The sequence below is a fragment of the Pristiophorus japonicus genome, chromosome 1, assembly GCF_044704955.1.
Source record: "Pristiophorus japonicus isolate sPriJap1 chromosome 1, sPriJap1.hap1, whole genome shotgun sequence".
NCBI classification, from domain to species: Eukaryota; Metazoa; Chordata; class Chondrichthyes; family Pristiophoridae; genus Pristiophorus; species Pristiophorus japonicus.
In genome coordinates this window covers 330067856-330356213 of record NC_091977.1, presented here as the reverse complement: position 1 = coordinate 330356213, position 288358 = coordinate 330067856, and the positions used below count along the sequence as shown (strand labels likewise).

The 288358-nt window shown below is 44.8% G+C and overlaps 2 protein-coding genes across 3 annotated transcripts in view; one reads left to right on the top strand and one right to left on the bottom strand.

Annotated features, from left to right (window-relative positions):
* Window positions 1-83502: 83502 nt before the first annotated feature.
* LOC139272946 (septin-7) lies at window positions 83503-241732 on the top strand. Of its 2 annotated transcripts, XM_070889107.1 has the most exons (13): window positions 83503-83595; window positions 148420-148526; window positions 196986-197086; window positions 198898-199032; window positions 203758-203875; window positions 204686-204778; window positions 208363-208459; window positions 216899-216950; window positions 230124-230249; window positions 232231-232251; window positions 234097-234232; window positions 238985-239130; window positions 240609-241732. In XM_070889107.1, the coding sequence occupies exons 1-13, from the start codon at window positions 83586-83588 to the stop codon at window positions 240646-240648; spliced, it is 1182 nt and encodes a 393-aa protein (XP_070745208.1). In that variant the 5' UTR covers window positions 83503-83585; the 3' UTR covers window positions 240649-241732. The 2 variants fall into 2 exon arrangements, with proteins under 2 accessions (XP_070745208.1, XP_070745217.1); XM_070889116.1 differs by lacking the exon at window positions 232231-232251.
* A 6772-nt stretch (window positions 241733-248504) lies between these two features.
* The window catches only part of pkhd1l1.1 (PKHD1 like 1, tandem duplicate 1), a 402260-nt gene continuing 362406 nt past the window's right edge, over window positions 248505-288358 (bottom strand). The window contains exons 76-81 of the mRNA XM_070881087.1: window positions 283735-283886; window positions 271470-271616; window positions 265520-265673; window positions 258475-258696; window positions 252392-252528; window positions 248505-250015 (exon numbers count right to left, since the gene is read on the bottom strand). Of these exons, the coding sequence (XP_070737188.1) occupies window positions 252413-252528; window positions 258475-258696; window positions 265520-265673; window positions 271470-271616; window positions 283735-283886 (791 nt within the window). The 3' untranslated portion in view covers window positions 248505-250015; window positions 252392-252412. The remainder of the gene's footprint in view (window positions 250016-252391; window positions 252529-258474; window positions 258697-265519; window positions 265674-271469; window positions 271617-283734; window positions 283887-288358) is intronic.

The following is a 288358-nucleotide window of genomic DNA, read 5'->3' as shown; positions in this document are numbered from 1 at the left end:
ACAGAGGATTGGCTAACTAACAGAAAACAGAGAGTCGGGATAAATGGGTCATTTTCCAGTTGGCAAACAGTGACTAGTGGGATGCCGCAGGGATCAGTGCTGGGTCCTCAACTATTTACAATCTATATTAATGACTTGGATGAAGGGACCGAGTGTAATGTAGCCAAGTTTGCTGATGATACAAAGATGGGTGGGAAAGTAAATTGTGAGGAGGACACAAAAAATCTGCAAAAGGATATAGACAGGCTAAGTGAGTGGGAAAACATTTGGCAGATGGAGTATAATGTGGGAAAATGTGAGTTTATCCACTTTGGCAGAAATAATGGAAAAGCAAATTATAATTTAAATGGAGAAAAATTGCAAAGTGCTGGAGTACAGAGGGACCTGCGGGTCCTTGTGCGTGAAACACTAAAAGTTAGTATGCAGGTACAGCAAGTAAGCAGGAAGGCAAATGGAATGCTGGCCTTTATTGCAAGGGGGATAGAGTATAAAAGCAGAGAAGACCTGCTACAAATGTACAGGGTATTGGCAAGGCCACACCTGGAGTATTGCATACAGTTTTGGTATTTAAGGAAGACTATACTTACATTGGAGGCTGTACAGAGAAGGTTCACTAGGTTGATTCCGGAGATGAGGGGATTGACTTATGAGGATAGGTTGAGTAGGTTAGGCCTATACACATTGGAGTTCAGAAGAATGAGAGGTGATCTTCTTGAAACATATCAGATAATGTGGGGGCTCGACACGGTGGATGCACAGAGGATATTTCTACTCATAGGGGAATCTAAAGCTAGGGGACATAGTCTCAGAATAAGGGGCCGCCCATTTAAAACTGAGATGAGGAGAAATTTCTTCTCTCAGAGGGTTGTAAATCTAAAGGAATTCTCTGCCCCAGAGAGCCTTGGAGGCTGGGTCATTGAATATATTTAAAGCGGAGATGGACAGATTTTTGAGCAATAAGGGAATAAAGGGTTATGGGGAGCGAGCAGGGAAGTGGAGCTGAGTCCATGATCAGATCAGCCATGATCTTATTGAATGGCGGAGCAGACTCGAGGGGCCAAATGGCCTACTCCTGTTCCTATTTCTTATGTTCTTATGTTCTAGAACAAGTGGTCACAATCTCAGGATATGGGGTAGAATATGTAGGACTGAGATGAGGAGAAATGTCTTCACTCAGAGGGTGGCGAACCTGTGGAATTCTCTACCACAGAAGGCTGTGGAGGCCAAGCACAATATATTTAAGGAGGAGATAGATAGATTTCTCGACACAAAAGGCATCAAGGGGTATAGGGAGAAAGCGGGAAAATGGTGTTGAGATAGAGGATCAGCCATGATCATATTGAATGGCGCTGCATGATCGAGGGGCTGAATTGCCTACTACTGCTCCTATTTTCTATGTTTCTAGATTGCTGCAGTGCGCACAAAACATTGTGATGATGTCATTAACACACTGATGTGACAGGAAGTGACAGAGATATTGACAAAATGTTTCCCGATTATGATGTCATGTGTTTTGTGAGCTGCCTCGCAACAAAATGTTTCAGTGTTCAGAGTTTATTGGAGAGGAGCTCGATCAGTTTTATGTAATGGCTTGAAAATGCAGGTTCAAACCACACTCTCATTGAACTGTGCCTTCCTGGAGCTCCTTCACATCCAGCTTGGTGTAAAGTTGGGGTAGAAATGCTTTCAGAGGATCGAGTTGTCATGATCTGTCACTCTATCTGTCAGTGATGACTGCCACATTCCTCAGCACACGGTGTTTTGAAAACACTGACCAAACAGACACAGATCCGGGATTTTCCTTTGAGGTTTAAGGTTTGTGTCGCTGGCCCACTGTTTAATGCTTCTCAAGAGAAGGATGGTCACTGTTACTGTGATTAATCTTTAGTTGAGGACCAGCATCCAGGAACTGTTGTGGAAACTTTTAATATTTCTGCTAACCATCGCCCAGAATATTATCAGGGTCCAACGGTTAGATTATAAGGAGAGATTTCATAAACTAGGCTTGTACTCCCTGGAATATAGAAGGTTAAGGGGTGATTTGATTGAGGTTTTTAGGATTTTGAAAGGAATTAATAGGGTAGATAGAGAAAACTTTTCCCACTGGTAAGGGCAACCTTAAGATCAGAGCCAGAAGAGAAGTTGGGAAACTCTTCTTCATACAAAGGGTGGTAAAAGTGTGGAACTCTCTCCCACAAAAAAGTAGTGGATGCTCGTTCAATTAATAATTTTGAATCTGAGATTGATAGATTTTTGCTAGCCAAGGGAGTAAAGGGATATGGAGCCAAGTCGGGTGATGGTGTTAGAATACAGATCAGCCATGATCTCATTGAATGGCGGAACAAGCTCGAGGGGTTGAATGGCCCACTCCTGTTCCTATGTTCTTTCCTATGTTCTAGTCCCGGTAGTGAAATGTATCACAGCCACAACAGCAAATTCCAGTTTGCTTTATATCAATATTTTCTTTCCTATCCTGAGGGTATTAGTTCAGCTGGGATACAGTTCAAGAGGGATTGGACAACATTCACAGATGAGCATCAACAGTAAGTATTGGAAGTCTATCTCACCATGGAGGCCTACTACTGTTCACACTCGACATCTACTCATGTGCACTTTCTACCAGGAATCGCTGGATAGCAATCAGGAGTGAGAAAGAACCCCTGTTGATTTCTGCACTTTTAAGTCAACAAGGGAAATCAGGTAATTCAACACAGCTCAAGGATTCAACCTGGGATTTTCTGCAATGTATGACTGAGTACAACCCCACCCATTCAGTCCATTTAAACTCTGAGCTGTCTGGAGAGGTGGCAAATACAAACATAAAAAATTGACAGGCAGGGAAAGACTCGCTCTGGTCCATCAAGCCTGCCGCATGGTACCCGAAGCATCATGACTAAATCTCACTTTGAAGGCTTGAATCATTTGGTTGCACAGCACATCGATGTAACTGTGCCACACGCTAAGGTGTGGCAGGGTACAGGTTAACACACACATGAATTAGTTCTCTATCTCAGCCAGTCTACCAACACAGGGCTGCCGAGTAGAGGCATTGAATAAACATGGGAATTGCGAAATGAAAAGAGGCAAAGGTTCATCTAATTTGCCATCTACCATCCTGGTAGTCACATGATACAGAACCAGCACACTGAGGTTCGCGGGACTTCCTTTATCCGAATTGATCTGGGGCTACAACAACAACAACTTGTATTTATATAGAGCCTTTAACGTAGTAAAACGTCCCAAGGTGCTTCACCGGAGTATTATAAGACAAATATTTGGCACCAAGCCAAATAAGAAGAAATTAGGACAGATGACCAAATGTTTGGTCAAAGAAGTAGGTTTTAGGAAGCATCTTAAAGGAGGAAAAAGAGACGGAGAGGTTTAGGGAGGGTGCTTCAGAGCTTAGGGCCGAGACAGCTGAAGGTGTTAGGTATGCAGACTATAGATATTGTCCCTGTGTAGTCACTGTATAGTTGCATAAGATGGAGACTTGTTACCTGATGTACTATCAATAAAGTTTACACTGTGTATATACTATGCTGACACCACTAGAGGGTGCAACTGGTGGAGACCGGGGTTTCCTGCCCCTGTGGCAGAGGCTGTCCACCAGAGGACACTGCGGTGGGAGACCTGAGGGTCACCTGCATAGGTGTGTAGCGCCCAGTATAAAAGCCTGCCCACCATGCTTGTGCCTCACTCTGGAGTTACGAATAAAGGACCAAGGTCACTACAACACATTGCCTTTCATTCATAAGTGCATTACAGACATAACAACTGGCAACGAGAATATGGACTTTCACGCGATTACGGCTACCTTTGGCACACTAAAAGACTTCGCAGAGGGTGATGATTGGGATGCCTTCACAGAAAGGCTCGAGCAATATTTCATGGCAAACGACCTGGCAGGGGAGACGGACACATTGACGGAGGAGCACAAGGCTATACTGCTGACCAGTTGTGGGCCTGAGGTCTACTGCCTCGTCAGGGACTTGCTGGCATCCACAAAGGCCAAGGTTAAGACATACGATGAGCTGACTGAACTAATTCGCGACCAACTAAAACCAAAACAGAACATCCTCACGGGCAGGCACAGATTCTACACTCACCACAGACTTGAGGGCCAGGAGATTGTAAAATATGCCGCCGACCTCAGGAGACTTGCGGCAACATGTGATCTTGGCATGCACCTCAACGAAGCATTGCGAGACATCTTCGTTATGGGAATTGGCCACGAGGGCCTCCTTCACAAGCTATTATCTGCTGACACCACAGTCAACCTGCAGAAGGCCATCAGCATCAGTCAGGCGTTCATGACCTCGACCTGCAGCATCAAGAAAATTATTCATCCTGTGGACTCAAACCCGGCAAGTACTGTGCACAGAGTGGTGCCTTTCACAGGCAAGACTGTAGAACGTGGCTCTGCCCAGGGCAGAGAGCACAGACCTCAGGGTTCCAGAACTCAGAGTCCGCCGAGGGGTGCTAATCGAGTAGCCCCATGCTGACGTTGTGGAGGAAACCATAGGGCTCACCAATGTCAGTTTGCTGAGTATGTATGCAAAGCTTGTAACACAAAGGGCCACCTCCAGCGTATGTTTAAAAGAAATACGACTCATTGCCTAGCAGAGGAGTCGGTAGATGACTTTGAATCCAGCGGGGAGTATGATGATTTGGCCAGAGAGGCAGCTCAGCCTCAAGAAGAAGTGTATGGAGTGTATACCTGCATCACCGATTGTCCTCCAGTGAAGATGGAAGTCGAGATAAACGGCGTCCCAGTCTTCATGGAAGTGGACATGGGAGCGAGCCAGTCAGTGATGAGCCAGGATGCCTTTGAGAGGCTCTGGAATGAAAAATGACCCGAGCTGGTTCCAGTACAGGAAAAGTTGTGCACCTACACCAAGGAGCTGATCCCAGTCCTTGGTAGTGCGGATGTAAGTGTAATCCATAATGGCGTGGTGCACAAGTTACCTCTGTGGATTGTTGCAGGTGATGGCCCAACGCTACTCGGAAGAAGGTGGATGGGAAAGATCCAATGGAAATGGGAAGACCTCTTCACTCCAGCAATCAATGCCCCCCGTGCTCAGAAGCAGAGCAAAACCTCACCTTCGCTTGGGCCAGGCACCAGAGAACAGACCAGCGCAGCACCAGAGGCACAGACCGTCCATCTGACTGGAACGACCTCAAAGTACCTTCCCGGCTCCAGTGGCAGAACTCCTGGGGAGGAAGATCAAATTCACAGGCACTCTTCCAGCTTTTGTGGCAGAATCGCAGGAGAGAAGGATCAAGGCAGTCCAGCTCGAGGACAGAGGCAAGATGGCGTCCCTGCTGCAGCGAGGTGCAGCGTGGCTGAAAAAAAAGATGGCTGCGGCCATATCACGAAGTGCAACGCTGAGGGACTAACATGTGGTGTCTAACAGAGGATTTGATTGGGGTAAAGCCAGCAGGGTTCCCTTAAAGGAGACCTGCAACCAACTGAACTTAACGAGACATTATATGCATGGCAATCAATGTAACAAACTGATTAAGATTGAGAACAAAATGTTGTTGCGAGATGTCGGTACTATTCCTAATGTAAAGAACAAAATGTTGTTGCGAGATGTCCCCAAAAGTAGCAAGCGAGCGAATTCTGCCACAGGTCTATCCCACACTGCAGGCACCCAATGGCACTTTTCGCCACGGACCTGGAAATGAAAATGGCGCCAATACGCGCAGTCGGCCGCCATTACCCACCACCCGGGTGGAGACAGCGCAGCCCCCAGACCCAGTCGCTATCTCGGCCATGTCCGGGAGCGAAAGATCAGAACCAACGAGTTCCCCAAACGGGACCTGGAACAGCCAGGTTCCCAACGCCATTAGAGAGCAGGTAGAAGATTCTGCAGCCCTCAAAGGAGGACAGGGAGGCCACACACATCTGTGGCTCCGTCCACCACTAGGCAACAGCAAAGACCCTGTCGTGTCGTGGCAAGGTGAGCGAACCAAGCCCACCCTGCTAGCAGGGGCACAGCGCCGCTATCAGATGACTAGGACCCGGTCCGGTTGCTCTGGAACCTGCGTCCTCGCATACCTGTACTGCTACCTCAGTACTTACCATGACTCAACCATGAATGCAATCTACCCAATCCTGGTGTACGACCACAAAACGTAACGAATGTAAGTCAATGAACCAAGGTGTCAAGATACAAACTGTAACTTCCTTTCTTTGCACTTGCACTGTGTCTGATCCTGTATGTTAATGTAACGGGCCTGCTGCATGATCTCGCTGTGGGGGGGGGAAATGGATGTATGTAGCCATGGACACACACATGGATCACACCCAGAACCCACTGGAACATCCACTGCATCATCGAACCATCCAAACTGGTAACCATGACCCAACGTTGTGGCAACGTTGTGGGTTAACAGGGAGAGAGCCAAGCCAAAGCACAGCCAAGGTGCAAGGGCTATTGGCACTTAAGTCTGGGGAGAACTAAGCCAGAGCACATAGTGCAAAGGTAATCGGCAAAGGATTTGGGGGAGAGTGATGTTATATATGCAGACTATAGATATACTCTCTGTGTAGTCACTGTATAGTTGCATAAGATGGAGACTTGTTACCTGATGTACTATCAATAAGGTTTACACTGTGTATATACTATGTTGGCACCACTAGAGGGTGCAACTGGTGGAGACCAGGGTTTCCTGCCCCTGTGGCAGAGACTGTCCACCAGAGGGCACTGCGGTGGGAGACCTGAGGATCACCTGCATAGGTGTGCAGGGCCCAATATAAAAGGCTGCCCACCATGCTTGTGCCTCACTCTGGAGTTACGAATAAAGGACCAAGGTCACGACAGTTTGAATAGAACACATTGCCTCATGGAGTCATTCATAAGTGCATTACAGGCATAACAGAAGGCATGGCCACCGATGGTTGAGAGATTATAATCAAGGATGCGCAGAATTAGAAGAGCGCAGATATCTCAGGGGAGTTGTGAGGCTGAAGGAGATTGCAGAGATAGGGAGGGGTGAGGCCATAGAGGGATTTGGAAGCAAGGATGAGAATTTTGAAATCGAGGTGTTGCTTAACCAGGAGCCAATGGAGGTCAGCGAGCACAAGGGTGATGGGTGAACGGGACTTGGTGCGAATTAGGACATGGGCAAGTTAGAATGTGGGAGGCCAGCCAGAAGTGCATTGGAATAGTCAAGTCTAGAGGTAAAAAAGGTATGGATGAGGATCTTAGCAGCCGATGAGCTGAGGCAGGGGCAGAGATGGGCGATGTTGCAGAGGCGGATACTGACGGTTTTAGTTATGCTGTAGATATGTGGACAGAAGCTCATTTCGGGGTCAAATATGACACCAAGTTTGCGAACAGTGTGGTTCAGCCTCAGGCAAATGTTAGGGAAGGGATAGAGTCAGTGGCTAGGGAAGGGAGTTTGTGGCGGGGACCAAAGACAATGATTTTGGTCTTGTAATATATTTTTTACAGCATCACAAACACACACAAGATGGCTCTACAGGATCTTGTCAGGTGACCTTGTTACATGATACTTTTATTGTATTTGCATGAGTAGTTGCATTCCCACAGTAGTCCATTAGGTTGAGCAGTAGTCCACTAGGTGGAGCTCTATATTACACTTCTCCCTCCTTAATGAAGAAGTATCAGAACAAATAATCATCATACATACTGCTACTCGGCAGTCCCTCGTGACGAGGATGACGTTCTTCACCCCAAAAAAAGATGGGATCACTGGTGTTACAATGAGTTACATCTTAAAGGGTGGAAGATGCCGGTGCGTGGATTTTTTTAATGTGTGGTGACTGTTGCACACCAGCCACCACACGGGCTTGACAGAGAACATAAGAAATAGGAGCAGGAGTCGGCCATACGGCCCCTCGGGCCTGCTCCGCCATTTCATACGATCATGGCTGATCCGATCATGGACTCTGGTCCACTTAACTGCCTGCTCCCCATAACCCCTTATTCTCTTATCGGTTAAGAAACTGTCTATCTCTGCCTTAAATGTATTCAATGACCCAGCTTCCACAGCTCTCTGAGGCAGCAAATTCCACAGATTTACAACCCTCTGAGAGAAGACATTCCTCCTCATCTCAGTTTTAAATGGGCGGCTCCTTATTCTAAGATTATGCCCTCGAGTTCTCGTCTCTAGTCTCCCTAGAGCTAGGTCTTGGTCCAGTGGCAAGGATTGACCAAGACGACTGGAGACCAATCTCGTTGCGCCTCCCCTGGGCCCCGAGCCACTGCTGTTAAATACTGCGTCACTCCTGGGCCACAACCCCTCTGATATTAAATACTGCGCCACTCCTATGCCACGGCCCCGCCATTGTTAAATGCTGCGCTGCTCCTGGGCTACGGCCCCGGCACTGGTAAATTCTGCGGCGCACCTTGCTGAGCTCGACCTCTTCCCCCCAGCTGGGCTCGAACGCCGCCCCCAGCTGCGCTCGTACAATGGCTCGAGCTGGGCTCGAATGCCATCCCTCATTGGGCTGGAACGCCGCCCCTCACTGGGCTCGAACGACGCCCCCAGCCAGGCTCGAATGCTACCCCTCACTGGGCTCGAATGCCATCCCATGTTGGCCATCCAACACCACCCCTCACTGGACTCGACCTCTGCCCCCAGCTGGGCTCGACCTCTGCTCCTGCTGGGCCCGGCTCTCTGCACCTGCTGGGCCTGGCTCTCAGCCCCTCGCTGGGCCTGGCTCTGCACCTGCTGGGTCTGGCTCTCAGCCCCTCGCTGGGCCCGGCTCTCTGCTCCTGCTGGGCCCGGCTCTCAGCCCCTCGCTGGGCCCGGCTCTCTGCACCTGCTGGGCCCGGCTCTCTGCACCTGCTGGGCCCGGCTCTCAGCCCCTCGCTCGGCCCGGCTCTCTACTCCTGCTGGGCCCGGCTCTCTGCACCTGCTGGGCCTGGCTCTCAGCCCCTCGCTGGGCCCGGCTCTGCACCTGCTGGGCCCGGCTCTCAGCCCCTCGCTGGGCCCGGCTCTGCACCTGCTGGGTCTGGCTCCCAGCCCCTCGCTGGACCCGGCTCTCAGTCCCTCGCTGGGCCTGGCTCTCTGCTCCTGCTGGGCCTGGCTCTCTGCACCTGCTGGGCACAACTCTCAGCCCCTCGCTGGGCCCGGCTCTCTGCTCCTGCTGGGCCCGGCTCTCTGTACCTGCTGGGCACAGCTCTCAGTCCCTCGCTGGGCCCAGTTGTCTGCTCCTGCTGGGCCTGGCTCTCTGTACCTGCCTGGCCCAGCTTTCAGCCCCTCGCTGGGCCCGGTTCTCTGTACCTGCCTGGCCCAGCTTTCAGCCCCTCGCTGGGCCTGGCTCTCTGCTCCTGCTGGGCCCCGCTCTCTGCTCCTGCTGGGCCTGGCTCTCAGCCCCTCGCTGGGCCTGGCTCTCAGCCCCTCGCTGGGCCCGGCTCTCTGCTCCTGCTGGGCTCGGCTCACAGCCCCCCGCTGGGCTTGGACGCCGCTCCAATGGGCTGCCGAGACTCCAGTGACGTCAGTCCAGTGGCCCTTGTTGAAATGGTTGCACTCCTCGGTCAGCTCGCGCCACTCCCTGCAGTAGCTAGGTCTGATACTTATACCCGCCGCCTACCAATGCTGTCTTCTCGCAGGTCGGGGGAGGTGCTTGGTATAACTTGCATGATTATACACAACAAAAGATATGGGGCTAGATTTTACACTTTTGTGCTTAGCGCCCCAAAATAGGCATTATTTCCGGCGTGGGAGGTAAAAATGGGTTTTCAGATTGCCGGCTTCTCGCCCATTTTCAAAACACCTAGTCTCCATTTTTGAAATTGGGCGTTACCGCGAGTGATAAGAAATGGGCGGTAACATTAAATCTCGCTGACCTTCTGCTGTAAAGTTTCGCCGTCCTTAGCAATGGCATGGTAACGCTCGTTTCCCGTGATTCAGGAGGTCAAGGGTCATCATGACATGCGCAGAAGAGGAGACAGAGAGAAAGGGAGCTGAGAGGGGCTGAAGGCGTGTGTATCTATGGTATGTGCTTGTTTTGCTGTTGTCAGAGGCACAAGGGAGATTCACCAGCATCAAAAGCCTGCTAAGCACCAAAAACATAGTTGGCAACAAATAATATATAACATGGAAGGGATGGTAGAGGCCCTGGAGCTGGTAGCCAGGAACACTGGTGGCAGAGGGCTCCCAGTGGTCCCGGAGCGCCGCACTGCACCCGAAGGTGCCGTACTCCCATTGCCAACCACATGAGAGCCAGGAGCAACATCTTGCTTCTGGCTCGGAGCATGTTCCCACCTCGCGACCGTCCTCTCCCACATCCGTCCAAGCAGCGGGTCGGCCATTATTCCTCCCAATGAAGCATCGTCTGAGGAGCTCCTCGGCCAGGCGGCTTGGTGTCAGGAGGGGAAGGGGAAGGGGTAGAGATGGGGTGGAGAAGCGGGGGGGAAGGGTTGGTTTTTACAGAAATTCTTATGATTTCAGACAACTGTTCGGTTTAAATGTTTTTTATTTAACAAAACCTTGTTGCGCATTGGCTCAGATAACTGCACCGTTACACGCTGATGATTCCTTAACATCAAAGGTATAATTACACTTAACTTCAATCAACTTAAACTTTAACTGTCACCAAAGTGATGCCCAACATTGATGTATGGCCTGCATACCCAGCAGTGTGTCAGCTTTGTAAATACCACCAACGTTCTTTCAGGCAAACCGATCATTGATGAGCTCCTGATGTAAGGCTCTTGCAGCTATCATGCCACCATGGGCCCTTTCATGCGGTCGACAGGGGAGCGGGGGCATGGCTTCAGCGTCAGCCTGATTGGGCCGATGTCAGCGTATGCCTCCTCGTCCTCCTCTTCCTCTCTCTGGTGAGGTGGACTGTCAGGCTCATCAGGCAATTCTTGTCTCCTCCTGATAGCCAAGTTCTGCAGCATTGAGCACACCATCACGAACTGAGCTACCTGCTCAGGGTGGTATTGGAGCTCGCCTCCTGAGTGGTCCAGGCATCTAAAGCGCTGCTTAAGCACTCCAATGGTTTTCTCCACAATATAGCAAGTGGCTCTGTGGCTCTTGTTGTATCGCCTCTCGGCTTCGGTGTGGGTGTCACGCAGGGGGGTCATCAGCCAGGTGGCGAGGCCATATCCTTTGTCACCAAGCATCCAGCATTGACCTTGTGGCTGATTGTTATACAGGTCAGATACAGTGCTCTCACGCAGGATGTGAGCATCATGGATGCTGCCTGGAAATTTAGCATTCACTGCCATTATAATTTGCTGGTGGTCGACAACGAGTTGGACATTCAGGGAGTGGAATCCCTTGCGGTTCCTGAAAACCTTTGCATCCTGAAAAGGTGCACGCATCGCAATGTGCGTACAGTCTATTGCTTTCTGCACCTTGGGGAAGTTTGCAATTCTGGAGAATCCTGGAGCCCTCTCACTCTGTGCCTCCCTGGTCATAGGGAAGCTGATCAAGTCCCTCCTGTGTACATACAGGGCTTCAGTGACCTGTCTAATGCAGCAACGTGTGGCATGCTGAGACAGACCGCAAATGTCGCCAGCTGAGGCCTGAAAAGAAACCAACGCGTAGAACGACAGAGCCGCGGTGACTTTGACCTCGACAGACAGTGCAGTACTGATGGTGTTGGCAGGCTGCAGATCTCCCCTTATGCGTTGGCATACCTCAGTGATAACCTCTTTGTGGAATCGCAGTCTCCAAAAGCAGGTGGTGTCGGGCAAGTCGAGGTAAGACCGCTTCTCCCTGTATTTGCGCAGAGTGTAACATCTGGTCCTCCTCATCAATCTGGCACATTTTACATTGGGCACATAATGCTGTGGAGCGTACCTTCGGTCATCTCGAGCCTGCAGCATGTAATTGGTCATCAAGAGAGGGTGAGAAAGGACAGGCCCCATTGCAATAGCTCTCTGTTTTCCTCCAATTGGTCACAAACAATGAATGTCCCGATGAAGATACCTATTCAATTCCAATTGGTCACAATATGGTCAAGATATTTGTACAGATGTTCACATCAACTCCAACGACTTCCAGAGTACATCCAAACTCCCCCGAGGTTGAAGTACAGCAGCCTTTTAAAGGATGCAATATGTGATGTAGAACATGGCGTTCATAACGCTTTGAATAGTTCTGGTTAGTTCCACTTTTTCTGGGCGTTTCTTTGGGTGAGCGATATTGTGGGCGATATGTGTGCAAGGTGGTGAATGTGACGCTGGGCAATCTCCTGGCCGCTAGTTCCGGCAAATGTGATCTTTATGACCAAAAAAAGTGGGCAGGCGTTATTATTGAATCTCGGCATTAATTCTGTGTGGAAAGTAATGCTGGGCAATATTGTGGCCGTTGATTTCGCCCATTCTGATGATTCCGCCCAAAAAAAGTGGGCGGGCGGTATTATTTTTTCTCGGCGTTGCGCACCTGGGGAAAGTAACGCTCGATGACAAGTTTCCGAAAAATGCCTCCAGTGCGCCAGTGCAGCCTTCAGCCGCCTGAGGAAAAGAGTGTTCGAAGACCAGGCTCTCAAATCTACCACTAAGCTCATGGTCTACAGGGCTGTAGTAATACCCGCCCTCCTGTATGGCTCAAAGACATGGACCATGTACAGTAGTAGGCACCTCAAGTCGCTGGAGAAAGACCACCAACGATGCTTCCGCAAGGTCCTACAAATCCCCTGGGAGGACAGATGCACCAACATCAGTGTCCTCGTCCAGGCCAACATCCCCAGCATTGAAGCACTGACCACACTTGATCAGCTCCGCTGGGCAGGCCACATTGTCCGCATGCCAGACACAAGACTCCTAAAGCAAGTGCTCTACTCAGAACTCCTTCATGGCAAACGAGCCAAAGGTGGGCAGCGGAAACGTTACAAGGACACCCTCAAAGCTTCCCTGATAAAGTGCAACATCCCCACCGACACCTGGGAGTCCCTGGCCAAAGACCGCCCTAAGTAGAGGAAGTGCATCCGGGAGGGTGCAGAGCGCCTCGAGTGTCATCGCCGACTGCACGCAGAAGATAAGCGCAGGCAGCGGAAAGAACGTGCGGAAAACCTGTCCCACCCTCCCTTACCCTCGACGGCTGTCTGTCCCACCTGTGGCAGGGACTGCGGCTCTTGTATTGGACTGTTCAGCCACCTAAGGACTCATTCTAAAAGTGGGAGCAAGTCTTCCTCGATCCTGAGGGACTGCCGATGATGATGATGACCTTCGGCCATCTCGAGTCTGCAACATGTAATTGGTCATCAAGAGAGGGTGAGAAAGGACAGGCCCCATTGCAATAGCTCTCTGTTTTCCACCGATTGGTCACAAACAATGAATGTCCTGACGAAGACACCTATTCAATTCCAATTCGTCACAGTATGGTCAAGATATTTGTACAGATGTTCACATCAACTCCAGTGACCTCCAGAGTACATCCGAACTCCCCCAAGGTTGAAGCACAGCAGCCTTTTAAAGGATGCGACATGTGATGTAGAATATGGCGTCCATAGCGCTGTGATTAATTCTGGTTGGTTCCACTTTTTCACGGAGGTTTTTTGGGTGAGCGCTATTGTGGCTGATGTGTGCGAGGTGGTGAAAGTGACGCTGGCCGATCTCATGGCCGCTAGTTTCGGCAAATGTGATCTTTATGACAAATAAAAGTGGGCGGGCGGTGTTATTGAATTTCGGCATTAATTCCACGTGGAAAGTAATGCTGGGCAATATTATGGGCGTTGATTTCACCCATTCTGATGATTGCACCCCAAAAAAGTGGGCGGGTGGTATTATTTTTTCCCGGCATTGTGCACATGGGAAAAGTAACGCTCGCCGATAAGTTTCTGAAAAATGTCTGTCAGTTTCCATTTTGTGGCTAAATGGGCGACATATGGGCGTTATACATTATTTCAGTGGTAAAATGGACATTAAGTGGGCGTTAAGCATGCAAAAAATGAGGAAACTCTAGCCCATGGACTTATTTTGCCATATTTACAAATCAAATTTAACCACTTGTTTTCTGTTTCGAAGAGGATACCTTCGTTCTCGAACAGAAGGTCCCAAACTTGGTGTTGAATTTAGACTCATTCTAGGGTGAGCCTGAGGGAGAGTTTTTCTCCAGAGGTTGCCCTTGATCTACATTTGAACTCAGTACAACTTCAGGCTGTTTGTCTGCCTGGCCCAGACTCAGCCGTAAATTCTGACTTTCTCGTGGACTTGTTTGTAGTACATCTGCTGTAGGATTTGCTACTGGTACTCTACTTGTAACAAGACTATCTGACTCATCAGAAATAATCAAATCATTCCAACTTTCAACTCCTTCTGCATCTGCAGGTAAAATATGATCAAAGTGAACAAACCTAACCTGTCCATGATCAAACATCTTGACCAAATATGTGCGAGGACCACATATCTTCACTACTCTTCCTGGTAACCACTTTAACCATTTATGGTGATGGTTCTTTACTCACACCTTCTGATTCATAGAAACATAGAAACATAGAACATAGAAACACAGAAAATAGGGGTGCAGGAGTAGGCCATTCGGCCCTTCGAGGCTGAACCACCATTCAATAAGATCATGGCTGATCATTCACCTCAGTACCCCTTTCCTGCTTTCTCTCCATACCCCTTGATCCCTTTAGCCGTAAGAGCCATATCTAACTCCCTCTTGAATATATCTAACGAACTAGAATTCCACATGTTAACAATTCTCTGAGTGAAGAAGTTTCTCCTCATCTCGGTCCGAAATGGCTTATCCCTTATCCTCAGACTGTGACCCCTGGTTCTGGACTTCCCCAACATCGGGAACATTCTTCCTGCATCTAACCTGTTCAGTCCTGTCAGAATGTTATATGTTTCTATGAGATCCCCTCTCATTCTTCTGAATTCCAGTGAATGCAGGCTCAGTCGATCCAGTCTCTCCTCATACGTCAGTCCCGCCATCCCAGGAATCAGTCTGATGCACTCCCTCAATAGCAAGAATGTCCTTCCTCAGATTAGGAGACCAAAACTGAACACAATATTCCAGGTGAGGCCTCACCAAGGCCCTATACAACTGCAGTAAGACTTCCCTGCTCCTATACTCAAATCCCCTAGCTATGAAGGCCAACATACCATTTGCCTTCTTCACTGCCTGCTGTACCTGCATGCCAACTTTCAATTTCACACTTATCTCTCTTACTCTACCTCGATCATGATTCTCTTTCTGTCTTAATTGTTTCTCTTCTACTGACTGTGCAAGTTTGGCTTTAACAACGAGAACCTCGTATCGTTTGAGAAACAACTCTGCTGGTGTTCTACCAGTAGTTGTATGAGGCGTATTACGATAAGTAATTAGAAAATTTGTTAATTTATGATCCAACGACAACTGCCGTTTCTTTGGATTTGGATCCAACATTTGCTTGATCAGAGCACATTTTATAATTTGTACTGTGTGCTCTGTTGCACCAGTTGAAGAAGGGTGTTATGGTGGAACTTTGGTATGTTTCACACCATTTCTGCTCGCAAACTGTGCAAATTCTTCTGAATAAAATTGCGGCCCATTATCAGACACAATTTCTTCTGGGAGGCCATATGAGGAAAACAATCTTCTCAAATTGTCTATTGTTTTACTTGTTATTTTCTGCATCGGAAACACCTCTACCCATTTCAAATGGCTTTCAATCACAATGAACAAGTGTTGTCCTTCTAGCTCCACAATAAAAATCTACATGTGACCTTTGCCCACATCCTGGGAGGCCATTTCCATGGCTGTAATGGTACTGATGGTGGTTTCTTGCTTACCGATTGACATCTTGTACACTGACTAACGATGTACTCTATATCTTTATCTGGACCTGGCCACCATAAATAACTGCATGCAAAACTCTTGGTCAAGCACATTCCCAGGTGCTGGTCATGAAGATCTCCTAACAATTTGACCTGAACTTATTTGGAAGAACTACTTTTGCACCCCATATGATACAATCTTTATCCACTGATAATTCAATCCGACAAACAAAGTATGGATGAATATCTTTCTCTGATATCTGGTTTGGCCAGTCATTTGCTTTGTAATCATACACCTTTGACATAACTAGGTCACGTTTGGTTGCTCTACCAATCTCTTCAGCTGCGACTGGCAATTCATCAATGTATGAAAAATAGAACACCTCATCCCCCATTTCCCACATTACAACAGTGGCTACACTCCAAAAGTACTTCATTGGCTGTAAAGCACTTTGAGATGTCCGGTGGTCGTGAAAAGTGCCATATAAATCTGAATCCTTTTATTGGGTGTAACTTGTGATGCAGATGGCAACCTAGACATAGCATCAGCATGACAATGATCAGCTGATCGTCTGCACTCAATGTCATATGTATATGGTGACAAAATCAAGGCATTTGGGCTGCAGGTAAGGTTGGAACTGGGGACTTTGGATGGAAGATTGTTGTCAGGTGTTTATGGTCCATAACAATGGTAAACTTACAGCCATACAAGTATTTGTGGAACTTCTTGACCCCAAAAATCAATGCCAAAGATTTGCGCATAATTACACTCACTGGCACTGAGAGTGCATGAAGCAAAAGCAATTGGTCTCTCCTTCCCACTAACTAGTACATGATTGATCACTGCCCCAACTCCATACGGAGAGGCGTCACATGCTAGCTTGATCTCCTTAGATACATCATAGTGAACTAACATCGTATTCTCTACCAACTTGCTTTTACAGTCTTTGAATGCTGCGTCGCATTCTTTTGACCACTTCTAAGGGACCTGTTTTTTTAACAGCTCATTCAATAGATGTAACACTGTAGCCAAATTTGGTAGGAACTTCCCATAATAGTTCAAAAGATCCAAAAATGATCGAAGTTCAGTGACATTCTTGGGAGTGGGTGCATTTCTGATTGCATCCAGCTTTCCCTTGGTTGGATGTAAACCATCTTTAACTACTCTGTGCCTTAAGTACCCCACTTATTTTTGAAATAACTCATACTATCGAGCTGTTACTCATACTCTGTGCTTCTCTAGCTGTTTGAGCACTTCATTCAACACGTTATTATGGATTTGCCTGTTTGGTGCTTAAATGAGTATGTCATCTAAAGAACACACGACACCTTCAATACCTTGCAAAATCTGGTTCATCATCCCTTGGAATATGGCAGGGGTGGAAGACATGCCAAATGGTAGCCTATTACATTGATATAAGCCTAGATGAGTATTTATAGTCAAGCATGACATGGACTCCTCATCTAGTTCAAGTTGTAAGTAGGCATTTGTGAGATATAACTTTGAGAAGATTTGGCCACCTGTCAGCATTGTGAACAAATCTTCTACATTTGGCAATGTATTGGGTAGATTACCCTCTAGAACCTGGTTTACGGTTACTGTATTTTCACCGCAAAACCTTACCTTACCATCTGACTTAAGTACAACAACAATGGGTGTAGCCCAATTACTTAGATTTATCTTAGAGATAATGTTTTCAGTTTCTAGTCTTTTGAGTTCTTGCTCAACTTTCTCCTTGAGCGCATATGATACTGGACGTGGCTTGCAGTAAACTGGTCTAGCATCCTTCTGCACTCTGACACTCGCCTTGAAGTCTTGGATCAGACTGCCTGTTCCGCGGAACTGCTTGATGACGTCATCCTCCGATGCAAATTTTGTTTCCACAAGAAAAATCTCATTCCAATCCAGCTTCAATGATCTCAACCATTTTCTACCTATTAAGGCAGGCTTGTCACTACTAAGAGAGGCAAGTTCTGAAACTGATCCTTGTATTTCACCGGTACGGTGATATGTCCTACCACAGGGATTTTCTCTCCTGAGTAGCCTTGCAGCTCTACCTTCAACTTCTCCAGTGGAAAATCACTCAACTTGTCGAGATATAGCGATTCCGGTACTACGCTCACGGATGCACCAGTGTCGATTTCCATGGGTATCCTGGTTCCTGCAACGTCTACGTGGATGATGATACATCACGAATCGCTGTTAGATACCCTCGTGCTCCTGATGACATGTATCTCCAGAACCTCCTCATCCTGTGGCTTCTCTTCAATGCTATGTAGTGTCTGGTGATTTCTACTTATAGCCTTGAATGTCCGTTTACTCTTCAGTCGACATGCCTTCGCAAAATGCCCAGTTTTCCTGCAGAAGGAAAACTCTGCCTTCACACACTTTGAACTATGTGTTGTCCCAGGCACCGATTGCAGGACTTCAATGTATTGTTACCATGGTCAGTTGCTGAGCCCCTTTACTTCTAACCTGCAGACGATTCACCTTGGTTGGCTGGTGACATAGAAAATAGGTGCAGGAGTAGGCCATTCAGCCCTTCGAGCCTGCACCACCATTCAATAAATCATGGTGCGAAATTCTCGGGAGTATTGGTCGGCCATATCCATTGACATACGACATAGCTGTCTGACAAGCTAAATCAAAAGTCAAGTTAGGGGGTTGTCAACAACTTTCTTCTGATTGCTTCATTTTTCATCCCATAAACAAAGCGGTCACGCAATGCTCGGTCCTGAAAGTTTCCGAAATGACAGTGAATAGATATCTTTTTTAAAGCTACAATGTACTCACTGATACTCTCGTCAATGAATTGATCCCGTATCCCAAAACGATAACTTCTAGCAATTTCCAGGGGCTCAGGACTGTAGTGCTGTTCTAACTTCAGCTTGATGGGAACAAGCACATTTTTCAGGGTTTCATATACCTCGGAACCTGCTTCAGTTCAGAAAATAGCCTGGTTTCTTTCTAACACCACCTGATGACTGTTTTCATCATTGGGGACTTCGATTATACTATTTGCAGTGAAAAACATTTCTAGCCGCTCCACATACGCTCTCTGTTGCGATGAAACTCACCCAAGTGCCCTATTATTCCCAGAGGCACGGCCACCTGGACTCTGATAGTTCAGCCAAATGAGCTTGTAATTTACCTTGGATTTTTAGCTGTGCTGCAAAACAAAGATCCTCTCAAAGTTACTCTGTTGGTTGGCTGGATCATTCACCAACAAAAATTTCAGCTGGGGTATCCAGAAATTCTATCCTACGTCACCAATGTAATATATTCTTTATGACAACACAAACACACACATACAAGATGGTTCTACAGAAACTTGTCAGGTGACCTTGTCACATGATGCTTTTATTGTATTTACATAAGTAGTTGCATTACCATAGTAGCCCACTAGGTGGTGCAGTAGTCCACTAGGTGGAGCCCTATATTACACGTCTTCCCAATATTTAATTGGAGAAAATTTCTGCTCATCCAGTACTGGATGTCGGACAAGCAGTCTGACAATTTAGAGACCATGGAGAGGTCGAGAAAAGTGGCGGTGAGGTACAGCTGGGTGTCATCAGTGTACATGTGGAAACTGACGCCATGTTTTTGGATGATGTCGCCAAGGATCAGCATATAGATGAGAAATAGGAGGGGGGGCCAAGGATAGATCTTTGTGGGACACTGGAGGTAAGAATGCAGGAGCAATATACACAGTCCTTTTTAAGATAGAGGAACTACTTAGGAGAGTGAAGGAAATGGAGGAGAATTTCAAAACCATGAAGAAAAGCAGCCACTTTATGCATAAGAAGCATTGATTGGACTATCACAGCATTCCTTTCCTGATTTCTGTGAATATTAGCCTGAAATGATTGGATATTAACAAATATAAGTATCTTACCTGCTAATGTTCTCCCACTTAGGTATCCTCTTCCTGTAATCTCCATAATTTCTGCCTGAAATATCTGACACTCATCCTGTCTTCAAGAACCAGATAGCTAGCTCATTAGAGTAGTGGGAATGTTGTATAAAAACACGTGTAGTCATAAACAACCTGACTGTGCCCATGGGCACTTGATGATTAGCAGATTAACTAGCGGGTCCTTAAAGGGACTGCTCAACAGCAAATATCAGCCTATTACATTCAGGGGATTTCTAGACCATTCAAAGAAAGTAGAAAAAAAGGTTTTAAAATTATTTTTATTGACCCCCTGCAGTCCTCCCCCAGGATCACACTCCATCCCCTGCTCCGCAGTTGAGCTCCAATTCCTGCCCCTTCCATTCAGCGAGTTGCTCCAAAAGCGTATAGAGCTCAACAACTAAGTGCAAATGAGGCTCAGGCCTCCAAGCACTTCCTTTAGACGGGCGGTATAATCTCCTCGCCCATCTCCCATCTAATGACACCCAGCTCTACCTCTCCATCACCTCGCTCCACCCCTCCGTTGCCTTTATGCTGTCAGACTGCGTGGCCGTCACCCCGTCTTGGATGAGCTACAATTAACATTGGTTAAACATTGGGAAGATCAAGGCCATTCTCTTCGGTCTTTGCGAAAAATTCTGCACCCTTGCCTCTGATTCCACCCCACACCCTGGCCACTGCCTCAGGCTGAACCAGATAGATTGCTGAGGTGATATGGACGGAATGCCAGTGAAAGGAGTAGCCCAAGCCATGGGGTGGGGGTAGTAGCACTGAGTGCCACTACTCTTACCCCAAAGACTGCAGACGAGTGCCACAAAAACATTAATGATATGATGAGGGAAGGCAAGGTAAGAGAACTACCACCTTCCTCTTTTCCCTTTAGCATTGTTCAGCATCCTCCCTTTTTAAATGGCTGTCTAACACTTCTACCTGGAACTTTGCTCACAAGCCCTTCTTGCATACGGTCCCCAACAACTCACGCTAAATCCTTCCAGCATGTGTCCTCTCTATTACACCAGTTGTCTGTTGGCACCTGGGAGATATTATTCAGATGCGAGTGTTATTAATCTTATTCCGGGAGAAACTGGCACACAATACCCAGAAGAGGCAAACCATCAGCAAGACTCTGCCATCACCTGCTGACTAGGCACTCCGCTTTAGCCGTTGGCGACAATGAGGCCAGTCAGTCTGTGCCAGGTGTAGGTGAGTGTGATGTATACGTTTTATTGTTAATCAACTTATGTATTCACCTGGCAACCAGGATGGTAGCCTCCTCCAAGACAAGACCCACCTGATGTTGGATTTCTGGTTGTTCAGCCTCAACAGCAGCTGGGTCTTCCTCCTCCAGGAATTGCATTTCCAGTCCTTTCTGAATAACAAAGTTCTGTAGGGCACAACAAGCAACCACAATGTGGGATATCCAATCGGTATTGTATTGCAGTTCCCTTCATGATCTATCAAGTCACTGCAACCTTCCCTTCAGGGTCTCAACAGTCCTCTCAGAAACCACTCTGGTTGATAATTAGGCCTATACGCTCTGGAGTTTAGAAGAATGAGAGGTGAACTCATTGAAACATATAAGATTCTGAGGGGGATTGACAGGGTAGGGGGAAGAGTGTTATGATAAGGGGTCGGCAATTTAAGACTGATATGAGGAGGAATTTCTTCAGTCAGAAGGTTGTGAGTCTTTGGAATTCTTTACCCCAAAGACTATAATGCTGAGTCTTTGAGTGTATTGAAGGCTGAGATAGATAGATTTTTGGACTCTTGTAGAACAAGGGATATGGGGATTGGATGGGAAAGTGGAGTTAGAAACATAGAAACATAGAAATTTACAGCGCAGAAGGAGGCCATTCCGGCCCATCGTGTCCGCGCCGGCCGACAAAGAGCCTCATGGCCCTTGGTCAGCAGCCCTAAAGGTTACATATAAACCTATGAACAATGACGGAAAGGCAAAGAGCACCCAGTCCAACCAGTCCACCTCACCACAACTGCGACACGCCTTATACTAAAACATTCTACACTCCACCCTAACTGGAGCCATGTGATCTCCTGAGAGAGGCAAAAACCAGATAAAAACCCAGGCCAATTTAAGGGAGAAAAAATCTGGGAAAATTCCTCTTTGACCCATCCAGGCGATCGAAACTTGTCCAGGAGATCACCCTGGTTGTATTCTATTCCCTGCAGTACTGACCGTTATATCTGCTCCGTCCAACAAAAGGTCATCCAATCCAATCCCAATTACCAGCTCTAGGTCCGTAACCCTGCAGGTTACTGCACTTTAAGTGCCCATCAAACCATCTCTTAAAAGTGGTGAGGGTTTCTGCATCCACCATTCTTCCAGGCAGCGAGTTCCAGATCCCCACAACCCTCTGCATAAAGAAGCCCCCCCCCCAGTCAAATCCCCTCTAAACCTTCCAGTCGAGGTCAATAATCAGCTGTGATCTTACTGAATAGCGGAGTAGGCTCGAGGAGCCGAATGGCCACTCCTGCTCCTAATTCTTATGTTCTTATGAATGGGCTTCATCGTAGTAATATTCAGCTGGCCAGGATGGCACTGAAAGGCATGAGGCATGGAAGCAAGGACGGGGGCGGGGGGGGGGGGGGGCTGGTGTGGTGGGGGGGCGGGGGGTACCTTATCACACAGAATCCATGCTGAATAGAGCTGGGAGGTTGGACAGTCTCGTACAAAATCATTTGTGACAACTCCCTGCAAAGTTGTCATTGACATGAAGAATTCACTGCTGCTGGTCAGAGATTATTTGAATAGTAAGAGAGTGGAATCCCCAATATTCAGGAAATTCAGTAGGTCTGCAGTATAAGCTTGCAGTGCAGTGTCGGTGCCATCTATTGTCCCATGAACTTTGGAGAAACCACAGGATGTGAAAACTGAATGGTCCTTTCATTCATCATCAACATAGGCAGTCCCTCGGAATCGAGGAAGACTTGCTTGCACTCCTAAAGTGAGTCCTTTGGTGGCTGAACAGTCCAATGCGAGAGCCACAGACCCAGTCGGGAGGCGAGTGGCCGACAAGAGACCCGTCAGTGAGCAGCAGGAGTTCGTGAGAGGCGGGAGTTCGGGGGGCAAGCGGCCGACAAGAGGCCCGTCAGTGAGCAGCGGGAGTTCGTGAGAGGCGGGAGTTCAGGAGGCGAGTGGCCGACAAGAAGCCAACCGGTGCAGCTGCAGCAGGGTGAGAAGGCAAAAAAGTAGAAAAAATCGAAAGGTGATGTCACAGCCAAGGGGGTAAGTGATTGGCTGGTGATTGGTAAGTAGTTTTTCTTTTTCTTTTCTATATCAGTAAGGAACCTTTTAGCCTTGTTGTTGCCAAATTAAGTTTATCTAGGGGTTAAGTCATGGCAGGACAGCTCAGACATGTGTTATGCTCCTCCTGTACTATGTGGGAAGTCAGGGACACTTCCGGTATCTCTGACGATTACTGCAGCTCCTGACGGACCGCATTGCAGCACTGGAGCTGCAGGTGGATTCACTCTAGAGCATGCACGATGCTGAGAATGACGTGAATAGCATGTTTAGTTTGTTGGTCTTACCGCAGGGAAAGGTTACACAGCCAGATAGGGGATAGGAGACCAACAGGAAGAGCAGCGCAAGGAAGGTAGTGCAGGGGTCCCCTGCGGTCATCTCCCCGCAAAACTGATACACCGCTCTGGGTACTGTTGAGCGCAATGACTCACCAGGGGAGGGCAGCAGCAGCCAAGTTCATGGCACCATGGGTGGCTTTGCTGCACAGGAGGGCAGAAAAAAAGAGTGGGAGAGCTATAGTGATAGGGGATTCAATGGTAAGGGGAATAGATCGACGTTTCTGCAGCCACAACCGAGACTCCAGGATGGTATGTTGCCTCCCTGGTGCAATTGTCAAGGATGTCTCGGAGTGGGTGCAGGTCATTCTGAAAAGGGAGGGTGAATAGCCAGTTGTCGTGGTGCATATAGGTACCAACGATATAGGTAAAAAAAAGGATGAGGTCCTACAAGACGAATTTAGGGAGCTAGGAACTAAATTAAAAAGTAGGACCTCAAAAGTAGTAATCTCAGGATTGCTACCAGTGCCACGTGCTAGTCAGAGTAGGAATCGCAGGATAGCTCAGATGAATACGTGGCTTGAGGAGTGGTGCAGCAGGGAGGGATTCAAATTCCTGGGACATTGGAACCGGTTCTGGGGGAGGTGGGACCAGTACAAACCGGACGGTCTGCACCTGGGCAGGACCGGAACCAATGTCTTAGGGGGAGTGTTTGCTAGTGCTGTTGGGGAGAAGTTAAACTAATACGGCAGGGGAATGGGAACCTATGCAGGGAGACAGAGGGAAGTAGAATGGGGGCAGAAACAAAAGATAGAAAGAAAAGTAAAAGTGGAGGGCAGAGAAACCTAAGGCAAAAGCCAAAAAGTGCCACATTAAAGCAAAATTCTAAAGGAGCAAAGTGTGTTAAAAAGATAAGCCTGAAGGTATGTGCCTCAATGCGAGCAGTATTTGGAATAAGGTGGACGAATTAACTGCGCAGATAGCAGTTAACAGGTATGATGTAATTGGCATCACGGAGACATGGCTCCAGGGTGACCAAGGCTGGGAACTCAACATCCAGGGATATTCAACATTTAAGAAGGATAGACAGAAAGGAAAAGGAGGCGGGGTGGCATTGCTGGTTAAAGAGGAAATTAATGCAAGAGTATGAAAGGACATTAGCTTGGATGATGTGGAATCAGTATGGGTGGAGCTGCGGAATACCAAGGGGCAGAAAACGCTAGTGGGAGTTGTGTACAGACCACCAAATAGTAGTAGTAAGGTTGGGGACAGCATCAAACAAGAAATAAGGGATGCATGCAATAAAGGTATAGCAGTTATCATGGGCGACTTTAATCTACATATTGATTGGGCTAACCAAACTAGTAGCAATGCGGTGGAAGAGGATTTCCTGCAGTGTATTAAGGATGGTTTTCTCGACCAATATGTCGAGGAACCAACCAGGGAGCTGGCCATCCTCGACTGGGTGATGTGCAATGAGAAAGGACTAATTTGCAATCTTGTTGTGCGAGACCCCTTGGGGAAGAGTGATCATAACATGGTAGAATTCTTTATTAGGATGGAGAGTGACACAGTTAATTCAGAAACTAGGATCCTGAACTTAAGGAAAGGTAACTTTGATGGTTTGAGGCGTGAATTGGCGAGAGTAGACTGGCGAATGAGACTTAAAGGGTTGATGGTGGATAGGCAATGGCAAACATTTAAAGATCACATGGATGAACTTCAGCAATTGTACATCCCTGTCTAGAGTAAAAATAAAACGGGGAAGATGGCTCAACCGTGACTAACAAGGGAAATTAAGGATAGTGTTAAATCCATGGAAGAGGCGTGTAAATTGGTCAGAAAAAGCAGCAAACCTGAGGACTGGGAGAAATTTAGAATTCAGCAGAGGAGGACAAAGGGTTTAATTAAGAGGGGGAAAATAGAGTACGAGAAGAAGCTTGCCGGGAACATAAAAAGTGACTGCAAAAGCTTCTATAGATATGTGAAGAGTAAAAGATTAGTGAAGACAAACGTAGGTCTCTTGCAGTCGGAATCAGGTGAATGTATAATGGGGAACAAAGAAATGGCAGACCAATTGAACAAATACTTTGGTTCTGTCTTCACGAAGGAAGACACAAATAACCTTCCGAATGTACTAGGGGACCAAGGGTCGAGTGAGAAGGTGGAACTGAAGGATATCCTTATTAGGCAGGAAATTGTGTTCGGGAAATTGATGGGGTTGAAGGCCGATAAATGGGGCCTGATAGTCTGCATCCCAGAGTACTTAAGGAAGTGGCCCTAGAAATAGTGGATGCATTGGTGATCATTTTGCAACAATCTATCGACTCGGGATTAGTTCCTATGGACTGGAGGGTAGCGAATGTAACACCACTTTTTAAAAAAGGAGGGAGAGAGAAAGCGGATGATTATAGACCGCTTAGCCTGACATCAGTGGTGGGGAAAATGTTGGAATCAATTATTAAGGATGAAATAGCAACGCATCGGTCCAAGTCAGCAAGGATTTATGAAGGGGAAATCATGCTTGACAAATCTTCTGGAATTTTTTGAGGATGTAACTAGTAGAGTAGACAAGGGAGAACCAGTGGATGTGGTGTATTTGGACTTTCAAAAGGCTTTTGACAAGGTCCCACAAAAGATGCAAAATCAAAGCACATGGTATTGGGGGTAATATACTGACGGGGATAGAGAACTGGTTGGCAGACAGAAAGCAGAGAGTAGGGATAAACGGGTCCTTTTCAGAATGGCAGGCAGTGACTAGTGGAGTGCCGCAGGGCTCAGTGCTGGGACCCCAGCTCTTTACAATATACATCAATGACTTGGATGAAGGAATTGAGTGTAATATCTCCAAGTTTGCAGATGACACTAAACTGGGTGGCGGTGTGAGCTGTGAGAGGGACGCTAAGAGGCTGCAGGGTGACTTAGACAGATTAGGTGAGTGGGCAAATGCATGGCAGATGCAGTATAATGTGGATAAATGTGAGGTTATCCACTTTGGGGGCAAAAACACGAAGACAGAATATTATCTGAACTGTGGCAGATTAGGAAAAGGGGAGGTGCAACGAGACCTGGGTGTCAAAATTCATAATTGAAAGTTGGCATACAAGTGCAGCAGGCAGTAAAGAAGGCAAATGGCCTTCATAGCAAGGGGATTTGAGTATAGGAGCAGGGAGGTCTTACTGCAGTTGTACAGGGCCTTGGTGAGGCCTCACCTGGAATATTGTGTTCAATTTTGGTCTCCTAATCTGAGGAAGGACATTCTTGCTATTGAGGGAATACAGCGAAGGTTCACCAGATTGATTCCCGGGATGGCAGGACTGACATATGAGGAGAGACATTTATACATTGGAGTTTAGAACTGGGCATTTATACATTGGAGTTTAGAATTTTGAGAGGGGATCTCATAGAAACATACAAGATTTTGATGGGACGGGCCAGGTTAGATGCGGGTCGATTGTTCCCGATGTTGGGGAAGTCCAGAACCAGGGGACACAGTCTTAGGATAACGGATAGGCCATTTAGGACTGAGATGAGGAGAAACTTCTTCACTCAGAGAGTTGTTAACCTGTGGAATTCCCTGCCGCAGAGTTGTTGAGGCCAGTTCATTGGATATATTCAAGAGGGAGTTAGATATGGCCCTTACGGCTAAAGGGATCAAGGGGTATGGAGAGAAAGCAGGAAAGGGGTACTGAGGGAATGATCAGCCATGATCTTATTGAATGGTGGTGCAGGCTCAAAGGGCCGAATGGCCTACTCCTGAACCTATTTTCTATGTCACAGGTGGGACAGACATTTGTCGGGGGAAGTGGGGGGTGGGACTGATTTGCCACATGCTCCTTCCGCTGCTCACGTCTGACCTCTTCACGCTCGCGGCATGAGGACAGGCGAAGGCTTCCTATGTGTCTTAGCCATAAATAACACGACATCGTTCAACGCCCTCCCGGATGCACTTTCTCCACCTAGGGCGGTCTTCGGCCAGGGACTCCCAGGTGTCAGTGGTGATGTCGCACTTTACCAGGGAGGCTTTGAGGGTGTCCTTGTAACGTTTCCGCTGCCCATCTTTGGTCCGTTTGCTGTGAAGGAACTCTGCATAGAGCAATTGCTTAGGGAGCCTCCTGTCTGGCATGCGAACTATGTGGCCTGCCCAGCGAAGCTGATCAAGTGTGGTCAGTGCTTTAATGCTGGGGATGTTAGCCTCGGCGAGGACACTGATGTTGGTGTGCCTATCCTCCCAGGGGATTTGCAGGATCTTGCGGAGACGTCGTTGGTGATATATCTCCAGCGAATTGAGGTGGTAGATTTGAGGGCCTGGTCTTCGAACACTCTTTTCCTCAGGTGGCCGAAGGCTGCACTGGAGGCAATGTTGGATCTCCAAATCGGCAGTCCCTCGGAATCGAGGAATACTCGAGTCCTTTGGTGGCTGAACAATTTGTTGATAAGAGGCTCCTGAGGTATGGAAGTGGTCCACGTTGTCGAGGGCTGCGCCATGAATCTTGGTGACTGGGGGGCAGTGCTGTGTTCTGTTGAAGTCATACCAAAATGGATGAATTCCCCAACTCTCCTGAAGATGCATCATTGACCTGGTGAATGCAGGACTGGATGGAACTTTGGGTTATGTTGCACAAGTCTGCGTTTGTAACCTGGAATGTAGCCAGTGGCATAAAGGTGGAGAGTAGTATTTTGACAGCTGCTGGGAAAGCTGTTAAGACATTTGCTCTGGGCCATATCTCAAGGATCAATTTTATGTTGGTGGATTAGTGCAGGAGAATGGTCTTTGTTGTTTTGCCATGTCAAGGAGATAAGCACTGTAAATATCCTGGTCCCTAATCTCATCTTTTCCAGCCCATGTAGAGTGTAATGACAGTGAGGAACTCAACACTTATTAAAGCAGAACTCATTCCCGCCAGGCTTGCATCCCATTCTTGGGCCATTGCAATTTCTGAATCAGATGGGACGGGGGCTCTTCCTCCACCCGACCTTTTAGCATTGTTCATATTTCAAACCGACGGTGGAAAGCATCATACACCACAAAGGATTATTGGCACTGCCCCCCCATCCCTGACACAACTGCCAAACCTATTCATTACCCCAGGAAACCGCCCAGCATGTCAATCCACTTTGCATGCTCTGCGATAGCAGGTTACTAATATGTTCTGGCTGACTACCGACAGATTGATACCAATGACACTGAATCCAATTAACAGAAACCAAGCTTCAGATACATATTAATGCTTCTGGCCCACCAGACTGTAATGTATATTCAATCAACATGAGGATATTAAGCTCCCTTTGTTTCAGAGAAACTAAGTCTTAACTGCATATTAATACCTTTGCCTGTTATGTATATTGCTGGCAGCTTGAATGATTGATTATTCACTCAGCCCTAAAAAGGCTATTTAAACACTTTAATGTAAATTGAACACTAAATAACAATATTGTAATAGAGCTCAGAAAAACTTAGTGAGAAAGATAGCATTTGCCTGGAGAAAGGAGCAGACAAACTCCCGGTACAAGTGCTGAAATTGGAGAAGTTCTTTCCGATGATCAAAATAACTAGGTCTTACCCATCTTCCCTCAAACTACCCTAATCTTTCCTACCCTGATATTTAAGTGTCAGCCACGATGCAGCATGTAGCACTCTCGCCTCTGAGTCAGAAGGTTGTGGGTTGCAAGTCCCACTCCAGAGACTTGGGCTTCGACAGTGCAGCACTCCCTCAGGACTACACTGAAGTGTCAGCCTAGATTCTGTGTTCCAATTTACATTCATAGAATCACAGAAATCACAGCATAGGAGGCCATTCAGCCTGTCCATGCCTGTCTTCTGTCATCACTTTTCCCTGGTCGATTCCTCTGCCGTTATTTCGTCTCCATGGTTGATGCGCACTGCTCTTTCACCTTTGAGCTAGGTTACGTTCAAACCCACACTGATGTGATAAAAAGTCTCCTCTTCGTGCTCACTGTGAGGGTTCTACAGAAATTAGTTTGGAAGAATCAGTCCAGTTAGGAATGAGACCACTTGACAAAATAGGGAGCAAGGAAAAAAAAGAAAGAATGCTGGAAACACTCAGCAGGCCAGGCCCCAGCTGTGGAGAGAGAAACAGTTAATGTTTCAAGTCGATGACCATTTGTCAGAACTGGAAGACGTTAGAGATTTAAGAACATCAGAATTAGAAGCAGGAGTCGGCCATAAAGCCCCTCAAACCTGCTCCGCCATTCAGTAAGATCATGGTTGATCTTTGACCTCAAGTCCAGTTTACCGCCCGATCCTCATATCCCTTGATTCCCCTGGAGTCCAGAAATCTATCTCAGCTTTGAATATACTCAACGATTCAGCATCCACAGCCCTTTGGGGTCGAGGTGAAGCAAGTACAGAACAAGGGGAAAACTTGGTGGTGGGTAGTGGGAAGAGGAGGAAACAAAAGAAAAGGTCTGTGACAGGGTGGATGGCATAAGTAGTTAAATAACAAAAGGGATGATAGTACAAGGCAAAAGGAGGTGGTAATGGGTCAAGTAAAGAAACAAAAGAGGGAGGTGTAAATGGTTACAGCAGAACCATTGCCAGCACCTCCTGTATGAAAAAATGGGAGCAGTGGTTGTGATTTAAAGTTGTTGAACTCATCGTTGAGGTTTGAAGGACATGTTTATTTGTAACACCTAAAGCTCTGATTGCGCCCCCTTGATGACAAGTCCTGATTGCTGATTGGTCCCCTTGGAGGATAAGACACACCCAGCAGTTTCTCTTTGCAAAGTGCAATTCAAGTCATTCTGACTGCCAGAACAGAGCTCACTTGGAACAGACAGGGCTCACTCTCATGGGTTAAGACTTTTTCCCACCCCCGCAAAGAAGTTCTTGCCCCTGCCCCCACTGCCCTCCAGCACAAGCTCCTGACTTCTTCCACCAACCCCCGTCCCCACACCGGGTTCCTGACCTTCTCCCCATGCCCAAGTTCCTTCCCTACGGGTTCATGACCTTCCCCCTGCAATAAGTTCCTCACCTTCTCCCCCTCGCCCCCGCCCCCATGGATGGGGCATTGTGTGTGGGTCCCAGATTGTTAACAGGTTGATTGGGTATGAAGTGAATAGTGACAGGGTGGTGACTTCCGGATTTCGTCCAGTCTTACCATCGAGATCATGTTCTCACTCTCAACCGCATCTTTAGAACTGGATCACATTCTTCCGCCATCCCCACTGTGGTTTCTGTGCTCTTTACACCGCCCCCACCCCCATTGAATTCCTGACCTCTCTCCACTGCCTCCGATTCCCTCTCTCCTCCCCCCATCTCCCCCTCTCCCTCCCTCCGATCTCCCCTCTCTCTATCTCCCTTTGATCTCTCCCTCCGATCCCCTTCCCCCACATGATTGTTCCCCCCTCCTTCCGATCTCCCCCTTCCCCCTGTCTCCCCAGTCTCTCTCTCGTCTCTTTCGATCCAAGCTTCTCCAGGGCTTTGATTCATGGAACTGACCAAAGCATAGGCCCACGCTGCACTGCACTGTCGGGTACCGCGCGTGCGCGACTGGACCTCGGTGCCAGTGCGCATGTGCAGAAGGTAGGGGGGGGAATGAAGTGTGCATGCGCAACAATGGGCGGGTTTGATCGCGTGCATGCGCAGAAGGTCACAAAAATGTTTGTGCAGATAATCAGGTTAGAAGGCTGTAAAGTGCTTAATCTAAAGATGAGGTGCTCTTCCTCGAGAGTCCGTTGAGTTACATTGGAACAGTGTCGGAGGCCGGGGACAGAGAGGTCAGAGTGGAAGTGGGACGGAGAATTAAAGTGGCAAGTGAGTGGAAGCTCAGGGTTACGTTTGCAGACAGAACGGAGGTGTTCAGCAAAGCGATTCCCCATTCTGCATTTGGTCTCACCTGCTCTTTCCCCATCGTCCTTTGAAGCATTTTTTCAAAGTCTCCAGAATTGTGCAAAGAAAATGTTGTTTAGTTCGAGGAGCCTCAGCAGATGATACAATCTAATAATCACGAGTGGCAGGCATTTCGCAGCGAGTCCTTTCAAGGCTCAACATCACCCATGCCATCCATGAGCACATGGGGGAGCTATAGTTGTAGTATTCAATCAGTCAACCTTACAAAACCATTTCAGAGCTGCTAGAACAAATAACTCTACTCAAATCTATGACAGCAAAGCGCTGTGCAGTCAGCCAGTTTGCACTTAACCTGAGTTCACTTGTAACTTAAGGTAAACAGGAAAACCATTGCCACAAGCTAAACTATTTCAGGACTCAGTACTATTTTGCGAATGATTTTCCCCATCAGCTCAACTCTCTGACCATTTTACTATAAAATGGTTTGCATTTTTGAACTGTGCACTTTCCTAAGCCTGCAGCATCGAGTGGCATTCATGAGTTTGGTAAGTGGGTGAATTTTAAGGGTTATTCTCTTTAAACCATTTGGAGGCTGGAGTAAATTGTTAGTGGCAATTGCCAGTAGCTTCTAAGTAAGTAGCAGTTTAATTTAAAGGGGAAAAGTTAAATAGTTGGGAATCTTTCAGGTTTAGGCAGAGAAAAACAAGGTAATTCTCCAGTAGGAGGCAATTAGCAGCTAGTTAAAACCAGTTCTGTAAACGACTGACCAGTAGTGAGTCATCTGACCTAGATACAGTTTAAAAAGAGGCAGCTCGTGCAGCAGCACAGAGTGGCATTCGTGAGTTTGGTAAGTGGGTGAGTTTGGGCAAGTGGGAGTGGCAGGTGCTGTTTTGTCTTGTTTTTCCTACCAGTGCTGACTCTAGAGCAGCTGATAAGGAGACGGAGGCCCAGAGACCAGCCCAACCAGCTGCAGACAAAGATAGAGGGGTGCGAAATCGAGAGGTGATGTCGCAGCCAAGCTGTTAAGTGGTTGGCTGTTTGACTGGTAAGCAGAACTCTCTTTTAGACTGACTTTTAGATTGGTTTAATTGGCAGCGAACTACTAAGTAGCTGTTTGGTGTTTAAGTAAATTTTAGTAAGTAAATTAATTTAAGGGTTAAGTCATGGCAGGAGAGCTCGGACCCATGTCATGCTCCTCCTGTGCTATGTGGGAAGTCAGGGATGCTTCCAGTGTCCCTGACTACTATGTGTGCGGGAAGTGTGTCCAGCTGCAGCTCCTGACAGACCGCATGACGGCACTGGAGCTGCGGATGGATTCACTCTGGAGCATGCGCGATGCTGAGAATGCTGTGGATTGGACATTTAGTGAGTTGGTCACACCGCAGGTAAAGGTTAGGACAGATAGTGAATGGGTGACCAAGAGATAAGGCAAGAGCAGGAAGGTAATGCAGGAGTCCCCTGCGGTCATCTCCCTCCAAAACAGAATACCGTTTTCAATACTGTTGGGGGAGATGACTTACCAGGGGAAGGCACCAGAAGCCAGGTTCATGGCACCATGGGTGGCTCTGCTGCACAGAAGGGCGGGAAAAAGAGTGGGAGAGCTATAGTGATAGGGGACTCTATTGTAAGGGAAATAGATAGGAGTTTCTGCGGCCGCAACCGAGACTCCAGGATGGTATGTTGCCTCTCTGGTGCAAGGGTCAAGGATGTCTCGGAGCGGCTGCAGAGCATTCTGGAGAGGGAGGGTGAACAGCCAGTTGTCGTGGTACATGTAGGTACCAACGATATAGGTAAGAAGCGGGAAGAGGTCTTACAAGCTGAATTTAAGGAGCTAGGAGTTAAATTAAAAAGTAGGTCCTCAAAGGTAGTAATCTCTGGATTGCTAGCAGTGCTACATGCTAATCAGAGTAGAGGGAGCAGGATAGTTAGAATAAATACGTGGCTTGAGCAGTGGTGCAAGAGGGAGGGATTCAAATTCCTGGGACATTGGAACCAGTTCTGGGGGAAGTGGGACCTGTACAAAAGGGACGGTTTGCACTTGGGCAGGACTGGAACTGATGTCCTGGGGGTAACATTTGCTCATGCAGTTCGGGAGTGTTTAAACTAATATGGCAGGGGGATGGGAACCTATGCAGCGAGACAGGGCGAAGTAATATGGAGTCAGAAACAGATGGTAGAAAGGTAAAAAGCAATAGTGGAAGGCCGAGTAAACAAAGGCAAGAAACAAAAAGGGCCACACTACATCATAATTCTAAAAGGACAAAGTGTGTTAAAAAAGCAAGCCTGAAGGCTTTGTGTCTTAATGCAAGGAGTATCCGTAATAAGGTGGATGAATTAACTGTGCAAATAGATGTTAACAGATATGATATGATTGGGATTACAGAGACGTGGCTCCAGGATGATCAGGGCTGGGAACTCAACATCCAAGGGTATTCAACATTCAGGAAGGATAGAATAAAAGGAAAAGGAGGTGGGGTAGCATTGCTGGTTCAAGAGGAGATTAATGCAATAGTTAGGAAGGACATTAGCTTGGATGATGTGGAATCTATATGGGTAGAGCTGCAGAACACCAAAGGGCAAAAAAAAGTTAGTGGGAGTTGTGTACAGACCACCAAACAGTCGTAGTGATGTAGTAGTAGTAGGGAGGGCATCAAACAGGAAATTAGGGGTGCGTGCAATAAAGGTGCAGCAGTTATCATGGGTGACTTTAATATGCATATAGATTGGGCTAACCAAACTGGAAGCAATACAGTGGAGGAGGATTTCCTGGTGTGCATAAGGGATGGTTTTCTAGACCAATATGTCGAGGAACCAACTACGGGGGAGGCCATCTTAGACTGGGTGTTGTGTAATGAGAGAGGATTAATTAGCAATCTCGTTGTTCGATGCCCCTTGGGGAAGAGTGACCATAATATGGTGGAATTCCACATTCGGATAGAGAATGAAACAGTTAATTCAGTGACCATGGTCCAGAACTTAAAGAAGGGTAACTTTGAAGTATGAGGTGTGAATTGGCTAGGATAGATTGGCGAATGATACTTAAGGGGTTGACAGTGGATGGGCAATGGCAGACATTTAGAGACCGCATGGATGAACTACAACAATTGTACATCCCTGTCTAACGAAAAAATAAAAAAGGGAAGGTGGCTCAACCGTGGCCATCAAGGGAAATCAGGGATAGTATTAAAGCCAAGGAAGTGGCATACAAATTGGCCAGAAATAGCAGCGAACCCGGGGACTGGGAGAAATTTAGAACTCGGCAGAGGAGGACAAAGGGTTTGATTAGGGCAGGGAAAATAGAGTACGAGAGGAAGCTTGCAGGGAACATTAAGACGGACTGCAAAAGCTTCTATAGGTATGTGAAGAGAAAAAGGTTCGTAAAGACCATCATAGGTCCCCCGCAGTCAGAATCAGGGGAAGTCATAACGGGGAACAAAGAAATGGCAGACCAACTGAACAAGTACTTTGGTTTGGTATTCACTAAGGAGGACACAAACAACCTTCCGGATATAAAAGGGGTCAGAGGGTCTAGTAAGAAGGAGGAACTGAGGGAAATCCTTATTCGTCAGGAAATTGATGGGAATGAAGGCCGATAAATCCCCAGGGCCTGATGGACTGCATCCCAGAGTACGTAAGGAGGTGGCCTTGGAAATAGCGGATGCATTGACAGTCATTTTCCAACATTCCATAGCCTCTGGATCAGTTCCTATGGAGTGGAGGGTAGCCAATGTAACCCCACTTTTTAAAAAAGGAGGGAGAGAGAAAACAGGGAATTATAGACCGGTCCGCCTGATATCGATTATTAAGGATGTCATAGCAGCGCATTTGGAAAGAGGTGACATGCTAGGTCCAAGTCAGCATGGATTTGTGAAAGGGAAATCATGCTTGACAAATCTTCTGGAATTTTTTGAGAATGTTTCCAGTAGAGTGGACAAGGGAGAACCAGTTGATTGTGGTGTATTTGGATTTTCAGAAGGCTTTTGACAAGGTCCCACACAAGAGATTAATGTGCAAAGTTAAAGCACATAGGATTGGGGGTAGTGCGCTGACATGGATTGAGAACTGGTTAGCAGACAGGAAGCAAAGAGTAGGAGTAAATGGGTACTTTTCAGAATGGCAGGCAGTGACTAGTGGAGTACCACAAGGTTCTGTGCTGGGGCCCCAGCTGTTTATATTGTACATTAATGATTTAGATGAGGGGATTAAATGGAGTATCTCCAAGTTTGCAGATGACATTAAGTTGGGTGGCAGTATGAGCTGCGACGAGGATGCTATGAGGCTGCAGAGTGACTTGGATAGGTTAGGTGAGTGGGCAAATGCATGGCAGATGAAGTATAATGTGGATAAATGTGAGGTTATCCACTTTGGTGGTAAAAACAGAGAGACAGACTATTATCTGAATGGTGATAGATTAGGAAAAGGGGAGGTGCAACGAGACCTGGGTGTCATGGTACATCAGTCATTGAAGGTTGGCATGCAGGTACAGCAGGCGGTTAAGAAAGCAAATGGCATGTTGGCCTTCATAGCGAGGGGATTTGAGTACAGGGGCAAGGAGGTGTCACTGCAGTTGTACAGGGCCTTGGTGAGGCCACATCTGGAGTATTGTGTACAGTTTTGGTCTCCTAACTTGAGGAAGGACATTCTTGCTATTGAGGGAGTGCAGCGAAGGTTCACCAGACTGATTCCCGGGATGGCGGGACTGACCTATCAAGAAAGACTGGATCAACTGGGCTTGTATTCACTGGAGTTCAGAAGAATGAGAGGGGATCTCATAGAAACGTTTAAAATTCTGACGGGTTTAGACAGGTTAGATGCAGGAAGAATGTTCCCAATGTTGGGAAAGTCCAGAACAAGGTCAGAGTCTTAAGATAAGGGGTAAGCCATTTAGGACCGAGATGAGGAGAAACTTCTTCACCCAGAGAGTGTGAACCTGTGGAATTCTTGACCACAGAAAGTTGTTGAGGCCAATTGTCTAAATATATTCAAAAAGGAGTTAGATGTCATCCTCACTACTAGGAGGATCAAGGGGTTTGGTGAGAAAGCAGGAATGGGGTACTGAAGTTGCATGTTCAGCCATGAACTCATTGAATGGTGGTGCAGGCTCGAAGGGCCAATTGGCCTACTGCTGCACCTATTTTCTATATTTCTATGGTTTAAAAAGTGAAACAATTCTAAAGTTGCATGTCACACTTGACAAGTCGCTTTGTGAAAAACTTTCAGAGAGTCTAAGTTGTATTTGTTCTTGGGATGTGAACAGCACTGGCATATATGATCTGTCCCTAACTGTCCTGATTGCATTGAGAGTCAACTGCACAGGGTGGGACTGAGGTTACACGTAGGCCAGACTGGGTAGGGGAGGCAGATTCCCTTCCCTGAAGGACATTAGTGAAACAGCTGGCATTTTACAATAAAACAGCAGCTTTCAGGGTTCTTTTTTTTTCCCCCTGATGCCATCAGATTAGTGAATTTGGTTTCACAATTTACCGTGGTGGGATTTGAACTCGGACCAGAACTGGGAGTGTACTGTACGCCGAGATGCAATGCCACAATTTACTTATCTCTAAACATTCCCATAGAAGTCAAAGGAGCGCATCTGGCACAACCATCTCTTCTAAAACTATACTGGGTGGGTTTTTTTTACGTTAACACCACACAAGTAATTTTGTGCTGTTCACGGGGAACCTCACATATCGGCTGCACATATTGGAAAATTGTGGGCACATTGCAATTGATTTTTGATTTTATGGGGAAGAAAAGTCATGGTCAGTATGATACTTACCATTTAATTTCTTTTAGTTTTCCCTTCAATCTGTTGAAGCTTACCTTTTTAAAATCAGAAATATTTTTGTTTTGATTCTTACTGGTGCTGATTACCAGATGTGAGATTACTCTATGTTGGAGATGGTGTAAAAGGGTCGGGTTCCAAGACAGTAAGTAACCTGCTTTTTTCCAGTTGCCCATCCACCCGGTTTCCAGCGGGCGGTTAAGGTTAAAATCAACCTCAAGGGTTTCTACTTGAGATTCTGACAGGGGTTGGTCTGTGTTGAAGCAAGGGTAGCAGCTCCCCTGCCTTTGCAAGAATGTTCAGCTAGGTTCTTCTAGGATCAGGATGGAGAGGCTAATATTTATTTGGGCTAGCTGATTTAAGGTGCTTGAAGTCACAGTCTGTTGCAGAGCTGGCAGGTGGCCAGTGTCTGAAAGAGCAGGAAGTCTCACAGGTCTTGGTTTGCAACAGTAACAGAAAGGGTAATGCAGTCGACATAATATATTTGCATTTCCAAAAAGTCTTCAAAAAGGTACTGCATAGTACACATAACTAAGGTCAGAACATGTGGAGTTAGGGGACCAGTTGCAGAATGGATCACAAGCTGGCTACAAATCAGAAAACTGAGTCGGGTTAAAGGTAGTTACTCAAACTGGCAAAAAATTGGAACTGGTGTTCTACAAGGATTGTTGCTGGGACCACTGTTGTTCATCATTTACATAAATGATGTTGGCTCAGGCCAACATCCCCAGCATCAAAGCACTGACCACACTCAACCAGTTCCGTTGGGCGGGCCACATCATCCGCATGCCCAACACGAGACTCCCAAAGCAAGCGCTCTACTTGGAACTCCGACATGACAAGCAAGCCACAGGTGGGCAGAGGAAATATTTCAAGGACACCCTCAAAGTCTCCTTGACCAAAAGCAACATCCCCACCGGCACCTGGGAATCCCTGGCCCGAGACCGCCCTAAGTGGAGGAAGAGCATCCAGGAGGGCGTTGAGCATCAAGAGTCTTGTCGCTGAGAGCATTCAGAAAACAAGCGCAGACAGCGGAAGGAGCGTGCGGTAAACCAGACTCCCCAACCACCCTTTCCTTCAACCACTGTCTGTCCCACCTGTGACAGAGACTGTAATTCCCGTATTGGATTGAGAATTCACTTTGAGTGTGTAAGAAATCGTGGATTGGAAGAAATAACTTAAGACCAAAAAGCCTCTTCAGACTGGTGTTAGAATTAAATGATTCATTCCATGGTACAACAGCGAAACCAACTTGAACAGCATGAACATAAATAACTGATAACAGGCAGCTCCAAACATCTGAAGGCCAAGAATGGCATGTCTGACTCCAACCTTGGGAGAATGTGAAGAGGAGGGTTTCATCCAAGAATTGAGACAAAGAACCCGACATATCATAGGTTAAATGGCCCTGCTAATATCATACACCAGGCCCACCCCTAAAAAGAGGAATAAAAGACCCAGAATGCATTTCGGGGCAGATGGTGAAGATAAGAACTGTTCGTACCACCAGCCGTCTGTCCGATTGGGGCTGATAACAGCTATTTGTCATGGTCGTATGTCTACTAAGTCTATCCTGATTGTGTGTTGTGTTTGACTATATTTGAACTATCGGCCCCTTAATAAATTGCCTTATAACTCTTGAGACCCTTTGGGTATCTGTGAGTGACTTGTGATCCTGAATCTTAGAAACATAGAAAATAGGTGCAGGAGTCGGCCATTCGTGCATGCACCACCATTCAATAAGATCATGGCTAATCATTCCCTCAGTACCCCTTTCCTGCTTTCTCTCCATACCCCTAGATCCACTTGGCTGTAAGGGCCATATCTAACCCCCCCCCCCTTGAATATATCCAATGAACTGGCATCAACAATTCTGCGGCAGGGAATTCCACAGGTTAACAACTCTCTGAGTGAAGAAGTTTCTCCTCATCTCTGTCCTAAATGGCCTACCCCTTATCCTAAGACTGTGTCTCCTGGTTCTGGACTTCCCCAGCATCGGGAACATTCTACCCGCATCTAACCTGTCCCGTCCCGTCACAATCTTATATGTTTCTAAGAGATCCCCTCTCATCCTTCTAAACTCCAATGTATAAAGGCCCAGTTGATCCAGTCTCTCCTCATAGGTCAGTCCAGCCATCCCGGGAATCAGTCTGGTGAACCTTCGCTGCACTCCCTCAATAGCAAGAACGTCCTTCCTCAGATTAGGAAACCAAAACTGAACACACTATTCCAGGTGAGGCCTCACCAAGGTCCTGTACAACTGCAGTAAGACCTCCCAGCTCCTATACTCAAATCCCCTAGCTATGAAGGCCAATATACCATTTGCCTTCTTCACTGCCTGCTGTACCTGTATGCCAACTTTCAATGACTGATGAACCATGACACCCAGGTCTCGTTGCACCTCCCCTTTTCCTAATCTGCCACCATTCAGATAATATTCTGTCTTCGCGTTTTTACCCCCGAAGTGGATAACCTCACATTTATCCACATTATACTGCATCTGCCATGCATTTGCCCACTCACCTAACCTGTCCAAGTCACCCTGCAGCCTCTTAGCATCCCCCTCACAGCTCACACCGCCACCCAGTTTAGTGTCATCTGCAAACTTGTAGATATTACACTCAATTCCTTCATCTAAATCATTTATGTATATTGTAAAGAGCTGGAGTCCCAGCACTGAGCCCTGCGGCACTCCACTAGTCACTGCCTGCCATTCTGAAAAGGACCCGTTTATCCCGACTCTCTGCTTTCTGTCTGCCAACCAGTTCTCAATCCATGTCAGGATATTACCCCCAATATCGTGTGCTTTGATTTTGCATACCAATCTCTTGTGTGGGACCTTACATGGAAGAAAGTCTTCCTCGATTTCAAGGGACTGCCTATGATGATGATGAAACAATTTGGATGCAGGAATCGGAAGTACAATTTCAAAATTTGCAGATGACACCAAATTGGGGGTGTAAATACAGAGGAAAATATAGGAAGACATTGATAAACATGCAGAATGAGCGTCTACTTGGAAAATAAATGTCAATATAGGTCAGTGTGAGGTGGTACAGTTTGGAAGGAAGAATAAGAAGGCCACATACTCCTTGGAAAATAAGTGTCTAAATAGGATTGAGATACATAAATTAATAAAAGTAGCAACGCAGGTTAATAAGTCCCATTATTAAAAAAAAAAGCACTGGGGTTCATTTCTAGCAGAATAGAATGGAAAAGCAGAGAAGTTATGTTAAACTTGTACTGAACCTTGGGTAGACCACACTTGGGAGTATTGTGAACAGTTCTAGTCTCCATATTAAAGAAAGGATATGGACACTGGCAAAGGTGCAAAGCAGATTTACCAGAATATCAGAACTGAGAGTTTATACCTATCAGGAAAGATTCAACAGGCTTGGAGCACTTTTCTCTAGAAAAGATATGAAATGGGTAACCTGATGGAGGTCTTGAAGATTACGTAAGGATTTGAAAGGGTCGATTTAGAAAAGATGTTTCGATGTGAGGCCAGAACTAGGGGCCATAAATATAAAATAGTCACTAATAAATCGAATAGGGAATTCAGGAGAAACTTCTTTCAGAGTGGTTAGAATGTGAAACCACTACCATAAGGAGTGGTTGAGGCAACTAGCATAGATGCATTTAAGCGGAAGCTCGATAAGCACATGAGGGAGAAAGGAACAGAGGATATGTTGATATATTCACATACACTGGCATGGACCTGTTGGTCCGAATGGTCTGCTTCGGTGCTGTAAATACTTTGCAATGCAACATAAATTCTTGCTTTCCTACTTATCATTATTGTGACAGACAAAATGGAAATCGCCTATTTACAGGAACATGTTGATTCTTTTACAATGGTTTTTACCATAGACGGAGCCTGACGGAATATTCAAAGCATTGCGAGAAGGATGGAGTACAAAAGCAGGGAGGTCCTGCTGCAACTGTACAGGGTATTGGTGAGGCTGCACCTGGAGTACTGCGTGCAGTTTTGGTCACCTTACTTAAGGAAGGATATACTAGCTTTGGAGGGGGTACAGAGACGATTCACTAGGCTAATTCCGGAGATGAGGGGGTTACCTTATGATGATAGATTGAGTAGACTGAGTCTTTACTCGTTGGAGTTCAGAAGGATGAGGGGTGATCTTATAGAAATATTTAAAATAATGAAAGGGATAGACAAGATAGAGGCAGAGAGGTTGTTTCCACTGGTCGGGGAGACTAGAACTAGGGCCTCAAAATACGGGGGAGCCAATTTAAAACCGAGTTGAGAAGGAATTTCTTCTCCCAGAGGGTTGTGAATCTGTGGAATTCTTTGCCCAAGGAAGCAGTTGAGGCTAGCTCATTGAATGTATTCAAATCACAGATAAATAGATTTTTAACCAATAAGGGAATTAAGGGTTATGGGGAGCGGGCGGGTAAGTGGAGCTGAGTCCACGGCCAGATCAGCCATGATCTTATTGAATGGCGGAGCAGGCTCGAGGGGCTAGATGGCCGATTCCTGTTCCTAATTCTTATGTTCTTATTTTCTTATCTTTCTATGGAATGTTGCAGCTCAACAATTTTAATATATAATAGCTAGATAGTGAGAAAAGCAGAGAGAATGTGTTGTAGTTGCAGATGTCTTTTGAGAGTTCTTTCATATAACATTCTTTAAGTTCTGAAATGCACCAATGACCTTTTCACCTTCAGTTTTCTCCCCTTACTCCTTTTGCAAAGTCCGTGATACATGGTGCAAAATAGTTTGAGGAGCAAATTTGAATTGCAGCTTTCTTGAATCACAGTTCTGAGAGATTGAAAGGATTTATTAAAATATTTTAATGCCTTATATTTTCACATGTTGTGCACCTTGGTTCCCAAGTGAAACATTGTTGGTCACTAGGTAACAGCCTTGCACATTAACTGAAAGTGGATGAGGCAACATAGGCACATGGGAACCCAACAACCCTCAAAGTGAGTGAGAACTGTTCGTGTAAACTGTGGGCGAGCAATGATTTTTTCCTTCATCCGTGCTTAACACCATTACTATCAACCGCAACAATTGCATCAGTGAGTGGGAAAATATGTCAATCTGTTGTAGTTATTGAATTACAATGCTGCATTTGCGGCATCAAGCTGAGCTGAAGGGCTGTCAAATTTATCCGCAGTGTTAAACCTGCCATACATTCCAGGCATTACGTGTCCTGTTATACACTTTCTGCAGCAAAAGTAAGGATACTGCAGCAAAATTTAGAGCATTCTTGAATTGTCAGTCATTACTGAGCTGAATTTTATTTTCATTTTTGTGAGCATGTAAGCCATTTGATCGGCAAGCCACTGGGATACTGTATTTTGACGACGCCTCTCCCCATAGTGAGGGCTTCTCAGGAGGAAGTATGTCAGTACCTCTATATGCCATTATCATGGTGGGCAAGCAGGAGAGGATGGATGAAAAGAGAATGGGGCAGCTTTTGGAGATTTTTTGCACCCAAGATATTTCCTTCCACTCAAAAAAAAATTATATAGTCGACACAGACCCGATGAAGAATTAGTGAGGAGCTGTGTATTGGAAGACTGTAATCTGAGATTCTGTGTTCCTCCAATTCTGGCCTCTTGAGCACCAACTATTTTAATCGCTCCAGCATTGGTGGCTGTGCATTCAGCTGCCTCGGCCCCAAGCTCTGGAATTCCCTCCTAAACCTCTCTGTCTCTCTCTCCTCCTTTAAGATACAGAGGGACAAAACACCAGAGGAAGAGGGATAGAGGGAAAACCCACAACAGGAACAAATCCCAGAACGTAAATGTGATTTACATAGGATTACATAGGATATACGACACAGAAACAGGCCTTTTGGCCCAACCAGTCCACGCCAATGTTTATGCTCCACTCGAGCCTCCTCCCATCTTTCCTCATCTAAATCTATCCACATAACCCTTTATTCCCTTCTCCCTCATATGCTTGTCTAGCCTCCCCTTAAATTCATCGATGCTAGTCGCCTCAACAGTCGATCCACATTCTCACCACACTTTGGGTAAAGAAGTTTCTTCTGAATTCCCTCTTGGATTTCTTGTTGATTATCTTATATTGATGGCCTCTAGTTATGCTCTTCCCCACAAGTGGAAACATTCTCTCTGTATCCACTCTATCAAAACCTTTCATAATTTTAAAGACCTCTATTAGGTCACCCCTCAGTCTTTTTTCAGGAGAAAAGAGACCCAGTCTGTTCATCCTTTCCTGATATGTAGACCCTCGCATTTCTGATATTATTCTTGTAAATCTTCTCTGCACCCTCTCCAGTGCCTCTATATCCTTTTCCTAATATGGCGACCAGAACTGTGTGGTCTAAACAAGGTTCGGTACAGGCTTAGCATAACTTCACTACTTTTCAATTCTATATCTGTAGAAATAAACTCTAGTGCTTGGTTTGCTTTTTTTATGGCCTTGCTAACCAGTGTCGCAACTTTTAGCGATTTGTGTATTTGAAATTCAAGATCTATTGTTCCTCTACCCTACCTAGACTCTCACCCTCAAGTAATAAGTGACCTTCCTATTCTTCCTACCAAAATGTAATACCTCACATTTATCTGTGTTGAATTTCATTTGCCAATTATATGCTCATTCTGCAAGTTTATTAATGTCCTTCTGTAATTTGTTGCAGTCCTCCTCAGTATTGACTATTGCCTCCAATTTGGTGTAATCCACAAATTTAGAAATTATGTTTTTGATTCCAAAGTCTAAGGGCCCGAACTTGGTCAGAGTACTGCCCACAGCCACCGAGGTACGGCCGCAAATTTTTTTTTTTGAAAGATTCCTCATTTACCGCCCATCTGTTGCCCAGGTCCCGCCCAGCGGGATGTACCTTTGTGAAGTACCACCAGCGCAACTTGCTGTCCCCCGCCTATCCCGGAGGCTCCAAAAATGGGATTTTCCTTGTGCACGATCCTCTAAGATCGTGCTCCCCGCCCACCTGAACGACCGCTGGCAAAAAGGTGGTCTGAGCTGGCTGTAAATCATGCGGCAGGGAGAATTGCGCAGAGTGCTCCAGTGCTGCACATCCCGGGTAGCGTCCATATGCTGAACCACTATCAGAGGCTCAGAATGAGTTCTCAGATCAACCTTAAACTGCACAGAATGACTTCACAGATGTAAATGAAAAGTCTCCGTTGCAGGCCAGGTGTGGTTTAGGAAGCGGCAATGAGTTCCAAAACACAGTAAAGACTCCTTGGAGATGCGCTATAGGGTTTTTAGACCATTGCAGGCAGAACAGTTATTGACAGAATGTGAGTGCATAGATGGTATGAGCTTCTGTCAAAGTATATAGGCAATAATAAAATCATGTAATGCTCTGAGGTGGCAGGATGTGATCGTGAGAACAGCATGAGCTCAAGTGTATCAGACAAAAAAGATATATAATGAACGGCAAGGTCACTGAGGAACATGTCATATCAGGGGTGGGACTCCGTGATGTTGGAACTAAGAAAATGTGGACTGAAGTGCAAGCCTTAATGTGTGCCCTTCAAGTTGTGCAACTGTCTCATTCAATGGCAGCCTTTCTGCATTGGTCACCCTTACTTGTCGTAGCGCAATCACCTGATGACAGGACCCATTAACGAGTCGCATCATATGTGGACAGCAAGATATTCCTCAGACAGCAGTACACCTGAAGGAGATTGGTCTGTTTCTCAGCAGCTACCCCAGATGATGTAAAAGTGAGACACTGACCAAGAGTAGGTGAACAATGTGACTGTATTGAATAGTGCAGCATGCCAAAGTGACAGAACATGCAAACAATTGAATCCAACATTTGTACATTATCTCAGAAAACAGTCTAGTCACATTCACAATGAACCATATGAAACAACAGCTACAACTTAATGAAAAGTAAATAACATCTCCACCAGCAACACCCAACCCCCTACCACCACCTCTCTTCCCCCCCGATCCTCGATGTGAGGTCCATCGTCCTCTTCATGGCTCCGCCTTCACCACGTCGACCCACACCACTGCCCCTCACTGCCTCTGCTGCATGACGTGGTGCAGGAGGGCAGCCGGAGCGCTGCTGCCGTGTTCGTCTTGGAGAGAATATAGGGGGAGAGTTGGAAGCTGCTGGCATCTCCGGCTCCTCGGTATCAGTTGGCCTCGAGCGTGTGGGTTCGGGGGGTTGCATGACATGTCCCGAAAGCATCGATAGCCGCATGGCCTCGACAGAGTCGGTGTTGTGGTCCACCGCACTAATGAGCCGCGACATACTGGCAGTATGCTACTCACCAAAGGTGTCGATGCTGGCAGCTATCCCAGCCATGGTCTGCAGCAGATCTCGAGCTAGGTCGACGCTCGTCCTCGACAGTTGGACAATCTCCTGAATTGCTGCAAGCCGTCCTCCATCTTCATCGGATTGTTGCGTCATCCTGGGTACTTGCGGCTTGGTGGCTTTTCCGGCACAGCCTCTGCGCCTCCCCTCACTTGTTCCTGCGTCATCCGATTCAAATCCCAAAAAATTGGACCCTGACACCGATGTTGGCCGAACAGGTGGCACACATGTCAGGAGGCTGGAGTCCTCCTCTTGCAGCTCCTCAAACTCAAGTGGTTCGAAGACTGGCACTTTTTCCTCCTGGTCTTTGTGTCTCTGGGTTGCGGAGGTGGATGCGGTGAATATAGGTGATCTTGGGTGGGATGGAGGAAGGAGCTGGTATGTTGGTCTGTTGACAACGTCGAGATGGAGGGCATTGGTGTCACACACTGCCTTCATGTGCCAGAGATGGATGGGGTGCATTGCTCGGTGCTGTCCGAATCACATCTGTAAGTAGTGGACAACATTTGTATTTAGCTGGGGGGTGGGGTTGCTCAAACTGACGTGTGATCCGTAACATTTTACATTCTTATTACAAGGACTTCCATCGCTACATGAGCACACCATTAATGGCCGACATACAATGCATTAAAAGATATTTGATTTAACATTGCATGACCTTGCATGACATGAGCATCAGACACATCGGAGATTAGTATGAGCTTACCATGCTCTCGCATGGAATCTGCAGCACTCTTTATGGTGGCATGGGGGTGGTCACCCACCAACGCCAAGGCACGCTCCTCTAGGCTGCTCAACTCGATAACAACTGGTAGGCCCCCTCCCGTGCCACTCAGGCTTGATGCTTTGGCTGATCTTTTCTTCTGCAGAAAGAAAAGTTGCAGCCTTTACCCATTTTGCTCATGCAACACACACACACACACACACACACACACACAACTGCCATAGAAGCTTTTGGAGTAACACGGGAGTGCAACAATAAATGTTTACTCACTCTTGCTGACGCCACCATATCGTTTCCAACACTGATCTCCATCCTGCATAATGCCCACTGAGGACACGGCCTCACCAATCTCCCTCTAAATGTGTCTATATTGGGGTGGTGGGGGCTTGCCACAACCATCCCGGGTGAGGTCTTTATAACGGCGCTCCACCTCAGAAAGAAGTTCCTCCAGCTCCTCCTCATTAAACCAGGGAGCTCTGGGCTTCCCTCCATCAGACTTCTTGGAAGCTTTTTTTGCATTCATTATAACTTTCCTAGATGGATGGCTGATGAAAATTTTGTTTCTCTCTCCAAAAATGACCTCTCTGCAACTGGCAGGTGCAAGGGAGTACACAGCTTTTATGAGCATGTGCAGCTGTGCCATCAGCCCCAATCACGGCAAGTGTTGTCATCGCCCACAAGAAACTACAAAAAAATTTTTGCAAATCTCGCGCATGTGCAGTGCATAGCCTCCGATGTTCACCGAGTCAAGAGGCCTGCACCTACCGTCCACCGCTGCTGCCAACCGCTCACGCCTACTGACTTCCTCTGCCTGCCGCTACCGCCGACAGAACCGCAGCAAAACTCCCGCCCGACTGGCCCCAGTGGCAGCGGGTGGCAAAAACTGAAATTCCGCCTGGGGATTGCCGAGAAATGGGCGGGCCTTAGCTCTGACCAAGTTCAGGCCCCAACAGTGAACAGTGGTCCCAGCATTGATCCTTGTGCAACACCACTAACCACCTTCTGCCACTGTGAATAGCTACTTTATACCCCTACTCTCTGCTTTCTGTCTTAAAGCCAGCTAGCTATCCATTCCCTGACTTCGCATTCTCTGACCTTGTTCATCAGTCTACTTTATAGTTGTTAACTGGTTTCAGCTGACTTACACGCTGCAGTGTGTTATATTTATTTTACAAAACAAAACATGATTTGCCTAATCATTGATGGGCCAATATAATCGGTATTGTTGGAGGTTTGAACATTTAAAAGACAATAAAAAGTGCAATAAATTCCATGTCGTGCAACTAGTTCCGATGATACTCTGTAACTCAAGGCAATCAAATGTGAAACACAAAATCAATGGTAGAGCTTGTTAATGGTGCACGGCCAGGGCAATGGATTGTATCTGTAAATATGAGCATATGATGGCATTAGGACAAAAGAGAATGAATCTATCTTGTATGGAAAAGTTTATCGATTGGTATTGGATTTCCAAATCGAAGCGGTCATCAAAAACAAGAACTGAACCCTGTGGGACACACATTTACTAGACTATCGGTGGTGGAGGAACTGGTAAAAATAGGCCTGACATAGGCCATAAAGTCAATTCTATCTTCCCCTTTTGAACAGGTTGGTATAAGGAGCAAGACATTCAATGACATTAAGAGCAGGCTAAGTATATATTAACAAGTTTGATATCAACCATGTCAGAAGCCCTGTCAATCCTCCGTGAATGATTCTCTTCAAGGTCAGAGGAAGTGGAATGTCATGGTCACAGCGGATGAGATTATGAGCTGGACAGCCTGCGCGCCTGCACTGGGCTGACAAAAGACAGAATAGTCCCACCCATTAACAGGATGGAAAGCATAGCTTTGAAATCCTACGCATCCTTCACAGATAAATTGGACAATAATGTACCCATGCGGTACCGGGAATATCAGTTTACTTGGAGGATATGGAACTTTCCCATAAGCTTGCAAACATTGACAGCACTCTCTTCCTAAGTTAAATAGGGAGACAGATTACTGAATAATAACATAAGAACATAAGAATTAGGAACAGGAGTAGGCCATCTAGCCCCTCGAGCCTGCTCCGCCATTCAATAAGATCATGGCTGATCTGGCCGTGGACTCAGCTCCACTTACCCGTCCTCTCCCCGTAACCCTTAATTCCCTTATTGGTTAAAAATCTATCTATCTTTGACTTGAAAACATTCAATGAGCCAGCCTCAACTGCTTCCTTGGGCAGAGAATTCCACAGATTCACAACCCTCTGGGAGAAGAAATTCTTTCTCAACTCGGTTTTAAATTGGCTCCTCCGTATTTTGAGCTGTGCCCCCTAGTTCTAGTCTCCCCCACCAATGGAAACAACCTCTCTGCCTCTATCTTGTCTATCCATTTCATGATTTTAAATGTTTCTATAAGATCACCCCTCATCCTTCTGAACTCCAAGGAGAAAAGACCCAGTCTACTCAATCTATCATCATAAGGTAACCCCCTCATTTCTCGAATCAGCCTAGTGAATCGTCTCTGTACCCCTTCCAAAGCTAGTATATCCTTCCTTAAGTAAGGTGACCAAAACTGCACACAGTACTCCAGGTGCGGCCTTACGAATACCTTATACAGTTGCAGCAACACCTCCCTGCTTTTGTACTCCATCCCTTTCGCAATGAAGGCCAACATTCCATTTGCCTTCCTGATTACCTGCTGCACCTACAAACTAACTTTTTGGGATTCATGCACAAGGAAACCCGTTCCCTCGTCCGGAAAGTGGTGATTATGCCCGCCTGTTACGTGGGAGAACCGGGTTCAATTCCCCGACGGGGAGGCAGTTGTTTCAAAATGTTGAATTTTGGGCACGGATTAATGTTTTATGTTTTTCAGATAAATTCCAAAAAGAGTTTCATGCACAAGGACCCCCAGGTCCCTCTGCACCACAGCATGTTGTAATTTCTCCCCATTCAAATAATATTCCCTTTTACTGTTTTTTTTCCCAAAGGTGGATGACCTAACACATTGTATTCCATCTGCCAAACCTTAGCCCATTCGCTTAACCTATCCAAATCTCCTTGCAGCCTCTCTGAGTCCTCTACACAACCCGCTTTCCCACTAATCTTAGTGTCATCTGCAAATTTTGTTGCACTACACTCTGCATAACACAAAAGTCAATCAGAAGAAAAAAAGATTTGCATTTCTATCGTGGCTTTCACGACCTCAGGACATCCCAAAGAACTTTACAGCCCCATTGAAGTACTTTGAAAGTGCAGTCACTGTTAGAATGTAGGAAACGTGGCAGTCAATTTACGCAATCTGTTTTAGTGATGTTGACTGAGGGATGAATATTGGCCAGGACACCGGGGATAACTCCCCCGCTCTTCTTCGAAAGAGTGCCATGGGATCTTTTACATCCACTTGTGAGTGCAGATTCTTAGCTTAACATCTCATCCGAAAGATGTTCAGCACTCATGCGAAACCCAGAAGGAGGTGCGTGCATCAAATTATGGGTGGTACTGGTATGGAATTTAAATAGGACCCCTAAACACACCGAGTACAATTAATAATTTTTCGAATCTTCAATTGTGCTAGTGATCAGTGTCCGAGTATTCGAATGAAAAGGGTCAAAAACAAAAGTAGCTTTTATCACAACACCAATCGGGATTTTTATGTAAAATCTAATAGAGGAAAACTGCTGCATTTTTAGACAAAATGTTATCCTGCTCACCTTTCTTCATTGTTGGGACAACTCTCCCATCCAATCAAGATATTCTAGTTTTATGGCAGAAGAATAAATTGAAGTGCTTAAATATGGCACTTAAGGACAGCCGTGCAAAAGAATGCAACAATTTCCTACCAGCAGTCAGTCCTACGAACAAGTAAGATCCCATCTTGATATCTATTAGTATGATTTTAAAATATGCGCTAAACAACGTAAAAATTGTTAAATATTAAAATACGGGTATTTATATATACTAAACAAAGCAAGTAGAAAACGACAATTGCAGACATTAGCCACATAAATGGTATGGCTACTAGAACAGGTCAGAGGCTGGGTATTCTGCGGCGAGTTGCTCACCTGCTTCCACAGCCTCTTCACCACCTTCAAGGCACAAATCAGAGGACTGTGATGGAATGCTCTCTACTTGCCTGGATGGGTCAAGCTTGACACTATCCAGGACAATGCAGTTTGCTTGATCGGCATCCCATCCACTGGTTTAAAAATGCCCTCCCATCACCATTGGCGTACCGTGGCTGCAGTGTGTCCTATCGACAGAATGCACTGCAGAATGTCACCAAGGCTTCCTCGACAGCAGCTCTCAAATCCACGACCTCTACTGCCTCGAAGGACAAGGGCAGCAGGCGTATGGGAACATCATCACCTGCAAGTTCCCGTCCAAGGTACTCAACATCCTAATTTTGTTGGTTATCGCATCCCATTAACACCCCGGAGTGACAGTAAAGCGTCGCTCATGGCTTAACGCCGGTCCGCAGCGAATTTAGTGGCCGTGAAATTCGGTTCACTTTTACTGGCACGCTAACAGTTAGCACCTCACTTTCTAGCGCCAGCCAGATTATGACGCCAGTACACGTGCAATGCCCCAGTAGCAACCCGGAGGCGAAATTCGATTTGTGCACCTCACTTACCACCAACTGAACATGCCAGAGAAAGCATAATACTTTGGCCAATGCCGGGAGGGTATTTAAAGAGATAAGCACCCGGGTTACTCAGAGGTCACAGTACTACGTTTTCACATAGCACAGCACGTGCATCTCTTGGATTGCTGCGGCAGATATTGTCTTGCAATTTACACTTACCTTGCGATTTGAGGGCGTGCATTATGATGGGTGCAGTGCTGGCACGCCACCTTTGCATCTTCCAAGCAATTGATTGGCGGTGTCTACAGAGAAGGGAGATTGGGAATGTGGGGCCATGAATGAGAAGATCCCGGAGACGTCGGGACAGGAGGCTTTGCCCTCCCCCCAGGTTTATCGGGACCACTTATCATACGGAAACATGTCTGAGGAGCAGTGCGTTAGAAGGTTGTGGTACTGCAAGGAGGTTGTCATCGAGCTATGCCATCTCCTACAGCCAGACCGCGAGGCTGATATCAGGACTTCGCTGTCTGTCGCAATGAAGTTCACTGTGGTGCTCAGCTTCTATGCCTCCGGATCGTTCCAGGCTATAGCAGGGGACATCGGCAGCATTTCGCAATTTACTGCTCATTGCTGCACCCTCCAGGGCACAGTCGTCCTGTATCGCAGGAGCATTGACTACATAAAGTATCCCATGACAAGGGGGCAACAGGAGCAATGGCCAGAATAGCGGGCTTCCCGATGGCTCAGGGCGCCATTAAACACCCACGTGGCATGGCGCACACCACACCTGGATGCGGAGGTGGTTCAAAACCGTAAGGGTTACCACTCTCTCAATGTGCAGCTGTTGTGCGACCATATGCAATGCATCCTCGCTGTGAATGCCCGCTATCCTGGCAGCGCATCCTCGCTGTGAATGCCCGCTATCCTGGCAGCGCACACGATGCTTTCATCCTGCAGGAGAGTACTGTGCCATGACTCTTCCAGCCACCACTTCAAGAACGCGGCTGGCTGTTCGGCAACAAAGGCTATGCTCTAGCCACCTGGCTCATGACACCCCTCTGCAACCCAAACACTTGTGTCGAGCATCGGTACAACGAGAACCATGGCGCCACCCCAAACCTCAATGAACTGACTATCAGGGTACTGAAGCAGAGTTTCCGCTGCCTTGACCGTTCTGGAGGGAGCCTTCAGTATTCCCTTGATCAAGTCTCGCTCTTCATTGTTGTCTGCTGCATGTTGCACAACCTGGCCATCATGAGGGCATTGCCACTGGGAATTGCAGCTCCACCTCAGGAAGAGGAAGAGGAGCGTGCTGATGCACAGCATGGCCAGGCAGACGAGGAGAAGGTTCAGCAGCCACGTGGGAGGCAGCGTGCCAATGCTGCCGCTGCAAGGGCCGCACGTCAGCGCATCATCTTCCATTGATTCCGATGAATCAACCAACAGAGGTTGACTGGGCCTTCGAGTCACCTCGTTATGTGATAGGCTCATGGCGCAGCTCCGTGAAATTCTCCATTAATACATATGACGGCAATGTAAATGGTCAAATGAACATTTTATTATCTGTAACAAGAGTGTGCCCTCAAGCAGCACACCAATAACCCATCTGTTATATATGTATACTTGCATTTACTCTGTACAGCCACCAGAGGGCTCATCCCCTGGAGTCCCAAGAGATTCCATAATCCCTTGGGAGCACAGGTATTTAAGGAGGCTTCACAGGTTGGAGAGGCACTCTGGAGACCTGCAATGAGACTACGGTCACACGTTACTTTGAGCTCATAGTGTTCAGTCTGACTCTTTCTCCATACACAACTGGCGATGAGATACAGATAGCGAACCCAAAGATGCAGAGAACAGTGGGCATCCTGGAGAAATTCTCGGAGGGAGATGATTGGGAAACTTTTGGGGAGCGAATCGACCAATACTTTGTGGCCAACGAGCTAGATGGGGAAGAGAGTGTTGCCAAACGTAGAGCGATCCTCCTCACCGTCTGTGGGGCACCAACGTATGGCTTCATGAAGAATCTGCTCATTCCAGCGAAACCCACGGAGAAATCGTACGATGATGTGTGCACACTGGTCCGAGAGCATTTGAACCCGAAGGAAAGCGTTCTGATGGCGAGGTATCGGTTCTACACTACAAAAGTTCTGAAGGCCAGGAAGTGGCGAGTTATGTCACTGAGCTAAGATGCCTGGCAGGACATTGCGAATTTGAAGGACATTTGGAGCACATGCTCAGAGACTTTTTCGTACTTGGCATTGGCCACGAAACCATACTTCACAAACTTTTGACTGTAGAGACCCCAACCTTCAATAAGGCCACAGTGATAGCCCAGGCATTCATTGCCACCAATGACAATACTAAGCAAATCTCTCAGCACACAAGTGCTGCTACAAATACTGTGAACAAAGTGATGTTGTTTTCGAATCATAACGTACAGGGCAGGTCATACATACCTGCAGCTACACGTCCACAGATGTCTCGGAGTCCCCCATCAAGGGTGATGAATGCAAGGCTATTAACACCTTGTTGACGTTGCGGGGGTGATCATCGTTTCCATTCATGCCGATTCAAAGGATACATTTGCAAGGGCTGTGGAACAATGGGACACTTCCAACGAGTGTGTAGGCGAGCTGCAAAGCCTGTTAAACCTGAAAACCACCATGTTGCAGAGGAGGACAGATCCACGGAGGATCACGACAAACCAGAGCCTCAGATAGAGGAGGCAGAGGTAAATGGGGTGCATACATTCACCACGAATTGTTCCCCAATAATGCTGAATGTTGAACTAAATGGACTCCCAGTGTCAATGGAGCTGGACACGGGTGCGAGCCAGTCCATCATGGGCAAAAAGACTTTCAAAAGGTTGTGGTGCAACAAGACCTCAAGGCCAGTCTTAACTCCTGTTCACACGAGACTAAGAACTTACATTAAAGAACTGATTCCTGTAATCGACAGTGCTACCGTAAAGGTCTCCTACAATGGAGCAGTGCACAAGCTACCACTCTGGGTGGTACCGGGCGATGGTCCCACGCTGCTCAGCAGGAGCTGTTGGGAAAGATACGCTGGAACTGGGATGACGTCCGAGCGCTATCACCCGCTGATGACACTTCGTGTGCCCAGGTCTTAAACAAATTTCCTTCGCTGTTCGAACCAGGCATCGGGAAATTCCAAGGAGCAAAAGTGCAGATTCACCTAATTCCGTGGGCGCGACCCATCCATCACAAGGCGAGAGCAGTACCGTACATGATGAGAGAAAGGGTAGAGATTGAGCTAGACCGGCTGCAACGAGTGGGCATTATTTCACCGATCGAGTTCAGCGAGTAGGCCAGTCCTATTGTCCCAGTCCTCAAGGGAGACGGCACTGTTAGTTACTTTGTAATTGCCACAGATTCCATCAATCGTTTCTCCCTGCAGGACCAATACCCACGACCAAAAGCCGACGACCTCTTTGCAACGCTGGCGGGAGGTAAGACGTTCACGAAGCTGGATCTGAGGTCTTTTTGTTTATAACAGGTGCCCGTTTGGAATCTGATCAGCGGCGGCATTATTCCAGAGAAACATGGAAAGTTTACTGAAGTCGGTCCCGCACACTGTGGTCTTCCAGGACGACATCTTGGTCACAGGTCGGAACACAGTTGAGCATCTGCAGAACCTGGAGGAGGTTCTTAGTCAACTCAACCGCGTGGGGCTCAGGTTAAAACGCTTGACGTGCATTTTCCTGGCGCCTGAAGTGGAGTTCTTGGGAAGGAGGATTGCGGCGGACGGCATCAGGCCCATCAACGCGAAGGTGGAGGCAATCGAGAACGCACCGAGGCCACAGAACGTAACGGAGCTGCGGTCGTTTCTGGGACTCTTGAACTATTTTGGTAACTTCTTACCGGGTCTCAGCACGCTGTTCGAACCACTGCATATCTTACTACGAAAAGGGGGCGAATGGGTTTGGGGCAAAAGCCAAGAAAATACCTTTGTAAAGGCAAGAAAATTGTTATGCTCAAACAAATTGCTTGTGTTGTATGATCCATGTAAATGTTTTGTACTAGCATGTGATGCTTCGTCATATGGCGTCGGGTGTGTATTGCAACAAGCTAATGATTTTGGGAAACTGCAACCGGTTGCTTATGCATCCAGGAGTCTGTCTAATGCCAAGAGAGCTGACAGCATGATTGAAAAAGAAGCGTTAGAGCGTGTCTATGGGGTAAAGAAAATGCATCAATACCTGTTTGGACTAAAATTCTAATTGGAAACTGACAATATGCCACTTGTATCCCTGTTTTCCAAAAGTAAATGGATATATACAAATGCATCGGCCCACATCCAGAGATGGGCGCTCATGTTTTCCACATACAACTGCGCCATCTGCCACAGGCCAGGCACAGAAAACTGCGCCGATGCTCTCAGTAGGCTGCCATTGCCCGCCATGGGGGTGGAAATGGCGCAGCCCACAAATCTAGCCATGGTTATGGAAGCATTTGAGAATGAGCAATCACCTGTCATTGCCCAGCAGATCAAAACCTGGTCAAGCCAGGACCCCTTATTATCTCTAGTCAAAAGCTGTGTGCTTCACGCGAGCTGGTCCAGTGTCCCAGTGGAAATGCAGGAAGAGATTCAAATTCCTGGGGCATTGGAACAGTTTCTGGGGGAGGTGGGACCAGTACAAACCGGACGGTCTGCACCTGGGCAGGACCGGAACCAATGTCCTGGGGGGAGTGTTTGCTAGTGCTGTTGGGGAGGAGTTAAACTAATATGGCAGGGGGATAGGAACCAATGCAGGGAGACAGAGGGAAACAAAAAGGAGACAAAAACAAAAGACAGAAAGGAGATGAGGAAAAGTGGAGGGCAGAGAAACCCAAGACAAAAAACAAAAAGGGCCACAGTACAGCAAAATTCTAAAAGGACAAAGGGTGTTAAAAAAACAAGCCTGAAGGCTTTTTGTCTTAATGCAAGGAGTATCCGTAATAAGCTGGATGAATTAATTGTGCAAATAGATGTTAACAAATATGATGTGATTGGGATTACGGAGACGTGGCTCCAGGACGACCAGGGCTGGGAACTCAACATCCAAGGGTATTCAACATTCAGGAAGGATAGAATAAAAGGAAAAGGAGGTGGGGTAGCATTGCTGGTTAAAGAGGAGATTAATGCAATAGTTAGAATGGACATTAGCTTGGATGATGTGGAATCTATATGGGTAGAGCTGCAGAACACCAAAGGGCAAAAAACGTTATTAGGAGTTGTGTACAGACCTCCAAACAGTAGTAGTGATGTTGGGGAGGGCATCAAACAAGAAATTAGGGGTGCATGCAATAAGGGTGCAGCAGTTATAATGGGCGACTTTAATATGCACATAGATTCGGCTAACCAAACTGGAAGCAATACGGTGGAGGAGGATTTCCTGGAGTGCATAAGGGATGGTTTTCTAGACCAATATGTCGAGGAACCAACTAGGGGGGAGGCCATCTTAGACTGGGTGTTGTGTAATAAGAGAGGATTAATTAGCAATCCCGTTGTGCGAGGCCTCTTGGGGAAGAGTGACCATAATATGGTGGAATTCTGCATTAGGATGGAGAATGACACAGTTAATTCAGAGACCAAGGTCCAGAACTTAAAGAAGAGTAACTTTGAAAGTATGAGGCGTGAATTGGCTAGGATTGATTGGCGAATGATACTTAAGGGGTTGACTGTGGATGGGCAATGGCAGACATTTAGAGACCGCATGGATGAACTACAACAATTGTACATTCCGATCTGTCGTAAAAATAAAAAAGGGAAGGTGGCTCAACCGTGGCTATCAAGGGAAATCAGGGATAGTATTAAAGCCAAGGAAGTGGCATACAAATTGGCCAGAAATAGCAGTGAACCCGGAGACTGGGAGAAATTTAGAACTCAGCAGAGGAGAACAAAGGGTTTGATTAGGGCAGGGAAAATGGAGTACGAGAAGAAGCTTGCAGGGAACATTAAGACGGATTGCAAAAGCTTCTACAGATATGTAAAGAGAAAAAGGTTAGTAAAAACAAACGTAGGTCCCCTGCAGTCAGAATCAGGGGGAGTCATAATGGGGAACAAAGAAATGGCGGACCAATTAAACAAGTACTTTGGTTCGGTATTCACTAAGGAGGACATTAACAACCTTCCGGATATAAGAGGGGTCAGAGGGTCTAGTAAGGAGGAGGAACTGAGGGAAATCCTTATTAGTCGGGAAATTGTGTTGGGGAAATTAATGGGATTGAAGGCCGATAAATCCCCAGGGCCTGATGGACTGCATCCCAGAGTACTTAAGGAGGTGGCCTTGGAAATGGCGGATGCATTGACAGTCATTTTCCAACATTCCATTGACTCTGGATCAGTTCCTATCGAGTGGAGGGTAGCCAATATAACCCCACTTTTTAAAAAAGGAGAGAAAACAGGGAATTATCGACCGGTCAGCCTAACATCGGTAGTGGGTAAGATGATGGAATCAATTATTAACGATGTCATAGCAGCGCATTTGGAAAGAGGTGACATGATAGGTCCAAGTCAGCATGGATTTGTGAAAGGGAAATCATGCTTGACAAATCTTCTGGAATTTTTTAAGGATGTTTCCAGTAGAGTGGACAAGGGAGAACCAGTTGACGTGGTATATTTGGACTTTCAGAATGCTTTCGACAAGGTCCCACACAAGAGATTAATATGCAAAGTTAAAGAACATGGGATTGGGGGTAGTGTGCTGACATGGATTGAGAACTGGTTGTCAGACAGGAAGCAAAGAGTAGGAGTAAATGGGTACTTTTCAGAATGGCAGGCGGTGACTAGTGGGGTACCGCAAGGTTCTGTGCTGGGGCCCCAGCTGTTTACACTGTACATTAATGATTTAGACGAGGGGATTAAATGTAGTATCTCCAAATTTGCGGATGACACTAAGTTGGGTGGCAGTGTGAGCTGCGAGGAGGATGCTATGAGGCTGCAGAGCGACTTGGATAGGTTAGGTGAGTGGGCAAATGCATGGCAGATGAAGTATAATGTGGATAAATGTGAGGTTATCCACTTTGGTGGTAAAAACAGAGAGACAGACTATTATCTGAATGGTGACAGATTAGGAAAAGGGGAGGTGCAACGAGACCTGGGTGTAATGGTACATCAGTCATTGAAGGTTGGCATGCAGGTACAGCAGGGGGTTAAGAAAGCAAATGGCATGTTGGCCTTCATAGCGAGGGGATTTGAGTACAGGGGCAGGGAGGTGTTGCTACAGTTGTACAGGGCATTGGTGAGGCCACACCTGGAGTATTGTGTACAGTTTTGGTCTCCTAACCTGAGGAAGGACATTCTTGCTATTGAGGGAGTGCAGCGAAGGTTCACCAGACTGATTCCTGGGATGACGGGACTGACCTATCAAGAAAGACTGGATCAACTGGGCTTGTATTCATTGGAGTTCAGAAGAATGAGAGGGGACCTCATAGAAACGTTTAAAATTCTGATGGGTTTAGACAGGTTAGATGCAGGAAGAATGTTCCCAATGTTGGGGAAGCCCAGAACCAGGGGTCACAATCTAAGGATAAGGGGTAAGCCATTTAGGACCAAGATGAGGAGATACTTCTTCACCCAGAGAGTGGTGAATCTGGAATTCTCTACCACAGAAAGTTGTTGAGGCCAATTCACTAAATATATTCAAAAAGGAGTTAGATGTAGTCCTTACTACTAAGGGGATCAAGAGGTATGATGAGAAAGCAGGAATGGGGTACTGAAGTTGCATGTTCAGCCATGAACTCATTGAATGGGGGTGCAGGCTAGAAGGGCCGAATGGCCTGCTCCTGCACCTATTTTCTATGTTTCTATGAGATAAAGCCGTTCCAGCGGCACAAAAATGAAATGTATATACAGGCAGACTTCCTTCTGTGGGGCAGTTGAGTAGTGGTCCCCAAGAAGGGCAAAGACACCTTCATCAATGACCTTCACAGTACCCATCCAGGCATCGTAATGATAAAAGCGATAGCCAGATCCCAAGTGTGGTGGTCCGGTATCGATGCGGACTTAGAGAGTCCTGCGTTCAGATGTAATACATGCTTGCAGTTAAGCAATGTACCCAGGGAGGCACCGCTATGTTTATGGTCTTGGCCCTCCAAACCGAGGTCCAGGGTACACGTTGACGATGCAGGCCTGTTCCTGGGTAAAATGTTCCTTGTGGCTGTAGACGTGTACTCCAAGTGGATTGAATGTGAGATAATGTTGGCTCGCACGTCTGCTGCCACTACTGAAAGCCTGCGGGCCATGTTTGCCACACACGGCTTACCCGATATCCTGGTGAACGACAACGGGCCATGTTTTACCAGTGCTGAGTTCAAAGAATTCATGACCCGTAATGGCATCAAACATGTCACATCTGTCCCGTTTAAACCAGCGTCCAATGGTTAGGCAGAGCGAGCAGTGCAAACTATCAAGCAAGGTTTGAAGAGGGTAACTGAAGGCTCACTGCAGACTCGCCTATCCCGAGTCCTGCTTAGCTACCGCATGAGACCCCACTCACTCACTGGGATTCCACCTGCTGAACTGCTCATGAAAAGAGCACTTAAGACAAGGCTCCCGTTAGTTCACCCTGATCTACATGAACAGGTAGAGAGCAGGCGGCTTCAACAAAGTGCATACCATGATAGCGCAAATGTGTCACGCGAGATTGAAATCAATGATCCTGTATTTGTATTAAATTATGGACAAGGTCCCAAGTGGCTTCCCAGCACAGTTGTGGCCAAAGAGGGGAGCTGGGTGTTGCGGCTCAAACTTTCAAATGGACTCATTCACCGGAAACACTTGGACCAAATCAAACTCAGATTCACGGACTATCCTGAGCAACCCACCTTGCACCCTATCTTTTTTGATCCCCCAACACACACACCAGTGGCAGCCGGCACCACGGCTGACCACGAAGCAGAACCCATCATCCACAGCAGCCCTGCAGGGCCCAACACACCAGGCAGCCCAGCAAGGCCAGCTGCACAGCAGGCCAGCGAGGGCCCAACAAATGATTCAACACCAGCTTTCACACCTCGACGATCAACCAGGGCAAGAAGGACCCCAGATCGACTCACATTGTAAATAGTTACACGATTGACTTTGGGCGGGGGAGTGTTGTTATCTATGTATACTTGCATTTACTCTGTACAGTCACCAGAGGGCTCATCCCCTGGAGTCCAAGGGATCCCATAATCCCTTGGGAGCACAGATATTTAAGGAGGCTTCAGATTGGAGAGGCATTCTGGAGACCTGCAATAAAAGACTAAGGTCACTCGTTACTTTGAGCTCACAGCGTTCAGTCTGACTCTTTCTCCATACACACCATCACCAGCAACGGATAAAGAATGTAACAAATGCCCCTTAAAGCAGCATAACACACAAGCAACTTCATGAATATATTTACAAATGCCCCTCCCATCTGGAATGGAAGACCAGCTCCAATTAACCATATTATGCCAAGACCCTTCCACAAATAACAGGTGTCAAACATCAACTACAAAATATGTACAACTATATTTACAAGATGTGGACATCTGGCCATGGTGAGAAACACCTTAGTACAACTTGCCACACCTCTTTTACCCCCTTCCATGCCTACTGCTCCTCCTTAATGTGCCCACAGTACCTGCAGCAAGGCTGCTTGAAGGCTGCTGTGTGTGTGTGAGGCAGAGACTGCAAATGGCCTAGCAGGACGCCCTGGACCAGCTCTGGGCATGGAAGACTGGGCTGCGGACTGCACCACCTCAGCATGGGCGGCAGCAGTCTTGGATGGGTGGGGTGCAGACTGCGGCAGATGCAAAGCTGGAGTGGCAGTGGTGGGAGCCGGAATTCAGTCATCGTGAGAGAGGACAGAACCTTCCATTTGCATCGACACTGCCACTCCCCTGGGGCAGAGCCTCAACATCCGGAGCAATGTGCTGGAGCACAGATTGCTGGCCTTCTGTGGCACCTTTAGATCCTCATTGGAATGTGGGGAATCCAGAGATGATGACAGCAGTCAGTGCTTGTGTGGCATCAATCTGAGTCTGCATGAGAGCAAACTGAGTCTGAAACGCAGTAGATTGAGAATTGATGCCACCAACCAGTGACTGCATCACATCACGAGGGCCTTATGTGGCTTCGGCCTGTGCTGTAATAGCTGATGCCACATCAGCCATGGCACGTGCCATCACCTCTGGGTCCCCACAGTCGCTCGTCGACTCCAACATCCGTGTTAAGTGTCAAGGATGGGGTTGATGGGCTGCTGAGAGGCACGGACAATGCTTGAGGCGGCCTTCCCAACCTCACACCAAGTGCATCCACACTCTGCGGGACCCTTGTCAATGCACCCAAAAGCTCGCGGTGCATCCCCTTAGACTCTGTCTCCATACCCTTAAAATTGATGTCCACATTTGAGTCACGCTCATCAGGACTCAGGGGCAGACTCATCCTCCGGGGACCTGGCCCCCGAACTTCCCTTTGCGATTGGTGTTGCTGCAGGCCACTGGGTCCACGAACATCAGGATCCAGAAAGATCGGCTCGTCCACCGAGGTGGTGGCCCTACTGTCTCCGGAAGCTGGATCCTGCCGGACTGGCACGGAATGGTCGTCCCCCTCCTCCTTGTCTTTCCTGTTGTTGGAGTTGGACGTCTCATAGGCAGGCTGTTGCGCTTTTGGCTCATTATCTGTAAACACAAATGACATAAGTGTGGTTAGCTGCAGGGAAGCGGGCAGAAAGAGAACAAGGAGGTGACATATGACAGTTACATGTAAAGTGGGTAACACATGTGGTTTCAGGGGTAAATGATCTCATAGAAGAGGGAAAGGGGATGAACATACCGTCACTGTCCCCAGGGGGCTCGGCTTCCCCGACTGCTACCGCACCCATTTGTGCGCCCCATGAGGGCGGCCACTCACTCTTCCACCTCCATGAGGGCGTGGTGGTCAGGCTCCCCTCCTCCAGTGTGCAATTGTTGGCGCCGGTTGTGAGCGAGCTTCCCCTGCAATAACAGAAGAGCGTCTGAGTAAGTGTGTAGCTAATCGTCTGCCAGATGTGCCTTGCATAGTTGAATAGCTGCTCCTGTATGGAAGCCTACAGATGTCCATTTCAATCTCAATAGCTGCGCAGAGTGGCTGTGTGCATGCTGGGATTTAGGGACTACCAGCTAAGATTAAGAGTAAAGCTAAAGTTTTCCAAACGCATATAAAGGTAATAAGAGGAGTGGTGGGGCTGAGTAGGGACCAAGAAGGAGAGCTACGCATGGAGGCCCAGGGTGTGGCTGCGGAACTGAGGCGGAACTTTCCAGCTCTCTTCAGCAACGAAGCCCATGGGCTGGTACACATACCGAAGGAGCGGGTACTGCAGACTGTACATTGTGTGAGACAGTGAGGTTCACATTATGGCACTGTAAAGTCAATGGAAAGGATATTCACCCTGATGACCCGAGTGAGGTCGTTCAACTTCTTGTGACATTGTGTCGCAGTTATGGGCACCGTGCTCCTTGCTGACATGTCCTGTGCCACCTCCCTCCACAGATGTCTAAAAACTCTAGGCGGTGGCCTCCTGCCACTCTCTGGCTGCAGGAATCCCTTCGCCTCTCCACCGCTTCTATTAAAGCCTCCAGGGCTGCGTTTGAAAAGCGGTGGGCACGCTGTTGAGTTGAGCTCCACCCTCAGCCATGTTGCTGCTCTGACCAGACTACAATACTGAGACAGCGCCTGCGCAGAGTTATTTACATCCCCTTTAAGAAGCGCCTGGCGCCAGAATGTCCAATGATCATCATTTGACTCTGGGAAGTTAGTGCAACGATTTTCGGCTTCACCGCCCTAAGAGAATTGAGCAACGCTTGATTTACCGCTCCATTTCCCTCTTGGGATGCTGAAAATGAATTTTGCGGGAGCCAGCGATAACGTTCCCAAGGCGCTAGACTTACCGACCATGCAGCTTACCACCTCAAAATGGGCGATATTGAATTTCTACCCTCCTGACTTTGACAAACATCGCTGTTCTTTCATTGTTGCCAGGTCAAAATACTAGAACTCCCTACCTAAAAGCACTTTGGGAGCACCTTCACCACACAGGACTGCAGCGGTTCACCATCACCTTCTCAAGGGCAACTAGGAATGGATAATTAATGCCAGTCTTGTCAGTGATGCCGACATCCTGAGAATTAATTTAGAAAAAAGTGAATTCCAGATCCATGAGAATGACAGCTTTCAGTGTCTACAAATGAAACACTTTCTAACTGAGCGTCCCAACTGGGCCAATGTCATCAGGTCACTTAATCCTTGAAACCTTCTTCCTGGCCAAGAGACTTAATGAAACTAATTTCAAGGGTATGTGAAACCTGATCCCCTTGTGCCCAGAAAATACAAATGCAACAAAAATAGTAAGGGAAAGAGCCCCAGGCTCAATATGTAAGATAAGAATTGGGACCCCTTTGGGAAACAGTGCAAATAGTATTAATATATCAAAATTAATCTGCCCACCTGCACAGGTGGAAACTTGGAATTGTGTGGAAAGGCGGGCACAATTCTCCACACTTCCTGGACATTCACAAACTTCTTGGGGTTCGTCCTCACCACAGTCCAACAGTGTATCCCATTGAGATGATGGCAACAGTCTCACCTCCACCATTGCAGATTGTGGCACTACAAAATATAACCTGGTGTGAGGAAATCATGTACTCTCTCAAGATAAGCCAGGAGAAATTCCTTCAAAATCTGGTCCCAGTCCCTGTCCCACCACGAGGTGTTGGCTGGCATATCAACAGTAGCCCCATACTGGTGACATTGCCAAGCATCTGGACTGCACCACAATCAGGTAACCGTAACCGTTAAAGACCTAGCATCACAGCAAAGATCCAGCAGGCACTGACAGGGTAGGTGAATCCAGTCATATACAGTAGCAATGTCACCACAACTTGGAATGAATCTGCACGGTCATTCACAACCCCAACCACTCTATAAGACTCAGCCACTAAGTGTTAGCCATGGCTCAGTAGTTGCACTCTTGTCTGATTCAGAAGGTTGTGGTTCAAGCCTCTCTCCAGGCCCATGATCCAGGCTGACATTCCCAGTTAAGTACTGAGGGAGGTACCGTCTTTCGGATGAGAAGTTAAATGCAGGTCCTGTCTTCTCTCTCAGATGGATGTAAAATATCCCACAGCATTATTTTAAAGACGAGCAGGGGAGTTCTCCCCGTTGACCTGGCTAATATTTATCCCTCAACCAACATAACAAAAACAGATTATCAGGTCATTAGCACATTGCTGTTTGTGGGATCTTGCTGTGCATAAATTGGCTGCTGCATTTGCTACATTTACAACAGTGACTGCACATAAATCGTACTTCATTGGTTGTAAAGTGCTTTGGGACGTCGCGAGGTGGTGAAAGACGCTATATAAATGTAAGTTATTTCATCTTCAGTGCCACAATGTACCAGGTTCTCGTACAACACCAGCGGGGAGCCACGGCGAGAGCGAAAAATTTGAACAATCCGCCATTCGTCCTGAAAATGACCAAGAGGTGGCGCGCAGGCGTGGTCAAGTACCCCGCCGCAGCTTCCGCGCAGGCGCAACGCAGCGGAATTTGGCGGGCAGCAGAACAGAGAGCGGTCTGCCCCCGGGCCGCGCGGAACCCTGGGCATCGTAGTCCACCGCCAGCGGGCAACCGGCAGGTCACGTGCCTCTGCGGTAACTACAATCCCCAGCGTGCTTTGCCGGGGTGAAATGTCGCGCGACTCTCCCCCCACCCCCACACTCAGCGAGATCTCGTTGGCTGGCGGAGCTGTCGCGAGGTTTGGGGGCGGGCTGGCGGTCGGTGATGTAGAGCACAATGTCGGGCTGTGACAGGTCTTCAGCCGCCAGCATGGGTGAGTTGTACCGGCGTTAGCTGCCAGACCCGGACCTCGGGGAGGGAGGCACTCGAGTCCCCGGCCTGGCGGGGAGGGTTGGGAGAGGGCTGGGCAAACCGGGGAGTTTGTTGCGATAGGGTTTCGTTCGGCAAAAGGGAGGTGGTGCCGGAGCGGACAGACACAGACACCGGGCCGCAAGCCCCGGGCGGGATGTGAGCCGAGCCGAGCCCGCTGTTTAGCGACGCTTGGAGAGAAGCCCGGCCTTTAGGCCTGGGTGTTTCCTACCCCACCCCGGGGCCGGGTTGGGACCCCGCGCTGGCCGCGATTTGTGAATGGGTAGAGCCCGGGGGCCCAGCGGAAACCCCGCAGCGGGAGCAGGACTGGGCTGGGCCGGGCCGGCTGTATTGCAGCTGTGCTGAGTTTATTAACCTGTTAGTGGCCGCGTTACATCGACTCTCGTCTCTCCCTGCTTGCTCATTACATGGCCCGGGGTTGGGATGCAGGACACACCCAATCTCCGCCCCTGGCCTCTTTCACCGGGGCTCTACATTTACTGATATTTTACATTTACTGATGGCCCATTTTATTTTGAAATCACATTAAAATATAACTTGCCCTAGACAATTTAATTCAAGAGTTATCGTTGAAAGTTGAGTGTTTCGGAGAATCACGCACTACAGAAGGCGCCATTCGACCTCTGGCTTTGGAAAGAGCTATCAAATTTCTCCACATTTTCATCTTCAAGTATTTATCCAATTCCCCTTTGAAAGAAATGTGGAAGCGTTTTCTAAAAACAAAGTCTGAACCAGCTTCTGAATGTCATGTTTGTAAAATATTTGAAGTATTTAAAGATTTATAGATTTTTTTTTTCACATGGACGATTTTACAGTAAATCTGTAAAATGACTAAGTCATGAAGTTCACTAGATAGCTCATGCAATAACTAGCCCTTTGAAGGCTCGTGAATTAATAGTGTAGCTGACTAAGATCTCAACGTTTGGTAGGGAGGGAATCTGCTACTAAGTAAGCATCTTCAATAGTTGACTCTTCCTTTGTGTGCTCAAGGCGAGTAGCATTTGGTGTTTTCATTGCTTGTAATTCAAGGGTAGAAATACCGCTGATTTTTTTGGTTCATAAAATCTTATGGCACAGAAGGAAGCCATTTGGCCCATCGTGTCTGTGCCAACTCCTTGAAAGAGTAATCCAATTGATCTCATTCCCCTGCTCTTTAACCATTAGCCTTGCAGATTTGTCCTTTTCAAGTATATGTCCAGTTTCCTTTTAAAAGTTACTATTGTATCTGCTACCTTTCAGGTAGTGCATTCCAGATCATAAGTCACTTATTTAAAAATTCTCCTCTTCTGCCCTCTTATTCTTTTGCCAATTATCATAAAATCTGTGTCCTCTGGTTACTGACCCACCCACCAGTGGAAACAGTTTTCCTTTTTTACACTCTTTTTAAAAAAAAAATGCTCACAATTAACACTCTAGTTGAGGATTTCTAAAGGTTTAGTCTACATTCCTTGTTCTGTACTCTATGCCTCTATTTATAAAGCCAAGGATCCTGTGCACTTATTTAAAAGCCTTATCAACTTGTCCTGCCACCTTCAAAGATTTCTTATGGCAGTTGTATTTGAAATTGCTATTTCCACCACAATCTTTAAAAGAAGCATCATAAAATATACTATATATTGGGTACTAAGATATCTATTTGAAGCTTTAAGTAATACTTAAACCTAGCTTTCCATACAGTTTACTTGTGCTGGTAATCCATATTAACTGAATCCAGAAAATATATTTCTAAACTCTCTTCCATATCCTCCCCCTCAAGTAATGTAAATGTAAGCTTCTGTGGAGCTGCAGAGCTGTGAAACCTCAGCCCAGACAAGGCAAGTCACGTGACTTCCTTCAGTTTACTTATCTCTAAAAGCAATCTTTTACCATTCTGTTGTAGTTACTGGTTTTCTTTCTTGGCCTCTGAGTGGAAGTTTACAAATCTTTTCATACATCAGTCTTGTGCTTAAGGTGTTGCAGCCTACTTGTTTAGGAGAAGTGAGCTAGTGAGTGTTTCAGCGCTCAAAGGGGATCGAGCAGGTTGCAGTCTATGTAACTTTCAGGTGGATGTGGGTTTTTGTTTTAGTCTAATTGAACAGGATGTGATGCCAGTTCATGCAGTTAAGACATTGGACAGAACATTAGCCGTAGGTTTTGCAAGATCATCAGATTTTTGTTCCTCATCAAATTTCTCTATTTTTTAGTTGATTTAGCATATTTGTGACTATATTTAATATGTGTAACTATGTAGCAAAATGTTTTTTCCAATAATAGCACTATTTTAATATTTGTGGAGGCTTTTTTAAAAATAACTTTGAAATCTCTCTAAAGTACAGGAAGTGGATGTTTGAATTGTCTGGTAATTCAGCTGCAGCACCACGTCTTCAAAGTATTTTCCTTTTCCGTTCATCTGTTGCATCTTAGAGTTGCACTATCAATCGATGCAGGATGGGCAATTGATTTACAAGCCACTAGATTTGAATTGGCTTAAGTACGCCCTCAAGTTGATTTCTCTTCACTTTGCGAAGCATCTCGTCTCGAGGTTCCTTCCTGTCGGTGGCATGATCCGGATTGGAACTAATTTATTGCAAGTACAGCTATCGCTATCTGAAGCCCTTGTTAAAACAAACTCGGGTGATCAAAGTATTTCTGCTGCGGGATGCACCATTTGCATTTTGGGCATTTATTGTTAGAGTCAAGGACTTCCTAGTTAGCTGATGTCAGTCTACATTCCTCTGTTAACATAAGAATTACGAGCATGAGTAGGCCATTCGGCCCCTTGAGCCTGTTCCACCATTCACGAAGATCATGGCTGATCTACCTCAACTCCACTTTCCTGCACTGTCCCCATATCGATTGATTCCCTTAATATGCAAATATCTATCGAGCTCTGTTTTGAATATACTCAATAACTGAGCTTACACAGCCCTCTGGGGTAAAGCATTCCAAAGAGACTTCTGTTTTGCCTATCTATGATTAATAGTCATAAGAAGAGCATATTGTACTGCACTTCAAGATCCTGCAAATCTCAGTGAGGTGAATGACCAGTATTTTACTAATCTGTCTTTGGTTCGGAGAAAAATATTGGCCAGCACACTGGGTGCACTCCCTACTATATTAATTGTGTCATGGGATTTTTAATGACTATATGTGAGCAGGGAGGCGGGACCGTAGTTTCATATGCAAAGGCCAGCAACTTTAATGCAGCACTCCTTCAGGCCTAAAGTGTTGGCCTGCAATATGTTTTCATGTCCTGGAGTGGGCTTTGGGCCCACAATCTTCTGACTTCTGAATTAGAAATGGCGACAGCACTATTTGGACTTAAAGCCAGTTAAGTCTTTATCCATGTGTGTAGACGTTGTACATAGCATGTCGACTTAGCATACAAGTGGCAATGGAAGGAAAGTAATATGTACATTAATCATCTGTTACTCTTATTAAGGTATTGTGTAACACAGAATCAGTTGTATTTTACTAATGTTAAAGGCACTGCATAAATGCAAGTTGGTGTTTTTTGATGGGTTGTGAGAATGTATGAAACCATAGTATGGTTTCTATTTGAAGTACTTCATTCACCCATGTGGGAGCTTGTTTTTGTGAAAAACTGCAATAAATGCAGCTAGTACAGTAACATGATCAGTAGCTCCTTGGACCACTGCAATTGGTCAGCAAATGTTTTGGATGGTGCAATGAGTCACAATATTGTCTTGATTTGAAAAACTTATCCCTGCTTACTCTCTCCCTCTACAATAGATTCCTGCTCACCAGTTTGCCTCTTGGCTAAAGTTCAAACCTTAATTCCTTTGAATTATTTAGCATATGCATAGCATCTAAAATTAAATAGTATTTACAGCACAGAAACATGCCATTCGGCCCAACTGGCCTTGCTGGTGTTAATGCTCCACACGAGCTGCCTCCCACCCGACTTCATCTAATCCCATCAACATATCCTTCTATTCCTTTCTCCCTCATTCCTTATCTAGCTTTCCCTTAAATGCATCAATGCTATTTGCCTCAACTACTCCTTATGGTAACGAGTTTCACATTCTCACCACTCTCTGGGTAAAGACATTTCTCCTGAATTCTTAATTGGATTTATTATTGACTATCGTATTTATGACCATTTTTTTTGGGGGGAGTGTGTGCAGCTAAACGGGAACATTTTTTATGGACCCGAGTTCTGGTCCCCCCCCGCAAGTGAAAACTGTTTTTCTACGTCTTCCCTATCAAACCCTTTCATATTTTTAAGGACTTCTATCAGGTCACCCCTTGGTAGTCTGTTGCAGTAGGTGAAATAATCGTGATAATCTGGCAATAAGTAAACAGGCTCTATGAATAGTATTGAAAAAGCCAAGGACAAAGCTGCAAACGACGGAGTCTTGGTTGGCTTGTTGCTCAACATAGCCAATCAATGCAGAACAGAAATCAGCAAAGCCAATAAAGTGTTGAACAACATAACCGCCACAGTAGAATACAAGTCAGACTAATTTTTGATCAAACATTCGAGTTTCTCTGGTCAGACTGCATTTTGTGTACTGTATCCATTTCTGATCACAGGTGACATTCAAGTTGCAGAGCTGGCACAGAAGAGGGTCACGAGGTTAATCGCGAATGAGAGTTATGAAGAAATGTGGGCATTTTAGTGTTGTAAGTTGGTATCTGAAAGGTGGGTCTTGGAGATATACAAGTTACATAAGTTGGAAAGAAACATCATAGAATCATAGAAATTTACAGCACAGAAGGGCCATCAAACCATCAGAAAACTAATCAAAAGACGACTTTACATGAACTTCTGGGAGTAGAACAAGACGATGCAGGTTCAAGTTAGAAAAAGGTAAATTTGGGATTGATGTCATGGAATTCTTCACATCGTGGTCAATTGACCTTCAGGCAGCGCAGTGGAGGCCGAAGCCCCTGGATTCTTTTAAGAAACAGTTGAATGCTGAAAGTAGAGTACTTCAGGATCTCTCCAGATACATGAATTACGTTGGGCCAAATGGTCTTTCTCATCCATAATTAGCTTCTGATCTTTTAGATTCACTAGATTGATTCCTGGGTTGAGAGGATTGTCCCATAAGGATTAGATTGGGCCTATATTCTTGAGTTTAGAAGAATGAGAGGTGATCTCATTGAAACATACAAAATTCAGAGGGGGATTGATAGGATAAATGCTGAGGCGTTGTTTCCCCTGGCTGGAGTCTAGAACTAGGGGGCATAGTCTCAGGATAAGGTGTTGTCCATTTAAGACTGATGAGGAATTTCTTCAGTCAAAAGATTGAGTCTTTGGAATTCTCTACCGCAAAGACTGTAGGTGCTGAGTCTTTGAGTATATTGAAGGCTGGGATAGATAGATTTTTGGACGACAGAGGAATCGAGGGACATGGGGATATGGCAGAAAAGTGGAGTTGAGGTCGAAGATCAGCCATGATCTTATTGAATGGCGGAGCAGACTTGAGGGGCTGTTTGGCCTACTCCTGCTCCTAATTCTTGTGTTCTTAAAATTGCTACTTTCTGAATGCATCTGGTATTTGCAGCGTTTTCAGCTTTAAATCTTGTGTTTCTCTTGTTTCAAATGTTTTGATACCCCTTAATAGCTTATTGAATTTCCTTTAGTTATAAAGGTGATTAATAACTATTTGAGACATTCCACGGTTAGTAAATGTCAATCATGGATGCCATTTCAAAAATGTGAAAATTGCATTAATTTACAAATGTCATTGATTTAGGTATTTCACAGTTAGTTGCACTGATGTCAAAATCTAGACTGAACTCAGAACCTTGTTTTGCTTGAGATGTAACTGGGGAATTTCAGAAGTGCACAAAAATAACTGAGCAAAACAAGTGGTAAGAATGTGGAACTCACTCACACAAGGAGTAATTGAGGCCAATAGTGCAGATGCATTCCATCATAATCATCGGCAATCCCTCGAAACGAGGATAACTTGCTTCCACGCCAAAAGCGGATGAGTTCACAGGTGTTTCAATGATATTCCGAATCCGAACTACATCCTGAAGGATGGAAGATGCCTGTGCGTGGATTTTTTTTAACGTGCGGTGATCGTTGCACCCCAGCCACCACACGGGCTTGACAGAGCTCTGTCTTGGTCCAGTGGCAAGGATTACCCAAGACGACTAGAGATCTGCTCTGCTGCACGGACCTCGTGTGTGCACACATCGCAGTGTGGGCTGGCCCGTGCTGCCCCTGGACCCTCGGCTCTTCTGGGCCCCGAACTCTTGCCTCTCCTAGGCCCCGATCACATCCCTCGATGAACTCTAGCCACTCCATCGTCCCGACCTCGCCGCTCCTGCTGTACCTGCCCATACTGCAGTCCGCTGTCGCCCTCCTGCAGCAGCACGCACTGCTCCCTGCAGTGGTATGCTGCCGCACACTGCTCCCTCTATTGCCCCGACCTGCTGATGGTCTTGCAGGCCGGGACCGCGCTGATTTCTGGGCCGGGCTGCCGCACGCTGCTCCCTCTAATGGCCCCTGTTCTCTGTACTTTGCTGGTGGCGGCAGTGCTGTAGCTTAAAGCGTCGTTCAGTACCACTCTACGAATATCAACTGCCAAATCACCCAGTGCTGCTGTGGACTTGCCTGGTGCTAATCTTTGCAGGTCAGGCAGCATCTGTGGAGAGAAAACAAATAACATTTTGGGTCGATAACCCTTCGTCAGAACATTTAAGGGGAAGCTAGATAAGTGTATGAGGGATGAAGGAATGGAAAGATATGCTGATGGGGTGAGATGAAGAGGGGTGGGAGGAGGCTCGTATGGAGCATAGACCTGTTGGGCTGAATGGCCTTGTATCTGTGCTGAAGACTCTTGAGTAATTCTATTATAATAAAATTGTGCAATTTAACTTCCGTTGCCCTTCAGCATCTTTGAGGGTCAGCAGACATTTTAACCTTGGAGGTTATCACTGCCAAGCAGGTATAAATTTGAGTACAGGTTGCCAGATAGCAGTATGGAGATGGAACCATGGCTGAATTCCTCTTCTCTTTCCCCCCCCCCCCCCACCGCTACCCGGCGTGCGCACAGCCACTTCCGAGCTCAGAGGGTGTGGCCAATTGAAGCCTCATCATAACCAGAGCTAAGGGGTCAATCCTTGGTGTTTTCATATTTGGATGGTTGATCCTCAATATGTTCATAGGGGAATGTGATAAAGTTGAAAGCTGATCTTATTTGGCTGTTGTGTACTTGAATTCTTATATTGACAAGCTACTTGGAGCCCAGAAAATTCCTAGGAATCTACGTTATTTTACAATGCACTTAAATTTTCAAACTGAAAACAGAAATCTAGTCTGTTGAATTGCACAGAATCCTAATGGTATAAAATAAATGTGTTTTTGGCGTGTCTGTCATGGTTGACACTGCATTGCAGAGCTATCAGTTGAGGGAACCTGGATGCATAAAATTTATGTAGAATTGGCACTGTACATGACTTTTGTTCAGTGACATGAGTTGGATTGCGACCCACAGTTTGCTGTTCCCACTCGGGATGAAATGTTTCAGGAGTTTTGAAACGCAACAATGATGATGTGTGTAAAAAGCTTTTCACTGAGGCAGTCTCGCTTTGATACTTAGAATTGGGAAACAATTCAGCAGAATGCACTTTTCTTTTAAATAAGATAACCATAGAGGCAACTACTTTGTGAACAAAATGTAACGAGTAATTTAAAAAATCTTTGTTCCCTTGAGAAATGAACATTTGGACTCTTGTGCAGAGCGTGTATCAATCATGGGTAGTAAACATATTGCAGAGTTATCTGCTTGATGTTGGAGGGCATCTGATTCACTTCAATGGATGTTTCTGGGTTTTGAGATCATCAGATACAGATTCTTGCAAATATATAACAACTTGATGTATATCAAGAGGGAGGAGGCCTTTATTCAAATTACTTATCCATACAGTTTTTCTCTATGTACATTTTACTATGTAAAACAAAATTCATGTACACTGCATGGGATTCCCTTAACTACGGCAAATTACTTTTCAACAAAGCTTGCAGTGTTTACATCAGAATTATTTTGTGGTTCTGCACCACTGGTGCTCTGAAAGCTTTGTGAATCTCTCCCCAATTTGTTAACTTCGCATTTCATATGGTGCTATATGTAACACTAATCACATTACACCTGGAAATGAGTGTGAAGTAATCTGAATCCTGTTGGAAGTATTTTCTCATGAAACCAACTTCTGATCATATACTGTGGAGGTTCATGATTGTTAGTCCTCTAAAACTAATAGTCACGTGATACTTGAATCATAAAGCCTTTGCATTATTGGCATTCCGGGCAAGTGATGTAATTACATTTGCTATCAATACCCCAAAGACAGTCAAGGTTTAATTGAAAAAATACAAACCTAACAAATGCCATATTATAAAAACAAAAAATGCCAGTGCGCCCTGCAGCTCCTTCAGCATCCGAAGAAACGCATTCTGAGGGGTAGCCAGCCAAAGCAGATGGTTTTGTGGCTCTCCAAATACTGATGAACTGCTTGTGTATTTCCAGCAATTTGTGTTTGTTTTGATTTCCGGCATTCAAAATATTTTTTCATCCACGTTATTGAAACTGATAACTTGGACTGTTTTTTTTCCAAGGCAATAATAGTCTTCTGTTCTATAATGTTCTGTTCTATAATGTCCTGTTCTGTGTGCTCAGATCTTGGGGTTAAGTAAACCTTTAGAAACTATCCTGGTGTAAATTTTGCAGTTAAGTTTAATCTTTATAATTTCTATAACCTTAGGGTGTTACTTTATCATAATTCAGGGCAAATAACTAGATATTTATATATTAGATATTTATTCTAAACCTTCATAAATTGCTGGTTAGGTCTTAGCTGGGTTGTTGTCCAGTTCTGGCTTCCACACTTTTTAAGAAGGCTCTCCGTGCCTTGGAGAGGGTGCAAAGATTTATTAGAAAAGTACCAGGGATGAGGGACTTAAATTATGTGGCAAGACGACAGAAGCTGGGTTTGTTCACCTTGGAGCAGAGAATGTTCAGGAGAGATTTAATAGGTGTTCAAAATTGAGGGGCTTTGATCGAGTTGATGGGGAGAAACTGTTTCCACTGACGGGAAGGTCGATAACCAGAGGACACAGATTTAAGGTAATTGACAAAAGGACCAGGGGGCGATGAGAATTAAAAAAAACTGGAAACAAGACAAAAAAAATGGATGCAGAGTATTAATCGTTGGTGTCGAAGACCAGAAGCACGGTTGAGATATTTTTAGGCTTTTAACGATGGAGATTTGCAGATGCCGTATGGCACGCATGCACACGCAGTTGGTCGGGAAAATGTTCCAATCCATTGTTGAGGAAGTGGTAACAGAGCGCTTGGAAAATAATGATTAGGCAGAGTCAACATGGTTTTAAGAAAGGGAACTGATGCTTGAGAATTCTTTGAGGATAGATAAGAGAAACCAGTGGAAATAGTACAAGCTGGACCTCTCTGGTCCGGAAACATCCGTGGTTCGGAATAGGCTTCCTGTGCTTTCTGGCTCTGTGATCAGTGCCCAACTGCCGCTCTGCATGGGTGGCGTCCCGCTTTCCCACGCTTACTGGCTCTGTGTTCATTGCTGTGGATTCAATTAACCACATCATCCAGTGGAACAGTTCATAGAAAAAGAGGGGGACAATCATAACTCTGGTACAGGCTTCTTGGCTCTGTTCATTGCTGGACCTGGAGCCAGAGTATGGAGAGGCATTCAGGAGCCCGGGCTTTGTCTACAGGTATGCCGAGGCTCAGCGTGACCTGTGGTTTGGAAAATTCTCCATTCCGGCACCGGTCAGGTCCTGAGTTCTGGACCAGAGCAGTCCAACCTGTATATTTGGATTTCCAAAAGCCATTTGATAAGGTGCCACGTAAAAGATTGTTACGCAAGATAAAGATTCATGGGGTTGGAGGAAATATATTAGCATGGATAGAGGATTGGTTAACGGACAGAAAACAGATTAGGGATGAATGGGTCATTTTCCGGTTGGCAGGCTGTAACTAGTGGGGTGCAGTAAGGGTCAGTGATTGGGCCTCAGCTTGACGGGCCAAATGGCGGCCTCCTTTGTGGTAACCATTCTGATTGTAATGACTTGGATGAAGGGACCAAGTATAATGTATCCAAGTTCGCTGATGATACAAAACTAGGTGGGAAAGTCAGCTGTGAGGAGGACACAGAGGCTGCAAAGGGATATAGACAGGTTAAGTGAGTGGGCAATAAGATGGCAGCTAGAGAAAAATGTGGGGAAATTTGAGTTTATTAACTTTGGGAGGAAGAATAGAAAAGCAGAACATTTTTTAAATGGTGAGAAACAATTAAATGTTGAGTGATTTAGATGTTCTCGTACAGGGATCAGCAGGTGCAGCAAGCAATAAGGAAGGCAAATGACATGTTGACCTTTATTGCAAGTGGTTTGGAGTACAGGAGTAAGGAAGTCTTGCTACAGTTGTACAGGGCTTTGGGGAAACCACACCAGGAGTACTGTGCAGTTTCGGTCTCCTTATCCGAGGACTGATCTTGCTTTGGAGGCAGTGCAATGAAGGTTCACTAGATTAATTCCTAGGATGTCTTATGAGGAGAGATTCAGTCGATTGGGCCTGTTCTCTTTGGCGTTTTTAGAATAATGAGGTGATCTCATTGAAGCATACAAGATTCTGAGGGGGATTGACAGGGTAGATTCTGAGAGGTTGTTTGCTCTGGCTGGAAAGTTGAGAACTAAAGGGCATAGTCTCAGGATAAGTCCTTGGCCATTTAAGACTGAGATGGGGAGGAATTTCTTCACACAGGGTTGTGAATTTTTGGAATTCTCTACCCCAAAGTGCTGTGGATGCTGAATCGTTTGAGTATATTCAAGGCTGAGATAGATTTTTGGACTTTAGGGGAATCAAGGATGGAGATTGGGTGGGAAGAGTTGAGGTTGAAGATCAGCCATGATCTTATGGAATTGTGGAGCAGGCTTGAAGGGCCATGTGGCCTGCTCCTGCTTCTAATTCTTAGGTTCTCATGTTCTTATATACCCCTTTCTCATTCCCCCCCCCTCTTTATTCCCCTCTATACTCTCTCCCCTCTATGCAGCATTTGGACATGATGACCGTGCTGGCGAACTGGTAAAACCATGAATACACAGCATCCATCTAGAGAATGGTTATATCCCATTGCAAAACTAGTTCAGTATAATGAGAACAGCGCCAGGGTTTATTCTGAGACTGGAGACTTGTGTTGTGATTTGTAGTCGACAGACATTGGAAACAGCTAAGCGTTCTGAGATTTGGCTAGATTTAAATGTATAATGTAGTTTTCAATGTTTTTTTAAAAGCCCTGCAATGCATTTTGTGGGAGTCGGGCACTTTGTATAGACTTAATGCATGTTTTACAAATCTTGGTGTTCTGTGGTTATGTATTTAAACTCCCCCTGGCCTGCGAGCACCATCGGAGCAGGCCGGGGAGCGGAAGGAGCAGTGTGGCGGCATACCACTCCAGGGAGCAGCACGTGCTGGAGCAGGAGAGCAACGGCAGCGAAGAGGGACATCACCAAGATCCAGGTCGGTGATTGGAGCGTGGGCAAGCACAGCAGGAGCGGCGAGGTCGGGGTGAAGGAGCGGCGAGTGATTGTAGAGGAACGTGATCGGGGCCCAGGAGAGCAGAGGGCCCAGGGGCAGCACGGGCCAGCCCACACTGATACGTGCGCGCACTAAGTACGTGCAACAGAGCAGGTCTCCAGTTGTCTTGATTAATCCTTGCCACTGGACCAAGACCGAGCTCTTGTCAAGCCCGTGTGGTGGCTGGTGTGCAACGGTCACCACACGTTAAAAAAACAATCCACGCACAGGCATCTTTCACCCTACAAAATTTAGTTCGGGATCTGGAATTTTAGGTTCTTCATTGAAACAGCTGTGAACTTTTTGACGTGGAAGCAAGTCATCATCGATTCGAGGGACTGCCTATGATGATGATGATTTGAACTTCTGCATAGAAGGGGCACTTTCCAGACAACAACACTTGAAGAATGATGAAATGTAAAATGCAGCTGGACCAAATCTTAATCAAATTGGTATAAGTTTGGAGGCCTGCCTTGAGTGCAAACCATTCTTGTGTTGCTTCAGTTGTGATATTGCGAAAAAGCACTCGCGTCATGTCGAGCAAGCCAAATTTCAGTGAAGTTTGAAGTTTTCCCAGCTCTTCAAAGTGCTGATGTTTGGCAGATTTACTTTCTATTTTTCATCTCCATTCTAGAAATCAGGCCGTGTTCTGTTTGTTCGTGATGGGAAATGTCAGTTTTGGTTATAAGACGCATCATAAATGTTTTGGAGTTGGCAGTTATGTAGAGTATGTAGTAAATCTAGTTCAAGAAATGTGTTCGCAGCATTTGGAATTCAGCTAGTTGTTCTTGTCACATTAACGGCGTATGTACAGCAGAGTCCTTTCATATTGTAAATTGCTTGTATTGGATGTGTGGTTTGGAATTGGCTATCACAAAAGTATCCTTGGTACAATTGCTGTGAAATCAGGTTGATTTGGCTGCAAACAATCAACTTTAAAAAAAAAAAGTTGTCTGTTTATTTTTTTTTAGTGTTTTTACATGGCACCGAAACCCACAAGAATAACCATTACACTTGATTTTACATTCAATTAAAATCAGTTTTTAAGGGGATTAACAACTACTTTAACGAATGGAAAGAATGTGTGAAATCTTTGCAATGGAATTCGTGTTGGTGAATACAGCTACAATTCTGAATCTATAACTTTGTACTCAAGTCAACAAAGACTCAAGATGCTACTATAATAAAAACTAGCTAAAAAGATGTTGAGGTACTATTTTCTACAAAAATATGTGGTCTACAACAACTTGTATTTATATAGCGCCTTCACAGAAGTATGATGAGACACAACATTTGACATCAAGCCACATCAGGAGAAATTAGGGCAGGTGACCAAAAGGTTGGTCGAAGAGAGGTTTTAAGGAGCATTTTAAAGGAGGATAGCGAGGCGGAGAAGTTTAGGGAAGGAATTCCAGAGCTTGGGGCCTAGGCAAGAGAAGGCACTGCCACCAATGGTTGAGTAATTATAATCAGGGAAACTCGAGGGCAGAATTAGCACAGATATCTGGCGAGGTTGTGGGAGATCAGAGTTATGGAAGGGCGAGACCATGGAGGGATTTGAAAACAAGGATGAGAATTTTGAAATTTAGGCATTGTTGAACTGGGAGCCAGTGTAGGTCAGCGAGCACAGGGGTGATGGGTGAGTGGAACTTGGTGAGAGTTAGAACATGGGCAGTCGAATTTTGGATGACCTCAAGTTTACGTAGGGTAGAATTTGGGAGGCTAGCCAGGAGTGCATTGGAATAATCAAGTCTCGAAGTAACAAAGGCACGGATGAGCGTTTCAGCAGTGGATGAACTGAGGCAAGGGCGGAGACGGGCGAGGTTAGAGGTGGAAATAGGTGTTAATTATGCTGCGGAAATTAAGGATAGTGTTAAATCCAAGGAAGAGGCATAAAAATTGGCCAGAAAAAGCAGCAAACCTGAGGACTGAGAGAAATTTAGAATTCAGCAGAGGAGGTCAAAGGGTTTAATTAGGAGGGGTATGAGAGGAAGCTTACTGAGAACATAAAAACTGACTGCAAAAGCTTCTATAGATATGAAGAGAAAAAGATTAGTGAAGACAAATGTAGGTCCCTTGCAGTCAAATTCAGGTGAATTTATAATGGGTAACAAAGAAATGGCAGACCAGTTGAACAAATACTTTGGTTCTGCCTTCATGAAGGAAGACACAAATAACCTTCCAGAAATACTAGGGAACCGAGGGTCTCGTAAGAAAGAGGAACTGAAGGAAATCCTTATTAGGCGGGAAATTGTGTTGGGGAAATTGATGCGGCTGAAGACTGATAAATCCCCGGGGCCTGATAGTCTGCATCCCAGAGTACTTAAGTGGCCCTAGAAATAGTGGATGCATTGGTGATCATTTTCCAACAGTCAATCGACTGGATCAGTTCCTATGGACTGGAGGGTAGCTAATGTAACATCACTTTTAAAACAAGGAGGGAGAGAGAAAATGGGTAATTGTAGAACGGTTAGCCTGACATCAGTAGTGGGGAAAATGTTGGAATCAATTATTAAAGATGAAACAGCAGCGCATTTGGAAAGTAGTGACGGGATCGGTTCAAGTCAGCATGGATTTATGAAAGGGAAATCATGCTTGACAAATCTTCTGGAATTTTTTGAAGATGCAACTAGTAGAGTGGACAAGAGAGAACCAGTGAATGCGGTGTATTTGGACTTTCAAAAGGCTTTGGACAAGGTCCCACACGAGATTGGTGTGCACAATTAAAACACATGATTTTGGGGGTAATGTACTGACGTGGATAGAGAATTGGTTGTCAGACAGGAAGCAGAGAGTCGGGATAAACGGGTCCTTTTCAGAATGGCAGGCAGTGACTAGTGGGCTGCCACAAGCTTCAGTGCTGGAACCCCAGCTATTTATAATATACATTAATGATTTAGATGAAGGAATTGAGTGTAATATCTCCCAAGTTTGCAGATGACACTAAGCTGGGTGGCGGTGTGAGCTGTGAGGAGGATGCTAAGAGGCTGCAGGGTGACTTGGACAGGTTAGGTGAGTGGGCAAATGCATGGCAGATGCAGTATAATGTGGATAAATGTGAGGTTATCCACTTTGGGGGCAAAAACACAAAGGCAGAATATTACCTGAATGGCAGTAGATTAGGAAAAGGGGAGGTGCAACGACACCTGGGTGTCATGGTACATCAGTCATTGAAGGTTGGCATGCAGGTACAGCAGGCGGTGAAGAAGGCAAATGATACGTTGGCCTTCATAGCTGGGCGATTTGAGTGTAGGAGCAGGGAGGTCTTACTGCAGTTGTACAGGGCTTTAGTGAGGCCTCACTTGGGATATTGTGTTCAGTTTTGGTCTCCGAATCTGAGGAAGGATGTTTTTACTATTCAGGGAGTGCAGCGAAGGTTCACCAGACTGATTCCCGGGATGGTGGGACTGACATATGAGGAGAGATTGGATTCACTGGAGTTTAGAAGGATGCGAGGGGATCTCATAGAAACATATAAAATTCTGACGGGACTGGACAGGTTAGATGCAGGAAGAATGTTCCCGATGTTGCAAGTCCAGAACCAGGCGACATAGTCTAAGGATAAGGGTTAAGCCATTTAGGACTGAGATGAGGAGAAACTTCTTCACTGAGATGTTAACCTGTGGAATTCCCTACCACAGAGAGTTGTTGATGCCAGTTCGTTAGATATATTCAAGTGGGAGTTAGATATGGCCCTTTTGGCTGAAGGGATCAAGGGGTATGGAGAGAAAGCAGGAAAGGGGTACTGAGGTAAATGATCAGCCATGATCTTGAATGGTGGTGCAGGCTCGAAGGGCCGAATGGCCTACTCCTGCACCTATTTTCTCTGGGCTCAAGTTTCGGCCTGAGTGGCTCCTATTTTTTTGGAGCAACTAGTTTAGAATGGAGCATCATAAAAATTGCAATTCTTGGCATTTAGTTTGCTCCAGTTCGAGTCAGTTGGAATAGTTTCATTTTAGAACAGATTTTTTTTTTCAAAAGGGGGCGTGTCCAGCCACTTATGCCTGTTTTGCAAGTTTAGGCAGCGAAAACTTACTCCAAATTAACTTAGACTGGAGTAAGTATAGATTTTTATACTTTAAGAAAAACCTTGCCTACATAGAAACATAGAAACATAGAAAATAGGTGCAGGAGCAGGCCATTCAGCCCTTCTAGCCTGCACCGCCATTCAATGAGTTCATGGCTGAACATGAAACTTCAGTACCCCCTTCCTGCTTTCTCGCCATAACCCTTGATCCCCCGAGTAGTAAGGACTTCATCTAACTCCCTAAACACTGGAATTGGCCGTACGGATATCGAACCGGCGACCTTGGCGTTATTAGCACCACGCTCTAACCAACTGAGCTAACCGGCCACACAAAAGCAGAGTGGAGAATGCAGTTTCTATCTCCATTAAATACCTGATGAGCAAACAGACTTTTGATGACAGCTGTTGGAAGGCTTTACCTGCAGACCATTGTTGGAACTCTGGTCTGTCCAGAGATTGCTGCCTATCATGGTTTGGTTTCAGAGAAGCAAGTAGCTGCTTCTGAAGCTCCACATCTCCAACTAGGAGAGCATTGTTTTCTTGGATATGGTGTGTGTCGATGCTACAGTCATGACGATGTTGGCATTGCGCTACACATTTGGCTCACTACGCTGCTTGTGTGGAGCTCCTGATTCCTGCTATCCATAGAGTGAATGCTCGCATCTGCGTTCATCAGTTTAACCACCAATTATTGACTCCGTGGAGGGTGGAGAAGGTAACCATCTTTGACATTGATTTGGCTCCAAGATGGCATGACTAGTCATGGAATTTGGGAACAAATCCGAACCGTGAATCGGGTAGTTCGACAGTGCTCCAGGGCACTGTTGATTAGTCAACATGGAACCTGGAGGGGAAACTTGTCTGGGGACTCAAATTTTTCTCTTTGGACTCCAGATAACCCTGAAAGTCAATACCTACTAGTTGGGGTAGTCGGAGGTGGAAAGGGCCCAGGAATCTTGCCACGACTCTGTTGCTATTCGATACTGCAATGCTTTCCCAGTTTGTCTCTACTAGCCATTTCCATGGTTTTAGGTGGTTAAACTCCCAACAGTGCCCCAAATCCTTGGCTTTGCAAACTACATCGAAGATCTCTGGGTTTGGATCAATAGGGTGTGTTCCTAATGAGATGGGCGTGTGCACTCTCAGGCAAAACAGAAATGCAACGTGTATGTTACTAGGAGGCTCAGTTTGGAATCTGAAGTGTGGTAGTTTATGCCAGACACCAGACTGACACAAAAAAGACCCTCAGAACATCTGGACTTTACCAGTGTGATATTTTTCTCACTGGGCATCCATGTGGCACCTCTAAAGTTGCCAATTTATTGTCGGTAATAGCTAAATTAAGGACATCGTTGTGTTGAGTTCTTAACTGGAAACTAAGTTCAGTCTGAGTTGGATTCAAACCAGGTCCCAGCCGTCAGACGACAGGATGCTTAATTCACTCTGCCTCCTCCCCACAACTTTACATCAAATTGTTTTAGTTCTCATGCATCTCCTTTTTGCTGTCAGTTTTAAGATTCCATAATTTGAATTGGATTGTAGATGGGGGAGCTGAATTTGTTAAACCATCTCCGAGGAGTGGAAAAACTTGAATGATATTGCTTGCTTTAAATTACTCCAGATAAAGAAATCATTCTGGAAATCTGCCAGCCTTTTTAGTAAATTGAACAGGAAAAACTGTAAATTAGTAAATGTAATTACTCAATCATGTACTGTTTAATTCTTTCGTTTCCAGCTTCCAACAATTTCTCTGACTACAGCTGATTAACTTTGTAACACCTTGCAACGCAGGTTAATTTTTAAAGTTATGGATTTAAAAGTTTGGCGTAATAGAAATTGCTAATATGACCCAGGCTTGCAGTTGAGGCAACTTCTAAGAGGTCTCTGAATAAAAATGTGAAGCAGCGAAAGATTGGGCAAGTACAGGGCAGGGAGATTAGTTCTAGTTTGTTGCAGTGAAGATCTAGCACAGAAGGTGGGCTGATTGGCCTTCCCTTTGGTTCTAAATAAATTATAATTCAAATACACAACCAACTTAGTGAGCCAAAGTTAGCAGTGTGGTATCACTATTGGTGCAATTTCAAAATCTTGAGTGAGAGGAACTGGCATCACAGAATTTGCATTTGATTTGTAAAGTGAATGCAAAAGCTTTGGCTTTCTCCTCACAGAAGCACTATTTACATTGTTGAGTTTCCTCATTGCTCCCTCCTTCCAGTAATCTGGCCATGTGGATTATTGGTTTTAGCCAGTGTCCCAACAACTGGCGCACAGTGCTGGTAGGTTAAAATGAGTGACGAGTGATTTATTCTGAATTTTTTTCCCACTTGGGATGCTAGATTTGATATTTGGTTACGATTCTGCACTATTTGAAGAGAAATGGCAAGCTTTTCCTGCTGTCCTGACTAACATTTATGCTTCAATCATCACCAAAAAAAAGAGAGCTTATCTTGTCGGTCTTTTATGTGTGGGACCTTGCTGTGCAAATTGTCATGTTTGCCTTCATGGCAACAGTTCTGCATTTTAACAGTAATTCATTGGTTTATCCATTGAAGCACTTTGGGACTTTGGGGGATGCAGTAAAATGCTATATAAATGGAAGTTTCTCCCCCCACCCCCAGACCCCCCAGGTTCATTGAAGTTCTGGAGCTTTCTGTTCTAGAAATGGAGTTGATGAAATGCATAGATTTGCATTTTATTTGTAATTCCCAAATAAGATTGTGCTTTGAAAAAACATGCACCAATGTGATTGCGGTCCTTCGAGGTTTCACATCCCGTACTGTTGATACAAACTTCTCTTTGGTATTATGGCTCCAGGAGCACTCGAGTGGAATTGACAGCATACCAGTTGGGTAACTATATTAAGCATTTAATACATGTTGGCACAAGAATTGAAACTCGAGACAAGATGTTTAGGAAGGTTAATAAAAACAAAGGTATGAGCAACCACTCATTGACATGTAACTTCAGTAATGTTTAACTGTGTTTCTGAAAGGTAGCACCAAAATCCAGAGACCATAGGAATGAAAATGTATTTCAGACCTCGGTTTAGGGGGGCATTGTAATTTGTAAATATTGCAGAGGAGATGGGGCTGATCTTAATTAAATGGTAACTCATCTAATCCATGCTGTAAATTATAATGACTCACATTATTACCGGTAAGTGGCTAATGCTCAGTGCTATTTTAAAAAAAAAAAATAATAGTGGGCTGTTTTCGGGCAACATAGTAAATGATTGCCATTGTAAATAAATGTATTCATGTTTTTGATTTGTTTAAACTCAGTCGAGGTTGTGGTTATATTTGAATTCTAACATTTTTAACCCATTTTTTTTCATGCTCTGCTGGATGATGCTGGGTATTGCACTCCATCTTGCTTTGAATTCCTCTCGCTGTGCCATGTGGATATTTGTTACCATCTGAAACGCTGTGGGTTTTCAACGTTTACAACACAGCGGTAAGTATCTTGAGCAAAAAGATTGTTTTTTAATACATGATGTGGGGCAGTGTCTGGCTTCCTTGGCTCTTGGTCATGATGAGTACAATTAGAAAGTTCGCTATATATGAATTGTGGATTGAAGTTGCACCACTGTTCTGCTCTTGAGTATCTTCTTGTCCGTGCTATATATTGATTTTCAACTAGAAACTATATGCTGCTGTTCTTTTGTTACAGCAACAAAAGAATCTTGAAGGATATGTGGGGTTTGCAAACCTGCCTAATCAAGTGTACAGAAAGTCTGTGAAAAGGGGATTTGAGTTTACATTGATGGTTGTAGGTAAGTGACTCAATGTATTGAATTCAGTCATTATTGCTTTATTTGATTTGTGCATAATCTTTGCTGAAGCCAAACTGGTTTTAAGAAATGGTCCTGAGAACTCCTTGATATATTGGTGATAGAGACACTATAGGGTGTGATACTAAACTGTACAGACCAGGATATTCCAGGCTTCTTTCCCCAGCATGTGGTAAATCGGCTGAGTTTATCTGGGGTGCTACAGTTAGTTCTGGACCCCCGGTTTAAAGAGGTTGGGGGTGCGGGGAGGAAATAATGGTCTCCCTTGACCCATTCTATTGCAAAAATGATTTGTATTCCAAGAAAAGGTATTTAGGACAATAGTGCATGAGTGAAGTCAAGCTAAATATTTGTAATGTTGCAAGAACATTTCTGCATCTGACTTATTGTGTAATCCACTGAAGTGAGATCATCCCTGGTATGTAGATTGTAACGGATATGCTCGGTGGCTTTGCAAAAAGAAAAGAGCTGATAACCCCAGCAGAATGGGAGACCTAATCCTGCAAAGAGACATGATTAAAGGCAACTTCAGAATTACATCAGCAAACATTTAGTGTCATCATCTCATCTCTTTTTTTTAAATCATAAACTACGACAGGGCAATTAAGTTCAGACAAGTTATTTTAGCATTGAAATCTAATCTTGATCATATTGAACATTTCAAAACCCTTCACTGTTATGTTCCCTAAACCTGCAAAGACATTCCACAGAATCCTCTTCTCATGCCACAGAATTTGGGATGGGCTTACGACATTTTTCTCAAGGCGCTGCAGAATTTAAGACCTCAAGAATATTTGGGGCTTTCTGCTCTGCCTCGCTTTGCCTCTATTCTATCATTCTTCATGATCTCATTGCTGGTTTTTTTCTTGGCTTTATTTCCATTAATCCAAGATTTCTACCTTCAAGGGAAGCTAACAAAGTACAAGAGGTGGCTCATGTGGAGCATAAACAGCGGCATAAACCAATTGGACCGACTGACCCATTTCTGAGCTGTTAATTCTATGTCGGACAAGTACAACTGCTAGATTTGTAAAAATATTTCCATTTATGTGGATTTCACTTTGCACCATTGGGTGTCATTGGAACATAAAGGCAACAGAAATTAAATAAAATATTGAAAATTGATTTTGCAGAATATAGGCTGGGATTTTATAGTTAACTGAAGCAGATCACTATAGTCGTGTAACATTTGAGAGGGTGAATGAGTTAGGCAGGATGGACTCATTCAATTTTCTGTAAATGGAGTCTATTTTATTTGACATGTTTATCTTGACCTTTTGAGCCGGGATGATGGCTTCACTCTGGGAACTGAACTCGAGATTAGTGCTGTATATTTTGTGGTATATTTCCGTGGTGTACTTTGTATGGTAGTTGCTAAGTTATTTGTGGCGGTTGCCTGGCTGTAGTGGACACAGGCAGAATTATAATGTTTCTTATCGACATATTCAAGGAAGATTATATTGTAATTGGTTATGAGGGCAGTAGTTCCAAAGGGTGGCAATCATTGAGTGTGCGTGTGTGTATAAATATATATAAATAGGGGTCATTGTACAAGAAAGACACTAATAAATTCAATAAGGAATTCAGGAGAAACCTCTTAACCCTGAGAGTGGTTAGAATGTGAAACTTGCCAACGCATGGAGTAGTTGAAGCGCGTAGCGTAGATGCATTGAAGGGGAAGATTTTTATTCATTCCCAGGATATGAGCTTCTTTATTACGGCCAGCATTTATTGTCCAGCCCTAATTGCCGTTGAGAAGGTGGTGGTGAACTGCTGCCTTCAACCACTGCAGTCCATGTGGTGAAGGTACTCCCACAGTGCTGTTGGCTAGGAGTTCCAGGATTTTGTCCCAGCGACGATGAAGGAATGCGTGATATATTTCTACGTCTGGATGGTGTGTGACTTGGAGGTGATGGTGTTACCATGTGCCTGCTGCCCATGTCCTTCGAGGTGGTAGAGGTCATGGGTTTGAGAGGTGCTGTTGAAGAAGCCGTGGCGAGTTGCTGCAGCACATAGCAGTTGGTACACACTGCAGCCATGGTGCGCTGGTGGTGAAGGGAGTGAATGTTTAAGGTGGTGGATGAGGTGCCAGTCTAGCGGGCTGCTTTGTCCTGTCTGGTGACGAGCTTCACTCATCGAGACAAGTGGTGAGTCCATCATACTTGGTCCAAACATGGACAGAAGAGCTGAATTCCAGGTGAGTTGTGTCTGCCTTTGACATCAAGGGAATATTTGGCACCAGTACTGCCCCTACCATATCAGCCTGAAACCAGTAACTGCAGTATAAATGCACTTAGCCTGATTTAGCGTTGAAGCCAAGAAATTGCAGACTTGATATCCATTGTAACTGCATCATTGTGTACACAAGGTCAACATATGAACGAAGCAATTGCTGTGTCCATCCGAATGAGAAGATCCTTGTGAAGTTTTGTTTGTACCATTCCATTGGGCTTAACATGCATTGGTTTTTGCAGTTCCTTAGGGATGGCTGAGAAATATGCATATTATGAACCTTCCCTGAAGTATATTTTTATTTTATACAAGATCCAAGTCTATTTCTGGAATCTCTCCACTTGGGTGAATCACAAATGCTTGAGGTTAGTTTGTGACCTGAATAGGCCTTGGTTCCTTGCTGAATTTCCAGCCAGTGAGAGATGATCTGGCTGCAGAATTTTCAACAACTGGCAACTGATGCAAGTCAGATAATTGAAGCAAACAAGATTACTGGGAATCCTCGGGGGTACTTACTTTGTTATGGTAGTGTATTGTTGTTGGGGTTACTGAGGCTGTTTTAAAAATAATCACAAAGTTAGATTTTAGGTTTAGAATGTGAAAACCATGAAAGATGTGATAGTGTTTCAAATTATGAAAGGGTGGGACAGGGTAGATCGAAGTAGACTATTTCCAGTAATTGAAGGATTTAGAACAAAAGGCCATTGATACCAGATTAAATGCAAGTGATTTAGAACATAGGGGAGAATCTTCAGAGTTGGTGGTTGCTGTGGGATTCACTTCGAGGGTCAGTAGTTGAGGCAGAGACTGTCGATATTCAAGATTAGATTTGATAAATGAAAGAAAGGAATTGAAGGGATAGGAGCATAGGAACAGGAGTAGGCCATTTACCCCCTCGAGCCTGTTTCATCATTTAATGAGATCATGGCTGATCTGGACCTAACTGCCATTGGCCCATATCCCTTAATACATCATCCCTTCCAAACAAAAAGCTATCAATCTCCGATTTAAGATTAACAATTGATCTAGTATCGATTGCTGTTTATGGAAGAGAGTTCCAAACTTCTACCACCCTTTGTGTATAGAAATGTTCCCTAATTTAACTCTTGAAACGTCTGTTAGACTATGTCCCATAGCCCTAGAATCCCCAACCAACAGAAATAATTTCTCTCTCTACCCTATCTGTTCCCCTTAATATCTTAAACTTCAATCAGATTACCCCATAGCTGTCTAAATTATAGGGAATACAACCCTAATTTGTGTAATCTCTGCTCGCAACTTAACCTTTGGGGTCCAGGTATCATTCTGGTGAACCAATGCTGTACTCCCTCCAAAGCCTATATATCCTTCCCACCCAACATGTGGTGCCCAGAACTGCTCACAGTACTCCAGATGTGGTCTAATCAGGGTTTTGTACAACTGCAGCATAACTTCTATCTACCCCCTTGTATTCTAGTTCTCTAGATATAAAGACCAGCATTCCATTAGCCTTGTTGAATATTTTCTGTACTTGATGACATTTTAATCAATTTACCTGGACCCCCAAGTCCCTTTGGACCTGCACTGTTTTCAGCTTTTCACCATTTAGAAAGTGCCCTGTTGTCTCCTTTTCAGGTCCAAAGTGGATGACCTTGCATTTTGCCGACATTGGGCAAAACTGGGGCAAATGGATTTCATTCACTTAATCTGTCGATATCCCTGAGCAATTTCATGCTTTCATCGATACTGCCTACAATGCCGCCTATCTTTGTCATCAGGGAAATTTGGACGTATGACTTTCTATGCCATAATTTAAATCATTGAGGCCCCAACACTGATCCCTGATGGACACATGCTGCATATTTGACTCCTACATATTCCTGTTGCCTGTCTCCCACTCAGCCAATTTCCTAACCAGCTCAATAATTTGCCCTCAATCCTGTGGGCTTCCACCTTAGTTAACAGTCTCTTTATCAAATGCCTTCTGGAAGTCCATAAAAATAACATGCATAGACATTCCCCTGTCCACTACTTTAGTCACATCCAGGTTTGTCAGGCATGACCGATGGGATCAGAGTGGGTAAATGTGATTAGAACTACTTGCTCGCATGGAGGGTAAACACAGACATCTGCTGGTTCCGATGGACTGTTTCTATGGGACGATTCTTCTGGACTTGAGTTAAGACTGGGCATGACAGAATTTTCCTCTAATTGACCTACTGTACATGGCCTTGATACTCAGTGTAAAGTGGGGCAATATTCCTCAGCATCTCTCTCTTTAATGACTCCTTGGTGGGTCATGTTCTGAGTGCCAATTGCTCTCTGGTACTTCACCTTGGTGAATGTCATACACAGTTGGTCTTTATGATGAGTGCCAGCAGCCTATTTGGTGCACTTCCAGCAGAGGTCACTGAATAAAGATCAGGAACAGGAACCATAGCTTTTTTTTTGTTCTCATTTCTCCCCCCACCTCCCAAAAGACTAGAGGTGCCGAGACCAATTGTGACTGAAGTCCTGTTGTTATCCAGATGAAATCTAGTTAGAATAGATTGCATATTCCTTTCAGGCTCAGCTCTCTACTGCATGACTTGAGTCTGGATAGAATATGACAGCCCAGTGGTTATGTCACGAGAGCAGCAACTCGGACCCGATTTCAAATCCCACCATGGCAAGTTGTGAAGCTGAGTTCAGTAAATCTGGCACCAGAAAAACCTACCACCCCTGCCTAGGCTGCCTACATGTGATTCCAATTTCACACTGTAGATGACTCATAATGTCCTCAGTGATTCTGGGTGGGCACTAAATGCTGCCACCCACATTCCAAGAACAAATTAAAAAAAAAAAGGATATACTTGGAGTCAGAGGTGATAAAATATTCTGTCCACTTGTGACTTTGCAAATAAAAGTTGCATCAAAAAGGGCAGGATATCCAGTCAGATAGGCAAGAGCCACAGTTAATTGTCATTTTGGTTGGTTTAAAAAAATTTCACCCTCGTTTTGAACAGTCGATTTTTCCCAACACACAATGGTGCTAATATATTTTCCTTGGCACTGATGTCTATTTTTTTTGGGTGGAGAAACTTCCTGCTTTTTTAAAAACTTGTAATATGTCACAATTCAGATGTTGAGCAATTTTAAATGAAGGAAAACAACGCGAGAATATTTCCTGGTTGAACAATAGATGCTCAACAGTCCCTGACGAGTGGTTTCTAGATCCATGTACAGGTGCAGTTTGAAAAAAACGAGTCACATTCGCTTGACACATTTTTCTTTTCCCCAATTGTTTGTTCAGATAATAGCTGCATGAATTAAAAATTCAGCTAATTAAATAAATCTGGAATAAAAAGCTAGTATCAATAATGGTGACCATGAAACTATCCGATTGTCATTAAAAACCCATCTGGTTCACTAATATCCTTTAGGGAAGGAAATCTACCGTCCTTACCTGGTCTGGCCTATGTGTGACTCCAGACCCATAGCAATGTGGTTGACTCTTAATTGCCCTCAAATGGCCTAGCAAGCCACTCAGTTGTAACAAACCGCTGAGAGAAACACGAAGGGCCACCCGGCATCGACCTCAGCATTGGCTACGGACACGACAACGGCACTCCCAGCCCAGTCGACCCTGCAAAGTCCTCCTCACCAAAATTGGAAGAGCTGTCCCACAGATGAGTCAAGCCATAACATGAACATTGTCATACACTCAGAATCATAGCTTTCAGCCAATATCCACTGTACCATCACCACCCCTGGTTATGTCCTGTCCTTCCGGCAGGACAGACCCACCAAGGGTGATGGTACAGAGGTATATAGTCGGGAGGGAGTGGCCCTGGGAGCCCTCAACATTGACTCCAGACCCCATGAATCTCATGCTTCAGGTCAAGCATGGGCAAGGAAACCTCTAGTTGCCATCTACCATTCTCCCTCAGCTGATGAATTGGTACTCCTCCATGTTGAACATCACTTGGAAGAAGGACTGAGAGTCGCAATGGCGTAAAATGTACTCTGGGTAGGGGACTTCAATGTCCAGCACTGAGTGGCTCGGTAGCACCACGACTGACTGAGCTGGCTGAGCCCCCAAGGACATAGCTGCCAGACTGGGCCTGCGACAGGTGATGAGAGAACCAATATGAGGGGAAACACCTACTTGCCCTCATCCTCACCAATCTACCTGTCGTAGATGCATCTGTCCATGACAGCATCACCGCAGTGTCATTGTGGAGACTAAGTCCTGTCTTTGCACTGAGGATACCCTCCATCGTGTTGTGTGGCATTATCACTGTGCTAAATGGACTAGATTCAGAACAGATCTAGCAGCTTTGGGCTGGCCATCCATGAGGCTCTGTCGGTCATCAGCAGCAGCACAATTGTATTCCACCACAAACTAAACTAATGGCCTGGCATATCCCTCACTTTACCATTACTATCAAGCCAAGGGACCAACCCTGGTTCAATGAGTGTAGAAGAGCATGCCAGGAGCAACACCAGGCGTACCTAAAAATGAGGTACCAACCTGGGGAAGCTGCAACACAGGACTACATGCATGCTAAAAAGCAGAAGCAGCATGCCACAGACAGGGCTAAGCAATCCCACAATCAACGGATCAGATTAAAGCTCTGCAGTCCTGCCACATCGTCGTGAATGGTGGTGGACCATTAAACAACTAACGGGAGGAGGAGGCTCCATGAATATCCCCACTCTCAATGATGCGGAGCCCAGCACGTGAGTGCAAAAGACCAGACTGAAGCATTTTCAGCCAGAAGTGCCGAGTGAGTGATTCATATCTGCATCCTCCTGCGGTCGCGACCATCACAGAAGCCAGTCTTCAGCCAATTAGATTCACTGCATGTGATATCAAGAAATGGCTGAGTGCACTGGATACAGCAACGGTTATGGACCCTGACCACATCCGGGCTGTCCTGCTGAAGACTTGTGCTCCAGAACGAGCTGTGCCTCTAGCCAAGCTATTCCAGTACAGCTAAAACGCTAGCATCGATTGGACAATGGAAAACTGCCCAAATATATCTTGTGCAAAAAAAGCAGGACAAATCCAATCCGGCTAATTACCACCATCAATCTACTCTCAATCATCAGAAAAGTGATGGAAGGTGTCGTCGACAGTGCCAACAAGCAACACTTGTTCACCAATAACCTGCTCACTGATTCCTAGTTTGGGTTCCGCCAGGACTACTTTGCTCCAGACCTCGTTACAGCCTTGGTCCAAACATGAACAAAACAGCTGAATTCCAAAGATGAGGTGAGAGTGACTGCATTTGACATCAAGACAGCATTTGACTGAGTTTGGCATCAAGGAGCCCGAGTAAAACTGAAGCCATTTGGAACCGGGGTGGAAACTCTCGATTGGCTGGAGTCATACCGAGCACAAAGGCAGATGGTTGTGGTGGTTGGAGGTCAATCACCCCAGCCCCAGGACATCGCTGGAGGTGTTCCTCGGGGCAGTGTCCTCGCCCCAACTATCTTCAGCTGCTTCATCAATGACCTTCCCTCCATCACAAGGTCAGAAGTGGGGATGTTTGCTGATGACTGCACACTATTGAGTGCCATTCGCAACTCCTCAGATAATGAAGCAGTCCATGCCCACATGCAGTAAGACCTGGACAACATTCAGGCTTGGGCTGATAAGTAGCAAGTAACATTCCTGCCACACAAGTGCCAGGCAATGACTATCTCCAATAAGTAAGAGTCTAACTACTGCCCCTTGACATTCAGTGGCATTACACTTGCCGAATCCTCCACCATCAACATCCTGAGAGTCACCATTGACCAGAAACATAACATAACAACAACAACAACTGGACCAGCCATATAAATAGGGTGGCAACAAGAGCAGGTCAGAAGCTGGGTATTCTGTGGTGCGTGTTCTCCCTGATTCCCCAAAGCCTTTCCACCTTCTACAAAGGCACAAGTCAGGAGTGTGATAGAATAATGTTCACTTGTCTGGATGAGTTCATCTCTAACAATACAAGATTGCAAAGTGCTGCAGTACAGTAGGACCTGGGGACACTTGTGCATGAAACACAAAAGGATAGTATGCAGGTACAGCAAGTGATCAGGAAGGCACATGGTATCTTGGCCTTTATTGCAAAGGGGATGGAGTATAAAAGCAGGGAAGTCTTAGTACAGCTATATAAGGTATTGGTGAGGCCTCACCTGAAATACTGTGTGCAGTTTTTTCATAAATATCCATATTTACGAAAGGCTATACTTGTTTTGGAGGCACTTCAGAGAAGGTTCATTCGGTTGATTCCAGGCATGAGGGGTTGACTTATGGGGAAAGGTTGAGGAGGTTGGGCCTCTACTCATTGGAATTCAGAAGAATGAGAGGTGATCTTATCGAAACGCAGGGGGGGAAGGGAACTCATTAAATTCTACAATAAATCCTTATTTATACTTCTACAAATATTATACAAATAAATCCAACCTAAATAAACATTTATAAGCAAAGAAAAGATTAAATAAACCACCTTCCTACCCTGTGTGAAAGTGCTTCAGGCACGGAGAATTCTGCAGGTGTTCGTTCCCGGGGGGTGGGGGGGGGAGGGGGGGGGGGGAAGGAGAGGAGAGAAGGGAACAGCCGTTTTGTTCCCGTGGAGGGGGGGGGAGGGGGGGGGGGAGGAGAGGAGAGAAGGGAACAGCCGTTTTGTTCCCGTGGAGGGGGGGGGGGGGGAGGGAACAGCCGTTTTGTTCCCGTGGAGGGGGGGGGGGAGGGAACAGCCGTTTTGTTCCCATGGAGGGGGGGGGGGGGGGGGAACAGCCGTTTTGTTCCCATGGGGGGGGGGGGGAACAGCCGTTTTGTTCCCGTGGAGGGGGGGGGGGGGAACAGCCGTTTTGTTCCCGTGGAGGGGGGGGGGGGGAACAGCCGTTTTGTTCCCGTGGAGGGGGGGGGGGGAACAGCCGTTTTGTTCCCGTGGAGGGGGGGGGAGGGAACAGCCGTTTTGTTCCCATGGGGGGGGGAGGGAACAGCCGTTTTGTTCCCATGGGGGGGGGGGGGAACAGCCGTTTTGTTCCCATGGGGGGGGGGGGGAACAGCCGTTTTGTTCCCATGGGGGGGGGGGGGAACAGCCGTTTTGTTCCCATGGGGGGGGGGGGGAACAGCCGTTTTGTTCCCGTGGAGGGGGGGGGAGGGAACAGCAGTTTTGTTCCCGTGGAGGGGGGGGGGGGGAACAGCCGTTTTGTTCCCGTGGAGGGGGGGGGAGGGAACAGCCGTTTTGTTCCCATGGGGGGGGGAGGGAACAGCCGTTTTGTTCCCATGGGGGGGGGGGGGAACAGCCGTTTTGTTCCCGTGGAGGGGGGGGGAGGGAACAGCCGTTTTGTTCCCGTGGGGGGGGGGAGGGAACAGCCGTTTTGTTCCCGTGGAGGGGGGGGGGGGGAACAGCCGTTTTGTTCCCATGGGGGGGGGGGGGAACAGCCGTTTTGTTCCCATGGGGGGGGGGGGGAACAGCCGTTTTGTTCCCGTGGAGGGGGGGGGAGGGAACAGCCGTTTTGTTCCCGTGGAGGGGGGGGGGAGGGAACAGCCGTTTTGTTCCCGTGGGGGGGGGGGGGGGAACAGCCGTTTTGTTCCCGTGGAGGGGGGGGGAGGGAACAGCAGTTTTGTTCCCGTGGAGGGGGGGGGAGGGAACAGCCGTTTTGTTCCCATGGGGGGGGGGGGGGGAACAGCCGTTTTGTTCCCGTGGAGGGGGGGGGAGGGAACAGCAGTTTTGTTCCCGTGGAGGGGGGGGGGAGGGAACAGCAGTTTTGTTCCCATGGGGGGGGGGGGGGAACAGCCGTTTTGTTCCCGTGGGGGGGGGGAGGGAACAGCCGTTTTGTTCCCGTGGGGGGGGGGGGGGAGGGAACAGCCGTTTTGTTCCCATGGGGGGGGGGAGGGAACAGCCGTTTTGTTCCCGTGGAGGGAGGGGAAGGGAACAGCCGTTTTGTTCCCGTGGGGGGGGGGGGGAGGGAACAGCAGTTTTGTTCCCGTGGAGGGGGGGGGGGAGGGAACAGCCGTTTTGTTCCCGTGGAGGGGGGGGGGAGGGAACAGCCGTTTTGTTCCCGTGGGGGGGGGGAGGGAACAGCCGTTTTGTTCCCATGGGGGGGGGGGGAGGGAACAGCCGTTTTGTTCCCATGGGGGGGGGGGGGAGGGAACATCCGTTTTGTTCCCGTGGGGGGGGGGAGGGAACAGCCGTTTTGTTCCCGTGGGGGGGGGGGGAGGGAACAGCCGTTTTGTTCCCGTGGGGGGGGGGGGGAGGGAACAGCCGTTTTGTTCCCATGGAGGGGGGGGGGGGAAAGGGAACAGCCGTTTTGTTCCCGTGGGGGGGGGGGGGGGAGGGGGGGGGAAAGGGAACATCCGTTTTGTTCCCGTGGAGGGGGGGGGGAAGGGAACAGCCGTTTTGTTCCCGTGGAGGGGGGGGGGAGGGAACAGCAGTTTTGTTCCCGTGGAGGGGGGGGGGAGGGAACAGCAGTTTTGTTCCCATGGGGGGGGGGGGGGGAACAGCCGTTTTGTTCCCGTGGGGGGGGGGAGGGAACAGCCGTTTTGTTCCCGTGGGGGGGGGGGAGGGAACAGCCGTTTTGTTCCCGTGGGGGGGGGGGGGAGGGAACATCCGTTTTGTTCCCGTGGAGGGGGGGGGAGGGAACATCCGTTTTGTTCCCGTGGAGGGGGGGGGGAGGGAACAGCCGTTTTGTTCCCGTGGAGGGGGGGGGGAGGGAACAGCAGTTTTGTTCCCGTGGAGGGGGGGGGGGAGGGAACAGCAGTTTTGTTCCCATGGGGGGGGGGGGGGGAACAGCCGTTTTGTTCCCGTGGGGGGGGGGAGGGAACAGCCGTTTTGTTCCCGTGGGGGGGGGGGGAGGGAACATCCGTTTTGTTCCCGTGGGGGGGGGGAGGGAACAGCCGTTTTGTTCCCGTGGGGGGGGGGGGGGAACAGCCGTTTTGTTCCCGTGGGGGGGGGGGGGAGGGAACAGCCGTTTTGTTCCCATGGAGGGGGGGGGGGGGGAGGGGGGGGAAAGGGAACAGCCGTTTTGTTCCCGTGGAGGGGGGGGGGGGGAGGGGGGGGGAAAGGGAACATCCGTTTTGTTCCCGTGGAGGGGGGGGGGGGGGAACAGCCGTTTTGTTCCCGTGGAGGAGGGGGGAGGGAACAGCCGTTTTGTTCCCGTGGAGGGGGGGGGGGGGGGGAACAGCCGTTTTGTTCCCATGGAGGGGGGGGGGGGGGGAGGGAACAGCCGTTTTGTTCCCATGGAGGAGGGGGGAGGGGGGGGGGAAGGGAACAGCCGTTTTGTTCCCGTGGAGGAGGGGGGAGGGAACAGCCGTTTTGTTCCCATGGAGGGGGGGGGGGGGGGAGGGAACAGCCGTTTTGTTCCCATGGAGGAGGGGGGAGGGGGGGGGGAAGGGAACAGCCGTTTTGTTCCCGTGGAGGAGGGGGGAGGGAACAGCCGTTTTGTTCCCATGGAGGGGGGGGGGGGGGGGAGGGAACAGCCGTTTTGTTCCCGTGGAGGAGGGGGGAGGGAACAGCCGTTTTGTTCCCATGGAGGAGGGGGGAGGGGGGGGGGAAGGGAACAGCCGTTTTGTTCCCGTGGAGGGCGGGGGAGGGAACAGCCGTTTTGTTCCCGTGGAGGGGGGGGGAGGGAACAGCCGTTTTGTTCCCGTGGAGGGCGGGGGAGGGAACAGCCGTTTTGTTCCCGTGGAGGGGGGGGGAGGGAACAGCCGTTTTGTTCCCGTGGAGGGGGAGGGGGGGAAGGGAACAGCCGTTTTGTTCCCGCGGGGGGGGGGGGAAGGAGACAGTGAGAAGGCTGCAAGTGCTGATGTGCTGATGGCAATGTGCTTTTATTAAAAAATGTTCAAAAATTAAACAGCTACCAAGAACTACAAAAATGGCCGAGTGCCAATGTTTTTTTTCACACTGAGCATGCGCGAACACTCCAACGCGCACGCGCAGCGTTGCCGGCAGGAAAAAAACTAATTTAAATAGTACCCGCCCCCTCCCACTTACAAAATCGGTGCGAGTGTAGGCTCCACCCCCCTGGGCGCCGCGCCAAACAGACAAGGAGCTGCAGAACGCTCCAGAATTGCGAGGTTTTTTTTAAGCGCGAAAAACGGGCGCCCAGCTCGGAGGGGTTCCCGTTTTTTATCGTGTGGAAACTTGGGCCCCATAAGTTAATTGACCCTTATTTATAAATCTGGAGTGCAGCTGGGTGCAGTCCTGCTCCATGTTGAACTGCCGATTTTAATGGATTGCAAACCACGTCTGCTTTGGCCACTCCCCTTTGTAACTTTACTTTAGCTGGAATAATGGGCAAATGTCACTGAATTCAACTGTTAATTGTTCGTAGTTGTACAGGTGGGAGAAATTGTGTCGAGGTGAGCTGGATTAGCAGTGTGGATTTTTCTCTGCTTCATTGAATGTATTTTTTTCTGGTATTCGACTATTGCACCAAGCTTCCTGGCTGAGACCTGGCCAGCGGATTCTGTCAATGGGCACAGCCAAAAGTAATCAACATATTTGGACACTGCCCTGTTGCTGGTATAGTCGACATTCAGCATTTGGAAAATCTGTATTTTGAGCAGTAAACAAAGGAATTCTGGCTTTTATTTTTAAAACATGGTCAAATATTTTAATATTTTCACTGACACTATTTTCACTGCCACGAGGTGCATCTAAGTGAGAAGCATATAATCAGATAGAAAGAAAGAAAGATTTGCATTTATGTAGCACCTTTTACAACCTCGGGTGTTTTGCAAAGCCTTTCACAGCCAATTTGGTACTGTTGAAGTATCATCGCTGTTGTAACGTACATGATCTGAGTGGTCATCTCTACCAACATAATGTTGTGTATCTCTGTCTTGCTTAACTAGAACACTACAAGGGACTGTAATCTCTCAAGAGTTTATGTCTAGAATTGACTGCTGTTTGTGTTCATTTTAGAAATGGAATCTATGGGTCCAAGTTTCGGATGGAGTTGCTCCTATTTTTTTGGAGTAACTAGTTTAGTTTGGAGTATCTTAGAAATCGCAATTCTCGGCATTTAGTTTGCTCCAGTTCTAGTGAGTTAGTTTAGTTTCGTTTTAAGTTTTTTTTCAAAAGGGGGCATTACCAGCCACTTTTTGCAAGTTTAGGCAGTGAAAAGTTACTCCAAACGAACTTAGAACGGAGTAAGTGTCGATTTTTGTATGTTCAGAAAAACCTTGCCTGCACTTTCGAAATTAAGTGCAGGTAGCGAGAGGCGGGGGGGAGGGGGGAAGTTAGGGGATTTTATAAAGCATTAAACACTTCACTCTTACCAACAAAGAGCCATCAATAATAAATGATACAAAAATCAATAAATAAAAAATTACGTTTTCCTACCTCACCATCGAAGTAGCGACAGCAGACATCGAGCTGTTCGGCCAGGGGATAGGGGCAGGATGGTTAGCAGGCCAGGCAGCAGGTTGATTTGAAGGGCCACATTGCATTTTCAGGACTTGCCCTCTCCCTCGCGTGCGGGCCCAGCTTGTGCTTTTCTCCAGGTACGACTCATCAAAGCAGCGACCCTTTGTTCCAAGGGTGTCAGTGGATGCAGATTTGGCACGCCTCCTCCTGTTCGAGTTCTTTCCCTTTTGTTGTGGGCCAATTTCTTCTGCAAAGATTAAAATATTACTTTTTACAGTGTGTTTTTCTGCAGGGTGGGACATATACAGATGATCACATTTACAATTGAGATTCCATTGAAAAATGAAAATATTACTTAACACTAATTACTTGACCAAGGTCGTGCCATTTCTTTTTACACTGACTTCCAGATCTCCTGGTATGCACCACTGCGCAGTAATCTTCTGCAACTAGGTTCCAGCGTTTCTTCATTTCTTTGGGTGGCACTTTTGTGCGCCCTCTGTTGCTGGTATCTAGCTCCTGCCATCCCTGCTCAATCACATTAACTAGTGTCTCCCCTTCCTCATGCAAGAAATTCTTCGTTCTTGGTGGACGTTGTTCCATTGCTGTATTGAATTGACACTCGGTGATTTTTCAAAACACAGTCCTTATTTTGCATGCACCTATGCAGCACTTGTTCTGGAAGTTTAACAACAACAAACAGCACTCACTGATTCCAGCAGCTGATTTCTTCCACAGTACTGCTAACAGCGCTCCTTCAGGCACAAAAAATCAGTCCGAAGGCTTTTCACAGCTCCACACACCATAAAATCAATTTTCTGCATGTCCCTTTAAAGATGGCCGATTGCGAATGTTTGTGTGCCATTGCGTATGCGCGCACGCTCCAACATGCATGCGCAACGCTGCTGGCACTCAAACTGACGCTGGGCCCCAGCGCGCCCCTCTGCCGGCAGTGCTTGCTCAGAATGCCGTTTGCTCTGCCCGCAGCAGCTCCTGCTGCGCCGCGCTGAGCTGCAAACGGGCCTCCAGATATCGGAGAATCGCGACGTAAGTTTTAAGTAGGCGGGCCTCTGAGTTGCGACGTTCTACCGATACCAGAAACTTGGGCTCTATAATTCTGGTAAAATAAAGTTGTGGTGCAACTAAGTTTAAAGGTGTATTTAATGGTTCAAAAAAATTACTTTCATTTTAGAAAATCTTGAGATGTCGGAAGTATGCAATGCCACTGAATATGCTGCTGAAATGAGATTCAGTGACTGGTTTCCCCTTTGGCTGTGGGTCGGTAGGGGGAGTAGATGGTCGTTTCCGTAGTGCTACTCGTGCCCCTCCAGAGATCTTGCCCACTCAACCTTCGTTATGTTTCCATGAGGTGAATGTTGTGAGCTAGACGAGCAAAGGGATAAACCGGGATTATAAGACGAACAGGTCATTAAAAAAATTAGCAAAATTGTTTGCACTAATGAGTAGATCATTTAGTCCCTCGAGCCTGTTTTGCCATTCAGTTGGATCATGGCTGATCTGTACCTCAACTCCATTTACCTGCCTTTGTTCCATATCCCCTGATCCCCTTACCCCTAGAATGGATTCCCTTGAATTTAGACAGTTAAGCGGTGATCTGATAGAAGTTTTCAAGATATTAAGAGGAACAGATAGGGTAGATAGCGAGGAATTATTTCCACTGGTGGTGGATTCGAGAACTAGGGGGCATTGTCTATAAAATTAGAATCAGACATTTCAGGATTGAAATTAGGAAACATTGCTACGCGCACAGGGTGGTACAGGTTTGGAACTCTTCTGCAAATGGCAATTGACAAATTGTTCATTTTAAATTGGAGATTGATCGCTTTTTGTTAACCAAAGGTATTGGGGGATATGGGCCAAAGGCGGGTATCAAGTTGGGTTGCAGATCAGCCATGATCTCATTGAATGGCGGAGCAGGCTCGAGGGGCTGAATGGCCTACTCCTGTTCCTGTGCTCCTATTTTCGTTCCCAACAAATGTATCGATCTAGTGCTTCAGTATTTCAATTGACCCCACAGCCTTTTGGGGAAGCAAGTTCAAGATTTCCACTATCCTTTGTGTGGAAAAACGCTTGCTGATTTCACTCCTAAATGGCCTCACTCTAATTTTGAGACTGAGAAGAGATAATCAAGAATTAGTGACATGTTAATCCCCGAGCAACTATTTTGCAATGCGTCTGAGACTGGCAATGAGGGGTTCTGTGATGACACACTAAGCATTAATGGGCATATCTGTTAACATTTCAGTGATGAACATTTGAAATGGACTGTGCACGAAGTTGATATCAGAAATTAAGGGGGAGTTGCGCAGGCACTTAGTAAGAAAATTAATTGAGGGATTTTGGTAGTTAAATGTTCTGTTTTTAAACTCTGGGGCTCTATACTTGGATCAAAATGATGTGACCCAGTCCTGTACATTCCGATGTTTCTAAGTACTAGGCTTTCAGTAATGTGCAATGGAAATATGCAATTTCTGAAAACCCTAGGATTTCAATGGAGCATAATGTATATGAAATTATAATACGTCCAGTTGAACTCTTCCAATCACAGGAATTGCAGTGCAGAAAGTCCTTCGACCCACAGCATGTGCCAGAAAAATCGAACATTTGAAGTTAACATTTCAGTTTTGTACCCTGACAGCAGTGAAACACACACCCCGATAGAGACTGGAGCCTAACTCCAATGCCTTTGGCCACTGGGAACACGACTGTTAATGAATTGTAGGAAGAACTCTGTTACGATACGCTCTGGAGACTTTCTTCTGCTAAACTTGGATTGTATCTGGAGAGCGCATTTTGAACTATTTAATGGGATGATGTACGAGATAAATAAGATAAATAGGTTTGTTACTGATTTTCGTCATAGGAACAATCTGAGCTTATAAATGGGGTATCAAATCAGCAAAGAAGCATATTGGCTTGTGTAATTTGTTAAATCTGTAGGAACAGGGATAAGCTTGCATTTATATAGAACCTTTCACCTCAGGATGTCAGTGCTTCACAATCAGCAAATTATTTTGAAGTATAGTCTCTCTTTTGTCGGCAAACATGGCAGTCAATGTGCACACAGCCGGGTCCCCCACACAGCAGTGAGGTAAATGAACAGATAATGTTCGTCCTGACTTTGGGAGAACTCTGCACTTTGAACAGTACTTGAATCATCATCCTTGGCCCAAGTTGTTTGAACTAGTAGATTAAGCGGGTAACTCAATGAAAGTTACAAGATGGTTTTTAATGGGCGCCTAAAAATACCTGCAGTTTTCAAGAAGACTGAGTTGTCTCATTGAACTTGCACACGCCTCAATATTTTGAAATGAAAACTACCTGGAGATACATGGAGTGTTACAGAAATAACTGTTGAATCTTTTACACTGTACTGCCCATGGTGGCTCCCCCCCCCCCCGCCCACCATGCAAAAATAAAAACTGCTTTTTGTGTACTGGGCTAAATAGTTGGAGGTTTCAGTAAATGAGCATTGTGGTTTCCCGATGTGTGCAAAATTTCCTTTAAAGGAAATATGCCGAGTTATTCACTACCCAATTAAGACAGTCTTTACTTACCTCAATGAAGGCCAGTTAGTGAAAAAACTGAGTTTCACTTAAACCAATTTTGATGCTTCTGTGATTTACTCTTTTTTTTTTTAAAAAGAAAACTATTTTTTACGACCATTGCTAATAACTTTAATTTACTTTTATTTAAATGGGATGGTTTGAGGTCTGTCTGAAAGCAAAATATTCGTGTATTGGTATGGCTTTTATACAGGTGCACATTACAATAGAGTTTTTATTCGGAATGAAGAAGTCGGAACGAATTGGGAGCATCTCTGCTCCTGAATATTTGTAACTAGAGAAAAGGGTTGCAGTGAATTGTACTAAGGCTTGTGAGGCCAGCTATCCAGAGGCTGGAGAGTGAGTTGTAACTGCACCAAAAGTGGCTAATCTTCATCAGAAGCTATTAGACACCAGCAGCTCTTCAACTCGATCTGACCCCAGATCTCCAGAAGTAGAAAAACTAGTTTCTGACCACTTGCTTGAAACTTTGGCATTTTGTTTTTCAAATTGCTGAGTGGTTACAGCATGCAAAAGACGAGCAAGTTTATTGTGTCCAAGATTTTCTGAAGTTTTGAATATTTTAGTTTAGTAAATTACATACAATTAGTAAAAAAAAATATCTGACCATCTTCATTGTTGTAAAAAAAAAGAGCTAAATACATATATGGGGCAAATAAACTTATTTTTTGACATCAACCCCCATTGTAGGTATGGAAGTGTAGTGGTCATAGCATCGAACTGTATCCCAAATCACAATGTTGGGTTGTTAAATTAATGCAATAGATCTGGCCATCTGCAGGCGAGCAGGACGGCTTCCTTTAAAAGTTATTATGGATCCTGCTTCCACTATTACCGGACTTTCCATGTCCGAACAACCCTTTGCGTTGAAATAACTTGTACCCTCCTTTTTTTTCATGAATCACTTTATCAAAACTTCAATTTTGAACACCTCCATTGCATCTCCTCTTGCATCTTTATTCTTCTGAAAAGGCCTCTAGTTTCTCGTCGCTCCTCCTAGCTAAAGCATGTGGGGAAATTTGAGTGATAGATTAGTCTTAAAGCTGAAGCATGGCTCTCTGTGGTTGGAGTTGTTCTGTCATGTGAAGGTTTAAAGATGTTTCAGTTCCAATAATTAGCTTTTGCTGTCTTCATTGCTGGGTGGAGGGGTTGCATGGAAGAAAAACAATCCAGTAATGGTTTGGGGCTTGAGCAAAAAAGGAACTGATCACTCGATAACACTCTGTTTTCATTCATAGCGACTTCTTCAAAATGATGCATATTTGGTAATGAGTCATGTTGGCTGCAGGCTATATAACCAGTCACAGAAAAACTATCATATTTCCATTTAGCCTCCAGAATGCAAGTAACTTGCCTTCACTAATTAAAGTCAATCTTTTAGCTTTGTGTGGTTGACAGTAACGTCTGTCACATTTTTCCTGGGTTTGGAGCCCATGAACACGTTTGGGTTTTTTAAAGTCACTGCATTTCACACGACGATCCTGTGTGAAATTTATATATTAAATTGTTGACTAGCAGTGCGGAGAAGCAGATGACGGTGAGTTGTGTTAAAACTCCTGCCTGTTCAGGATAGTCAGCTGCTTTGCAAAAACTACCCGCTAATGTCAACATGATAAACAAATGAGTTGTAAATTTGGATGATATTGGTTTTATTTGAGCAGAGACCAAATGGTGAAAGCTGCTCAGCACTCCTGCATCACCAGCTTCCAGAATTGGTTAAAATTTGATGACTTTTAAAGGCAACAATGGTAGCTTATGTGAAAAAAATGACACCATTGCTTAAAAACACAATATTGACTAGAAGATTGGTGACTTGAGCTTAGCAGCTCGTGCCTTCATTTAAGTGAAGATTACTGTTAAATATTTGCCTTTATTTTGAAACAGCACTCCTTGTCTACTTTGATTTGAAAATTGCCTCCATACAAAAATTATTTGAGTCAACACCTTAACCCCACAATAAGTGTAGCTCATATTTGCCCATTAAAAACTTGTAAATTTGCAGTGCTCTGTGAACTGCTGTTGGCTATTGTTCTGTTCTTCCTCCTTGGCTAGTAATGTTCCTCAGTCGTTTGGCTGCCAATCAAGCCAGATCCTTTCCGAGCTGCTTAATGACGTTATATGTAGCTATCACCTTTGGCAAGGAAGAATCCAGTTGACTTGTAATAAAATGTGGATTTGCATGTGCTCACAGGTCTGGTACATCGACTGCAGACTCTATAATGAATATTGATGTAAACAAATTGGTTATAGTACACAGCAATAACGAACCTGTGTCTCATTCCTGGTGTTATTGAGGAGAAAGGCTTCATTATTTCACATCTCCCACAGTATTGCCAAGCTTGCATGCCTATTGGATCTAATGTTTGAAATGTTCACTTTAAAAAAAAAGTTAACCTTGTATGGCAACATCAACGTGACCATTAAATTGAGAAAACTTCAATGCTTCATGGGATAAAACCACCCGAGTTTGTCTCTGAAGGCTTGCTGTTTTTTCTCTCTCACAACACGTGCTAACAAGTACATTTAGCATTTGTGGTGGCATACAATCAGAAAGATACAGCACAGGAGGAGACCATTTGGTCATGTCCTTGGTAGAGCTATCCAATTAATCCCACTCGCTGCTCTTTCCCCATAGCCCTGTAATTTTTTCCCTTCAAGTACAAATCCAATTCTCTTTTGAAAGTTACTGTTGAATCTGCTTCCACCACCCTTTTCAAGCAATGCATTCCAGATGATAACTCAATGGGGCAGAAATCCCGGTTTTCTCTTAGGGTGGGCATTCGACTAAAAATGAGAGAAAAAATGCGCACCTATCTTTTAGTCAAATGCTGGCCCTCGGCGGCTTGACCTCGACCCACCCGGCCCCTCCCTCCTCCCCGCCTTACTTCGGCTGCCTGACCCCACCGACCTCGGTTCAGGTAGAGATGTGACAAAATCCAGAAATACCCAGAACGGCCTCGGTCCCGAGGTTTCTGGATTTCAGACACTCAATCTGTACTACATAAAACATTTTTAAAAAAGCACCTCGGATAAATAAACTAATAGAAATTCAAGTTGTTACAAATGTTTTTTAAACAAAAAAAAAAATGGCTGATTTAAAAAAAAATTAAATTCTGGTTAAAAATAAATAATGTATTGGGCAGGGTTTTTAAAAATGCTTTAAATTTTATTTTTTTTGTAGTGTGTTTTAAAACTCTTGCGCCTGTCAAGTAGGCTCTGCGCCTGCTTTTATCAGGCACAAGAGTTTAGAGGACATTTGTCAGGCAAGATATGCGTAAATCCTGCTGTCTTGCCCGTGTCAATGGCCTCGCTCCCGATCTGCGGATGATCTGTCAAGCTCCAGTTTTTAGCGCATGCGTATTGCGTGCTGAAAACCGGCTTTTCTGATGCCTTCCCGGGTCCATAGAAACTTCGTACGGACCCGGGAGGCAGGAATTTCTGCCTCACTGTTTTTAAAAAATGTTTCCTCATGTCGCCTCTGGTTTTTTTGCCAATCTTATTAATCTGTGTCCTCTTGTTACTGACCCTTCTACCACTGCTGGAAGCAGTTTCTCTTTATTTACTCTTATCAAACCATTCATGATTTTGAAAGCTATCAAACCTACTAAGAAGAACAATTCCAATTTCTCCAGTCTTTGTGACTGATGTCCCTCATCCCTGGGACTATTCTACTAAATTTTCTCCTCTGCATCTTCTCTAAGGCCATGGTATCTGTAAAGTCCTGTCCCCTCAGTAAAGATTCACACGAGGCATGTCGTGAAGTCAAGGTCACTCTGGACCTGCACCTTTATTTCACAGCTCTGGAATGCTGCACTTCCCTGAGACCTGTCCTTATATACCTGTCTCTTCCAAGTGCACCCCTGGTGGTAAGGTATGCTGGTGGTTACAGGTCATATCTTATTACAGTCATGTATACCATGTTAGGATACAGTTATATATAATAATGTAAGATACATGACAGTATAATTCCTAAAATGTGCGTACAATACCCTGAGGCCAACCAATGATTTATAAAGGTTTAGCATAACTTCCTTGTATTTTTATTCTCTTCCTCTATTAATAAAACGAAGAATCCCATATGCTTTTTTTAATGGCCTTCTCAACTTGCCCTGCCACCTTCAAAGATTTGTGCCCATGCTTTCCCGGGTCTCTGTTCCTGAAGCCTCTTTAAAATTGCACTGTTTAGTTTATATTGCCTCATTCTTTCGACCAAAATTGCATCACTTCACATTTCTGTGTTAAATTTCATTTGCCACATGTCTACCCATTTCACCAGTCTATGTACAGCTGAAATATGTTATATAAGCCTTATTTTATAGTACATTTGAGTTTTGTGTCATCTGCAAACTTCTTTACCCAAATACCTGTTGTGTTGTCTGAACATTGAATAAGTCTAAGCCACGGCATTGGAAGGCATCAGTAAGTAAAATAATTCCAAACAAACACTTACTATACGTACCACCAAGTTTGTTGGGTTTTGGTTTAGCTTGGCATTTAATGGATGTCAAGTTTTTTGCATCCAAGTTGCGTGCGATAACTTTTGGTTGAATAAGCAAGGAAATAAAAGCTACCATGTTTGATGTCCTTTTTAAAAGATCAAGTTTTTAACCCCTGTGCAAGAGGATGAAAATAATCAGGCAGAGTTGCTGCATATGTTGACATTGGACCAAGTCGGGTTTGGGTGCAACTGTGATTCATCTCATCAGACAGTCTGCGCACGCACAATCTAGGCTCATGCATGAAGCATGGCAACTTGGATTTTTTCTTGAATATCTAATGGATATTTTAAACTTAATACCCTCCTTCCCCTGTAAAACAATACTTGTCCACTCCCTTTCTTTGGGGGCCCAAGTTTCGGGCCACGCCTAGAATGGCGCAGCCCCGACCTGGACGCCCGTTTTTCGCGCCCGAAAGTGCGCCTAAAACATATCTGCAGATTCTCCAGCTCCTTGCAGGTCCTCTGGAGCTGGGCGCGGCGCAGCATGAGCTGTGGGGGGCGGAGCCAGGTCCCTGCGCTGAAATCAGTGCAGGGACCTCTGCACAGGCGCGCTACACTGTGTGGGAGGGGCCCGAAGCACGCAGGCCCTGGCCGAATGGCCTCACTGGGGCTGCGAGAATCAGGCTGCACCTTCCTTGTCCAGCTCCTGCTCAACCCCCAGCTCCCGCTTCCTCCCCCCCCGCTTGAAACACAGACACACTGAGGGGGCCCGGTCCCAGCACGCTGTTGGAGGGCTCCCGTGCTGCAGTCGGTGACTAGAATTTTTTTTTTTTGTTTTGTTTGATTTATTGATGATGGCTCTTTATTTGTAAAACTGAAGTGTTTAATATTTGTAAACGTCCCTTTAAACCCTCCCTTCCCCCGTCCCCCCAGTTCCCGACGCCTGATTTGTAACCTACGCCTGATTTTCTAAGTGTAGGCAAGGTTTTTCTGAGCGTACAAAAATCTACACTTACTCCATTCTAAGTTAGTTTGGAGTAAGTTTTCACCGCCTAAACTTTCAAAACGGGCGTAAGTGGCCGGACACGCCCCCTTTTGAAAAAAAAAATCTGTTCCAAACTGAAACTGTTCTAACTGACTAGAACTGGAGCAAACTAAATGCCGAGAATTGCAATTTCTAAGATACTCCATTCTAAACCAGTTGCTCCAAAAAAACAGGAGCAACTCAGGCCGAAACTTGGGCCCTTTGATTTTTTTCGACCACACCATAAACCTTTAAGAGCTGTGTTCTGGATGTCATGTCCAACTGCTCATTTAAGGGTTACACCGTCATAAACTAACTAATCTCATTTTATTCTCAAATCCTGACATGCCTGTTGATTTTAATTTTTTTTCCAAAGGACAAGCTGCTTATATTTTTAAACTATTCAGGCAACCTGTTTTTATAATTCAGATTTTACTCCAATTTAGCTCGTACTGTTTTTGCATGTCTTGTGTTAGCTTTTAAATGTGAAATTCAACAGAAATTTAGCGTTCCACCCTTCACGATACGTTTATTAAGACAATTTATAACAGAACAGAATTTGGAAGGCATTTTATTGTTCTAAATATACTGAAGCTGTCATCATCTTTAAGCACCATAATGTAACTTGTTTGGTTTCCCTTTAAATTCCTGCATTCCCTTTGCCTCATCTGGTTAGAAACAGCATTCCTGATGGAATTAGCAAAGAGGCTATAAAGCTGTTTTATCCAAAGATTATTTTATTTCTGTTATGTTGGCTGGTTTGCACTCTGCTCGGAGTTGGTGACTAGTTTTTATGTTTTTCAAAATGGCATGATATTAGTTGCCATTAAATTGTTTTCTTTTTGCATTTTTTAAACTTGCTACACTCTTTTAAAGCCCATTCTGGATGAATAGCTATGTACTGAAAAAGACAACTGTCTGGTATAATGAATTATTTTAAAGTAGCCCATTGGTGGCATTCCCCTTTGTCATTGCAGAAGATTTGAAGATTAATGACTCCCTTCCAGTTATGCTTAGCCTAAAAAAAATCAAAATCAAGAGCAAGAAAAATCCATTCGCCCAATGGATTCTCAGTCCTCTGGTCCGATTAAAGCATCCAGTACTATTTTACAGTACTACGGCTGCTAATTTGAAGAAAGTCTTTCGTAATTGTCACCAGATTTGTTCTATAATGTTTCTAGGCTGAAGTCGAGGTTTTGTCTGTAGCAAGTGTATAAGGAGTTAGTGCCAGCTTGGCTCAGTGGTAGCACTTTTTTTTTTCATTCATGGGGTATGGGCAACACTGGCAAGGCCAGCATTTATTGCCCATCCCTAATTGCCCTTAAGATGGTGGTGAGCCACCTTCGTGAACTGCTGCAGTCAGTGTGGTGAAGCTACTCCCACAGTGCTATTATGGAGGGTGCTCCAGGATTTTTGACCCAGCGATGATGAAGGAAGGGCGATATATTTCCAAGTCAGGATGGTGTGTAATTTGGAGGGGAACATGCAGGTGATGGTGTTCCCATGCGCCTGCTATCTTTGTCCTAGGTAGTAGAGGTCGCGTGTTTTGGAGGTGCTGCCGAAGTTGTTGTGGTGAGTTGCTGCAGTGCATCTTGTAGATGGAACTCACTGCAGCCACGGTGTGTTGGTGGTGGAGGGAGTGAATGTTTATGGTGGTGAATGGGGTGACAGTCAAGCGGGCAGCTTTGTACTTCATGGTGTCGAGCTTTTTGTGTTGTTGGAGCGGCACTTATCCAGGCAAGTGGAGAGTATTCCATTACACTCCTGACTTGTGCCTTGTAGATGGTGGAAAGGCTTTGGGGAGTCAGAAGGTGCAGAATGCCCAGCCTCTGACCTGCTTTGGTTACCACAGTATTTGTGTGGCTGGTCCAGTTTCTGATCAGTGGTGACCCCATGGATGTTGGTAAAGCCGTTCAATGACATAGGGTGGTAGTTAGACTCACTGGTTGGAGAAAGTCATTACCTGGTATTTGTATGGTGCAAATGTTAGTTGCCACTTATCAGCCCAAGCCTGAATGTCATCCAGATCTTGCTGTGTGTGGACATTAACTGTTTCGTTATCTGAGGAGTTGCGAATGGCACTGAACACTCTGCCGTCATGAGCGAACATCCCCACTTTTGACCTTATGATGGAGGGAAGGTCATTGATGAAGCAGCATAAGATGGTTGGGCCGAGAACACTACCCTGAGGAATCCTGCAGTGATGGCTTGGGGCTATGATGATTGACTTCCTTGCTTCGGAGTCTGAAGGTTGTGTATTCAAGTCCACTGCAGGACTTCGATGCATAATCTAGATTGCCACTCCAGTGTTGCTGTGCCTGAGATCTTGTCTTTTAGAATACGCCATTGAGCAAGACCCTTATCTGCCTAATCAGGTGGATGCAAAGGATCCCATACAACTGTTTGAGGAAGAGCAGGAGAGTTTTTATGGTGTCTTGGGCAATACATAACCTTCAACCAAAGTCACAAACAGATTAACTAATTGCTGTTTGTTGGATCTCGCTCTGTGCAAATTGGCTGCCGCATTTGACTGACAGTGACTACAAAAAGTAATATTAAAAACACAGCAAGAGCTTCAAGTATATAAAAAGGAAGAATAGTTAAAGTAAATGTTGGCCCTTTGGAGGATGAGACTGGGGAATTAATAATGGGAAACAGGGAAATGGCAGAGACTTTGAACAAATATTTTGTATCGGTCTTCATGGTAGAAGACACTAAAAGCATCCTAATAATTGATAATCAAGTAGCTTATTGGGAGCGAGGGGAACTTAAAACAATCATTATCACTAGAGAAAAAGTACTACACAAACTAAGGGGACTAAAGGTGGACAAGTCCCCTGGACCTGATGGCCTGCATCCTAGTGTGTTGAAAGAAATGGTTGCAGAGATGGTGGATGCATTGATATCTATCAAAATTCCCTGGATTATCGAGAGATTCCAGCGGATTGGAAAACCACAAATGTAACACCCCTCCTTAAAAAAAGGAGGCAGACAAAAAGCAGGAAACTGTAGACCTGTTAGCTGAACATCTGTCATTGGGAAAATGCTGGAGTCCATTATTAAGCAAGCAGTAGCAGGATATTTAGAAAATCAAGCAGAGACAGCATGGTTTTATGAAAGAGAAAATCATGTTTGACAAATTTGCTGGAGTTCTTTGAGGATGTAACGAGCAGGGTGGATAAAGGGGAACCAGTAGATGTCGTATTTGGATTTCCAGAAGGCATTCGATAAGGTGCCACATAAGAGCTTACGAGGTTTGGGGTAATATATTAGCATGGCTCGAGGATTGGCTAACAGAAAACAGAGGGTCGTGATAAATGGGTAATTTTCAGGTTGGCAAACTAACTAGTGGGGTGCCACAGGGGTCAGTGTTGGGGCCTCAACTATTTACAATCTATATTAATGACTTGGATGAAGGGACCGAGTGTAATGTAGCCAAATTTGCCGATCCAAAGATAGGTGGGAAAGCAAGTTGTGTGGAGGACGCAAAGAATCTGCAAAGGGATATAGACAGGCTAAGTGAGTGGGCAAAAATTTGGCAGATGGAGTAGAATGTGGGAAAATGATAGGTCATGCACTTGGGTAGGAAAAATAAAAAAGCAAATTATTATTTAAATGGGGAGATATTACAAAATGCTGCAGTACAGAGGGATCTGGGGGTCCTTGTACATGAAACACAAAGTTAGTATGCAGGTACAGCAAGTGATCAGGAAGGCAAATGGAATGTTGGTCTTTATTGCAAGTGGGTTGGAGTATAAACGTAGGGCAGTCTTGCTACAACTGTACAGAGCGTTGGTGCGACCACACCTGGAGTACTTCGTACAGTTTTGGTTTCCTTCATTTAAGGAGGGATATACTTGCATTGGAGGCACTTCAGAAAAGGTTCACAAAGCTAATTCCTGAGATGTAAAGGTTGCATTATGAAGAAAGGTTGGGCCTATACTCATTGGAGTTTAGAAGAACGAGATGTGATCTTATTGAAATGGAAAAGGCTGTGAGGGAACTTGACAGGGTCGGTGCAGAAAGGATGTTTTTGCGGGGGAGGCGGGGTGCGGAGGGGGAAATCGAGAACCGCGGGGCATAGTTTCAGAAAAAGGTGTCGCCCATTTAAAACCGACATGAGGTATTTCTTCTCTGAGATGTTTGTGAATCTTTGGAATTCTCTACCCTGGAGAGCTGTGGAGGCTGGGTCATTGAATATATTGAAGGTGAAAATGGACAGATTTTTGAATGAAAAGGGAGTCCAGGGTCATGGGGAGCAGCAGGGAAGAGGTGTTGAGGCCAAGATCAGATCAGCCTTGATATTGAATGACAGCAGGCTCGATGGGCCAAATGGTCTATTCCTATTTCTTGTTCTGTTCTTCTGTCATTGAATGGCTGTGAAGTGCTTATGGATGTCTTGCAGATATGAAAGGCATTGTACAAATGCAAATTGAAGTTGTATAATTGCATGATTATAGGTATAAAATATTGGGCATCCTGCAGGAAAATTAACTTTATACTAGACCAAATGTATTTATGCTTCACTGCATGACTGAGTAGAAACATCAAATATTCTGGTAATTTGAAATAAACAAGAAGCAGCAGACTAAAAATGTGCTTCATGTATAAAGCAATGGTTTGTATGCAAGTGTCGTCTTCCTCCCTAATTATCCTTGTTATGGAGTTTCACCCTTGAAGATCTGTTCATGGTCATACCCACTAAACTGTGCTGTAGAATTCAGTTGTGGCATCTTATTTTGCTGGGATATCATCCATGAGACATGACTGAGGGATGAGTGAAAATTATGCCTAATTTTTACCTGGCCTGTAGTCTTTCAAAGTACTGCTATTCATTTTGTGTGGATGTGAGTGGCACTTTTGTAAAAGCTTGATGTGTTGGATGTCAATGAATAATCAACATATTGAATTGCAGGGCTTGTTTGTAATTTAGCAATTGCATTTCATACAGTAATCTCCCTTCAGTTATTCTAATTTCTATTCTATAGATTATTTTTAAGATTGAAACTTGCTAGTTCGACACATTACTGTCCAGCCCCCTCTGCATTGGTATCCTCTCTTAGAACATAAGAACGTAAGAAATAGGAGCAGGAGTAGGCCATACATCCCCTCGAGCCTGCTCCGCCATTCAATACGATCACGGCTGATCTGATCATGGACTCGGCTCCAGTCCCCGCCCACTCCCCATATCCCCTTAACGTTTAAGAAACTGTCTATTTCAGTCTTAAATTCATTCAATATCCCAGCTTCCACAGCTCTCTGAGGCAGCGAATTCCACAGATTTACAACCCTCAGAAGAAATTTCTCCTCGTCTCTGTTTTAAATGGGCGGTCCCTTATTCTAAGATCATGCCCTCTAGTTCTAGTCTCCCCCATCAGTGGAAACATCCTCTCTGCTTCCACATTGTCAAGCCCCCTCATAATCTTACATGTTTCGATAAGATCACCTCTCATTCTTCTGAATTCTAATGAGTAGAGGCCCAACCTACTTAACCTTTCCTCATAAGTCAAGCCCCTCATCCCTGGAATCAACCTGGTGAACCTTCTCTGAACTGCCTCCAAAGCAAGTATATCCTTTCGTAAATATGGAAACCAAAACTGCACGCAGTATTCCAGGTGTGGCCTCACCAATACGTTACATAGTTGTTGCAAGACTTCCTTGCTTTTATCCTCCATCCCTTTTGCAATAAAGGCCAAGATACCATTGGCCTTCCTGATCACTTGCTGTACCTGCATACTAACCTTTTGTGTTTCATGCACAAGTACCCCCAGCTCCCGCTGTAATGCAGCACTTTGCAATCTTTCTCCATTTAAATAATAACTTGCTCTCCGATTTTTTTTTTCTCTCTGCCAAAGTGCATGACCTCACACTTTCCAACATTCTACTCCAGCTGCCAAATTTTTGCCCACTCACTTAACCTGTCTATCCTTTTCAGATTTTGTGTGTCCTCCTCACACATTGCTTTTCCTCCCATCTTTGTATCGTCAGCAAACTTGGCTACGTTACACTCAGTCCATGCTTCCAAGTCGTTTAATATAGATTGTAAATAGTTGGAGTCCTAGCACTGATCCCTGTGGCACCCCACTAGTTACTGGTTGCCAACCAGAGAATGAACCATTTATCCCGACTCTCTTTTCTGTTAGCCAATCTTCTGTCCATGCTAATTTATTGCCCCCAACCCCATGGACTTTTATCTTGTGCAGTAACCTTTTATGTGGCACTTTGTTAAATGCCTTCTGGAAGTCCAAAATACACCACATTCACTGGTTCCCTTTTATCCACCCTGTTCGTTACATCCTCAAAGAACTCCAGCAAACTTGTCAAACATGACTTCACCTTCATAAATCCATTGCAACTCTGCCTGACCAAATTTTGTTTTTCCCAAATGTCCTGCTACTGCTTCTTTAATAATGGACTCCAACATCTTCCCAACCACAGATGTCAATCTAACTGGTCTATAGTTTCCTGCTTTTTGTCTGCCTCCTTTTTTAAATAGGAGCGTTACATTTGCAGTTTTCCAATCTGCTGGGACCTCCCTAGAATCCCGGGAATTTTGGTAAATTACAGCCAATGCATCCACTATCCCTGCCGCTACTTCTCGTAAGACCCGAGGATCTGCCTTTAGTCCCATTATCTAACTGAGTACCATCTCCTTCGTGATTGTGATTGTGTTAAGTTCCTCCTCCCCTATAGTCCCTTGGCTATCCACTGTTGGGATATTGTTTGTGTCCTCTACTGTCAAGACTGATACAAAATATTTGTTCAGAGTTTCTGCCATCTCATGTTCCCCCATTACTAATTCCCTGGTCTCATCCTCCAAGGGCCCAACATTTACTTTAGCCACTCTTCCTTTTTATATACCTATAGAAACTCCTGCTATCTTTTTATATTTTGTGTTAGTTTACTTTCATAGTCTATCTTCTCTTAATCATTTTTTTAGTCATTCTTTGCTGGCTTTAAAAAATTTTCCAGCCTTCTGTCCTTCCACGAGCTTTGGCCACTTCATATGCCCTTGTTTTTAATTGGATATGTTAATGAATTTATCGGTAGTGAATGGCTTTGCCTGACTGAACAATTTACAATTTGCACTCTGAGTGAGGGGAGATCTTTATCCTATTTTTCGGGCAGAAGAAACTCACTTGGGTGGCGAAACCAGATGTAACTTTAAAAAATGTGCCAGATGCTGAGTGTGTTAATGTTTGACAAAACTACAAAGCTCTTGGCCTTTAGAACTTTTGCACTCTTCCCTAGTTTCAAATGTGATGAGCTCATTCCCCAAGAAACTAGTACAACAACAAATACTTGCATTTATAATAGCGCCTTTAACATAGAAAAATATTACAAAGCATTTCACAGAAGTGTAATCAGCCAAGCCAAGGGGTGATTTTAGAAGGGGATTAACAGCTTGGTCAATGGTGAAGATGCAGAGGGGTTGAGGGAGGGAATTCCAGAGCTTGGAGCTGAGACAGCTGAAGGCACGGCCACCAATGCTTGGGCGAAGAGAGTTGGATAAATGCAGAGTTCTCAGGGTTGTAGGTTTGGAGATGATTGCAGAGATAGGGTATTGTGAGACAATGAGGGAATTTGAAGACGAGCAGGAGTATTTTAAATTTGAGATATTTAGTATTTGGGAGTGGGGGGCCAATGTAGGTTAGTGAGCACATGGGTGATGTGTGAGTGGGGATGGTGCAGGTTAGGGTACAGGTAGCAGCTTTGCTGGAGCTGAAGATTGAGGGTAGAGGATGAGTCCAGCCAGGAGAGCATTGGAATAGTTGAGCCTGGAGGTGAAAATAGCATGGAGGTTTTGGCAACAGATGGGCTGAGGTAGGGGTTGGTATCTTTGGAGAGGATATTGGGTGGGAAGCTCAGCTCGGTTACATGGGATGCTGAAGTTGCCAATAGTCTGGTTCAACCCGAAACTGTGTCTAGAAAAGGTGTGGCAAGGGTGTGGAGTTTCTTGCAGTGAGGGAAATTGCGGCTCATCCACGGCTGAATATTGCACACACAGGCAGCAGAGGGGGGTCGTCAGCATACAGATGGAAACCGACTGCAGCTCAACGGCAAAGGTTGGGGTGATCTTGGACCTGGCTTGGAGGCGGCGTAGGTTAAACAGCTTCTCACTGGTTCTGTAGTTTAGTTCCACTCCAGCGGGCAACTTGTGGATTGTGAGGTGGAGCATGGCGGCGAGGAAGATTGAGAAGAGGGTTGGAGCGATGACGCAGCCCTGTTTGACCCCGTTCCGGACGTAAATTGGGTCTGTAACAGAACTGTTGGTAAGGATCACGGCCTGCATATCATCGTGAAGCAGGCGAAGGATGTTAACAAACTTTTGGGGGCATCCGTAACAGAGGAGGATGCTCCATAGACCCTCACGGTTGACAGTGTCAAAGGCCTTTGTAAGATCGAAAAAGGCCATATATAAGGGCTGGCGCTGCTCCCTGCATTTTTCCTGCAACTGTTGAGCTGCAAAGATCATGCCTGTTGTGCCCCGTAGAGGATGAAAACCGCATTGTGATTCCGGAAGGAGCTCCTTGGCCACAGAGAGAAGTCGATTGAGGAGAATTCTAGCGACAACTTTCCCAGTGGCTGATAGCAGGGAGATTCCCCTGTAGTTGCCGCAGTCGTACTTGTCCCCTTTTTTAAAAATGGTCACAATCACTGCATCTCTCAGATCTCCTGGCATGCTCTGCTCCCTCCCTCCTCCCGCCTACGTCTGCGCACATTCAGAGGCTGAACTCCAGGATATAGTCAATGTATTCACTAAGGTATATGAAAGCATGGGCCTTAGGCTTAACATCTGTAAGACAAAGGTCCTCCACCAGCCTGTCACCGCCGCACAGCACTGCACACCAATCATCAAGATCCACGGCGTGGCCCTCGACAACGTGGACCATTTCCCATATCTCGGGAGCCTCTTATCAACAAAGTCAGACATTGATGCGGAGTTTCAACATCGCCTCCAGTGCACCAGTGCAGCCTTCGGCCATCTGAGGAAGAGAGTGTTTGAAGACCAGGCCCTCAAATCTACCACCAAGCTCATGGTCTACAGGGCTGTAGTAATACCCACCCTCCTGTATGGATCTGAGGCATGGACGATGTATGGAAGGCACCTCAAGTCGCTGGAGATACATCACCAATGATGTCGCCGCAAGATCCTGCAAATCCTCTGGAAGGACAGGCGCACCAATATCAGTGTCCTCGACCAGGCTAACATCCCCAGTATTGAAGCACTGACCACACTCGATCAGCTTCGCTGGGCAGGCCAATAGTTCGCATGCCAGATACGAGACTCCCTAAACAAATGCTTTATGCGGAGCTCCTTTTGGTAAACGAGTCAAAGGAGGACAGTGGAAGCGTTATAAGGACACCCTCAAAGCCTCCCTGGTAAAGTGCGACATCACCACTGACACCTGGGAGACCCTGGCCGCAGACCGCCCAAGATGGAGAGAATGCATCCGGGAGGGCGTTGAGCTCTTCAAGTCTCAACGCAAAGAGCGTGAAGAGACCAAGCGCAGGCAGCGGAAGGAGCGCGCGGCAAACCAGCCCCACCGACCCCTTCCCTTGACGAATGTCTGTCCCACCTGTAACAGGGTCTGTGGCTCTCGTAACGGACTGTTCAGCCATCAAAGAACTCACTTTGGGAGTGGAAGCAAGTCTTCCTCGATTCCGAGGGACTGCCTATGATGATGGAAACCGACTCCATTTCTGTGGATGATGAAAGGGGGTGGTGGGGTGGGGGGCTTCTGATGGTGGCAAATATAGATCCTTGGGGAACTCGAGGTAACGGAGCAGGGGCGGTAAGAGCAGCCATCACTGAAGGTACTCTGGCTACGTAAAATACCTTTTTGCCTGACTTGCTTCAACACTTGAAGATGCTTGAATATGGAAACATTCACTTTCAATTCAGATTTTAGTACGTTTTTTTCTGTTGAACCATCCTCCGTTTGAGATTGAGATGATATAATTTTACGTTGAACTTAGTGCTGGTGCTTTGCCCATTTCTCCAACTGTTTGTGTTCAAAATTGACTTAATTGTATCATTGCTATTTTTTTATTACCGCTTTTAATGCTGTGAAATTCCAGGTTCCTCTTGAAATGTTTTTTTAGTATTTTCATGTGTTGACGTGGAAAGTACCCTGGTTTTTGGCAAAAAAGTCTGACTTGCTACATGGGAAGTGCAGTGCTGCTACTGTCTGTCTTTCTCCTCTTCCCTCCAGCCTCAACTCAGTCAACAAATCCTTTCTCCTCCCACACAGCAAGTTCCCACAAACAGCATCGAAATAAAGGACGAGATCGTTTGTTTCAGGTGTTGGTTGTGCCCTAAAGAGTACTCCCTCGCTCTTCAAATAATGCCGTGGGATCTTTTACATCCACCTGAGTAGGCAAATGGAGCTTTGTTTTAACATCTCATCTGAAGTGTCAGTATTTACACTTGGAATACTGCATTCCTCAAGACAGTTGATTTAGTGAGCGTTTAAAATGTTCAGTAATATGAAATGCTGCAAGTAGGCCAAAGAATACTTTGAAATTTACTGAAGTTATTTATAATGTAAATTAAAGTTAAAACCAATTGTAAACACTGCATTCCTTGTTTTATTTAGCAATGGCTCATGTAAGGAAAAAATGAATTTGATTTTTTTTTAAATACATCAGTGAAAGTATTAAGAACATAACAAAAATTAGAAGCAGGAGTCGTCCATTCAGCCCTTCAAGCCTGCTCTGCCATTCAATAAGATTCTGACTCATCTTCAACCTCAATTCCACCTATTGCAGGTCATAGCATTGTTTTAATTGTAGGCTAAAACCTCAGTGCAATATGGGGTAGTAGGGACAACATTTACTTACCTTCTGGTTTACTGAGCACGCTGGGTTACATGAGGTGCGTGTACATGAGTGCAGTCTTACAGCAGGGGACTTGAGTGCAGCTGGACCTATGTTTGCTCTGTTGGAGGAGGCAAAAATGAAGGATTGTTATTATGAACTGCTTTTGTCTAGTTCAAATGTATTGACAGACTCAGGAGGGTGCTGCCTGCTGAGCCTGCAGCTGATATTGGGCAATTAGTAGAGAGGAAAGCTCCAGGCCCTTGGATTCAATTCAGCTTTCATCAATTGTTAAAACAATGTTCATGAAGATACAGTATTGTCTGCCTGTACATAATGCAGAAAAGGGTTTTAGATTTCATGTTCACACTTGCTTGAATTTGTGCTGCAGGTGTGCAGATTGCATTGGAGCTACTGATTGCAGTGCAAGGCAGCACTTCCCTGTCAAATGTATTTAGTATTTCCTCCAGTTAAACATCGGCAACACTGAAGCCACCCTCTTCGGTTTCTGCCACAAACTCCGTACCCTTATCACAGATTCAATCCTTGAACTCTGGCCACCATCTCTGGTTGAACCGGACTGATCGCAGTCTTACTATTGCATTTGATCCCAAGTTGAGTATCCACTTTATATTCCTTTTCATCTTAAAGACCACCTACTTCTACACCTGCAGCATCATCTACATCAGCGCATCTGCTGCTGAAACACTTATTCATGCAGTTGTTGCTTCCAGGCTCAACTATTCGAATATTCCATCCTCTGTAAATTGCAGCTCATCCAAATTCTGCCGCCCGTATATTATCCTGCGCAGAATCCCGTTCATCCTTCACCTGTACTTGCTGACCAACATTGGCTCCCTGTACTTCAGTGCCTCATTTAAAGTTCTTGTCTTTGTTTAACTTTAAAGCCCTTCATGGCAGCACCCCTCCCAATCTCGGTAACCTCCGACAACACTCTTTCCCCTGCCCCCAAAAGCCATCATTGACCTTCAGCCACCTCAGTCCTACAATCTGAACTTCACTCCCCCTTTTAACCTCCCTCCTTTAAAACCTATCTCCGTGACCAAACTTTTGATCACTCTTCCTAATGTTTGGCTATATGTTTATTTTGTTTTGACCGCAGCTCTTTGAAGTGCCTTTGGATGTTTTCCTACATTACAGGTGCTATATAAATTAAATTGTTGTACAAGAGCTTTGAGCTATTAGGTGAGATTGAGCCTTTTCATCCCTCTGAGAATCTCCTCCTTTGGCTTGCAGTCCATTTATTTGCGCCTCTGAAGTACTTCAGGACATTTCATTGTGTTTAAAGTGCTTCTGAAATGCAAGTTTGTGTCGATTTTGAGTGAATCGGAAAAAGATTAAAGGCATTTCTATCTTTTCGAAAGCATGACATTTGCTAATATTTTATAAAATAATCATTCATTTTTTGGCTAGTGTGCTCTCGTGCATTAAAAATCCAAGCTTGTTTTGGGTTCAGATTATTATTTTTATATATCCACTTATTATTTAATCATTTTTTGTCACTTTTAAAATATATTTAATATTTTCTAAATTTATTTTGTGTATGCAGGAAAAAGAGTGGGAGAGCTATAGTGATAGGGGATTCGATTGTAAGGGGAATAGATAGGCGTTTCTGCAGCCGCAACCGAGACTCCAGGGTGGTATGTTGCCTCCCTGGTGCAAGGGTCAAGGATATCTTGGAGCGGGTGCAGGACATTCTGAAAAGGGAGGGTGAGCAGCCAGTTGTCGTGGTGCATATAGGTACCAACACTATAGGTTTTTTAAAAAAAAAAATGGGATGAGGTCCTATGAGATGAATTTAGGGAGCTAGGAGCTAAATTTCAAAAGTAGTAATCTCAGAATTGCTACCAGTGCCACGTGCTAGTCAGAGTAGGAATCGCAGGATAGTTTAGATGAATGCGTGGCTTGAGGAGTGGTGCAGAAGGGAAGGATTCAAATTCCTGGGACATTGGAACAGGTTCTGGGGGAGGTGGGACCAGTACAAACCGGACGGTCTGCACCTGGGCAGGACCGGAACCAATATCCTAGGGGGAGTGTTTGCCAGTGCTGTTGGGGAGGAGTTAAACTAATATTGTAGGGGGATGGGAACCTATGCAGGGAGACAGAGGGAAATAAAATGGAGGCAGAAACAAAAGATAGAAAGAATAGTAAAAGCGGAGGGCAGAGAAACCCAAGGCAAAAAACAAAAAGGGCCACATTACAGCAAAATTCTAAAGGAGCAAAGTGTGTTAAAAAGACAAGCCTGAAGGCTCTGTGCCTCAATGCGAGGAGTATTCGGAATAAGGTGGACGAATTAACTGCGCAGATAGCAGTTAACGGATATGATGTAATTGGCATCACGGAGACATGGCTCCAGGGTGACCAAGGCTGGGAACTCGACATCCAGGGGTATTCAACATTTCGGAAGGATAGACAGAAAAGAAAAGGAGGCGGGGTGGCATTGATGATTCAAAAGAAAATTAATGCAATAGTAAGGAGGGACATTAGTTTGGATGATGTGGAATCGTGAGGTTGGGGACAGCATCAAACAAAAATAAAAAAGAAATGTGTGCAATAAAGGTACAGCAGTTATCATGGGTGACTTTAATCTACATATTGATTGGGCTAACCAAACTGGTAGCAATGTGATGGAGGAGGATTTCCTGGAGTATATTAGGGATGGTTTTCTAGACCAATAAATCGAGGAACCAACTGCAGAGCTGGCCATCCAAGGCTGGGTGATATGTAATGAAAAGGGACGAATTAGCAATCTTGTTGTGCGAGGCCCCTTGGGGAAGAGTTGCCATAATACAGTAGAATTCTTTAAGATGTAGAGTGACAGTTAATTCAGAAACTAGGGTCCTGAACTTCAAGAAAGGAAACTTCGATGGTATGAGACATCAATTGGCTAGAATAGATAATTAAAATGTCTTTTTAATTGGCAAATGATACTTAAAGGATTGACGGTGGATAGGCAATGGCAATCATTTCAAGATCACATGGATGCACTTCAACAATTGTACATCCCTGTCTGGAGTAAAAATAAAACTGGGAAGGTGGCTCAACCGTAGCTAGCGAGGGAAATTAAGGATAGTGTTAAATCCAAGGAAACATAGAAAATAGGTGCAGGAGTCGGCCATTCGGCCCTTCGAGCCTGCACCGCTATTCAATGAGTTCATGGCTGAACATGCAACTTCAGTACCCCATTCCTGCTTTCTCGCCATACCCCTTGATCTCCCTCGTAGGAAGGACTACATCCAACTCCTTTTTGAATATGTTTAGTGAATTGGCCTCAACTTTCTGTGGTAGAGAATTCCACAGGTTCACCACTCTCTGGGTGAAGAAGTTTCTCCTCATCTCGGTCCTAAATGGCTTACCCCTTATCCTTAGACTGTGACCCCTGGTTCTGGACTTCCCCAACATTGGGAACGTTCTTGCATCTAACCTGTCTAAACCCATCAGAATTTTTAAAGTTTCAATGAGATCCACTCTCATTCTTCTGACTTCCAGTGAATACAAGCCCAGTTGATCCAGTCTTTCTTGATATGTCAGTCCCGCCATCCCGGGAATCAGTCTGGTGAACCTTCGCTGCACTCCCTCAATAGCAAGAATGTCCTTCAAGTTAGGAGACCAAAACTGTACACAATACTCCAGGTGTGGCCTCCCCGTGGGCCATGACCCCACTACTGAACATCAAGCCATAATCTCCCATACCATCACTGACATCTCTTCTGGAGATCTTCTCTCCATAGCTGCCACATCATAGTTCCCCAACCCTGCACAGCCTACTTCGACCTCCTTCCCAAGATCCACAAACAGAACTGCTCTGGTCAACCCATCATTTGTCTGTTCTTGCCCCACAGAACTTCTTTCTCTCTTGACTCAATTTTTTTTTCCTCCCCTTGTCCGGTGTCTCCCCACCGACATCCGTGACTCTTTCGATGACCTCCGCCACTTTTAACAGTTTCCTGTACCCAACCGTCTCTCTTTCACTCTGGACATCCAATCCCTCGACACTTCCATCCCCCACCAGGATGGCCTGAGGGTACTTGACTTTTTCCTTGAACAGAGGCCCAGCCAGTCCCCATCCACCACCACCCTTCTCTGCCTGGCTGAACCTGTTCTCACATTGAACAACTTCTCCTTTGACTCGAGTCACTACTTCCAAATTCAAGGTGTTGCTATGAGAACCCGCATGCCTTTTTGCAGGATATGTGGAACATTCTTTGTTCCAGTCCGACTCGGGTCCCCTCCTGTTATGCTCGTAATAATGGATGAAACTAAGTACTGTATGCTATGAATAAGTGTGACCTTAGCTCCTTTAATTAGACTCGAGTGTTGGTACAACGTGGGAGGCCTGCTTCTATACACTGCTCCCAAGGGATGCTGGGATCACTTGGGACTCCAACATGTAGGCCCTCTGGTGGTGGTGTGATGCATGTTGCCAAGGGTTACATACGTAACACCTCCCTCACCCCTTTTTCCGGTATTGATGACTATTGGTGCTGTTTCGCCTTGAACTAGAAAATGTCATTCATTTTGTATCCAATTTCCACCCTTCCCTCACCTTCACATGATCCATCTCCGACTCTTCCCTTCCTAGACTTCTCTGTCTCCATTTCTGGGGATAGGCTATTGACAAACATTCACTAAGCCAATGACTCCCACAGCTACCTGGACTACACTTCCTCCCACCCTACTTCCTGTAAAGGCTCATTCCATTCTCCCAGTTTCTCCGTCTCCGTCGCATCTGTTCTGACGACTCTACCTTCCATACGAATGTCTTCCTTTATCCTCAACCGGGGATTCACATCGACTGTGGTTGACATGGCCCTCAACCGTGTCCGTTCTATTTCCCGCACTTCTGCTCTCACCCCTTCCCCTCCTCTACATTGGGGAGACCAAATGCAAATTGGGTGACTACTTTGCAGAACACCTCCATTCAGTCCATAAACGTGACCCTGAGCTTCCGGTCGCCTGTCACTTTTAATTCACCGCTCCACTCCTACACTGAGCTCTACGTCCTCTGCCTCTGACACTGTTCCAATGAAGCTCAACACAAGCTCGAGGAACAGCACCTGCGCTTTCGTTTCGGCACTTTACAGCCTCTGGACTCAACAGCGAGTTCAACATTACCATCTGCTTTTGCCTTGCGCCATCATCCCTTTTGTCTCGGGATCTCTTCTGCCTTCCATCCTATCACAGACCTTCCCTTTTGTTCTTTCCTCTTCCACCCCCCCTCCCCTTCTTCCCTGCCCCGACATGTACTTAAAAACCCTGATACATCTCAACTTTTTCCAGTTCTGGTGAAGGGTCATCGACTTGAAACGTTAACTCTGTTTCTCTCAACAGCTGCTGCTGAGTATTTCCAACGTTTTCTGTTTTTATTGCAGGCGATGTTGATCTGGTAGTGCGGCTGGGTTTAACTGCTTGAAGATCATGTGCAGGCCAGTCCAGTCTCTGCACTGCTGTCTCGATGGTGGATTCACCACTGAGAGCAGAGCCCCCAGACCTGTAAAAGTCTAATGGGCCGCATTACTAGAATAGCACATGTCACATGTGATCAGAGTTGCATCCAGGAAGAGAATCGTGTGCTGGAAGACTCAGTACAGAGATGCTATACTTACACATTGAGTAACTAAATTTTCACCTTGCTGAACTTGTCGAGGCCTGATGGCATCAGAAGGGAGAGGTTGTATTTTCGATACAAATGTTATCTCCCAAAATTCCCTGGATTCTGGCGAGATCCCAGCGGATTGGTATATAGCAAATGTAATGCACCTATTTAAGAAAGGAGGGAGACAGTAAGCAGGAAGCTACAGACCAGTTAGCCTAACGTCTGTCATTGGGGAAATGTTGGAGTCGTAAGTAAGGAAGTAGTAGCAGGATATGTAGAAAATCATAATGCAGTCAAACAGAGTCAGCATGGTTTTATGGAAGGGAAATCATGTTTGACAAATTTGTTGGAATTCTTTGAGGATGTAATGAGCAGGGTGGATAAACGGTAACCAGTAGATGTTGTGTATTTGGATTTCCAGAAGGCATTTGATAAGGTCCAACGTAAAAGCTTACTGCACAAGATAAAAGCTCACTAGGTTGAGGATAATATTTAGCATAGATAGAGGATTGGCTAACGAACAGAAAAGAGAGTCGGGATAAATGACTCCTTTTCAGGTTGGGGCCTCAACTATTTACAATCTATATTAATGACTTGGATGAAGGAACCGAGAGTAATTTAGCCAAATTTGCTAAAACAAAGGTGGGAAAGCAAGTTGTGTGGAGGGCGCAAAGAATCTCCAAAGGGATATAGACAGGCCAAGTGAGTGGGCTTAATATTTGGCAGATGGAGTATAATGTGGGAAAATGTGAAGTTATCCACTTTGGTAGGAAAAATAAAAAAACTAATTATTATTTAAATGGTGAGAGCTCTCACAATGCTGCGGTACAGAGGGATCGCGGGGGGTGGGGTCCTTGTACATGAAACACAAAGTTAGCATGCAGGTACAGCAACTCATTAGGAAGGCAATTGGAAGGTTACCCTTGAAAGGGGAATGGCGTATAAACGTAGGTAACAACTGTACAGAGCATTGGTGATACCACACTTTGAGTACTGCATACACTTTTAGTCTCCTTTATTTAAGGAGGGATATACTTGCATTGGAGGCAGTTCAGAGAAGGTTCATGGAGTTGATTCCTGAGATGAAGGGGTTGTCTTGTGAAGAAAGATTGAGCAGGTTGGGCCTATACTCATTAGAGTTTAGAAGAATGCAAGGTGATCTGATTGAAATGTTTAAGATTGTGAGGAGGCTTGACGGTAGATGCAGAGAGGATGTTTCCCCTTGTGGGGGAATCTAAAACTGGGGGCATAGTTTCAGAATAAGGGGTCGCCCATTTAAAACGGAAATGAGGAATTTCTTCTCTCAGATGGTTGTGAATCTTTGGAATTCTCTGCCCCAAAGAGCTGTGGAAGCTGGGTCATTGAATATATTTACGGTGGAGATTTCGACAGATTTTTGAATGATAAGGGAGTCGAGGGTTATGGGGAGTGGGCAGGGAAGTGGAGTTGAGGCCAAGATCAGATCAACCATGATCTTATTTGTTATGTTCTTATGTAAATTATAATTCCTACCAGAATGAAATACTGCAGCTTGTGCCTGGGTTTAAAGGTTCAGCTGAAAACTGGTCGTGATGGGATACAACAAACAAAACTGTCTCCATGCCTTTGAAGTTCGTACATGCCTCCAAGAGAGTTAATTGTCTGTGCCTCTAGCTGCACTGTCACCAAAGGTGACCACACTTGCTGGCCATGGCTGAGATCAGCTAATACAACAGGCCAGGCAATAACATTATAATCGCCTTCGATTGTATAAATTGGCACTACATGGCATTTAATTTTTCCATGCCATTCAGTTGTATGACTTTTTCAAGTGAACCTTTGTTGGCTTAATATGTTTAGATATATTTTCGTTGAATCAGCAGTTTCGACTTCCTTAAACTGTCGATCACTGCAAGAGAGACCCAGGAAAAGTGCCAAAAATGAAATTTAAAGCATAGTTATATTTGGGATTTTAAGAAAGTTGTTATTTGAGACATCTCAGTGGGATGTTCACATTGAGATGTTATAAAGAGTGAGCTAGTGGGCAGTTAATTCTAAAAGCCGCCTACATATAGCAGGTGAATGTGTGTATTTGTATTTGAGCTGTTGTCTCTGGCATCTCAACAATGTTTATTTGCATGTAATTGTGATGCAAGTTGTTGCAGTCACTGATCTTCTGGGAATTGCCCAAGAATAATTTAATGATTTGTAATTAATCACAAAGGTTTAGATGTTGTGGATCAAGTTTTGTGAGTTGTGCTTAGTTTGAATCCAGAATGTAGGTGACTGTTACTTCCATCATGTTGGGTTGTGTGGAAGTTTGCTCCTTGTGCAATGAGAAAGAAAGACTTGCATTTCTATTGCGCTGTTCACGACCACCAGACATCCCAAAGCACTTTACAGCCAAGGAAGTACTTTTTGAAGTTTAATCACTTGCAATGCAGCAAACACAGCAGCTAATTTGCCCACAGCAAGCTCCCAGAAAGAACAATGTGGTGATGACCAGATAATATGTTAGTTGTTGATTGAGGCTAACTATTGGCTAAGACATAGGGGAGAATTCCCCTGTTCTTGACAATAGTGCCATAGGATCATTTACGTCCACCTGAGAGCGATATGAGTCCTTGGCCGTAGCTTTATTTTTCCCCACTTAGTTCTTTGTGGAGAAATGCCTGGCTTCCACTCAGCAGCTCCCTTGGCAAAAGGACAAGATCATGATCTTGTCAATAACTGGCATATTGCTTAGACCTGCTGTGTAGAGCCTGGTTATTTCTTGCGTCATTGTCAAGAGGTGGATGGGTTTTGCCGGTTTCAGTGCCACAGCAGTTGTCCACGCAGATACCTACTGCTTGTACGCTCATTGATTTCTGGTTGAATATTTCAGTATCATGAAAACAATTTGGTTGATTACAGAAAATTCTGTAACAGTTCTACAATGTTTATACTGTGTTGTACATGGAGATTGAAAACTTTTTCTGTCAGCCTGCAATTGTTACGAAACAGTACAATCTCCTGTACCATCTAAAGACTAGAGTTGCCAAAAATAGTCATCAATAAAATCTTCAGCAGAGGAAAAGTTTTCTGACTTTAAAAAGACTGGATAGGTTTATCTTGTAAATGCAAACAAACTCAACCTTGTGGTTAAGATGTGGTTTTAATCTTTAATACAAAAGCAAAATACTGCAGATGCTGGAATCTGAAATAAAAACACAATGCTGGAAATCTCAGCGAGTCGGGCAGCATCTGTGGAGAGAGAAACAGTAAACAATGACCTTTCGTCAGAACTGGCAATAGTTCGAAATGTAAGATTTTTAAGGAAGTTATGGGGCCCTGAAAGGGGGAGGGTGGAAAGAACAAAAGGGAAGGTTTGATGGGGTGGAAGACGGAAGAGATTTGAGAGACAAAAGCGATGATGGTAATAGCACAAGTTGGGAAACAAGATGAGTCTGGATAGGGTGTGAATGGAGGAATAATTACTAGCTGCCATGGGAAACTGAGAAACAAAAATAAAAAGGGGGTGTTGGGAGTTTTTGTGAGTGGTCGGAAAAAAGGGAGGAAAGGGAACAAAATATGGGCAGAGGTTATGATCTGAAATTGTTGAACTCGATGTTGAGTCCGTAAGGTTGTAAAGTACCTAAACAAAAAATGAGGTGCTGCTCCTCGAGCTTGCGTCGAGCTTCATTGGAACAGTGCAGGAGGCTGAGGAGGTAGAGGTCAGAGTGGGAATGGAGTAGAGGATTAAAGTGACAGGCAACTAGAAGCTCGGGGTCACTCTCTTGCGGACTAAACGGAGGTGTTCTGCAAAGCGGTCACCCGATCTGCATTTGGTCTCCCCAATGTAGTGGAGACTGCATTGTGAGCAGCGAATACATTGAAAGAATTATAAGTAAATTGCTGTTTGACCTGGAAGGATTATTTGGGGCCTGGACAGTGGGAAGGGAGGAGGTAAAAGGACAGGTGTTGCATCTCCTGTGCTTGCGCGGGAAGGTGCTGTGGGAAGGGGAGGGGGTGCTAGCGGCGACTGCGGAATGGACCAGGGTGTCGCAGAGGGAGCGGTCCCTTCGGAATGTGAGGGAAGGGGAAGATGTGTTTGGTGGTGGGATCACGCTGGAGATGACGGAGGATGATCCGTTGAACCTGGAGCTTGCTGGGTTTTAGGGTGTGGACAAGGGGAGCCCTGTCGTGGTTCTGAGAGGGAGGGGAAGAGTTGAGAGCAGAAGTGTGTGAAATAGAACGGACAAGGTCGAGGACGATGTTAACCACGGCAGAGGGGAATTCTCAGTTGAGGAAAAAGGAAGACAAATCCGAGGCACTAATGTGGAAGGTGTCGTCGTCAACAGATGCGACGGAGATGGAAAAACTGGGAGAATGGAATGGAGTCCTTGCAGGATGGGAGGAAGTGTATCCAGGTAGCTATGGGAGTTAGTGGTTTTGTAGTGAATGTTTGTCAATAGTCTAATCGCTTTTGCTCTTGCATTTTGATGCTTGGATTCTTCACATGCTTTTCCAGGTCCCTCTTTGAGTAACCAGCATTAACGACCAAGACCTATAGTTCAAAACAATTAAATATCTAGGTTGAAAAGAGCTAAAGTGAAGATGAGGTAAAATGGGGAATACAGGGTTTGGGATTTAAAAGCCTCGATCATACAAGGTAACTGATATTTTTGAGTTTCTAGAATAGCGTCGGAAGGAACTCTGCCATAAGTCTTCATTTCAAATCTGTAAGGATGAAGTGAGAAAGTGCCTGCAGAGTTGCATATTTGCAGCATCTGTGGAATGGGAAGGAAGGTCGGAGCTTTACCATCGGGAAAGACTAAGATTCAACACTGGGGACTAGAGATGAGAGGGTAGTCTATTCAACACCAACTGCTTTTTAAACAAGAACATAAGAAATAGGAGCAGGAGTAGGCCATACGGCCCCTCGAGCCTGCTCCGCCATTTAATACAATCATGGCTGATCCGATCATGGACTCGGGTCCACTTCCCTGCCCTCTCTCCATAACCCCTTATTCCCTTGTCGTTTAAGAAACTGTCTATTTCTGTCTTCAATTTCTTCAACGTCCCAGCTTCCACATCTCTGAGGCAGCGAATTCCACAGATCAACAACCCTCAAGAAAATTTTCCTCATCTCGGTTTTAAATGGAAAGCCCCTTTATTCTAAGATTATGCCCTCTAGTTCCAGTCTCCCCTATCAGTGGAAACATCCTCTCTCCATCCACCTTGTCAACCCCCCTCATCATCTTATATTTTTCGCTAAGATCACCTCTCATTCTTCTGAATTCCAATGAGTAGAGGCCAAACCTACTCAACCTTTCCTCATAAGTCAATCCCCTCATCTTTGGAATCAACCTTGTGAACCTTCTCTGAACTGCCTCCAAAGCAAGTATATATTACCCCCAATCCTGTGAACTTTTATCTTGTGCAGTAACCTTTTATGTGGCACCTTGTCAAATGCCTTCTGGAATACACCACATGCACTGGTTCCCCTTTATCCACCCTGTTCATTACATCCACAAAGAACTCCAGCAAATTTGTCAAACATGACTTGCCCTTCATAAATCCATGCTGACTCTGCCTGACTGAATTTTGCTTTTCCCAATGTCCTGTTACTGCTTTAATAATGGACTCCAACATTTTCCCAACCACAGATGTCTAGCAACTGGTCTATAGTTTCCTGCTTTTTGTCTGCCTCCTTTTTTAAATAGGGGTGTTACATTTGTAGTTTTCCAATCTGCTGGAACCTCCCCAGGATTGAGGGAATTTTGGTAAATTACAACCAATGCATTCATAATCTCTGCCTTTACTACTTCAGACCCTAGGATGCAAGCCATCAGGTCGGGATTTATCTGCCTTTAGTCCCATTATCATACTGAGTACCAGCTCCTTAGTGATAGTGATTGTGTTAAGTTCTCCTCCACCCGCCCCCCCCCCCCCCCCCCCCAATAGCCCCTTAACTAACCAATGTTGGAATATTGTTAGTATCCTCTACTGTAAAGACTGATACAAAATACTTGTTCAGAGTTTCTGCCATCTCCATGTTCCCCATTACTAATTTCCCCAGTCTCGTCCTCTAAGCGACCAACATTTACTTTAACCACTCTTTTTTTCTTTTTTATATACCTATAGCAACTCTTGCTATCTGTTTTTATATTTTGTGCTCGTTTATTTTCATAGTCTATCTTCCCTTTCTTAATCATTTTTTTAGTTATTCTGTCCTGTCAAGTTCAAGAGGGGTGTTAGAGGCATCTAACAATGAGCGCACTATTTGAGTTTTGGACTTTGAGTTGGAAGTTGCTGAAGGGAAGAGAGGGTGTGCGATCTGAACAATGTGGAGTGCAGACGAAGATCTTCTCCAAAAGATTCTATCTGTTGATGGAGGTTATCAATTTGAAAACCATGGAAAAAGTCAGGATGAGTCATTAATTTTGCAGAGCAATTTGAAATGATCAGCATATTCTGACATTTGAAGGAAAGATGTCTTAAAAGTTGGAGATTGGCACTGAGACATGCCGGAGCAAGACCTACATGGCTGGCTAAGAGTAGTCACAGTTTAAATTTGTGATTTATTTTCACATCCAATTTATATTTGTTACAATATAATGCACGGAACTCATGACTATCCTGCATCTATTGGGAGCCTCTCTGATCTATTGGTTGCATTTTGTCAGCAAACATGTCCTTCTGCTCTGAAGCCGATCTCTCGTGACTTTTGAACTTATAACCTCGAGCAGGCAGATCATAATACTCCTTTGATTTTTAAGACACCTTGGTTCGAAATGAGCCTTTTGCCATAAATTTCCCTGTGACCGTTTTACGTGTCAGTACTTCACTGAAGAATTGTCCATGGATAAGTTGTGTTGATATATCTAACATCTTCATTATGACTACAGAAAACTTAAAGAATTAACAAATGTAGCTGTAGGATAAGTAGACAAAATTGGTGTTGGACATTTAATCTGGCTAATGCTGTAAACTTCTGAAGACTGTTTGAAACATGAGTAGGACTGCTGTAAGTATACATTGACAGCCATACCCAGAAAAATGGGATTTATCATTGGAAGAAAGCTCGTATCAAATACCACACGTTTTCTTCCGGAATTTCATGCAGTAACTGTATCCTGCAAACCAAAAGTACTATTTATACTTGAGGAAGGATTACATCGTGGGTTCAGCACGCTGACTCTACTTTTGGAACCCAGGTTTGAAACAACCAAGGTCCATTGGATCCAGTATCCTTTTGGCTCAGAGCCCTATGCATAATGAATTTGAGTAGTCTCATTGATCTGCAGCACAAGTAGCCCAAATTCAGCAATAGCTTACAATCTCACTTAAGCAGGATAACTGGTAAAAATGGAAAATGCCATAATTGTAGGGGGTACTTTTTGGAGGTTGAGACTTTGGGACTTCCTCCAGGGAGCTGTTCTCTGCACCCAACATTATTATAACCGATCTGGGAGCTAGCATTGGGTGCTTTGAGGAGGGAAGTGAGTTTTTCAGGTTAAACATCCAATCATTGCGTTCATCCCTTCCCCTCCCCCTTCCTCAAATGTACTGCTTCAGTTTGAGATCACATCTACTGATTGGTAGTAATGCAGCCAATTGGTTCAGGTAGCATCCTAAATTTAGAGTAAAAATATGGGTGTATAAATAGCAGGACCAAGGTTAAGTTGAATTCTGGCACTGCATCTTCCCATAATGTACATTCAAAAAGCAATTGTGGGTCATAGGCACAACTGTACATGAGCCTTGTTCAACCTGATGCATGATAGGATAATACTGAAAATGTATTTGGTGTGCAGTTGGTATGGCAATAAAACCTTTTTCTAGCACAGCGCAAGAAATTGTATCCTAGTCGATAATCCTGGTTCATTTGGATTCATAAAACATGTACTCTAATGTATATGCATCTCACAAACGTGTATTTACAAGAGAGTACTCGTGCTTTTTAAAAACAAGTTTAAAAGTGTACGCTTGCATATTGCCTCGTTCAGATTAAAGAACTTTCATGTCAGTAGAACTGCAACATGTAATTCATGATCCAAGAATTCCTGAAGATACTGCACATTGTGATTGAGGCCTGATTGTATTTCTAATTTTTGGTACTTTTGTTATATCTGAATGCTCGTGCTTACTCCCAGGCACAATTATTTCATCCAGATCAATTTTTAAAACATAGCTCTAGGAAAATGCTGATGCAGCACTGCCATTCTCAGGATTTTGTCTTATTTAACCAGCAGTTTAAGGCCCCACATATCAGCACGACTTCCAAGCTATGGCAATTGAATAAGTTTGGGTCTTTTCTCCAAAATGAAGGACTGTGAATGAGAGTTTATTTATGCAATGGAGAGGATATCATTTTGCAAATATGGATTCATTTGTCCTGGGGAAGGGGGCGAGGAAAGGTATGGAGTGAAGTTTTAGTGCTGATGGTGACGAATGGATGAACTGTGTGGACAGTTTCCCAGAACCTCGGTTTTGTTTTACTTCAGTCTTGAATTTAGGACTAGCCATATGCTTCTAATCTCTTAGAACTTGTTTTAATGCAAGAATATAACTTTTTTTTTTGAAGTGTGTGGTGTGGAAGAACTTTCACTGCTAATTTGGGGCATATATCCTGAAGGAAGAACAGTGCCTGTTTTCAAACTAGGTCCAAATATCATTGGAATTTGCCAAACGCTTGTATCTAACACAGCTGTTTTTATTTTAAAAAAACAGAATTTGTTGATTTGCCTCGTAAAGCTAGGAAAACCTGGAGTGATGTATTTGTATTGGAAGGCCTCCACCTTTTTATTGAACAGTCTTGGGCTTCCCTAACTGCACTGCTCTCGTTACATCAGTTATCTGTACCACCTTTGTGTGTGCTCGAGTAGTTCCATTGCAAACATTGAGGGATATATTGGATGGGATTTGGTCACCAAAGGGCCACCACACAGCTCTACACAGCTGCAAAAAACAATTACTGAATTTTCAGAGATCAATTGCTGCTCCTCATTAAAAAAAGCAAAGCGTGCTGTGGTAGGAAGCAGCGTCCATTCCCTTGACCCAGTTCGGCGACCCAATCGTGGCTGTGTATTGCTCTGCAAACTGGCAGTTTCACTTGCCGTTGCTTCCATCGGAGCTACAACATCAACTTGCATTTAGATAGTACTTTTAAACTCACCAAATGCCATGAGGTGTTTCAAAAATAGACATGTGCAAAATGGGATTATATATTGCAGCTAATTATTACACCTGCCTTTGAGGGAAAAGTTACTTTTGCTCACAGGTACAAGAACTGATGGAATTTTAAGTAATGGCCTCAAATATGTGCTTTGGCAGAAATAGCTGAGAGGCAGGATTTCTTGTAAGAGACTCCTTTTTCCTTGCCCCAAATCAGTTTGTTATGGCACAGCCCAGCTGAACTGCAGTCTGGAATTCCTGACATCATACCAGTGTCCTTTTACTTTGGTATGATATGTGACCAGAGATTGCTGCCAGTGGATTTCAGCTGCTTCAGCTTTCATCAATAATGTGATGGATATTGCCCTCTCAGCTAGGACTTGAGTTGTGGGCCAACTGAAGGAATTTGCAGCCGTATAGGGAGCCAGAACTGTGGACTTAGGGGTCCTAGAAAAGCTTGGCTTCCATTTGCACAAGCCCATTGGAGATTCTGTGGGGTGATATTGGACCACCTTACGGCCCCCATCAATTAAAATAGATAAAATAGCACCAAGGTTTACGGAACAAGTTCATCCTGATCAGTTCCCCAAAAAATGATACTCTGCCCTATGCTTGGCCCCGGGATCACACATACAAGAAATAACACATTTGTATTTACATTGTGCCTTTCATGGCCTCCGGATGTCCCAAAAGCACTTTGCAGCCAACAAATTGTGGTGAACAGTTGTTTTTCTGACTGAAGGAAGGTATATGGTGATGTTCCCCAGAGGTCAGTTTGAGGATCATTGTTTTTCTTGATGTATATTAATGACTTGGATGTGTGTGTACAGGGCACAACTTCAAAATTTGCAGTTGACTCAAAACTTGGAAGGAGAGTGAACCGTGATGAGTGATAGACTTCAGGAAGACGTGGACAGGCTGGTGAAATGGGCGAACATGTGGCAGATGAAGTTTAATGCAGAAAAGTGTGAAGTAATGCATTTTGGTAGGAAGAATGAGGAGAGGGCATATAAACTAAATGGTACAATCTTAAAAGGGGTACACGAATAGAGACACCAGCGGGTATGTGCGCATAAATCATTGAAGGTGGCAGAGCAGGTTGAGGAAGTAGTTAAAAAGGCTTACGGGATCCTGGGCTTCATAAATAGAGGTATCGAGTACAAAATTGTGGAAATTATGATGAACCTGGATAAAACACTGGCTAAGCCCCAACTGGAGTATTGTGTCCAATTCTGCGCGCCACAATTTAGGAAGGATGTGAAGGCCTTGGGGAAGGTGCAGAAAAGATTTACGAGAATGATTCCAGGAATGAGGGACTTCAGTTATGTTAGACTAGAGAAGCTGGGGTTATTCTCCTTGGAGCAGAGGAGATTTGATAGAGCTGCTCAAAATCATGAGGGGTCTGGACAGGGTAGACAGAGAAACTGTTCCCATTGGCAGAAGGGTTGAGAACCAGAGGACCCAAATTTCAGGTGATTGGCAAAAAACCCAAAGGCGACTTAAGAAGAAACCTTTTTACGCAGCGAGTGGTTAAGATTTGGAATGCACTGCCTGAAAGGGTGGTGGAGGCAAACTCAATTGTATCTTTCAAAAGGGAGTTAGATAAATATATGAAGGAAAATAATTTGCAGGGAAAGGGCAGAGGAGCGAGGCTAACTGAGAGTCGGCATGAGCTCGACAGGCCGAATGGCTGCCTCCTTTTCTGTAACCATTCTATAATTCTATAAATTCTTTCTCAAGTGGTGTTACTATTGTAATATCGGGCAATGCAGCAGCCAATTTTCAGTCAGCAAGGTTCCACAAATAGCAATGAGATAAATGACCAGTTTAAACAATTTTGCTGGTGTTGGTTGAGGGATAAATATTGGCCAGGACATCTGGGAGAACTCCCCGGCTCTTCAAATAGTACCATGGGATCTTTTACATCCGCCCGAGTGGTTTCACATCTCTTCTCAAAGACAGCACTTCTAACAGCGAGCTGCCAAGATTATGTGCTCCAGTCTCTGGTATGGGGCTTATAAGGCTCTGTAACTTGGATGGGGCCATTGCTATGGGCAGAGAGGTGTTCAGAGGATTGATAAATTGATCACTTGATCAGCTCCGCTGGGCAGGCCACATAGTCCGCATGCCAGATACGATACTGCCAAAGCAAGCGCTCTACTCGGAACTCTTTCACGACAAGCGGGCCAAAGATGGGCAGAGGAAACGTTACAAGGACATTCTCAAAGCCTCCCTGATAAAGTGCAACATTCCCACCGACACCTGGGAGTCCCTGGCCAAAGACTGCCCTAAGTGGAGCAAGTGCACGCCGAGAGCATGCAGAAATCAAGCACAGGAAACGGAACGAGCATGCGGCATAATCTGTCCCACTGGTGACTGGGACTATGGTTCTCGTATTGGACTGTTGAGCCACCTAAGGACTCATTTTTAGATTGGAAACAAGTCTTCCTCGATACCGAGGGACTGCCTATGATGATGATGATGACGACAAATGATAGTGAAGGATCGAGGAGATTTGGGCATATTGTACTTGAGCACATAACTTGCTCACACTGCCTTCTAGGCCGCACATTTGATTTGCACCTCGATTGCACATGTATCTGGGTGCAAATACGCAGGAATTTCCAGGCCCCTATCTGCAATGTTATGTTCACTTAGTGCAGAGTTTGCCCTGAACTTGTTAAACTCGCATACTATGACAGTGGAAGGATGGGTGACCATTCTAAGAATGAAGACAAAATTATATATGTAGCCAACTTTCTGCAAGTTTGTGCTGTCGTCTATTTTTAAATAGCAGTGCTAATTTTGTGTTCTGTTGTATACAATGGTACAGTTAACAATTTGATTTGTGCTGAATAAATTGATACTTCTCTAATGTGACCACACGGCTTCTTTGAAATTTAAACTGAAAATCTATTCCATAAACTAGTGATATAGCTTCATTATATCACTGCTCGTTTATTCTGTAAACACGGCTTGAACTGGTTGTAAGCAGTTGTAACATGTATCACTATTTATCATAACTTCATGATTCAGGTCCACTTGCTGACTGCACAAAAATGCAAGTTCTGTTTGTGTTGTCAGTGGATGAAAATCCAATCTGCCTTGATAATCTGTATTGTCTCCAGCAAACCTTTGCCAGAGAAACAGATGTTTTGGCACTGAAAAATTGAAAGAATTTTTGGAATGCATCTGGCAGAAGTGCCGTACCAAGGGCACTGTGTTAAACATTCGTCTCTTATATGCCTTCAAGAAAAACATTGCTTTAAAGACGATCCTTGCAATTTGGTGCCGTCTTGCTCTTGATTTTTGTGTCCTCCAGTTAGCCTAACATCTGTGGTTGGGAAAATGTTGGGAGTCTATTATTAAAGAAGCAGTAGCAGAACATTTGGAAAAGCAAAATTCAGTCAGGCAGAGTCAGCATGGATTGATGAAGGGGAAGTCATGTTTGACAAATTTGCTGGAGTTCTTTGAGGATGTAACGAACATGGAGGATAAAGGGGAACCAGTGCATGTCGTGTATTTGGACTTCCAGAAGGCATTTGACAAGGTGCCACATAAAAGGTTACTGCACAAGATAAAAGTTTACGGGATTGGGGGTAATATATTAGCATGGATAGAGGATTGGCTAACAGAAAACAGCGTTGGGATAAATGGTTAATTCTCTGGTTGGCAACCAGTAACTAGTGGGGTGCTGCAGAGATCAGTGCTGGGACCCCAACTATTTACAATCTATATTAACAACTTGGAAGAAGGGACCGAGTGTAACGTAGCCAAGTTTGCTGATGATGCAAAGATGGGAGGAAAAGCAATGTGTGAGGAGGACACACAAAATCTGCAAAAAGGACAAAGACAGACTAAGTGAGTGGGCAAAAATTTGGCAGATGGAGTAGAATGTTGGAAAGTGTGAGGTCATGCACTTTGGCAGAAAAAAAAATCAAAGAGCAAGTTATTATTTAAATGGAGAATGATTGCAAAGTGCCGCAGTACAGCGGGACCTGGGGGTACTTGTGCATGAAACACAAAAGGATCTTATGCAGGTACAGCAAATGATCAGGAAGGCCAATGGAAACTTGGCCTTTATTGCAAAGGGGATGGAGTATAAAAGCAGGGAAGTCTTGCTACAACTACACAAGGTATTGGTGAGGCCACACCTGGAATACTGCGTGCAGTTTTGGTTTCCATATTTACGAAAGGATATACTTGCTTTGGAGGCAGTTCAGAGAAGGTTCACAAGGGTGATGAGGGGGTTGACTTATGAGGAAAGGTAGAGTCGGTTGGGCCTCTACTCTCATTCTTCGGAATTTCAACAAGGTAATCTTATCGAAACGTATAAGATTATGAAGGGCTTGACAAGATGGATGCAGAGAGGATGTTTCCACTGATGGGGGAGACTAGAACCAGGGTACATAATCTTAGAATAAGGGGCCGCCCATTTAAAACTGAGATGAGGAGAATTTCTTCTCTGAGGATTGTAAATCTGTGGAATTTGCTGCCTCAGAGAGTTGTGGCAGCTGGGACATTGAATAAATTTAAGACAGAAATAGACAGCTTCTTGAACGATAAGGGGTTATGGGGAGCGGACAGGGAAGTGGAGTTGAGTCCATGATCAGATCAGGCTCGAGGGGCTGTACGGCCTACTCCTGTTCCTATTTCTTATGGTTATGATTGACTTCAGCACAGTTTTCAGTTGTACATATTATATAGTGCTGCTTTTATTCGTGGAGTACATCTACAAATTGCCTTTCCACACACAAGCAGCATGACTAAACATCAGTTTTCCTTAGTATTTTTTTGCTATAATGTCCCTAATGGTGGTCAGGCCATTGAGCCGGTTTCTTTCACAGTTTTTAGTTGATTGTAATTGCAAAGTAACTTTCAAGTGAAAATAGACAGCTCTCAAATGAAGCACTGCAGCCACACTTTCAGGAATTGTGTGTTTGATTCATTTCTTCTGCTCGCTACCATGCAAGGAAAAAGAAAAGCTTGTGAAGTTTAATCTACAACAGAGTGGCAGCAGTCCATCAGCCTCCCAAATATCTCCTTTCTGGTAGATATCTCTACATTTATGTAAAATTTAATAATCATGTTTTACTTTCTAATGCCAGGAACTTATCTCCTTAGCTTTTGAAACCCGTCAAATTTCCTGTTCAGTCATGTGCACTGGAAATTTGTTCCAATCTTTTATTTTTTTTATTGAAGATGTGTCTGAATTTCCTTTTTCAGTTTTTATCTTGAATCTAGACCTACAGGTTCTGGAATTCTCTGTATAGTCAGAAAGCATAGTTCCAAAGCTCTGCATCTCTCATTTTGTAAGCCACCCTTCAGTTTTCTCAGAAGTCCCAAGCTACATGATTTGTTTTCTGAGTGTAGTCTTGTCAGTTACTGTTCTCGTGAACTTTGTGGTTCACAACAACAAAAGTAATTAAGGACGAGTGCCATTTTAAAAATCCATTCTCCGGCGATAGGCGTTTGTGACATCCCAACTTGATGGCTATGCTAGGGTGAACAGGTGTTTTAAGTACGAAAGCTGTTAAGTACTTGGATGGCAGTGTTGGCACCTCCTTGCAAATGGCTTGATTTCTGTCAGCGGGCATCTAATGAATTGAAACCTATATCTCCTACACTGACTCAGTATGGCACAGTAACTCATCATGGCAAATTACTTATTGGAGATATGTAGGATGTTGCTGGACTAATTTGAGCAAGCTAAATTACTGACCAGAATCAATAAAACAGGCAAAATACTATGTATATGTCAAATAAACATAAGAGCTGCTCAAGGAGCTCTGTTGCTTTCTGATAACTGATGAGGATTAGCAGAATCTGGGATTGTAAGAATAGTTTCACCCATCAAGTACAAGCAACTTCTTTGCAAATGCTGTCACCCAAGTCTGACCACACTGAGGGCCCAAGTTTGCCCAGGGGTTGCTCTTTTTTTTTTGGAGCAACTAGTTTTTTTTTGGAGTATCTTTAAAAATCGCAATTCTGCCCATTTAATTTGCTTCCTTCCAAGTGTTAGTTTTTTTTGGAGTTTTTTCAAAAGAGTGCATTACCAGCCACTTACGCCTGTTTTGGCTATTTAAGCAAGTTTAGACAGCTAAAAGTTACTCCAAACTAACTTAGGCCAGCGTATGTGGCCACTTGTGTCCGCACAGAAAAACCTTGCGGTGAGCTAAGAAATCAGTGCAGGTAGCCAGAGATTTGCGGGGTGGAGGGGAAGTGAGAGGACCTTGCAAAGCACTAAACACCTTCACAACAACATTAAAGAAGCATAAATACATTTAAAGCACTAAAAGCACAAAATAAGCGTTCAATAACTAATAATAAAATACAAGGAAGCTGAGAGAAACCTGCACCTCGCACAAAGACTTATTTTGGTGCTTTGTAATCAATTAATTATCAAAAAAAAAGGACCCCTGCGCCTAAAGCACCAAGACCAAAGTAATAAGCAATCAATCAATCAATAACAAATAAATAGAAGTCCTACCAAAACACGGCCCGGGAGGGCAGCGGGCCGCCGATGAGGGAGCCCATTCGGCCAGGGCTAGAGCGGCATGCTACGGGCCCTCCCACACAGCCTGTAGAGCGTGTTAGAGATTCAGGCTGCCAGGAGCTACTGCTCATGCACGCGCACTCTAGCCTGCATGTGCAGAGACAGTGCTGGGACCTGGCTCTGCCCCCAACTGGATGTGGTGCGCTATGCCGAGGCCGAAGACATCCTGAGGAGCGGGACAAATTCCTCTAAGTTTTAGGCGCGGTTTTTCTTCAAAGTCGGCGCTCCTCATGGAGGTACGCCATTCTAAGTGGTGGCGGGTGGGGAGGGGGGCAAACTTGGGCCCTGAGTATCAGCAACAATAATGACTCTTAAATCCGAACGCTTGTGAAGAATTGACTGGTTCCAGAAGTTAATTCAAGGTGTTAAAATACCTTCTCTATTAATGCCTCGCTTTAAAGTCTTGACAAACAAAATTATTCTACAAGTCATCAGGAGTGCTTTTATTTAAAAATAATCTTGTCTGTATGAATACGATTGCAATTTACATCAGTTCATTAAAATGCCAGTTTATGCAAAAAGATTCACCACATTTGTTATCTTGTCGCTCTATCAATGACGATAATGTTAATATTTCTCAACATAACCCGATTGATCCTTGTTCCCCACCTCCTTTATTCCCCACCAGTGGTGGCAGAGCCTTCAGTCACCTTGTTCCAGTTCTTGGGAACACCCGCCCTAAACCCCTCAAGTAAATGGAAGGCACCTTGCAGCACTCAGCAATACTTCAATCAAATTTAAAAAATAAGTCAATGAAGTTTTTGCAAAACAGATCTGTAAATTTCTTGTACAGCAATAGAACTGAGGTTTATGTTCCAATTAATCCAAGTAGATAATTGCACTGTTTGTATTCACCAGTTGATTGCAGTCGTGAGTAGCTTTCTGTATTACTTGGAAGCTGGGAGGACTTGGGATGTGTGAACTGGCAGCAGACCCAGCAGAATAAAGCTGATGAGATGTACCTGATCAGATGAGACCATGAGTGGATATAATGTTTGTGATCAAATTATGTATATTCACGAAGTTTTAATCAAATTACTGCCGTGCATGACTTTCAACATGATATTAGAGATTGCAATATCGATCTGCTTCTGACGTTTAGCATTGCGACAGAATGATTGAATGTCAACATTTTATCATTTTGTGCCTTGCCCTCCAGGGATTGAAGAACAACTACAATTTACCTGCAGTCACAATATCTAGTTTGAAAATAAGGACCCTAACTCTGCTCTTAATGAACTTGTTCAATCCTCTAACATCTTGGTAAAACATTTAATTCGCCAGGGCCCCAGATCATCAGAATGTGCTCAATGCCCGTGGAAAAATGCAGAGGTTCTGTGTGATTAGACCTGGCTGCAAAATGCAGGGCAGAAATTGTATATTCTTGTACAATGGCTGTTAATTTAGTGTGTTACCAACTGGTTTGTAATGACTGATCAATTTATGTAATTTTGAAGTGCAGCACTCTCGCTGCACTGGAGCGTCAGCCCAGCTTATGTGCTCAAGTCTCTGGAGTGGGACTTGAACTCACTTTCTGCCTCAGAGGTGAGAGTGAGAGCCACGGCTGATACCTAGGGTGCAAGATTCGGGCCGCGCCGAGAACGGCGCAGCCCCGACCTGGATGCCCGTTTTTCGCGCCACAAAGTGCGCCTAAAAAAAACTTAGATTCTCCGGCTCCCTGCTGGTCCTCTGGAGTCGGGTGCGGCGCAGCACAAGCTGCAGGGGGCGGAGCCAGGTCCCTGCGCTGAAAACAGTGACGGGGACCTCTGCGCATGCGCGCTACAGTGGGCGCGCATGTGCAGTAGCTCCGGGCGTTCAAAACTGTGTGGGAGGGGCCCGGAGCATGCAGCCCCTAGCCCTGGCCGAATGGCCTCACTGGGGCTGTGTGCATAAGGCTGCTTCCCATGGCCAGCTCCTGCTTCCTCCCGACACGACTCGACTCCCGCTCTCTTTCTCCCCCCCCCCCCCCCCCAGGACCGGACCTGCCCGAAGTCTTGGGCCTGGCCCGTTCAGCCTTCCTCACCCCCCCCCCCCCCCCCTCTGCTTTCCCTCCCCCCCCCCCCCTTCTGCTTTCCCTCCCCCCCCCCCTTCTGCTTTCCCTCCCCCCCCCCCTTCTGCTTTCCCTCCCCCCCCCCCTTCTGCTTTCCCTCCCCCCCCCTTCTGCTTTCCCTCCCCCCCCCCTTCTGCTTTCCCTCCCCCCCCCTTCTGCTTTCCCTCCCCCCCCTTCTGCTTTCCCTCCCCCCCCTTCTGCTTTCCCTCCCCCCCCTTCTGCTTTCCCTCCCCCCCCTTCTGCTTTCCCTCCCCCCCCTTCTGCTTTCCCTCCCCCCATCTGCTTTCCCTCCCCCCCATCTGCTTTCCCTCCCCCCCTTCTGCTTTCCCTCCCCCCCCTTCTGCTTTCCCTCCCCCCCTTCTGCTTTCCCTCCCCCCCCTTCTGCTTTCCCTCCCCCCCCTTCTGCTTTCCCTCCCCCCCTTCTGCTTTCCCTCCCCCCCTTCTGCTTTCCCTCCCCCCCCTTCTGCTTTCCCTCCCCCCCCTTCTGCTTTCCCTCCCCCCCCCTTCTGCTTTCCCTCCCCCCCCCCTTCTGCTTTCCCTCCCCCCCCTTCTGCTTTCCCTCCCCCCCCCTTCTGCTTTCCCTCCCCCCCCCTTCTGCTTTCCCTCCCCCCCCTTCTGCTTTCCCTCCCCCCCCTTCTGCTTTCCCTCCCCCCCCCTTCTGCTTTCCCTCCCCCCCCCTTCTGCTTTCCCTCCCCCCCCCTTCTGCTTTCCCTCCCCCCCCTTCTGCTTTCCCTCCCCCCCCCTTCTGCTTTCCCTCCCCCCCCCTTCTGCTTTCCCTCCCCCCCCCTTCTGCTTTCCCTCCCCCCTTCTGCTTTCCCTCCCCCCTTCTGCTTTCCCTCCCTCCCCCCTTCCTCCCATCGCTGTCAGAAACACAGACAGACAGTGAGATAGAGACACTGACAGAGACACACTGGGGTGGGAGGGGGGGCATCCCAGCACGCTGTTCGAGGGCTCCCGGTGCTGCAGTCGGTAAGTAGAAAATGTTTTATATATTGATTTTAAAAAAATATATAATTTTTTTTTGATTTATTGGTTGATTTATTGATGTATTTATCATTTATTATTGATGATGGCTCTTTATTTGTAAAACTGAAGTGTTTAATGTTTGTAAACTTCCCTTTAACCCCCCCCCCCCCCATTCCCTATGCCTGATTTGTAACCTACGCCTGATTTTCTAAAGTGTAGACAAGATTTTTTCGAGCGTACAAAAATCTTCACTTACTCCATTCTAAGTTAGTTTGGAGAAAGTTTTCACTGCCGAAATTTTGAAAACAGGCGTAAGTGGCCGGACACGCCCCCTTTTGGAAAAAAAAATTCTGTTCCAAAGTGAAACTGTTCTAACTGACTCGAACTGGAGCAAACTAAATGACGAGAATTTGAATTTCTAAGATACTCCGTTCTACACCAGTTGCTCCAAACAATCAGGAGCAACTGAGGCCGAAACTTGGGCAATGTGCAGACCTTTGCTACGAAAGAGCCTCTTTGCTGAAGATGCAATTTAAAATATTTGGTATGTTTCTTAATCGTAGATGCCACAGTTTCGGGTGTTTGAAACATAGAAACATAGAAAATAGGTGCAGGAGTAGGCCATTTGGCCCATTCAATAAGATCATGGCTGATCATTCACCTCAGGACCCCTTTCCTGCTTTCTCTCCATACCCCTTGATCCCTTTAGCCGTAAGGGCCATATCTAACTCCCCCTTGAATATATCCAATGAACTGGCATTAACAACTCTCTGCGGTAGGGAATTCCACAGGTTAACAACTCTGAGTGAAGAAGTTTCTCCTCATCTCGGTCCGAAATGGCCTACCCCTTATCCTTCGACTATGTCCCCTGGTTCTGGACTTCCCCAACATCGGGAACATTCTTCCTGCATCTAACCTGTCCAGTCCCGTCAGAATTTTATGTTTCTATGAGATCCCCTCTCATCCTTCTAAACTCCAGTGAATGCAGACCCAGCTGATCCAGTCTCTCCTCATATGTTAGTCCTGCCACCCCGGGAATCAGTCTGGTGAACCTTCACTGCACTCCCTCAATAGGAAGAACGTCCTTCCTCAGATTAGGAGACCAAAACTGAACACAATATTCCTGGTGAGGCCTCACCAAGGCCCTGTATAACTTCAGTAAGACCTCCCTGCTCCGATACTCAAATCCTCTTGCGATGCAGACCAACATACCATTTGCCTTCTTTACTGCCTGCTGAATCTGCATGCCAACTTTCAATGACTTATGTACCATGACACCCAGGTCTCACTGCACCTCCCCTTTTCCTAATCTGCCGCCATTCAGATCATCTGCCTTCGTGTTTTTGCCACCAAAGTGGATAATGTCACATTTATCCACATTATACTGCATCTATCATGCGTTTGCCCACTCACCTAACCTGTCCAAGCCATCCTGCAGCATTTTAGTGTCCTCCTCACAGCTCACACTGCCACCCAGCTTAGTGTCATCTGCAAACTTAGAGATATTACACTCAATTCCCTCATCCAAATCATTGATGTATATTGTAAATAGCTGGGGTCCCAGCACTGAGCCCTGCGGTACCCCACTAGTCACTGCCTGCCATTCTGAAAAGGACCTGTTTATCCCGACTCTCTGCATCTTGAGCCTTAGCCTTGGAAATCATTCGGATAGCTAACATTATTTCAGAAGCCACGACAGGTGGTCCCTGCAAGTGTCAATATTTGCAGAGTGCTCTCTTGCACTAGAGTTTAAACAACATTGAAAAGCTCTATGGTACTACTTAGAATTACATAGAATATGCAGCACACAAACGGGCCTTATGGCCCAACTAATGTATGCAGGTGTTTATATTCCACGAGTCTCCTCCCATTCTATCTACTTTGTCTCAGCCTTTCAGCATATCTTTTTACCTTTTTGTTTTTCCTATCTTCAGCTTTTAATAGACTAATTTTCTGGGTGACATCATTCAGGTAATCAACTTGCTAAGCTGTTGATGACCGATCTTGAGTGCGGGAAGTGTATCCGCCTCCAGCTCCTGACTGTCCGCGTTACGGAATTGGAGCTGAGGGTGGATTTACTCTGGAGCATCCACGATGCTGAGAATGACGTGAGTATCACGTGTAGTGAGTTGGTCTTACCGCAGGGAAAGGGTCCACAGCCAGATAGGGAATGGAAGACCAGCAGGAAGAGTAGAGCAAGGAAGGTAGTGGAGGGGTCCCCTGCGGTCATCCCCCTGCAAAACAGATACACCGCTTTGGGTACTGTTGAGGGGAATGACTCATCAGGGGAGGGCAGCAGCAGCCAAGTTCATGGCACCGTGGCTGGCTCTGCTGCACAGGAGGGCAAGAAAAAGAGTGGGAGAGCGATAGTGATAGGGGATTCAATTGTGAGGGGAATAGATAGGCGTTTCTGCGGCCGCAACCGAGACTCCAGGATGGTATGTTGCCTCCCTGGTGCAAGGGTCAAGGATGTCTCGGAGCGGGTGCAGGACATTCTGAAATGGGAGGGAGAACAGCCAGTTGTCGTGGTGCACATTGGTACCAACGACATAGGCAAAAAAAGGGATGAGGTCCTACGAAACGAATTTAAGGAGCTAGGAGCTAAATTAAAAAGTAGGACCTCAAAAGTACTAATCTCGGGATTGCTACCAGTGCCACGTGATAGTCAGAGTAGGAATCGCAGGATAGCGCAGATGAATACGTGGCTTGAGCAGTGGTGCAGCAGGGAGGGATTCAAATTCCTGGGGCATTGGGACCGGTTCTGGGGGAGGTGGGACCAGTACAAACCGGACGGTCTGCACCTGGGCAGGACCGGAACCAATGTCCTAGGGGGAGTGTTTGCTAGTGCTGTTGGGGAGGATTTAAACTAATATGGCAGGGGGATGGGAACCAATGCAGGGAGACAGAGGGAAACAAAAAGGAGACAAAAGCAAAAGACAGAAAGGAGATGAGGAAAAGTGGAGGGCAGAGAAACCCAAGGCAAAAAACAAAAAGGGCCACTATACAGCAAAATTCTAAAAGGACAAAGGGTGTTAATAAAACAAGCCTGAAGGCTTTGTGTCTTAATGCAAGGAGTATCCGCAATAAGGTGGATGAATTAATTGTGCAAATAGATGTTAACAAATATGATGTGATTGGGATTACGGAGACGTGGCTCCAGGATGATCAGGGCTGGGAACTCAACATTCAGGGGTATTCAACATTCAGGAAGGATAGAATAAAAGGAAAAGGAGGTGGGGTAGCATTGCTGGTTAAAGAGGAGATTAATGCAATAGTTAGGAAAGACATTAGCTTGGATGATGTGGAATCTATATGGGTAGAGCTGCAGAACACCAAAGGGCAAAAAACGTTAGTAGGAGTTGTGTGCAGACCTCCAAACAGTAATAGGGATGTTGGGGAGGGCATCAAACAGGAAATTAGGGGTGCATGCAATAAAGGTGTAGCAGTTATAATGGGTGACTTTAATATGCACATAGATTGGGCTAGCCAAACTGGAAGCAATACGGTGGAGGAGGATTTCCTGGAGTGCATAAGGGATGGTTTTCTAGACCAATATGTTGAGGAACCAACTAGGGGGGGGGGGCATCTTAGACTGGGTGTTGTGTAATGAGAGAGGATTAATTAGCAATCTCATTGTGCGAGGCCCCTTGGGGAAGAGTGACCATAATATGGTGGAATTCTGCATTAGGATGGAGAATGAAACAGTAATTTCAGAGACCATGGTCCAGAACTTAAAGAAGGGTAACTTTGAAGGTATGAGGCGTGAATTGGCTAGGATAGATTGGCGAATGATACTTAGGGGGTTGACTGTGGATGGGCAATGGCAGACATTTAGAGACCGCATGGATGAAGTACAACAATTGTACATTCCTGTCTGGCGTAAAAATAAAAAGGGGAAGGTGGCTCAACCGTGGCTATCTAGGGAAATCAGGGATAGTATTAAAGCCAAGGAAGTGGCATACAAATTGGCTAGAAATAGCAGCGAACCTGGGGACTGGGAGAAATTTAGAACTCAGCAGAGGAGGACAAAGGGTTTGATTAGGACAGGGAAAATGGAGTACGAGAAGAAGCTTGCAGGGAACATTAAGGCGGATTGCAAAAGTTTCTATAGGTATGTAAAGAGAAAAAAGTTGGTGAAGACAAACGTAGGTCCCCTGCAGTCAGAATCAGGGGAAGTCATAACGGGGAACAAAGAAATGGCGGACCAATTGAACAAGTACTTTGGTTCGGTATTCACTAAGGAGGATACAAACAACCTTCCGGATATAAAAGGGGTCAGAGGGTCCAGTAAGGAGGGGGAACTGAGGGAAATCTTTATTAGTCGGGAAATTGTGTTGGGGAAATTGATGGGATTGAAGGCCGATAAATCCCCAGGGCCTGATGGACTGCATCCTAGAGTACTTAAGGAGGTGGCCTTGGAAATAGCGGATGCATTGACAGTCATTTTCCAACATTCCATTGACTCTGGATCAGTTCCTATGGAGTGGAGGGTAGCCAATGTAACCCCACTTTTTAAAAAAGGAGGGAGAGAGAAAACAGGGAATTATAGACCGGTCAGCCTGACCTCAGTAGTGGGTAAAATGATGGAATCAATTATTAAGGATGTCATAGCAGTGCATCTGGAAAATGGTGACATGATAGGTCCAAGTCAGCATGGATTTGTGAGGGAAATCATGCTTGACAAATCTTCTGGAATTTTTTGAGGATGTTTCCAGTAAAGTGGACAAAGGAGAACCAGTTGATGTGGTATATTTGGACTTTCAGAAGGCTTTCGACAAGGTCCCACACAAGAGATTAATGTGCAAAGTTAAAGCACATGGGATTGGGGGTAGTGTGCTGACGTGGATTGAGAACTGGTTGTCAGACAGGAAGCAAAGAGTAGGAGTAAACGGGTACTTTTCAGAATGGCAGGCAGTGACTAGTGGAGTGCCGCAAGGTTCTGTGCTGGGGCCCCAGCTGTTTACATTGTACATTAATGATTTAGACGAGGGGATTAAATGCAGTATCTCCAAATTTGCGGATGATACTAAGTTGGGTGGCAGTGTGAGCTGCGAGGAGGATGCTATTAGGCTGCAGAGTGACTTGGATAGGTTAGGTGAGTGGGCAAATGCATGGCAGATGAAGTATAATGTGGATAAATGTGAGGTTATCCACTTTGGTGGTAAAAACAGAGAGACAGACTATTATCTGAATGGTGACAGATTAGGAAAAGGGAAGGTGCAACGAGACCTGGGTGTCATGGTACATCAGTCATTGAAGGTTGGCATGCAGGTACAGCAGGCGGTTAAGAAAGCAAATGGCATGTTGGCCTTCATAGCGAGGGGATTTGAATACAGGGGCAGGGAGGTGTTGCTACAGTTGTACAGGGCCTTGGTGAGGCCACACCTGGAGTATTGTGTACAGTTTTGGTCTCCTAACTTGAGGAAGGACATTCCTTGCTATTGAGGGAGTGCAGCGAAGGTTCACCAGACTGATTCCCGGGATGGCGGGACTGACCTATCAAGAAAGACTGGATCAACTGGGCTTGTATTCACTGGAGTTCAGAAGAATGAGAGGGGACCTCATAGAAACGTTTAAAATTCTGACGGGTTTAGACAGGTTAGATGCAGAAAGAATGTTCCCAATGTTGGGGAAGTCCAGAACCAGGGGTCACAGTCTGAGGATAAGGGGTAAGCCATTTAGGACCGAGATGAGGAGAAACTTCTTCACCCAGAGAGTGGTGAACCTGTGGAATTCTCTACCACAGAAAGTAGTTGAGGCCAATTCACTAAATATATTCAAAAGGGAGTTAGATGAAGTCCTTACTACTCGGGGGATCAAGGGTTATGGCGAGAAAGCAGGAAGGGGGTACTGAAATTTCATGTTCAGCCATGAACTCATTGAATGGTGGTGCAGGCTAGAAGGGCTGAATGGCCTGCTCCTGCACCTATTTTCTATGTTTCTATGTTTCTATTTGGTGGGAGCTGTGAGTGACCTGGCTTGACCCTGACTCCTTTTGCTTTTCCTGTGGGGAGGGAGAAAGGGCCTGGCCTGATATTTACTTCCTTGATGGAAACTTACCATGTTGGAAATCTGAGAGGAAACCTTAATTACTATTGAAACTCTCTGCATTGGACCACCACATTTGTGCTATTAACACTAAAATGTAGTTGAGTTTGTAGGTCTTCAGTGAAGTGGCTATGATCCCAGGAATTTATTCTGGCAATAAGTCACCCATTTCACCTCTTGGTTTTAGTTTGAAGGTAATTAACCAAAGTAAGGCATGAAATAAAACACTGGGACCTTGGAAGAAGTCAGATAGTTGGAAGAGCTTTCTTGTTTGGCATGGATTTTGATCTTCACAATGGGCAGGTATTTAGGATATTGGACCATTTCTTCTAGGTCATTGCCTCTTTAATGTTGCCTTGCCAATTATGTTATGAGTGAGCTTGTCTCCTGAGTCAACAGCAGCTTGCAATTATAAAGACAACCCAGAAAACTTCACGGATTGAGTAAATTGAAGTGGAGACTGCAGAGAAATAATAGGTTGAGGGGCAGAGCCAGAAAAGCAGCAGGAAAGCTAAGTTTTTAGTCTTTTGAAATCGTGGAGAGGAGAGATGAGGCAAAGGGCTTTGGGAGGGAGATCCGGAGGATTGGGAAAACTGGTTGAAAGAGCAAGTGCAAATGGAGTAGAGAATAGGATGGGAAATGAGGGATACACAGCGTCACAGGATCGAAGAAGGCTTCAAACCAAGTTCAAATGAATGCCAATTTGTTTTCAATATACATTCAGAGGGTTATTTTTTAAGCTAGTGAGGAATTTTAATCCATTTGAAAAGTGAAGGGTAGCTTTTGCTGTTTGAGTGTTAATTGTCTGTTTTGGGGCGATGAGTGAAATTGTGATCATGTATTCTTTGACTGTAAACTTGGCAAGTATCCAGTAACCACTAAAGCTCCAATTGAACTCATAAAGTGTGAAAGGAGTAAGAGGATCAAAACTTTTATGAACTACAGGCAATGCAAGTCAATTGTTAACTTTTTTTTTTACTGTTTATGTTGCAGGTGAATCAGGATTAGGAAAGTCAACGCTCATCAACTCTTTGTTTCTGACAGACTTGTATTCAGCAGAGCACCCAGGCCCTTCACATAGGATCAAAAAAACAGTAATGGTATGTCCTCAATCTGCAAACCATGTGTTTGCCAGTTAATCTTTTACATTAGGAAAATATTTCAAGTAACTTTGGGTTGAAGCACTTAAGTTATTCTGAGTTTAATGTTTGCATTGACCACCATAAATGTTTGCTTATTTTCGAACAGGCGCACTTTGGGTGACCGGACAGAGATCCCTGTTTAAATTTGCTGGCTGGTTGCCTTTTTTTGGTAAATTTCAATGTACCTGCAATTGAAGAAACAATCCAAAATAATCTGCATCTTAGATGAGACAAGACTACACCATTGTCCAACATTGGTGTCGTCAAACTTTTGAAGCACAGATTTAAAATGCTGTCTAATCACTCCAATTGACCCTTAGGGGATTATGTATGAAGTGTATGGAGATTAAACTGTCAGACTTAATCTATTTTATAGATTTGGATAGTGGAGTTTATTATACTGTTGACTTGTTCAATGACAGAAGTCTGTTTCCCCATAACCTTTATCTGTATTTGATGCAAGACTGTTATAAATTTATCCAAATCCCTTCAGTTCAAAAGACCTTGCAATGGTAAAGATGAAATGAATGCCAAGACCAGATAGTATGTTGAAGCGCCTTACTGTAATTCAAACTTGTACCTGATTTTCTTGTTTTGTGATAAATTTCCAATGTCGTCAGAATACATGCCACTGCCATGCTACAGTGAGACCTCCTCTATTCACCTTTCCCGTTTGTTTGCCTGTGTTCCCATGGGATAAAGCCTTGTGCCAGCCATTGCCTCATTGTACAGTCCACTGACACCAGTCTTCAGTCTAGCATAAATCAGCTTCAGCCCCAAAAAGATTAATTTCATTTTATTTATTTTGTATTTGTACTTCATTCCAATGCTTGTGGTATTGCTGGTGGGTAATGGAGGTTTTACTGTAGTTTAAAAATAAACCCAACTTCGAATCATTGCTATAAATTATAGACTAAACGGATGTGGGATATTTTGAAAACCCTTTCAAATTTGTACTTTTTTTTAAACCAGGAGCATTTAAATTTGGTTGGCAACTTTGCTTCTTAGCAAGATGAAGCAAGTGTTTTTGTTAGCATGCTGAATGCACAACAACCTAGAAGCTATCTCCACCAATTTCGGGAAGCACTTTCACCTGAGTTTCATACTTGCATTGTAGCATTATTGACTTTTTGTAGTGACGGTTATGTTTTAGAATTGAGGAATAAGAGAGGACCTAAAACTGTAATGGGAGTTGCCTACAGGGCTGCTGATGGCATCAGTGAAGTGGCAGAATGTATCAATTCAAAGATTAGAGAGGCTTGTAGCAAAAGCAAAGTTGTTTTAATGGGAGAAGTTCATTTTCATGACTGGGATGTGCAGAATAGCTCCAAGTCAAAGGTTGTGAATTTCTTGTGTGCATTCAAGATAGTTTTCTGGAACAATATGTTCTAGAACTAACGAGGGTCGGCCATACTAGATTTAGCAATGAGTAATGAGCCAGACTTAATCAAGTTAACAGTGAGGGTACAATTATCGAAAAGTGATCAGAATATCAAATTCAATGTTGGGTTTGAAAAGGAGAAACTTAACAGATACTACATTCTAGATTTTGATGATGCTAATTTTAACAGGATGAGACAGACTGATCACAGCAAGCTGGCCAAAACTGTTATGGGGTAAAAGTACAGATGAAGAATGGAATGTGTTCAAAAAAATAATTTAGCTGCATACAAGGGGGAAGAGCTCTACTTAACAAATAAAACAGCCATGGTTGACGAGAGGCGAGAGATAACATAAAACTGAAAAAAAGGACATCTAAAAGTGCGTAGATTCGTGTAGACCCAAGAGACTGGGAGAGATATAAAGAACAGATAAAGACAAAAAAAGATAGTCATAGCTGCAAGAAGGAATACAAAAAGAAACATGCGAGGAGTATCGAGATTAACACAAGTTTTTACCATTATATTAGAAAAAATGGGTCATGTGGACCCTTTAAATACAGATGGGGTAATATTGTAAATGAAAATAAGGAAATGGCAGACTTGTTGAATAATTACTTTGTCAGGTCCGCACAGGAGAAGAGGACAGTATACCTGACAATTCCAGGGAAACTAGTGAATCAAGGCCTGGAACTCACTAAAGTTAACATAAGTAGGAAACCATATTAGAAAAATAACGGCACTAAAGACTGGCAAATCTTCAAGATCTGCTGGTTTCCATTTTGCTTTTAAAGGAAGTAGGTGAGGAAATTGCAGATGCTTTAACCATAATCATCAAAATGCTCTCGAATCAGGAATTGTCACTTTTTAGATTGGAAAATTGCGAACGTAACTCCATTATTTATGAAAGGCGAGAGAGAAACCAGAAAATTCTTGACCTGATACTGGAATCTATAATTAAGGACAGTGACTGAGCATTTGGAGAAATTTGAGCTGATTAGAGAGAGCCAACGTGGATTTGTAGAGGGCAGGTCATGTCTAACAAACCTAATTACATTTTTTGAGTAAGTAACTTGAGTAATAGACAGGAATGTTTATGGATGATTCTAGGGACTTCCAGAAGAGATTCGATGAGGTTCCACATAAGAGTGATAGCTAATATGAAAGCTCATGTAATTGAAGTCAAATTATTGACCTGGTTAGGAGATTGGTTAGGTGAATCAACATAGATTCGTAGAATGGTTACAGCATGGAAGGCAGCCATTTGGCCCGTCAAGCCCGTGCCGAGAGGTGGTAAAAGACCGAGTAAGGAGAATGGGTATGTATTCTAATTGAAAGGAAATGACTGGTGGTGTCCCACAAGGAGCTGTGCTGTGGCCTCAACTATTCATATTTATAAATGACTTGGATAACACGATACAGGCCATATGTCCAAATTTGCCGATGGCGCAAAGGTTGGTGGTAAAATAAGTCGTGTAGATGGGAGCACAAATGAGACATTGATACATTGTGAGTGGGGCCAAAAAAGATAGATCCATCTATTAACTAAATGGTGAAAAGCAAAAAACAGTGGTAGTCCTAAGAGATTTAGGAATTTGTGTACATATTGCTAAAATGTAGTCAGGTACAAAAAAATAATCAAAAAGACTAAAGGAATGTTGACCTTTATTACTGGAGGGCTAGAATATAAAGCAAGGGTAGAAGTTTTGCTTCAGCTATACAAAGCCTGAGTTAGATCACATCTGGAATACTGTGTCATCATCATAGGCAGTCCCTCGAAATCAAGGAAGACTTGCTTGCTACTAAAAGTGATTTCTCCAGTGACTGTACAGTCCAATACGGGAATTACAGTCTCTGTCACAGGTGGGCCTAATCCTTTTCCTACATCTTGTGAAGGAGTCTCGCAAGGTAAATTCTAGTTGATCTTGGACCATACATACTGAATGTAGTGAGATTGATCAAAAGATTAAGCAGTAATGTCAAAAAATTTCAGGCAAATATTTTATTAAACAAAAAACTTCTGGTTGACAGTTAACTGCTAAATGTAACATACTAAACCTTGTTTTGGAGCCATGTACACAGTGAAAATTTGACTCCAGAGGAAAGTATAATAAAAGTGCTAATGGCAGCAACTAAAAAATATTCACAAAAATTAACTGCATCATAGAAACAATTATGTGAATAATCCTTTTGCTGCCTGGTCAAAGGACATTTCAAATGAAGAGTTACATAACAATTTAATTTAAAATCATCTCTGCGGCTTGAAAGGTTTGGTGATGTACCAGTCGTCAATCCTTCCTCTTGTGTAACTGGCTCATGGTTTCCTTGCATCCGAATCATCAGTTCTACACGTGGCAAACATCTCATTGTTGTACACCTTTTGTGCTTTTTAAAAAAAAATCCAAATGATGTGAATTGTCTACTTTGTAATCAAGTTCATGTTGCATTTCTCAATGGATTGTTTAAGTGCTGGGATCTTGGCCGTGCTGCCTGTATTATCTTATCAGGCTCTAAATATTTTATTCAGTGCTATGATTCATAGTCAAGTTGTTTTGACAGTGCAGTTTCAATGTAGATTTGAGTTTCTACCTGTTCTGTAGGCTTTAAGAAGTGTTTAAAAGTATGACCAGCAAGATATTGCGGATGCTGTAAATCTGCAATAAAACCGAAAATGCTGGAAATACTCCGTCAGGCAGCGTCTGTGGAGCGAGAAACAGTTAATGATTCAAGTTGATGAACTTTAGTCAGAACTGGAAAAGGTTAGAAATGTAACCGATTCTAAGCAAGTTCAGGTGAAGGCGTGGAAAGAACATAAGGTAAGGTCTGTGATGGGGTGGAAGGCAGGAGAGATTAAATGACAAAAGGGATGATGGTGCATTACGAAAGGGGATGGTAATGGGACAACTAAAACAAAAGATGGGTCTAGAGGAGGTGTAAATGGGAATATCAGAATAATCAGCAACAGCTGCCATCTGGGGAAAAATGAGGCAGGAAGATATGATTTGAAATTGTTGAAGTCAATGTTGAGTTTGGAAGGCTGTAACGTGACGAATCGAAAGATGAAGTGTGTCCGTTGACCACCTTGGATCAGTGCAGGATGCCGAGGACAGATCGATCAGAATGGGACGGGGAATTAAAATGACAGGCAATCGGACACTTGGTCACACTTGAACATAAGAACATACGAATTAGGAGCAGGAGTAGGCCATACAGTCCCTCGAGCCTGTTCCGCCATTCATTAATATCATGCCTGGTCTTCGACCTCGTCCACTTTCCTGCCCATTCTCCACATCCCTCGATTTCCCCTGGAGTCCAAAAATCTTATCAATCTCAACCTTAAGTATATTCAAGGGCCTGAAATTCCTATTGGCGGCACAGTGACTCAGTAAACTAATGCTGAATTTAGGGAGCTAGGAGTTCAATTAAAAAGTAGGACCTCAAAGGTAGTAATCTCAGAGTAGAAACAGCAGGATAGCGAAGATGAATACGTGGCTTGAAGACTGGTGGAGGAGGGAGGGATTGAAAGTCCTGGGACATTGGAACCGGTTCTGGGGAAGGTGGGACCAGTGCAAACCTGACGGTCTGCACCTGGGCAGGACCTGAACCAATGTCCTTGGGTGAGTGTTTGCGAGTGCTATTGGGGAGGGGTCAAACTAATTTGGCAGGGGGATGGGAACCTAGGCAGGGAGACAGAGGGAAGTAAAATGGGGGGCAGAAGCAAAAGATAAAAAGAAAAGTAAAAGTGGAAGGCAAAAATCAAAAAGGGCCACAATACAGCAAAATTCTAAAGGGACAAAGTGTGTTTAGAAAGACAAGCCTGAAGGTTCTGTGCCTCAATGCGAGGACTATTCATAATAAGGTAGATGAATTAACTGCGCAGGCAGCTACTAACGAATATGATATAATTGGGATTACGGAGACATGGCTCCAGGGTGACCAAGGTTGGGAACTCAACATTCAGGTGTATTCAATATTTCGGAAGGATAAGACAAAGAAAAGGAGCTGGGGTAGCGTTGCTGGTTAAAGAGGAAATTAACACTATAGTAAGGAAGGACATAAGCTTGGATGATGTGGAATCTGTCTGGGTAGAGCTGCGGAATACCAAAGGGCAGAAAACGCTAGTGGGAGTTGTGTACAGACCACCAAACAGTAGTAGTGAGGTTGGGGACAGCATTAAACAACAAATTAGGGATGCGTGCAATAAAAGTACAGCCGTTATCATGGGCGACTTTAATCTACATATAGACTGGGCGAACCAAACTGGTAGCAATATGGTGGAGGAGGATTTCCTGGAGTGTATTAGGGATGGTTTTCGAGACCAATATGTCGAGGAACCAATGAGAGGGTTGGCTTTCTAGACTGGGTGATGTGTAATGAGAAAGGACTAATTAGCAATCTTGCTGTGCGAGGTCCCTTGGGGAAGAGTGACCATAATATGGTAGAATTCTTTACTAAGATGGAGAGTGACAGTGTTAATTCAGAGACTAGGGTCCTGAACTTGAGGAAAGGTAACTTCGATGGTATGAGACGTGAATTGGCTAGAATAGACTGGTGAATGATACTTAAACGGTTGACAGTGGATAGGCAATGGCAAACATTTAAAGATCACACAGATGAACTTCAACAATTGTACATCCCTGTCTGGAGTAAAAATAAAACTGTGAAGGTGGCTCAACCGTGGCTAACAAGGGAAATTAAGGATAGTGTTAAATCCAAGGAAGAGGCATATAAATTGGCCAGAAAAAGCAGCAAACCTGAGGACTGGGAGAAATTTAGAATTCAGCAGAGGAGGACAAAGGGTTTAATTAGGAGGGGGAAAATAGAGTATGAGAGGAAGCTTGCTGGGAACATAAAAACTGACTGCAAAAGCTTCGATAGATATGTGAAGAGAAAAAGATTAGTGAAGACAAACGTAGGTCCCTTGCAGTCAGAATCAGGTGTATTTATAATGGGGAACAAAGAAATGGCAGACCCATTGAACAAATACTTTGGTTCTGTCTTCACGAAGAAAGTCACAAATAACCTTCTGGAAATACTCGGGGACTGAGGGCCTAGTGAGAAGGAGGAACTGAAAGAAATCCTTATTCGTCAGGAAATTGTGTTCGGGAAATTGATGGGATTGAGGACCGATTAAATCGGCAGGGCTTGATGGGCTGCATCCCAGAGTACTTAAGGAAGTGGCCCTAGAAATAGTGGATGCATTGGTGATCATTTTCCAACAGTATGAACTCTGGATCAGTTCCTGTGGACTGGAGGGTAGTTAATGTAACACCACTTTTTTTTTAAAAAGAGGGAGAGAGAAAACAGGGAATTATAGATCGGTTAGCCTGACATCAGTAGTGGGGAAAATGTTGGAATCAATTATTAAAGATGTAATAGCAGTGCATTTGGAAAGCAGTGACAGGATCAGTTCAAGTCAGCATGGATTTATGAAAGGGAAATCATGCTTGACAAATCTTCTGGAATTTTTTGAGGATGTAACTAGTAGAGTGGACAAGGGAGAACCAGTGTGGATGTGGTGTATTTGGACTTTCAAAAGACTTTTGACAAGGTCCCACACGAGATTGGTGTTCAAAGTTAAGGCACGTGGTAATGGGGTAATGTATTGACGTGGATAGAGAACTGGTTGGCAGACAGGAAGCAGAGAACGGATCCTTTTCAGAATGGCAGGCAGTGACTAATGCGGTGCCGCAGGGCTCAGTGCTGCGATCCCAGCTATTTGCAATATATATCAACGATTTTGATGAAGGAATTCAGTGTAATATCTCCAAGTTTGCGGATGACACTAAGCTGGGTGGCGGTGTGAGCTGTGAGGAGGATGCTAAGAGGCTGCAGGGTGACTTGGACAGGTTAGGTGAGTGGGAAAATGCATGGCAGATACAATATATAGTGGATAAATATGAGGTCGTCCACTTTGATGGCAAAAACAGGAAGGCAGAATATTAAATGAATGGCGACAGATAAGGAAAAGCGGAGGTGCAACGAGACCTGGGTGGCATGATACATCAGCAGGCGGTGAAGAAGACAAATGTCATGTTGGCCTTCATAGCTAGGGGATTTGAGTATAATAGCAGGGAGGCCTTACTGCAGTTGTACAGGGCCTTGGTGAGGCCACACTGGAATATTGTGTTCAGTTTTGGTCTCCTTATCTGAGGAAGGACATTCTTGCTATTGAGGGAGTGCAGCGAAGGTTCACCAGACTGATTCCTGGGATGGCAGGACTGACATATGAGGAGAGACTGGATCAACTGGGCCTTTATACATTGGAGTTTAGAAGAATGAGAGGGGATCTCCTTGAAACACAAAATTCTGACAGGATATTCTTTCGGTTAGAGGCAGGAAGAATGTTCCTGATGTTGGGGAAGTCCAGAACCACGGGTCACAGTCTTAAGGATAAGGGGTAAGCCATTTCGGACCGGGTTGAGGAGAAACTTTTTCACTCTCAAAATTGTGAACCTGTGGAATTCTCTACTGCAAAAAGTTGTTGAGGCCAGTTTGTTAGATGTATTTAAAAGGGAGTTAGATATGGCCCTTACGCCCAAAGGGATCAAGGGGTATGGAGAGAAAGCAGGAAGGGGGTACTGAGGTTGAATGATCAGCCATGATCTAATTGAATGGCGGTGCAGGCTTGAAGGGCCGAATGGCCTGCTCCTGCACCTAGTTTCTATGTTTCTACACCTCAAATCACTGGAGAAATCCCACCAACGATATCTCCGCAAGATCCTGCAAATCCCCTGGGAGGACAGATGCACCAACGTTCGCGTCCTCGACCAGGCCAACATCCCCAGCATTGAAGCACTGACCACACTCGACCAGCTCCGCTGGGCAGGCCACATTGTTCGCATGCCTGACACAAAACTCCCAAAGCAAGCGCTCTACTCGGAACTCCTACATGGCAGCCGAGCCCAAGGTGGGCAAAGGAAGTGTTTTGAGGACACTTGAAGCATCCTTGATAAAGTGCAACATTCCCACCGACACCTGGGAGTCCCTGGCCAAAGACCGCCCTAAGTGGAGGAAGTGTATCTGGGAGGATGCTGAGCACCTCGAGTTTCATCGCCGAGCGCATGCAGAAACCAGGCGCAGGCAGTGGAAGGAGCATGTGGTAAACCAGCCTTTCCAGCCACCCTTTCCTTCAACCACTGTCTCCCACCTGTGACAGAGTGTGTAATTCCCATATTGGACTGTTCAATCACCTAAGAACTCATTTTTAGAGTGGAATCGGGGTGCATGGAGAGAAGGTAGGAATGGGGTCCTGAAGTTGCATGATCAGCCATGATATTGAATGGTGGTGCAGGCTCGAAGGGCCGAATGGCTTGCTCTTGCACCTATTTTCTATGTTTCCTCGATTTCGAGGGACTGCCTATGATGATGATGATGATGTAGGAAATGCGGCAGCCAGTTTGCGCACAAGCAAGCTCCCACAAACAGCAATGTGATAATGACCAGACACTTTGTTTTTGTTGTGTTGAATGAGGGATAACAACCCTGCTCTTCTTTGAAATAGTGCCACGAGATCTTTTACGTCCACTTGAGAGAGCAGACAGGGTCTCTGTTTAACGTCTCATTCGAAAGACGGCAACTCCAACAGTGCAGTACTCGCTCAGCAGTCTAGATTTTTTTTTTATGCTCGAGTCCGTGGAGTGGGATTTGAACCCACAACCTTCTGACTAAGGTTTAAGACCCAAGTTTAAGGGGCCCAACATTGGCCATGACTTGCATCAATTTTTTGGAGTAGGTTTTTTTTCTTTCTGGCGTAAGCTAGAAAATAGCATTTTCCCCAAAAAATTTGCTCCAAAGTCAGTTAGGTACGATTTATTTTTTTTAGGTCAGTTTTTTTTCAAAAGGGGGCGTTCCCAGACACAACAGTTTTGGCCATTTAAGCCACTTTGGCCAGCAAAAACGTACTTCAAATCCACTTAGGTCAGCGTATGTGGCCAGCTCTGAAAACCCTTGCGGGCAGTTAAAAAAAAAAGCAGCGCACATTCGACAGACATTAGGGCAGGGATAGGGGAGGGAGGGGAACTGGAGAGGACCTCAACAACCAACACCAAACATGAAGGAAAAGCTCAAACCATTAAAATACAATTTAAAAAAAATAAAAAGTAAATCCTACCTTATCTTTAAAGTCTGCCCGGGAAAGGCAGCGGCCGGCCTGTGCATGAGGCCATTCAGCCTGGGATAGAGGAGGAGGAAAGAAGCACCAGAGAAGTGCGAGCTTGTGGATAGGAAAAGTCTCAGCTACTGGGTCTTCGCGTCTCATCAGGTGGGGGGGGGGTGGGTGGGAGGTGGCACCACAGAGATGCTGGCCTCTATACAATGGGGAGGCTGGGAGGGGTGGGGGTGAGGAGAGGAGGGTTTATTTTTTTGGAGCTGTTCCTGTGTTGTATTAATTGAACATGATTCATTTTTAATTTAAAATATATTTTATTTAAAACTTTGCAATGTGCTTCACTTTATTGTAATAAAAATATTCTTGTATCAAAATGTACTCTTAAGATCACTTAAACTTTAAGAGCACTTATAAACTTGTTGCGTTACATAACTTACAAAAAACATCCAATGTGAGAACAGTGAGTGAAGTGACAAAGAACAAAAACAACAGCAGCAAAGAAAGGCTGCCCCCATCTTTCATCCCCCTTCGTCTAAGGCCGCCCGCTGCGCTTGTTCTTGGGCTCTCCAGCCCTGCCCGCAGGCGGTAGCGCAGTGTTCCTGGGGTGCACACCAAGATTTTTCTTTCTAACATCTCAGCCTCTTGAGGGTGGGGGGTGTCAACGAGACGTGACAAGTTGGAGGGCCCAGGCGGCAAGCTGGAGGGCGCAGCCTTGGCCTGTTCGGAGCTTGGTGCGGGGATTGGAGTAGGAGTGGCAGTTGATTCTGTCAATGGGTGCGGGGTCTGGGCGTGTTCCCTCAGTGCAGCAGCTAACTCCGACATTCCTTCCCTCGTGGCCTTGGTCATTGCAGCTGTCCTTTTCACTACCTCTGACATTCCATCCCTCATGGCCACCATTCCCTCACTGATGTCAGCGGACATGGTTCTGATTGTGTTCCTAACACAGATGAGGCTGCACACAGGGAGGTTAAAGTAACAGTGACCTCAGTCTTAAGACACTCCAGAGTGAGGAACAGGCCTTGGGGGCCGGCTTATATACAGTACTCCCAAGGGATGCTGGGATCCCTTGGGACTTCATGGGATGTGCTCCCTGGTGGCGGAACATGGGAGTGCATGCTTTACAGATACACAACATCACCGCCCCCCCAAGTCGAAGTGAAAACTATTTACAAGGTGAGGCGGTCGGGAGCCTTTTTTTCCCTGGTGGACCGCCTCTGTACAAATGTCTGTTCTGGTGTGTTGGCTGTGCTCTCGCTGGGCTGGCGTGTTGTTGGCCCTGCAGGGCTGCTGAGTGAGCCTGACCTTGCTGTGCATGATGGGTTCCACTTCCTGGTCTGGGGTGGTGTTGATCCTTTGGGTGTGTGTTGTGGGCTCAAAAGGTGGTGTCTGCTGTGGGTTGTTCAGGGCAGTCTGAACCGCAGCCTCGTTTGGTCCAGGTGCTTTCTGCAAATTTGTCCATTGTCCAGTTTGACTACAAACCCCCTACTTCCTTCTTTAGCTATCACCGTGCCTGCGATCCACCTGGGACCATGTCCATAGTTTAGCACATACACAGGGTCATTCAGATCAATTTCCCATGACACAGTGGCACGATCATCATTTACATTTTGTTGCTGCGGCCTGCTCTCGACCTGATCATGCAGGTTGGGGTGAACCAGCGAGAGTCTGTTTTAAGTGTCCTTTTTATGAGTAGCTCAGCCGGGGCACCCCTGTGAGCGAGTGGGGTCTCGTGCGGTAGCTGAGCAGTACTCGGGACAGGTGGGTTTGGAGTGAGCCTTTTGTGACTCGTTTAAGGCTCTGTTTGATTGTTTGTACTGCCCGCTCTGCCTGCCCATTGGAAGCTGGTTTAAACGGGGCCGAGGTGACATGTTTGATCCTATTGCGGGTCATGAATTCTTTAAATTCGGCACTGGTGAAACATGGCCCATTGTCACTGAACAATATGTCAGGCAGGCCGTGGGTGGCAAACATGGCCCTCAGGCTTTCAATGGTGGCAGTGGCGGTGCTTCCCGACATTATTTCACGTTCAATCCATTTTGAAAAAGCATCCACCACCACCAGGAACATTTTACCGAGAAACTGGCCCGCATAGTCGACATGGATCTTCGACCATGGTCTGGAGGGCCAGGACCACAAACTTAGTGGTGCCTCTCTGGGCACGTTGCTCAACTGAGCACACAAGCTGCATTGCCGTACACAGGACTCTAAGTCAGAGTCGATACTGGGCCACCACACGTGGGATCTGGCTGTCGCTTTCATCATTACTATACCCGGGTGTGTGCTGTGGAGATCCGGGATGAACGTCTCCCTGCCCTTTTTGGGTAGCACTACACGGTTACCCCGCAACAGGCAGTCTGCCTGAATGGACAGCTCGTCCTTTCGCCGCTGTAACGGCTTGATTAGCTCTTGCATTTCAACAGGGATGCTGGCCCAGCTCCCTTGCAGTACACAGTTTTTTTTACTAGGGACAGCAGAGGATCTTGGCTGGTCCAAGTCCTAATCTAGCGGGCCGTGACCGGTGATTTATCATTTTCAAACGCTTCCATGACCATCAACAAGTCTGCGGGCTGCACCACCATCAAAAAGTTTGCAGGCTGCACCATTTCCACCCCCGTGGTGGGCAATGGTAACCGACTGAGAGCATCCGCACAGTTCTCGGTGCCTGGCCTGTGGCGGATGGTATAGTTATACGCTGATAGCGCGAGTACCCACCTTTGTATGTGGGCTGAGGCATTAGTATTTATCCCCTTGTTTTCAGCGAACAGGGATATGAGGGGATTGTGATCGGTTTCCAGCTCAAATTTGAGGCCAAACAGGTGCTGATGCATTTTCTTTACCCCGAACACACACGCTAATGCCTCTTAATCATGCTGTCGGCCCTCTCGGCCTTAGACAAGCTCCTGGAGGCATAGGCGACAGGTTGCAACTTCCATGAAACGTTAGCTTGTTGTAATGCACACCTGACTCCGTACGATGACGCATCACATGCTAGCACAAGTCTTTTACACGGGTTATACAATACAAGCAGCTTGTTGGAGCATAAAATGTTTCTGGCTTTCTCAAAAGCAATTACTTGTTTTTTTTTTCCCCATACCCAGTTCTCACCTTTACGCAATAACTCATGTAAGGGCTCTAAGAGGGTGCTTAATCCCGGTAGGAAGTTACCAAAATAGTGAGTCCCAGGAACGACCGCAGCTCCATGACGTTGTGTGGCCTGGGCGAGTTCCTGATGGCCCCTGTCTTGGCGTCTGTGGGCCGAATGCCATCCGTCGTGATCTTTCTCCCCAAAAACTGCACTTCTGTTGCCCTGAAGATGCATTTCGACCTCTTCAGCTGCAGCCCTGCATGATCCAGTCGCTGGAGGACCTCCTCCAGGTTTTGTAGGTGCTCGACTGTGTCCCGGCCAATGACGAATATGTCGTCCTGGAAAACCACCGTGCGTGGTACCGACTTGAGTAGGCTCTCCATGTTTCACTGGAAGATCGCTGCAGCCGACCGAATTCCAAACGGGCATCTGTTGTAGATTAACAGTCCCTTGTGCGTGTTGATGCAGGTGAGGCCCTTCGAAGACTCCTCCAGCTCCTGCGTCATGTAGGCCGAAGTCAAGTCGAGCTTGGTTGAACGTCTTGCCTCCTCCCACCACGCAAATGGGTCATCTTGCCTTCAGTAGCGGGTATTGGTCCTGTACCGAGAAACGATTAATAGTTACTTTATAATCGCCGCAAATCCTGACAGTGCCATCACTTTTGAGTACTGGAACAAATCTGGCTGGCCCACTTGCTGAATTCCACTGGCGAGATGATGCCCTCGAGGTGCAGCCTGTCCAGCTTGATTTCAACACTCTCCCTCATCATGTGAGGTACCGCTCACGCCTTGTGGTGAATGGGTCGTACCTCTGGGACCAAGTGGATCCGCACCTTCGCCCCGGAAAAGTTTCCAATGCCTGGCTCAAAAAGGGAAGGAAATTTTTTCAGAACCTGGGTACATGAGGCCTCATCGACATGTGATAGCGCTCGGATGTCATCCCAGTTCCAGTGGACTCCCAGAGAGCTCCTTCCAAGCAGTGTGGGGCCATCGCCCGGGACAATCCAGCGTGGCAGTTCGTGCACCGTGCCCTCATAGGTGACCTTGACCATGGCACTGCCCAGGACAGTGATGAGCTCTTTGGTGTACGTTCTCAGTTTCGTGTGGATGGGGCTCAGGGCTGGTCTGAGTGCTTTGTTGCACCACAGTCTCTCTCATCTTTTTACTCATGATGGATTGGCTAGCGCCAGTGTCCAGTTCGATGGCTACGGGTAAGCCATTCAATTTTACATTTAGCATTATAGGTGGACATTTTGTCGAAAATGTGTGCAACCCATGTACTTCAGCATCTGCCTTCTCTCTCAAGCTCGAAATTGCTTTGATCCACCATGCACCGATCTTCCTCTGCCACGTGGTGGTTAGCAGGTTTTGCAGAGCTTGCAGCTCATCTGCAAGATCGTTGGAGGTGCCCCATTGTTCCTCAGCTCTTACAAACATACCCTTTGAAGCGGCATGAATAGGCTGAATGGAAGCCTCCACAACGCCAACAAGGCGTGAATTACCTTGCTTTGTTGGGGACTCTGAATCATCTGGGTCACCTGAGGCCTGCTGGCAGTTGCAGACTCGTGAGTTCTGCACTGTATATTTCTGCTCGCAAACACAGTTCCAGTTAATTTATGAACATTGCTGGCACTTGTGTGCTGAGATTTGTTTGGTGTTATCACTGGTGGACATAAACACCTGTGCTATCGCAATGGCCTCTGAGGGTCGGTGTCTCTACAGTCAAAAGTTTTCGTAGGATGGTCTCCTGGCCAATGCCCAGTACAAAAAAGTCTCTGAGCATCTGCTCCAGGTAGCCATCAAACTCGCATTGTCCTGCAAGTTGCCTTAGCTCGGCGACGTAGCTCGCCACTTCTGACCTTCAGATCGCTGGCACGTGTCGAACCGATACCTCGCCATCAGCGCACTCTCCCTTGGGATAAGATACTCCCGAACCAGTGTACACAGCTCCTCATACGACTTATCTGTGGGTTTCACCGGAGCCAGAAGATTCTTCATGAGGCTGTAGGTCGGTGCCCCGCAGACCGTGAGGAGGACCGCTCTCCTTTTTGCAGCGCTTCCTTCTCCGTCCAGCTCGTTGGCTACAAAGTACTGGTGTTGCCGTTTGACATCGGCTTCCCAGTCCTCACCCTTCGAGAACTTCTCCAGGATGCCCACAGTTTGCTGCATCTTTGCATTGGATTCGTATACTCGTCGCCAGTTATTGTGTTCCTAACACAGATAAGGCTGCACACAGGGAGGTTAAAGTAACACTGACCTTAGTCTTTATTAAGACACTCCAGAGTGAGGAACAGGCCTTAGGGGCTGGCTTATATACGGTGCTCCCAAGGGATGCGCTCCATGGTGGCGGAACATGGGAGTGCATGCTTTACAAATACACAATTGCTATTTCCCGTGTCATTACTGTTACTTCTCCCGACAGTCCCGCTATCTCCTCACTCACCCCAGTTATGGTGTCCAGGAGTGATCAGGTAAGCTCAATGCTCTCCCCACCCAATGCCATCATCGGAACCACATACGTTGCATCTTTCATCTCAGGAGAGCATGGTCCATGTCTCCTTCCCCCTCCCCCTGGATCTGGATCGCGGCATCCCACTGGGAGGCGCAGGCTGGGACCTTGGTACCTGGGTGCTCCTGGCTGATTTGCACCAGCACCACCACTGCTGGGACCTGCAACCTCGGATGGTGGGGCCACGGGTCTGCGATGCTGCGGCACAACACCACCACCACTACTGGGACCTGCAACCTTGGTCGGTGGGAAACCAGAGAATGTTGAACCACTACTGATGGAAGAGCCTGGCAAGTAAGATATATTGACCTCCAAGATTCAGTCGAACACTCCTTTCATCGAACCCCTCCCACATCCACTTAAAGTGATCCTCACGCCCATGTTGTTCTGGAGGGTTGCTCTCCTCTTCAGGCTCGTCCACATCTGAATCTTGATTTGGATCATCAGGAGGATTGTCCTCAAGTTCTGCAACACGTAACAGAACAGTGAAATGGGTGGCATGAGTAGGCTCACACACAGGCCAGGCAGCAGGTGATTTGAAGAGCCAGGATGACTTTTCCCCTCACAGGCCCAGCTTGTGCAGTACTGATGGTTCTTCTTCAGGCAGGACCCACCAAAGCAGTGACCCTCCCTTCCAAGGCTGTCAGTGGGTGTCGGTCGTCGTCCTGTTGTAGTTGTTACCCTTTTGTTGTGGGACAGTTTTTTTGGCAAAGATTAAAATGCAACTTTTTAGAGATGGTGTCTTTCTGCTGGGTGGGACATATACAGCTGGTCACATTTACAATTGAAATTACATTGAAAAAATGGAAATATTACTCAAACTAACTACTTGACCAAGGTCCTGCCATTTCGTTTTGCACTGCCTTCCAGTTCTCTTGATCACCAATCCGCAGAATTCTTCTGCAAATTGGTTCCAGCGTTTCTTCATCTCTTTGGGTGGCACTTTTGTGTGACCTCTGCTGGTATCCAGGTGCTGCCATCTGTTCTCAATGACAGTAACAAGTGCCTCGACTTTGTCATGCAAGAAATTCTTTGTTCTTGGACATTGCTGCATTATTGCTGCAACTGCTCCGAGACACTAACAGGACTTTTGCAATGCTCTGACACATTTTTCTACTGCACTTAGTGAAAGTGTGATTTTTAAAAACACAGTTGTCTGAGACACTTAGCAATGATCCCTAAGACTTTTCCAGGCATGCAACAGTTAATTTCAGGCAGGGTATTGCAGCTTTCATTCAGCACACCAGCTATTTAGATTGAGTGTTCTCCTGGCAGGCAAACAATTACAGCTGCGATGCTCTTTAAAAATGGCAGAGTGCCAGGTTTTATCTCTATTGCACATGCGTGCAGGTGCCGGCACGGTTTTCAGCGCGAGCGTTTGGCTCCGCCCCCCCCACTTCACCATCGACGCCACACCAGAACTCCGGGGACTGAACAGCGGCATGGATGGGGCAAGTTTTTCCCGGCGCCGTTTCCAGCATGCAAAGTCGGCGCACTTGAGGTCAGTGCGCCGAAACAACGGCTTGGCCAATGTTGGGCTCCTAAGCACTAAGCTTAAGACCACTCATGGACTGAGCAGAGAGAGACGTTCTGCAAAACGGTCGTCCAATCTGCGTTTGGTCTTCCCTGAAAAGTATGATGTGGAAATCGCACACTTGCTCTAATGGCAAAAATATATCACATTGGTGAAAAGCACTACAAAGGAGCTGAGCTTGATTTTTTTTTTGCTGAATTGAATAGGTTGTTTCCTTCACTTAATCACTAGATTTTACTTCAGCTGACCCTGAATACAGATTTTAACCCATAAAGTGAGAAGTTTGGCAATTCTCAACTCTGTTCTTACTGACTATGAAACCGCCCCACATTGGGTGTGAACTGGTAGTCTTACTCATACCATAATAGCTGGTATGGAAATTTGCATGCTCATTTTGAGGGGGGCAGGAGGAGCACAACAGAGGGGGGAATTTAAGCTTATTGGAGCTGTACCGAGGGAGCTTAATTTTGGAATCTGTTATACCTGAATTTGGGATTGCTTGCTTTGATTCATTGAGTGGAAAAGTATTCTGCCTTTTTGCTCAAGAAAATGGCTTGCCTTCCAATAGAACTTGCTAATAGTGAGATCAGTTGTCTTATAGTCAGCATTCATTTATAATAACTTTTCTTTATATAGCGCCTTTAACGTAATAAAACGTCCCAAGGCGCTTCACAAGTGTTCCAGACAAACAGATACATTTGACACTGAGCCACAGAAGAAATTAAGGCAGATGATCAAAAGCTTGTTTAAAGAGGTAGGTTTTAATGAGCACCTTAAAGGAGGATAGAGCGGTTTAGGGAGAGAGTTCCAGAGCTTAGGGCCCAGGCAGCTGAAGGCACGTCCACCGATGGTTGAGCAGTTAGAATGAGGGATGTTAGAGGTCAGAATTTGAGGAGCGCAGATATCTTGTGGGATTGTGAGGCTGAAAAAGATTAGAAATAGGGAGGGGCAAGGTCATGGAGTGATTTGTAAACAAGGATGAGAATTTTGAAATCGAGGCGTTTTTTAAACCGGGAGCCAGTGTTGATCAGAAAACACTGGTGATGGGTGATCTTGACTTGGTGCGGGTTAGTTCGTACACGGGCTGCTGAGTTTTGAATGACTTCCAAGTTTACGTAGTGTGGAATGTGGAAGGCTGGCCAGGAGTGAGTTGGAGTCGTGAAGTCTAGAGATAACCAATGCATGCAGGAGGGTTTCAGCAGCAGAAGAGCTGAGGGAGGGGCGGAGGCGGGCAATGTTAAAGGTGGAAAAAGGCGGTTTTAGTTATGCCGTGATATGTGGCTGGAAACTCATTTCGGGGTCAAATATGCCACCTAGGTTGTGAACAGTCTTGTTCACCCTCCGATTGAATCTAGGGAGAGGAATGGAGTCAGTGGTTGTGGAACGCTGTTCAATTTATGCAAACATTGCTTGGTGAAATTGCTGGCTTTGATTAAATCGCTGCTAATCTTCCTGTACTTAATCCAAAATGAGCAGTGGAATGTGTCTGAGATCAGTGGAAATGTGATGCCTGCAGTTGTGAAGAAATTCTTCAGTTTGCACCATCAATTCTTGCATATTCTTGAAGGTTAATGCACTTCAGCGTCACAAATTTTTCAGTGTGAAATTACTTCTGTTGACTTTTGCCGTGCATTTCCCGTGCAGCTACTTATCTGAAGAGATCAGTTGAAGCAACTGTCTCCAGATCACTGTTCTTTATGGATACTGGCATACAGTTTCAGGATTGCATCAAATGCTCATCAGTTGGTCCTGATGAAGCGAGATGTTGTGATGAATAAGATTTCACTAAGAAAGGGCTCCCACTGTATTGATTTAAGAACAAACAGAACTTGTGTCTGCATACAATTGCTGGTTTCTGTGGCAGCCAGACTTGGCAGTGCCAGCCTGCAGTACTTTGTACTGAGCTGCCTTCAGTCATGCTGACAACTGCCACTACAGCTCCAATTGTCTGTAAACATTTTCATTCGTCAAATGGATATAACTGTCGACACAAACAAGGCAAGTTCAGAGTCAACCCTTGTATTGAGTGTCTGTATACTTGATTTGTTTTTTTTCTGCTGCAGATGCATTTAAGGTACCAATCTACTCGTATGACCAACTATACACACGGCTTTTAATTATATAGATACTGCATTTTATTCCTTCCAATCCTGATATTTCATAAGCAATTTCTCAATCTATTAATGTCCTTTTGCAACTTTCTGCCCCCATCGACTATTTACTGTGCCAGCTAACTCAGCATTGTCAGCAAACTTGGAGATACGGCTCTCTATTCCTTCAGCTAAATCATTGATAATGAAAAGCAGAGGCCCCAGTACAGATCCCTTGGACACCACTAGTCACATCATGTCAATTGAAGTACATGCTAATTACCCCTATTGTCTAATACCTCCCAACCGATTCCCTACCCATGTCAAAAGGTTGCCTCCAATTCCATGCGCTTTCATTTTTGCCAGCAATGTAAAGAAAAGTCAAAGGAATGACAAAAGGTTGACTTATTGGGTGTCTTGAAGAGAGCCACATGGTTGGTCGATGGAGCAAATCAGAGTTAATTGGAAACATCATTTAGTCAGTCTCTTCACCAGTTTTGCTGCTGCATTGGATCTAAGAAGATATGGAGGAGCTATATTGCAGAGGGCTGATCACTATGGAAGGGCGCACTGTGCCTGATGCAAGACAAATAGTAATGTGCAGTTGAATATCCATCACTTTAGTGTGGCAAGTGAACCCAAATGGGAGTACGATATCGTGTCCCCGAGCCACAAAATGCAAGAACAGATGAGCTTAAAGCAGAGGCCTTTACTCCCCAGGTAGAGCTGGCAAATTTGCCATCGATTATTTCTCGTTTCAGTTTTCTCGGCACTTTTGAGTAGATTTTTTTGTAGGTTAGTGATCGGTTGATGCCCAAGATGATTGGGTGGATAACATCATGTCTGAGGTTGGCCATTTAAGATGGAGGAGTTTACGAGAAGCACTAGAATTGTGCAAGAGGAAGGCGGAGGAGATCATATTTGTGGTGGTTGGTTGAAGACATCAGTCAATACTCCATCACAAGTTTCATATCGTTCGAGAGTGTGGTTTCTAAGGTGGGGAAAGCCACTTGCTTGAGGAGCAATGGCAGTCATCGATGTCGATGAATATCCACAACTTGATTGCAGACAGGTCGTTTATGTACAGATTAAGAAGGAGTGGTGCTAGAACAGCTCGCAGAGAGGGGCCATTGATTTAGTGACTCGACCAGCTGGTGCGTTCGGCCATGTGTACTCAAATTTTGGCCCTGTATCGGTAATTTAACTGACCAGATGGCCCAATGTGGCAGGACTCTATTTTCATCAGTATGCCAGTTTGCACCACTAATTCTGTTAAAGTTTTGTATATTTCAAAGTTTGGCCTCCTTTCTCACTAAATTCTGTTTTTTTTTTTCCCCTTAATTTTAATTACATTTCAGTGATTGCTTGTTTATCTTCCATTTATTTCCCTTGTGTATATGCGTGTTCTGTGCATTCGATATTATACTTGGAAGCATATTTCATTTTTCCTCATGACTTCCTTCAGTTGCATCTGCCAGTTAATTTCTTTCAGTTCATCTCATTCCCTTGTAATTTACCTTTCAGCAGTTACATATTTTTGTCTTGGTCCTTACTGGTGCTGAGTTCCAGGTTTTCAAACTGAATCTTAATGTCATGCTTTCAAACATATTGAAATTAGATCAAATTAAATTGTTCATTTTAATTTTGGTATACAATGAAGTATTCCTTCAGTGAGGAGTAGAACATTCACTTCTAACTCAATGTGTAAGAGTAACGCATATTAAAATTATTTTTCTTGACAATCTCAAAACTTGGCTCAAACTCTGACCAGAGCAACACAACAATTTAAGTAAATAGAGAAAATAAGAATAATCTGTTGTTTGTGAATGCTATTTTAATACATCCAGTATACCTTAGGATTCAGACTGAATCTTGCAAAAATCACAACTTGTTTAAGACTAATGCATTATTAACGTATTCTCTAATTTGAAGTTTAACTTGGGTATGACATTATTTGAGTTGTGAAATATAAATGAAAAATATTGGGGCAGGGTGATGTGCTATAAATGTATTGGCTGATCACTTCTATAAAACTGCTGTAAAGCTTTAGGGTTTCATCAGAAAACTTCCAATTGGAATTTTTGTCCAGAGGAAGTGGTATTTGTGGTATAGACAAGTTTTTTGAAGACGCGTGGAGAATGTTAAGCAAACATAACTTTGGCAAGCAACCTCTTTCCCTGCTCATTTTTCCATTACTGAATACATACAATTCTATTTAAAGAAATGTGCATTTGTCAAACCAGCAAAACCCACTTTCACGAAACCCTTGTATGTAAGAATTCAGGAATTTAAAGATGGAAGTATACTTAAATTTAGCTCCAGTTTGTGCAGTGCAAGTTCTCAACCCTAGCTTTGCAAACTGCACTTTGGTTAGCCGTTCTGGTGCAGGGACTAATGTTCAAAATGCAAATTTATAGCATTACGATTGAGTGGGAGATGAAAATCTTCAAGTGTCTTGCTCCACTTTCCATTAATTTATTTGCATTGGATACTGTTCATTTAATACAGGCATACAGACCTATCCATTATGGTCATTGGAATGATGGAATACTGGAATTAGCTGTATTCATTTGATTCAATGCACTATTCCTGTTTGAAGCTTACCATTGGCTGCAGTGTTGATTGAATCAACCTGCTGTTCTGTTTTTCATTGAAAGTTGGGTGATAAGCCAGTTTAACAGCAAAAATAACTTTCCAAACGTGGGAGGTTTTCTTTGTGATACAGAATCGGTTTTTCAGCAGTTGCTAATCTACTAGAAGTCAAATGGTTTGCAACTACCTCCATATTCTCAGTCCCTGGAGAGGAGTACTTTAAGCTCAAGGAAGTGAGTCAAAGCATTTGCTCTTAGATTAACAAGCTAACTGTGCTGGGCCATCAAAAACATTTTTAATGCAGGGTAGCCCTTGTGTTCGAAAAGGAAGTTTATATCTGCATTTGCATTCGTGATATAAATGTCCAGAATTTGAAGGTCCTTTTGAATCTATCGAGACTTACCAGGCTGGCAGTACATTGCTAATAATTGCTGTAGCTGACAGTCAGCAACAAAATTCAATGTACTTTGTAGCTAATGGGCCGAGAATTTCAGTTGGCAGCTTCCTTTGTACAAAGGCCTCTGACATGAAAGTTTCTTAGATTTTTATCTGTTGATTCCGGAGGAACCTCGGATTCTGGTCTGAGGCCTTCTTTCGCTGCCCAGCGCACAGAAAGATGTCTTCCATGTAAGAACGCATCATCTGGAATCATGTGGGCCTGGGCCACGAATCATTATCTAGTATTCTCATTGATAATGGGAACTCTGTAAGGGCTCTCCTTGCTATCTATGAGAAAACCCCTTTAAAATCAAACACAGCACAATAATTTTTTTTTAAATCAATGATATTTAAAATTAAATGTTTTGGGAAAAAAAAATATTGTTTGGAAATTTTTTTAAATGTGTTTTAATAGGGTTAAAAATAAATTTGCCTGAATGGACATTGTTTTTAATATAACAATGTTTGATTAAACTACAGTTTTCTATGTTTTAAAAGTGTTGCGCTAAAAGTTTGAAGGACATTCGTTGGGCATGAGTTGGGCAAATAGCCCAATCTCTACCACACGGATATCCTTCCTGCGAGGATGTGTAATTTTGACTGATCGGAAATGTTATGTCTTGAATAAAGACTAGATTCTGCAAGCTCAAAGTAAGATGTGACCGTAGTCCTTCATTACAGATCTGAGTGCCTCTCCAGCTTGTGAGGCCTCCTTGTGGGATCCAATGCCCGTTCTGCCCATTTAGGCAACTTTGGCCAGCTAATAGTTACTCCAAATCTATTTAGACCAGTGTATGTTGCCACTTCAGAAAACCCTTGCGGAGAGTTAAAGAAATTGGCGCAGGTAATTGGCCTGGGATAGGGGCGGGAAGCGAAGAGGACCTGCCTGCACCTAAACCACCAAGCCATACAACTACCAAACCTTGAAAACAAAAAGTAATAAGAATGCAATAAAAAAATAAAAATTGAACTAAGTCCTATCATCATCAAACTCTGCCCGGGAAGGCAGTGGATTGGCAGGTGCGGGAGGCCACTTGGCCAGGGCTAGGGGCAGACAGAGAACTGAGTGCTCCTGCCTGCCACCCAAACGTTTCACCTCTACCACTATGCCTGGTAGTCTAATTCCAAGTGTTGATCAAGCACTGTGCGAAGAACTTTGAGAGCAGCCAAAAAGTTATCTTTTACCAGTTTGAACCCATGAAAAGCCTGTTCTCAAGTTTCCTCACGGCTCAGACCCCTGACACAAAAGATCAACCTCGTAACTCTTCTCTGCCTGCCCCTAGCCCAACAAAGGAGGCAGAATAAATTTAGAGAACTTGACCTGAAGGAGCCCATCGCCACGCAGATACCGAGTGTTGAGGCAGACTCTGAGCGCTACTGCGCATGCACAGACATCACCAGCAGACTCCACTGCGCATGTGCAAACGTCCCAGCACAGTTTTCGGCGTAGAATGCTGGCTCCACCCCCGACATAACTGGCCACACTGCGCGACTGCAGGCAAGAGGCCAGACAGCAGCCAAAGTGGCAACAAAATTTTTCGCCGCACCTCAGAACGGAGAAAAGTGACGCAACTCCGGTAAATGCGTAGAAAAACGGGCTGGGTCAAAATTAAGGCCAATAAATGGATGTAAATGAGGCTATTGAATACAAAAACAAGGAAGCCATGCTAAACCTGAGCAAACCACTGGTTAGGCCTCAGGTGGAGTATTGTGTACAATTCTGGGCACCATACTAGGAAAGATATCAAGGCCTTGGAGAGGGTGCACAGGTTTAACAAGATGATACCAAGGATGTGACTGGAGGTGTTGGGATTGTTCTCCGAGCAGAGAAAGTTAAGGGGAGACCTAATGAAGGTGTTCAAAATTGAGGGGTTTTGAGAGAACAAGTAGGAAGAAATTGTTTCCTCTGGCAAGTGGGCTAATAACCAGAGTTCACACATTTAAAATAATTGGCAAAAGAACTAGAGGGAAATTTCACACAGGTGGTTGTGATCTGGAGCGCACTACCTGAAAGGGTGGTGGAATCAGATTCGATAGGGATTTTCAAAGGGCAATTGGATATGTATTTGAAAACTAATTTGCAGGGTTATGGGAAGAAAGCTGGGTATGGGACTAAAGTCAGCTTTTTCCATAGAGTTGGCACAGGCACAACGGATCATATGGCCTCCTGTGCTGTAAAATTCTAGTTTGCATAAAGTTCATCACCATTTCCACCAGCAGTGTAATATTTTTAATTTTTGACTGCTGGCAAGCATCAAAAGTCCCCCCTCTTTGTCGACCATAAATGTAGAGAAATTATTTAAGCAATCGACCCAGTCTTAAATCGAAATTCGCATCTCTCCATTTAATGATGTGTACGTGCTCAATTTATCCAGGGTGCAGCACTCCTTACTTGTACAGCTTTGTGGTTTAAATAGACATACTTGGTTTTCAAAAGAGCAATGAAGACAGTAGCCTCTTTATTCAAAGACAGCGAGAAAAGGAAGCTGTCGTGGTAAGACTAATTCAGAATAGGTGCTGACTGGTTCCCTTTGCAATATGTGTCGACATCACTGAAGTACAGCCACTGTAGGGGTATTTAGTTTGATTTTATTCATATACTGTGATGGAATACTCGACATTTGTCTGGGTGGTTGCAGCTTCAACACGAAGCTCTACACTATCCAGGACAACGTCTGCTTGATCGGGACCCTATCCATCATCTTAAACATTCATTCCTTTCACCATTGGCGTACTGGCTATAAGATGGACTGCAGCAAATTGCCAAAACTTCAACAGCACCTGCCAAACCTGCAACCTCGACCACCTAGACGGACAAGGACAGCAGGCACATGGCAACACCATCACCTTCAAGTTCTCCTGAGTCGCACACCATTCTGATTTGGACATCGTTGCTGGGTCGAAATCCTGGAACTTCCTACCCAATAGCACTGTGGGAGTACCTTCACTACATGCACTGCAGTGGTTCAAGGTGGCGGTTCACCAGTACCTTCTCGAGGGCAATTGGGACTTGGCAATAAATTCTGGCCTAAAGAGTGATGCCCATATCCTGAAAATGAACCAACAAAAAAATGCTGTTTCTATAGTTAGAAGAAGCAACGCCACATTTTATTTTTGTCCATGAGTAACGTTACAGGAGATTAACTGATGTATCTTCAGAATTTTTGTTGAGTTGCATAACCTCACTTGCAGAAGTTTGTTTTGAATAGTCTCGATAAACCATTAATGGTGCACTCTTGCTGCAGTGCTTGAATTACTAATTCCCACATAAATGTTCATTTTGATCATTGTGGCACTTTAATGTTCCAAGATCAATTGGCATCATATTCTCTACCCCTACCCCCCTAAATTATTCAAAATTAATGTGGGTGTTAACTGTTGCTGGATCTCGCTGTGATTACTCATTTAGCAAGCAACATTTATACGAACAAGACTGAGCGTAAATCGAGCTTCGGATGATTAGTGTTTAGTTTTGTCAAAGCAGCAACATTTGATGCCCAAAGAAAAACAACCTTTCTGAACTGGGGGTTATCCAATGATCCTGTAATTTAAACAACTTGCGTTTATATGGCGTCCCAAAACACCTCAGAGCATTATTAACAAATTAGATGTTGAACCAAAGAAGATAATAGGATGTGTAACAAAAGCTTGATCAAAAGATGTGTGTTTTAAGGAGTATTTTAAGAAGCAGATGGGTGGTTGATGTGGTTTAGGGAAGGAATTCCAGAGCTTGGTGTCTAGACAACTATAGACACGGCTCCCTGTGATGGGGTGAAGGCCTGGAGTAGAAGAGGCTGGAGTCTGAGGCATGTAGAATTCAGGGGGATGGTTGTTGGCTGGAGGAAGTTGGAGATTGGGAAGGGCAAGGCATGAAGTATTTGAGGCATTGTGTAACTGGGAGATAATGTATGTCAGCAATGGTGGGGGGGAGGCGGTGGGGGAGGTGATGGGTGAACAGGACTTGGTACGGGATCGGATACGGACAGAAGTGGCTTGGATGAGTTCAGGGTCACCCCGCCTGCAAACAGTCTGGTTCAACCTGAGACTAGAATTGGTGGTAAGGGTATGGAGTTTGTGGTGGGGGCCAAAGATGACGACTTCCCAATTTTGAGCTGGGGGACTAAATGTCGGATAAACTGCCTGGCAGAAGAGGGGTTTAGAGAGATGTGGAGAGGCAGAGTTGGGTATCGTTGGCGGACATGTGGAAGCTGACCATATCTGTGGCTGCTGTTGGCACCGAGCATCATGTAGATTAGGAAGGGGCCAAGGAAAGCTCCATGCAGGAATCTGGAAGAAATGGTATGGTGATATGAAGAGAGGCCATTGCTGAAAATGTGTAGAGCAGGATAAATCCCATGCTTTGTCGAACATAGTTCTGGAACTACTGAGACTTTAGAGATATCCTGCGATAGAAGACAATTTGTAAGGGATGAATAATACAACATAAAGGAGGGTATTCTGGAGTTAGAGCTGATTTATCTTGGTTGGGAACTGTGAAGGGGGAGAAATTTTGCAGAGCCTTTCTTGCAACTGAATGAGTTATTTAAAATCCATAATGGTGCCGATTTGGATTTGGCCTATGAAGGAAACACAGAAATATAGAAAATAGGTGCAGGAGTAGGCCATTTGGTCCTTCGAGCCTGCACCACCATTCAATATGATCATGGCTGATCATGCAACTTCAGTACCCCATTCCTGCTTTCTCTCCGTACTCCTTGATCCCTTTAGCCGTAAGGGCCACATCTAACTCCCTTTTGAATATATCTAACGAACTGGCCTCAACAACTTTCTGTGGTAGAGAAATCCACAGGTTCACAATTCTGAGTGAAGAAGTTTCTCCTCATCTCGGTCCTAAATACCCTTAGACTGTGATCCCTGGTTCTGGACTTCCCCAACATTGGGAACATTCTTCCTGCATCTAACCTGTCCAGTCCAATCAGAATTTTATATGTTTCTATGAGATCCCCTCTCATTCTTCTAAATTCCAGTGAAGGAACAGGCTTGATCAGTCAGATGGAGGGATCCTTTCTTCCATCCTCTTCTGGAAATGTCTGTTACAGGAAGCAGGGTGACTTTTTTTTGTTGAACGAGAAAAGTAGTACTTTACCATTTTGTCCAAGTGCACTGCAACATTCCCTTTACATTTTTTTGGGGTGCACGGCCCATTCAAATTCCTGCACATGCACGATTTTTCCATTTCGAAGCCAGTGAGTTGGCTTCGCAGGATCTCCAGACGGCCGTGCGACTTAATGAGAACGTTGGTGCACTGGTTAATTTTTATTCAACAACTTCTCACCTTATTGTTTCTTTCCCTCTTTCTTTTTGCTCCCTCACCCCCAAGAAAGATTTATGTCTGAACATTTCAGGCTACCTTCACTGTTCACGCTACAGATTTTAAATGAACTGCATTAAGTGATTGGTTGGGCACTTTCCATAGCTGGCATGTTTGAAGCTGAAGGTGCATTAACCAAATGAGTTTCTGGAACAGGGCAGCTTTACAATGCAGCATCCAAGTAACAATCTTGCAGCATATGCTTTTTCTCAATCTCATCTGTTCTCAAAGATAACTTCAATGTTTTAAGTTTTCCAAAAGCCTGTTTATAAACCCATTTGGACTTGTCATTCCAGCAGAACTTAACTTCTCACCCCAAAATTCCTAACTCTCTTTGAAAACTTGGAATGAATTCTTCATTCTCTTTAAAGCAGAATTAGGAGACTGTCCTCCCCACTGTCTTGAAAGATGGTCCACAGGGCACTGTGCATCCAAAGCTGTCACGCCCTTGACACTAGTATATTAGCAGTCAAATATATTTAAGATTGTTTTTAAAAAATAAAAAAATTCCTGTGCACAAAAATGAAGTTGTCATTTAGTCGAGATCTGTCTTTCCTGCTGTGTATGTAATTTGTAGAGTTTTTTTTAAACTGCTAAGGAATTTTCCATCATAAGTTAGAATTAAGTTGAAGATACTTGCAGGACAATGTTTGAAACAATACTGTTGAGATGTAATTTTATCAATCAATGCAAGTTTTTTTTAACATATGTTTTATAAGTGACTTCCCTTCAGCCAAAGACAGAGTTCTGGGTACGACATACATACACAGTGCGGATTTCGTCCCCTCTGGGGCACAACGGACATGATCTTTGTAGTGCGACAGTTGCAGGAAAAATGCAGGGAGCAACGCCAGCCCTTGTACATGGCTGCCTTCGACCTTACAAAGGCCTTTGATTGTCAACCACGAGGGTCTATGAAGTGTCGTCCTCTGTTTCGGATGCCCCCAAAAGTTCGTCAACATCCTTCGCCTGTTCCATGATGACATGCAGGCCGTGATCCTGACTAATGGATCCATTACAGACCCAATCCATGTCAGGACCGGGGTCAAGCAGGGCTGCGTCATCGCTCCAACCCTCTTGCATAGCAACATAGAAAATAGGCGCAGGAGTAGGCCATTCGGCCCTTCGAGCCTGCACCGCCATTCAATAAGATCATGGCTGATCATTCCTTCAGTACCCCTTTCTTGCTTTCTCTCCATACCCCTTGATCCCCTTAACCATAAGGGCCATATCTAACTCCCTCTTTAATATATCCAGTGAACTGGCATCAACAACTCTCTGCGGCAGGGAATTCCACAGGTTCACAATTCTGAGTGAAGAAGTTTCTCCTCATCTCTGTCCTAAATGCCCTACCCCTTATCCTAAGACTATGTCCCCTGGTTCTGGACTTCCCCAACATCGGGAACATTCTTCCCGCATCTAACCTGTCCCATCCCGTCAGAATTTTATATGTTTCTATGAGATCCCCTCTCGTCCTTCTAAACTCCAGTGAATATAGGCCCAGTCGATCAGTCTCTCCTCATGACAGCCCAGCCATCCCTGGAATCAGTCTGGTGAACCTTCGCTGCACTCTTTCAATAGCAAGAACGTCCTTCCTCAGACTCGGAGACCAAAACTGAACACAATATTCCAGGTGAGGCCTCACTAAGGCCCTGTACAACTGCAGTAAGACCTCCCTGCTTCTATATTCAAATCCCCTAGCTATGAAGGCCAACATACCATTTGCCTTCTTTACCGCCTGCTGTACCTGCATGCCCACTTACTAAGCTTAAATAAAGGAGACTATGAAGATATGAGGGCAGAATTGCCTAAAGTGGACTGGGAAAATAGATTAAAGTGTAGGATGGTTGATGAACAGTGGCGTACATTTAAGGAGATATTTCACAACTCTCAAAAAATATATTCCAGTGAGGAGGAAAGGATGTAAAAGATAAGATAGCCATCCGTGGTAACTAAAGAAATAAAGGACGGTATCCAATTTATAACCCAGGGCATACAAAGTGGCCAAAACTAGTGGGAGGACAGACGACTGGGAAGTTCTTAAAAGCCAGCAAAGAATGACTCAAAAAATGATTAAGGGAAGATAGACTATGAAAATAAACGAGCACAAAATATAAAAACAGATAGCAAGAGTTTCTATAGGTATAGAAAAAAGAAGTGGCTGAAGTAAATGTTGGTCCCTTAGAGGACGAGACCGGAGAATTAGTAGTGGGGAACATGGAGATGACAGAAATTCTGAACAAATATTTTCTATCAGTCTTTACGATAAAGGACACTAACACTATCCCAACAGTGGATAGTGAAGGGGCTATGGGGGTGGGGGGGACTTAATCACTAAGGAGCTGGTACTCAGTAAGGTAATGGGATTGAAGGCAGATAAATCCCTTGGACCTGATGGCTTGCATCTTCGGGTCTTAAGAGAAGGAGCGGCAGGGATTGTGGATGCATTGGTTGTAATTTACCAAAATTTCCTGGGTTCTGAGGAGGTCTTAGCAGATTGGAAAACTGCAAATGTAACACCCCTATTTAAAAAAAGGAGGTAGACAAAAAACAGGAAACTATAGACCAGTTAGCCTAACATCTGTGGTTGGGAAAATGTTGGAATCCATTATTGAAGAAGCAGTAGCAGGACATTTGGAAAAACATTATTCGGTCTGGCAGAGTCAGCATGGATTTATGAAGGGGAAGTCATGTTTGACAAATTTGCTGGAACTCTTTGAGGATGTAATGAACAGGGATAAAGGGGAACCAGTGGATGTGGTGTATTTGGACTTCCAGAAGGCATTTGACAAAGTGCCACATAAAAGGTTAATGCACAAGTTAAAAGTTCACGGGTTTGGGGGCAATAAATTAGCATGGATAGAGGATTGGCTAACTAACAGAAAACAGAGAGTAGGGATAAATGGTTCATTCTCAGGTTGGCAATCAGTAAGTAGTGGGGTACCACAGGGATCAGTGCTGGGGCCACAACTATTTACAATCTTACACTTACTCCCTTCTTCCAAGTAGTGTAACGTAGCCAAGTTTGCTGACTATACAAAGATGGGAGGAAAAGCAATGTGTGAGGAGGGGACACAAAATCTGCTAAAGGACATCGACAGGCTAAGTGAGTGGGCAAACATTTGGCAGATGGAGTATAATGTTGGAACGTGTACGGTCATGCACTTAGGCAGAAAAAAAATCAAAGAGCAAGTTATTTAAATGGAGAAAAAGTGCTGCACTACAGCGGGACCTGGGGGTACTTGTGCAGGAAACACAAGTTTAGTATGCAAGTACAGCAAGTGATCAGGACAGCCAATGGAATCTTGGCCTTTATTGCAAACAGGATGGAGTATAAAAGCAGGGAAGTCTTGTTACAGTTATACAGGGTATTGGTGAGACCACATCTGGGATACTGCGTGCAGTTACTGTTTCCATATTTACGAAAGGATAAACTTTGGAGACAGTTCAGAGAAGGTTCACTCGGTTGATTCTGGAGATGAGGGGGTTGACTTATGAGGAAAGGTTGAGGAGGTTGGGCATCTACTCATTGGAATGCAGAAGAATGAGGGGTGATCTTATCGAAACGTATAAGATTCTGAGGGGGCTTGACAAGGTGGATACAGAGAGGATGTTTCCACTGATGGGGGAGACTAGAACTAGAGGGCACTAGAACTAGGGGGCATAATCTTAGAATAAGGGGCCGCCCATTTAAAACTGAGATGAGGAGAAATTTCTTCTGAGGGTTGTAAATCTATGGAAATCGCTGCCTCAGAGAGCTTGTGGAAGCTGGGGCATTAAATAAATTTAAGACCGAGATGGACAGTTTCGTAACCGCTAAAGGAATAAGGGGTTATGGGGAGCAGTTAGGGAAGTGGACCTGAGTTCACGATCGGATCAGCCATGATCGTATGGCCTACTCCTCCTATTTCTTCTCTTTTGAATAGGGAGAGGGGTAGATTTGGACCATCTCAGCGCTATATACACGCAGTTGATTCCTCGATTGTGTTTTGTTTGACAACTGACTAACCTACATGGCAGCAGGGACTTCCTCATTTCACATTTTTACATGGGAAGACTGCCATGTCGGTTGAAGAAATCAGCACTTTCCTTTGGCTCCAAAATATACCTTGAAGCTGACCAGCTAATGAAAACCCATTTTTCAATAGGATTTTTATATATATATTATTTGAACGTGAACTTAATAAAATAAATGAAAATTGATTCATAACGTTTTGAAATTTAAAAATATTTTATTCTGTTAAATTGTGGTTTTTAAAATAGCGATCTTGTATCTGCTTGTTTAAATTAATTCATTTTCTTAATTAAAATCTTGTGGCTGATATGAGTTTGCAGAACCTCGTGAGAAGTAAAATGAGAATTCTCCTTCAAAAAAAAAATCTTTCATTGCTGCTTCAGCGCGTGTCCAAGTCTTTTTTTGTTTTTCTTCAATTTCATTGTCTGAATCGCTCATCTCTTCGTCAGATTTGTCTTTATTAGTGACTATGCCGATAAGTTCTCGTCAGTGTAAGTTTGTTACATCTGTTTTGATGTCAACATCTATCCACTTAGCAATGTCATCCTCTGCTAGGGATTTAAGTGCGTTTGTTTTATGTGCACTGCTGACAATCTCCCCAATTTCTTTTACAGCCTGTTTTTTATTAGCCCGTACATAAAAACCTTTTGAATTCTTCGTCATCAGAAGCACTGTCTTCGAATATGACATTGGGCCACAACTTGCGCCAACACCTCTTCAATGTAACGTTTTTTACTTCTCTCCATGGCAGCGAGCATGCATCGATGACATCTTTAATATTGTATGCTCTCTGGTAATCAGAGATTGATCGCTCTTATTCAACTTGCGCATGAAGTTATTCCTATAGTGGCGCTTGGAAGTTTTGTATGACATCCTGATCCATAGGTTGAATGAGCGAGGTCACATTGGGGGGCAAAGATGTTGCCACAACTGGACACTAATTTTGTCTCATGCGGGTGTGCTCTGCACTTGTCCAGAAGCAGCACACACTTTCCATTTGGTTTGCCTATTTTCTTCATGTTTTCTCGAGCTTGGGGGACGAATTCTGTTGAAAATCATTCCATGAATATGTCCTTGTCCATCCACGCACTTTGCTGAGCCTTATAGCTAACTGGTAAATGAGCAATTCCTTTTAAAGTACGTGGTTTCCTTGATTTGCCAATCACTAAAAGTGGAAGTCTATGTTCTCCATAGGCATTGGCACAATTCAAGATTGTTAACCTCTCAGTAATTTTAAAGCCTACAGCTTCCTCATCCCCTGCTGCAGCCAACACCTCCATAAAAAGCCAGTCTCATCGGCATTATATATTTGATCTGCAGTCAATTTCATTTCCTGCACCATTTCAGTAAATGTTCTTGAATAATTCTGTGCGGCCTCATTATCTGCTGATTTTCTTTTGACTGACACATCCAGCTAGCTAATGCTGTGGTGATGCTTAAAATGTGTGAGCCAGCCCTCTGAGAAAATGCACTCTTCAGTTAGATTCATTCTCATCTTGAAGTCCTTGGCCTTTGCTGTAATCATTGGCCCTGAAATTGCCACACCTTCAGACCGTTTCAAAGAAAACCATTCATAAAGCACTTGGTCTAGTTTGTCAAGCTTTGGCTTTTGCAAATTCTTGCGGGACATTGCCTTGACGGAAGAGTCAGAAGCATCAGTGAAACTTTCTAAATCTTTCTTTTGCTTCTTGATATCATAAATTGTCGATGATCCAACTTCATATTCGTCCATCAAAGTACACGCACTTCTACCAGCTTCAGACTTCTTTATAATAATTTCTGCTGAATGCTCTATACTTTTCGTTTCCTTTTAGTGCCACAAGACATTTTAAATTGTACACCTGACCGCTTGAACTGCTTTCAATGTGTGTGACAGTTGAAAAGTGAGTAAGAAGTCCATGCCTGCGTCAATTTATGTGTAATTGAGCAACCTGTTCATGTTTGCGATAGTTGAAGTGAGCGAGATATTCACGTGTGAGACAAGTTATTTTAAATTCCGTTACGACGGGTTTTCTGTTCCATTCATATCCAGATAAACGAGAGTTTCATTTAAGGGTCAGTGTACAGATGGAATTTGTAGAAAAGAGGCAAGACTTAATAGGGAAACTAGAATTGGAGGAAGAAAGGCTAGCACTGGGTATGTTCAAATACTTGTGAAATTGATCTTTAATCAAAACATCATACAAGAGCTGAATGCCAGAGGAGAGGGAAGTAGCTGCCTTCAACATCAAGGCAGCATTTGACTGACCAGTGAGCCGTAGCAAATCTAGGGTCAATGGGCCCAAGTTTGCCCAGGAGTTGCTCTTTTTTTTTTAAAGAGCATCTTAAAAATCACAATTCTGCTCATTAAATTTGCTCCAGTGTAAGCTTTAGTCAGGTAGTGTTATGGATGAAATGCTTATCACTTACCTGAATGGGTGTAGCTGCGCAACGCAACATGCTAGTGCAGTTTGCTTATTTAGCCCTTGTGCCTCTGGGCTGTGTAACTGTCCAGCCTTTGGCCCACCATTCACCATGATATATCTGCAGCCACCGATTCTGCTCAATCACATCCTCACCGCCACCTTTTGATGCCCTAGTTCCTATTAAAACGATTACTCTCTCTCATCCTGGCTGTTCCCCCTGGTACAGCCCACATTTATGCTCCCTCCAGTCCAAGGGGTGCAGACTTGAACATGTGGCAGACAACTGGTTTATCCATTCACTGCCAAATCTGGCTGGACCATATAAAGCATTATCAAGTCCTACTCTTGTTTGTCAAAACTGCTCACTATTCCAGGATCATTCTGGAATGCAAAGATAACCTCCGGCTACGATTCGCTACTGGTATCCATCTTAAACCCCCCCTTCCCTTGTCTCTACCACACTCACCTGCAACAAGTGTGAGGAGCTAATTGGATGACTTTGTCTCAAAGATTGAGACCATCCGATCAGCTCCCTGCCATTTCCGTTCCTTCACCTTAAATTGCTCCTGAGGTTCCCCCTATCCTAGCCCTGAACTCTCATCTTTCTACAGTTTATCTGCGATCTCCCCTCTTGATCTCTCCGTGCTCATCTTGTCCATGCGACTCACTCCCTGCTCCCTTGACCCTATTCCCACTATACTGCTGACCACCCAACTTCCTTTTCTGGCACCCATGTTAGCTGACATTGTTAACAATTCTCTCTCCTCAGCTACTGTCCACTTCTAATTCAAATCTGCAATCATCACCCCTCTTTTTTTTTTTTAAACCTTAGCCCCAATGTGCTTGCAAGCTTACTGCCCCATCTCCTACATCCCTTTCCTGTCCAAAGTCTTTGAACGTGTTGTTGCCTCCGAAATCCATGACCATCTTTCCATGAATTCAATGTTTGAATCCCTTCAATCTGGTTTCCGACCCTGCCACAGTACAGAAACGGCTCTCCTCAAAGTCACACATGACGCCCTTTGTGACTGTGACAAAGGTAAACTATCCCTCCTCGTCCTCCTGGACCTGTCTGCAGCCTTTGACCACTCTATCCTCCTCCAACGCTTCTCCACCATCGTCCGGCTGAGTGGGACTGCACTCGCCTGATTCCATTCTTATCTATCTAATCGTAGCCAGCAAATCACCTGCAATGGCTTCTCTTCCCACTCCCGCATCGTTACCTCTGGTGTCCCCCATGGATCTATCCTTGGCTCCCTCCTATTTCTCATCTCTGCTGCCCCTTGGCGATATTATCTGAAAACACAGCGTCAGTTTCCACATGTACGCTGACGACAACCAGTTCTACCACACCACCACTTCTCTCAACCCCTCCACGGTCTCTAAATTGTCAGACTGCTTGTCCGACATCCAGTACTGGATGAGCAGAAATTTTCTCCAATTAAATATTGACAAGACAGAAGCCATTGTCTTTGGCCCCTGCCACAAACTCCATTCCCTAGCCACTGATTCCATTCCTCTCCCTCGCATCTGTTCGCAACCTAGGTTCAAACCAGACTGTTCGCAACCGAAGTGTCATATTTCACCCTGAAATGAGCTTCTGGCCACATATCCGCGGCATAACTGAAATTGCCTATTTCCACCTCCGTAACATTGCCCGTCTCTGTCCCAGCTCATCTGCTACTGAAGCCCTCATCCATGCCTTTGTTACCTCTAGACTTGATTACTCCAAAACAATCCCACATTCTGTCCTACGTAAACTTGAGGTCATCCAAAACTCGGCAGCCCATGTCCTAACTCGCACCAAGTCCCGCTCGCCCATCACCCCTGTGTTTGCTGACCTACATTGGCTCCCCGTTAAGCAATGCCTCGATTTCAAAATTCTCATCCTTGTTTACAAATTCCTCCATGGCCTCCCCCCTCCCTATCTCTAATCTCCTTCAGCCTCACAATTCCCTGATATGTCTGCACTCCTCAAATTCTGCCCTCTTGAGCAACCCTGATTATAACTGCTCAACCATTGGTGGCCGTGACTTCAGCTACCTGGGCCTTAAGCTCTGGAACTCCCTCCCGAAACCTCTCCGCCTTTCTATCTCGTTCCTCTTTTAAGACGCTCCTTAAAACCTCCCTCTTTGATCAAGCTTTTAGTCATCTGTAATTTCTTCTTCTGTGGCTTGGTGTCAAATGTATTTGTTTTGTCTTGTAACACACCTGCGAAGTGCCTTGGAACGTTTTACTACGTTAAAGGTGCTATATAAATACAGGTTGTTGGTATCCGTCCTCACCACCACTGATGCACTGTGGCTGTAATACGTGCAATCTACAGGATACACTGCAACAATTTGCCACGGGTACTTGCATTGTACTGCTCTCCCCTCGGACCTCAACCATCAAGGAGGGGGAGAACTCGCCTTTTTTCCTCTAGTTCCATTTTCCCTATTTAGTGGGAACATTATCGTGGGAACATTATCTCTGCCAAATTTCCGACGCCCCACCCCACCCTCCCTGGAAATCCACACACCATCCTGACTTCAACATATAGCTCTGTTCCTTCATTGCTGGGTTAGTATCCAGGAATTTCCTTCCTAACAGAACTGTAACCACATTGGCTGCAGGAGTTCGGGAAGGCTCACCACCTCCTGTGCAGGACAACTCGTCTTGGGCAGTGAATGCAGTCTTGCCAGAATTGTCCCCATTCAGACAACAAATAAAATTGCATTGTGCTTTACCCTCAAGTATTTCAGTAAGGTTGGAATAAGTTTGGGGTGTGTGAGGCAAGGTTCCATGTTATAAATAGAAACCACTTAGAAATGATTGTGAATTAACCACGAGGTGACAACTTCTATATCCTGGAACTGTGTACAGTGAACCAGTAACATTAACTTTGTTCTTCAGCCACAAGTTAATGAGCATTCACCCCTTCCGACCTTTATCTGAAGCTGCATTTCTACAGCTTTATTTGGGATGTTGTGTTCTGATTTACATTACTGCCGCCATTGATTTCTCCCCTTCTCCTCTTTCCCCCCCCCCCCCCCCCCCCCCCCCAGCAAAATTAAAATGTTTGCTTTGAAGTTTGACTGTAAATAGGAACGATTTGCAAACAGTGGTAATATTCTTGGTCCTGTGCACTGCTGAACCTTTTTAATGGTTTGGTCAGCATGCGCACATGTCAAACTGCTGGAATAAATCTAGTAAAATGACAACAGGATCAAGTTATAAAACTTCATTTAATCAGAGCATTGTGTTAATGGACCACACAGAATGGTAAATCTGTTTTCAGTGGAAGCAAATAGTGACCATTCTTGCTTTGTTGGTGTAACATGGGGGCTTATTTTTACTATTTGACAACCACAAATTCCCTTATGGAAGTTTTATAATGCTGTTGGTCTGTCCATGAGCCTGAGTTTGTCCAGTCTTAAAATGCTGTGCTGATTTTAAGCTTCATGTTTCCCATACCCTTTTAGCAATGAGGCACATTGTTCTTGTGACCTCGTTAGATATCTGAGACTTGATGAATCTCCAACTCTCTTGGATGAACTTACCAACATTTTGATGAGCCATTTCCTGGTTTGTGGGTTTCCTTTTATAAATTGGCTTGCTCAGAATTGTTCTTCACTCGTGTAAATATTGAGTACTTAAATTTGCCACTCAAATTTTCATCTAACTCTTTTAAGATCTGTTTCTCATTAAACTTTTAATTCCTTTCAGTATTGGGCAAATTGGACACTTTAATCAAATTGTGACATCTTCCCATGGACTTGTAAACAATATGATAGAAACTTGACTTGCATGTACTGCCTGAACAACTGAGTTTAGCATAGTGCAAACTTTTAACATGCACAATTGCACAGAATCCCATCTGGAAGCACTAAGATAGTACTTTGTCCTACTGGTGACATGAATGCCAACTATTTTTCCTTTAAGAAGTGACTCTTTAATTCATTTCCCACAGCCTGTCCCGTTAACATCTCTGACTTGAAATAAGCTATTTTCTTCAGTTATTGACTACCTAAAAATATCTCGTGTAAATTCATTTACTTCTTTGCAATGCCAGTGTTCTGAAGGCTTGAGAAGACTGTAATGTCAGAATAGGAACAGTAAATGAACAGTAATAGTAGAGTGGTGTGATCTGAAAAATGTAAGCTTGGAATGCCAAGAATTGGACTCTGGTTTCTCGGATTCTCATGGGAATGATGTGAAAACCAGATGATGGGTTATGGTCAGGGATTGTTATGTGCATGTCAGTTGTTTATAGGAACATTCTCTGGAATGCTTCCAGTTGTTTCTGCTTTGTGTATTTTCCCATGTATGGCCACCCTAACGCATGTAGGATATTAGAAACCATTTTTGATAAAAGCAAGAATATTTCATTTAATGCTTATGGAGAGATTGATTGAAAATACGTCTAGCTAACTCGAGCTGCATTCAACACATGTATTTAATGGCTGACCTTTTATTGGAAAAACAGACAAATCTAGGGAATTCTACAAAAGTCTTGAATTCTGAGTGCTCTTAACATAAAGACAAATTGTTACGGAGATATGCCATTTTCTGTTTTTTTGGCATTGAAGTGAGCAGTGTGTCCAGAGGGAAATTCTTTTACAATCTTAAATGCTGACTTTCCTTTTGGGTGGGGGGCTGTTAAGAGGGCGAGGAGAAGATGTGAACCGGGAGCCAAACATCTTTGGTCAGATCGTGTGTTCAGTGTAGCTTATCGAGTTGGATAATGAACAGTATCGTGGTGTGACGGGGTGGGACATGATTAGTTGTGTAGCAGAAGCCACTGTTTCAATTCACTAAATAATGGAGCTTTGTAGAATCTCTGAGGCAAGACTTGATTTGCACACATGGTTCAAAGACTCCCTCTTGTGTGCAGCTAAGCACAGCCATTGATTACCATACCATAGATTTCTTTCTAGATTACATAAACAACACACATTTTCACCTTGCCATATACATTCAGCTGTTGTCAAAATTCAGCCAGAATTGTTCGTTTGTTGTATTCTCATTTTGTGAAACAGATTAATATTTCAGTTATATAAATGGCTTCAACCAGTCCCCGAATTTAGCCATTTGCTGCTAAACACTGCAAACCTGTTGAAATGAGATTAATGGTGAAATATTTGTATCTGGGCTGCTGTTTTGATGCTGCATTTTTAGTTGCTGTTGGATAAGAAACTGCAAGACTTTCAAAGCACTTGGAGTGGAAGTTGGTTTGATTCATCAAAACTAACAATTTACTTGGATTTTATCAAATTAATGCTTGAAAGTCCTCCCTCAGTTGGCCATATCCTGGTTGATTGTTAGCATTCACAGTTTAATTACAATAATAAAAATGTAGGCATTCAGTATAAGATGATCTGTGCCAAGCAGTGAAATTTATCACCTTGATGTGGATAATTGGATACATTAGCTGCAGTAGCAAATGAAGCTATTTGAAATCACTCAGCTAAATGTCGGTGAATCTGAGATGGTTCAAACTGGCCTGTGAGCTATTAAGTGACCTACAATCTCTGATAACCCGGCCTCTGAAGCAGAGTTTATATCTCTGATATGTTGGCCTTCTGCAGCACTTTTTTTTCCTTTTTAGAAGGGGCTGTCATTTCGCGCAATGCTTTTTGGGCACATGCAGTTTTTATGTTCTGGATTCTGTTTCTGCTGCTTTAGATTTAGTTTTGTTGGCCCCAAGTTTCCACATGATTTGCTCCTGATTTTTAGGAGCAACTGGTGTAGAACGGAGTATCTTAGAAATCGGAATTCTCCACATTTAGTTTTCTGCAGTTCTCGTCGGGTAGAACAGTTTCACTTTGGAACTGAATTTGTTTTTTCAAAAGGGGGCGTGTCCGGCCACTGATGCCTGATTTGAAAGTTTCCACAGTGAACACGTACTCCAAACTAACTTAGAATGGAGCAAGTGAAGATTTTTGTACGCTTGAAAAAACCTTGTCTACACTTTAAAAAATCAGGCGCAGGTTACAAATTAGGCGTCGGGAACGAGGTGGGGGGGGGAAGGGAAGTCATTAAATTCTACAATCAATCCTTAGTTATACTTATACAAATATTATACAAATAAATCCAACCTGAATAAAAATTTATAAGCAAAGAAAAGATTAAATAAACCATGTTCCTACCTGTGTGAAAATGCTTCAGGCAGGCCTTTCAGGCAGCGGTGTGGCGTCGGTCTTTGGAGCAGGCAGCAAGCAGCCTTGGTGCTGAGCTTCAGTGCTTGAGGCAGCGGTGTGGCGTTGGTCTCGGGGGCAGGCAGCAAGCAGCGCTTGAGGCAGCGGTGTGGTGTCGGTCTCGACGGCAGGGGCAGGCAGTAAGCAGCCTTGGTGCTTGAGGCAGGCCTTCATTCCCCGCGAAGATGCAGCACCCGGATGGACTTGAGGCCATTCGGCCATGGGATTGCAGCGGCGTCAGTGGCTGGCCGGGAGCCGAAGAAAGAACAGCAGCAGCCTTCGAGCTGTGAGGGGGACTGACTGAGGCCATTTGGACAGGGAGAGGCAGCCACATCGACATCTTTATATTTAAATTTGCAGAATGGGTGCACCACATATTATGCAATGGTTTGCTTCCTCATGCAAGAAATTCTTTGTTCTTGGTGGAAATTGATCTATTGCAAAGTTGAATTGGCACTTTTATTTCTTCAAACACACAGTCCTTAATTTGCAGGCACCGGTTCTGCAAGTTTAGCAGTGAAAAGCTGAACTCACTGATTTCAGCAGGTGATTTATTCAGCAGTGCTGCTAAAAGCACTCCCTTTGGCAAGGATATAGCCATTGCACAATTTGAGAACAGTCTTATGCACATGCTGCCATAAATTAATAAATTTAACTTAAGAAAAATTTCCTTTCTTGCCAACTGTTATGCTACAGAACGTTTCATTCCCAGTTAAACAGATACATTCCCCATGAAATGAAACATCTGAGATGGTTTGGCTGCAATTTCAACCCACAGAAACACACAAATATCAAGAAAATTTAAATGCAAGCCTTTGCAGGGGTCCAAGAAACAAATCTTCACTTTTTCTGAAGCACTTTTTTAAAATGGCCAAGTGCCAATGTTTACTTCAGACTGCGCGTGCGCGAACGCTCCAATGCGCACGCGCAGGGTTGCCGGCACCTAGAAGCCTCATTTAAATTGTACCCGCCCCCTCCTACTTACAAAATCGGCGCGAGTGGTAGGCTCCGCCCCCTGTGCGCCACGCCAAGCAGACATCGAGCTCCAAGGAGCTCGAGAATACCGCGTTTTTTTTTCGGCGCGAAAAACAGGCGCCCAGCTCTGAGGAAGTGGAAACTTGGGGCCGTAGTCTTGGCTTAATTTTATCAGAATAGTGAATGATTGAAGTAGTGTCTTCAGTAAAGTACCCCTTGAATGTGATGTTTTGTGTTGTGATTGTGTTTACGTAGCTTGTGGATCTCCATGGTTTAACGCCATTGCCATCGATGATGCAATGGCTATTTTCTTTTTGTGATTTTAAAAAAATACATTGAGTACCTTGGTATCTCATCTCGCTGATTATAAACTTCATCCTTAATATACTCAAAATTTAACGGCAGGTGTGTCACAACGTGAGATTTGACATGCATCCGTTGTACTTTTGCTGTTCTGATTTTTCTGATGGTGGCTGTGCTAATAGGAAGGAAGGTCTGTGGTATTGAAAGGAAAGGTCAGAAGTACAATCTGACTTGCAGGATGTGAATCAAATGAAGCGAACTACATAGCTTCACCATTTTGTTAACCTGAACAGAATGGGTTGAAATTGCAGCCAAGCCATCTCAGATGTTTCATTTCATGGGGAATGTATCTGTTTAACTGGGAATGAAACGTTCTGTAGTATAACAGTTGGCAAGAAAGGAAATTTTTCTTAAGTTAAATTTATTAATTTATGGCAGCATGTGCATAAGACTGTTCTCAAATTGTGCAATGGCTATATCCTTGCCAAAGAGAGTTTTTATTAAATAGTACAGTGATAAGAACATGGACTACATTTTGAATCTTGCCAATGGTGCTAAAATTCACACGACTTGCCTGTCTTTTTTTAAAAAAAAAATCTGCTCTTTGTCGTAGAAGGAAGCCTTGATCTTCAAGTTTGTCACCAATGTTATTCTTGGGATGTGGCCAGTTCTGGCAATGCCATATTAATGGTCCATCCTTTATGCCGTGAGAAGGTGGTGGGCCTACTCCGTGAATTGCTGCAGTCTTTGTGGTGATGGTACTGCCACAATGGCGTTGGGCAGGGAATTCCAATATATCTTCAAGTCAGGATGGTGTGCAACTTGGAGGTCATGGTATTCCCACAACATTCCCATTGGTGTCTTGGTGGGAGCGATCACAATGGAATGGAGGTGAAAGTCAAAGCTTAGTTAGTTGCTGCATATATTGAAGATAATTTGTGGCTGGGGTGCGTGAGAAGCACTATTTTTCATGATTTATAATGCCCATTTTATTTACATGGTAGTAATTTTGAAATGGAGAAGAGGATCCCCCCCCTACCCCCGCCCCATTGTCACCAAATATGGGTGAACAACTAGTGGATTAGCATCCTAGCAGACTTTTGTGGTGCTTTGTGTGCGTGCAGATTGCTGCGTGAGAACACCAGCGGCAGGTCGGGGCCATAAAAGCCGAGCGCGATTGTCCCTGGAACCAGCGTGGCAGCATGCCACTTCAGGGAGCAGTGACAGCTGGTCCGGGAAGGCGACTGCTGTGAAGAGGGCAACTGAATTGGATGTCGCCATAACCCAGGTTGGTGATTGGAGCGCGGGCAGGTACAGCAGGAGCGGTGAGGTCAGGGCGAAGGAGCACCAAAAGGTTGAAGAGTGACTTGATCGGGGCCCAGGAGCGGCGTGAGTTCGGGGCCTAACTGAGGCAAGGGCCCTGGGGCAGCACGGGCCAGCCCACACTGCGATTTGTGTAACAGAGCTGGTCTCCAGTCATCTTGGTTAATTCTTGCCACTGGACCAAGACCAAGACCAAGTTCTGTCAAGCCCATGTGGTGGCTGGTGTGCAACGGCCACCACACGTTTTTTTTTTTAAAAATCCACGGCAAGGAATTTTCCATCCTTCAACATTTAGTTTGGGACCTGGAATATCTGGTCCTTCATTGCAACATCTGTGAACTCATCCCTTTTTGGTGTGGAAGCAAATCATCCTCGATATGAGGGACTGCCTAAGAAGAGGAGTGTAGCAATGCTGTATACTGTTGTTCAGCAAGCCATCAACAGTCGTGCCCTTAAACTGGAAGTTTTAGAATAATGCTTGCTCTTTCAAACAGTTTTTAGAGCAGTTCCCCATGATTGTTTGATTTCAACAATACTAACCATTACAATCAGTTCAGGAGAGGCAGAAGGGCACAGTGCGAGTAGTCTTGGGCAAGTTTGGTGTACGTGCCTGCACTTGGATGAAGTGGTGGCCTATTAGTGAGAAATGGTGCATGATTTCAGGAAACCGAACAAGAGAGAAGTAATATTTTTTGAGTAACTAGCGAAGCATCTTACTTCTGTTTAATTCCAAGCTGTGTTTGCTTGGAGAATTGTTTAAATCATCCAGTAATTTGAATTGAGCAAGATAAATAAAACTGCGTGCAACATTTTGTATTTTAAAAAAAATTATAAATTGAATTGGCAGATAATTAAATGACATTGAATTTAGACTGTATTGGAAAATAGGAATCCATTGTGGAATGGAGGGTGTACTGAGGAATTCCTGTCCATTTCAATGTGATCAAGAGATTGTTTATCTTCACCATATTTAGTCAGCAGTAGCAAGAGAATTTTACTGAATGAAGTAGATTTTACTTGAGTGATTTGGACCAGGATCACTGGGGCAATTGACTAAAATGAAAGTAGCTACAAAAATCACCCAAGTTTATGAATTAAATGCCTGGTTATATTGAGACTTGCCGCAGATCACTGGCAATGCCTAAATATATCAAAATTTGGTGCACATTGTATTTGTGTCTTTGAACTCCGACTAGTCATGTGCAGGTAACTTACATGAACGTTGAATGACTTGAAATGAATGCATGTGCATGCTATGGAGTTCAGTGGGAAACTGACAGGTGGGACAAATTGGAGCAATGGCATTTCCATAACCTTTGGTTCTTTTGAACTATGCCGACTTCTTTTTCCCCATTGTGTACCTTCAATTGTCCACCTGTTTGGAGACGGTACAGGTGCTGATTTATTTGTCTTATTTCCTAACCTACCGAGAGCTCTGATGTCCAGTGAGTATTTTTTGTATAAATGCCAATATCTTCATCTTTGATGCTTCCAGAGTCCCAAGTTTCATTTTCTCAAGCTTGATGGCCACAAAAAGAAAGTACACTGCTGCTATCTTTTGGTGCTGTATACCTGGCAATGTTTGCATACATTGAAAAGTGCAGTACAAGTGCAATGTCTGAAATCCAGAATCCTCGGGACTCAGTCCATACCAGTTTTTGGGTTTTGCCGGATTTCAGACAAGAAAATCAATAGTCTGAAGTCCGGAATTCTCTGGGCCGAACGGATTTTGTCAGATTTTGGACCTCGCCGCCCGAGCGGGGAGGTGTTTGGCTAGGCCCTCCCGCCGAGGAGAAGCTGTTAGGTCAGGGCCTCGCCGAGGACCTGTTCAGGCAGGGCCCGTCACAGAGGTGGTTTTCAGGCAGGCAGGCGGCAAGTCCCAGAGGTGAGGCGAGGCCGGGTAGCGGCGGGGTCCCGAGGTCTGGATTCGGCAACATTTTACGGATTCTGGACGACTCTGCCACCGATCGGTCCGGATTCTGGAACTCTGGATTTTCGGCGCTGCAGCTGTACTATCAGTTACTCACCTGTTCGGGTTCCGCAAAAACTACTCTGCTCCAGACCTCTGGGTACGGTAGCATTGTGCTCAGGTTACTGGACGAGTGATCCAGAGGCCTGGACGAAAGATCCAGAGATATGAGTTCAAATCCCACCAAGGCAGATGGGGAATTTAACTTCAGTTAATTGAATAAATCTGGACTAAAAACCTAGTATCTGTAATGGTAGCCATTAAACTGGCAGACTATTGTAAAAACCCAAATGTTTCACTGATGTCCTTTTTAGGGAGCGGAATCTGCCGTCCTTACCCGGTCTTTCTTCCGTGTGACTCCGGACCCACAACAATGTAGTTGACTCTGAACTCCCCTCAGAAATGGCCTAGCAAGCCACTCGGTTATATTAGATGGATCACCACCACCTTCCCAAGCAATTGGGGATTGGCAATATCATCTGGCCTTGCCAGCGATGCCCACATCTCGTGAATGAATAATTTTTTTAAAATTACAGCCTTGGTCCAAGCATGTCTGGAATTCAGCTCATGTCCATCAGATGACAGTGACTGTCTTTAACATCAAGGCAGCATTTAATAATATGGCACCACTGCGGGCCAGTAAAACTGATGTCCATGGAGATTGGAGTGAAAACTTTCCACTGGCTGGAGTCATATCTCACACAAAGGAAGATGGTTGTGGCTGTAGGCGGCCATTCATCTCTGCCCCAGGTTATCGCTGCATGACTTTCGCGGGGCAGCCTCCCAGGGCCAACCATCTTCAGCTGCTTCATCAATGATTTTCCCTCCATCATAAGGTCAGAGGGGGGCTGCTCATTGAGGATTGCAGTCTCCAGCTTCATTCGCAACTCGGGTAATGAAGCAGTCCATGCCCACATGCAGCAAGACCTGAAAAACATCCAGGCTTGGGCTGTTAAGTGGCGAGTAACATTTGCACTAAACACGTGCCAATCAATGACCATCTCCAACAAGAGAGTCTAACCACCTCTCCATGACATTCAACGGCATTACCATCGCCGAATCCCCTGCCAGCAACATCCTGGTGGTTGCCATTGTGCAGAAACTTAACTGGACCAGCCACATAAATGCCGTAGCTACAACAGGTCGAGACTGGGTATTCTGCAGCGAGTGGCTCACCTCCTGACTCCCCAGAGCCCCTCCACCACATACAAGGCACAAGTTGGGTGTGTGATGGAATACTCTCAACTTGCCTGGATGGATGAAGCAGCAACAACACGCAAAAGTTCGACACCATCCAGGACAAAGCAGTGACCGTTGAACATTGGTTAGTGAACCAATGCCTTTTAAGTTTGTGACGTTTCTGAATTTTTTGACCATTTTTCTACAAAAACAATCTAGGTTTGAGTTATTTTAAGATGTCCGAATCAGGTAAATTCATAATGGGCAACAAGGAAATGGCAGACCAATTGAACAAATACTTTGGTTCTGTCTTCACGAAAGAAGACACAAATAACCTCCCGAAAATACTAGGGGACCGAGGGTCTCGCAAGAAGGAGGAACTGAGGGAAATCCTTATTAGTCAGGAAATGGTGTTAGGGAAATTGATGGAATTGAAGGCTGATAAATCCCCAGGGCCTGATAGTCTGCATCCCAGAGCACTTAAGGAAGTGGCCCTAGAAATAGTAGATGCATTGGTGGTTATTTTCCAACATTCCATATACTCTGGTTCAGTTCCTATGGATTGGAGGGTAGCTAATGTAACCCCACTTTTTAAAAAAGGAGGGAGAGAGAAAACAGACAATTATAGACCGGTTAGCCTGACATCAGTAGTGGGGAAAATGCTGGAATCAATTATTAAAGATGTAATAGCAGCGCATTTGGAAATCAGTGACAGGATCGATCCAAGTCAGTATGGATTTATGAAAGGGAAATCATGCTTGACAAATCTTCTAGAATTTTTTGAGGATGTAACGAGTAGAGTGGACAAGGGAGAACCAGTGGATGTGTATTTGGACTTTCAAAAAGGCTTTTGACAGGGTCCCACACAAGAGATTAGAGTGCAAAATTAAGGCACATGGTATTGGGGCTAATGTATTGACATGGATAAGAGAACTGGTTGGCAGGCAGGATGCAAAGAGTAGGAATAAACGGGTCCTTTTCAGAATGGTAGGCAGTGACTAGTGGGGTACTGCAAGGTTCAGTGCTGGGACCCCAGATATTTACAATATATAAATAATTTAAACAAAGGAACTGAATGGAATATCTCCAAGTTTGCAGATGACACTAAGCTGGGTGCCAGTGTGAGCTGTGAGGAGGATGCTAAGAGGCTGCAGGGTGACTTGGACAGGTTAGGTGAGTGGGCAAATGCATGGCAGATGCAGTATAATGTGGATAAGTGAGAGTTAATGCACTTTGATGGCAAAAACAGGAAGGCAGATTATTATCTGAATGGTGACAGATTAGTAAAAGGGGAGGTGCAATGAGACCTGCGTGTCATGGTACATCAGTCATTGAAAATAGGCATGCAGGTACAACAGGCAGTAAAGAAAGCACATGGCATGTTGGCCTTCATAGCGAGAGGATTTGAGTACAGGAGCAGGGAAGTCTTGCTGCAGTTGTACAGGGCCTTGGTGATGCCTCACCTGGAATATTATGTGCAGTTTTGGTCTCCTAATCTGAGGAAGGACATTCTTGCTATTGAGGGAGTGCAGCAAAGGTTCACCAGACTGATTCCCGGGATGGCAGGACTGACCTATGAGGAAAGACTGGATCGACTAGGCTTATATTCACTGGAATTTAGAAGAATGAGAGGGGATCTCATCGAAGCATATAAAATTCTGACGGGGCTGAACAGGTTAGATGCAGGAAGAATGTTCCCGATGTTGGGGAAGTCCAGAACCAGGGGTCACAGTCTAAGGATAAAGAGTAAGCCATTTAGGACCGAGATGAGGAGAAACTTCTTTACTCTAAATTGTGAACCTGTGGAATTCTCTACAGCAGAAAGTTGTTGAGGCCAGTTCATTAGATATATTCAAAAGGGAGTTAGATGTGGCCATTACAGCTAAAGGGATCAAGGGGTATGGAGAGAGAGCAGGAATGGGGTACTGAAGTTGCATGATCAGCCATGATCATATTGAATGGTGGTGCAGGCTCGAAGGGCCGAATGGCCTACTCCTGCACCTATTTTCTAGGTTTTCTATGTTTCTATGTCTTTTGAGTTGTAACTTTAAAGGGGCTAAATTCGAAGAGCAGCAGTACAGGCTAGCATGTATTGTGTTGCACGCCAGCATCCTGGGGACGAGATATAGTTTGACATTCCTGCGGCTTCACACTGATTGCTGCTGCAACAATCCTCTGTTTTAACTGCGATGGGGTCGTTGTCAGGTTAGGAAGGTGCTAGGGAGGGGTAGAAAGCTTTGTCTCAAAGCTGATGCTCAAGTCGGGCTTAGAAAAGGAGACCTTTCCCAAAAAGTCACATCTGTTTTTAGAAACCAGGCACTGTGCAGTCAGTAAAAGGCTGAGAAAGCGAGACTGTTCTACCCTAGGATTGTAGGTCAGGATGAAGAAGAATTATTCTGTTTTAGTAAGACAGCTCACCGAGAGGTTCGTGTTGAGCAATTTAAATTTTGGTTCGTTACATATGCCGATTCAACTAAACAACTGTGATGTACCTCTTTATATGTTTCACCTTAGCAGCAGCTTCTATTACAATCAAACTTCGTCGCATCCAATCTTCCCTTTAATTTTTTTTGGGTGCGTGTCCCAATCAAAATGCAGCGCATGCACGGTTTTTCCCATTTAAAAGTCAGTGCGCTGGCTGCTTGGGAGCTCCAATCGACAGCATGGCCACGCAGCTTGAAGGCAACATTTGTCAGATCTAGTGTTTACGGTCTGCATTAGAGAAATTTGAAAAACACGCCATAGAAACTCGTATCCCGTTCCAATCACAAGGGATGCTATTGCATCCTTGGGTTGTGTGAGAATATAAATAGAATATGATTTCCATAAACGCAATAACACTCAAACTCCCTCAGGGAACGACTGGTGTCGTGAACTTGACCAGGTATTTAAGCAAATCTGAATTTGTAAACCTGGATCATCAATACTTTTGAGATCACTCTTGAGCCTTCTACCATGTAAGCATTATGTAGAATTGTAATTTGCTAATTTCTTTTTACAGGTTGAACAGTCAAAAGTATTCATTAAAGAAGGAGGTGTTCAGCTACTACTCACGATAGTCGACACACCAGGGTTTGGAGATGCTGTGGACAACAGCAACTGGTAGGGTTTTGTGAAAGTGAATATTAAAGAGGTAACTTGCATTTATATAGCACCTTTCACATCCTCCAGATGGCCTAAGGCGCTTCACACTTTTGAAAGGTAGTTACTGTTATTTAGGCAAACAATTTGCCAAAAACAGCAATGAGACAAATGACCAATTCATTTGTTTTTGGTGATGGTTGATGGCCTGCTCTTTGAATAGTGCCGTCGGATCTTTTGCATCCTGCTTGAGCAGGTTGATGGGGCCTCAGTTTAATGTCTCATCTCAAAAACGATTTACTTTGTCAATGCAGCATTCCCTCCGTACTGCACTGAAGTGTTGACCTACATTACGTGCACAGGTCCTGGAGTGGGGCTTGAACCTATGACCCTGCAGCTCAGGCAAAAGTGCTAACATTTGAGCTAGGGCTGACCCACAGCTCAAGTTATGTATTAAATCATGCTCAAGATCAAATCTCTGCCAATATTTTAACCTCAATGTAAAAGATCCCACAGCACTACTTTGAAGAAGTGCACGGGAGTTGTTCCTGGTGTCCAGGCCAATAATTATCCCTCAATCAACATCTAAAGTAGATTATCTAGTAATTTATCACATTGCAGTTTGTGGGAGCTTCCTGTGTAAAAAAAATTTGCTGCCACATTTTCTACATTACAACAGTGACTACACTTGAAAAGTACTTCATTGGCTGTAAAATGCCTTTGGAGCACGCTGGGTTGTGTAAGATGCTATATAAATGCAAATTCGAAGTTGTATATAATACTTGCAGCTGTTTTAAGAAAATGGAATGTTACAGATAAGTAAATTTCTGATTAGTTGCATTAATGGTGATGACTCTTGAACTACCTGGATCACAGTTGCAGTATCTTGGGAACTAATTCGCAGAAAAAAGAATCTCCTAGGTTTCTGACATGCAAGCTTATAAACATTGCAGGGCTTTGTCCATAGTTACAACTCCCATAATTTGTGAGATTAGTCATTTTGATTCATTTTGAGCAATTGAACAGTATGTACTATTGCTTACGAAACCAGACTTTGATGCTTTATGGCTTCCCTTTTCCAAATACGTGTACCTTGCTTGTTAGGCTTTTTAATGGGGATAAGCCTGCCCCTTTTTATTTTTGTTTTTATATTTATATTCCTTTTACTTGCAATTCCCTGCTGCCATCTTGAGTAAAGGAGGATTCATGAGAAAAAGCTTTTTTTTGCACAAGGAGTGTTTAGGATTTGGAATGCACTGCGCGATAGGATGGTGGATACAGATTCAATAGTAGTCTTCAAAAGGGAATTGGATGAATATTTGAAGGAGAAAAAATTACAGGGATATGGGGAAAGAGCGGGAGAGTGGGACTAACTGGATTGCTCTTCGGAAGAGCCGACGCAGACTCGATGGGCTGAAAGTTATCCTGTACTGTACTATCATGATTTTTGCCCCCTCTTCCCCCTGCCTCATTCGGGTCAGGGAGATAGAGTCCCTGCTCAACACTTTTCTGTTTGATGTGGCTGAGCGAAGCGAAACTTGTTGGTTGGAACTTGGAAACTTGTATATTCACCCGGAGTTATTTTTATTGTAATGTTAGTGTTTGTAATGTGCAGGGGAAAAAAATCAAAATTAACAAGTCGAAATAAAAATTCAAGGTTATATTTTGATTTTTTTTTCAACAAATATACAAGGTCCAAGAAAAAGGATACAGCTATATTTCCTAGTTTTAATTTTAACCAAAAATAAATGTGAATTGTATAACTATAAGTGCCTGTTTTGCTCAAGTGTTTAAGACCTTGACTAACTGATCACTGTTGTTTGATGTTCTAGCTGGCAACCTGTCATTGATCACATCGACAGCAAATTTGAAGATTACCTTAATGCGGAGTCTCGTGTGAACCGGCGCCAAATGCCGGACAGCAGAGTCCACTGTTGTTTATACTTTATTGCTCCTTCAGGACATGGGTTTGTAAAAGATTTTGTACAATTACAGCAACAGTAACAGGCTAAATGTTAACTAGTTGGGTTAAGCTGTTTTTGCGATGGATTCTGCTGTTTAATGATTCTTTACCACTGATGAATAGATCAGTGATCAACCCTTAGAATGTTTAAAATGACAGAAGTTAGAACACGGAAACAGGACTTAAGATTAACCAGTCTGTTGAGGTAACGCTTCAGAGTGCTTTTCAACCGAGACCCCCTCTAGTTCTTCAAGTGAGTCGAGTTGGATAGGTCTTAATTCAACATCAGGTCTTGCTTCTCGAGCATATGTATGGAGAGTCTCTCTCAACTGCTCGAGGTGAAGCACTCTGCACAATACAGAAATGGTTACATTCTTGTACCTTTCTTGGTCCCTGTCCATGTGCTCCTGAGGGCGGTCCCCTGGGCGTGGCTCACATTCTTTCTCCTTGATTATATTATAGTTGCGTATCTGTCCATAGTTGAAGGTTCTTGGCTTGCTTTTTAATCCGTTTACTACATCTCGCTTATTTACCTTTCCCCACCTGACTCCACATTCTTGAGCCGTTACCTCAAATCGTGACAATGGCAGTTTGTTAATTAGATCAGTATCCTGTCTGCGTTCTGCAACTGGATCAGTATTTCCCTAACAACTTTCTTGATTGAATTTCCATCATGCTATTTTCCTTCTCCAAGTCCACGTTGATGTTTATGCTCGCACAAGCAATATCCTAATCCCATGTACCTGCCTTGTTCTCATCCCTCTGAGCTCCTTTCCTTCAACCACCCATCAAACCTATTCATAAATGTTGACATGGTTTTTGCTTTAATCTCTAACTCTGGTAGTGATTCCACAGCCTTACACCCTCTCTTTTTAAAAAAAAAAAAAAAGTTTCTCCTGTTAGAATATTAAAGGAGTAGAAATTAAGTACTGTTTTACATCTAAAATTGACTGTCTTAATATACATTGGAGTCTCTACATCCAAATCCAAAGGGATCAATGGGAAATTTTGCTTTCAAGATATTGATTCTTGGCCTTGCCTCATGCTTCTATACACTCCATTTCCAACCTGCCTGCATTACAGTTCTTAAAAGTCATAAACCAGGTGCTGTGATACCCTCCTACAGCACTGATTATAGCACAGGTCTCTCTCTTTGCTCTCTGACAGCTCACAGAATTTTAGCCAATATTTTTGTGGCATTAGTGGTCTTAAATTTACCAGTGAGACAAATATCTGTTCCTGGTCGTGCTGTTTCATTGGTGGTGTATTTACCAATGAGGGTGATATTTGGAGTGCAGAAGTTTCTTTGTGCCTTTGGACTTGGCAAATTGAAATTAGCGACATAACTGTAGCACAGACTCTTCGTACTGGGAAATTATAAAATTTATATAGAGTAACATTGTAGAAAATTAATAATGCCTCTTGCCAAGATAACTTCATCTGGCATATATGTGCACGAGTCTTCTGTGCCATTTAATATAATATGCAAATAAATGGTCCGTTACTTGATAGAGTAAAAGTTATATGAATTTAACTGTATTAAAAGTAAGAGGGCCTTTAAACAAAAATGTAGAAGAATTGGTCTGATACAAATTTAAAGATTGATTTATTCCCCTTCTAATTTTCTTCACTTTGCTCCTGAAAACACGTTGCTGGGATCTGGCAATCTTCCAGTTCCTCTCCCAAGTGGCCTTCCTTCATGTATCAGCCTAGACACCAAAGGCATTACAGCTGAGTCTGCTCCTGGTGCTCCTTGACAATGCACACTTTTCAGATGGGATCACTTGGACAGTGTTGGTGTAGGAGCCCTGGCTGATTGTTCCTCTCTAGCCCAGGGGCACTGAAGTCAATTGTGCCTGAATTGTTCCCACCCGACTTCATCCAACCTGATCAGCATAACCTCTAATTATGCCGAGAGTGGCATTGTAAAAGGTGCCACCAATCCTCTTGATATCTTATCCATTACAAATGTACAGCATTGAAACAGGTCATTCAGCCCAATTGGTCTATGCCATGTTTATGCTCCACATGAGCCTACTTCATCTAACCCACACAATCCAAACATTAGTTGGTGATCCTTCAAAATTTCTCCCAAAGCTTTCACATTGTTGCTGGAAATGAGAACTGGTAGAAAAGTTATGAATTAAGCTTCAGTTAAGCCATGTAGCTCTGGGTCATTGAATATATTTAAGATGGAGATAGACAGATTTTTAAGCGATAAGGGAATAAAGGGTTATGGGGAGCCAGCGGGGAAGTGGAGCTGAGTCCATGATCAGATCAGCCATGATCGTATTAAATGGCGGAGCAGACTCAAGGGGCCAAATGGCCTACTTCTGCTCCCATTTCTTATGTTCTTATGTAAACAGCTGCAATTTGGGGACACCATCTGAATTCTAATGGATAAATGTCCTCTGTTCAACCTGCAATAGGTCCCATTTATATTTGCTAGTAATAAATTTTATGTCCACATATTGGGCCCAAGTTTCCACATGATTTGCGCCTGATTTTTAGGAGCAACTGGTGGAGAACGGACTATCTTAGAAATCGCAATTCTCCACATTTTTTTTCTGCAGTTCTAGTCAGGTAGAACAGTTCTACTTTGGAACAGAATTTTTTCTTCAAAAGGGGCCATGTCCGGCCACTGATGCCTGATTTCAAAGTTTCCACAGTGAAAACGTACTCCAAACTAAAGTAGAATGGAGCAAGTGAAGATTTTTGTAGAACTGAAAAAACCTGTTCTACACATTAAAAAAATCAGGCGCAGGTTACAAATTAGGCGTCCAGAACGAGGTGGGGGGGAGGGGAGGGGAGGGGAGGGGAGGGTGGGGTGGGGGGGGAGGGGAGGGGAGGGTGGGGGGGGAGGGGAGGGGAGGGTGGGGTGGGGGGGGAGGGGAGGGTGGGGGGGGAGGGGGGGTGGGGGGTGAGGGGAGGGGGGGTGAGGGGAGGGGGAGGAGGAGGAGGGGAGGGGAGGAAGGGGGAGGGGAGAGGGAGAGAGAGAAGTCATTAAATTCTACAATAAATCCTTATTTATACTTCTACAAATAAATCCAACCTGAATAAACATTTATAAGCAAAGAAAAGATTAAATAAACCACCTTCCTACCTGTGTGAAAGTGCTTCAGGCAGGGAGAATCCTGCAGTCAGCCTGATGCACCCGTTCTTCCCCCGGAGGAGGAGGAGGAGGAGGAGGATCATCGTCCCGCGGGGAGGGAGGCTGGATGTGCTGATGGCAATGTGCTTGTATTAATAAACGTTCAAAAAGTAAACAGCTACAAAGAACTACAAAAATGGCCGAGTGTCAATGTTCCCTTCACACTGCGCGAACGCTCCAACGCGCACGCACAGCGTTGCCGGCAGGAAAAAAACTATTTTAAATAGTACCCTCCCACTTACAAAATCGGCGCGAGTGTAGGCTCCGCCCCCCCTGGGCGCCGCGCCAGGCAGACAAGGAGCTGCAGAACGCTCCAGAATCGCGATTTTTTTTTTTTAGGCGCGAAAAACGGGCACCCAGCTCGGAGGGGCGCCCGTTTTTTATCGTCTGGAAACTTGGGCCCAGAGTGCTTAAACATTGGCCACCAATTTGTAAAAATTGGCTTTTTCTTTGGCTTCAAATCTTCTTTACTTTCCCTATTAGTCATACTGTACTAATTTACAGTTTTGTATTGCCAATAACTACAGAATAATAGGACGTGTTTTCAGATAATACTCCACTTCTGCATTAGAATGTTGACCTAACAAATTTGCCCTGCAATGCCTTAACTGGCTTCATTGAAGGCTGTTATTCCTGCTTTATTCTTGGTCTTGACCCCTTTTTTTGAAGTTGAAGTTGGGTTCAACATGGACAGCCCTCTGACACTTGCTCAGGTAACCATTCCTCATGCATGCTGCGCCTGATGATGCCCTGTTTGTTGTCTGCAACCATGTGTTTCCAATAGGGGCTACTAGATAATTGCAAATAGGAGCGCTGTCTGTTTTTCCTTAGCCCAGTGCCACTGAATTGAGAATTTTAATGGGAGAATTGACCTGGGATTTTGAGGAAATTATCAGTAGATTTGTTAGCCCCTGGAAATGTTCCTGAGGTCAAAGTACATCAAACTCGACAATAGCTGGTGCCCACTTCAATAGGAATAGACCTCGGTTAAGTGCCTTTATTGCTTTCCTACATTACAACAGTGACTACACTCCAAAAGTACTTCATTGACTGTGAAGCGCTTTGAGACGTCCGGTGGTCATGAAAGGCGCTATATAAATCCAAGCCTTTCACTAATTGCATTAGATTATGCAGGCAAAATACATTCTAAGTCTATTTTAATGTTTCTGAAATGGAATGGTACCCGAAATCAGCTTTTATTCCGTCTTGGCTCTTCAGTGACTCACGATATCTTTATTTCACGCCAGTTAGGAGCAAAAGAGGCTACAGACTTCAAAACATTAACTACTTGAGAGGGGGAGGGGGGGGGGGGAAGTACTTGGGTGGCTTGCATTTAGGATCGCTCATTGTGCAGACAAATGACCAATTCTGTATTTGTTATTACTAGGGCAAATCTTAGCCTTACACATATAGAATGTTCCATTCGGCAAGCTCCTTAATGTATGACATTTATTGTGCAGTATGAAATGATCAGCGCGTTCATCTAATGTCTTTATTTTGAATTTACTCAGCAAACCATTCCACTTCAGTTTCAAAATGGACAATAAGGTTGCTAACTTAGATGTTGTATTTCCACAGACTAAAGCCTTTGGATATTGAATTCATGAAACGCCTACATGAAAAAGTTAATATCATTCCACTCATCGCCAAAGCAGACACCCTCACTCCAGAAGAATGCCAGCAGTTCAAGAGACAGGTGAGGAGACTGTCTCAAGTGGTTTTAAGAATATTGTTTGCTATTCTAAGGCTTGCTTGGGCATGTAGAATGTGTTTTTTTTAATAAAATGGCATGCTGCAGAGTAGCCTTCGCTGCTTCTAGCGGGTGCATTGGTTAACGTTACTTGCCCGTTAAAAGTGGGATATGGCAAAACCAATTCATCAGTGCATGTACAGTTTAAACCAAGCAACCTTAAAATATCAATGTATTTTCATCCATCTTGCATCCTATTCTGGCCAGATCAAGTAACTAGGATATGTGCTCCCGTCTACAAGTGCTTATCCGGCTTTTGTAGCGCATGAGATTCTTGTGATTCTTTTAGATATTTAAATCCCCGCTGTCTTTTTTTCAGGACTATAAAACTCCAGTTTAACCCTGAACAATTTGTCACGGAAATCCCCAGTACATCAAAAATCAACATCACGCAGTAAGGGATGTTGTAAAGCACAGAGTACAAGGGATTGACTCGATGAAAAGAACTTACTCAACTGCCCAAAATAGCCCACCATTGATATGTTTTGTAGAACCATACATCACAGAAAGAGACCATTCAGCCCATTTTACCTGTGCCAACTCTTTTAAAGTTATCCAATTTATCCCACTACCTTGCTCTTTTCCCATGGCCCTGCAATTTTTTTTCTTTTCAAATATATATCCTTTTGAAAGTTACTATTAGATCTGCTTCCATTTCTTTTTGAGGCAGAGCATTCCAGATAACCGCACTCCTAGCAATGCAAACTTGAGCTTTCTTGACTTTGGGTAATGTTTCAATAATTGCTATTTTTACAGGTGATGAGAGAAATCCAGGAGCATAAAATTAAGATCTATGAATTTCCAGAAACCGATGATGAAGAAGAAAATAAGCTGGTAAAAAAGATTAAGGTAGTGTATCATTGGAGGTGTGTGGTCCTCAGCCTCCCCATATTGATGAAATGTAGAGACTTTCTGATTGCTTTTATTACAACTTTAGACTTTAATATTAGTGGAAGCATAATTTTAAATGGAAGGGAACAATTGATGGAATGCAAAACTTTAGAACCTTTATGCTGAATTTGTTGAGAGCAGTTCTGAAAAATGGTGCCATGTTTTCAATGTAATTGATAAGAAATAGCCTTTGTGGGGTTATTCATACATAATTGGCAGTATGTTTCAGTGATAATAAACCAATACCGTAAATAACACCTGGCTGGAGGACTCATTCTATAAAATGCAATTGCATTCATTTTAGAGAAAATTAAATTCTGAAATTAAATATTCTGCTTGACAAATATCGCTATTTTTGAAATCAATAAATATGACTTAAAATTACAATATTTTATTGATGGGTTGGAAATCTATATTGTGGCTCAGCCCAAGCTTAAATCGAATAGAATCTGAGAAACTTGCTCGGGAAATTATAAAAGATTCATGTCACAGGATATACCAGATAGGGACATGAGGGGGGCCAAAAGAACAGCATTAACAATGGAGTGTATAATAGCAAACCAGATGGAGGATAAAAGGCTGGTAAATGGACCTGAGTTGTACATCAAGACAATGAAGAAATAAATAATTCATGTAAGCTTTAAATGGAACCAAATATGGTGCTAAAACAGGAACTTAAATTTGGCAGAACCTGCACTGTGCCCAAGTAAATGCATTTAAACTTAAAGAAATAACTACAGCTTCAGATGCAGCTTAGTTTGTGATGCTAAATTTCAATGTATTAGGTTATATTACAACTGGTGCAAGGATCTCACTGGGCTCTCAGCCCTGCTTGTTCCAAGTTGATAGAAGATCCTCTGCTTTTCCAGTGGAGATGATAAAATGTTTGTGTTTGAATTTATGTGGTAGAAATAGATCAAACCCTTTATTTAAATACAGCCTGAGATGTGTGCTGTCTGCGGGTCATAGTGGGGGTGGGGATGTGACACATCATCGATGTTAGTGCTGCAAACAGGCCATGTGCCTGGAACAGAAAGGGACTTGAACATCTATCTGTCGGGAAACTATTTGCAAACACTTACTTACAAATTGATAACACAAATTTTTAGCAAGTCTTGCTTTTAGCACATATCTATCGCATCATGTCTTCAAAGCATCACACTTTGATATGGCAAAAATATTGCCAGCGATTTCAACAGCCCCTTGTCTATTAAGTTGCCAAATGTGATTAAGTGTCACTAATGAAAAAGTAGCAGAATACCAATGAGAAACCAGTAATCAGCAGATGTTCAAGCTAATGAATCCTTGATTTTTTTCAAAACTACTATTCATTAAACAGCAAGTTCGTAAAACTAAGCTAATTGCTCAAATCATTTCCTGTCTGCCATTTTCACTCTGGTCTGTGTATAGACCTAGGAATTAAGTGTCTTTTTTTTTTTAAAAAGCACAGTTCTGCGCAGGGCGGGCGGGAGGGAGGATCACTAAACTTGCCCGTATAACTAGTGAGATAATGTTAAAAATGTCTGCAGGAATTTTCCGGCTGGATTCTAGATGTCAAATTATTATTTTTTTTTTACATGAATCTTTTTGCATTAGTACAAATAAATTCTATTTTAACCACCCAGCTGCTCTCCCTCGGAAATATATCCCCAGCAGCTTCTTTGAAATGCCTGCTTTCCCTGTCAGAATTAGCACCAGGCGCTATCGCAGGTGGAAGCATTCAATTTTGCGACTGCGGTGCTAAGGGAGTGCTGCCAGCGCGGCGCTCAGTCGGTAAGAGCTTAGCGGCCTGCGAGCACCCTTCTTGAGCGTCAAGCAAATACATTTTTAGCCCAAAGAGTTTTAAGAAGAAAAGTAGGCATGAGCCTGTAATGAGCCTTTTCTTGACTATTCCTTAAACAAAGCTCATGAATTGAAATAAACTTTTTAGTGCAAATATGTATCGCTACTATTTTTTTTTTTAAAGTGTGTGCATGCATTTTGCACACACTAGAGTCAACAAATACAGAAGTTATGCTAAATCTTTATAAATCACTGGTTAGGCCTCAAGTTGGAATATTAAATGTTTTCATAAGGTAAATAAGGAGAAACTGTTTCCACTGGCAGGATTTACAGCTATTATGATTAATTCTGCACTTAGTAATTTTCACGCCTGTGCAATTACAGCCCTGCAATTTTTTCCTTTTCAAGTGTTTACTCAATTACCTTTTGACTATTACTATTGAATCTGCTTCCACCACACTCATGCTGTGCATTCCAGATCATCATTTGCTGGAAAAAAATTCTCCTCCTCACCTCTAATTCTTTTGCCAATTCCTTTAAATCTGTGTCCTCTGGGTATCGACCCTCCTGCCAGTGGAAACAGTTTCTCCTTATTTACCCTATGAAAACACTTTATAATTTTGAAAGCCTCTATTAAATCTCTCTTTAACCTTCACTGCTTTAAGGAGGACAATCTGTTTCTCCAGTGTCGCCACATAACTGAAGTCCCTCATCCCTGGTACAATTCTTGTAAATCTCCTCTGCACCCTCTCCAAGGCCTTGACATCCTTCCCAAAGTGTTGTGTCCAGAATTGGACACAATATTCCAACTTGAGGCCTAACCAGTGATTTATAAAGATTTAGCATAACTTCTGTATTTGTTGACTCTAGTGTGTGCAAAATGCATGCACACACCTTTTTTAAAAAAAAAAAAATAGTAGCGATACATATTTGCACTAAAAAGTTTATTTCAATTCATGAGCTTTGTTTAAGGAATAGTCAAGAAAAGGCTCATTGCAGGCTCATGCCTACTTTTCTTCTTAAAACTCTTTGGGCTAAAAATGTATTTGCTTGACGCTCAAGAAGGGTGCTCGCAGGCCGCTAAGCTCTTACCGACTGAGCGCCGCGCTGGCAGCACTCCCTTAGCACCGCAGTCGCAAAATTGAATGCTTCCACCTGCGATAGCGCCTGGTGCTAATTCTGACAGGGAAAGCAGGCATTTCAAAGAAGCTGCTGGGGATATATTTCCGAGGGAGAGCAGCTGGGTGGTTAAAATAGAATTTATTTGTACTAATGTCTCTCTCTTCGGTGTTCAACACTGCTAATCTCCCTTGCATTTTCTTTTGGTTTTCGGGTGGTCCAGCTGACCACCACTTTAGGCGCTTGGGTGCTTAGCGCCTGGACTTCAGCACTGCTCCTGCGATTGCGCCCCAAGAATCCGTGTTAACATCCCAAGAGGAGTGTGGTTCACTCCCCTCTTGCACTGCTAAAAACCAATATCCCAGTTGGAGGCGGTAAACATCGCCCGGCGCTGAAGTTCGCGACCAGGTGGTGTCAATCCCTCAAACCGGGCTAGAACAGATTTTTATCCCTTGGAGTTTTTTTAAATCGTTGGTACTGGTTTAGTCCTAAATAAGATGTATGTAGAGGCTGAACTGCACCGACCAATTTCAGTCTGACGAGCTTTTTTTTTTCTTCCACCAACTTAAAGCAGTTTACATTTTTTTGTTACTAAATTATTCTTTATTTTTGTACTGATCGATGTGAATATTCTTTTCCAGGATCGTTTACCTCTTGCTGTTGTAGGTAGTAATACTACCATCGAGGTAAATGGAAAACGAGTTAGAGGAAGACAGTATCCTTGGGGAGTTGCAGAGGGTAAGCCTCTTTGCCTTTTGTACTGTGTTGAAGTTTGTGTTTTATAATTTTAAATATTTGCAAATACAGGTGGTATTTCTACAACATTTTAAAGTTGATTCAAATTTGTGGTGCATGAAGTTCTTGTCCGTTCATAGTACGTTAATAAAGAAAGACTTGCATTTCTACAGTGCCTCCCATGACCTCCGGAAGTCCCAAAGTGCTTTACAGCCAATTAAGTATTTTTGAAGTGTAGTTGCTATTGTAATCTATTGCAGCCAATTTGCGTATAGCAAGCTCCCACAAATAACAATATGATCAGATAATCTGGTTGAGGGATAAATATTGGCCAGGTAACTGGGGAGCGCTCTCTCGGTACTGCACAAGTGTCAGCCTAGATAATGTGCTCAAGTCTCTTGTTGAACTTGAACCCACAACCTTCTGACTCGGATGAGTGCTATCAACTGAAATATGACTGACTCTAATCGGATAGAAGCAAGCTAAACAAATTAGCAAAAAATAAATTCTATGAAAGCTGTGTGGTCTTTGAGCCCAGTCAATTTATAGGAGGTAATAACAAATGATAAGTGTCCACTGTAGACCTGATCTATGCATGGCAGGTATTTTTTTTAAATAGAAACATTTGGAAAGCTTGCATAATTTTTTTTTTAAGTTATAAGTGTTAATTGTACAAAATAGGGCAATTGATGAAAATCAGTGCTAATGTTTTTTTGGTCAATTCCCTTTTAGCATTGATGATTGTTTCCATATTGGAGAAATCAACATGTGGTTCATGTTTACAGCGTGACTTGAGTTTTTTTTTGATTTCTAAATTGAAAAGTATAGGTTTCAACACAATTCAATATCTTGGCAGGAGTCGTGGTTTGCGCCATGGTATAATTAATGACTTGCATTGGCAGTTTATTTTACCAGCAGTGCAAACCCTGCGTATTTTACTTGGATTGTATTAACATTTGAGGGATGAGCAAAAGTCACATATCTGAACTTCAAGATATTTGTTTACTGTTAACTTGCATCTAATTTTTCATAGTTGACTTTGTATTTTATTGCCTTGCACAATGTAGTATGGTAGTATTAGCTCTGTAGTGCTTGCTGTATTTCGTTCTTTTACTATGTGCACTGCCCCACATGTTTTAGGGAGACAGCAAGTCATTCTCAAAAAGGCGTCCCCTTACTGTGTATTTGCATAAAGCTGCAGGTTCTGCCCCAAGTCATCAGAGGATCAGACAGAAGGGTCATTTGCATTGTTTATCATATCCCTTTATACTTCAAACTTATTGAATCACTGTTGCATTCGGGCTCCTTTAATTGTGATTCTCATACAACTTGGTTATGAAATTTAACCAACCCTATATTCTGCAGTAAAAACAACAAAACAAGACTTCAGTGCATTAATTGTACTACCCAGAGAGTGGTAAGAATGTGGAACTTGCTACCACAAGGAGTAATTGAGGCGAATAGCATAGATGCATTTCAGGGGAACCTAGATAAGCACATGAGGGAGAACGGAATAGAAAGATACGCTGATGGGGTGAGATAGAGAGGGGGGAGCCTCGTGTGGAGCATAGACCAGCTGGGCCGAATGGCCTGTTTTTGTGCTGTCGACTCTTTAAGTAATTCTATGCACCAATCTTGCCCTAACCCAACTGCTATCCTTTGGTAAGAGTTGGTTAAATTCTTTAATGCAGCTCTTCTCTTCCACTGTGTGCTTTTTTTCTTCCAATTTTAGTGTGAAGAATGTATTCATCTCTCTTTGCCAGATTGTTTTGGCATTGTTTTATGATGCAACGCTACTGTTAAATGTGTGTAATATTCAAATCAAATTAAATATTGAGCAGTTCATCTTGCTGTTAATTACCAGTTCTACCTATCCTATTTGGACTTTAAGCTAAAATACTATATCTGTCTTTCATTAATGTTATGGATTAGCAAAACAGTGCCCAGAAGTGGGGATGCACATTTTATACAGATACGAAAATAAAACCATTTGGGAATGGTGTACTAGTTCAAACTGCTTAAAGTGCAACAAATGAACTATAATGACAACAGGAAATGCAAGAAGCCATCTCTGCAGCACTATAGTTTTTACAAGACCCCATAACCATTCCAAAGCTAGGTGTGGGTGAGGGTGGCTTGTATTATATACAGATGATCTTTTTCCTGGACTAGTAGTACAGTTTTTGAGGTAACGTGTTACACTTGGGTGAATGATCAGATTTGACGTACACTGGGAAGGAAGCTTGTTTCTGACTTAACCTTGTATCTTTGGACTTGCTGCTTTGTCAGTTTCCTACTTGTAGAACTAATTTAAACATCTGTTTAGCATCGAGATTTATTTTGCTTTAAAAAGTTAATTCTGTACTCATTGTTTATCAGTCAATCAGATAATTGATTAGGAGTACAAACTATATTTAATCTATCCACCCAGAATTCTGTTTCAGTAATGGGTTTACAACTGTTCTGGTTGCTTTGGAAATGAGTTAAGAAATCTCTGCACAAGCTTTAGTGAAAAATGTAATTCGAGGGCAAGTACAAATTGAAAGTTTCAAAGAGCTTGCATTTGTTTGTTCTGCTAGAATTAAAGGCCAAGTACGGAATGTGCATCCTTGTAAACTTTAAACGAAAAATATCTTTGTACATATAGTGAGCATAAGAGCAGTATTTCCAGGCATGAGTTCCAGAGGAAATGCTTCCAGTCTTTGAAGTGCGCTGCTGTCAGGAAATTGAGGGGCCTGGTTTGGGTGCAGTAGCAGCTGCACTAGAGGAGAAATGATATTGGAAGATTATATCTCATCCCTGTAGATTGCTGTTGAGATGGGAATCAGGAAGTGCTTTTTGTTGTTGGTGGTGGCAGTACTCTGAAAGGACAGTGACCAAGACCTCTATTGATGGATGGAAACGTGTTTACACAGTGACTGCCTCATATTCTGCTGTTGAAAATATAACTGTTGGAAAGATGGAATAATAATCTACAGTTGACTTACGTATGAGATTCTTTGTCCTGCTCACGGTCACGTGTACTCATGATGTCAAACAGTGTTCTAAATGTAACAACTATTTATATAGCGCCTTTAATGTAGTGAAACGTCCCAAGGTGCTTCACAGGAATATTGAGACACACAAATTTGACACCGAGCCACATAAGGAGAAATTAAGGCAGGTGATCAAAAGCTTGGTAAAGAGCTAGGTTTTAAGGAGCATTTTAAAGGCGGAAAGAGAAGTCGAGAGGCGGAGAGGTTTAGGCAGGGAATTCCAGAGCTTGAGGCCTAGGCAACAGAAAGCACAGACACCAATGGTTAAGCGATAATAATCAGGGATGCTCGAGGGAAGAATTAGAGGAGCGCAGTTAACTCGGGGGTTGTGGGGCTGAAGGAGATTACAAAGATTGAAGAGGCGAGGCCCCGGAGGGATTTGAAAACAAGGATGAGAATTTTGAAATCGAGGCATTGTTTAACCGAGAGCCAATGTCGGTCAGTGAGTGCAGGGGTGATGGGTGAGTGGGATTTGGTGCGAGTTAGGACACAGGCAGCTGAGTTTTGGATCACTTCTAGTTTACGTAGGGGAGAATGTGGGGGGCCAGCCAGAACTGAATTGGAATAGTCAAGACTAGAAGTAACCACGGTATGGATGAGGGTTTCGGCAGTGGATCAGCTGAGGCAAGGGCGGAGACAGGCGATGTTAAGGAGGTAGAAATCGGTTGCCTTAGTCATGCTGCGGATATGTGGTCGAAAGCTCATTTCAGCGTCAAATACAACATCAAGGTTGCGAACAGCCTGGTTCAGCCTCAAACAGAAGTTGGGGAGAGGGATGGCATCAGTGGCTAGGGAACACAGTTTATGGCAGGGACTGAAATCAATAGCTTCGGTCTTCCCAATATTTAATTGGAGAAAGTTTCTGCTCATCCAGTCCTGAATGTCGGACAAGCAGTCTCACAATTTAGAGACCGTGGAGGGATTGAGCGAAGTGGCAGAGGTGTAGAGCTGGGTGTCATCAGTGTACATGTGGAAACTGATGCTGTGTTTTCAGATGATGTTGCCAAGGGACTGAGTGTAACGTAGCCAAGTTTGCTGACTATACAAAGATGGGAGGAAAAGCAATATGTGAGGAGGACACACAAAAGGACATAGACAGGCTAAGTGAGTGGGCAAAAATTTGGCAGATTATGAGGGGGCTTGACAAGGTGGATGCAGAGAGGATGTTTCCACTGAAAGGGGAGTCTAGGTGGCATAATCTTAGAATAAGTGGCCGCCCATTTAAAACTGAGATGAGGAGGAATTTCTTCTGAGGGTTGTAAATCTCTGGAATTCGCTGCCTCAGAGAGCTGTGGAAGCCGGGACATTGAATAAATTTAAGACAGAGATAGACAATTTCTTAACCGATAAGGGATTAAGGGGTTATAGGGAGCGGGCAGAGAAGTGGACCCGAGTCCATGATCGGATTAGCAATGATCATATCAGCCATGATCGTATTAAATAGTGGAGCAGGCTCGAGGGGTCGTATGGCCTACTCCTGCTCCTATTTCTTATGTTAAGAGACAACATGTAGATGAGAAAAAGGAAGGGGGACCAAGGTTAGATCCTTGGGAAACACCAGAGGTAACGATGCGGGAGCGGGAAGAGAAGCCGTTGCAAGTGATTCTCTGGCTGCGATAAGATAGATAAGAAAGGAACCAGGCGAGTGCAGTCCCATCCAGCTGGACGACGGTGGAGAAGGATGGAGTGGTTAACCATGTCAAAGGCTGCAGACAAGAGGGATAGTTTGTCTTTGTCACAGTCACAAATGATGTCGTATCAAATTTAAGCTTCGTTGATTCTGGTTTAAATCTGCTCTTCAGGCTATTTGTGTGCATGTCTGGTAAAACTCCTCCAGTTCTTGCTGGGTACAGGCACAGCACAAAACTGTCCCTTATCTTGCACTACGTTGGTGCATAAATACACTAAGCCAAGTGCTAAAGGGAAGTTTATTCTCGTATGCTGGTTTAACTAATCTCGTCCACGAGAGTAAGGGTTGCTACACTTCACCTCTGTGCCCCTCTGCTCGGAGGAGGAAGATTGACCAAGGTTCCCTCCAGATTGGCGTCCATTGACCTCTATTGAGTTTCCATTATGTGCGATGTTAACAATGGGTGAATACAGAATCGGGCTGAGCAGCAATGTTCCCCATGATCCTGTTGCTTGCCACCACTCTCTGCTGCTTCTCCAAAGAAGAATTGACAATTTGGTAAGCAAGGGTACCAGAGGTGGTCTGTTGAACCATACCTCATCAGGAATTGGCATCTTCAGGAAGGGAACAATGACAATTGGAAGATACAATGTTCTATTGTAGGAAATCCTTCGGTTTTCTTTTCTCTCATGTATTTGAGAAAGCTGAAACACTTGGAGATTGCACAGAAGGATGACACTTTCTACCCACCCAAGATATTTACCTCAAGTGGTGCATCTTACACTTGATTGCTGCTTTCCCAGGTACTGCTCCATATATTGAGCTACTGACCTTCATCTGGGATAGATGGGCTGGAAATTCAGTTTTTCCATTATGATGCTCAACACGTTTTGTGACAATCAAAATTTTGTGCTTTAAAAGGAAACTCTTGCAGGTTACCAAAGTGAGGAATGTTGGTGCAGGTTGAACGTCCCTTATCAGGAACCCTCGGGACCTGGCCTGTTTTGGATAAGGAATTTTTCCAGATGAGGGGTGGTCACGTTAAATTGGATGGTACAGGTACTGAGCAAGGGATATCGGGGCTGGCTGGCTTGGGGCTAGGAATGCAGCAGAGAGATCGGGGGGCGGATGGTGGATTGCGGGAAGTCGGCAGCGAGGAAGGACTTGAATTTGTTTGTCGGAGTTCTGCGCATGCGCCACCTGGTGTCCGGGAATGGTTCCAGACGAGGGGTGGTTCTGGGTAAGGGAGTTCTGGATAAGGGAGGTTCAACCTGTGCTGGGGTGCACTCCACGTTCGCCATTCAATATCCACAACATGCATGACCAAGCCAGTACAGCTCCATTTCTTCCCGTGTGTTTCAGCACCAGTTACATTTCCATTTCCTACATATCGTGTGGCCTCAGAATAAGATTTTCAATGTAGGGCAAGATTAAGGACAGTTTTGTGCTGCAGCCTGTACCCAGCAGGGAATGCATTGAATCTCTTGAGCTCAAGTTCATGTAGAACCTTTGCAGTTAGCAGAAGAGACTTTCATTGCATCAGTGTGGTCTCGATTTTAATGCAAATGCCAGAGGTGAAAGCTCATCATTGATCCACGAGCCTACCCATTTCCCAAATGTTGTTTTTGCATCTTTTTGAACAGTAAACTCATAATTGTTACTCGGCTAATTTTGTTTTCCACAGTAATGTATCACATTATTTCACATCCAAACAAGATGTAATAAACTCAAACCTTGTCTGCACTGTGCAAAAGTTGCTGCTTACAGTTAAAACTTTCGATACATTTATAGCTGAATCACTTGCAACAGAGGGTAGTGCATAATATGTTTTCCATATGATGGCCCTGTTAGAAAATGGCCCAGTGGAATATTTTGGCATGATGAGCATTGGTGAGATGTACCTCACACTAGAAATTGTGAATGTTTTATATATTAAAAAAACTGGGGTAAAATTTACTGTTTGCTTATGGATGGAAAAGGTGCAATTGAGAGATCAGGACAGTCAATTTTAAATGTATAACTCATAGTAAAGTTTAAAATGAGTGCAAGTGTGGAGGAGAGGAAGGGAAGGAGATGAGCTTGTCCATCCTTTAAACCCGTCTGCCTGAAGATTTGCCAGGAAACAACCCACTCCAAACTGATTATAATTTCCATAATCATGGCACTTTTGGGCACTACCTACACTAACAAAGCAGTTTTCTGTTTTCTGAAGTTATCAGTGGCATCTTTCACCCCCCCCGACCCCCTTTGTTACTGACAAGTTTTCTTCAGCGTAAATAGAATTAACTTTGCTTGATTTTTTTTAATGGAGATGTGCAACGTTGATTTTTCGCATTTTTCTAATGTAGTTTGTAACACTTTTTGTAACCAGTAGAGGAGTGCAACTTCAAGGTCAATCCCCCATCAAAACCAGATCAGCAGCCCAAACACATTGTACTGGAGTTTCACTGTAATATGATCAAATTCTGTTGAGGTAATGTTCTTGGCAATGCAGTAATTTACGAGTATAAGTACCTCATTATCTACCTTGTGTAGCCAGCTTTTTTTCTGTGTTTTATACATAGTGGGTTGCTCCTTGGTGAATCAAACACACAGTCTCGTAAATTCTGTGTTCCACATTTGTTGATTTAACTCTATGTTGCCCTGCATGCACAAATATGGTTCACTTTTGCTGTGGGTTGCTGTCACCATCTTCAAATTAGGAGGCACATTATTCGGAGGGGCCCCCCACGCACAAGTTGTATAACCTCTGCCCTAGTATCCCCTGTTAACAAGTTGCACTTTAATCACTAAAACTGTACCCTAAAATGAACTGCTACCTTGAAGGGTTGAGCAAGGAAGGTGGCAAGACAAATACGGAGGAGTGGTATCAAGGAGGTGGTCGAGTTGGTAGTTCTGCTTTTATGGGTCATCAAATGAGCTGAAGCTTTTTATATTTTATGTATCCATTGTAGGAGTCATTCTATTTCTTTCAATTGCTGACCTTAGGATTTCTAGCTTTGCTTGTTCTCGGGCTGTTTTTAAAAAAAGCCCTTTTTGCTAAGTTGCATTGATATTGCTATGGACATTGCTCATGTCTAGCAAGCTAAGTACACAACATAGGAGTATAATTGCTACTTTAATATATTTCCATCGAGTAAGTAAAAAGCTATTTTAATTAGTTATTTTGTTCAACAAAAGTAATTTGAAGTTCTGTGCGGTCAGAATCTGTCCTGACTTGCTGAAGATGTACTGAGCTTTTGGTTATTTTGTTTTTGAATTCATTCTTCGGAACTATTTTTAATGTTACACTGCAGAGGTGCAGGATGCAAGATTAATACAACAATGTGGCCTTGACTTTGTATTAAATATTGGTGCTACTTAAATTGAGCAGCTATGTCAGTGTAATAATGGCGCTTGTTTCAGCATGAGCTGAATATTGAAACAATATAATTTCTGACGTCCTGCTACCAGTCCAAGTTAAATAGCATCTGGGATCACGGAGTTTGGAATCCCCTGGAACTGCAGGCGGTCTGCGAGCCATGCCAAGCAGTGTATTTAGGCATGGGGCCATTCAAGTTACCGTCTATGAATGTTCTTTAAAAATGTGTTCGCTTGTATGTACTCTTGTACTGGAAACAGTTGCATAAAGACAATGTGAGGTTTTTGTCTTGCATTTACAAACATCTGTCAAGATACTGTTGCACCATAACTAACCGCTTTATTTCTACACTGTACAATACATCTGACTATGTACAAAATAAAACTCACTTCTACAATAAATGTTCTCTCTTATAGTTGAAAATAGTGAGCACTGCGACTTCACAATCCTACGAAACATGCTGATCAGGTAAGGGTGGACATGTCTGACTGATCCAACGTTTAATGCCACTGCATTGTTACCACAGGGTACTGCTTTGGCTTCATGGGACTGGTGTTGTGAAGCTAGGCCTTATTTTGAAAATGCTCTTTTTTTTTCCATCGAGAAACAGTAGATAAAATAATATTCTGGAGTAGTACTGTTTGAAAATTGCCTCTTTTAAACTACCTTTGCGATGATCAGCCCATGTTAAAAGTACAGTGGGTTGTAACAGATTTGCGCCTGCAATACTTCAAAATACTATTCAGTATGGTCCCTTCTCAATACACAGTCTCAATCCTAGTTTGGTGGTGTTCTGTACTTGGATACTTTTGCCCTTGCAGTGTTTGTGATTGTAATTGTGCATTGTCTTTAGATGCCATGAATTCCCCTGCACATGTGCCGATCAACTCACTCAGTAGCACTGTGCTTCAACATCTGTCATTTCCAGCAGTTGTAATAAACAGTCCTACTTAACAAAGAATTAAAAAAATGATTTTAAATCTCCTGCAAAGCAGAAGTATTTACAATGGCAGCAAATATTTGCCTTTATGTATATTTTAATATTTTCTACCTGTTCTTCACTGGCGTTGGTAGATATTTGAAAATAAAACCATGCCTTAAGTTGTACTTGTTGGAATATAGGCTTGTACAGGACTGAAAGATTATTTATGTTCATCTGGCCATCACAAAAGTTCAACACAGTTCACTGCCTGTATCCTTCAATTGATTTTTGTGCCAAATGCCTCTCCAGTTTGCTCTTTAAATTACTTGACATTCCTTACTCTGTGTGTGGATATCTGATCTCTCAATCATCCTCCTGCTTCTGAGATCCATCCCAGGCCTCCTTATATATGGGCCATGGTAAGCTGTTTCTTCAGGTTCATCTTGTCACTGCTCTTGAGGATCTTGCATATTTGTAAGATTCATTTGTCATCTTCCTCTTGCTGGTGTAAACAAACTCAGTTTCTGTAGTCTCTGATAGCTCAAGTGTCTGATGCCAGCTATCAGATGGGTAGCCTTTTGCAGTACCAGGATGCCCTTCCTGTAATACGACAGCCAGAAATGCACAATATACTCCCTATGGGATGAGCCATTGCTCTGAGTAGCCCTGTTATCTTGTCCTGTAATTTATGCTCTCTTCCATGCGACAAATGAACCAAGATCCTATGTACCTTATCTACCACTGCCACACACTATGCAGAGGGATTCAACATCTGTCCACAATAGCCCCAAATCCTTTCCTTTATTGGATCCTGTTGACTGACACTTTTTTTTTGTTCGAATCTGTAATGTTTCCCAGTCTCATCACTTTGTTCCTCAGAACCATTAATGTATTCAGCATTAATAATAGAAAATGCTGGAAATGCTCAGCAGGTCAGACAGCATCGATGAGGAGAGTAAGAGTTAACGTTTCAGATCGATGATCTTTCTCAGAACTGGAATAGGTTAGAGATGTCACAGGTTTTAAGCAAGTACAGAGGCACAGAAAGGAGGAGAGGAAAGAACAAAAGGGAATGGCGGTGATGGGGTGGAAGGCCAGAGCGATTAAATGATCAAAGGGATGATGGTGCAAGGCAAAATGGGGGTGGTAATGGAATAATTAAAAAAACAAAAGATTGGTCTAGTGGAGGTGTAAATGGGACCAACAGTTGCTGCCCGAAAAAACGGGGCAGTGGTTTTGCTCTGAAATTGTTGAATTCGATGTCTAGTACGGAAGGCTGTAAAGTGCCTTATCGAAAGATGAGGTGCTGTTCCTCGAGCTTACATTGGCCTTCATTGGAACAGTGAAAGAGGCCAGTGATCGAGAGGTCAGAGTTTGAGTGCGGCGGAAAATGAAAATAACAGACAACCGGAAGCTCAGTGTCGTGCTTGTGGACTGAATGGAGGTGTTCCGCCAAACGATCACCCAATCTGTGTTTGATCCTCAATGTCGAGGAGACCTGCATAGTGAGCAGCAAATACAGTATACTATACAAGCAAATTGCTGTTTAACCTGGGCGGAGTGTTTGGTATCCTGGATGGCTGGAAGGGAGGAGGTTTATCTCGCCTGCTTTCCACCCTATCCGAAACCTTCGCTTTTATTCTTTCTTCCTCCCGACCCCTTTCGCTGCTTCTGTACTTGGTTAAAACCTGTTGCATCTCTAACTTTTTCCAGTTCTAATGAAAGGTCATTGACCTGAAACCTTAACTTTATTTTTCTCCACAGATGCTGCCTGACCTGAGTAATTCCAGCATCCACAGTATTTTGTTTTTGTATTGATGTTTGCAGCATAATTAGGGGGCCGTTCAACCCATTGTGGATTGGACCAATCCATAACTAATCTCAGTGCTCTGTTTTCTCCCCATAGCCCTTTGTGTCTCTGCTTCAAAAGGGTAATCCAGTCTTCCCTTAAATGAAGCAATGGTCTCTGCCTCAGTCACTCCCTGTGGTGATGCAATCAGTGTTTCAGCAACCCTCTGTAAAGAACCCTCTGCTGTCACCATTCCTCGCCCATACAATTTTAAATTGATGACCTCCCCCTCTTCTTTGACTCCCCATCTAGATGAAATAATATTTCCTCATTCCCTATTTTTTTTTAAACTGTGAACATTTACACTTGTCAGCATTGAATTTCATTTCTCAGCCCAACATCCCAGTGTATCCACATCACTCTGCGCCTGATCAGCCTGCTCTTGATTGGTTGAAAACCTCCCTTCCCCCACCTTGTTACATAGAAACATAGACATTTACAGCGCAGAAGCAGGCCATTTCAGCCCATCGTGTCCACACCGGCCAACAAAGACCTGCAGGGCTCTTGATCAGCAGCCCTAAAGGTAACATATAATCCTATGAACAATGACCGAAAGGCACCCAGTCCGCCTCTCACAACTGCGACACCCCTTCGTCTGAAACATTCTACACTCCAGTCCAACTGGAGCCAGGTGACCTCCTCTAGCTCTAGGTCCGTAACCCTGCAGGTTACTGCACTTTAAATGCCCATCCAACCATCTCTTAAAAGTCCTGAGAGTTTCTGCATCCACCACTCTTCCAGGCAGCGCGTTCCAGATCCCCACAACTCTCTGCGTAAAGCCCCCCCCTCAAATTCCCTCTAAACCTTCCACCAACCACCTTTAAAACTATGCCCCCTCATAATCGACTCCAATAGAAATAGACCCTTACTATCCACTATGTCCAGGCCCCTCAATATTTTGTACATCTCAATGAGGTCTCCTCTCAACCTCCTCTGTTCCAATGAGAACAAACCTAGCCAATCCAATCTGTCCTCGTAACTAAGATTCTCCATTCCAGGCAGCATCCTAGTAAATCTCCTCTGCACTGGCGAGGTTGTAATCATGTCCTTCCTATAATACGGCGACCAAAACTGCAAGCAGTACTCCAGCTGTGGCCTAACCATAGTATTATATAATTTAAGCGTAACCTCCCTGCTCTTATATTCTATGCCTTGGCCAATAAAGGCAAGCATTTTGTATGCCACCTTAACCACCTTGTCCACCTGACCTACTTTCAGGGATCTGTGGACAAGTGCTCCAAGGTCCCTTTGTTCATCTATACTATTAAGTGATCGACCGTTTAATGTTTATACCCTTTCCTTATTAGCCCAAAGTGCATCACCTCACACTTCTCTGAATTAAATTCCATTTGCCACTGCTCTGCCCACCTGACCAGTAGATTGATATCCTCCTGCAGCCCATGAATTTCCTCTTCATTATCAACTACACAGCCAATTTTAGTGTCTTCTGCAAACTACTTAATCATACTCCCTATATTCAAATCTAAATCGGCGATATATACCACAAAAAGCAAGGGACCCAATACTGATCCCTGCAGAACCCCACTGGAAACATCCTTCCAGTCACACACATCCATCAATCATTACCCTTTGCTTCCTACCTCCAAGCCAATTTTGGATTAAACTTACCACTTTGCCCTGTATCCCATGTGCTTTAACCTTCATGACTAGTCTACCATGTGGGACCTTATCAAAAGCCTTGCTAAAGTCCATATATACTACATCGTATGCACTACCCTCATCGACCCTCTTGGTTACCTCCTCAAAAAATTCAATCGGGTTAGTCAAACATGATCTTCCCTTAAAAAATCCATGCTGACTGTCCCTAATTAATCCTTGCATTTCCAAATGCAGATTTATCCTGTCTTTCAGGATTTTTTCCAATAATTTTCCCACCACTGAGGTTAGGCTGACAGGCCTGTAATTACTCGGCCTATCGCTTTCTCCCTTCTTTCATTCGCAGTCCTCCGGTACCATGCCCAGATCCGAAGAGGACTAGAAAATGATGGTCAATGCCTCTGCTGTTTCCCCTCTTACTTCGTTCAACAGCCTGGGATGCATTTCATCCGGGCCTGGGGCGAATCTACTTTTAAAGCGGCTAAACCCCTTAATACTTCCCCTCTCACTATATTTATTTCATCCAGAATACTGCACTCCTCCTCGATAGCAGTATCTGCATTGCCCCTTCCCTTTGTGAAAACAGATGCAAAGTATTTATTAAGAACCCTTCCAACATCTTGTTATCTTTGAAGCATTTTGGCAGTTCTGTCTCTGAACTTCCAAATCTTTGATATACAACTTGAAAGCAAAAGTCCCGTCCACTCGTATTGGAGCACTTCACTAATCACTTCCTGCTGCTGTGATGCAGTTCCATGGACAAGAACATAAGAAATTGGAGCAGGAGTTGGCCATATGGCCCCTTGAGCCCGCTCTGCGAACAAGCACCCTTTTGATATGTAGCCAATTGACAATCCTATTCAATAACTGCTGCAACTATTCCTTATTAATCTTCCTAAACCTCTCCGCTTCTCTACCTGTCTTTCATCTAAGACACTCCGTAAAACCGACATCGCTTCATCGACCGTAACATCTCCTTACATGGCTTGGTGTCACATTTTTTTTGATCACGCTCCTGTGAAGCACCTTGGGATGTTTTACTACATTAAAGATGCTATATAAATACAAGTTGTTGGTGTCGTTAAACAATAGCCACCAAGTTCTTTTTAGCATGATCTCCTTTTCCCTTAAAGCTTTGCCTCCTGGCCCTGATGTGTGTCTACGTGGATGTTTCACAATGCTCTTCAAGATAATGTCCAGCATTTTACCCACAAAAGTTGAGCTCAACAATCTGGAATTTCGAGGCCCGTCCCTTTACTCTCTTTTAAAGATAGGCATTGTGTTATCTTCTCTCTAGTCCCGGTTCTAATGGTTCCTTAAAGATCTACCAGAACATGTCCAGTTTCATTGACAGTTTATTTTCGTACAGATCATTCAGCCCCTGGCAGAGTATTCTTTATCAGTGTCTTCAAAGAGTTTTACATCACTTCATTACTAGTAATTTCCATTGGCTTTAAAATTTCCTCCTCAATTCTTGGAAAATTAACCCTCCTCAACTGGGAGAGTATCAGCCACAGCTTCTCTGAACACCAATACAAATTGCGTATTCACCATTTCCTGGTTGCTTGACATCATATCCCCATCTCAAATATTCCATACTCTGTGAGCCTGGCTGTTTAGCAGTTGTAACTGTTGTTCGGATGTCTTGCTCTTTTCACTTCATTGCTTTTAAACGTCGAATTACACAAACACTCAGTTGTAGTAAATGCAGGATCAGGTCTTTTATTCAGTTCATACTATACAAACCAAGTATGAAAGTTACTAAGACACGTCACAAAGGCAACTCTTCCAATTTCCATGGCTGCTTGTGACGCACATCTTCCGAGATTCCAATGTGTATGTGTCAAACTCATCTTTGTACCAAAAAAGTCTTTGAACTCTATTTCTTTGCATAGTACATTTAGCCAATTAACATGCAGAGATGTAGAATCAAAATGGCATTGTCCTGAAATCACGGCTAGCTGCTTTCTGAATTACTATACACAAACCAGATCATTTAACATACAGACTATGTCATCAAATTATTATTCGCATAGTAACAAGGTACACTCAAATACAGACAATGTCATGAATTACTGTACACAACTCGGATTGTTATCCAATCTTGAATCTTCCAACTTTTAACCCTTTTGATCTCCAGACCTCGGCCGAAGCAAAGCATTTCAGAAATGCAGGCTTGTGCTCCCGCATTCCCCCACTTCTCTTTGCCTCTATGCAGGTCTTATCTGGGTAACATTTGTTGGCTATTTGAGCTCGTTCAACAGCATTCTCCAATAAATCAAAATGACCAGCACAATCAACTGAAACAGCACCAGCATCAGGACAGGGTGTATCAATGTGTTCATCACGCCAGTTGCCATCTGGCTCCATCCGAACAATGATTCCCACCAGCTTACATGTCCAATTTGATCCAAAGTTTTGCGAACATTCTCAATGTCTACAACAATTTCTTGATTCAAACTCTCTAGCTATTGAAATCTTGTATTCCATTTCTGCATCTCCTTCTTCCAACTAGCAGCACGATTAGGGTCAAAGTAGGGTTGCTGCAGATTCAGATTCTCAGGATGCCATTTTAAAGTCCATTGGTCTGTGATCACCAGATCCATTTTCACTTGTTAACTTTCAATTTTTGATTTCCACTGAATTCCATGCTGTTTACATTCAGAAATGTAAACTCACAATCAGTGTCTGTTGTCCTCAGTACAGTTTTGAACAATTTTCTCTGCTTTGTGGGAGAAGTGTAACAACATAGAGTAAAGGATGACGGAAATGCTGAATAGTCAATCGAGAATCCCAGTCCTTCTCTCAGTTTACCCCATGAAACTGCTGTGATTTCCTCTCGACATTTGCAACGCTCCAACTTTGCACTCCCACAGTAACTTAAACTACAAGAGATGGCAGCCCTTCAAAATCACAGGAGGAGGCCATTTGGCCCATCATGTCTGCACTGCTCTTTCAAAGAGCAATCCAGTTAGTCCTACTCTTTTTCTCTCTTTTCCTCCCTCCCCATCTCCAACCGCCCTCGCCCCCTCCACTTTGACCAAATCCCTGCAATTCTTTCCTCCCAAGTATTTATCCAATTCCCTTTTGAAGGCTACTTATTGACACACTCCACCACCCTATCAGGCAGTGCATTCCAATCCTAACCACTTGTTGCATTAAAAAAAAAATGTCCTCATGTTGCCTCTGGTTCTTTTGCCAATCACCTTGCGCTCTCTCTATCAACCCCTCAGCTATTGGAAACAGTCTCTCTTTATTTACTCTATCAAAACCCTTCATGATTTTAAACACTTCTATCAAATCTCCTCTTGGCCTTTTCTGCTCCAAGGAGAACAACCCAAGCTTCTCTAGTCTATCCACGTAACTGTATTCCTTCATCTCTGGAATCATTCCAGTCAATCTCTTCCATACCCTCTCCAAAGCCTTCATGTCCTTCCTAAAGAATGTGGTGCTCGGAATTGGACACAATACTCCAGCTGGGGCCGAACTAGTGTTTTATATAAGAAAATGTTCTGAAACCTGATTGGATGTTGCTGCTACAATGTTCCTACATGATACAAGAACACATTTTGGCAGTAGAGTCCTGCCATTGAAAACTGAATTAATTCCAATTGCAGTTCAAGCTTCACTAGTGCCTAATCAAGTTGATGAAAATAATGTCCAGATTTAATCATCACGTGAAATGTAGCGTGCTTGAGGGACCTCAGCTTAACGCTTCCTAGAAATTGCTTGGGATTTTCAGCAGGATCTCAAGAACATCAGCAGCAATACTATGTCAGCTTTACTAACCCACCTTCTTTGGTATATGTGACATTGAACTCATTTGTCAAGTGAAGCCAAAAACAGGGCTATTCGAGCGTAGTGCTTAGTTGTGGTGAGATGGCACAGGTTAGTGTCATCCATGGAAGTGTACAACAGCACCTTTATAAATTCATGGACCCATTGAGGACTTTGACATTGATTTGCAGCCATGCACATCGTTTAGTGTCCATAACACAAACTGTTCCCGATTGTGATCTTGGGACACCGTAGCATTTTATTCTTTGCTTCCCTGACGAAGTGTGGAATGCCACCACTGCCTCACTGTTGCATGATTTCATCTCAAAAGTAACTTTGTGTGGGACATAGTTTAGTGCCCATTTGCTACCTAGCATTGAACTGCCTTTGGATGCCTCCTTCAGAGGGAGAGGTTAAGTGACGATAAAAATAAGATTTCTTCTTCCCACCCCCACCTTAACTCGAAGGAACCTGCCAGCCCTACCTAGTCTGGCTTACATGGGACTTTAGTTCCACGCTATATGGTTGACTCTTGTTGCTCTCGGGGTGCTAGGTTTGGGCAATCAACGCTGCTTCACCATTGTAGCCAACTGCCTGCATTTCACATTGACTGGCAGCTTTTCCAGCCCCTATAAGGGGGGATGGGGTATTCTGAGGCCTCCACGCACAGTGTGAACGGGGGTAGGGAACTGAGTGCACCTATGCGGATAGTTTACAACAGTGGCGTAACGAGGATGTGGGCCCCAATGCAAACATAGATTTTTTTAAAAATCACAAGACAGGGAAAAGTGCAGCCGGCCAGGGAAGACCCCGCGCAACCACCCTTCGAGTGAGGGGGTCCGGGTTGGCCGAAGAGTTCGGGGTCTGGGGGAGTCAGTGTGAGGGGGAGCCGGGACCGGTGTAAGGGAGGGTTTACGGTGTGGGGGGTTACTGATGGGTCAGAGAGCGGAGCTGAGCCGGGTGCAGACAGCGGGACGACAATGGCGCTCCAGGCTCAGGCTCTGTACGATTTCCAGAGCGAGAATGTGGGTGAGATTTTGGTGCGGGAGGACGCGGTACTGACAGTGTACAGCAAGCATGTCATCGAGGGCTGGCTGGACGGGCCTCGTACGTGCAGATCATGTGAGCCGGGAGCGGGGACAATGCTGCACCCGGTGTCTGTACCGGTGCTGCCGAGCCGCCAATGTGCCAACCGGTGACTGACAGCCCGGCGCCGTCTCGGCCTCAGCTCCCCAGCGGCTTCCCCCTACCAGCCTGCCCCACTGCCAGCACCTTCTGCCCCCTGCCTCTTGTCCAAACAGGCAGTGGCACCTTGAGGGGTTGGTCCTGGCAGGGCTGCAGCACCAGGCGTCGGGCGACGATAACTCGATGGTGGCGGATGCACCGCTGTCCGGGGGAGGCGGCGGCTCCTTGGATTTCAACGGGACGTGCCGTTATCGAGTGAGCACGGGGGCCGGCAGCCGGATTGTCGGGGAGTTGGTTTCCACCTCCTCCTCAGCTGCCTCCTCCTCCTCCTCGGCTGCCTCCTCCTCCTCCAAGAGCACGGCCACAGTCAGCAGGAACCTCAATTGCTTCTCCACCTTCGTTAAGTCGGGCGGCGCGGCGTTCATCCTGGGCGAGGCGGCCGGCTTCGTCTAGGATGACAAGATCTGCGTGACGGCCGGCCCGAATGGCAGGAGAACCCATACCCATTCGCCTGCTCCATCTACGAGCAGAGCAAGATCAAGGGCTACATCTCGTACTGCCTGGTGTCCAGCCACACTCAGTGCCCGGTCAACTGGTGCTACAAGTATTTCAACTGGCTGTACAGTCGGCTGGTGGAGAAGTTCCCCGTCATCTCGGTGCCCCACATCCCCAAGAAGCAAGCCACCGGCCGCTTCGAGAAGGACTTAATTTCCAAGCGGCAGAAAGGGCTGACCGCTGCGACGCCTTCCAGCACTTCCTCACTTGCAACGACGAGAAGGCCTGGAAGCAGGACAAGAGGAAAGCAGAGAATGACGACATGGTTGGGGGGGGGCAACTTCTTCATGATGCTCAGCACCCCGCAGAGGCCCCTCGACCTGCAGGAGGTGGAGAGCAAGGGCGACAGATTCAAAACTTTCACCAAGAGGATGGACGAGAGTGTTTTCCAGCTGAGCCACACCGCCAATGAGTTCGCGAGAAAGCAGGTGGTGGGGCCCCCCTTCAGGCAAGGGCCCCAATGCCGCTGCATTGGCATAGTCCCGCCACTGGTTCACAACTGTACTATGCCCATGTCAGTTTCGTATTTCATGCTTGAACAGGTTTGTCATTATCCATCCAAATTCCTGTCGTGAATTAGCTGATACTGAGCCATGATGGCGAGAGTGGGGATGTTCAAAGTTGTGTAAAAAAACAAATGGAATTGCAGATTGTGATCTGAAAACAGCAATAATCCTGTCATCGAATATAATATAAAGAATTTTAACTTCATAAATTGCTTCTGTCAGTGGCCTTTTCCTTAGACCTTTATTCATGACCGGTTTTTCAGTTGTCTGTTTGAGTTGAGAGTTTTTTTGGTGGAGGTGTGGGGAGAGAGGCTGGGCTATCTGTTAAGACAAAGTTAGGAGGTGTTTGTTGGCAGCTTCAAGTGTGATCACTCTGGTCAGCTGTATCCATTTACGTTCTCTCACCAATAATTAATTTTTTGTTTCAGACTTTCAAAAGCTGTCAAGTATGTCACGTATGTCAATACATAAGATACTTCAGTAACAACTAGAATTTAACATTACAGATCGCTGTTGGTCTATATTTGAAGTCATTTGTAGAACAAAGGTGTTTTCTATCTCCAACCCTCTCTTCTTCCCTGCCCCCCCCCCCCCCCAAAAAAAAAACACCTCTTGATATTTCACACAATATAAACTCCATATTGGTAACACTTTTATTCAAAGTTAATTGTAAAAGGTTTCTGCTGTTAGCAGCAACAAAAGAAAAGACCTGCTAGGATTTATGAAAGTGATCGACTATAGGAACGCCATGCTACATTAAAACAACAGAACGACCTTAATCGGTACTGTTCCCGAGTGTTCTGGGCAATGTGTGTGTGGGAGGGGCATTCCAAATAGTTATTCTTTCACATCTGCTGACTGACGGTATATGCTTACAAAAGTAAATGATTTGGAGGAGAAATTAATTTTCTACCAAGTAATTTTTCTCAACTATAATTTTCCTGTCTGCAAACCCCACAATCATGCGGCTTAGTATGTGAAAATGGTTGCAAAGTGAAGTCCTACTCAGTTTCCAATATTTATTAGATATGGATTTTTATAATGTTCATCGGAAACTGTAAAACTAAATTCCCATGTCACTGTCAAATAAAATACTCAACAGTCATGAATGATTTACTTCTGCAAACATTTTTTATCCCTATATCCTGTGTTCTAGTGTGATATGTATGTTGTGAAAAATCACATGCATCATTAACTAATCTTTTATACTGCGGGAGTGGATTGCAAAGTTCAGTATTTCGAATGAGTTACAGTTGAATCCAGTATACCCAGTGAGCCAGATTGTTTTCAGTAGTTTTGAGTGCTATTTGTTTTGTGGGGTGGAGGGGCTGGAAAAGAGTGCGTGAAATTTTGTGTCACAATTTAGCCATCCAGTTTTAAAACAAGATTTACTCCTCCAATTTAATATAAATTGATTCGACTCTAACCAGCTGCAATGTATTGATCCATGGGTGGGGTATTACACGCCATTATCCAAGCTACGACAAATGATCAGACTTGAAGAATCATTAAAAGAACTGATGAATCTGCTTTGAAGTTGTTGCTGAGAAATGCTGTCTCCCAAATTCAACCTATTTTCCAGATTCTTGAAGGGTGGACGCTCACTACATCATTTTAATTTATTCTTTTAACTAGCTAAGGCCTTCTGACTTGGGAATACAACATTTTTCATACACAAATTGAATTTGGTCTTAAACATTTTAATTGGCGTTTTCACAGTCAGTAAATGCAGAAGAATGTGATTGCATAGTGGCCACGACCACATACATAGGACTAATTGTTTTAAATATTAACATTTCTGAATGTTAATGTCAGCTTCTTAGAAGTGTAGAAACAGAAGGACTATGAGGTTGTTAAGTTTTGAAAATATCGATTTGTACAAGCATTTCCGAATTGAAGTGGAATGGTATGGGACATTCGGTGTTTATTGTAAATAGATTGTTGAAGAGATTTTACTCTGGTCCCTTTTTGAAGTATGAGTTTCTGCAATTTAAATTGTTCTGTACAAGAAAGGAACAAGAGAAAGCTGGAAACAGAAAATGAAAGCCTTTTTTTTTTTGTTGCGTGTACGTTTGGAAAGTTAAATTAACAACTTTGCTCGAGTCTTGAGGCATGGCTTACAGAAACCTAGCAAGACCCGTGATTGTCGGGTGGATGTCATCCAGTGAATAGCTCTGAGGATAAGTTTGGACATTGCTGTAATTTACTTTGGCAATGCAGTATAAATAGGGATGTAGAACAAACTCTCTTCTGTTGTAAAACTGGCTCTTGTAGAAAGGAATAATAGTTTGGCTGTAATCAAGCCTCTGTGTACTATGTTCTTGTTTCCTTTATTTCATAAGTTTTAAGACTTTAATGGTTAAAGCGTTATTTGTATTCTGCTTCAGTGTTAAAAGAAAGAATAGAATGAACAGTTTGCAGGCTGAATGTTGCGACTCAGTACAGAATCTACTTGCTGGCATGTGTAGCCTAAAGATTTGATTGTAGGGTGGCTGTCGGCCAGTTAGAGCTTAAAAGCGTTCAACCCATCTCCATATACAAAAGACTTGACTGTCTTGAGTTGCTGCAAAAAGCCTGAGTTCCTTGCCAGCCTCTGGAGGTTAGTTACAGTTATCATCCTACACCTGATGTAGACCCATCTCAGTTGAAACCTAATTAATTGTGTGGGCTATTAGAATGATGCAAACAAACTGTTGGAGCAAGCTGTCGTTTGTTTTTACTGAATGCACATTTTGTGGGATACAGTTTTTATTCAAACACACTTGGAGACAGAGGTCTTGCTCATTGCGAAGATGGAGTCATGCCCTTTTAATATGTCGAACATTATGGTTATATGTAGCACAGACGGGGGGGGATCTCTTGGAATTGTTGGAGTGTCAGAAGTTCAGGCAGTTTCACAACAGTTTTCAGTGATTGTCCCAGCACAATTGCTTTGAATTTGACTCAACTTGCCAGCTGTCCTGAAATATATTCCTAAAATGGATTTTAAAATGAAATGTTATTCATTAAGTAAACTACTCCGAATAAAGATGATGCACATTGAAGTAGAATCCTACTGTACATTGTGTTATTATGCCCTATATTAAAGGTTGTAAAATGAAACATTTGACCATCTTGGCTAAATATTAGCAATGGCTATTATGCACATGGACCTTGGTTTGCGATGGTATTCTGTGCTGAGAGAGTTGTCTGCCAGATTGTGTAATCTGCTGGTTTCCTGCTTTACCTAGAACTCACATGCAGGACCTGAAGGATGTGACCAACAATGTTCACTATGAGAACTACAGGAGCAGAAAGCTGGCTGCAGTCACATACAATGGTGTTGATAACAATAAAAACAAAGGACAGTTGACCAAGTAAGAAACTTTGTTTATCCTCGCTTGATGTTGGGGCATTTACTTAACCCTTTAACTTCTTTGCACAAAGTGGCAGTCAAAACTGTTAACCGGATGAAAATGTTCTACAAACCTCAGAAATTCTTTCTATGCATTCATGGTGTACAAAATAGTGTCTTCAGTTAGCAAACATCTGGAAACCTTATGCAGTCTGCCGTGCTTAGAATGCTTCTACAAGAACATTTCTAATCCACTTTCATGGCTTTTCCAAAAGTTTGGCTGTTCTCTGCACTGATGGAGAAGAATATTCTGCTCAGTAGTAATTATGATTGTAGGTGCTTTAAAATGTTTTATAAATGAGGAACAAGTCTAAAATTCCTTATGTATGTTGGTTTTGCCTAACTTCTATGTAAGGAGGGACTCTCAATTCTTGCATTGCTCGTCTGCATTTAGCCAAGATGTGGAATATCTTTTTAAAAATGGAACACAAGGCACTGTTAACAGATGTACAGTTGTGGGACTCACTAATAGCTGTTTAGTAGTGAAGAGAGCATCGTAACATCTATATTGCTATCCCAAGCCACTGAAGTATTTAACCATTTCTTCCCATGGCCTCCCTCATGCCATGCACTTGGCCGTGACCAAATGGTTGGACAGGCAACTTACTCCAAGATCACTGCCAAGAAGCCGTTCATCAGCCGATGTTCAAGATCAGCCCGCATTGATGCTCCCTTTGCTGTCTCCTCCCCCTCGGTTGTAGACTTGCTGTGCTTTCACACTTCAGCTCATCGCACTGACACAACTGAAACTGGGAACTCACTGTGGGGAATGGTGATAGTGAGCCAAATGTTCATTGCCATTGTGCTGCTGCCTGTTGTCATTTGACTTTGGTTTTTAAACTTGCAGGAATTTCAAATTCAATCATCCAACTGATGGGTTATGGTTTTAAGATGATATACATTTTGTGATTATGTTCTTGGGCTATCGTTTAAGAAATTTGGTGAATTTTTTTAATGACTCGCCCATATTCTTAAACATATTCGTAACCATTTTCTTTCATGAGGGGTGTAAAGGAAATACATTTTAAAAAACATGGAGTTTGAAGACAGTATTTCTGAAGTTACATGACCTTTATTTAAAAAAAACTATAAAATGGTAACAGAATATAGAATAATCCAAGTACTCTGGTTTTAATTGCGTTCAAAATTTGGAAGCTACTGTGTGGTTTTAAACTTTCAAAGAATTTAAACTTTAAATTGAGTGCACTTATCAGAAGAAATACTGTCTTTTTTAAAGCTGAAATAAGTCTTTCCAACAGATAATTAATTAATACATTTTAGTCAAGTAATTTGGTATGAAAAGTAATCGTGAATAAAATTGCCCAGCACCAACCTTGTCAGAATGTCTGTGATGTGCAAGATAATAAGCTGCAATTAAACTTCACCTGTCCTGTCTTAAAACAGGCAACTATGAAAAGTAGCGCTCCAATTGGAAACAAGTTGTGCTTCTTTATGGGTCAGTGTAATGAAATGCGGAGATTAGAATTTCTTTGTGGCCTATCTGGCTTCTTATTCAACTGATCAACTACATCTTATGATCCATTCAGTCATCACACAGCAAAGCATTATTTTATGGCAAATTATTTGTCATGTAATAGGTTAAATTTTATGGAACAGTCGCCCACAGTTTAAAGTAGAGACCCACCGGGAGTTTTATATTTGGAATTCTGTAACTAATTGAATTCGTATTACCACACACTTTGAATTATAACCACTGCGGGACAGGATAGTCTAACTTGCAGTTGGATACGTTGCATATCACAGGGGAAAATCTGAGAATGTTTGCAGAAATGAGCTGTATTCTTCAAAGTTGAGTATTTGAATGAAATTGCCTAATGTCAGATTTTAAATGTTTATTTCATCTTTATAACCTCTCCATGTAATTTAATGTATGGCTGTTTTTTCCTCATCCTAAGTGTCTGTGTATCTGTTTTTCTTTTTAGATTTGACACAGTTGAAGGCATGTAAGTGGTTGTTTAAATTATTTGTAAGAACTTTCCAACCCTTTTTAGCAACAACTTGAATTTCAGTTCCATCGGACACAAGTTTTAACTTTCTGGCATCGGGTGGGATTTCTTTGGCATTATATCCGTAAGGTGGTCCAAATACGAAAACTGCTTGTTCTAAAAATATTTCCTGTTGCCAAAAAGATATCTAATTGGTAGGAAAAAATGAATGATTGAAATATTTGGACTTAATGTCTAAGATGAAAAAGTGTAAATTTGAATATTTTCCTTCAAGCTAAAGTCAGAAATTTACTGTAGACATCAAGTTGTACAGTTTGACTTTTTAAATTTAGCGATGTTATTTTTGGAACAATCTGCAGAACAAACTTCCTCTGCTAGTTAAACGTGTATTTTATATGGGTAGATAGAAGGAAGGATGAAAAGGTTTCCATGCATAGATGCTTGTATGTATAAGTCCTTGAACTGCTTTTTGCTTTCCTCCTCATTTCCACAGTTCTACACGTCCCTTTAGGAGTGGTGGCCAAACCAGTAGTCTTGTTTCTTGCTGTACAGCAGTACCATACTCTGAACGTTTTTTCTTCCACTTCCCTTTTGTTCAATGGAGGCAGTAGGGTGAAAATGGTGCTGCAATCGTTGCATTTGAAATTAAAGTGACTCAGCTTATGATTGCATCCTTCTGATGAGCATCTAGGAGAACCAGATCTACGTGATTTTAGTCAAAGGAAGTGTGGTGTTGTCCCCAGCATTGGTCTACAATAAAACTAACCAGAACAATTTCTTTTGTTGACTGCTGTCATCTTTAATACACTGATCTTGATACTAAAGGGTTTTCGTCAGGATGACTGGGACTTTTTCTTCATGATTCTGCTGGCTGGTTTTGCATTCCCTTTTTCTTCTTTGTTTTCCCTAGGTATCGATTATTTGGCTTTGACGGGAATGATGTGATTTTGTTCTATGATTAGTTTTGAAAACACTTGTCTGAGTGTAAACCTTTCGATTAGTGTTTTTAAAAATCAAGTGTTTCTTCATTTGAGTGTGATTAAATGAGCAAGCTTGGATATGTTTCCTTTGGGTGTCTGTCCCACTGAAAGCTCATTGTTCTACAAGATTTCCTTTCCTTCTCTTTTCCCACACCACCTTAACAAAATGTATATTAGTCGAGTACTTTTGCTGTAGCATACGGTAGATATTCAAATTAATTTCTTCATATAAAAGATTTCCCATTGAAGTAAGGATCTATTAGGTCTTGTCCTGCTCCTGCTTGCCCCAGTTTTCTGAGGTTTTTTTTCCCATTCCACATCCCATGGGTGGATAGTTTAACCAGTGAAGTCACATGCATATATTTCTCGGAGACTACCAGAACTGCACTACATACCCTTGCAGTGTCTCCAGAAAGTTTGTAACAGCTAGAGTTATGGATGGCGCATAATTTACAAGGAGCCCTTTAGGGAAAATAAACTACTTTTAAAAACTAAACTAAGGAAGTCGTTCTTTGAGTACTGATGCGCACATGTAATTTGTTGTTCACAAGGGGTAAAGTGTTATTTTTCCACTGTTCCCTTTAGCTTTTCATGCTGATTTAGAAGGAGTGAGGATAGTGATTTCTCCAGTGGCATGAAGAAGCCTTTCCTAATCAATTTCCATAGGTTTTGGGTTAAAGGTGGGACAGTGTGGCAGTCATTTGATAAGATGACATGCTTATGATGGCCTGGCACACCTGGAACATTTTCCTGATTTGCTTCTTCGAAAACTCTAAATCATATCTATCCTAAATCTTCATTTGGTGTGCATGTATTTTGTGTATTGTGAAACTAACTCGTTAATCCTCTTTACTGACCATAGAAGTCCTTTGGCCCAAATGGAGGAAGAAAGGAGAGAGCATGTGGCAAAGATGAAGAAGATGGAGATGGAAATGGAACAAGTCTTCGAAATGAAAGTCAAAGAGAAGATTCAGAAACTGAAAGATTCCGAAGCAGAGGTATTACCACAAGAATACACATTCGGTTGCAATTTGCAAACAGTTTTGCAGTTTGTAATATCTGCGTCTATGGATTTCAGAATAGGTATTGTTTATACTGATCTGCCGATGTCTGATCACTTCCCAAAATGCAAGTAATGTTGAGGTCTTTTAAGTTTTTTTAACAGGTCCCATCACCCTGCTGGAGTGTTCAAGACAAGCTACTGAGTTGTCAGCATATTTTTTTAAAGTTCATTCTCGGGATGTGCATATTGTTGGCAAGGCCAGCATTTATTGTCTATCCCGAGTTGCGAAAGTGATGGTGGGCCACTGCCTTGAACCACTACAGTCTGTGCAGTCTTTTTATAGCGGTTTGATGCAACTGAGTGAGATGGTCAAGATTCCCCCATCAGAAGAAATCGTTTTTCTATCTACCCTATCGAATCCCTTTATCATTTTAATGACCTCAATTAGATCCCCCACAACCTTCTAAACTCAAGGGAATGCAAGCCAAGTTTACGTAACCTGCCCTCGTAATTTTGCCTTTGAAGCTTCAGTATCATTCTGGTGAATCTGTGCTATACCTCGTTCAAGGCCAACATAACCTTCCCTGTGCAGTACTTGGATGGGGTCTGTACAACTGAAGCAGAGCTTCCACCATGCTAGTGACCTCAAAGATTGTGTAAAGATTTTGCTTTGAGTTTAAAAAATCTTTAAACCAAAATTGAAGCATATAACTCTCTCAACTGTGCATTGTACCTCACATGGGCATTGCCTGCAACCATTGCATTTTTAGGAACATACTGGTATTGGCTGAGATGTATATTTTTGGACTCTAGGGGAATCAAGGAATATGGGGTAGTGTGGGGAAAGTGGAGTCAATGTAGAAGATGGGGCATGACCTTATTGAAGATAAGAACCTAAGAATTGGGAGCAGAAGTAGGCCATACGGCCCCTAGAGCCTGCTCCGCCATTCAATCAGATCATGGCTGATCTTCGACTTCAACTCCACTTTCCCACACTAGCCCATATCCCTTGATTTACCGAGAGTCCTAAAATCTATCTCAGCTTTGAATATACTCAACGACTGAGTATCAACAGCTTCAGGGGAGAGAATTCCAGAGATATGCAACCCTCCGAGTGAAGAAATTTCTCCTCATCTCAGTCAGAAAAGGCTGACCCCGTTATCCTGAGACTATGCCCCCTAGTTCTAAACTCTCCAGCCAGGGGAAACAACCTCTCAGCATCTACCCTGTCAATCCCCCTCAGAATCTTGTGTTTCAATGACATCGCATTTCATTCTTTTAAACTCGAGAGTGGACCCCCAATCTATCCTTGTAGGATAACCCTCTCGTCCCAGGAATCATTCTAGTGAATCTTCGTTGCACCGTCTCTTAGGCAAATATATCCTTCCTTTTGATAAGGAGACCAAAACTGTGCACAATATTCCAGGTGTGGTCTTGCCAAAGCCCTGTACAATTGTAGCAGGACTGCCTTACTCTTGTACTCCAACCCCCCTGCAATTAAGGCCAACATGCCATTTGCCTTCCTAATTGCTTGCTGGACCTGCATGCTAACTTTGTGTTCCCTGTACGAGCACACCTAAATCTCTCAACACCAACATTTAGTAGTTTCTCACCATTTTAAAAAATATTCTGTTTTTCGGTCCTTCCTACCAGTGAATAACCTCACATTTCCCCACATTAATACTCCCATCTGTCTCTTTATTGCCCACTCACCTAACCTGTATGTATCCTTTAGCAGGCTCTGTGTCCTCCTCACAACTTAGTTTTCCATCTAGCTTTGTATCATCAGCAAACTTGGTTTCTTCATCTCAGTCATCAATATAAATTCTAAATAGCTGAGGCCCAAGCACTGATCCCTGCGGCACCCCACTAATAGCCTGTAAAACTGAAAAGGACCCGTCGATCCCTACTGTTTTTTGTCGTTTAACTAATCCTCTATCCATGCCCAATGCATTACTCCCAACCCCATGAGCCCTTATCTTGCGTAGCAACTTTTTAATGTGATAGCTTATCGGATGCCTTTTAGAAATCCAAATATACTACATCCACTGGTTCCCCTTGATCTACCCTGCAAGTTACATCCTCAAAACTGTAACAGATTTGTTGATCACTATTTCCCTTTCATAAAATTATGTTGACTCTGTCTAATCATATTGTGATTTTCTAAGTGCCCTATTACCACTCCCTTAATAATGGATTCCAGCATTCTCCTGACTATTGTCTGGCTAACGGCCTGTCGGTCCTTGTTTTCTCTCCCTCCTTTCTTGAATAGCAGGGTTACATTTGCTACCTTCCAATCTGCTGGGACTGTTTCAGAATCTAGGGAATTTTGGACAACCAATGCATCCACTATTCCAGCAGCCACCTGTTTTAGAACCGGAGGATGTTGGCTATCAGATCAAGGGGATTTGTTGGCTTTTAGTCTCATTAGTTTCTCGAGTACTTTTTCTATACTGATATTAATTGCTTTAAGTTCCTCACTCTCATTAGCCTCTTGGTTCCCCACTATTTTGGTATGCTTATTTCTCAATGGAATGTATATTTGTTGAGAATTTTGGAATATTTCTTTAAATGTTTGCCATTGCTTATCGACCATCACACCTTTTAAACTAATTTCCCAATCTACCTTAGCTAACTCACCCCTCATAACTACGCAATTAGGTTCAAGACCCCAGTTTTGGACTTGAGAAATGTCACACTCAAACTCAGTGTGAAATTCATCACATTATGATCACTCTTTCCTAGAATGTTAAGTTAAAAGTAAAGGCTCTTAACGCGAATGCATGAAACATTTGTAACAAGATCGACGAATTAGTGGCAGAGATAAATGGGTATGATCGAATAGAAATTACAGGTGGTGGTTGCAAGGTGACCAATTGGGATATAATATTTCAGGATACTTGACATTTCGAAAAGACAGGCAGAATGGAAAGGGGGCGGCGATAGTCCTGATACAATGAGATTACTAATTAACCTTGTCGCAAGACACAAAAGAATATCTAAAATAGCATGTTCTCTGGTGGTTCTACATGAAGATTAAAGTGCCCCACGCTTATTGCATTACCTTTGTTACAAGCTCCAATTATTTCTTGACGAATACTCTGTCCAGTGTTATAGCTACTGTTACGGGCCTATAAACTACTCCCACCACTGTTTTCTGCCCCATGTTATTTCTTCTTTCCACCCATACTGATTCTACTTCCTGACCTTCCAAGCCAAGATCGTTTCTTACTACTGTCCTTGTCATCCTTTATTATCAGGACGATTTCACCCCTTCCCCCCCGCCCCCTTTCCATTCTGCCTGTTTTTTCGAAATGGCAAGTACCCTGAAATATTATATCCCAATTAGTCACCTTGCAACTGCCACCTGTAATGGCTATTTGATCATACCCATTTATCTCTTTGTGCCACTAATTTGTTTATCTTGTTACAAATGTTTCATGCATTCAGGCAAAGAGCCTTTAGTTTTCACTTTTTAACATTTCCTGCTTTCACCTCATTTGCTGATGCACGATTACCTTTATTCTCTGTCACTTCCTGTCACACACTGTTTATTTTTGCCCATTTACCCAACTACACTACTCTATTGCCTTGACTTTTCTCTTTTGATTACTAAATTTCCCCCCTTCTTCTGCCCTCCCCTGCCCCCACCTTTTTAATTTAGAGCCCTATCTTACAGCCCCAGTTATCCAATTTGCCAGATTACTAGTCCCAGCCTGGTTTAAGTGGAACCCATCCCAACGGAATAGAATCAAATCCCCTTCCTCCCACACTGCTCTTTGAGCCATGCATTTAGCTCTCTGATCTGCTTGTCCCTATGCCAATTTCCGTTTGGCTCAAGTAGTAATCCAGAGCGTATTATCTTTGAGGTTCTGCTTATTAATTTAGACTCAAACTCCCTCAGCAGAATCTCATTCTTGGTTCTACCTATGTCGTCGTTTCCTATGTGAACCAGGACAACTAGATCCTCCCCCACCCCCACTCCAAATTGTTTCCCAGTCGAGAGGCGATATCCTTCACCCTGGCATCGGGCAGGCAATACAGCCTTCGGAACTCCAGGTCGCGGCTGTAGAGAACAGTATCTATCCCGGCACGAGGGGCTGCATGTTCCTATTTCTGATCTTGTGACTCTAAAGAAAGAAGTTGCCTTTACATAGTGCTGTTTATGTCCTCGGAACATCCCACTTTTTCACAGCCAGTGAAGTACTTTTGAAGTGTAATCACCGTTGTATTTTGTTCAGTTTGCTCAAGTGATGTAGCAAGGCATGTTGGTTTAGGTATTTCAGGAAATGCTTTTTCTTCAAACCTACACATAGGGAGGGTTGTGCAGTAGAACAGTTTAAAAATTGATGAATTTAGAGATACAGCAGCTTTCGTTATAGTATCTTTGTGCTGATATTTGTTTTAAATGTTTGTATCATTATGGCATACCAGTAATTTGGGTTTGCGGATTTAGAACCAGCTTCATTAATCTGCTTATTCCTCCAAACAGTGTTTTAATTGAGAGTGGGTGTCAAGGTGACAGCTTATCTTCACCTCCTCCTTCACCCTGCGCCCTGTAGTGAAATATCTGGGTTTCACTGTCACATCAGCAGTGTGTCGAATAAGTGTTGCATTTTAGGTGCAATAGCAAACTGTTGTAAACAGTATCGGATTGTAAAGTATTGAGGATGGGGGAGGAAGGGAAGGACACCATTTCAGTGGCCTATTTGAGCCCTGTTTGATTTTATGGCCTTGTGTTATATAGCTCCAGCGACGCCATGAACAAATGAAGAAGAATTTAGAGGCGCAGCACAAAGAACTTGAGGAAAAGCGTCGCCAGTTCGAAGATGAGAAGCAGAATTGGGAGGCTCAGCAGCGCATTCTGGAACAACAGAAACTAGATTCTACCAGGTATGCTTGGCGTGAATATGCCCGCCAACCCCCCCCTCCCTTTTTTTACTCACTCAGCCAAAGTACACCCATCCCCCCCATGCACGTTTGGCCGATCATTTCTAAGTTTAAATAATGGTATCAGTGGTTGGAACCATAGAAATTTACAGCACTGAAGATCATTCAGCCCATCGTGTCTGTTGGCTGTGCCACAAAAATCCATAACTAATCCAACTGCCCCACTTTCCCCATAGCCCTGTATTGTCATCTACTTCAACCACTCCAGGAGGCAAAGCTCCAACAACCCTGTGTAAAGAAATGTTTTCTTACCCCACTCCTCTGTGATGATTTTAGATTCATGATTCCACATCACTGACTTCCAGAGCAGAGAAAATTGTCTTTCCCTGTTCACTATCAAACCCATCATCATTAATTTAAAAAACTCTTGCTAAACCAAATCTTAGCATTAGTTGCAGTGGAAATAGCCTCAGTCTCTGAAATCTCTCCTGATAACTAACTGTGTAGTTCTCTCCCCCATGTAATGCTGGTGAACCTGCGCTTTACGCTCTCCTGGCTTTAATATTGTCTATATAATGGGGTGTCCAAAACTACACACAGTGCTCCAGCTGTCATACACTATGGCCTAATCATAAATTGGCAATGCTTCAGGAGAAAGGACAGGTTTTTTTTTCTGGAAAATAGAAGACTGAGTTAGGTAAACTCTCTCAGATTCTGGCTCACTGTTCTGAATTTTCATTTACAGATCCTCAGATAACAGCCATTTTCTTTGACAAGGGGATGCTGGCTTTATTTCCTTGTACAACACATACCCCATCGACTAGTTTCAGTAAAATCACTCAGTGGGTGTACATCAAATCACATACCCTTCAAAGGGAAGCAAATCTTGAGTGGATTTATTATGATTTATATGTTGACTGCGAAGTTTAAGTTCGGCCAGGACTTCGGGAAGAACTCCCCTGCTCTTCAAAATAGTGCCATGGAATAGTTTGTGTCCACCTGAAAGAGGAGACTGGGCCTCAGTTTAACATTTCATCCAAAAGACGGCCCATCCGAGAGTACAATACACCCTCAGTACTGCACTGGAGTGTCAGCCTAGATTTTTATGCTGAAGTCCCTGGAGTGGGGCTTGAACTGAGGCAAGTGTGCTACCCACTGGGCAATGGCTGACTCCCACATGAAGGGATTCCGAGCAGAGCCTGACCCCCAGAATGCACCTGCTTTCTGGCACCAATCACTGGTTAGCAAATGACAATACTTGACCCCATCCACCCCCACCATCGTGCCTGTAAATTATTCCAGCTGAGACCAGCTACTTCTGCATTAGTCAGGGATCAAGCTTTGCTCTTTGGCATGCACCAACTATGTCATCAGAAAGGCTCAAGACGTGTGCGCATTTTTAAAAAAATTCTCTTTAGTTATATTTTACAGACAGCTTATCTGACGAGCAGTGTTGACATTTATATTGTTTTGTTTCAAAGGACCTTGGAGAAGAACAAGAAGAAAGGGAAGATATTTTAAAACATTTGAAGACCACCAAATTATGTATTTCTTGCCAATTTGTCAGCCCTGGACATAATTTTTTTTCTTTTTTTGAAAGGATTCAACTTTGCACCTATTATCTCTCTAATGTTAATGTATTAGCATGTGAAATTGCCAACCTAATACTATGTTTGTACATTAATTTCTATTTGTAGTCTCCGGTATAGGAAGCTAGACAAGTCTCGAGTTATCTGGGGTGTAATGTATGTGGAGACACAACATTTGAATTTTTTTTAAAACTGATGCCTCCCTTTTTATGCAGATAAATGTGTTACTGTCATGCAATCATGTTCTGGTGGTTGATTGTTTACAGAATATTGTCTGTTCTTTCATAGACGTGGGAACTTTGAAAGATGTTTAAGAAACGATGCTATAATTTGTTGCAGCTTCGCTCTGCTTTTAAAATAACACACAAACCTCATTGCAATGCAGCTCTAGCAGAGTCTTGTCTAACAATTTCAGTTCTGGGGCAACACCGGTTTCTCTTCCATCTTTCAGTGTTCTCCTGTCCCCAAAACGTACAGAAATATTTAAACTAATAGGCTTGTGAGGAAACTCGGCCACTTGCATAATGTGTTGTCTTAGATTTTTGCTGTTTTCATTCAATAATTAACGTTCTCTAAAACATTTACCTTTTTTGTAATTGCTTCATTTATTGTAACAATTAATTTAGATATTTCATCATATATTGCCCAGCAAAATGCTGAAAAATAAAAAAAAAAAGCATAGCTTTTGTATGTTAGGAAATAATGGGGGTTCAACAACATGCTTTCTCTTGCATTTTATTGTAACTGACTAAAGTACTGCATTACATTTAAGCTCTGGAGCCATTAATGCACCTTTCTCCAGCTAAGTACAGTCAAGCTTGTATCTCCTTACTCAATGGGATTCGTGGCCTCCGAGGGGTTTGGGGAGGGAGGGGGGGGTGGGCGCGGGCGGGTGGGGGGAGGGAGGGAGAGAGAAAGAAATGGTCACATTTAGCTGTATACATGTTTACCCATCTCTGTATTTTTGTTTGTATTGTACAGAGTCACATAATAAAACAATGTTGTGATGACGTAAATGCTTTCTGCAGCAATGTGATGTTTTGTTGGCAGTGTCTGATTTGCTGCTGTATTAACGGGAGGCTAACTTGGGTGTGCAATTGACCTGAAGATCAAGCTTCTACATGGATAGAGATCAGCGATGCTCTGTCACTCAGGGCACTGCTGGGGCATTCTTTGTGTAGTCTTGCTACAGTTATACAGGGTATGGGTGAGGCCACACCTGGAATACTGTGTACAGTTTTGGTTTCCATATTTACAAAAGGATACAGAGAAGGTTCACAAGGTTGATTCCTGAGATGAGGGGGTTGACTTATGAGGAAAGGTTGGGCCTCTACTCTTTGGGATTCAGAAGAATGAGAGTTGATCTTATCGAAACGTATAAGATTATTAGGGCGCTTGACAAGGTGGATGCAGAGAGGATATTTCCACTGATGGGAGGAGACCAGAACTAGGGAGTATAATCTTAGAATAAGGGGCCGCCCATTTAAAACTGAGATGAGGAGGAATTTCTTCTGAGGGTTGTAATTCTATGGAATTCGCTGCCTCAGAGAGCTGTGGAAGCTGGGACATTGAATAAATTTAAGACAGGGATAGACCGTTTCTTAACCGATAAGGGATTAAGGGGTTATGGGGAGTGGGCAGGGAAGTGGACCTGAGTCCATGATCGGATCAGCCATGATCGGATCAGCCATGATCATATTAAATGGCGGAGAAGGCTTGAGGGGCCATATGGCCTACTCCTCCTATTTCTGATATGTTTAATCTGTGGTATCCCAAGTTGCTTTCACTACCTGCAGTGTGAGGAAAAAACAGATTTGCATTTACATAGCGCCTATTACGACTTCAGGATAGCCAATGAAGTGTAGTCCCTGTTGTAACGTAGGAAACGTGGCAGTCAGCAACGTCCCACAAACAACAATGTGATAATGACCAGACCATCTGTTTGTGATGTTGATTGAGGTATAAATATTGGCCAGGACACTGGGGAAATTACCCCTGCTCTTCGAAATAGTGCCATGGGATCTTTTATATCCACCTGTGGGTAAACGGGGCCTCGGTTTAATGTCTCAATGGAAGACGCACCTCTGACAGTGTAGCACTCCCTCAGTACTGTACTGGATTTTGTGCTTGAATGTCTGAACAGGGACTTGAACCCACAATCTTCTGATTCTGGCATTGACCCCGAGAAAAAAAACTCCCTTAAGTTGCTTAGAACTGTACTTTCAACGTATCCTCTTCCCACTGAACTGCTGACCACCTAACTCCTTCCTGGCCCTTATCAGGCGTCAACCCTTGCCGCAGCCCTGCTCAAAGCCGTAAATGACATCCTCTGTGACTGGTGCATTATCCCTCCTCATCCTCTCTCCATGCAGCCTTTGACAAGGTTGACCACACCATCCTCCTTCAATGTTTCTCTTCCGTTGTCCATCTCAGTGGATTGTCCTTGCTTGGTTTCACTCTTAACAATCCAAGCATAGTCAAAGCATCTCCAGTAATGGCTTCTACTCCCACTCCTGCACCATTACCTCGAGTTCCCCAAAGATCAATGCTTCGCCCGTTCCTATTCCTTTTAAGAACATAATTAGGAGCAGGAGTAGGCCATACAGTCCCTTGCATCTGCTCTGCCTTACAGTAGGATAATGGCCCCCACCACAAACACCAATTTGATCCCCCTCCTCAGCCACTGTCTTGGATTGAACCAGTCTATGCAACTTGGGCTTCCTAGTCAACCCCAAGATGAGCTTCTGACCCCATATCTTCTTGAAGGGCCGAGTACTCCCACCTCCACAATATCATCCACATCCTCCCCTACATTAGCCCATCTGCTGCTGTGGCCCTCATCCATGCCATTGTCACCTCGAGACTTTTCTGGGAGGGCTCCCATTCTCCACCCTCTAAATTTCGCTCATCCAAAACTCTGCTGCCAGTATCCTGTCCTGCTTACTCTCACCTCTGTCCTTTGTTGACCCTCATTGGTTTCCAGTCCCTCCAATTTAAAATGATAAACCTTGTGTTCAAATCCTTTCATGGTCTTTCTCCTACCTTTGTAACCTTCTCCAGCCCTACAATCCCTCTGACCAACTCTTTGTTCTCCAACTCCAGCCTCTTCCTTCACTCCACCATTGGTGGCCCCACGCTTTGATGATCTCGCTGAACTCCTCTGCCTCTCCTCCTGTAAGACCCTACTATCTCCTCCTTTGGCTTTATTTTTGTCCAATCATGCCTCTGTGAAGTGCCTTAAGACAGTTTTCTGCATCAAAGCCACTCTTTAAATGCAAGTTGTTTGGAAAAAGACAAAATTAAATGGGTGTAGAGAAAGAGAATTAATGAATAGCTCTTTCAGAGAACTGGCATAGGGATGATGGACTGAATGGCCTCCTTTATGCTGTAAAATTCTGACTTGTTCTCTCCCAGGCGCTACCGTCACTCAGAACTTTGTCCCTTGTGTACATTAAATACAGACTTGATCAGCACACATTATTCCATTGCTACTGAGGATCTGCTCGTAGTCCATACAACTTCTCAAGTCTTTCCTTCCTCTTGGCAAGAACCTGGATCAATTTTGAGATATTTGGCTTCATTTATGTTGCCCAGCACTATTCCCTATTAAGATTTTGTGCCCTCACTGTTTTCTGATGATGGTGCAATACAGCAGGCAGCAGAGAGTTACAGGCAGTACTAATTACTAACTAGCAATTCGAATATTACCTGTCCCCCTTTTTCTGTCTGTTTTGTACTGTTAACTTTTACATGGTGGTCTCCCTCCAAATTGTCATGTTTAAATTTGACAATTTTAAATGATTTCTTATTTGCTGCATCAGGTTCCACTGAGCTCTTTCATTCTGCACTGTATGAGCAATTCCTTTGTTAAACTTAAAAACAAACAATGAACTTCTTTCTAGAGGATTGAAATGGCAGCAGTGAGCAACAAAACAAGATTGGCAGACTTTGCGTCTGGTTTCTGCCTTAATTCACCATTTCCTGTCTCTCTCTCTTTCTCCTGATAAAAGCAGGAAAAAAAACTCTACTGCTCCAACATACGTGCATGGAGAAAACAGATGTCTTGAGACCGGAAAGGCAAGCCAGCTTTGCTTGAAGCTAATAATGGCAGCAAAATTTTATGATGATTTCAGAACCTATGCAACATATTTTAGAATATTCGATGCTAGCGATGCACTGTTCTTTTCATTGGAGCATGCAGTCGTCATAAGAATTAGCTTAAACACTACGTCCTTTAGTCTCTGCACATGTTTGCTATAATTCTAAAATATTAATAGCTATTCTGGGGCATGTAATTAAATTTTATTGGAATTTTGTTCTTGTAGCCCTAATATTCCATGTGATTCTAACGTGCATCTGATTGTTCCCAATTTAGTGTTTTCTCCACTGCTTTATCAAATGCCTGAAATACAATTTTTTCTCAGATGCATGAGTAATTCATGACTGCAGCAGTGAGAAAATACAGCAGAGTGTGTAGCATGGACTCCATAAAGCCTGGTATGGACAGGCGGCCTTGTGTGTTGTGCAGCAGATTAACTGAGTTACTGGAAGCTTTGGCGATATAGATCTGGCCTCTAGTTTGTCAAGTTTCTCTGTTGAAATCCTGCCGTACAGATCTGGTCATTTGTTTGAAATGTTCTTGAACTGCATTTTGAATCTGGAACACTGCCCTAAAAGGCTGAAGAGGCTCGGGGGTCAATTGAAAATTTCAAAACAGATTGATAGATTTTTGTTAGGTGAGTTTAAGGGTTAAGTGAATAGTGGAACAGATTTGAGGGGCTGAATGGTCTACTCGTGTTCCTGAGAGATTATATTGACGTGATGGAACTGTACAGTATATATTTTGTTAAAACTACTTGTATGTCAACCACCACAAACCCAATATGGCTTCCGCAGTGCTCAAACATATACCTGAAACAAGCCTCATTGTCACATTAATTTACCTCAAAATACTTTGTGACAACTGTGTGATGCATTGCGTTGTAGCAACGATTACATAAAATTAAAAAGAATTTGTAACAAAGAAATAGGCCATTTGGCCAAACTGATCCATGCTGATGTGTATGCTCCATAGGAGCCTCCTCCCACCCCTCTTCATCTCACCATATCAGCATATTCTTCTATTCCTTTCTCCCTCGTGTTTATCTAGCTTCCTCTGAAATGCATCTATACTATTCGTCTCAACCACTTCCTGTGGTAGTGAGTTCCACATTGTCAACACTGAGCAAATAAGTTTGTACTGAATTCCTTATTGGATTTACTAGTGACTATCTTTATATTTATGACCTTTAGTTTCAGCAACATGTCCCTTTCATCATTTCCTTTATATACCTCTATCAGGTCACCCCCTCAGCCTTCTCTTTTCTAAGGAAAAGAGTCCCATCCTGTTCAGCCTTTCCTGATAGTTATAACCTCTTAGTTCTGGTATAATTCTTGTACTTTCCAAGTCAGTGGATAGTGAGAGAACTCAGTAGGAGGAAGAATAAGAGAGTCGGGAAGGAGAGGAGGAAGAATCTACAGTACGAAAGAGTAATAGAATAAGCGATTGGCTGTTATCAACCCAGTATAGTGAATTTCCCTTAGCCAGGATACAGTAGGCTCATGGTTCTGGACTGGACAATACTGAGCTCGTGAGTTCAAATCGCACTGTGGCAAGTGTGAATTGAATTCCATAAATGCTGATATTTCTGGGCCAGCACCAGAAAAATGGCCATGAAAGATTGTTGTAAAAACTAACTGGTTCATTTGCATCCTTCAGGGAGGGTTCAGCACCCAATCCCACACTAGATGGACTTGTAATGCTCTCAGGGTAACACGGGATGGGCACTCAACACTGGCTTGCCAGTGTCGCTCATGTCAACAGAACAAATAATAAAGGGTGCTTCTGTAAATGGTGAATAACTGGAGAGTAAGACTGCATTAACACTATAGCCGGACCATCTCGTGAAGAGATTTTGTTTTATTTTGTATTAACACCAAGAAGTTGTGGTGCAAAACTGGAGTCGGAGCAGAGGGAGACTCCTTCCTCCAGCGCCCAACTCCAGATTTACACAACAAAACCACTTTCAACAGATGCATTTATGTATAGAACACAAGGTCGCATACTACTTATGTTCTCTCCTAATCTTGCTGACCACACTATTCCTTTCAAAGCCAAGACTAGGAGCAATAATGTAACATGAAAAAGAAAGCTACTGAGGACAGAGAGACCTGTTGAACATCCTGTGGTAAACTTTGATCTGTGGGACTTTCTGCACACATGCATGCAGACTCTTAGCTGTCTCGTAATGCTTTCCTACAACAATTTTATAAACATTACGACACTATTCTCCAGTGAACCTGGGCTGCAAATCACTTTTTTGAGGTTCAAAGCTGGTGAATGGTGACAATTAAGTAGTTTGGTTGGTGAAAAGATGAATCAAATTGTTAGCGCAAACACAGACAGCTACGCTTAGCCATCTGCTGTGTGTTGGAATAGAGAACAGATCATTGCTACACATCTTGCTCTTCTGCTTCCTAACCTCAGTGACGTAGGTGCCTGCACACATCATAGTTTGGTTTAGTGTCTGACCATGTTTTCACCCATTCTGCAGGTGTAGAGTATTTCTGGTTCAGTAAATTTATCTACTTCCTGTTCTGTAAATTCAGTTTGTTACCTATTTTTTTTTTAAAAAAACCAAAGTGGGTAGGTGGAGTTACCCATAATGAGCATGATACAGCTCTCGAGTGATGCTATGACCTGCGTAACCACATACACACACAGTTTTGAGTAGAGTATGGATTTTCTTTGGGAAGGAGTGCTTCACTGCACCTTGGCTGTCGACCAGATAAAGACAACTCCCATTTCTTCAGCTCCGTTCATGACCTCAGGCCGTCCCAGAGTGCTTCACAGCCAATTAAATACTTTTGAAGTGTAATCGCTGTTGTCATACTGCCCCAAACAGCAATGTGATCATTTGTTTGTGATGTTGGTTGAGGGATAATTACTGGCCAGGACACCAGCGAGAACTCCTGGCTCTCCCAATAGGGTCATGGGATCTCTTCCATCTGCTTAAGAGGGCATGTTTAAAATTTCATCTGAATGACGGGGCACCTCTGACAGTGCAGCGCTCCCTCAGTACTGCACTGGAAGGGTCAGCCTTGATTATGTGTTCCAGTCCCTGGAGTGGGACTTGAATCCACAGTCTTCTAGATTCAGAGACGAGAGAGTGCTACCAACTGAACGACGGCTGACACCTTTGAGATTCAAACGGCATGTTGAGGTGCCCTTCCGTCTGCTGAGACCCGCACTTGTGCTTTTGATCTTGTAACGCAAATGGCGAGAAACATAATTTGCCTCCATTTACCATATGGTGTAGTCTCCCCCTAACGAACCAGCCACCGGGAAGGTTAGGCCGGCCTACATCTGCTGGGGGATGGGGAGAGAGATCTTTGTTTAAAGTCTGATCACAAGTGCATTGATTCCACATCCACTGGGACTCTTTTATTTAACGCCAGCAAGAGTGCACAGATTATTTGTAAGTGATTGTTGCCTTAACGCTCCACCCCTTCAATGAAGCAATTGATCAGCAACGCTAAGAAAATGGGTACTGGACTTTATATTCCCCAAACTTTATAACTAATTTTGTGAACTGAGCCACATTAATTTTTTTCTTCTAAAAATACATGTTTATTCAACACCAGAGCACTTTAATGTCATTGAAAATCTTTATTTTACATCTAATCACAATCACTCTTTAAAAAAAATTACCATTGATTTAATTATAAATGGAATTCAACACAGGAATTATTAAGAAATGCATTTTGTAAGTAAGAACAGTTAATCGAATTACAAATGATGAGAGCTCTCATGAAGCAGAGAGCCTTCAGCATGCAGGTACATTGGTTATTATAGGTAGCAGCGCAGCTGGATAAAACCATGAAAAGGCAAACAGAATCCTTGGTATTGTGTCTGGAGAGCAACAAAGTAATGTTGAACTTCTGCAGGACATTAGTTTGGTTGCAGGTAAAGTACTGGGTACAGTTTTGGGCATAGGAAAGGTATAAACCAGAATTGTCCAATACATAAGCCACTAACTAATTAGGAATCCAAATGTGGCTAATTGCGTTTCTGATTAATGAACAAAAATTAGACCCCGTCATTGGTCGTGTTAATTTCAATAATTACACGCTGTATGTATGAACATTAACCTTTTTCTGTGTTGGTTGGTAAAATAAAAAGCAGAGTGTGGGAGTGTTTTACTTCCTTGGTCACTGAATGGTGGGAGATGTTCGTTCAGTAAACATAAACATGTAAAGTACATTTACCTGTATTGTGTCTAAGGCATTTTCTACTAAAATTAGTGCATGTGGGTAAAACTGTCTCCAAAGCAACACCTGTGACTGGTCAGCAATTTCCATTGGACAACACTGATATAAAACAAAAGGAAAAGCTTCAGAGTAGAGTGGCTGGGATATTACCAGGGTGAACAGTGAGTTATGAAAGCACACCTGAGAAATGAGGGCTACTTTCACCAGGTGAGGAGGTTAAGGGTTAACCTGATGGAAGTTTCCAAGATTGTGTTGGGTTATGCTGCATTAAATAATGATCGACTGTTTCCACTGGTCAGTAACGAGAGGGCAGGAACTTAAGATAATCATAAAAAGAATTGAAGGAGAGGTTAGAAAAATTATCTTTGCAGAAAGGGTGGTTAGAATGAGAATTCTGTGCCAGGAACTGTTTTGAAGCAGAATCCATCAATGAAAAGGAATTAGACCGTTCCTTTTTTAAAAAAAAAGAGGAATGTTAACGGGTGTGGGGAGTAAGCAGGACAGAGAGGGTGATTAGACTGGGTGGGATATTAAAGGGTATGAGGAGTGGGATTAGACTAGGTGGAATATTAAAGGGTATGGGGAGTGAGCAGGAGAGTGGGATTAGACTGGGTGGGATATAAAAGGGTATGGGGAGTGGGATTAGTCTAGGGATATTAAAGGGTATGGGGAGTGGGATTAGACTAGGTGGGATATTAAAGGGTATGGGGAGTGAGCAGGAGAGTGATTAGACTGGGTGGGATATCCCCTCAGTTAACATCACGTGAAAACTGCCGTTAAATCAAAAGCACAGATAATTAGTCATCGTATATGTAGAGCCAGGTCCTGAAGAGACAAAAAGAACAGAAATTATCTTTGTTTTTTCTAAGGAGAAACACATATATTAAAACCTTTGGCAAACCATCTCACTCGATACACCCGCTGTCCAACTACGTGAAACAGCGATTTGATTTGTTCCAAAAATTGAAAATTTTCTGATTTGTCTTGCTCTGCAAAACAAATGGTTATTTTAGTTGAATTGTTTCAATGTTAAATAATATCAAAGAAAATACTTTAAAAATAAAATTTGTTGGTCACTTTTGGACACAAAAATGCTGGAACCTAAAAAGTCACATGAAGAATGTACGAAAACATTGTTCTAAAATAGAAAACATTAATTAAATGAACACCAATGATATTTAGCAGCTAATTGTAGTCAATCTGTGTTAAACTCTGGAGGGTGTATCTCGGAAATCCGATTCTGGTTTCTCCCACTTGTTCTTTTGTGCAACAAAAGGGAAAAATATATTTGAGTATTTGAAGACCTTAGTGAATGTGTATCTAACCTAATCCCCAAACTGTTACCTCTTGTTTTGAAATAAATGGAACAGTTCTTACATTTAAATACTACTCTTTCTGTGCTGAGAACGGGACTCGCACAGCATTAGAGAGAACTATACAGCACAGAAAGAGGCCATTCAGTCCAACAGGTCTATGCGCTATTTATGTTCCACACCAGCCTCCTTCCACCCTACTTCATCTCACCTTATCAGCATAACCTTCTATTCCTTTCTCCCTCATGTGATTATCTAACTTCCCCTTAAGTGCATCAATGCTATTCGCCTCAACCAGCCCTGGTGGGAGCGAGTTCCACATTTTCCCCACTGAATAAAGAAATTTCTCCTGAATTCCCTATTGGATTTTTTAGCGACTATCTTATATTTATGGCCCCTGGTTTTGGACTCTTCTATAAGTGGAAACATAAGAGGGGTGACCTCGATCAGGCCACCTCAGCTTTCTCTTTTCTTGAGAAAAGAGCCCCAGCTTGTTCAGCCTTTCCTGATAGTTATAATCGCTCAGTTTGGGTATCATTCTTGTACTTTACAAGGCAGTGGATAGTGAGAGGACTCAGCGGGAGGGAGAATCAGGAAGGCGGGGGAAGAATGATGATCTAACCTCACGTTTCATTTTTGTGATTATCTTAAGTTATAGTTTGATCAATAAACAGGTGTTAAAGTTTTTGTAGGCAGAGAGGGAGGTGGCAAGGTGGGGGTATGGAGGGAGGAAGGTGTGGAGGTTAGTTCCTGAGGACGGCCCAGAGGTAAAGGGAGTGGCTGTCAATGGTGGAGCAGAGAATATGGGCCGTAGGAGATCACTGTGGTTGGGAGGGACAAGACTCTTAAAATTGATTCTTTGGGAAATAGGAAGTCAGCTGGAAGCTGGTGAGGATCGGAGTGAAACAAGTGCTGGATGTTGGCCAGTTGGAAAAGAGGTCATCGGTGAGGTGATAATCAATAGTGTCCCCTCTCCGCACCCACACCCCATCCCCGCACCCATACACTCCCTCACACCCCATCCCCGCACCCATACAGTCCCTCACACCCCATCCCCGCACCCATACAGACCCTCACACCCCATTCCCGCACCCATACAGTCCCTCACACCCCATCCCCGCACCCATACAGTCCCTCACACCTCATTCCCGCACCCATACACTCCCTCACACCCCATCCCCGCACCCATACACTCCCTCACACCCCATTCCCGCACCCATACACTCCCTCACACCCCATCCCCGCACCCATACACTCCCTCACACCCCATTCCCGCACCCATACACTTCCTCACACCCCATCCCCGCACCCGTACACTCCCTCACACCCCATCCCCGCACCCATACACTCCCTCACACCCCATCCGCGCACCCGTACACTCCCTCACACCCCATCCCCGCACCCATACACTCCCTCACACCCCATCCCCGCACCCGTACACTCCCTCACACCCCATCCCCGCACCCGTACACTCCCTCACACCCCATCCACGCACCCATACACTCCCCCACACCCCATCTCCGCACCCATACACTCCCTCACACCCCATCCCCGCACCCGTACACTCCCTCACACCCCATCCCCGCACCCACACACTCCCCCACATCCCATTCCCGCAACCACACACTCCCCCGCACACATACACTCTCTCACACCCAATCCCTGCACTCGCACACTCCCCCTCCCCCCCCCCCCCACGCACACACACCCACATTGCATCTTCGCACCTGTACACTCCCCCACATCCCATCCCTGTGCACACACCCCATACCGCACCCATCCAGCCCCCCGCACCCATACAGTCCCCACATCCCATCCCTGCACCCTTACGCATACCCACACCCCATCCCCGCACCTCCACACGTCCCGCATCCCATCCACACACCCCATCCTGCACTGACACTCCCCCGCACCAATCCTCACCCCCACATCCCATCCTCACACCCATATACATCCCCATCCCATACCCCAACATACCATCCCCACACCTACTGCGACAGACTTTATTTAATTTGAAAATCTAAGTAGCACAATGCAGGAGATTCTTGTTACCATGTTTTGAACAGTGAGCTGTCAGTTGTCCACAGAAGGGAGAGCGTGGGCTGGATTATCTTGGGTTAACGAGCCAACTTGCTTCTCAGCCCGTGTCTTTGGATCAGTGATATTCTGAACTTTATTAATGTTGCCGGCTGCAGATAAACATGACAACACAGTGTGAAAACTGACAGACATGGGACGGGGAGCAACCCTTTCTTGGTGCTCTCTCTAAATCCCTGGCTGATGTACCTTCCCGCAACGGACCTCTGCCAAAGCTGTTCTGTAAATAGACATTTAGGGGATGAATTATCACCTGCGAGGCGGGGAGGGAGTGCTCAGTATGGGCCAATTTATTCACTGATTTTGCAGGAGTATGGCGGTGCCCCTTTCAAAAATATCGAAGTAAACTCCCTCCCCCAACTTAAACATTCACTCATGTGATATATTCACAGAGCACAGCACACACAGCTTTCTAACATGGCAGGCAGCTCTCGGAAGTCTCCGGAACGTCCTGCTTCTGTTTATTATTAACACTGTAGTTGCAGTACACAACACGTCCACATCCACAGTGTGGAGCTACAAACATTACAAGCTTACAGACATTATATTTCTCCCTCCTTAATGAAGAAGTTATTATAACAAACATCATACACAACTTGCATGTTTATACATAACACAAGATATAGACTTATTTTTTCCATATTTACAAATTTAACTTGACCACTTGTTTTCTGTTTCGAAGAGGATACCTTTGCTCTCAAACAGAATCTTCCAAATGTGGAGTCGAATTTAAACTCATTCGAAGCTCTTCATGAGGAACGTTTTCCGCCACGGAATTTCCTTGATTGTCATTTGAACTCACTATAACTTCAGACTGTTTGTTTTCCTGACTCGGACTCAGACTTACATCCTGATTTTCTCTTGCATTTGTTTCCAGTACACTAGATGTAGGATATGCTACAGGTATATCAAAACTATCTGATGAGTCAGAAATAATTGAATCATACCAACCTTCAATTCCTTCCATATCTGTAGGTAAAATATGATCAATATGAACAAACCTAACCTGTCCATTATCAAACATCTTGACCAAATATGTGCAAGAACCACATATCTTCACCATTCTTCCTAGTAACCACTTTAACCATTTATGGTGATGGTTCTTCACTCTCACCTTCTAGTTTAATTTCACACTTCTCTCTTTTAATCTATCTCTATCATGATTCTCTTTCTGTCTCAATTGTGTCTCTTCTATGGACTGTGCCAAATTTTGTTTTAACAACGAGAATCTGGTTCATGGCTGTCATTTGAGAAACAACTCTGCTGGTGTTTTACCAGTAGTTGTACGATATATAATTAGAAAATTAGCCAATTTATGATCCAATGACAACTGTCGTTTGTTTGGATTTGGATCTAACATTTGTTTTATGAGGGCACATTTTACAATTTGTACAGTGTGCTCTGCTGCACCATTTGAAGCAGGGTGGTATGGTGGAACCTTGGTGTGTTTCACACCATTTTTGCTCGTGACCTGTGCAAATTCTTCTGAAAGAAATTGTGGTCCATTATCAGAAACAATCTCTTCTGGGAGGTCAAATTAGGAAAATAAACTTCGCAAAATGTCTAATGTTTTACTTGTTATTTTCAACATTGGAAACACCTCAATCCACTTCGAATGGCTATCAATCACAATGAGCAATTGTTGTCCTTCTAGCTCAGCAAAATCAATATGTAGCTTTGCCACACCCTGGGAGGCCATTTCCATGGCTGTAATGGTACTGATGGTGGTTGCTTGCTTACCGATTGACATGTCGGACACTGACTCACGATGTACTCTATATCTTTATCAAGACCTGGCCACCATAAATAACTGCGTGCAAAACTCTTGGTCAAGCACATTCCCAGATGCTGGTCATGGAGGTCTCCTAATAATTTGGACCTGAATTTATTTGGTATAACCACTCTTGCACCCCACATGATACAATCTTTATCGACTGATAATTCATTCCTACGAATGAAGAATGGATGAGTATCTTTGTTACCTGGTTTGGCCATCCATTTGCAATATAATCATACACCTTTGACATCACTGGATCATGTTTGGTTGCTCTACCAATCGCTTCAGCTGTGACTGGCAGTTCATCAATGTATGAAAAATAAAACACTTCTTCCCTATTGAGTGCAACTTGTGATGGGGAAGGTAATCTAGACATTGCATCAGCATTACTGTGATCAGCTGATCGTCTGCATTCAATATCATATGTATATGCTGACAAAATCAAAACCCATCTTTGCATTAGGGGTGCAGCTAATGTTGGAACTGGGGACTTTGGATGGAGGATTGCTGTTAGGGCTTATGGTCCGTAACGATGGTAAACTTACGACCATACAAGTATTTGTGAAACTTCTTGACCCCAAAAATTAATGCCAAAGCTTCCCTTTCAATTTGCGCATAATTACTGTCACTGGCACTGAGAGTGCGTGAAGCAAAAGCAATTGGTCTCTCCTATCCACTACGTGATACATGAGAGATCACTGCCCAACTCCATACGGAGAGGCATCACATGATAGCTTAATCTCCTTAGATATGTCATAGTGAACTAACATGGTGCTCTCTACCAATTTGCTTTTACATTCCTTGAATGCTGTATCGCATTCTTTTGACCATTTTCAATGGACCTGTTTTTTCAATAGTTCATTCAGTGGATTTAATACTGTAGCCAAATTTAGCAGGAACTTCCCATAATAGTTCAAAAGACCCAAGAATGAACAAAGTTCAGTGACATTCTTGGGAGTGGGTGCATTTCTGATTGCATCCAGCTTTCCCATGGTTGGATGTAAACCATCTTTGTCTACTCTGTACCATAAGCACTCCACTGAGTTTTGAAATAACTCACACTTATGAGCAGACACTCGTACTCTGTGCTTCTCTAGCCGTTTGAGGACTTCATTCAATATGTTATTATGAATTTGCCGATTTGGTGCTGAAATTAGTATGTCATCGAAATAACATGCTACCCCTTCAATACCTTGCAAAATCTGGTTCATCACCCCTTGGAATATGGCAGGGGCAGAAGACACTCCAAACGGTAGCCTATTAAATTGATACAGGCCTAGATGAGTATTTATACTCAAGTATGACTTGGACTCCTCATCTAGTTCAAGCTATAAGTAGGCATTCGTAAGATCCAGTTTTGAGAAGATCTGACCACCTGTCAGTGTTGTGAATAAATCTTCTATATTTGGCAATGTATTGGGAACATTACCCTCTAGAACCTGGTTTACGGTTACTTTATAATCACCACACAATCTTACCTTACCATCGGACTTAGGTACAACAACAATGGGTGTAGCCCAATTACATCGATCTATCTTACAAATAATGTTCTCAGTCTCTAGTCTTTTGAGTTCTTGCTCAACTTTCTCCTTGAGTGCATATGGTACGGAACGTGGCTTGCAGTAAAATGATCTAGCGTCCTTCTGTACCCTGACACTCGCCTTGAAACCTTGGATCTGACTGTCCGTTTCGCAGAACACCTTCAGATAACTCTTGACAACCTCATCCGTTGATGCAAATCTCATTTCAACCCAGAAAATCTCACTCCAATCCAGCTTCAGTGATCTCAGCCAATTTCTTCCTAGTAAGGCAGGCTTGTCTCCTTTCACTACTATTAGATGCAAGTTCTGAAATTGATCCTTGTATTTCACCGGTACGGTGATGACCTATCACAGGAATTTCCTCTCCCAAGTAGCCTCGCAGCTCCATCTTGGATTTCTCCAATGGGAAATCACGCAATTTGTCGAGGTATAGCGACTTCGGTACTACACTCACTGATGCACCAGTGTCGATTTCCATTGGTATCTTGAATTCCGCAACATCTATGTGGATTTTGATATTTTTCGAATTGCTGTCCGTTAACCTCATGCTCCTGATGACATGTAACTCTAACATCTCCTCGTCCTGTTGTTGTTCTTCCATGCTATGTAGTCTCTGGGGATTTCTACTCATAGCTTTGAACGCTGGACTCATAGCTTTGAAAGCTGGTTTACCCTTCAGTCAGCATGCCTTCGCAAGATGCCCAGTCTTTCTGCAGAAGAAACACTCTGCCTTCACATATGGACAACTTTGAACAACGTGTTGTCCCAGGCACCAATAGCATGACTTCAATACTTTGGGCCCCCACCGCCTTTTATTTTGAATCTGCAGGCGATTCACATCAGTTTACTGATAACCATAATTATTATGCAATTCTCGGGAATATTGGTCGACCATGCCCATCGACCTCACTGTCTGACAAGCAATCTCAAAAGTCGTCAATAGCTTTCTTCTGATCGCATCATTTTTCACCCCACAAAAACTATCCCGCAATGCTCGGTTTTGAAAGTTTCCGAAATTACAGTGAATAGATAGTTTTTTAAACGCTACAATGTAATCACTGATACTTTCATCAGTCTTTTGATTCCAAATCCCAAAACGATAACTTCCAGCAATTTCTAACGGTTTGGGGTTATAGTACTGCTCTAACTTCATTAAAATCTCTTTAAGTGTTGTGTCCTTTGGCTCGTCAGACACAAGCAGATTTACAAGGGTTTCAAACCAGTCAGGTCCAGCTGCAGATATGAAGATAGCTCTCTTACGTTCCAAGACAGCCCTGTTCTGATCAGCATTCTCTGGAACTTTGATTATATTATTTGCAGTGAAATACATTTCTAGCCGGTTCACATACACTTTAAACCTTTCCTGGTCGCGTTGATATTCACCCAAATGTCCCATTACTGCTACGGATGCTGCCATTTTAAACTCTGCAGTTTAAACTAGTGTGCTCATTTTTTACCTTGGATTTTGTAGCTTTTTCCAAAGACAGAGAAGCTTCCAACGTCTCTCTGTCGGCTGGCTGAATTCTTCACCAACAAAATTTCATCTTTAAATCATCCAAAAAAAATCCCATCTCATTGCCAAATGTGATATATTCACAGAGCACAGCACACACAACTTTCTAACATGGCAGGCAGCTCTCGGAAGTCTCCGGAACTTCCTGCTTCTGTTCCCCTCCCTCCCCCACCTCAAACATTCACTCACTCCACCCCCCCCTTAAACATCTCCCACCTTCAACACCCCTCCCTCCCCACATCAAACATCCCCTCCTCTCCCACCAAAAACATCCCTCCCCACCTCCAACATCCCCCCTCCCCACCACCATCCCCCTCCCCCACCACCAACATCCCCCCCTCCCCCACCACCAACATCCCCCCTCCCCCACCACCAACATCCCCCTCCCCCACCACCAACATCCCCCTCCCCCACCACCAACATCCCCCCCTCCCCCACCACCAACATCCCCCCCCTCCCCCACCACCAACATCCCCCCTCCCCCACACCAACAACCCCCTCCCCACCACCAACATCCCCCCTCCCCCACCACCAACATCCCCCTCCCCCACCACCAGCATCCCCCCCTCCCCACCACCAACATCCCCCCTCCCCCACCACCAACATCCCCACCTCCAACATCCCCTCTCCCCCACCACCAACATCTCCCCCTCCCCTACCACCAACATTCATTCCCTCCCTCACCTGAACCATCACTCCCTCCACCACTGGCGCACCCTGGCAGCAGTGTGTAGCATTTACAAGATGCCCTGTAGAAATTTGCCAAGACTTCTTTGACAGCACATCCCAAATCCGCAACCTCCACCACCTCGAAGGACAAGTGCTGCAGGTGCATGGGAACACCATCACCTCCAAGTCCCCCTCCAAGTCCCACACCATCTCAACTTGGACATATAGCATCCATTCCTTCATGGTTACTGGTTCAAAATCCTGGAATTCCCTACACAACAGCACTGTGGGAGTACCTTCACCACACGGACTGCAGCGGTTCACCACCACCTTCTCAAGGGGCAACTAGGGATGGGCAATAAATGCCGGACTTGCCAGCGACGCCCACATCCCGAGAATGAATGAGCATCTGTATGATAGGTCACTTCTCTGTCATAAGTACATCACAGATCTTTAACTGACAGCAAGCTAGTGTCACAGACCAAACTTAAAGGAACAAGTGAGCATCTTAACAATGGCAGATGTTTCCTGTCCCCACCTGTTATCTTCCAGATTACGATGGCAATAGTGATGGTGAGTAGGAGGCATCCCACAACCGACCCAGCAATTATACCTCCTCTGTTACTGTGCAACGAGGCTTGGCCAAGGCCTGAGGGTGCAAGTGGGGGTTTGCCCATAGTGTTGTTCGTTTGCTCCACAGAGAAGATGCGAGTACGGGTTTGAATCGACTTCAGTTGGAACTCAAGTTTGTAGCCAGTGCCTGCAACACAATAACCCACAGGAAAAAAATTAGACAAACAGTTTTGAAGCCAACACAGCACAGAATGAGGCCATTCAACTGAACTGGTCCGTGCCAGTGTTTAAGTTCCACACGAGCCTCCTCCCACTGTACTTCATCGCACCCCATCAGCATATCCTTCTATTCCTATCTCCCTCGTGTTTATCCAGCCTCCCCTTAAATACATCCATACTATTTGCCTCAACCCCTCCCTGTGGTAGCAAGTTCCAATTCTCTCCACTCCATGGGTAAAGAACAGTATGTTGAATATTACTGGTGATTACAGAAGCAATGTGGCCCTAACCTTCCAATGTGTGGTGGTGATAGGACAGATTTAACCCTGATATCTATTTTTGGGTACACAAGTGAGGTGGTGGAGTGAAACAATGTGTAGTTGACACTAAAGATGTGTGGGGCGGTGTCAGAGTTAAGACACAATGGGCTAGAAATTCGGTATCGCCCTAGTTGGGGCGTTAACTTTTGAAAAGTTGTAAGTTTCACAGCAGGCATTCATCAATCTCCACACCCGCGAAATTGAGTCTCAGCGCTGAAAGAATGGAGGGGAGCATTAAATCAGGCGCTAATGGTGTAGGTGAGTGGCATTAGGCTTCAAGTAATAACGAATATGAAATATTGTGTAATCAAAAGTGAGCATTGGTGAAGGCGCCTTCCAGCTATTAAAGGGAAGGGTCAGTGAAGTCTGCACACAAGCCCCCAATGATTTGGGGAGTGCAGAACGACGATATGCTGTGGGATGAAATGCAAAGGCTTTTGATGGCCCGCAAAACTCCAGGGACTAAGCCGCCTTCTTCTTAGGCAGTCCCCCGGAGTCAAGGATGACTTGCTTCCACACTAAAATGAGTTCTAAGGTGACTGCTAAGACCAATGCGGGATCTACAGTCTCTGTCACAGATGGGGCAGATGGTGGTTGGAGGGATGGGTGGGTGGGTGGTTTGTCGTACGCTCCTCCTGCTTTTTGTATTTGGCTTCTGTGTGCTCCTGGCGAAGAGACTCAAACTGTTTGGTGTCTTCTCAGATGGTCCTCCTCCACTTTGAGCGATTCCCAAGAATCGGTGGGAATGTTGCATTTATTCAAGGAGACTTTGAGGGTGTCCTTGAAGCATTTTCTCTGCTCTCCTGATACTCGCCTGCCCGTGACGTAGCTCGGAGTAGAGTGCTTGTTTCAGGAGTCTAGCATCGGGCAGCGGACAATGTGGCCCGCCCACCGGAGCTGGTCAAGCGTGGTCAATGCCTCGATGCTGGGATGTTGGCCTGAGAGAGAACGTTGATGTTGGTGTGCCTATCCTGTCAATGGATTTATAGGATCTTGCGGAGGCAGCATTGGTGGTACTTCTCCAGTGCTTTGAGGTGCCTACTGTACATAGTCCATGTCTCTGAAGCATATAGGAGGGCGGGTATCACTATTGCCCTGTAGACCATGAGCTTGGTGCTGGGTTTGAGATCCTGGTCTTCAAACACTCTTTTCCTCAGGTGGCCGAAGGCTGCACTGGCACACTGAAGGCGGCATTGGACTTCAGCCCTTGCTGATAGTAGGTTCCCAAGGTATGGGAAGTGGTCCACATTGTCCAAGGTCTCATCGTGGATTTTGATAACCGGGGAGCAGTACTGTGTGGCGGGGGCAGGTTGGTGGAGAACCTTTGTCTTACTGATCTTTAATGTGAGGCCCAGACTCTCGACGCTTCAATGAAGGTGTCAACGATGGTTTGGAGTTTGGACTCCGAGTGTGCAATAACGCAAGCGTCATCTGCATATTGTAACTCAATGACAGAGGTTGGAACAACCTTGGATCTGAACTGGAGGCATCGGAGGTTGAAAAATTTCTCTTTTGTCCTGTAGATTAGCTCCGCTCCAGCGGGGAGCTTGTTAAAAGTGAGATGAAGCACTACAGCGAGGAAGATTGAGAAGACGTTGGTGCGATGACACAGCCCTGCTTGACTCTGGTCTGCACTTGTATTGGGTCTTTGGTGAATCTGTTGGTAAGAATCACGGCTTGCATGTCATCATGAAGTAGGCGGAGGATGGTGAAAACTTTTGAGGGCAGTCGAATTTGAGGAGGACACTCCATAATCCCTCACGGTTGACAGAGTCGAAGGCCTTTGTGAGGTCAAAGAAGGCCATGTACAGAGGTTGATGCTGCTCCCTACATTTTTCTTGGATTTGTCGCAGTGAAGATCATGTCCATTGCACCCCTTAGTGGGCGGAATCCACGTTGCAACTCTGGGAGGAGCTCTTGAGCCACTGGGAGGAGACGATTGAGGAGGATTCTTGTGATGATTTTCCCTGTGGCAGACAGCAGGGTAGCCCCTCTGTAATTACCGTAGTCGGACTCGTCCCCTTTCTTGACGATGCTCATGATTACGGCGTCTCTGAGACCCCCTGGCATACCCTCCCCCTTCCAGACAAGAGAGATGATGTCATGGATTCACGCCCAGAGTATTTCTCCGCCATGCTTTAGTACTTCGGTGGGGATTCCATCTGCTCCTGAGGCCTTGTTGTTTTTCAGTTGTCGGATGGCCTTTTTAACCTCATGCCGGGCTGGGATTGTGCCGAGGTGGGGCCGGGTAGCATGCTGTGGGATGGATTCAAGGACACTCACGTCAAAGGCAGAACCTTGGTTGAGGAGATCCTCTAAGTGCTCCTTCCAGCGGGCCCTGACTGCTTTTCTGTCCTTGATGAGCACATCTCCATTCTTGACTCTCAGTGGAATAGGATCTCAAGCGCTTGGGCCGTAGGTGAGCTTGATTGCGTTAAAAAATTCCTGCTCGTCGTGGTTGTGGGCTAGATGGGACATTTATCTGGCTGCAGATACATCATGCGCTGGCACGCATAAACTACCTTTGGAGCGGAAGTACTGGGGTGCATCCCTTTAAGTAGCGCCCACCGACCACTAGCCGGCTTGTTCACGCCTCGGGTCCCAGGCGCTGTCAGTGCGAGTCAGTAAGGCGGGGGGCGCTACTGCTGACATCACAATCTGCATGGTGACAGGTACAGAGGTGCCAACTGTTATTGCCGGCGCTATGAGACCGGCGAAAGTGACGTGCGGTGCGGGATTCTCCCTGTCGCGGCGCTATTGTCTGAGCGTCCTGTTATTGCTGCCCCAGAGGCTAACAGGAGGCGCTAAACAGCCAAATTTCTCCCCCAATTAGTCTCTTAGGGAGTGCTGCACTATCGGTGGTGCTGTCATTCGGATGAGATTAAACTGAGGCCCCGTCTAACCTCTCAAGTGGACGTAAAAGATCCCATGTCCCTCTGCATTGAAGTCTAAATCATTGATGTATACCACAAAAAGCAAAGGACCTTGTATTCAGCTTTACGGAACCCCACTGGAAACATCCTTCCAGTTACAAAAACATCCGTTGACCATTAATTACCCCTTGCTTTCTGCCACTGGTCCAATTTTGGATCCAACTTGCCACTTTTCTGACAGTCTGATATGTGGGACCTTGTCAAAAGCCTTGCTAAAATCCACATAGACCACATCAACTGCGTTACCCTCATCGACCCTCCTTGTTATTGCCTCAAAAAATTCACAAGTTAGTCAGACACGATCTTCCCTTAACAAATCGACGCTGCCAGTGTCCTTTAGGGAAGGAAATCAGCCATCCCAACCCATTCTGGTGGTTATGTGGCTCCTGTGCCACATCAACATGTTTGACTCTTAATTGCCCTCAAAGTGACCTAGCAAGCAACTCTGTTGTACAAGGGATGGGCAATAAATGTTGGCCTTACCAGCCACGCCCATATCTCAAGAATGGATAAAGAGAGAAAAAAAACAATCGGACTTTCTTGGCTGACACTCCAGTGTAGTGCTGATGGAGTGCTGCACTGTCGGAGGTGCTGTCTTTCGGGTTGGACATTAAACCGAGGCCCTATCTGCCCTCTCACGTGGACATAAAAGATCCCATGCCACTATTTTGAAGACGAGCAGGGGATTTATTCCCAGTGTCCTGGCCAATATTTATCCTTCAATCAACATTACAAAAACAGATTATCTGGTCATTATCACATTGCTGTTTGTGGGAGCTTGCTGTGCGCAAATTGGCTGCCGCATTTCTTACATTACAACAGTGACTGCACTGCACTTTAAAAGTACTTCATTGGCTGTAAAGCACTTTGGAATGTCCGGTGGTAGTGAAAAGCGCTATAAAAATGCAAGTCTCTCTTTTTATTAATGTGATAAAGGGGTGAGACAGTAGGAAAGACAAGCAGCTACAATTTTTACGCAGCACAAATTCAAGATTTGAAAGATTTTAAACAGCAAGTGAGACCAATGATTTTTTTCCCCCTACAGAGCAATAAATCCTTGGGCCTGGAGTTTCCGCTGGTTCTTTCGGTGGAATTCACCTGAAATCGTCGTAACCGGCGCAAAAGATTGCAGAATTTTAAGCACAGATTGCGTTCAGTGCAACTTGAGTTTCCGCAATCTTTTGCACTAATTAAAAAAAGGCAGTAGCTATTTGCAACACCAGATTTCTGTTCGGTCCCCTTGGAGGACAAGACACACCCAACAGTTTGTCTGCAATGTATACTTAGATCTTGCTTGCTGGGCTACTCAAGATCTTTGCAATGTGCAATTTGATCCATTTGTTGTGATCCAGTTGCTGAGGCAGCCATTACTGCTTTCATAGAACAGTCAGGCTCCCCCCCGCCCCCCCCCCCGGAAGCAAATCATGTGTGGTTGGAACGACTGGCGTGCATGCGTAGCTCCAGTGGGTGGCAGGATGGTCTTTAGGCTCTTCCCCCATAAAAACAACTCAAATTTGGTTGTGCAAATAATCACTCCGATAACATAAAATCAGCAAATGCTTAGCAAGTCAGGGAGCAACTGTGAGAGAAAAGCAGAGGTTAATGTTTCAGGTTGATGACCTTTCATCAGAACATGAAACATTAATTCTGTTTCTCTTTCTGTAAATGCTGCCTGATTTGCTGAGTGGAATCCACAGCAGTGACCATTTTACATAATATGAGCAGCAAGGTTGGATTTAATGAGGTGCATTTCATTCAACAAGAACAGGTCATCACTAGCAGAGCCGTAGATTTTTAGCATACGTTAAGAATGACATCATCGAGTGGCCCGGCTCATGCACAGATGATATTACAGGTTAATCCAAAATCAGAAGTACCCACACTGTCGCTAATCACCCTGTCAAACTAAAGACTCTGGGTGAGAGTTGCAGTGACTGATGGGACATTGTGTGTGGGTCCCGGATTGTTGACAGGTTTATTGGGTATGAAGTGAATAGTGACAGTGTCATGACTTCTGGATTTCGTCCAGTCCAATGATGTCACTTGCTGCATAAGTTCCAGCTTTCCAAGAAATCAACTCACTGCCGTTCATCGTCAAGAGCATGATCCAGGAGAGGGAGAACACGGTGCAGGTGTAAAGGGGGGTGGAGATGGAATAACATGATCCATGTTTAATAGAAGAGGGGGAATGTGATCTGTCTTTCCATCTGGATCACGTTCCCACACTCATCCCCCTTCTTTACACATAAATCACATTCTTCCCCCATCCCCACGGTTCTCGCCATGCTCGTCGCATCCCACCCACACACACCGAGTTCCTGACCTTCTCTCCCCCCGAGCTCTTGACTTTCTGAACCGTTCTAAAGTGCTGCCCGGATGCGCTGGTTCGTGGCCGATTTTGCGTTTGGCGATATGCAAATGAGTTTGAGCAGAAACTTGAGGAAAAAAAACACTTCTGAAAACTAGCGCACTATTTGGGCTCAAGTTGCACCAGGATCGGCGATTGTGCCCAAAGCGGAAACTCCTCACTCCGGATATTGCGGAATGGAGGTGGAAACATGAGATTTAATCCTTCTCGTAAGGTGGAAACCCTGAATTTAATCCTGTGCAGTGGGCAGGAACAGAGCGGAGAGGTTTTAAATATGGGCGGTCTAATTCCCTCTCCATTATCAACAAGCTCTGGCCCACTGCTGGTTTGGGAAGTGCTGTACACAGGCAGCCAGAGAAAAAATCAGGGTCCTGTGGTGCAAGTCAGACCCGGCTGCTGTTTTAATGCCCAATCGTGGCAGGTGCGCACGGTGTCGGAAACCCTCGCGCCAATCAGGAGCGAGGCGGGGTTACCTAACCGTGACCCTTCCCCTGACCGTGATCCCTCCCTTGTGGCTTCCCAACCCACTCCCCCGAACATGACTCCTTCTCCTGGGGCTTCCCAATCCTCTTCCCCGACCTTATGCCGTGGATCCGGGCCGCGACGTCTTGCCGCCCAAAATCTCGCTTGGAAATGCGGCTCCGGAGTTAAAACCTCTCCAGCCTCCCGCACAGCGGGGATGCGAGATTGTCTACTTGACCTACTCCCCCGCACCACCCCTCGACCCGGAGTTTAATGGGGGTTAGGACATTGCTAATACAAGGTTCATAATCTGATTGGGCACAGGGTTGGGTGTCTGTCTCTGTACGGTATCACACTTTAATACAATGACCGCATGCTGGGTGGTCTCAAGGACCACACCCCCCCCCGCGCCCCAAACCTGGGATAATTATTCTGTCCTTATTCAGATAGTAGCGAGCTGCTCTCTGTCTCACTTTTCCATTATTTGATTGTCTTCTAGTCATAAATCTTGCAAACCCAGAGAAGTGATGTGAATGGCCCTATACGCAATATCAGTGTCACCCAAGAAAAGCCTCTCACAGAGTCAGTAATACTCCATGTATAATTTCCACAGGCGACAGTTTTTTATTTTGAAATCCTGCAATTTATGAAAGAGGAGATGGAGAGAATCAATGGTGTTCAAGGATATGGCTCACTGATTTCGGTTACCATTTGGACTGATTGAGAGATCGGTGTAATTAGCCCAGCAGCCCGAGAACAAGATAGTCGTCGTTCCATTCAGTCCTGAAATGGTCACATTCTGAGAATCTATAAGGACGGCATCCAGCTCCCACGACGTAACACCCACCGACACACAATTATCCTGGAATACCAAATATGGCAATCAGATTAACACTGAGTACTTTGCAACGCTCTGTACCACAATTCTCTGTACCGAACGCTCCATGCCAGAACGCCCTATATTGTAACGCCCGACAATGTAACATCCCGCACCATAAAGCTCTGTAACCGAACACCCAACACCGTAATGCCCTGTAACCGAAGGCCCAACACCGTAATGCCCCGTAACTGAACGCCCAACACCGTAATGCCCCGTAACAGAAGGCCCAACACCATAACGCCCCGCAACCTCACGCCCACACCATAACGCTCTGTAACCAAAGGCCCAACACCGTAATGCAACGCCCAACACCGTAATGTCCCGTAATTGATTGCCCAACACCGTAATACCCCGTAACAGAAGGCCCAACACCATAACGCCCCGCAACCTTACGCCCACACCATAACGCTCTGTAACCAAAGGCCCAACACCGTAACACAAGGCCCAACACTGTAACGCCCCGTAAATGAAGGCCCAACACCGTAACGCCCTGTAACCGAAGGCCCAACACCATAACGCCCTGTAACCGAAAGCCCAACACTGTAACGCCCCGTAACCGAAGAACCAACACCGTAACGTCCCATAACCTAACGCCCAAAACTGTAACGCCCCGTAACTGAAGGCCCAACGCCATAACATCCCGCAACCGAAGGGCCAACACCGTAATGCCCCGTAACCTAACGCCCAGCATCGTAATGCCCTGTAACCTAAAGCCCAACACTGTGCAATTGACCTGATGGGAGTAGCGAGGCCACGAAAGATGGCAAGGTCGAAGGGCTGGCTGTGAATATGGTTTGGGGAGTTTACATGTAGGGAGAGATTAAGGGAGGACAGGAGGCCAGTGAACTCAGAGGAGAGAGAGCATGGTGAATTGAGGTGGAGTTTGAAATCACCGAGGATGAGAAGTCATTCGGTGCAGAGGCAGAGGTTGGAAAGTAATGCAGAAATATCAGTAATAAAAATGTTATGATATTTGGGTGGGCGGTAGAGAACGAGAGTTTTAAATGAGAGGTAAGAGCAGTGGAATAGGGTGAGATGCTTAAAGGAGGAGAAAGTGCCAGAGGTGTAGGGGGACAGACTAAGATGTGATTTGCTGATGAGAGCCACGCCGCCACCATGGCAATCTGAGCGGGGCAAGTGGTGGAAGGTGTAGCCAGGTGGGGAGGCTTCATTTAAGGGTAAGGTGTCATTACCCCTCAACCAGGTTTCCATCAGGGCCATGATGTTGATGCTATCATCCATGATAAGCTCCTGGATGGGAATGGCCTTGTTCGCAAATGAACGGACGTTCTGGAGGGAGATAGACATAGAAAATAGGTGCAGGAGTAGGTCATTCGGCCCTTCGGGCCTGCACCACCATTCAATGAGTTCATGGCTGAACATGCAACTTCAGTACACCATTTCTGCTTTCTCGCCATACCCCTTGATCCCGCTAGTAGTAAGGACTACATCTAACTCCTTTTTGAATATATTTAGTGAATTGGCCTCAACAACTTTCTGTGGTAGAGAATTCCACAGGTTCACCACTCTCTGGGTGAAGAAGTTTCTCCTCATCTCGGTCCTAAATGGCTTACCCCTTATCCTTAGACTGTGACCCCTGGTTCTGGACTTCCCCAACATTGGGAACATTCTTCCTGCATCTAACCTGTCTAAACCCGTCAGAATTTTAAATGTTTCTATGAGATCCCCTCTCATTCTTCTGAACTCCAGTGAATACAAGCCCAGTTGATCCAGTCTTTCTTGATATGTCAGTCCCGCCATCCCGGGAATCAGTCTGGTGAATCTTCGCTGCACTCCCTCAATAGCAAGAATGTCCTTCCTCAAGTTAGGAGACCAAAACTGTACACAATACTCCAGGTGTGGCCTCACCAAGGCCCTGTACAACTGTAGCAACACCTCCCTGCCCCTGTACTCAAATCCCCTCGCTATGAAGGCCAACATGCCATTTGCTTTCTTAACCACCTGCTGTACCTGCCTGCCAACCTTCAATGACTGATGTACCATGACATCCAGGTCTCGTTGCACCTCCCCTTTTCCTAATCTGTCACCATTCAGATAATAGTCTGTCTTCCTGTTTTTACCACCAAAGTGGATAACCTCACATTTATCCACATTATACTTCATCTGCCATGCATTTGCCCACTCACCTAACCTATCCAAGTCACTCTGCAGCCTCATAGCATCCTCCTCGCAGCTCACACTGCTACCCATCTTAGTGTCATCCGCAAATTTGGAGATACTACATTTAATCCCCTCGTCTAAATCATTAATGTACAATGTAAACAGCTGGGGCCCCAGCACAGAACCTTGCGGTACCCCACTAGTCACTGCCTGCCATTCTGAAAAATACCCATTTACTCCTACTCTTTGCTTCCTGTCTGACAACCAGTTCTCAATCCATGTCAGCACACTACCCCCAATCCCATGTGCTTTAACTTTGCACATTAATCTCTTGTGTGGGACCTTGTCGAAAGCCTTCTGAAAGTCCAAATACACCACATCAACTGGTTCTCCCTTGTCCACTCTACTGGAAACATTCTCAAAAAATTCCAGAAGATTTGTCAAGCATGATTTCCCTTTCACAAATCCATGCTGACTTGGACCTATCATGTCACCTCTTTCCAAATGCGCTGCTATGACATCCTTAATAATTGATTCCATCATTTTACCCACTACCGATGTCAGGCAGACCAGTCTATAATTCCCTGTTTTCTCCCTCCCACCTTTTTTAAAAAGTGGGGTTATATTGGCTACTCTCCACTACATAGGAACTGATCCAGAGTCTATGGAATGTTGGAAAATGACTGTCAATGCTATTTCCAAGGCCACCTCCTTAAGTACTCTGGGATGCAGTCCATCAGGCCCTGGGGATTTATCGGCCTTCAATCCCATCAATTTCCCGACTAATAAAGATTTCCCTCAGTTCCTCCTTCTTACTAGACCCTCTGACCCCTTTTATATCTGGAAGGTTGTTTGTGTCCTCCTTAGTGAATACCGAACCAAAGTACTTGTTCGTGATGTGGAGAGGGTCGGTGATGGCTGCCCCATAGCCAGTGTCCACAGGGTCAGCACTGGGGGGGCGGGGGGGAGGGGGGGTGAGTTGCATGGGGAGGAGATTGACAAGATTAGCCCACAGTGGGCACGTTGGGTGGGAAGGTCGGCGAGAGACTAGGATGGGAAGTTGGAGTTGCTGCTCATAAGGAGGCAGCGACGAGTGCCTCGATGGCCCTTCGTAGGATGCCAAGAGAGGCACAGAGGGAAGCTGTAGGCTTATCAAGGAGTGAGTCAAGCCGAGGACGGCGGCTGAAGAGTAGGAAGGTCGAAGAGTAATGAAGGGTTGGGGTAGGGATTTGGAAGGGGCAGAGTTACATAGAAAAAAGGCGCAGGAGTAGGCCATTCGGCCCTTCGAGTCTGCACTTCCATTCAATATGATCATGGCTGATCATGCACTTCAGTATCCCATTCCTGCTTTCTCGCCATACCCCTTGATCCCTTTAGCCATAAGGGCCACATCTAACTCCCTTTTGAATATATCTAATGAACTGGCCTCAACAACTTTCTGTGCTAGAGAATTCCACATGCCCACAACTCTCTGAGTGAAGAAGTTTCTCCTCATCTCGGTCCTAAATGGCTTACCCCTTATCCTGAGACTGTGACCCCTGGTTCTGGACTTCCCCAACAGCGGGAACATTCTTCCTGCATCTAACCTGTCCAATCCTGTCAGAATTTTATATGTTTCTATGAGATTCCCTCTCATTCTTCTAAATTCCATTGAATATAAGCCTAGTCGATCCAGTCTTTCTTCATATGTCATCCCAAGCATCAGTCTGGTGAACCTTTGCTGCACTCCCTCAATCGCAAGAATGGATAACCTCACATTTATCCACATTATACCGCATCTGCCCACCCACCTAACTTGTCCAAGTCCCCCTGCAGCCTCTTAGCATCCTCCTAACAGCTCACAATGCCACCCAGCTTAGTGTCATCTGCAAACTTGGAGATATTACAATAAATTCTTTCGTCTAAATCATTAATGTATATTGTAAATAACTGGAGTCCCAGCACTGAACTTTGCGGTACCCCACTAGTCACTGCCTGCCATTCTGTAAAGGACCCGTTTATTCCTACTCTTTGCTTCCTGTCTGCCAACCAGTTCTCTATCCATGTCAATACATTACCCCCAATACCATGTACTTTAATTTTGCACACTATTCTCTTGTGTGGGACCTTGTCAAAAGCCTTTTGAAAGTCTAAATACACCACATCCACTGGTTCTCCCTTGTCCACTCTACTTGTTACATCCTCAAAAATTTCTAGAAGATTTGTCAAGCATGATTTCCCTTTCATAAATCCATGCTGACTTGGACCGATCCTGTCACTGCTTTTCAAATGCGCTGCTATTACATCTTTAATAATTGATTCCAACATTTTCCCCACCACCGATGTCAGGCTGACCAGTCTATAATTCCCTGTTTTCTCTCTCCCTCCTTTTTTTAAAAAGTGGGGTTACATTAGCTATTCTCCAGTCCATAGGAACTGATCCAGAGTCAATAGAATGTTGGAAAATGATCACCAATGCATCCACTATTTCTAGGGCCACGTCCTTAAGTACTCTGGGATGCAGACTATCAGGCCCTGGGGATTTATTGACCTTCAATCCCATCAGTTTTCCTAACACAATTTGCTGACTAATGAGGATTTCCTTTAGTTCCTCCTTCTCGCTAGACCCTCGGTTCCTTAGTATTTCCGGAAGATTATTTGTGCCTTCCTTAGTGAAGACAGAACCAAAGTACGTATTCAATTGATCTGCCATTTCTTTGTTCCCCATTATAAATTCACTGGATTCTGACTGTAAGGTACCTACATTTGTCTTCACTAATCTTTTTCTCTTCACATATCTGTAGAAGCTTTTGCAGTCAGTCTCCGAGAGAGGAGAGATGAAAGGAGGGATGATGATAGGAGAAAACGGTCAGGGAGGGATAAAGAGAAAAAGGAAAGCGGGGGAAAAGTGGGAAAAGAATTGAATGGCTCAGGTCCGGAGAGGTAGCCAAAGTACGCTCACGACTGGACAAGGGAAAAGCTCAGGTTATCGAGGCCTATTTAAATGTCGTAATTAATGGGATCCAATAATAGGGAGACTAGGGTCAAAGTCAGAGATCCCATGGAAGGACAAAGTCGACATGAACAGGATGGGCCAGCACAGAGCATCGATAAACCGCTGTCTGAAGCAGAGGCGGCGGAGGCAAGGTTGAGCAGTCAATTCGCCCATAACACATGACATCTGTGTCACTGAAAAGCAGCAGCGGAGTCAGTGTTGGCCACTTTTAGGTACTGTTTTAAAAAAAATTTCTGTTGCATTTTTACATTAAATGTTAGTGATTTCTAAACAGTGTTAGAAAAGCAGAAGTACGAGAGACCCAACCTTCGCTCTATCAGGTTGTATAAGTATTTATACTTGAAGGAGAAAAAATTGCAGCAATATGGGGAAAGAGCTGGGGAGTGGGTCTAACTGGATTGCTCATCGAAAAAGCTGACGCAGACCCAATGGGCCGAATGGCCTCTTTCTGTGCTGTACTATTCCATGGTTCTTTGAGCTATTGAGGTTTTTTTCTTACTGTGGACTGTGAAGTCACAGATATTATCGGATTTATTTCAAGCAATAAATGCTGACTAGTCAGTGATGACTACCTCCCAAGAACAAATATATACATTTTTTTTTTAAATGGTGATTGTTTCCAGACAATGCAACTTAAGCCTTGTGATTGAAACCTAACTTACGTCATCATCCACTGCCATGATGCTGGGCTGTTGCCTCAACAGTTGCCCGGGATATCCAGCGATTGGTTCCTGGACCACAACGAGACCTGCCACAGTGGCCACGTGGTTGTTACTCGCTGCTTTGCTCAGCACCAGTTTTGAGGCCATCTACAACAACAACAACATTTTGCATTTCGATTTGGCACTTTAAAGCCTTATGGATTCAACATTGAGTTCAATAATTTCAGATCATAACCTCTGCCCCCATTTTTTGCAAACAGCAGCTGCTATTCCAATTTACTCCTCTTCTAGACCCATCTTTTGTTTCTTTACTTATCCCATTACCATCTCCTTTTGCTTTGTACAATCATACAATTTGTCATTTAATCTCTCCTGCCTTCCATCCTATCACAGACCTTCTCTTGTGTTCTTTCATCCCCTCTCCCATTTCCCTGCCTCTGTACTTGCTTAAAACTTGTTATATGTCTAACTTTTTCCCGTTCTGATGGGGTTAGAACCTCCATTTTTGAGCTTATCGCCCAAAAATGGGCATTATTTCCGGCGTGGGCAGTAAAAAAGGGTTTTCAGATTGCCGGCTTCTTACCCATTCTCAAAACATCAAGTTTACATTTTTAAAAATGGGCATTATCATGAGCGATATCAAATTGGCGGTAGCGTTAAAATTTTTTGACCTTCTGCCGTAAAGTGTGGCCGTCCTTAGCAACGGCATGGCAACGCTCGATTCCTGCAATTCAGGAGGGCAAGGGTCACCATGACTTTTATGTATTTAACCCCTTGTAACCTGCATCACACCTGTCCACCAGATGGCCTACCTGTTGGAGTCCCAAGAGATCCCAGCATCCCTTGGTACCACAGTATATAAGCAGGCCACCCATGAGGTACCTGCATTCTGGAATCTTAATAAAGGAGCTAAGGTCACACTTGCTCATTACACACAGTACTCAGTCTGACCATTTATTATGAGTGTAACAATTGGCGATGAGGTAACGAACAACCACGCAAAAATGCAAAGAATAGTCGGCATCCTGGAGAAGTGCTCAGAGGGGGACGATTGGGAGGCCTTCGTCGAGAGACTCGACCAATACTTCGTGGCCAACGAGCTGGAAGGGGACGAGAACACGACCAAACAAAAGGCGATCCTCCTGTCTGTGGGGCAACAACCTATGGCCTCATGAAGAATCTCCTGGCCCTGGCAAAACCAACAGAGAAATCCTACGAAGAACTGTGTACGCTGGTCGGGGAGCACCTAAATCCTAAGGAAAGCGTTTTGATGGCGAGATAGCGGTTCTACACGTGTCAATGATCAGAGGGCCAGGAAGTGGCTAGCTACGTCACCAAACTAAGGTGCCTCACAGGACATTGTGAGTTTGAGGGATTCCTAGAACAAATGCTCAGATACTTTTTTGTACTGGGCATCGGACATGAGACAATCCTTCGCAAACTGTTGACTGTAGAAATTCCGAATCTGAGTAAAGCCATAATGATAGCCCAGACATTTAAGTCCACCAGTGACAACACCAAACAGATTTCGCAGAACAAAGGAGTAACGTCGGTTTTGAGCAGAAATGTACAGGCCAGAACGCACACGCCGGCTGCTATGGCCCGACCTCAATTGACCCAGAGTCTGCCATCATCTGTTAATGTGAGGCAGTTAACACCCTGTTGGCAGTGCGGGGGTGATCATCGGCTCCATCAATGCCGCTTTAAGCACTATGCGTGCAATGGTTGCAGAACAATGGGACACCTCCAATGAATGTGCAGGCGAGCTGCAAACCCTGCAAACCACCACTTTGCAGAGGAAGATCGATCCTCAGTGGATCAGATGGAATTGGAAACTCGTACTGAGGAGGCAAAAGTGTACGGGGTACACACGTTCACAACAAAATGGCCACCAATAATGCTGAAAGTTGAACTGAACGTTATTCCAGTGTCTATGGAGCTGGACATGGGGGCAAGTCAGTCCATAATGAGTAAAACGGCCTTCGCGGTGCTGTGGGGGAAGAAGGCACACAGGCCCAAGCTCAGCCGTATTCACACCAAACTAAGGACTTACAGCAAGGAACTAATCTCTGTAATTGGCAGTGCAGAAGTCAAAGTCTCCTATGATGGAGCAGTACATGAACTCCCGCTGTGGATTGTGTCAGGGGATGGCCCCACGTTGTTTGGCAGAAGCTGGCTGGGGAAAATCCGCTGGAACTGGGGCGACATCCGAGCACTTTCATCCATCGATGACACCGCATGTCCCCAGGTTCTAAGCAAGTTCCCTTCATTATTTGAGCCAGGCATTGGAAGCTTTTCGGGGGCGAAAGTGCAGATCCATTTGGTTCCCGGTACGCGACCCATCCACTACAAGGCTCGGGTGGTACCGTACATGATGCATGAAAAAGTGGAAATTGAGCTGGACAGGCTGCAATGTGAAGGCATCATCGCGCCGGTGGAATTCAATGACTGAGCCTGTCTGATTGTTCCGGTACTCAAGGAGGACGGTACGGTTAGAGTTTGCAGAGACTATAAAGTAACGATTAACCGTTTTTCGCTGCAGGACCAGTGCCCGCTACCCAAGGCAGACGACCTATTTGCAACCCTGGCTGGAGGGAAGACATTCACCAAGCTGGACCTGACCTCGGCCTACATGATGTAAGAGCATCAACACGCACAAAGGTCTGTTTATCTACAACCGGTGCCCGTTCAGGATTCGGTCGGCCACAGCGATCTTCCAGCGGAACATGGAAAGCCTGCTAAAGTCGGTTCCTTGCACAGTGGTCTTCCAGGACGACAAATTGCTTACAGGTCAGGATACCATGGAGCACGTGAAGAATCTGGAGGAGGTTCTTAGTCCGTTGGATCGTGTGGGGCTCAGGTTGAAACGCTCGAAGTGTGTTTTCCTGGCACAGGACGTAGAATTCTTAGGAAGGAGGATCGCAGCAGACAGCATCAGACCCACCGACGCCAAGACGGAAGCCATCAAGAACGCGCCGCGACCACAAAACGTGACGGAGCTGCGGTCGTTCCTGGGACTCCTTAACTACTTCGGTAATTTCCTACCTGGGTTAAGCACCCTGCTAGAACCCCTACATGTGCTGCTGCGCAAGGGAGATGACTGGGTATGGGGGAAATTCACAAGAGACTACCTTTAAGAAAGCCAGAAACTACTTGTGTTCTAACAAACTGCTTGTCCTGTATAACCCATGTAAACGATTAGTGTTAGCTTGCGATTCATCGTCATACGGGGTCGGGTGTGTGTTACAACAAGCTAATGAATGGGGAATTTTGCAACCGGTTGCGTATGCATCCAGGAGTTTGTCCAAGGCCGAAAGGGCCGACAGCATGGTTGAAAAAGAGGCTCTGCCATGCATTTATGGGGTAAAAAAAATGCACCAGTACTTATTTGGCCTCAAGTTCGAGCTTGAAACTGACCACAAGCCGCTCATATCGCTATTCTTGGAGAGCAAAGGGATTAATACCAATGCCTCTGCCTGCATCCAAAGATGGGCGCTCATGCTGTCGGCATATAACTTGTAATCTGCCACAGACCGGGCACAGAGAACTGCGCAGGTGCTCTCAGTCGGCTACCATTGCCCACCACCGGTGTGGAAATGGCACAGCCAACAGACTTGCTCATGGTCATGGAGGCATTTGAGAATGAGAAATCCCCCGTTATGGCCCGCCAGATCAGGACCTGGACCAGCCAGGATCCTTTACTGTCCTTCGTGTAAAAAACTGTGTCCTCCATGGGAGCTGGTCCAGTGTTCCAGTGGAGATGCAGGAAACGATTAAGCCGTTCCACAGATGCAAAGACGAGCTGTCCCAGCAGGCGGACTGTCTTTTGTGGGGCAATCGCGTGGTCTTGCCCAAGAAAGGCAGAGACACATTTATTTGCGAACTGCACAGCACCCACCCAGGCATCGTAATGATGAAAGCCATAGCCAGGTCTCACGTGTGGTGGCCCGGCATCGACTCAGATTTAGAGTCATGTGTGCGCCAGTGCAACACTTTCTCTCAGTTGAGCAATGCATCCAGAGAGGCGCCGCTAAGTTTGTGGTCATGGCCATCCAAACCGTGGTCGAGGATCCATGTAGACTATGCGGGCCCATTCCTGGGCAAAATGTTTTTGGTTGTCATGGACGCTTACTCAAAATGGATTGAATGTGCTTTAATGTCTGTAAGCACATCCACAGCCACCATTGAAAGCCTACGAGCCATGTTTGCCATGCAAGGCCTGCCTGATGTCCTAGTCAGTGACAATGGGCTGTGCTTCACCAGTGCTGAATTCAAAGAATTCATGACCCGCAATGGGATCAAACATGTCACACATCTGCCTTGTTCAAGCCCGCATCCAATGGCCAGGCAGAACGGGCAGTTCAGACCATCAAGCAAAGCTTGTAACACGTGTCAGAAGGCTCCCTGAACAGACCCCGTTGTCCCGAGTACTGCTCAGCTACCACACCAGACCCCACTGACTCACCGGGATTCCCCCAGCTGAGCTGCTCATGAAAAGGGTGCTTAAAACAAGGCCATTTCTTGTCCACACTTCGAAGAACCTGCATCACCACGCTCCAGAACCCATTCCACCCCAAGGCCATCTATTGGTCCTCCGGTCATTCCTGCCTCCACTCTGGAGTACCGGCCCCAAGCACCTCTCCACAGGGCACCCAATTTATCCCCAAGGTCAGCGCCGACCTCACGAGGTCTCGTGGACACGGCAGGTCTGTTCCATGAGCGTGACACTGACAGCGGACAGATGGTTCAGTCATCCAGGAGGACTGTAGACATTGGTGACCAGCTCATCGAAGCTTTGGGGGGCATATCCCGACAGTTGGCCACCATGTCCGAGTACATTCCGTGCATGGCGGAGTCCCTGGATGTGATAGCCAGGAACACTGCTGGCACAGCCCTCCCAGTGGTCCCAGAGCACGGCATTCCACCCCTAGGTGCCGCACCACCACTGAGAACGACAGATGAGAGCAAGGACCAAGATCCTGCTTCTGCATCAGAGAATGTTGCCTCCTCGGCACTCCCCACTCCCGTACCCATCCAACCAACACATCTGCCTTCATCCCCCCCAATGAGGCACCGCCTGAGGAACTCCTCGGCCAGGCGCCATGGAGCGAGGAGGGAAAGGGATAGAGGTGGGGAGAAGAAGGAGAGGGGGGAAGGAAAGTGAGGTGCATGTGTGCAGGTGATGACTGTGTTATATCTCCATCTGGGTGGATGCAATTTTTTGCAATGTATGGGGGCTGGGGACCACGCTCCTGCTTTGCCTTTGTATTCTGTGTTGCTGGACATGTTGACCATGTGATTTATGTCAATGGTGGAAAAAGTGGTGTGTGGGTGGGGGTTGGGTGTTATTGACTGTGTTACTTATGATTTCAGACCAATGTTGGTATTAAACTTTTATTATTGAACATAAACTTGTTGCGTGTTGTCTCAGATAGCTGGACCGTTACACACTGGTGATTCCTTACCATGAAAGGGTTAAATACAACTTAACATCAATCAACGTAAACTTTAACTGGCACCAAGGTGATGGGCACCATTGATGTCTGAGCTGCACACACACAGCAGAGTGTCAACATTGTCACTCACATCAGCGCCCTTTCAGGCAAATCTTTTCAATATCAGCTCTTCAAGTAAGAGAGGGATTTAACAAATGCCAGCCACACCACTGGCGTACATCCTGGTTAGTTCCACTTTTTGTGGGCGGTTTTTTGATCGAGGTGTGCGAGGTGATGAAATTGACGGTGGGTGATCTCCATGGCCGCTAGTTTGGGTAAATATGCCCTTTACAACAAGAAACATTCGTCGGGTGTTATTATTCAATCTCGGCGTTAAGAAGTCCATGAGGAAAGTAACGCTGAGCGATAATATGGGCGTTAAAATTGCCCATTCTGCTGATTCCGCCCAAAAAAGGAAGGCGGGCGGTAATATTTTTTCTCGGCGTTAAGCACATTGGGAAAGTAACGCTCGGTGATAAATCTCCTAAAAAAGCCCATCAGTTTCCATTTTGTGCCAAAATGGGCAATATCTGGGCGTTATACGTCATTTCAGCTGTTAAATGGGCGTTAAGTGGGCCTTAAGCAGGTAAAAAAAAGTGGAGGTTCTAGCCCATGGACCTGAAACATTGGGCTCAATTTTCCCCAAAGCCGTTTTTTGGTGTATTTGAAGAGTTCCGCCCGTTTTTTTAGGGCCCAACTACGCCAAACTGTTTGAATTGTTCATTTGGCACCGCCTCGCCTGTCCTTTAGCTTTGGGGTTGGAGCCTAAGATCTGCGCCAAAAAATCGGGTTGCCAGGGTAACGAGGGATACGCAGTGGGCTGAGGCTGGAACATGAAACATACAACACATTCTGGCCAGCTCACAGCAACCTGCACAAGCTCCTTACACATTGCAGCAGCATTCCATCATTAAATTATTAAAATGTTTATACCAAAAATCTATCCTGCCCCCGCCCCCCCCCCCCGCCTTCCTGGTGCCCAGTGCTGCTCCTAACCCTAGCCGAAGGGCCTCCCCTTCCCGACTGATGCCGGTTACTGCTGCTAGCCCTGGTCAAAGGGCCTCCCGGTGTCGGGTACCGCTCCTAACTCTGGCCGAAAGGCCTCCCCCCCTCTCCTCTCTCTCCTCTCCCCTCTCCCCCTCTTTGCTGCTACTGTTCGGGCCGTGCATCTGCTGCACTGATTCTCTTACCTGCGCTGATTTTGTTAACTACCCAGAAGGCTTTTCCACAGCGGTCACATTCGCCATCCTAAGAAAAATTGGAGTAAATCGGAGCTGGCCAAACTTGTTTAATGGCCAGAATTGGCGTGGGTGGCAGGTTATGCCCCCAATGACACAAAAAAACCCTAAAAAAATCGTAACTAACTGAGTTATACTGGTGCACAATCTTTGGGGAAACTTGGATATTTTAATTTAGGTCAAAAAAAGCGGTGCACGCCAAAAATCGGCGCAGCTAACTGGGAAAATTGAGCCCATTAACTGATTCTCTCTCACAGATGCTGCCTGATCTTCTGAGTAATACCAGCATTTTCTGTTTTTATTTGCATTTATATAGCACCTTTAATGCAGTAAAATGTCCCAAGGTGCTTCACAGGAGCGTTATCAAACAAAAATTGACACCGAGACACATAGGACAGGTGACCAAAAGCTTGGTCAAATAGGTATGTTTTAAGCAGTGTCTTAAAGGAGGAGAGAGGGGTAGTGAGGCAGAAGTTTAGGGAGGGAATTCCAGAGCTTAGGATCAAGGCAGCTGAGGTTATGGCCGCCAATGGTGGGATGAATAAAGTTGGGTTTGTTCAAGAGGCCAGAATTGGAGGAGTGCAAAGATCTCGCAGATTTGTAAAGCTGGATGAGGCTACAGAGATAGGGAAGGACAAGGCCATGGAGGGATTTGAAAACATAGATGAAAATTTTAAAGTCAAGGTGTTGACGGACTGGGAGCCACTGTAGGTCAGTGAGTACAGCGGGTGATGTGGGTGATCAGGATTTTGTGCAAGTTAGGACACGGGCAACAGAGTTTTGGATGAACTCAAGTTCACAGAGGGTGGAAGATGGGAGGCCAACCAGGAGAGCATTGGAACAGTCAGGTCTAGAGGTAACAAAGGCATGGATGAAGGTTTCTGCAGCTGATGAGCTGAGGCATAGGTGGAAAAGCAGCTGCTGTTAGGTTTTCTGGGTAAACTCTATCACCTGATCACAACTGCAGTTATTAGAACAAGGTCACTGTTGGAACCTATTTGCCCATCACTGCTGATGTATGTGGAGCACAGCTATTGTTAGATACGTGTGAAGGAAACTGATAATTATATAGAGAATAATGGTCATTTCACAGCAAGAACTGGAAATTCTAAAGTGAGTGGTTGGGATACAAGACAGGTGGTTAAACTTGACTTCCTAAGTTAAGTTATTTCCTGTTTAAGACCATTGATTCTTGAAAGGCACCAAGTGCACTCGTCAATCTCTGAGTGAACAGGCGCAGCTTCTGCTGCTTCCATTATGGACACAGGAAAGTAGAACGGTGAACTTCACAGAGGTCTGGGCTGCTCATAAGAACTAGGAGCAGGAGTAGGCCATATGGCCCCTCGAGCATGTTCCGCCATTTAATAAGATCGTGGTGGAACTTCTACCTAAACTCCATTTTCCCGCTCGATTCCCATATCCCCTGATTCCCTTAATGCCCAAAAGTCTATCAATCACTATCTTGAATATACTCAGCAAATTAAGTGTCGCTCACTCCTTCAGTGAAGTCATCTCCATTAAGAGATGGGAAGTAGCCGAGGACATTCTTCAGCAGTTAATCAACGTGCAGCCACAACTTGGATTCCTAGCAAAGATGCAGGTTGTTGTTTTATATCCTTCATGTTGAAGGAATTCCTGGGCGCAGTTATGTCTGTGACAAAGGCTCATTTTACCAGTGATATTTGGAGAAGTCTTGATTCCAGTTTGAAAAATTCAGACAGAGGTTTGAAAAGCAGGCCACAACTTTTCAACTGACTGAGACAGCTGAGATTCACGTCCACCAAAAACATCTCCATAACTAGTTTCAGTTCGCCATTTTATAACCTGGCACAGAGAGTTTCTGATGTGAAAGAAACAGTTGGTGAAACCTCCTCTCTAGAGAAATGAAACCTTCCGCAGGCCATACAGTTGCTGGGCAACCGACTGCACACATTGACCACGTCGGAGCAGATGGATTCATGTTCAGTTTCCAAATTGGCAACTGACCCTTGAATATTCTCTCTTATCCACATCTCCAACAAGCCGCTGATTCCCCCATCCTATCAAATCTCCTGGAGATTACACTTGCTATTAAATAAAGAGCAATCTGACTTTGTATTGCTTCTCTTCAAATACACATACATAAAATTACCAGTGAAAGGAGAGAGTCAGGGCTCTATCCATACCCACACAGGCCTGGTTAATCTCAATCTTCATGCTCACTTAGCATTAAAGCGCCTAAAAAAAACTTCCAGATTCTCCAGCTCCCTGCAGGTCCTCTGGCCCTCGGCGCAGTGCAGCACGAGCTGCAGGGGGCGGAGCCAGGTCCTTGCGCTGAAAACAGTGCCGGGACCTCTGCACGTGCGCACAACAGTGGGCGCGCATGTGCAGTAGCTCCAGACGCTCAAAACTGTGTGGGAGGGGCCCGAAGCACGCAGCCCCTAGCCCTGGCCCAATGGCCTCACTGGGGCTGCGTGCATAAGGCTGCCTCCCACGCCCAGCTCCTGCTTCCTCCCGACTCGACTCGACTCCCGCTTCCCACCCCCCGCCTCTGGACCGGACCCGGCACCGACCCGACTCCCGCTCCCCCCCGACCCCTCCCCCCCGCCGCCCCTGAACCAGACCTGACCCCGACCCGACTCCCACTTCACCACCCCCCCGCCCCTGGACCGGACCCGACCCCGACACCGACCCGACTCCTGCTCTCCCCCCCCGCCCCTGGACCGGACCCGACCCCGACCCGACTCCCGCTTCACCCCTCCACCACTGCCCCCGGACCGGACCAGACCCGACCCGACCTCCCGGACTGGACCCAACCCGACTCCCGCTTTCACCCCCCCACCCCCGCCTCCGGACCGGACCCGACACCGACCAGACTCCCGCTTCCCCCCCCCCCACACCCGACTGGACCCGACCTGACCTCCCTCCCCCCGACCTGACCTCCCTCTCCCTCCCTACCCCCGACCCGAACCGAACCGACCGACCTCCCACCACCCCCCCCGACCCCGACCCGCGCTCCCGACCCCGACCCGACCCAACGCCACCTACCTGTAAATCTGGTGCTGGGGACGGGCCCTGCCCGAAGTCTCGGGCCCGGCCCGTTCAGCCTCCCTCCCCCTTCTCCTTTCCTCCCCCCCCATCTCCTTTCCCCCCTCCCCCCAATCTCCTTTCCCCCCCATCTCCTTTCCCCCTCTCCTTTCCCCCCCTTTTTCTTTCCCCCCTTCCCCCTTCTCCTCCTCCCCCCTTCCCCCTTCTCCTCCTCCCCCCCTCCCCTCTCCCCCTAATATCTAAATGTTCAGCGTCTGAAAGGAATGAAAGGTCATCGACCTGAAATGCTAGCTCTCTGTTTCTCTTCAGATGCTGCTGGACCTGCTGAGTGTTTCTGCCAATTTCTTTCTTATTTCAGATTTCCAGCATCTGCAGTATTTTGCTTTTGTTCTGGAGGGAATATATTAATGTAAATAGCTTAGATGCTTTCAAAAGAAAACTAGATGAGTACATGAGAGAAAAGGGAATAGAAAGATAAGCTGAAAGGCTGAGATGAGGCAGATGGAATAGGAGGAGGCTCTTGTGGAGTATAAACACCAGCATGGACTAGTTGAGCTGAATGGTCTGTTTCTATCTTAGAATTACATAGAATATACATGTAAATCAACAACATTTGGGATTTAATAATGGGAAATGTGGAAATGGCTGAGACCTTAAACAATTATTTTGCTTCCGGCTTCACAGTGGAAGACACAAAAACCATGCCAAAAATTGCTGGTCATAGGAATGTGGGAAGGGAGGACCTTGAGACAATCACTATCACTTGGGAGGTAGTGCTGGACAGACTAATGGGACTGAAGGTAGACAAGTCTCCTGGTCCTGATGAAATGCATCCCAGGGTATTAAAAGAGATGGCGGAAGTTATAGCAGATGCATTTGTTATAATCTACCAAAATTCTCTGGACTCTGGGGAGGTACCAGCAGATTGGAGAGCAGCTAATGTAACGTCTCTGTTTAAAAAAGGGGGTAGGCAAAAGGCAGGTAACTATAGGCCGGTTAGTTTAACATCTGTAGTGGGGAAAATGCTTGAAACTATCATTAAGGAAGAAATAGCGGGACATCTAGATAGGAATAGTGCAATCAAGCAGGCGCAGCATGGATTCATGAAGGGGAAATCATGTTTAACTAATTTACTGGAATTCTTTGAGGATATAACGAGCATGGTGGATAGAGGTGTCCCGATGGATGTGGTGTATTTGGATTTCCAAAAGGCATTCGATAAGGTGCCACACAAAAGGTTACTGCAGAAGATAAAGGTACGCGGAGTCAGAGGAAATGTATTAGCATGGATAGAGAATTGGCTGGCGAACAGAAAGCAGAGAGTCGGGATAAATAGGTCCTTTTCCAGTTGGAAATCAGTGGTTAGTGGTGTGCCACAGGGATCAGTACTGGGACCACAACTGTTTACAATATACATAGATGACCTAGAAGAGGGGACAGAGTGTAGTGCAACAAAATTTGCAGATGACACTAAGATTAGTGGGAAAGCGGGTTGTGTAGAGGACTCAGAGAGGCTGCAAGGAGATTTGGATAGGTTAAGCGAATGGGCTAAGGTTTGGCAGATGGAATACAATGTCGGAAAGTGTGAGGTCATCCACCTTGGAAAAAAAAACAGTAAAAGGGAATATTATTTGAATGGGGAGAAATTACAACATGCTGTGGTGCAGAGGGACCTGGGGGTCCTTGTGCATGAATCCCAAAAGGTTAGTTTGCAGGTGCAGCAGGTAATCAGGAAGGCAAATGGAATGTTGACCTTCATTGCGAAAGGGATGGAGTACAAAAGCAGGGAGGTGTTGCTGCAACTGTATAAGGTATTGGTAAGGCCGCACCTGGAGTACTGCGTGCAGTTTTGGTCACCTTACTTAAGGAAGGATATACTAGCTTTGGAAGGGGTACAGAGACGATTCACTAGGCTGATTCGAGAAATGAGGAGGTTACCTTATGATGATAGATTGAGTAGACTGGGTCTTTACTCCTTGGAGTTCAGAAGGATGAGGGGTGATCTTATAGAAACATTTAAAATAATGAAAGGGATAGACAAGATAGAGGCAGAGAGGTTGTTTCCATTGGTGGGGGAAACTAGAACTAGGGGGCACAGCCTCAAAATACGGAGGAGCCCATTTAAAACCGAGTTGAGAAAGAATTTCTTCTCCCAGAGGGTTGTGAATCTGTGGAATTCTCTGCCCAAGGAAGCAGTTGAGGCTGGCTCATTGAATGTTTTCAAGTCAAAGATAGATAGATTTTTAAGCAATAAGGGAATTAAGGGTTACGGGGAGAGGGCGGGTAAGTGGAGCTGAGTCCACGACCAGATCAGCCATGATATTATTGAATGGCGGAGCAGGCTCGAGGGGCTAGATGGCCTACTCCTGTTCCTAATTCTTATGTTCTTATGTTCTAACAACTTTCATTTATATAGCCAATTACTGCTGTGCCTATTTTTGCATTAGGGGAATGGTACAGTGCTAAATGTAGACATAAGGATGAAATGCAGACACAAGATGTTACCTGGGCCCACTGTGGGTCACCTGGAGGTGGGACTGGATTGGAGATATCCATTGCAGAGATTGTAAAGCCCAGGGAAGCACTCAGGTTTCCTGTCAGCATGGCCTCACCGAGACTGCTGGCAATTTCCTTCAGATCGGAGAACTGCAGTTTGCCTGCATAATGTGAAGTTAACACAAATTGTCAGTTCAGTTGCCCAACATTACCATAAGTCTCCTAACATTTTGCAAGCTTGATTCAGTACATCATTTGAAGCATCGTAGATAGACATAGGTAGACGGGTTGGCTATAGACAGTTACAATCAAACAGCATTTACAGCAAGTCGCCTTGTACTTTATTACATGGCAAGTTATTCACACGGGGGGAGGGGGCATAGAATTTCTGCGGAGTATTTCCGAAAAGCTGTCGTAACTTTGATGGAAGATCAGCTTAAATCGTGTAGAAATGACATAAAAGACTTTTTCACACAACGAGTAGTGAAAATCTGAGCTCTCTCCACCAAGAGGCTGTGAATGCTGGGGGTCAATTGAAATTTTCAAGACTGAGGTCGATAGATTTTTGTTGGGTAAGAGTATTTAGGGATATGGAGCAAAGGCAGGTAAATAAAGTTGAGCTACAGATCAGACATGATCAGATTGAATGGCAGAATAGGCTCAAGGGGCTGACTGGCCTCCTCCTGTTCAGATTTTCCAGGTCTTTGTCGTTATGGCGGAATATCAGAAAAACACCTGTAGAATTCCATGCAAATGACTTCACTTCATATCCCAATTGAGTGGTCTTGTGGTAAGAAACCTTCTGATCCATTAAATGCACAGAGCTGGAGGAGTGCAACTTCTCAAATTGAAAACAAAGGCATACAATCTTGGGAAGAACAGTGGAAGGCCAGAGGATTGGGACATTTTTAGAAACTAGCAAAGGACGACTAAAAAAATAATAGAGAGAGAAGATGGTTTATAAGAGTAAACTAGCAAGAAATATAGGGCCCAAGTTTCGGCCTGAGTTGCTCCTGATTTTTTGGAGCAACTGGTTTAGAACGCAGTATCTTAGAAATCGGAATTCTCGGCATTTAGTTTGCTCCAGTTCTAGTCAGTTAGAACAGTTTCACTTTGGAACAGAATTTGTTTTTCAAAAGGGGGCGTGTCCGGCCACTTACGCCTGTTTTCAAAGTTTCGGCAGTGAAAACTTACTCCAAACTAACTTAGAATGGAGTAAGTGAAGATTTTTGTACGTTCGAAAAAACCTTGTGTACACTTTAGAAAATCAGGCATAGGTTACAAATCAGGCGTAGGGAATGGTGGGGGGGGGGGGGTGGTTTAAAGGGAAGTTTACAAACATTAAACACTTCAGTTTTACAAATAAAGAGCCATCATCAATAATAAATGATAAATACATCAATAAATCAATCAAAAAAAATTAATAAAAATAATTTTTTTTTTAAATCAATAAATAAAACATTTTCTACTCACTGACTGCAGCACCGGGAGTCCTCCAACAGCGTGCTGGGACGGTCCCCCCAGTGTGTCTCTGTCAGTGTCTCTATCTGTCTGTCAGTCTGTGTGTGTGTGTCTCTCACTTTCTGTCTGTCAGTGTCTGTGTTTCTGACAGCGAGGGGAGGGGGAGAAGGGGGGTGGGAGGGGGAGAAGGGGGTGGGAGAAGGGGGGTGGGAGGGGGAAAAGGGAGGTGGGGGGAGGGGGAGAAGGGAGGTGGGGGGAGGGGGAAGGGAGGTGGGGGGAGGGGGGGAGGGGGAGAAGGGGGGTGGGGGGGAGGGGGAGAAGGGGGGTGGGGGAGAAGAAGGGGGAGGGGGAGAAGGGGGAGTGGGGAGAAGGGGGTGGGAGAAGGGGGGAGGGGAGAGGGGGGGAGAAGGGGGGAGGGGGAGAAGGGGGGAGGGGGAGAAGGGGGGAGGGGGAGAAGGGGGGAGAAGGGAGAGAGGGAGAAGGGGGTGAGGGGGGAGGGGAGAAGGGGAGGGGGAGAAGGAGAGAGGATGTAGGGAAGGAGGGAGGGAGGGAGGGAAGGAAGGAGAGAGGAGGGAGAGAGGAGGGAGGGAGGGAAGGAGAGAGGAGGGAGGGAGGGAGGGAAGGAGAGAGGAGGGAGGGAGGGAAGGAGAGAGGAGGGAGGGAGGGAAGGAGAGAGGAGGAGGGGAGGGAAGGAGAGGGAAGGAGAGAGGAGGGAGGGAGAGAGGGAAGGAGAGAGGAGGGAGGGAAGGAGAGAGGAGGGAGGGAGGGAAGGAGAGAGGAGGGAGGGAGGGAGGGAAGGAGAGAGGAGGGAGGAGGGAGGGAGGGAAGGAGAGAGGAGGGAGGGAAGGAGGGAGGAGGGAGGAGGGAGAGAAGGAGGCTGAATGGCCGGGCCCAAGACCTCGGGCTAGGTTTACAGGGAGGTGGCGTCGGGTCTCGGGGGGGGTCGCGGAGGTCCGGGGGGGGGGGGAAGAGAGTCGCGGAGGTCCGGGGGGGTGCGGGGGAGAGAGTCGCGGAGGTCCGGAGGGGTGGGGGGTGGGGGGAAGAGTCGCGGAGGTCCGGGGGGGGAAGGGGGGAGAGAGTCGCGGAGGTCGGGTCGCCGGGGGGGCGGGGAGCAGGGGTTGGGTCGGGTGGGAGGAGCCTTATTCACTCAGCCCCAGTGAGGCCATTCGGCCAGGGCTAGGGGCTGTGTGCTTTGGGCCCCTCCCACAGTTTTGGGCGCTTGGAGCTACTGCACATGCGTGCCCACTGTAGCGCGCATGTGCAGAGGTCCCGGCACTGCTTTCAGCACAGGGACCTGGCTCCGCCCCCAACACCTCGTGCTGTGCTGCGCCCAGCTGCAGAAGACCTGCAGGGAGCTGGAGAATAGGTAAGTTTTTTTTAGGCGCACTTTCTGGCGCGAAAAACAGGCGTCCAGGTCCGGGCTGCGCCGTTTTAGGTGCGTCCCGAAACTTGGGCCCATAAAAACAAACAGTAAGAGCTTCTACAGGTATATAAAAAGTAAAAGAGTAGCTAAAGTAAACGTTGGTCCCTTAGAGGATGAGACTGGAGAATTAATCATGGGAAACAGGGAAATGGCAGACTTTGAACAAATATTTTGTATCGGTCTTCATGGTGGAAGACATTAAAAGCATCCCAATAATTGATAATCAAGGGACTCTTGGCAGGGGGAAACTTAAAACAATCACTTTCACTCGAGAAAAGGTACTAGGTAAACTAATAGGACTAAAGGTGGACAAGTCCCCTGGACCTGATGGCCTGCATCCTTAAAAGAAGTGGCTGCAGAGATGGTGGATGCATTGGTTGTAATCTACCAAATTTCCCTGGACTTTGGAGAGATCCCAGCGAATTGGAAAACCACAAATGTAAGGCTCCTATTTAAGAAAGGAGGGAGACAGAAAGCAGGAAACTATAGACCAGTTAGCCTAACATCGATCATTGGGAAAATACTGGAGTCCATAATTAAGGAAGTAGTAGCAGGACATTTAAAAAATCATAATGCAGTTAAGCAGAGTCAGCATGGTTTTATGAAAGGGAAATAATTTTTGATAAATTTGCTGGAGTTCTTTGATGATGTAACAAGCAGGGTGGAGAAAGGGAAACCAGTGGATGTCATATATTTGGATTTCCAGAAGCATTCGATAAGATGCCACATAAAAGACTACTGCACAAGATAAGAGCTCATGGGGTTGGGGGTAATATATTAGCATGGAAAGAGGATTGGCTAACAGAAAACAGAGAATCGGGATAAATGGTTCATTTTCAGGTTGGCTGTAACTAGTGGGGTGCCACAGGGATCAATGCTGCGGCCTCAACTATTTACAATCTATATTAATGACATGGATGAAGGGACCGAATGTAATGTAGCCAAATTTGCTGATGATATAAAGATAGATGGGAAAGCAAGTTGTGAGGAGGATGTAAAAAAATCTGCAAAGGGATATAGATAGGCTAAGTGAGTGGCCAAAAATTTGGCAGATGAAGTATAATGTGGGAAAATGTGAGGTTATGCACTTTGGTAGGAAAAATAAAAAAGTAAATTATTATTTAAATGGAGAGAGATTACAAAATGCTGCGGTACAGAGGGATCAGGGGGTCCTTGTACATGAACACAAAAAGTTAGCATCCAGATATAGCAAGTAATTAGGAAGGCAAATGGAATGTTGGCCTTTATTGCAAAGGGGGATAAAATATAAAAGCAGAGAAACAGAGAAACAGAGAAACCATACCTGGAGTACTGTGCACAGTTTTGGTCTCCGTATTTAAGAAGGGATATACTTGCATTGGAGGCAGTTCAGAGAAGGTTCACGAGGTTGATTCCTGAGATGAAGGGGTTGTCTTATGAAGAAAGGTTGAGTAGGTTAGGCCTATACTCATTGGAGTTTAGAAGAATGAGAGGTGATCTTATGAAAACGTATAAGATTCTGAGGGGTCTTGACAGGGTAGATGCAGAGAGGATGTTTCCCCTCATGGGGGAATCTAGAACTAGGGGGCATAGTTTCAGAATAAGGGGTTGTCCATTTAAAATGGAAATGAGGAGGAATTTCTTCTCTCAGAGGGTCGTGAATCTTTGGAATTCTCTGCCCCAGAGAGCTGTGAAGGCTGGGTTATTGAATATATTTAAGGTGGAGATAGACAGATTTTTGAATGATAAGGAAGTCAAGGGTTATGGGGA

What these genes read in the sequence shown, in the direction of transcription:
- LOC139272946 (XM_070889107.1), top strand. An exon ending in ATTGCTCCTTCAGGACATGG is followed by an intron (nt 199,033 to 203,757) that starts GTTTGTAAAAGA and finishes GTATTTCCACAG; the next exon opens with ACTAAAGCCTTTGGATATTG. An exon ending in TCCTTGGGGAGTTGCAGAGG is followed by an intron (nt 208,460 to 216,898) that starts GTAAGCCTCTTT and finishes TCTCTCTTATAG; the next exon opens with TTGAAAATAGTGAGCACTGC.